Raw genomic sequence first — 225,307 nt, 5'->3', positions numbered from 1 at the left:
AAACTCAGTCTTTCGTCACCACAGCTACCACCCTGGTCTAAGCCACTGCCCTGTCTCATCTCAGCAGTTATCCCTTCCAGTCAGCCCTCCAAATACTAGCCTGAGGGTCCCATCCCACACTCCCCTGTTAGAGGCAGTGGGGGTGGTAGTGGCTGTGGTCATGGTCCAGGTATGAAAGGAAGGTGGTCAAACCAAGATGGGAACAGTGGATGGTCAGGTAGAGATGCTTTAGAGGGTTGAGTTTAGAGATGTGGAGATTGGAAGTGGGGGAAGGAGGTTCTGTGAGGGCACCTAGGCTTGCCGGGGAGACTTGGTTTTGGGCTGCCTGATTTTTGATGCCAAATAGGTAGCTGGATATTTAGGTCACAGACCTGAGAATGATGTGCGTGTAGGTGGGTAAAATGTAGGTGGGAATTTAGTGAATCCCAAGGTAGAGTGAGAGTAACAAGAGATGTGCAGAGAAGGAAGAGGCTGCAAAGAACACTGAAGAGTGGTCAGAGGGGACTAGCGCAGGGGACCTGTTGCTCAGGAGACTTGAGGGGAGAGGAGCTCTCCAGGCACCTGCATTAAGAGGAGGTTTCAGAGGTGGCACAGATTTGGTTGCAGGGCCATGGATGGCCTTGAGGGGGAGCAGTTTCCCTGAAGCTATGGGGCCAAAGCTGAGCTGCAGAGTGCTAGTGAGGGTTGGTGAGTAGAAACAGTAGCTGCCACAGGATGGCTTTGGACCAGGAGATGTTTTTTTCTTCTCCCAACAGAATAGTTGGTATTTCCAGACCTGGGATATAGCTAGAGGGGTGAGGTGTGGGCCAGTTCCACCACTGCAACCCTTCTGAGCACTGGTGTCCACATTTGGGAGACTGCTTGACTGTGTCCAGCCACACCTGTGGTGCTGAGGCCAGGGTGGCAGGGGGGCCCTGGCCTCTCTGCCTTCTCCTTTGCTGTGGCCTGGTGCGCCACTCATCACCCCTGACTAGCACCCCACACCATGGGAAGAGATAAGCCAGGCTCCTCTGTCACAATCACCTGTTGCTGTTGACCAATTCTGTTTGTTCAGAACCACCCTTCAGCTCTTGGTACATGGGCTTAAGTGGGATGTGGGTGACCAAGGGTGCGTACATGCTCAGCACAAAGTATTTTTAAAATCTTCTTTTTATTTACATTTAAGTCAATTACATGCATGTCTTATTTTTTAAACAAGAGTATTAGCAAAATGCATTAAAATTTTAAAATAGCAATTAAATATACAAAAATATATAGCTTACAAAAAACTGCGAATGTTTAAAAATATTCTGCTGCATAATTCTTAGTGTACAAACATGTCTATGAAACCTGAGGTTCAGCATTTCATAAACCTTTTTTTGAGGGAGTTATACGATATCTAGTGAATAAACCCCAATGGGCTTAAAACTATAGGACTAATATCCACTCCTCCTGGCAAAGATCTGTCAAGAGACCCAGAGATGACAGTTCAGGAACACTCTCTTGGAAGACTGAGCTGTCACCAGGAAGGACTTCCTAACACTAGCCCCATCTGCCTCTCCTGCTCTAGCGGGGGGGCCTGGGAGGGAAGGGGTGGATGGAGGGATGGTGTGCACCTGGCCCGAGACACAGGTCCGCCAGCCTTGTACTGGCCCAGGGAGCTGAGAGGGGCTTCATGGAAGAATAGACAAGTCCCTTGACACTGGTGGGGCCCACAGTGTGGTTACATGTCCCTGGAGCAGGGAGGCCCTGACACTATAGCCACAGAAGTGAGCACTGGGTCGGTAAGCCAAGTGTGCTGATGCTTGGTCTAAAAGTGGAATAAAACTCTGCATCTTGCAACAACAATTTAGGCTCTGAAGCTGAACTGGAATAATAACATTTACTGAACAAGCCCCTCTGTTTTCCTCATGTTCCCAATCAAATGGAAGCACATTCCATGGCACGTGGAAGCCTTCGTTAATCTACTAAAGGAACATGACCCAGCATTCTCCAGTTATCAACTGCAAATTTCACCAGAATTTAGACACTTTCATCTCCTTTACTCAAATTCCTAAATGCTAATGGTGAAAGACAAGAGGTTCATCAAATGACAGAAGAGTGGAATTTCACATACAGTTCCTTTGCAAGTTTCAGGTCAGGGGCCCAAGTTGCACTTTTAATCTAGGGAATCCCTGGGCTGCTGTTCCGTGTGGCAGGATACCAGGGAGGTGGGTGAGGAATGAGAGGCACAAGTCCATGCCCCTCCCCGCAAGGCTGCCTGGAGGAAGCAGCTTTAACCTGGATCTCCTGCAGGGGCAAGAATGAACTTAATTTTTTTTGTTTTTTAAAGAAAATGTTGGTGGGATAATTTCTGTTGAAAAAATGGGCGAGGAGAAACTCTGTGGGAACATTTTCTTTTTAGTGTGTTCACGAAGTGTGGGAAGGGGGGCTTCCCTGGTGGCACAGTGGTTGAGGGTCCGCCTGCCGATGCAGAGGACACGGGTTCGTGCCCCGGTCCGGGAAGATCCCACATGCCGCGGAGCGGCTGGGCCCGTGAGCCATGGCCGCTGAGCCTGCGCGTCCGGAGCCTGTGCTCCGCAACGGGAGAGGCCACAGCAGTGAGAGGCCCGCGTACCACAAAAAAAAAAAGGGAAGGGAAAGGGAGTAGGTTCATGAACTTGAACGTTCGGCCATATCTGCTGTTAATACTGAGGCAGCTGACCACCTATTTGCTTAGCAACATCTGAGACATCTGCCCCACAAAACAAGGATGCCTCAGCCTTCAGTTACTGCTGCTTCTCAAACTCCTGCCTCAAAAACATGGGCTTGCCTAAGAAACCATGACAGTTGTAACCAGACGTCACTGCTGGGCTCTTGGTCCTCACTTGAAACTGGATTGGGAGGCTGAGGTGCAGCTGCAGCCTGTCCAGGCTCCTGCAGAAGCTGCTGCACTGTGCTGTTGCTTTTGGCTGTGGAGCCTGCTCTTGAGTGTCCTGCAACAGACTCAGAAAGATAGGCTGGAAACTGGTTGTGCTGTCTTGTTATTTGGGCATCAGTGGTTAGGGTCAGGGAGGGATTGTAGTTTGATTGGGATAGCAAACTAGAATTTCATCATGCTGCAATCAGTGGAAAATATGCCTTATTCAAAAGGAATGTGATTATAGAAATATCCCCCAATTCTGGGCTCACCTTTACAGATATTCTGACTTCTGGGATGGTTCTTCCCACATGACTAGGAATGTTCCTTGAATATACTTGTCTGGTATTACACAAGTAAAAAAGAAAAAAAATTACACACATACACACAGTTGATTCTTGAACAATATAGGTTTGAACTGAGCAGGTCTACTTACACGTGGATTTTTTTCAGTGAATACATTCTACACGATCCAAAGTTGGATGAATCCTTGGATGCCGAACCACGGATATGGAGGGCTGACTGTAAAGTTATGCGCAGGCTGTACAGGGGGTCAGCGCCCCTGACCTGTGTTGTTCAAGGGACAACTGTGTGTGTGTGTCTGTGTGTATATATATATATACACACACATACCCACACCCCATGAACATGTACATACATGTGTGCATACTTGTACATGCATAAATAATCTCTGGAAAAATCCACAAGGAACTAATAGTGGGTGCTCAAGGGGTGAGGAACTTGGCTTGCTTGGAGGTCAGGGATGCAAGGAAGACTTAACTGTTTATGATTTGTGAACCACTTGAAGGGATTACCTATTCAAAAAATTAAGGAATATTCAGCACTGAGCAACCATGTTGGGGAGCACCATGGGCAAAGGTAAATGGAAGTGACTAAGGAAGATAAAGAGGGGAAAGGGAAGGGAGCCAGGTGAACTGGGACCCAGGGGAGAGCCCCTACATCTCAGGAGGCTCTCTGCTGAGGTTGTTTCTTCAGGGACAACAGAGGAGCCCCATGTGGCCAGTTGACTAGTGTCAACTAGTAGCACCAGCCCCCATGACTCTAGGCCTGCCTGCTGGGCTCCAGACATGGTGGCCAATTCCCCACAAAAGCTGGTGGGGACACCCTTCCTACAATCCCTGGGTGGGCGGATAAGGAAACAGGCTTTGGGAGGCTAACTTGCAGGAAGGCACGTGGCTAGTGAGTGGCAAGGGGGTGATTCAAATCAAGCTGAGCACCTTTTCTCTACAGAGCTCTGGGGATGCCTCCCTGTGTGCATTTCATAATTCCCAGAAAACCTCTCAGAAAAAGTTACTACAGTCATTCAGGGCAGCTTAGCAGAATGGGACCAGGCCATGAAGATGATAGGCTTTGGAGTGGGTAATGTGGAAAGGAACAGGGCGTGAGGTCATTCGTTTGATGGATTTGAGGGGCTAGGCACTGGGAAAGGATCTTTGTCAAGACTTGTCAAGAACAGTGTGTTTGGCAATGGTGTGAGGTCCCCTGTATCCCTCAGCCCAGACTTCCCCATGGGCCACCTGCTCCCATCTGGCCATTACTGTCTTGTCCTGTTCCTTGGCTAGGGCCTTAACTACTAGGGATAGGCCTAACCAAATCACTGTGGCAAAGAAAAGCAGCAGATGACAACTAGCATGTTAGGCCTACTCAACCAGGAATCAAGTCAGGCTGGTTTTGTTCCCTGTTCCTAAAGCCAGCTGAATTCAGCTGTACCCCTAGTAACAACTAGATAATGATTCACCCACCCATGGAGTCCAGTTGAGTCTGAGTTTTGCTCCACTAACCCACAGCACGCAACACCCAATCTCTGAGTCGCTTAAGACACATTAAGATGAAGTTAAAAAATCACATTACCTGCCAGTGGCCCAAAAGCAGACCAGAGTCCTCACATGTCTACAGATTAACAAAAGGTCAACAACTCATGGAGATAGATTTGGACAGGGCAGCCTCACTGGTCTCACTGTGAGGTGTGAGCTTGATCAAAGAGTATTAAGGGATCCTTGTTCTTTAAAAATGATTGTTTTTGAATGGAGATTTGACCTTGTCCTTCACATAAAACTGTGATTTTAATCAGAATTAAAGGAAGACGTAAATTAAACCCTGGCCGTTCTCAGTTACAGCAGTGCAGCACAGGGACATTCTGGAGGAGGACCCAGATGTGGGGAGCAAACACATTCACGTTGTGTTGCTAAGAAGAATAACTACTGCAGGTGACACTGGCCATGCTGCAATAGAAGGACACCAAGCCAAGAAAGGGAAGATGACTACAAGCAGAGCAAACACTCTTAACCCCTCCAGTGTCAAGCCCCACCTTCGAAGAGCTGGGTTTGTAAAAGCCCTGCACATTCACAAGTGTTGAGGTCATGGTGTAAAGCAGACCCATGATGGTGCCTAGGGAGCACACAGCACTCTCAAGCTTTCCTCTAATGGATGGGCTTTGAATGTCTGGTCCAACTGGCCTTTAGCTGTGACACTGAGATGAATTAATTTGCCTCCTTACAAGTAGAGGGACTTCGTGAGGCTGTCTCCTTGGTACTGATGCACTGAAAGGCTATAATCCTACAAAAGCTGTGAGATGAAATAATTTGCAGTATAGAACACAAGAATTCCTCCTTTGAAGGGAAAAGTTCTATTTCCTATTGGAACCCCATAACTAAGAGGTGACATTTGTCCCAAAGCCATTATGTGAAAATGGTGTTGGCTATGAATGAGGCTAGTCCAAAGTAAGCCTACTTGTGACATTGGTCACTGAAAACATTTCACTATCAACTGGGTGCTCTGCAGCATTCAACTCTGTTGTGCTACAAAATAGAGAATGCAGAAACGGAGGGTGAAAGTAGGTGTACAAATAGTTCTTTTCATGGGTGCCAGACAGACTAAGGCTTTCATATAAAAATATTCCACACTTCCCTTGCCCTGTTTAAAGAAGCAGTCCAGTTAGCATACCATGAATAGGTCACACATAGGGTACAGCCAACTCCGACCAACTGGATTTGTAATTTCCCAAACTGGATTCTGCCCAGAACTTTTCTAGGCTAATGGGAATTTTCCTCCTCATCTGATCCCAGCCACCTGAGCCAAGGACAGGTTCCCTCGCCCATTCTAAGATGGTAGAGGCTGGATTCCAAGAAAATTCCTGGAGATATGCCATGAACAGAGTAGCAAAGTTTCCTCCACTCTCTCCGTATCATGCAGGCTGTATTTCCAATGAGAAACTGCCCCCACTCATACTTGCGGGATGGAGCAGAGAGGCAAAGCTGTTGATGAGGAGTCCCACCCCTGTGATGGAGGGAGGTGGAGAGCAGGGCTGTGGAAGAGCACTTTCTCTGTGACCCAATGCTGTTTCACATAGCTAACTTATAAAATAGTCATGAATCCTGCTGTACTCTGAGTCATTTCTAGAAAAGTTGGACAGAAAGAGCCAAAAAGCAGCATGCATTTCTCCCCTATAAAGACACTTTGAATTAGTTATCCAAGTCCAAATACTGAAGCACACACCAATGGTGAATAGCCTTGCAGGAGCTTCCTGAAACTAGTCACAATTTCTAGCATTTCCCTGGCTTCAGAATTACATAGGGATCTTATTTGGGATACTTTAAGTTGTTAAGTCAACGATGGGCATTTTCTTTTGAGTAGAAAGAGAGGGCAAGAGAGGGAAGAGAACAGAGAAGGATGGGGAGAAGCAAGGGGGTTAGCATCCTCCTCTCAGCAGGGCCAAGGGGACTGGCCGTTATCAGTAAGATGCTCCTCTTTGGAGCCATATGAGGGGCTTACAGCAGCTTCCTACTGAGGCAGTGGGCCAAGACCAGCAGGTATGCTGGAACCACACTGCATATGTGGGAATGTGGGCAGCACCCTGAGGCCCCCAGGTCATACAGGGACAGCATGGGCTCAGAGGCCCACCCCCTGCTGGGGCTCCTGATGGCAGCTTGGCTGTGCCTCACTGGTGAGTAGGAGGGGAAATAAGAGGAAATGGCTTTTGACCAGACCTTTCCAAGCACATCTAATGTTTTTAGCTTAGATGATTTGATAAGCAGGTGTTGTGAACTTGAGGCAGGACCAGTGGTGACAGGTACTGCTGCTTTTTTGTAACCAAAGCCCTTGGGTTCCAAGATGGCCTTATCAAAGGGACATAACGTGAAAAGCCTTGTTGGCACTGCCTCCGGCACTGCAGCCGGTTGTGCTTGGGCTGAGGTAACCACTGTTTTTACTTGGCTGGGGCTGCTAGGAGGGTTTGCTGCTGCAAAGGCATGCGCTGTCTGCATAGAAGCTCATGTGTCCACAGGGTCAGGGTGGGGGTGGCTTTAAAGACCTGCACTCAGTTCCCTTCTCTAACACTTGTGTTTCTCGTCCTTTCTGCTTGATAAAGATTCACCTTGACATGGAGATAAGTGTCTGGGAGACAGTGCAATGGAGTTAGCCAGAGACCCTCGTGAGGTTTCTTGAACCAAACCCGCAGGCTCATCTACTCCTCTCCTCTCGGCATGGGGTGGTGTCAGAGTACTTTGGTTGTCACAAGACCCAGAAGTCTCGGTTCCCAGCCTAGTTGGCCCAAGAGTTCATTAGACAAAGGAAGCGGCAGCTGGTGCCCCAGGTAGTGCAGCCAACACAGAGACTGCTTGTGTTCCTCCTGGCTCCATGCAGACATTGGCTCCTGCAACAGTTTGATCCTTGTGATGAGCTATACAATGTTCTCTGCCCCGGGGAGGGGCCCCTGTGGGGGTCCACGGTCCTGCTTACTATGCAACTGGGCCAGCTGCAGAACCGGCATGTTGCACAGTGGACATACTTTGCGAACCTCCAGCCACTTAATAAGGCACCTGCAGAACGAGACACCACAAGAAGGAAGATGTCAGTCCCATGCTCGTGGCACCCCCTGCCCACATGCCTCACATGTAGAACATGTCTGTTGCTCAGAGGTGGGGACTGGAGTGAACAGCCAGGTCCCAAAGAGTTCTACCACTGGGTGGAGAATGAATTTCACCCTCTGGAGGAACCAGAGACTCCAGTTTTCCAAGAAGCTACAGTCAGTATGCTATACCCTCAGTCATCCATGACTTCTTAAAGAATGAAGTACATTGAGGAGGGTGGTGGGAAGGAGGAGAAATGAAGTTTTCTAATAGAAATACAAAACACATAAAATTACTAGAGGGGGAATATTAAATATGTCTGTAGGAAGGGGGAGGAGATGGTCCCACACTACTATTTACATTCAGACTATTTATTTTGATTTAAAATAACTATGGTTTTGATTAAAATGTTTTTAGGAAAGGAAACTCTCATTGGAAAGTTCCAGTAAAACAGCTCTTTATAGCCTGGGCTCCAAGGAGGTGTGGGCCTGTCTGGGCTCTGCCTGAAGTCCGGCCTTGGTATTCACATTCCACCACCACTCTGATCCCTCCTAATGTCACACACACAAAACAGCCTGTAGGGTGCTCAGCTTTCTGCATTATAAACCAATCATGAAGCCATCAAGCTTGTCTGGCACTGCCCCAAGCCTACAAGTGAGTTGGTCAATGTGCCTCAAACTCAGGTCCTCTTAAATAATTCCACACCAATACTTACTTTCTGTGGAAGGCATGCTTACATGGACAAATCCCCAACTCATCTCGAGGCTTGAAGTCTTCTAGGCACACTGCACAGAGCTGAAAGACAGATTCACAGATGAGGCAAAGTATCTGCTAAGGACTCTCCCAGGCCAATGTAAAGTGCAGGCACCCGAGGCCCAGCCATTTGAAGGGACTTCCAATGTCCCACAACTCTTTAAGTGAAAGAAACAGGCTCGAATCGGCAAGGTCTTCTGAAGAAGAATCTCCTGCTCTTCCTGTCATGTGTCTTCAAGGTGGAGGGCAGATGGGAGAAGACAGAAAGCAAGAGGCAGGTTCCTTTACTTCAGTCCATCAGCAGAGTCTGACTTAGGTTTATTCTCACCAGATAGACTGAGCATAATGTAATTTTCTGTGCTGTGCCAAGGGGCTGACTTTCTGCAGGGAATGCTCTGCCTGCTCAGCAGCAGGGCCCCTGAAGGGACTACTCACACCCTGGGGCAGGCCCTGGGGCTCTCCTTTCTCCAGTTTTCATAACGTGGAAACTATAATCCATGGCACAGCCTGCAGTAGTATGCTTCTTGTAGTTCCTGGGGCCCCTTATTTTGGCACTGTCCTTCTGTCAGTGTCTGTCTTTGTCTTATAAAAAGTTATTCAAGAGTCACTGAATTTAACCTTATGAAAATATGCAGATGGGGCAGGATTGTTCTGACAGGTGGCTAGCCTCCACTGCTTGGAAAGAAGCGTTCTTCAAAGCCAGATGCTGCGTTCCAACCACTACTTGGGCACTTACCAGTGCCCAGGGACACCAAGTATCATCCCATTTACTCACTTTACAAATGGGGAAACAGAAACTCAGAGCAGTAACCATGTTGCCTGAGGTGAGTGGCTAGGTCTGGCTGGGGACCAAGGTCTGTTACACTTTCATCTGCCCAAAGCTTGAACTCCTCCCTGCTTGCTTTTCTGTCCATCTCCAGGGATCCTGGTTCAACCATCACCATTTCTTGTCCAGACTGCTGACCTGCCTCCCTGTCACCTGTTTCTTAACCTATAACAAGTAACCCAGTATTCTTAAGTTATGTGACAGGACACATGGCTTTTGGTGTCCCGTGGCCAGTGCTGTGGCTGTTGGTCTTCCAAACCCTTCTCCAGGGAGCTCTCAGGGCCTTGTGTATATAGCAGACAAGATCTTCACAGGAGGAGGAGCATGGATACCTGTCTTATCAGATTTGGCATTACTGCTGAGACAGCAGGAGAGCAGGGAGGAAGGCAGGACAGATGGCTGGCCTTGGCTCGGACACCCAAGCTGTGTGACTTCTGCCATCATGATGCCTCTCAAGCTCTGTTGCTTCATCTGTAGAGTGAGGATCCTACATACCCCCAACCCCCTGCCTGGGACTGTCATCAGCTCAGGTTGGGGGCAGGCCTGAGGAGGCAGTAAGGCAGTCTACCAATACCAGTTGTTTTTATTCATGTTTAAATTTAGTGATGGGTGTACTATTTTCAAGCCCATTTTTGTTTTCTGGAGGAAGGTTAAGAACAAGCTGTGGGTAAAGATGAGAAACTAGCGGTTCCAGCCTTGGGATGATCTTTTTTCGGCTTCTGCTTCCCATCTGTAAAGGGAGAATGATGTTCCCACCTCCTACACTGTGTGAAAAGGTCCTCTGGCCTTAACCCAGCTTCCCTCCCAGCATAGCCTTCTGAAACAGGGTGAGGACTGCTGGCTCTGCCCTGTAGAGATTCAGTGCTGATCCTACCAAAGGGCAAGACGTTGCTTTGGTTATTTTTCCAGAATCCAAAATTAGATTTATAGCCTTTTCAAATGGAGTTACTATTAATGGCTATTACGTTCTTCTTAAAAAATTCTAAAACCATAGTCACCTGAAAAAAAAAAACAAGATAAATTCTGACGTGTTAAGCACTAAAGTTGACCAAAAGCCAAGGTCAGTCATGAAGAGAAAAGCCTTAGATCTGACTTCTTAGAAGTTCCCTCAAGGGTCAAACTAGTTTTACAAATTTACAGATCATATTTTGCAAATGAGCTTTACTTTCCAGTATTTCAACAAGATTGTTTCTCTCATTCCTTTTTAAAAATGGAGATATATAATTCACACATCATAATATTCACCCCTGTAAAGTGTACAATTCAGCAGTTTTTCATATATTCATAGAGTTGTGCAACCATCATACTAATTCCAGAACATTTTTATCATCTGCCTCCAAAACCCCATGTCCATAAGCAGTCACCCCCCATTCCACCTTCTCCCCTGGCAACCACTAATCAACTTCCTGTCTTGATGGATTTGTTTATTCTGGTCATTTCAAAGTGGAATGGAATCATGTAATGGTATCATACAACATGTGGTCTTTTGTGCCTGTCTCCTTTCACTTAGAAAGATACCTTCAAAGTTCACTCATGCTGTAGCATGAATCAATACTTCATTCTTTTTGTGGCAAAATAGTATTCCGTTATATGAATATACCACATTTATCCATTCATCTGTTGATGGCCACTTGGGTTGTTTATACCTTTTGGCTATTGTGAATAATCTTGCTCTAAACATTGGTGCACAAGTATCTGTTAAGAGTTTTCATTTCTCTTGGGTATATATCTAGGAGTAGAATTGCTGGGTCATATGGTAGCTCTATGTTTACCTTTTTGAGGAACTACTAAACTGTTTTCCAAAGTGGCCAAACCATTTCACATTCTCACCAGCAGTGTATGAGGGCTCCAATTTCTCCATATCTTCGGGTTATTATTATTGTCTCTTTGATTATATCCATCCTAGATGGTATGAAGTGACATCTCATTGGGGGTTTGACTTGCATTTCCTGAATGACTAACAATGTGCTTACTGGCCATTTGTATACCTTCTTTGGAGAAACGTCTTTTCAAATTCTTTGCCCGTTTTTTAGTTGGGTAATTTTTCTTTCTATTATTGAGTTGTGAGACTTCTTTATATATACTAGACACAAATCCCTTATCAGATAGCCAACTGATTTTGACAAAGGTGCAAAAGCATTCCAATGGCAGAAGGACAGCCTTTCCAACAAATGGTGTTGGAGCAATGGGACATCCATAGGCACCAAGAAACCAAAAAAGATTGATAAACTGGATTTCATCAAATTTAAAAACTTTTGCTCTGCAAAAGATCCTGTTAGGATAAAAAGACTGGGACAAAGTATTTGCAGATCTTTTTATTTTGTAGGCTTTTTATTATTGAGTTGTAAGCGTTCTTTATGTATTCTGGATACCAAACTCTTATCAGATATAAGATTTGCAAATATTTTCTCCCTGTGGTTTGTCTCTTTACTTTCTTCTTTTTTTTCAATGTCTTTAAAAAAATATTTTATTTATTTGGCTGCATCGGGTCTTAGTTGTGGCACGCAGGATCTTTCGTTGTGGTGAGTGGGCTTCTCTCTCTAGTTGCGGCGTGCGGGCTCCAGAGTGCACAGGCTCAGTAGTTGCAGTGTGTAGGCTCTCTAGTTGTGGCGTGTGGGCTTAGTTGCCCCGTGACATGTGGGATCTTAGTTCCCCCATCAGGGACTGAACCCGTGTCCCCTGCATTGGAAGGCAGATTCTTAACCACTGGACCACCAGGGAAGTCCCTGTCTCTTTACATTTTTTTTTTTTTTTTTTTTTTTTGCGGTACACGGGCCTCTTACTGTTGTGGCCTCGCCCGTTGCAGAGCACAGGCTCTGGGACGTGCAGGCTCAGTGGCCACGGCTCACGGGCCCAGCCGCTCCGCGGCATGTGGGATCTTCCCGGACTGAGGCACGAACTCTCAACCACTGCGCCACCAGGGAAGCCCCTCTTTACTTTCTTGATAATGTCCTTTGAAGCACAAAAGTTTTAAGTTCTGATGAAGTTCGATTTATCTAGTTTTTTCTTTGGCTGGTTGTGCTTTTAGGTGTTGTATATAGGAAATCATTGTCTAATCCAAAGCCACGAAGATATATATTTATGTTTACTTCTAAGAGTTTTGTTATTTTAGTTGTTACATTTAGGTCTTTGATTCATTTTTGAGTTCCTTTGTGTATGGTGTGAAGCAGGGCTCCAATTTCATTCTTTTTTGTGTGGTTATCTAGTTATCCCAGAACCATTTGTTGAATTGACTACTCTTTTCCTATTGGATGTCTTGGCACCCTTGTTGAAAATCAGTTGACCATAAATGTATGGGTTTATTTCTGAACTCTCATTTCTATTCCATTGATCTGTATGTCTGTCTATCTGCCAGTATCACACTGTCTTAAATACTGTAGCTTTGCAGTAAGTTCTGATATTGGGAGGTGTGAATCCTCCAATCCTCTCCTTTTTTAAGACTGTGTTTGGCCATTCAGGGTCTTCTGCATTTCCATGTGAATTTTAAATTCTGCTTGTTAATTTCTACAAAAAAAAGAAAGGGCAGCTGTGATTTTGACAGGAGTTGTGTTGATTTTGTAAATATTTGGGGGGAATACTGCTATATTAACAATAGTAAGTCTTCCAAACCATGAACAAAGGATGTCTTTCCATTCATTTAGGTCTTCTATAATATCTTTCAATGATGTTTTATAATTTTTCAGTGTACAAGTCTGAGCTTCTTTTGTTAAATTTATGCCTAGGAATCTTGTTCTTTTTGATGCTATTGTAATTGGAATTGCTTTCTTAATTTCATTTTCAGATTGTTCATTGCCACTGGATAGAAATACAGCTGATTTTATTTATTTATTTAATTTACTTTATTTATTTTATTTTTGGCTGCATCGGGTCTCAGTTGCGGCACACGGGATCTTCATTGAGGTATGTGGGATCTTTCGTTGCAGCACGTGGGCTTCTCTCTAGCTGTGGCCTGTGGGTTTTCTCTTCTCTAGTTGTGGCACGCAGGCTCCAGGGCACGTGGGCTCTGTAGTTTGCCGCGTGCAGGCTCTCTAGTTGAGGCGTGTGAGCTCAGTAGTTGTGGCGTGTGGGCTTAGTTACCCCACAGCATGTGGGATCTTAGTTCCCTGACCAGGGGTTGAACCCACGTCCCCTGCATTGGAAGGCAGATTGTTTACCACTGGACCACCAGGGAAGTCCCTACAGCTGATTTTTGTATATTGATCTTTATCCTGGAAATTTATTGAACTCATTTATCTTGTGATTTTTGGTGGATTCTTTAGGGGTTTCTGTGTTTACAAAATCATATCTGCAAATATAGCTTTACTTCTTTCTTTCCAATCTGGATGCCTTTGATTACTTTTTCTTGCCTAACTGCTCTGCCTAGACCCCTCCAGTACAATGTTGAATAAAAGTGATAAGATGTCTTGTCTTGTTTCCCCTTAAGAGGAAAAGCTTTCAGTCTTTCATTAAGTATGATGTTAGTTGTGGGTTTTTTAAAAAATTTTTATTTATCTTTTTATTTATTGGCTGCTTTGGGTCTTCGTTGCTGCACGTGGGCTTTCTCTAGTTGCGGTGAGCGGGGGCTACTCTTCATTGCGGTGCGTGGGCTTCTTACTGTGGTGGCTTCTCTTGTTGCGGAGCACAGGCTCTAGGCACGCAGGCTTCAGTAGTTGTGGCATGTGGGCTCAGTAGTTGTGGCTTGGGGGCTCTAGAGTGCAGGCTCAGTAGTTGTGGCGCACGGGCTTAGTTGCTCCGCGGCATGTGGGATCTTCCCAGACCAGGGCTTGAACCCGTGTCCCCTGCATTGGCAGGCGGATTCTTAACCACTACACCACCAGGGAAGCCCAGTTGTGGGTTTTTCATAGAAATCTTTATCAAGTTGCAGAAGTTCCCTTCTGCTTCTAGTTTATTGAGTATTATCATAAAAGAATGTTGAATTTTGTCAAATGCTTTTTCTGCATCTATTAAGGTAGTCATGTGTTCTCCCTACCCCTTTATTCTGTCAATAGAGGGTATTACATTGACTCATTTTCCTTTGTTGAACCAACCTTGTATTCCTGGGATAAATTCCATTTAGTTATGATATATAATCCTTTTTATATGCTGCTGAATTTGGTTTGCTAGTATTTTGTTGAGGATTTTTACAACTATATTCATAAGGAATATTGGTTTGGAGTTTTCTTTTTTTATGATGTCATTGACTGGTCTTGATATTAGGGCAATACTGGCCTCACAGAATGAGGATAGGAAACATTCCCATCACTCTTCATTTTTTGAAGTCAAAGAATAGATCCTTTGCAGCCAGTTAAGCCAACTGTGCTCTTTTCCACATGGGGGCCCAGTGCGCAATGGCTGCAAACAGCAGCCTCCTCGGTAGTGTATGCAGCCTGTTGCCTGTATGGGTTGCCCTAAGGGACCTTGGAGACAGCCCTTTCCAATGGACATTAATGATTGGCATGCTGTCCCCAATCTAGGCTCCAGACGGGTATGTGTGGTGCCTTTGGAAAGCCCCAGGGTACAGTGGCCAGGGTCCACATTGGCCAGGTCATAATGTCCATCCGCACCAAGCTGCAGAACAAGGAGCATGTGGCTGAGGCCCTCCGCAGGGCCAAGTTCAAGTTCCCTGGCCGCCAGAAGATCCACATCTCCAAGAAGTGGGGATTTACTAAGTTTAATGTAGATGAATTTGAAAACATGGTGGCAGAAAGGTGGCTCATCCCAGATGGCTGTGGGGTCAAGTACATCCCTAATCGTGGCCCCCTGGACAAATGGTGGGCCCTGCACTTGTGAGAGCCTTGGCGCTGCCCCCTCCTCACCCATGCCCACCAATAAACACTACTTTCTTGTCAAAAAAAAAAAAAAGAATAGATCCTATCAGCCCTGTCAGAAACAGGGCTAGGACATCCATTTACTGATTGGTCAGTCTATAGATACTTGAGTTTATTTGTTTTACATGTTATTGATGGCATCTGCAGAGAACAAAAGGAAGCCAGGTCACGGCATTTCAAAGTAATTTTTTACAGCTTGAGGAACAGCAGAAACTTCAAGTTTGTGGGTGCAGTAGGGGCATCATAATGTGAAGGCTCCAGACTCAGAAAGATAGGGTCACCTTCTTTCTCCACACTCAGAAGCTAGAGAACATGCCCATTTTCCTCAACTTCCTTAAACCTCAATTTTTACAAAAGCAAAATAAGGAATAATACTTACCTCACCTAAATTTTTTAAAGTGTCAGTTCCCTTGCTCCTAAGATAAATTATATGAAGAAACAGACATCTTGGTAATTTTGCCACCTTGTATACATGATTCCATTTTCTTTACACTGAGATTATACCCATAAATGAAACAAATTTCAAGGGAAAAATGGCTTTTAGTGACCATAGCATATATACTGGAAAGAAGCCTAATTTTCTAGTATTCACAGAGTGCATGATCCCTAAAATGACCAAGAAGGAAGGATTTGACAATTTTCAAGGGTTTGACACAGTCTATAAATTTACCTCAAAATGCAAGCTAGGGAGTGGAGAGTCATGTGGGGAAGACAACGTCACACAATGAAAATGACCCACAGCTCAGGGAATTTAGCCAAAATGATTTTCTTTTAAATATACAATCATTCTTTGATGGTGGTAGTGAACACTAATATACCTTTCCTTGAATGGTTACGAGGATAATCATATCTTTTGCAAAGGCAGCATTCCCAGTTCAGACGTGTCATTTAAGGTTGGAATCTTTAAAAGCTATGAAAGCACTCTAAACATGGCTGTGCTGCTCAGGAAAGATCTGACTTTCCTGTTCCAAACTGAAGTGCAGTCCGTTCCATGGCCCTCATGTGTTCGTGTGCTCAGCCCTTTACTGTCCTTGACTCACTGGCTTATGACTTTCTTTCCTGTGGGACCAGTGCTCCTTGAGGGCAGGGAGGGACTATACTTTGCCCACTCAATCTCTAGGGTCCTCTATACTGTCAGCTCCCTATACATGCTTTGGGTTTTTTTTTAAAACTGTTTTTGTAAAACAATTTTTACAATTTAAACTGAGGGACGAAACTCAGTTGGGCTCTAAGTATTCATATTATAATTTTAAAATTAATTTGAGTAATGTGATTTATAAGAAGATTGATCAGTAATCCTAGAAAGACTGAGAGGGTTTACATCTCATATAAACCCTACATAAGAAAGGGATGTGGCAAAACTTGTACCACCAGACCCCCTCCTCACTGGACCAAAGGGAAGGGAATGAGCTTGTGGGGAGGTGAGGAGAAGGAAAAGATGTTCCTAACTTCATTTTACACAGGGGGGCAACTCCAATGGGGTTACCTTCCTACAGTCTCTTCTTGTGGAAAGTAGGGTAGAGCAGGGCCATAGCATGTCTGCCACATGACTCCTCACCCACTCTCTGCCTGATCCAGGAAAACTGACCTAAAGATGACTTTTCCTGGTCCTTGTGCAGCTAGGATCCCACCTGCTGCTGAGATGCAGGAGGGAGCAGGTTCTCCTTTCCTTTCTGTATGTATAGGCAATATCACCCTGCCAGAAGAGGGGATGGACCCAAACATGTTCAAATTTAGAAGCTATATGGATGGCTGTATCACTGTACTGTTGCAGCTGTGGGCTCAGGGTTCTGATTGGCCCACATGGCCACAGCAGGTGGATGAGGCCTTCTCTGGGAGAGTGGAAGGATAGAAAGAATATAGTACAGAAAAAATATTTGAAGAAATAATGTTTGAAAACTTCCCAAGCTTGGCGAAAGACAAACCTACATATTTATGAAGCTGAGTAAACCCCAAACAGGAAAAATCCAAAGAAATCCATGCTGAGACGTATCATAATCAAATTGCTGAAAACTAAAGACATAGAAAAAAATCTTGAAAGCAGCCAGAGAAAAATGACACATTATGGATAGGAGATAGATGATTCAAATGACTATGAATTTCTCATCAGAAACCATGGAGGTCAGAAGGAAGTGGCACAACATTTTAAAAGTGCTGAAGGAAAAGAAATAATCCAGGAATAAAGGTGAAATAAAGACATTCTCAGATGAAGGCAAACTAATACAATTCATAGCCAGCAGATCTGCTCTAAAAGAATTGCTAAAGGAGGTTCATCACATAGAAGGAAAATGACATAAGAAGGAAACTTGGAACATTGGGAATTAAAAGCAACAGAAATGGTAAATATCTGGATAAATATAACAAACTATTCGTCCCCTCCTGAATTCTTTAAAATATATCTGATGGTTAAAAGTAAAAAATGTAACACTGTCTGATGCCATTTTCAATGTGTATAGGTGTAATATGACACTTACTATATAAAGGGGTAAAAGTAAAGGGATCTATATGGTGATAAGGTTTCTACATTACAAATGAAGTGCTAAAAAATTGATTCTAGGTATTTATTTTGTAATCCCTAAGTAACCACTAGAAAATTATACAAAAAGATAAAATCACAATAGATAAAATACTAAAAATGTTCAAATAACCCAAAAGAAGGTAGGAGGAAACAAAGGAATAAGAAAGGGGGGCAAAAGCGGAAGATAAATAGTAAAAGAGTAGACCTAATTTCAAACACATCAATAATTGCATTGAACATAAATGGTCTAAACACATCAATTAAAAGACAGGTTGGCAGGGTGGATTAAAAAATATGACCTAACGGGGCTTCCCTGGTGGTGCAGTGGTTGAGAGTCTGCCTGCCAATGCAGGGGACACGGGTTCGTGCCCCGGTCCGGGAAGATCCCACATGCCGCGGAGCAGCTGGGCCCGTGAGCCATGGCCTCTGAGCCTGCGCGTCTGGAGCCTGTGCTCCGCAACGGGAGAGGCCACAGCAGTGAGAAGCCCGCGTACGGCAAAAAAAAAAAAAAAAAATAAAATATGACCTAACTATATTCTGTCTATAAAAACACTCACTTTAAATATAAAGACATAATGTGTTTTTACATATTAGAAAACTCAACATGGTAAAGATACCAAATTTCCCCCTGATTTATATATTTAATGCAATACTAATCAAGATCCCAGTAGGATTTTTGTTGTTGTTTGTGTGTGTACAGATAGACAAGCTGCTGTTACAATTTACATGGAAGAGCAAAGGAACCAGACTAGCTAAAACAGTTTTGGAAAAGAAGAATAAAGTTGGAGGAATCATATTACCTGATTTTAAGACTTGCTATAAAAATACAGTAATCAAAACTGTGGTATTGGTGAAGGGACACAGGCACAGAAATCAATGGAACAGAATAGAGAATCCAGAAATAGACTCACCAAAATATGGCCATTTGATTTTTGATAAAGGTGCAAAAGAAATTAAGTGGAGAAAGCAACCATTCACCATAACCAGAGCTGGGGACACTGTGGTGAACAAATCAAAGACTAAATGCAAATGACAAGCAGATCACAGACTAATGTCAAGGCTCTCAGGCTTCTCTTAAAAAACCCCCAGATCTGGCAATAGTTGGCAATAGCCTATATTCCCCTATGGTAACAATTAGCTAGAGGTGAGTGCTGACAAATTCTTTAACACAGGACCTTGCATGCCCCAGTGTGTCACAGCTTCCATGGCACCTTTCTGTTTCTCTTGATACCAAGACTCCATTAGATGCAATTTATTTATCTATCTATCTATCTATTTCTTTATCTATCTATCTATTTATTTATATATATATATATATATATATATATAACTTTTGGCCACACCGCACGGCATGTGGGATCATCCACAGATTCAAACAACCACAGACCGTGTAATACTGTAGTATTCACTATTGAAAAAAATCTGCGTATAAGTGGACCCGTGCATTTCAAACCCATGTCGTTCAAGGGTCAACTGTACTTTTTTTTTTGCTGTATGCGGGCCTCTCACTGTTGTGGTCTCTCCTGTTGCGGAGCACAGGCTCCAGACGCGCAGGCTCAGTGGCCATGGCTCACGGGCCTAGCCGCTCCGCGGCATGTGGGATCTTCCCAGACCGGGGCACGAACCGTGTCCCCTGCATCGGCAGGCAGACTCTCAACCACTGCGCCACCAGGGAAGCCCTCAACTGTACTTTTTAGATTTTTTTTGCCACGTGGCTTGTGGGATCTTAGTTCCCTGATCAGGGATTGAACCCGGGCCCTTGGCAGTGACAGCACGGAGTCCTAACCACTGGACCTCCAGGGAATTCCTCAACTGTATTTTTAAAATAATATATTAACTTACTTTCCTTCTTTAAAATTAAGAACATTATATATAAAATTAACATCCCTTTTTGACCAACTTCCCCTAATCTTTTCCCTCTTCTCTCCTCCTCTGTGTGATCATTATGCATCCTTTTCAAACACTATGCAGTATGCATATAAATCCATGAAAAATGTGTTTATCTTAGTTTACATACATGATATAAACATTTATATCATTTTGCAACTTGCTTTTTCAAGATCCCGTTAGAGATCTATCTAGGTTGACGTGTTTATAGATGGAGCTTGTTCCTTAATTTTGCCTGCCGTGTAGTACCTCACTGTATGAATCACTGTACCACGTTTCCTTCTTTTCCTCCCTCCCTCCCTCTCTTGATGGATAATCTTCCAGTGTATCATGTTTTATTTATTTGTTACACTACTGATGGACATTTAGCTTGTCTCTGATTTTCCACTATTATAATTATTCACTAATAACATTATTCATATTGAAATTCCATGTGCTTACACAGGAACAAGCTATGTATCATTGTATAATTAGGCTACAGGAATGCACACACACAAAGAAGTTTGACAAAATAGTTTCAACACAAAGAAGTGCATCCAAAAAGGACCAAACTGCGAAAAGTACATGACTGGCCTCTGGAAACAAGTTGTAGAGCAAGGTTAGGTTTTCTTAGGCACAGTGAAACTGGAATTAGTGGGTGCGGTTGGGATACTAACTCTGATACGTAATGATGCAACACAATTCACTTATTCAGGATAAAGATTCTAAACTAATGGGTCAAACCAATAAGGAAGACTTCTATTCCTGACAAACATGGTTATTCAGTATTGTTAACGTATGTCAGAATTTGATCTTTTCATTTATGGTCATCAAAAAGACTCCAAACAGAAGAGGATCACTTTCTGTTACTGTTTTGGGAAAAATTTTTAAATCAAACAGTATTTGATGCTTGAGTTTAATCCAAGGTTAGTTCTGAAATGCTGTACCATATCAACTCTTTGATAAAAAATATGCAGAAAGAGCAAAGGAGGGACTTCCCTTGTGGCACAGTGGTTAAGACTCTGAGCTCCCAATGCAGGGGGCCTGGGTTTGATCCCTGGTCAGGAAACTAGATCTCACATGCATGCCGCAACTAAGGAGCCCGCCTGCCGCAACTAAGACCCAGTGCAACCAAATAAATAAGTAAATATTTTTAAAAAAGAGTAAAGGAGCAGTAGATGATTTCAAAGTGTTCAACAATAATATAAACCATTATTTTTAAATTATTATTCAAATAATTTCACAAATTAACTCTCTTTGAAGAGACTGGTAATGTAGCTTCACCACAGTTACGCTATATAAAACATAGATACTACAATGTGTAGCTTTTCAAGTCCTTGCTTTAAACACCAATTAAAAAACTCAGAAAGGGTAGAAGAGAAAGGGCCCTAAAATTAAAAATAAAAACTCTGAGCATTTGAAATCAGTGGCAAGACAAGGAATAAAATAAACAAGAATTACTATAGACTACGTGTCTTAAGGTGCATAGCAGGATACACACACACATCTGTATATAGCTTAGAAAGCATAACAATATAGCGAACACCCCAATCACGCAACCTCATTACTAGACAAGTCCAAGAGTTCATGTCTCTCCCTATATGTTCTTCCCTATTCCATCCCTCTGTCTCACCTCCCCAAACCCCCACCTTCATGAAGTAATCACTGCCTTGTTTGTGCCATTGGTAAGAAAGGACTTCTGGGAACATTTTCAAGAGTGAAATTAGTGCAAATTCATCTTGAATAGAAAAACTTGTTTATATCTATCTCCTACTCGTATAGCATGGACAGCAAGCAGCATCCCTGCTGCTATGAAATCTTACACTGGCACCATCCCTATTAAAAATGAGTTATTTTACACTCTTATAAGTCTTCACAAAATTGATTTTTATGTGACCTCACCCTCAAATATTCTATTAAGCTGATCAAAATAAGCCCAATTTTTTTCAGCGTCTGAAAATACAGATGTTTAAGCATACCACAGCATACCACTTCTGTTAGAATATACTCAAGAACAGATTAAAATACTTATAGGCAACTTACCTCATGTAAATTCAGTTCTTTTACTTTTTCTTTTAATATAACCTGTAAGACAAAAAAAGTATGCTTTTATGCCCATTTAAATCTGTAATTTAAAAGGTTTCTCATTATTCTTACAAATATTTTTCTTTTCTGTATATAGCTCATTTCACCTCATGTTCAGTATTAGAGAGAATCTCTTACAGTTTGAGATAGAATATTTTAGCAACATTCTTTTAACTTGAGCAATGGTGCAGTATTCTCCTGAAAAGCAATTTTAAAATCTCTTTGAGAATAGATTAAATTTTGGGAGAAGAAATTAACACATGCCTGTCTGGAGTTATGTGCTAATATGGGGGGAAAGTAAATGAGATTGCTTGCCTCATGATTTGGTAAAACACAGTATTGACTCATGGGACAGACTGGTAATTTATAAAAGACTGAAAAGTAAGGTCAGTCTTAATTTTGGAAGCTTTGCTTATTATTATACATCACTATCCTCAGAAAACTGTAGCTCTATCCAGAATTATGTAAGTGGGTTTAAAACTCATCCAGGTGCTGTCCCTAACCTGACTTTGTGGTGACTGGATATCAGTTAAAAAGAATGCAAAATGACAAGAGGGCAGATGACTATTTAAAAAGAACATCTCTAAACAAATAGGACCTAATCAAGCTTAAAAGCTTCTGCACAGCAAAGGAAACCATAAACAAAACGAAAAGACAATTTAAGGACTGGGAGAAAATATTTGCAAATGATGCCACTGACAAGGGCTTAATTTCCAAAATATACAAGCAGCTCATACAACTCAATAACAAAAAACAAACAGCCCAATTGAAAAATGGGCAGCAGACCTAAATAGACAGTTCTCCAAAGAAGACATACAGATGGACAACAGGCACATGAAAAGATGCTCAACATCACTAATTATCAGAGAAATGAAAATCAAAACTACAATGGGGTATCACCTCCCACCAGTCAGAATGGTCATCATTAAAAAGTCTACAGATAACGAATGCTGGCGAGGGTGTGGAGAAAAGGGAACCCTCCTACGCTGTTGGTGGGAATGTAAGTTGGTGCAGCCACTATGGAAAACAGTGTGGAGGTTCCTCAAAAAACAATTTGAGACAAAAATTGAGACAGAAAGATTCATTCCTTTAGAAAACTAAGACATTCATCTCTGTATATGAATCCCACACGAGACCCATGTATGGTTACCTGTGGACATCAGTGTGGACATCTAAGGAACTCACCAATGAGCTCAGATTTCAAAGAGACATGGACAAAAAGATATGTAATCCTAAAATGACGACATGGTGTGTAACATCAGTGTCAGCAAGATTAAAGACCCAAATAAACTGAAGCTTGGCCCCCCCCATCTCTCCCCCCCTCCCAAATTGCTATGGACGACAAAAATAATTTCATGATCAGGGTCAAAAGAAAATTAAGGAACACCTAGGCCCACTGTTTGGTATCAGTGGTAAAATATTAATGGATGACATATGGAAGAAAAAACAAATTTTACTGGCCTTCAAGAAAAGCTAAATTTATTACCTTAAAGAACATATCAGCAAAGGGATAGTACAAAGGGCTAGGAGTTAATAGCAATGACTGAAGTATCTGGACTTCCAGTGGTGTGACGTGAACTAACATTTAAAGTACAAAGGGGAGGAGATGAGATGAGTATAATACAGCTGGTTACCTCTGAAGAACTAGTATGTCTTCTAATGAAGAAGGTAAAAATTTCATTTAATGGAATCTCTGAACTCCATTAGGATAATACTAAGTTTAAGGATTTTAAGCTACAGCATTTTCCTTTACCAAAATATTGGCCAAAGTTCCCTGTGAAGTTATATTATTTTATCATTTGAACTTTCTATAACTTCAAGTAATACTTAAGAGAAGTCACCGCAATACGCCCAGGCACTGCAACGAAGAGTAGCCCCCACTCGCCGCAACTAGAGAAAGCCCGTGTACAGCAACGAAGACCCAACACAGCCAAAAAAGCAAAAAAAAAAGGAACACTTGAACTATTTTGTATGGCAAATTGGCAAGCAAAATGCTAAAATGAACACAAGTAAATCTAGTCCCAGTTTAAAATATGATTGGAAACCTGATGTCTCATTTTTTTGGTGAAGAACATGATCAAAGCCAATCTTAAGTAAATCTCTCTCACCTGTTTGTAGGCATAAAATTCTTTGTGTGCTTGATGTCTTAGCCTAAAAGACAGAAATGAGAAATGCAATACTGAGATTTCCGTATAAGAATTTGACAAAAATTTTAAAACTGCTTATTTTTGGTATTAATTTATATCATTTATGGTTTAAATCCAGAATCTTTATTCTAGAATATACTCAAATGACATATCTGTTACCATGTTATGAGAAAGTGACCAGTGAACCATAGAATATTATCCAGATATATAAGTTCAAGTGAAATCTCATTAAAACAAAATCTCAAATATTTTAATGAAGAAGGCTCAATTTTTTATATTGACAATAGTCCACTTATTTCAATAATATTTAATATATCACACTTTTCTTAATTAAAAAATTGAAGTATCAATATAATATACATCTAATAATGTGTAAAAGCCTCAAGAATACAGATAAGTATTAAAAAAAATTATACACACCACTGTAACTATCACCCAGATCAATACATAGAACATTTCCAGCATCCCTGAAATGACTCTTCCCAATCAATATTCACCCCTAAAACTATCCTAATTTTTATCATTGTAGATTAACTATGCTTGTTTTTGAACTTCACATAAATGGATCATTTGGTATATACTCTCCTGTGCTGGCTTCTTTCAGTCGACAGTTACTTGTGAAATTCATCCATGTTGTTGCAGTAATTATATTTTTGACTGACACATAGTGTTCCATTTTACGAATGAATATAAAACTATCCATTCCACTGTTGACAAATATATAGGTTACTTCCAATTTGGGGCAATTATGAATCAAGCTGCTACACAAATTCTTCTACATGTCTTTTAGTGGACATATAGACTCATTTCTGTTGAGTGTGTATCTAGGAGTAGAATTGCTGGTCCAAAGTGCTTGTACCAATTTTACTCCTATGGGTAGTGCATGAAAGTTCTAGTTGTTCCACATCTTTGCCACAGTTTGGTAGGGTCAGTCTAAAAATTTTTAGCCAGTCTGGTGGGTGTTCAGTGGTATCTCATTTTGGTTTTAATTTTGCATTTCCCAAATGATGTTTAGGACCCTTTCATATGCTTATTGCCCATTTGGATATTTTCTTTTACGAAATGCCTGTTCAAGTCTTTTGTCCATTTAAGAAAATGAGTTGACTATATTTTTCTTATTGATTTGTAGGAGCTCTTTAAATATTTTAGATGCAAGTCCTCTGTTGGGTACTGCAATACTCTATGGCTTGCCTTTTCATTCTCTTAATGTTATCTTTTGATGAACAAAAGCTTTTAAAGCTTTTTAATTTAATTTAATTTGTGTCCAGTTAAAGCAATCTTTGCCAACCCCCAGATAATGAAGATAATCTCTTGTGTGTATCGTGAAAATAATTTGTTATTTTACCTATCACATTGAGGTCTATGATCCATCTGAAATTAGTCTTTATGTATGATGTGAGGTAGAAGTCAAAGTTCTCTTTATCCACATGCAGATTTTCATTTGACTCCTTTATTGAAGAGACACTTCTTTCCCCACTGTGTTGCAATGGCACATCTGCTGTAAGTGAGACCAGTATGTGGTTCTGTTTCTAGAGTTTCTGTTTTATCCCACTGGTTTATCTGCCCATCCTTGTGTACTGGGTTGAATCATGTCCCCTCAAAATTAATGTCAAACTGCTACCTCAGAATGTAACCTTGTTTGGAAATAGCATCTTTGCAGACTATTTATTAGTTAAAATGAGGTCACATTAGGATTAGGGTCGACCATAAATCCAATATGACTGTTGTCCTTAGAAGAAGAGGAGAGGATATACAGAGACACAGGGAAGAAGGCCAGGTGAAGACAGAGGCAGAGACTGAAGTGATGCAGCTACAAGCCAAAAAATATCAAGGATTGCTGACAACCACCAGGAACTAAGAAGAGGCAAGGAAGGATCCTCCCCTAGATAGCCTTCAGAGGCAGCATGGCCCTGCCAACACCTTAATTTTGAACTTCTAGCTTCCAGAACTGTGAGAGATTGATAAATTTCTGTTGTTTTAAGCCATCCAGCTTGTACTTTGTTACAGCAACCCTGGGAAACCAATGCGTCTTGTGTCAATACCATGCCAGTTTTAAAAAAAAACAAAAAAACTTTTATTTTGAAATAATCTTATAGGAAAGTTGCAAAAAATATCAGAGTTCATATATACTTCTCTCCCCAGTTTTCCAACATTCACATCTTACATAACCATAGAACAATGATCAAAAGCAGGAAATTAATACTAATGTTTTGATATTAATACTCATATAGTATTCACCAAACAGACTTTATTTGAATTTCACCAGTTTTTTCACTAATGTTCTTTTCCTATCTTGTGATCCAATCCAGGACCCCAGCTTGCATCTAGTTGTGTCTCCTTAGTTTCTTCAAATCTGTGACAGTTCCTTAGTTTTTCCTTGTTTTTCAGGATTTTGACATATCAACCATGATCACTTGGTTATGGCAATGTCTACTGGGTCTCTCCACTGTAAAGTTACTATTTTCCCCTTTGCAACTGATCAATATCTTGGGGGAGACACATTGAAACTATGAAAATATCCTATTTTTTTCTCAAGCTTTTGCCCACTGATTTTAGCATCCATCTTGCTTGCAACATTTCTGCAGTGTTTGCCTGGTGGTGGTTTTGTAGTTCCCTAATTCCTTGTACATTAACTGGGATTCTTCTATAAGGAAGAGATGCCCCTTCTCCTTCATTTATTTATATCAGCATGGACTCATTTATGTTAGTCTATGGGTTATAATTTAATATGATCATTATTTATTTTGTTGCTCAAATTGATTTAGGCTTTTAGGCCCTCTTTCAGGTTGATTCTTATGTCCTTTCAACATGCCCTCATCCTTTCCCATGCATTTCCTAGCTCCCTGGCACCAAAAGATGTTACAAGTTCATCTTGTATTTTCCATGCTCCAGTTGTGGAATTAACCACTTCTTTCAAAGAGCCTTGGTTCCTTTTATTGGAGAATAATATTTAGAAACCAAGATCTGGGTGCTAGGTGAATAGCACTCTGTTTTTAAGTACTGGGGTTTTGTAAAAAGTCTTGGGTCCTCAAACTTTGTTCTTAACTACTTTGGCTACTTGTGGTCCTTTGCATTTCCGTATAGATTTCATGAGCTTATCAATTTCCACAAAAAAATCTGTTGGGATTTTGACTGAGACTGTGTTTAATTTATAGATCAATTGGGGGAAGAACTGACATCTTTGCAAGATTGAGTTTCCAACCTATGAATATAGCATATTCTATTTATTAGATCTTCTTTCTCTGTATGCATTTCTACATAGAACACATGTATCCTTCATTAAATTTATTCCTAGGTATTTGGTAATTTTTGATCTACTATAAATGGTATTTAAAATTTTTTTATGTTCTAATTCTTTGTTGCTACTACATAGAAAAAAATTCAATTTTTGAATATTGATCCTGTATCTAGTGACTTGCTAAGTTCACTTATTAATTCTAAACATCTTATCTGCAGAATCTTTTGGATTTTTAAAATACACAATTATTTTGTCTGCAAATAGTAACAGTTTAAACTCTGCCTATTTAATCTTCACATATTTCACTCTTTATTCTTTATTTCACTTCTTTTTTTTTCCTGCACTGACTAGGACCTCCAGTACCACTATTAAATGAAAGTGATGGCAGTGAATGTCCTTATTAATATGTTACTACTAAATATGATGTTTTCTCTAGATTTTTTGTATATAACCCTTGATTCAAATAAAGTTCCCTTGTATCCTAGTTTTAGACTTAAAAAAATCATGAATAGGTATTAACTTTTGTCAAGTGCTTTTTTTCCCATCACATTTTTTCCTCTTTACTGTTAATGTGGTATACTGTATTGATTGATTTTCAAATGTTAAAACAATCTTCATTTCTGGAACAAAACTCTACTTGGTTGTGGTGTACCACCTTTTTGTACATCCTTGAATTTTATTTACTAATATTTTGTTCATGAGAAAGATTAGTCTATAATTTCCATTCTTGTAATGCCCTTGTCAGGCTTTGGAATCAAAATTATCTGGCCTCATCGAAGTATCTCTTCTATTCTCTGGAAAAGTCATATAAGAGTGGTATTTCTTCCTTAAATGTTTGGAGAAATTCACTGGTGAAGTTACCTGACTTGCAGTTTCTTTGTGGAAATGCTTTTTATTGTTACATATATAATTATTAATATTTTCTATTTCTTCTTGACTCAGTTAAAAATGTTATTATTCTTTTACTTGTATTCACATAACATACAATTTACCATCTTAAAGTGTGTAATTCAGTGGTACTTAGTGCAGTCACAATGTTTTGCAACCACTAGTTCACTCTAGTTTCAAAACTTTTTCATCAAAAAGAATCTGGTACTCATTAAGTAGTTGGTCCCCATTCCCCCGTTCCCTGGTAATCTCTAACCTGCTTTCTGTCTCTATGGATTTGCCTATTATGGATACATTACATAAAATAAATCATACAATATGTGACCCTTTTGTGTCTGGCTTTTCATTTAGTGGAATGTTTTCGAGGCTCTGCCTATTTGTAGCATGTATCAGTACTTCACTCCTTTTTATGGCTGAATAATATTTCACTATATGTATATGCCACAATTTGATTATCCATTTGTCTATTAATGAGCATTTGGGTTGTTTATACCTTCTGGCTATTATGAATAATGATATAAACATTCTGTACAAATTTCCTTGTGGACATATCTCTTCATTTGTCTTGGGTATACACCTAGGAGTGAAATTTCTCGGTCATATGGTAATTCTATGTTTAACTTTCAAGGAACTGATGAACTCTTTTCCACAGTTCCTGCACCATTTTACATTCCCACCAGCAATGTATGAAGGTTTCTATTTCTCCACATCCTTGTCAACACATAATTTTCCATATTTTTGACTACAGCATCCTACTAGTTGTGACATTTATTTTATTTATTTATTTATTTTTTGCCGTACGCGGGCCTCTCACTGTTGTGGCCTTTCCCGTTGCAGAGCACAGGCTCCGGACGCACAGGCTCAGCGGCCATGGCTCATGGACCCAGCCGCTCTGCGGCATGTGGGATCTTCCCAGACTGGGGCACGAACCTGTGTCCCCTGCATCGGCAGGCAGACTCTCAACCACTGCGCCACCAGGGAAGCCCTATTGTGGTTTTAATGTGCATTTCCTTAATGACCAATGCTGTTGAACATCTTTTCATGTGCTTGTTGGCCGTCTGTATATCTTCCTTGGAGAAATGGCTACTTAAGCCCTTTACCTATTTTTAAATTCAGTTGTCTTTTCTTTTGTTTTAATATTTATTTATTTATTTAATTATTTATGGCTGCATTGGGTCTTCGTTGCTGTGCGTGGGCTTTCTCTAGTTGCAGCGAGTCGGGGCTACTCTTCATTGTGGTGCACGGGCTTTTCATTGTGGTGGCTTCTCTTGTTGCAGAGCATAGGCTCTAGGCATGCGGGCTTCAGTAGTTGTGGCATGAGGGCTCAGTAGTTGTGACTCGTGGGCTGTACAGTGCAGGCTCAGTAGTTGTGGTGCACAGGCTTAGTTGCTCTGTGGCATGTGGGATCTTCCTGGACCAGGGCTCAAACCCGTGTCCCCTGCATCGGCAGGCAGATTCTTAACTACTACACCACCAGGGAAGTCCCAATATTTATTTATTTATTTTATTTTTGGCTGCGTTGGGTCTTAGTTACAGCATGCAGGATCCTCTGCTGTGGCATGCAGGCTTCTCTCTAGTTGTGGTGCGTGGGCTCAGTTGTTGTGGAGCTTGGTTTCCAGAGTGTGTGGGCTCTGTAGTTGTGGTGTGCGGGGTCCAGAGCATGTGGGCTCTGTAGTTGTGGCATGTGAGCTCTCTAGTTGTAGCCCACATGCTCAGTAGTAGCAGTGCATGGGCTTAGTTGCCCTATGGCATGTGGGGTCTTAGTTCCCTGACCAGGGATTGAACCCACATCCCCTGCATTGGAAGGTGGAATCTTAACCACTGGACCACTAGGGAAGTCCCAAATTCAGTTGTCTTTTTGCTGTTGAGTTGTAAGAGTTTTTAAAAATATATATCCTGGATATTAAACCCTTATCAGATATATGATTTGTAAATATTTCTCTCCCATTCTGTAGGCTGTTTTTTCACTTTCTTGATAATGCTCTTTGATGCACAAATATTATTAATTTTTATAAGTCCAATTTATCTATTTTTTTTGTTGTTTGTGCTTTTGGTGTCAAATCTAAGACTCCATTGTCAATCTGAGGTCATGAAGATTTACCTGTTTTCTCCCAAGAGTTTTATAGTTTTAGCTCATGTTTAGGTCGCTGATCTATTTTTAAAAAATTTTTTAAAAAAATTTATTTTTGGCTGCGTTGGGTCTTCATTGCTGCGTGTGGGCTTTTTTCTAGTTGTGGCGAGCGGGGGCTACTCTTCATTGTAGTGCATGGGTTTCTCATTGTGGTGGCTTCTCTTGTTGTGGGGCACAGACTCTAGGCACGTGGGCTTCAGTAGCTGTGGCACCCAGGCTCAGTAATTGTGGCGCATGGACTCTAGAGTGCAGGGTCAGTAGTTGTGGCACGTGGACTTAGTTGCTCTGCGGCATGTGGGGTCTTCCTGGACCAGGGCTCAAACCCGTGTCCCCTGCATTGGCAGGTGGATTCTTAACCACTGTGCCACCAGAGAAGTCCTGCTGATCTATTTTTTGAGTTAATTTTTATATGGGAAATGAGGCAGGGGTTCAATTTTATTCTTTTGCGTGTATTATTCAGTTGGTCCACCATTTGTCCACCATTTATTCTTTTGCCACTGAATGGGCCTGGCACCCTTGTGAAAAACAACTGGCCATACCATACTACCCAAAGTAATCTACAGATTTAATGTGATCCCTATCAAATTACCCATGACATTTTTTTTACAGAAATAGAACAGATAATCCTAAAATTTATAGGGAACCATAAAAGAGCCAGAATTGCAAAACAATCCTGAGTAAAAAGAATAAAACTGGAGGCATAAGCCTCCCAGACTTCAGGTAATACTACAAAGCTACAGTAATCAAAACAGCGTGGTACTCTCATGCCAACAGACATACAAATCAATGGAACAGAATAGAAAGCCCAGAAATAAACCCATACACCTATGGACAATTAATGTTCCTCAAAGGAGGCAAGACTATACAATGGGGAAAAGACAGTATCTTCAGCAAGTGGTGTTGGGAAAGTTGGACAGCCGCATGTAAATCAATGAGGTTTAGAACACACCCTCACACCATACTCAAAAATAAACTCAAAATGGCTTAAAGACTAAATATAAGACAAGATACCATAAAACTCCTAGAAGAGGACATAGGCAAAACATTCTCTGACATAAATCATATCAATGTTTTCTTAGGTGAGTCTCTCAAGGCAATAGAAATAAAAGCAAAAATAAACAAATGGGACCTAATCAAGCTTATAAGCTTTTGCACAGCAAAGGAAACCATGAACAAAATGAAAAGACAACCTACGGACTGGGAGAAAATATTTGCAAATGATGCGACCGAAAAGGGCTTAATTTCCAAAATTTACAAACAGCTCATATAACAAAAAACCAAACAACCCAACTGAAAAATGGGCAGAAGACCTAAACAGACATTTCTCCAAAGAAGACATACAGATGGCCAATAGGCACATGAAAAGATGCTCATCATCGCTAATTATTAGAGAAATGCAAATCAAAACTATGATGAGGTACCACCTTACACTGGTCAGAATGGCCATCTTCATAAAGTCTGCAAACAATAAATGGTGGAGAGGGTGTGGAGAAAAGGGAACCCTCCTACACTGTTGGTGGCAATGTAAATTGGTGCAGCCACTACGGAGAACAGTATGGAGATTCCTCAAAAAACTAAAATTAGAGCTACCATATGATCCAGCAATCCCACTTCTGGGCATACACCCAAACTAAACGATAATTCGAAAAGATACATGCATCCCTATGTTCATAGCAGAACTATTTACAATAGCCAAGACGTGGAAACAAGCTCAATGTCCATCGACAGGTGAACGGATAAAGATGTGGTACATATATACAATGGAATATTACTCAGCTATAAAAAAGAATGAAATAATGCCATTTGCAGCAACATGGATGGACCGAGAGATTATCATACTAAGTGAAGTAAGTCAGAAAGAGAAAGACAAATACCATATATCACTTACATGTGTAATCCAAAATACAACACAAATGAACTTATCTACAAAACAGAGAAAGACTCATAGAGAGAAGAGATGTTGCCAAGGGGGTGGGGTGGGGGAGGGAAGTATTGGGAGTTTGGGATTAGCAGATGCCAACTATTATATACAGTATGGATAAACAACAAGGTCCTACTGTATAGCACAGGGAACTATATTCAATATCCTGTGATAAACCATAATGGAAAAGAATATATACATGTATAATTGAGTCACTTTGCTGTACAGCAGAAATTAACACAACACTGTAAATCAACTATACTTCAATAAAATTAAAAAAAAACCTATATGGAGAGCCACAAAAGCCAAAAAAAATCAATTCACCATAGATGTTTGGGTTTATTTCTGGACTCTCAATTCTATTTTATTGATTTATATGTCCATTCTTATGCCAGTACCACATATTTTGATTACTGTAGCTTAAAGGAAGTTCTGAAATTGGGAAGTGCAAGTCTTCCTGCCTTTTTTTCTTTTTCAGTGTTGTTTTGGCTATTTGGGGCTCCCTGCAGTTCTAAATGAATTGAGGATCAGTTTTTCCATTTCTGTATCAAAGGTTATTAGAATTTTGATAGGCTTTGCATTGAATCTGTAGATTGCTTTGAGGAGTACTGCCATCTTAACATATCAATGTTCCAATCAATGAAATCTTTCCATTTATTTAGGTCTTCTTTAATTTATTTCATCAATATTTTGTAGTTTTCAGTGTACAAGTCTTTCACCTCCTTGGTTAAATTTACTCCTAGGAATTTCATTCTTTTGGATGCTATTGTAAATGTTTCATTTATTTCCTTTTCAGATTGTTCCTTGTTGGTGTACAGAAATACAACTGGTTTTTTTGTGCTGCTTCTGTATTCTCAAAGTTTGCTTAACTTGTTTAGTAGTTCTAGATTTGTGTGTGTGTGTGTGTGTGTGTGTGTGTATTCTATGGGATTGTCTATATATAGAATCATGTCGTCTTCAAAAAGAGATAGTTTTACTTTCTTTCCAATTGGATGCCCTCTATTTCTTTTTCTTGTGTAAATGCTCTGGCTAAAACTTCTAGTACAATGTTGCATGGTAATGGTGAAAGTGGGCATCTTTTTAAAACCAATATCAATTCTTTTATTTTTTTCACTGTTTCTTTTGAGAAATCAGTTTTTCTTTTCTTTTTTTTTTAGTATACAATGACGTGTATCCACCATTATAGTAACATACAGAATAGTTTCATCGCCCTACACATTCTTTGTGTTCTACCTGTTCATCCCTCCCTCTCCCGTAGATCCTGGCAACCGCTGACCTTTTAACTTTCTCCATAGTTTTGCCTTTTCCAGAATGTCATATAGTGAGAGTCACATAGCATGTAGCCTTTTCAAATTGTCTTCTTTCACTTAGAAATATGAATTTAAGATTCCTCCATGTCCTTTCATGGCTTGATAGCGCATTTACTTTCAGTGCTGAATAATATTCTGTTATCTGGATGGACTACAATTCATTTATTCATTTACTCACTGAAGGATATCTCGGTTGATACCAAGTTTTGGCATTTATGAGTAAAGCTTCTTTCTAAAACATCTGTGTGTTGGTTTTTGTGTAGACATAAGTTTTCAAATATTTTAGATATTTAAAGAAATTCACTTCTGTGTGTGTGTGTGTGTGTGTAACATTTTATCTTAGTCATGGGTTGTCAGCCATTTTACAAAAAACAACCCCCCCCACAAACCAACCCCATTTTTTGTGGTTTGCTGTACTTCTTGAACCCTTAACTTGTGAGGGAAATTTTCATCTACTGCTTCTTCCATATTCTCTCTCAACATTTCTTTTTTGGACTCAATTTAAATGTGGTTTAGGCCTTTTTACTATGTCCCAAATGTCTGTTACATTTTCTACCCCTTCGTCTTTCCAACCATTATCCTGCTTATTTTCTACTGACTATTTGCCACATTACTAACATTTTCTTTGTTATTAAAGAGTATTGAGCAGAGTTCTCTGTGCTATACAGTAGGTCCTTGTTGGCTATCTATTTTAAACATACCAGTGTGTACGTGTCAATCCCATACTCCCATTCTATCCCTCCCCGCCATCCTTCCTCCCTGCTAACCGTAAATTTGTTCTCTAAGTCAGGAGTCCCCAACCCTCAGCCTGTTAGGAACCGGGCCGCACAGCAGGTGAGCGGCAGGCGAGAGAGTAAAGCTTCATCTGCCACTCCCCATTGCTCGCATTACCGCCTGAACCATCCCCCACCCCTGCTCCCTCCACCTTCCGGGGAAAAATTGTCTTCCTCAAAACTGGTCCCTGGTGCCAAAACGATTGGGGACTGCTGCTCTAAGTCTGTGAATATGTTTCTCTTTTGTTCATTTGCATCTTTTTATTAGATTCTTCATACAAGTGATATCATATGATATTTGTCTTTCTCTGTCTGACTTACTTCACTTAGTATGATAATCTCCAGGTTCATCTATGTTGCTGCAAATGGCATTATTTTATTCTTTTTAATGGCTGAGTAATATTCCATTATATATATGTACCACATCTTATTCATTCATCTCTTGATGGACATTTAGGTTGCTTCCATGTCTTGACTATTGTAAACAGTGCTGCGATGAACATTGGGGTGCATGTATCCTTTTAAACCATGTTTTTCTTTGGATATATGCCCAGGAGTGGGATTGCTGGATCTTACGGCGGCTCTATTTTTAGTTTCTTAAGGAACCTCCATACTATTCTCCACAATGGCCGTACGAATTTACATTCCCACCAACAGTATAGGAGGGTTGCCTTTTCTCCACACCCTCTCCAGCATTTATTGTTTATAGACTTTTTGATGATGGCCATTCTGACTGGTGTGAGGTGATATCTCATTGTGGCTTTGATTTGCATTTCTCTAATAATTAGTGATGTTGAGCATCTTTTCATGTGCCTCTTGGCCGTCTGTATGTTTTCTTTGAAGAAATGTCTATTTAGGTCTTCTGCCCAGAAAATGGGCATCTTTGTCTTGTTCCTGATCTTAGGGGGAAAGCTTTCAGTTTTTCACCATTGAGTATGATGTTAGTTGTGGGTTATTCATAAATGCTATTTCTCATGTCAGTTTTTTTTAAATTTTATTATTTTATTTATTTATATTTTGGCTGCATTGGGTCTTCATTGCTGTGCACGGGCTTTCTCTAGTTGCTGTGAGCAGGGGCTACTCTTCTTTGTGGTGCGTGGGCTTCTCATTGTGGTGGCTTCTCTTGTTGTGGAGCATGGGCTCTAGGTGTGCAGGCTTCAGTAGTTGTGGCACGCAGGCTCAGTAGTTGGGGCTCACAGGCTCTACAGTGCAGGCTCAGTAGTTGTGGCGCACGGGCTTAGTTGCTCCATGGCATGTGGGATCTTCCCGGACCAGGGCTCGAACCCGTGTCTCCTGCACTGGCAGGCGGATTCTTAACTACTGCGCCACCAGGGAAGTCCCCTTATGTCAGTTTTAGTGCACTCTATTTTTTCTAGGAAAGTGTCTAATTCAACTAAAATTTCAAATTTACTGGCATAAAGTTGCTTATAATATCCTTTGCTATCTTTTTAATGCTTGTAGGATTTGTATTAATGTCCCCTTTTTAATTCCTGATATTAGTAAATTTATGTTTTCTCTTCTCTTCTTCTGGATCTCTTTCTAGAGAGTCATCAATTTTGTTAGTCTTTTTAAAGAATCAGCTTTTTTGATTTCAATAATTTTATTATACATTTGTTTTCTAGTTCATTGATTTCTGTGCTTAGTTTTTTTAGGAAGATTTTCTTCTACCTTCTTTTCGTTTTTTTTTTTTGCTCCATGAAAGGAAAATTTGTATCACTGGTTTTCAGTCTTTCTTGTCTAATATATGATTTTTTTTTTTTTTTTTTTTTTTGCGGTACATGGGCCTCTCACTGCTGTGGCCTCTCCGGTTGCAGAGCACAGGCTCCAGACGCGCAGGCTCAGCAGGCATGGCTCATGGGCCCAGCCGCTCTGCGGCATGTGGGATCCTCCTGGACCGGGGCACGAACCCATGTCCCCTGCATCGGCAGGCGGACTCTCAACCACTGCGCCACCAGGGAAGCCCTATATGATTTTTAAAACTATAAATTTCTCTTAATTAGGTCAAATTTATTAATCATGTAATTCAAATCATCCTTACTGTTTTTTATTTTTCATTTTTTGGTCTTCCTGTTTTGCTGAGAGAAGTGTACACTACATTTTCATGTAAAGGAATAAAATTAACTCCATTACAGTTCATTAAAATGAGGCTGGATTTGTAAATTTACTTTGCTTATTTGACTTTTACTTGGATCTGCATATTTTCCCAAAGCATCATTACTTCCAGCCACAGCAGGGGTCAATTTGTGTTTACCTTTTTTTCAATCCATGGCTCAAAAACTCATCCCTTCTAGAAAGTCCTACTTAAATTAATTTCATCCCTCTGATTACTCCGTCACTCTAAGTTCAACTAATTACCTAATATTTTAGATTGCACTATTTTATTTTGCATTTGCCATGCATTTAAGAGAAATATCTTTTTGCTATTCCTTCCAGGAAACATACTAGTAATATAGATTGTGACTTATTTGATGAAAGGAGGTAAGAATGGGGAATATTTCCTTTTTCTTAAGTAGCTTGTTATCCATTATTAAAAGAAAAGTAAAGTAGGTACTGTCTTTGTTTAAAAATTTAAGGCTCAAAAAAAGTTTTAATATTGTAAATCAACTATACTTCAACAGAAAAGTTTTAGAATGTCCTCAGTATGCAAATCTGTCCTTTGAGTGTGATTATGAAATTCTGAAATGGTTATTTTAAAATGAAGCCTGATAAATATAATTTATTATTATTTTTTAAGTGGTTAAGAGCAAGTGCTTGGGTCAGACACAACTAGGTTTGAGTCTCAGCTCTAACCAACTTTTATCTGTGTGACTACAGGAAAATTATTTAACTTCTGTAAAATAAAGATAATAAAGTTACCTGGTTTAACTGCAGTACACAGCACAGGGTCTGACACATAGTAAGTACTTAATAACATGCTCAGTTAGACCTCCCATATTGCTCTTTTTTTTTTTTTTTTTGCGGTATGCGGGCCTCTCACTGTTGTGGCCTCTCCTGTTACGGAGCACAGGCTCCGGACGCGCAGGCTTAGCAGCCATGGCTCACGGGCCCAGCCGCTCCGCGGCACGTGGGATCTTCCCAGACCGGGGCACAAACCCGTATCCCCTGCATCGGTAGGCGGACTCTCAACCACTGCGCCACCAGGGAAGCCCCTGCTCTTTGATTCTACTTATTCATGCTGAGTATCCTAAGCTTCCATGCAGTAGTCATTTCAAACCCTTGCCACCCTCTTCAAGCTTTATCCTTCCATCTCCTTCCCCATCCTTTTCAACTACTTTTCAGAGAAAGAGGTTTTCAGATATGCAGCTCTCTTGCTCCCAGCCCCACATACCTACATATATACTGTTCTTCCCAGTTACCTTCATCTCTGTCTTAGGAAGATATTCTCCTGTTTAAAACCAATATTGCTGTAACTTTTAGGTATGTCTCTCCTCACTTCCACGATTCATTCTTTCTCACAAATCCTCTACAACTAGCTCATTCTCCTTACTATTATATTTATAAATATCCCTAAATCTCTATTTTAAAAAACCCCCAAACAACAAAATACTTCCTTAGGGATTTCCTGGGTGGTGCAGTGGTTAAGAATCCGCCTGCCAAGGCAGGGGGACACGGGTCGATCCCTGGTCTGTGAAGATCCCACATCCCATGGAGCAACTGAGCCCGTGTGCCACAACTGCTGAGCCTGTGCTCTAGAGCCCATGTGCCGCAACTACTGAGCCCATGTGCCACAACTACTGAAGCCCGCGTGCACTAGGGCCTGCATGCCACAACTACTGAGCCCGTGTGCTGTAACTACTGAAGCCCATGTGCCTAGAGGCCACGCTGTGCAACAAGAAAAGCCACTGCAATGAGCAGCCCGCACACCACAATGAAGAGTAGACCCCACTTGCTGCAACTAGAGAAAGTCCGCGTGCAGCAATGAAGACCCAGTGCAGCCAAAGCCAAAACAAAAGAAAACTTCTTTAATTTACAGGAAACTGCACTCCCCACCCCTAATCTTTTCTTAGCCAATATTCTTCAAAGAGGAGGTTATATTCCTTGTATCCATTTTCACCTGCTCCTCAGGCTTTGTCCCATTATAACCCACCTTTCATCACCTGTGCACCTATTCTACTGAACCTTTTCTAAGATTATGAATGCAAAGCTAATTGTCAAGTGTAATGGAAACTCTTCAGTTCTTCTTACTGGACCTCCCTGAGAATGGCTGACACAACTGACTCAATCCATTGAAGCCCTACTTGTGGGGCACCTCTCTCATGATTTTCCTCCTGTCTCCTGCTATCCCTTTCTAATCTCTCTTATGGGTTCCTCTTAAATGTCAATGTTTATCTAGGATTCTGTCCTGGACCCATTTTATTTCACTATATACATTATCTTTATGGGACACTCCTGGCTTCAGCTTCCACCTATTATTATATCATCTCCTGTTTCCAGACCAGACTTCTCATAAGCTTTAGACCTATATATCAAATTGTGTACTAAACAGCTTGACTGTTACACAGGGAACTCAGTCCTCCCATGTCTGAAACAGAATCTATCATCTTTCCACCCCAAACTTGCCCATCCATTTTCTTTCTCTGTTAAGGGATTGCTATCCACCCAGCTGCCTAAATCAGAAGTCCAGGAAAGATTCTAAGCTCATCCTTTCCTTGTCTTTTATGTCCAGTCACCAAATTCTATTCATTTTCACCTCTCAAGTATTTCTCACAACCATCCATAGCGTACTCTCTGTCTTTTCTGTCATTATCTTGACCTTATAATTTCTAGTACGTAACTCAAAAATTTCCCTCTATTTTTAATTTTTAATTACATATGTTTCAAAGTTATATATAGTTTTACAGGTTAGTAACAACAACAACAATAAAAATCAGCAATCCTGCTCTCTTCCCCAGAGATAACCATTTTTTTCCCTTTAGCTCACTATTTTGATATTTACTTCCAAGTTTCTCAATATGTTTCTTGTGTTGCTACTTCTTGATTTTTCAGTTTTATGCATATCTATTAACTTCCTATTAGGGGCACCATTCTTTCATTTACCTAACCACATTTATTGAGTGCCAATATTGTGCCAGGCACTGTTTGGGTGTTTGGGATACAGCAAACAGAACAGACAAATATCTATCTGGGGACAGAGATGAATAACAAACATAAATTAGAATATTATATGGTTCATTATAAAATAGCAAAGACATCCTTCTTTTGTGCTCCAGTAGTGATCTATCCATAGCCCTATCACAGGCAGAAAATTCTATACTACAATGTTGTGTAAGATTGTGGTTGGTGCTGGGTGTCTCATTTAGACTTAAGTTGTGTTCCTCCTATGGTTCTGATGAGTTTGGTTGTGACTGGAGGGATCTTTCTACTTGAGAACATAATAGCTCCCTGGGAAGGTGTTGGAGAACTTAAGTTATATCTAAAAATGGGCTTGGGTAATATTAGAGGAGTTGAATCCATGAATCTCCAGAGTAACTGTAAATGACTTGTGAAATCCAAACTTAACATCTGAAGGGTTAAAAGCAACAAACTGAGATCATCAGAAAGGGAAAACGTCTTACATTGTGATTAAAATTTCAAAATGGTACCAATTTACTTGTAAATGAAATTTAGAAATGTTTGAATGTGACTCGTTTCTCTGATTAAGCAAGGTAATTTTATTTTAGTGTAGAAGATTCCCACTTATTTGCTTTGTTAGCTTAATAATAAAAAACATACAAAAATGATAAAATGTACTACAATGATAATGTATGAAAACAACTGCTATAGTTTTTTTCTTTATTTCTTTACTTATTTGCTTGATTATTAAAAGAAAAACAATGAGATAAAATGGTGTTTCACAACTTACTTCTCAAAAAATTTACCCAGAGTCACAATTGGTATACTAGTGTTTTTCTTAAAACAAAGTTAAAGGCTTAATTAATTCTTTGACAAAGTAATAAAAAATATACTATAAGCTACACATTTTAGATTATTTTATATGCTAACCCTTCCTTTTTTAAAATATTTTTAAAAATATTTTTGTCTTCTTTTTAAAAATAATTTGGTTTCAGATATTAAATTCACAAATTTCTGAGTTAAACCACTATTTGGAGAGGAATTACCAAAAAATTTAGTAGGTCTGAAAAAAAGAAACAGATTTTAATGCTCTGAGGTCCTGTTTGTGCCATGGCAATTCCCTAATTTAAAAAAATGCTGAATATTTACATAACATTTATCAAACTATTATTATTTTTCAAAATCAAACTATTATTAAAAAATGTTAGAAGAAGGAATTTCTGGAAATAAACAGATTTTTAAAAAGTTTTTCCTGAATGCTATAATTATATTAGCTAAGTATTTAATTTATCTCTCTGAACAAGACCTAAAAATCATAAGCAGACAGCATATAAGGGGCAATTACAGTTTTAAGAACTTCAGAAAAGATTCATCTATAAAAAAAAAAAAGATTCACTTTCTATGAAGAATGTAAATTCACTTGTCAGAAAATCAGAAACTACACACTAAATTCATTTGAATTTGACCATCAGTGAGTGCCCCCAAAACACTACTGCTGAAAGATATTTGATGATGGTATTTATCTTAATATAATCATATACTGTGCAAACACTAAAAACTGTTAGATGTATAGCTGTTTAATAAAATTCAATTCTCTTCTCTTTTATTCCATAAAGCTCTTTGAATACGGTGTAAAAATTTTTACAGTCTCAGCTTTGGCTTTGAAAATTAGGCCCTATTTGGAAATAAAAACAAAAAAACCCAAATGGGACCTAATCAAACTCAAAAGCTTTTGCACGGCAAAGGAAGCCATAAACAAAATGAAAAGACAACCCATAGAATGGGAGAAAATATTTGCAAATGATGCAACTGACAAAGGATTAATCTCCAAAATTTACAAACAGCTTATGCAGCTCAATATCAAAAAAATAAACAACCCAATCAAAAAATGGGCAGAAGACCTAAACAGATGTTTCTCCAAAGTAGACATACAGGTGGCCAAGAGGCATATGAAAAAATGCTCAACATCGCAAATTATTAGAGAAATTCAAATCAAAACTACAATGAGATATCACCTCACACCAGTCAGAATGGCCATCATCAAAAAGGTTACAAACAATTAATGCTGGAGAGGGTGTAGAGAAAATGCAACCCTCCTACACTGTTGGTGGGAATGTAAATTGATGCAGCCATTATGGAGAACAGTATGGAGGTTCCTTAAGAAACTAAAAATAGGGCTACCATATGATCCAGCAATCCCACTCCTGGGCATATATCCAGAGAAAAATATGGTTTGAGAGGATGCATGCACCCCAATGTTCATTGCAGCACTGTTTACAATAGTCAAGACATGGAAGCAACCTAAATGTCCATCAACATATGAATGAGTAAATAAGATGTGGTATGTATATACAATGGAATATTACTCAGCCATTAAAAAGAATAAAATAATGTCATTTGCAGCAACATGGATGGACCCAGAGATTATCATCTAAATAAGTCAGACAGAGAAAGACAAATATCATATGATATCGCTTATATGCAGAATCTAAAAAAAAAATGATACAAACTTATTTACAAAACAGAAACAGACTCACAGACTTAGAGAACAAACTTATGGTTACTGGGGGGAAGGATGGGGGAGAGGGACAGACTGGGAGTTTGGGATTGACATGTACACACTGCTATATTTAAAACAGATAACCAAGAAGGACCTACTGTATAGCAGCAGTCCCCAACCTATTTGGCAACAGGGACTGGTTTTGTGGAAGATGGTTTTTTCATGGACTGGGGTGGGGAGGGGGATGGTTTTGGGATGATTCAAGTGCATTGATTTGTTATGGTTTCTGTGCAGTCAAACCTCTCTGCTAATGATAATCTGTATTTGCAGCCTCTCCCCAGCACTCGCATCACCGCCTCGCTCCACCTCAGATCATCAGGCATTAGATTCTCATAAGGAGCACGCAACCTAGATCCCTCGCATGCGCAGTTCACAGTAGGGCTTGCGCTCCTATGAGAAACCGCTCATCTGACAGGAGGTGGAGCTCAGGCGGTAATGGGAGTGATGGAGAGTGGCTGTAAATACAGATGAAGCTTCACTGGCTCACCCGCTCCTCACCTCTTGAGGTGCGGCCCAGTTCCTAACAGGCCACGGACCAGTACTGGGGGTTGGGGACCTCTGCTGTATAGCACAGGGAACTCTGCTCAATAAACCTAAATGGGAAAAGAATTTGAAAAAGGATACATGTATATGTATAATTGAATCACTTTGCTGTACACCTGAAACTAACATAACATTGTTAATCAACTCTACTCCAATATAAAATAAAAAAATTTGGGCTTCCCTGGTGGCGCAGTGGTTGAGAGTCCGCCTGCCGATGCAGGGGACACGGGTTCGTGCCCCGGTCTGGGAAGATCCCACATGCTGCAGAGCGGCTGGGCCCGTGAGCCATGGCTGCTGAGCCTGCGCGTCCGGAGCCTGTGCTTCGCAACGGGAGAGGCCACAACAATAAGAGGCCCACATACCGCAAAAAAAAAAAAAAATTTTTAAAAAGTATTGAAATGAAAAAAAAAGAAAAAATGACGAAAATCAGGCCCTATTTAAAAACTGAGAAAGAGAAAAAATGCTTGCTTAAACAATTATGAGTCAGTCAACCATGAAAGTTTACTGGCCAAATCCATTAATCCTTCTAGTGGGTATTTTATCCTTTATCACTTGTCTGTACATGTGCTACAGAGCTTGTCGAATAGTGTTTTATGCGGATAATCACCTGTACACCTGACCAATTCACCAAAAAATGTAAGATTCAGATATTCTTGAGAAACCACAAAAATCTGTTTAAAGCCTTGTATCTTGTTTGGACACTGTTTTCTGATCCCTAATGACTTTAGCTAACACCCTCCTGAAAAGCAATCTTGAAATTTCTGTGAAAGTAGATTAAATATTGGGGACAATAACATAAGTGTCTCTGGGTTAGGTGCTAATACGTTAGAAAAACAAATGTGGACAATTTTCTCCTCTAGTGTAAAATACCTCCTCAGCAGATAAAATTGAAGACTGAATAAAGGTGTTTTACTGATTAGTAACTCACAGAAGGTTAAAATGTTAAGCCACCTTAATTTTAGAAAATTTGCTAATTATCATACGTATAAAACATTTTAACCTAAGGGCAGAAAGTTGATTTATTATTGATTGCTTAACATATATTGAAGCAACACAGAATGAAAATTGATTACCTAATCAAGTAGCAACAGAAGAGTAAACTAAGGATGAAGACAAATATAGCAGTGCCAAAAACCACAATATATATGTTGAGTGGCAGATTCTGGAATCCAATATTAGGCATCCTGAAGTTGTAATGTGGGAAATCCGAGCTCATGGATGAACTGTGGGGAAAGAAAAGAATGGGAAAAAATTAGGTTATAAAGACTAAAAACCAAGATAGCATTATCTTTGTACATGTACAGAGGCAAATTTTTCCTTAAGGCTTGAAACAAATATGATATACAGGGTTAATATCCTTGCCATTAATTCATTAATCATGCCACAAATATTTATTGAGTACTTATTATGTACCTGGCACTAGTCCAGAAGCTTGAGGTCCTACCTAAAAAGTTTTACAAAAAGGTATTCACAGAGAGGTACTGGCATTATTTCACTGAAATAATGCCAATAATCAATAAACATCAATATATGAAAATGTTCAACGTCAAAGAAGTAAAAAGTTAAGATTTTAAAAACTCTTTAACCTTTAAAGTAATAATATTTATAATGGTAAAATATTGGCAACAACTTAGATGTCTCAGAAGGAGATAATGATTAAATAATTATATAGAGTCATACGTTACAATATTATTTGGTCATGGAAACCTGTTTTCAATAAATTTTAAATTTTAATAAAGATATATGGGAAAATTAAGCAGGATATAAATTGTATATAAAATATGATCCCGATTTTGTAAAGGGTTGAATAAAAAGGTGGATTATATATGGAAATATATGTGTACATATAGGGGTGTGTGTGTATGTGTGTGTGTAGCAGAAAAAAGCCTGAAAGCCAACATATCAAAATGTTAATAATGACTTGTGGTTTACTAGCCATTTTGATTTTCTTCTTCTTCTTTTTTTTTTTTAAAAAACACTTTATTAAATCAGACTCGGGTGAATTCCCTGGCTGTCCAGTGGTTAAGACTCTGTGCTTCCATTGCCGGGGGCAGGGGTTCAATACCTAGTCAGGGAACTGAGATCTTGCAAAAAAAAAAAAAAAGTAAAAGTTATTTAGTAATTGTTCTTTGTGGGAATGAAGAGAAGAAATAGAACATACAGTGCACTGTTGGATCTTACTTGGCATTTCTGACTTCATTCACATGAAAATCATTTTCCCCTTTATGTAATTTCATGTTCCTGAAATCGCTAATTTCAGCCTAAATTTCAAACTAATCAGTTTATTTATTATTATTTTTTTTGCGGTACGTGGGCCTCTCACTGTTGTGGCCTCTCCCGTTGCGGAGCACAGGCTCCAGACGCGCAGTCTCAGCGGCCATGGCTCACGGGCCTAGCTGCTCCGCGGCATGTGGGATCTTCCTGGACCGGGGCACGAACCCGTGTCCCCTGCATCGGCAGGCAGACTCTCAACCACTGTGCCACCAGGGAAGCCCCCAATCAGTTTATTTTTTAAAGAAAAAGAAAGAAAAAGACAAATATCTGAGTTTTTTTTTTTTTTTTTTTTTTTTAGCAATGGGATTTTTCACCAAGATACAAAAGGGATAGAGATTTGGCCCTACAGAGGACTAGAGCTTCATACAGTACACCACAGTTAGATGGGCTGCAGCAGTGTTTCTTTTTTTTTCAATAAATTTATTTATTTTAATTTTTTTGTTTATTTTTTTGGCTGCATTGGGCCTTTGTTGCTGCGTGCGGGCTTTCTCTAGTTCCGGCGAGCAAGGGCTACTCTTTGTTGTGGTGTGCGGGCTCCTCCTTGCAGTGGCTTCTCTTGTTGCAGAGCAAAGGCTTTAGGCACGTGGGCTTCAGTAGTTGTGGCACGCAGGCTCAGTAGTTGTGGCTCGCGGGCTCTAGAATGCAGGCTCAGTAGTTGTGGCACACAGGCTTAGTTGCTCTGCGGCATGTGGGATCTTCCCGGACCAGGGATCAAACCTGTGTCCCCTGCACTGGCAGGCGGATCCTTAACCATGCAGCAGTGTTTCTTGAAGTGTGTTTGGTGGCCTCATTCTTCTTAGACCAGTTCCTGCTCCCTGGACAATACATCAGCATCTTCCCAGTAGTTAGTATTCTACTTTTGCTTCAAAAATGCTCAGAAAAAGAGACACCAGTAATTAGACTGCTGTGTTTTATAATTTGTGGTTCACAAACCATTAATAACCATATATTTCTTATTAATAAAAGACATCCAAGAAAAATTTGCTAAGAAAAAATTATCTTAGACTTTGTTAATGTTTAAAAAAAAACTGAGACATAAATTTACATTAAAAATGCACCCATGTGTATAGGTCAAAGAGTTTGGACAAATGAATATACCCTTGTTACCACCATCCTAATCAAGATACAGACCATTTCTCTATCCCCAGAGAATTCCCTCTACCCCTTTGCAGTTAATCACCACTCCTAACCACTGATCTGATTTCCATCATTACAGATTAATCTTCCTTATTCTAGAATTTCATATTCAAATGGAATCACACAGTATGTACTCTTCTGTGTTTAGCTTTTAGTCTCTCAGTAGGTGAGAGACTCTTAACAAACAGCTATATAAATTCACGTTATATTCCTAGCTTGTCCTAGTTATTCTATTATCTACAGCTGGTGTCTCCTAAAGATCATTAACTTCATCTTTGAATATATCAATTTTATGGTTAATTTTTGGATACTTCTTTCTACACAAAATTCCTGGTTATCCTATTCAGGTGTTGTTATTGTTTTCATGAAAGAACATTTCACCCTGTCCTGGGTGTTCCTTTCCATTTTTAAGTCTTTCTTCAGTGGAACACTTTCTACCTATTATTTTTTTAAAGCCTTCAGCAGAGGAAACGTGTAGCTTGATTCACTCACCATATTTTGCCCCAGTCAAAATCTAAGGGAAAGCAGGAACTCCAAGGTGCTCAAGAATGGAGTGGTGGGACTTCCCTGGTGGCTCAGTGGTTAAGAATCTGCCTGCCAATGCAGGGGACACAGGTTCGAGCCCTGGTCTGGGAAGATCCTACATGCCGCAGACCAACTAAGCCCATGCTCCACAACTACTGAGCCTGTGCTCTAGAGCCTGCGAGCCACAACTACTGAGCCCATGCGCCACAACTACTGAAGCCTGCACTCCTAGAGCCCATGCTCTGCCACAAGAGAAGCCACCACAATGAGAAGCCTGTGCACCGCAACGAAGAGCAGCCCCCGCTTGCCGCAAAACTAGAGAAAGCCTGCGCGCAGCAACGAAGACTCAACACAGCCAAAAATAAATAAACAAATTTATATATATATAAAACAAACACTGGAGTGGTGAAGCCCCTTTTATGGTGAGACATCTGCTGATATGTGCCAGTCTTCTTCGGCCAAGGAAACACAAGTCCAAGCTCGCAGCCTAGCCCAGGTGGGTTCCTACATTAAGCCAGGAGGGAAGATAAAGCAAGTGGATACACACAGCCTCTTTCATTCACACCGTTGTTCTTTTTTTATTTTCACCTTTTACTTTCATATAATCATGGAAAAACCCTCTGTGTCTATTGTCCTATACATCTGTTCATAGGAAACATGTGTAACTAACATACACATAACATGATCAATACCTGGAACCTGTTTAAACATTCTCATTCATTTATCTGGCTTCTTTTATTTCATTCCCTATTAAAATTTTTTTCTTCTCTTCAAGTATGTTCTGTGAATTCTCAACTTATCCTCCATTTTTGTATCTTTAGCATTATTTCCCTCTTTCTTAGAGCTTTATGCTTTATTTTGTTACTTCATCCAACTTCTCTGGAATACTTTTCAGATCTCTTAAAACATGACTTCAGCTCTTATATTATCTATGTGATGCTGTCTGCAAATGCTCACAGCATGTATATTACTGTCTCTTTTTTCATCTGCAGTCTTCTATGTTCCTCTTTTAAGTTGATGTATTTACTCTAGGAGGGAGGCAGTCCATACAGAACACACTAAGAAGAGGCCTGACAGGGCAAATTCATCTCCCTTCCTGGTTAGCATTATCTACTGGAAGAGGTTGTTGGCCACATTACATCAAGCACACCACTGTGCACTTCAGTCTAATTCAACAAGGCACTGGGTGCCAGGTCTGTAGTAAAGAAAGAAACAAGAAAAATGTGTTCAGAGAAGGGGAGAAGTCTCACATGACATGCTCACTTCAGAATTCTGTCTAGGTTTGGAATTTTCCCAGAAGAAAGGAGAAAATTCTTTTTTTTCCTTTTCCACTTCTATCTTCTGTATGAGTATATATATATATATATATATATATATATATATATATATATATAAAAATGTATATATATATATATATATAAATGTATATATATATATATACTTTTTCATATTCTTCTCTATTATGGTTTATTATAGGATATTAAATACAGTTCCCTGTGTTATAGTGTAGTTTATCTATTTTATATATAGTTGTTTATCTATTTTATATATAGTAGTTTTTATCTGCTAGTTCCAAACTCCTAATTTATCCCTCCCTCACCCCCTTTATCCTTGGGTAACCATAAGTTTGTTTTCTATGTCTGTGAGTCTGTTGTTTTGTAAATAAATTCATTTGTATCATATTTTAGATTCCACATATAAGTAACATCATATGGTATTTGTCTTTCTCTTTCTGGCTTACTTCACTTAGTATGATAATCTCTAGGTCCGTGCACATTGCTGAAAATGGCATTATTTCACTCCTTTTTTATGGCTGAGTAGTATTCCACTGTATATATATATACCACATCTTCTTTATCCATTCCTCTGTTGATGGACATTTAGGTTGGTTCCATGTCTTGGCTATTGTAAATAGTGCTGCAATGAACATTGGGGTGCAGGTATCTTTTTGAATTAGAGTTTTCTCCAGATATATGCTCAGGAGTGGGATTGCTGGGTCATACAGTAGTCCTATTTTTAGTTTTTTGAGGACCGTCTCATAGTTCCTGCACCAATTTACATTCTGGCCAACAGTGTAGGAGGGTTCTCTTTTCTCCACAACCTCTCCAGTGTTTGTTATTTGTAGACTTTTTATTTTTTAAAAAATATTTATTTATTTATTTTTGGCTGCATCGGGTCTTAGTTGCAGCACATGGGCTCTTTTGTTGTGGCACGTGGGCTCTTCACTGCAGCGCATGAGCTTCTCTCTAGTTGGGCCACGCGGGCTCTAGAGCGCGTGGGCTCTGTAGTTGTGGCATGTGTGCTTATTAGTTGCCCCGTGGCATGTGGGATCTTATCTCCCCAATCAGGGATCAAACCCACGTCCCTTGCATTGGAAGGTGGATTCTTAACCACTGGACCACCAGGGAAGTCCCTGTAGACTTTTTAATGATGTCTATTCTGATTGCTGAGAGGAGATACCTCACTGTACTTTTGATTTGTATTTCTCTAATAATTAGTGATGCTGAACATCTTTTCATGTGCCTGTGGGCCATCCGTATGTCTTCTTTGGAGAAATGTCTGTTTAGGTCTTCTGCCCGTTTTTTGATTGGGTTGTTTGTGTTTCTGATATTGAGTTGCATGAACTGTGTATATTTTGGAACTTAAGCCCTTGTCGGTTGCATAGTTTGTAAGTATTTTCTCCCATTCCGTTAGGTTGTCTTTTCATTTTGTTTATGGTTTCCTTTGCTGTGCAAAAGCTTATAAGTTTGATTAGGTCCCATTTGTTTATTTTTGCTTTTGTTTCTATTGCCTTGGGAGTCTGACCTAAGAAAACATGCAAGGCCTTTCTTCAAGGTTCACCTATAATAAAAATAGGCTGCTGTGGCCTGCCCTATGTTAGATCCAGGAACTTAACAACCGTTTCAAAATTAGGTGTATATAGAGGGATGCACTCTGGGTTTCTAAAAGCAAACTTGGGAAACATACAGTTAGAACTGGGCACATTAATGGGAATTCCCTGGTGGTTTAGTGGTTAGGACTCAGCTCTTTCACTGCCGTGGGCCCAGGTTCAATCCCTGGTTGGGGAACTAAGATCCCACAAGACACACAGTGAGGCCAAAAAAAAAAAAAAAGAACTGGGCACATTAACAAATTTGGGAACTTTCTAATGTTCAACTTATTTTAAGAAGTTTTACCCTTGGTTCTATTAAAAAAGAAAAAAAGATTTATCAAATCAAAACCTCTCCTTACGAGAGACCTTCAAGATGGCGGAGGAGTAAGACGTGGAGATCACCTTCCTTTCCACAAATACATCAGAAATACATCTACATGTGGAACAACTCCTACAGAACACCTACTGAATGCTGGCAGAAGACCTGACTTCCCAAAAGGCAAGAAACTCCCCACATACCTGGGTAGGGCAAAGGAAAAAAGAAAAAACAGAGACAAAAGAATAGGGACAGGACCTGCACCTCTGGGAGGGAGCTGTGAAGGAGGAAAAGTTTCCACACACTAGGAAGCTCCTTCACTGGTGGAGACAGGGGATGGCGGGGGAAGGCTTCGGGGCCACGGAGGAGAGCACAGCAATAGCGGTGCAGAGGGCAAAGCGGAGAGATTTCTGCACAGAGGATTGGTGCTGACCAGCACTCACCAGCCTGAGAGGCTTGTCTGCTCCCCTGCCGGGATGGGTGGGGGCTGGGAGCTGAGGCTTGGGCTTCAGAGGTCGGATCCCAGGGAGAAGACTGGAGTTGGCTGCGTGAACACAGCCTGAAGGGGGCTAATGCGCCACAGCTAGCCAGGAGGGAGTCCAGGAAAAAGTCTGGAACTGCCTAAGAGGCAAGAGACCATTCTTTCGGGGTGCACGAGGAGAGGGGATTCAGAGCACCGCCTAAACGAGCTCCAGAGATGGGTGCAAGCTGTGGCTATCAGAGTGGACACCAGAGACGGGCATGAAATGCTAAGGCTGCTGCTGTAGCCACCAAGAAGCCTGTGTGCAAGCACAGGTCACTATCCACACCTCCCATCCCAGGAGCCTGTGCAGCCCGCCACTGCCAGGGTTCCGTGATCCAGGGACAACTTCCCCAGGAGAACACACAGCACGGCTCAGGCTGTTGCAACATCATGCCAGCCTCTGCCACTGCAGGCTCACCCCGCATTCCATACCCCTCCCACCCCCTGGCCTGAGTGAGCCAGAGCCCCCTAATCAGCTGCTACTTTAACCCCATCCTGTAGGCGACCTACACGCAGAGGCAGGGCCAAATCCAAAGCTGAACCCCAGGAGCTGTGTGAACAAAGAAGAGAAAGGGAAATCTCTTTGAGCAGCCTCAGGAGCAGCGGATTAAATCTCCACAATCAACTTGATGTACCCTGCATCTCTGGAATACTTGAATAGACAACGAATCATCCCAAAATTGAGGCAGTGGATTTTGGGAGCAACTGTAGACTTGGGGTTTGCTTTCTGCATCTAATCTGTTTCTGGATTTATGTTTATCTTAGTTTTTAGTATTTAGACTTTATTATCACTGGTAGATTTGTTTATTGATTTGGTTGCTCTCTTCTTTTTATATATACAGATATATATACATATATTTTTTTGTTTTCCTTTTTCTCTTTTTGTGAGTGTGTATGTGTATGCTTCTTTGTGTGATTTTGTCTGTATAGCTTTGCTTTTACCATTTGTCCTAGGGTTCTGTCTGTTTTTTTTTTTTGTAGTGTTTTTAGCGCTTGTTATCATTGGTAGATTTGTTTTTCGGTTTGGTTGCTCTCTTCTTTCTTTTTTTTTCTTTTTATTACTTTTTAATTTTTTTAAATTATTTTTTAATTTTTAATTTTAATGTTATTTTATTATTACCTTTCTTTCTTTCCCTCCCTCCCTCCCTCTCTCTCTCTCTCTCCCTCTTTCTTTTTCTCCATTATTTCTGAGCTGTGTGGCTGACAGGGTCTTGGTGCTCCAGCCAGGTGTCATGCTTGTGCCTCTGAGTTGGGAGAACCAAGTTCAGGACATTGGTCCAACAGAGACCTCCCGGCTCCATGTAATATCAAATGGCAAAAGATCCCCCAGAGATCTCCATCTCAACGCTAAGACCCAGCTCCACTCAACGACCAGCAAGCTACAATGCTGGACACCCTATGCCAAACAACTAGCAAGACAGGAACACAACCCCACCCATTAGCACAGAGGCTGCCTAAAATCATAATAAGGTCACAGACACCCCAAAACACACCACCAGACGCGGTCCTGCCCACCAGAAAGACAAGATCCAGCCTCGTCCACCAGAACACAGGCACCAGTCTCCTCCACCAGAAAGCCTACACAACCCACTGAAACAACCTTAGCCACTGGGGACAGACACCAAAAACAACGGGAACTAAGAATATGCATGCTGAGAAAGGAGACCCCAAACACAGTAAGGTAAGCAAAATGAGAAGACAGAGAAACACACAGCAGTGGAAGGAGCAAGGTAAAAACCCACCAGACCAAACAACTGAAAAGGAAGTAGGCAGTCAACCTGCAAAAGTATTCAGAGTAATGATAGTAAAGATATCCAAAATCTTGGAAATAGAATGGAGAAAATACAAGAAATGATTGACAAGGACCTAGAGGAACTAAAGAGCAAACAAACAATGATGAACAACACAATAAATGAAATTAAAAATTTTGTAGAAGGAACCAATAACAGAATACCTGAGGCAGAAGAACGGATAAGTGACCTGGAAGATAAAATAGTGGAAATAACTACTGCAGAGCAGAATAAAGAAAAAAGAATGAAAAGAATTGAGGACAGTCTCAGAGACCTCTGGGACAACATTAAACACACCAACATTCGTATTTTAGGGGTCCCAGAAGAAGAAGAGAAAAAGAAAGGGACTGAGAAAATATTTGAAGAGATAATAGTTGAAAACTTCCATAATATGGGAAAGGAAATAGTCATTCAAGTCCAGGAAGTGCAGAGAGTCCCATACAGGATAAATCCAAGGAGAAACACGCCAAGACACATATTAATCGAACTATCAAAAATTAAATACAAAGAAAAAATATTAAAAGCAACAACAGAAAAGCAACAAATAACGTACAAGAGGGCTTCCCTGGTGGCGCAGTGGTTGAGAGTCCGCCTGCCGATGTGGGGGACATGGTTTCGTGCCCTGGTCTGGGAGGATCCCAGATGCCGCGGAGCGGCTGGGCCCGTGAGCCATGCCCGCTGAGCCTGCATGTCCGGAGCCTGTGCTCTGCAACGGGAGAGGCCACAACAGTGAGAGGCCCGCGTACCGCAAAACAAACAAACAAACAAAAACATACAAGGGAATCCCCAAAAGGTTAACAGCTGATCTTGCAGCACAAACTCTGCAAGCCAGAAGGGAGTGGCAGGACATATTTAAAGTGATGAAAGGGAAAAACCTACAACCAAGATTACTCTACCCAGCAAGGATCTCATTCAGATTCGACAGAGAAATTAAAACCTTTATAGACAAGCAAAAGCTAAGAGAATTCAGCACCACCAAGCCAGCTTTAAAACAAATGCTAAAGGAACTTCTTTAGGCAGGAAACTCAAGAGAAGGAAAAGACCTACAATAACAAACCCAAAACAATTAAAATGGTAATAGGAACATACATATCGATAACTACCTTAAATATAAATGGACTAAATGCTCCAACCAAAAGACATAGACTGGCTGAATGGATACAAAAACAAGACCCGTATATATGCTGTCTACAAGAGACCCACTTCAGACCTAGGGCCACATACACACTGAAAGTGAGGGGATGGAAAAAGATATTCCATGCAAGTGGAAATCAAAAGAAAGCTGGAGTAGCAATTCTCATATCAGACAAAACAGACTTTAAAATAAAGACTATTACAAGAGACAAAGAAGGACACTACATAATCATCAAGGGATCAATCCAAGAAGAAGATATAACAATTTTAAATATTTATGCACCCAACATAGGAACACCTCAATACATAAGGCAAATGCTAACAGCCATAAAAGGGGAAATCGACAGTAACAGAATCATAGTAGGGGAATTTAACACCCCACTTTCACCAATGGACAGATCATCCAAAATGAAAATAAATAAGGAAACACAAGCTTTAAATGATACATTAAACAAGATGGACTTAATTGATATTTACAGGACATTCCATGCATAAACAACAGAATACACTTCACAAGTGCTCATGGAACATTCTCCAGGATAGATCATATCTTGGGTCACAAATCAAGCCTTGGTAAATTTAAGAAAATTGAAATCGTATCAAGTATCTTTTCTGACCACAATGCTATGAGACTAGGTATCAATTACAGGAAAAAATCTGTAAAAAATACAAACACATGGAGGCTAAACAACACTACTAAATAACCAAGAGCTCACTGAAGAAATCAAAGAGGAAATAAAAAAAATACCTAGAAACAAATGACAATGAAAACACGACAACTCAAAACCTATGGGATGCAGCAAAAGCAGTTTTAAGAGCGAAGTTTATAGCAATACAATCCTACCTCAAGAAACAAGAAACGTCTCAAATAAACAACCTAATCTTATACCTAAAGCAATTAGGGAACGACGAACAAAAAACCCCCAAAGTTAGCAGAAGGAAAGAAATCATAAAAATCAGCTCAAAAATAAATAAAAAAGAAATGAAGGAAACAACAGCAAAGATCAATAAAACTAAAAGCTGATTCTTTGAGAAGATAAACAGAATTGGTAAACCATTAGCCAGACTCATCAAGAAAAAAAGGGAGAAGACTCAAACTAATAGAATTAGAAATGAAAAAGGAGAAGTAACAACTGACACTGCAGAAATACAAAGGATAAGGAGAGATTACTGCAAGCAAGTATATGCCAATAAAATGGACAACCTGGAAGAAATGGACAAATTCTTAGAAAAGCACAACCTTCCGAGACTGAACCAGGAAGAAATAGAAAATATAAACAGACCAATCACAAGCACTGAAATTGAGACTGTGATTGAATATCTTCCAACAAACATAAGCCCAGGACCAGATGGCTTCACAGATGAATTCTAACAAACAGTTAGAAAAGAGCTAACACCTATCCTTCTCAAACTTCCAAAATATAGCAGAGGGAGGAACACTCCCAAACTCATTCTACAAGGCCACCATCACCCTGATACCAAAACTAGACAAAGATGTTACACAGAAAGAAAACTACAGGCCAATATCACTGATGAACATAGATACAAAAATCCTCAACAAAATACTAGCAAACAGAATCCAACAGCACATTAAAAGGATCATACACCATGATCAAGTGGGATTTATCCCAGGAATGAAAGGATTCTTTAATATATGCAAATCAATGTGATAAACCATATTAACAAATTGAATAAAAACCATATGATAATCTCAATAGATGCAGAAAAAGCTTTTGACAAAATTCAACACCGATTTATGATAAAAACCCTCCAGAAAGTAGGCATAGAGGGAACTTTCCTCAACATAATAAAGGCCATATATGACAAACCCACAGCCAACATCGTTCTCAATGGTGAAAATCTGAAACCATTTCCTCTAAGACCAGGAACAAGACAAGGTTGTCCACTCTCACCACTATTATTCAACATAGTTTTCGAAGTTTTAGCCATGGCAATCAGAGAAGAAAAAGAAATAAAAGGAATCCAAATAGGAAAAGAAGTAAAGCTGTCACTGTTTGCAGATGACATCATAGTAGACATAGAGAATCCTAAAGATGCTACCAGAAAACTACAAGAGCTAATCAATGAATATGGTAAAGTAGCAGGATACAAAATTAATGCACAGAAATCTCTTGCATTCCTCTACACTAATGATGAAAAATCTGAAAGAGAAATTAAGGAAACACTCCCATTTACCACTGCAACAAAAAGAATAAAATACCTAGGAATAAACCTACCTAAGGAGACAAAAGACCTGTATGCAGAAAACTATAAGACACTGATGAAAGAAATTAAAGATGATACAGATTGAGGGATATACCATGTTCTTGGACTGGAAGAATAAACATTGTGAAAATGACTATACCACCCAAAGCAATCTACAGATTCAAGGCAATCCCTATCCAACTAGCCACCAATGGCATTTTTCACAGAACTAGAACAAAAAATTTCAATTTGTATGAAAACACAAAAGACCCTGAATAGCCAAAGCAATCTTGAGAAAGAAAAATGGAGCTGGAGGAATCAGGCTCCTAGACTTCAGACTATACTACAAAGCTACAGTAATCAAGACAGTATGGTACTGGCACAAAAACAGAAATATAGATCAATGGAACAGGATAGAAAGCTCAGAGATAAACCCATGCACATATGGTCACCTTATTTTTTATAAAGGAGGCAAGAATATACAATGGAGAAAAGACAGCTTCTTCAATAAGTGGTGCTGTGAAAATTGGACAGCTATATGTAAAAGAATGAAATTAGAACACTCCCTAACACCATACACAAAAAGAAACTCAGAATGGATTAAAGACCTAAATGTAAGGCCAGACACTATCAAACTCTTCAAGGAGAACACAGGCAGAACACTCTATGACATAAATCACAGCAAGATCCTTTCTGACCCACCTCCTACAGAAATGGAAATAAAAACAAAAATAAACAAATGGGACCTAATGAAACTTAAAAGCTTTTGCACAGCAAAGGAAAACCTAAACAAGACCAAAAGACAACCCTCAGAATGGGAGAAAATATTTGCAAATGAAGCTACCGGCAAAGGATTAACCTCCAGAATTTCCAAGCAGCTCATGTAGCTCAATATCAAAAAAAAACCCACAACCCAATCCAAAAATGGGCAGAAGATCTACACAGACCTTTATCCAAAGAAGATATACAGATTGCCAACAAATACATGAAAGGATGCTCAGCATCACTAACCATTAGAAAAATGCAAATCAAAACTACAATGAGATATCATCTCACACCGGTCAGAATGGCCATCATCAAAAAATCTACAAACAATAAATGCTGGAGAGGGTGTGGAGGAAAGGGAACCCTCTTGCACTGTTGATGGGAATGTAAATTGATACAGCCACTATGGAGAACAGCATGGAGGTTCCTTAGAAAACTAAAAATAGAACTACCATACGACCCAGCAATCCCACTACTGGCATATACCCTGAAAACCATAATTGAAAAGGAGTCAGGTACCACAATGTTCATTGCAACTCTATTTACAATAGCCAGGACATGGAAGCAACCTAAGTGCCCATTGAAAGATGAATGGATAAAGAAAATGGATAAAGAAAATATGCTAACACATATATATGCAATCTAAAAAAAAAAAAAAGGTTCTGAAGAACCTAGGGGCAGGACAGGAATAAAGACGCAGACATAGAGAATGGACCTGAGGACACGGGGAGGGGGATGGGTAAGCTAGGGGAAGTGAGAGAGTGGCATGGACATATATACACTACCAAATGTAAAACAGATAGGTAGTGGGAAGCAACTGCATAGCACAGGGAGATCAACTCGGTGTTTGTGACCACCTAGAGGGGTGGGATAGGGAGGGTGGGAGGGAGATGCAAGAAGGAGGAGATATGGGCATGTATGTATATGTATAGCTGATTCACTTTGTTATAAAGCAGAAACTAACACAGCATTGTGAAGCTATTATACTCCAACAAAGATAAAAAACCACCAGTAAAAAAAAAAAACAACAGAGTCCGTCAGCGTCGCGCGGAGAGAAAGTCTCCACTGCCGCCACCGCCACCGCCAGACCCCAGGCCCCCGCGACCCCGCCCGCCGTGTCGCCATGGCCTGCCGGCCGCGAAGTCCCCCGGGTGCGGGACTCGCCGCGACGGCCACGACAGCCAGCCGCCCGCTGCGAGATGGAGCCTGGGACACAAGAGCACGGCCAAGGGGAGGCGCTGGAAGTCCGAGGACGCCGAGGGCCCCACGAGGACGCCGGGCGACCGCAGACCCGATAGCTTTACCACTCCCAAAGGCCCTAAGCCCCATTCTAGATGTTCAGACTGGGCAAGTGCAGTTGAAGAAGATGAAATGAGGACTAGAGTTAACAACGAAATTGCAAGATATAAAAGGAAACTCCTCATAAATGACTTTGGAAGGGAGAGAAAATCATAATCAGGAAATTCGGATTCAAAGGAGTCTATGTCAGCATTGCCAGCTGACTTGGAGACCGATGAAAGTGTCCTGATGAGGAGACAGAAGCAGATCGACTATGGGAAGAACACCATCGCCTACGATTGCTATATTAACGAAGTCCCAAGGCACCTTCGACAGCCTGGCATTCATCCCAAAACCCCCAACAAATTCAAGAAGTATAGTCCACAATCATGGGATCAGCAGATCAAACTCTGGAAGGTGGCTCTGCATTTTTGGAATCCTCCAGCGGAAGAAGGATGTGATTTGCAAGAAATACGTCCTGTTGACCTCGGGGAGATTGAGATGGAATCCGCGGAGAGCAGCTCTGAGTCCCAGACGAGCTCTCAGGATAACTTCGATATGTACTGTGGCACACCCACGAAAGTTAGAAACGTGGACTGCCCGGCAGAGGATGAGTTTGACTTGAAAGCCTGTTTAACTGAACCCTTGAAAGACTTCTCAGCCATGAGCTAAATGGCGCCACCTGGAGGCCACTGGGAGCAGCGCTGCCTCCCCAGGTGGGAGTTGGCCGCCAAGCATGCATCCTGCGTTTGTAACTGGAGGTTTCTGTTAATAGTGTACAGTCTCATGGTGAATTGTTGTTCTTGCCTTATTTTCTTAAGAAACGTTAATTTTATGTATAGGGAGTGTATTCTGCATGTTTTAAACTGTAAATGGAACTAAATCCGAGGAAAATTGAACTTGAAGCAATCTTGCAACAATCTTAATTGCTTAATCTCCCGCATCCTTGAAGTCAACCTGACAAGTGTACCGTAACTGGATTTCCACAGTATTTTAGACATTAAATTGCTACTTGTCAGATGGCTGGTTTGGGTTTAAGCGTATGTTCACTGTGATTTCTTTACTGGTATCTGAGTGAGTGTTCTCATAATCAGATACCTTTAATATCTTTATGGAAAGGGTTAGGGTTTGGGCTGTTTGTCAATATGTCAAGATTGTTTTTTTTTCATCATACAGAGAACTGAATAGTGAGATATTAAATTGAGCTGGTAAATTAATGGGGTTTATGTAAGTTATACAGTCTTAATTTGGTATTTGTAAATAGCACTAAGTAGGCCTTCTACCTATACTGTTTCCAAGAGTTTAGAAAGCAGAAGCATTTAGAAAGAACATTTTTTTTTACAATCAGTTAATTTACCATGTAAAATTGTTGTGAATGATAATGTGTACGGATTTTCTGTTCAAATATTCAATTGTAAACTTCTTGTTAAGACTGTTGTGTTTCTATTGCTTTTGTATGGAATGACATTGCAAAAATAAAAAGGACCTTCTTTAACTATGTTGCCAAAAAAAAAATAGAAAAACCCTTTAATGCAGGTTAGCCAATCCAAAAAAAAACCCCTCATTATCAAAGGTTGTAATTAAAAATTTAATTACGATTTTATTGTTTTTCATCTCAACTATATAACAGAAACTCCGAGATGACAGAATCTGTGATGTTTTGATCATTGTGGCATTCCCAGCAACTAGGATGTGCTGAGAATACATTTATTTTTTATTTTTATTTTATTTTATTTTTTTTGTGGTACGTGGGCCTCTCACTGTTGTGGCCTCTCCCATTGCGGAGCACAGGCTCCAGACACGCAGGCTCAGTGGCCATGGCTCACGGGCCCAGCCGCTCCGCGGCATGTGGGATCCTCCCGGACCGGGGCACGAACCCATGTCCCCTGCATCGGCAGGTGGACTCTCAACCACTGCGCCACCAGGGAAGCCCGAGAATACATTTATTAAATGAAAGATTAAGTAACAATATAAACTTACCAAGTAAATACACGATCAAATGAAAACTTCTCTCAAAAAACACATTTCAAACAAATATCATATATTAATGCACATATGTGGAATCTAGAAAAATGGTATGGATGAACCGGTTTGCAGGGCAGAAATAGAGACACAGATGTAGAGAAGAAACATATGGACACCAAGGGGGGAAAGCGGGGGTGGTGGTGGTGGTGGGATGAATTGGGAGATTGGGATTGACATATATACACTAATATGTATAAAATAGATAACTAATAAGAACCTGCTGTATAAAAAATAAATAAAATTCAAAAAAAACCACCCCAAAACCACATTTCAGTGCCTTATGATATTGTCCCAAAGGCCATGTTCTTGAGGCTCTGCAGAAGCCTTCTTGCAATAATCTAGAAGTTTCAGTTTCCGGTATCTTCCCATCCCCTTTTTTGTTCCTATTAGCTTTTTTGAGATATAATTTATGTACCTAAAATTCATTTTCAGTGTACCTTATTTTAAGTGTAATTCAATGATTTTTGGTAAATTTTGAGTTGTGCAATCATCACCATAATCCACTTTCAGATCATTTTTATCATCCCCAAAAGGAAACTGTACTCATTAGCTGTCATTCCCTATTCCAACCCCCAGCCCGAGGTAACTACTAATCCACTTCGTCTCTAAAGATTTGCCTTTTCTGGACATTTTATGTAAGTGGAATCACAATATATGGTATTTTGTGTCTGGTTTCTTTCATTTAGCATAATGTCTTCAGTGTTCATCCACATTATAGCCTATATTAGTACTTTGTTTCCTTTTATTGACAAATAGTATTCCATTTTATGGATAAACTGTATGTCTTTATTCACTTACCAGTTGACTAGACACTTGGATTGTTTCCATTTTTTGGCTATTATAAATAATAAAGTTATAATAATGCTCAGCTGCTATGAACATTCATGTGAAACTTTTTGTGTGGACATATTTTTTCACTTCTCTTGGGTATATAACTAGGAGTGAAGTTGCTGGGTCATATGGTAACTTAATGTTTAACCTTTTGAGGAACAGCTAGACTGTTTTCTAAAGTGGCTGCACAATTTTACAATCTCAGAGGCAGTGTATGAGGGTTTGAATTTCTCCACATCCTCTCCAAACTTGTTACCTTTTTGATTTCAGCCATCCTAGTGAATGTGAAGTGGTACCTCACTGTGGTTTTTAATTTGCATTTCATTAATGATTAGTGATACTGAGCATCTTTTCATGTGCATACTGGCCATTTGCATACTATCTTTGTTGAAATATTCAAATCCTTTGCCCAATTTTATTTCATTTTAAAAAATATTTAATTTATTTATTTAGTCATTTTTGGCTGCGTTGGGTCTTAGTTGTGGCATGTAGGATCTTTTATTGCGGCATGCGGGCTCTTCGTTGTGGTGCACGGGCTCAAGAGCGCGTGGGCTCTGTAGTTTGCAGCACCACAGGCTTTCTAGTTGAGGTGCGCAGGCTTAGTTGCCCCGTGGCATGTGGGATCTTAGTTCCCCGACCAGGGAATCGAACCCATCTCCCCTGCACTGGAAGGTGGATTCTTTACCACTGGACCACCAGGGAATTCCCTGCCCAATTTAATTTTTTTTGAATTTTTAAATTTTATTTATATTTTTATACAGCAGGTTCTTATTACTTATCTATTTTATACATATTAGTGTATATATGTCAATCCCAATCTCCCAATTCATACCACCACCACCATCCCCCCCAGCCACTTTCCCCCCTTGGCGTCCCTACGTTTGTTCTCTACATCTGTGTCTCTATCTCTGCCCTGCAAACCAGTTCATCTGCACCATTCTTCTAGGTTCCACATATACATGTTAATATATGATATTTGTTTTTCTCTTTCTGACTTACTTCACTCTGTATGACAGTCTTTAGATCCATCCACGTCTCTACAAATGAACCAATTTCGTTCCTTTTTATGGCTGAGTAATATTCCATTGTATATATGTACCACATCTTTTTTATCCATTTGTCTGTCAATGGGCATTTAGGTTGTTTCCATGACCTGGCTACTGTAAATAGTGCTGCAATAAACATTGGGTGCGTGTGTCTATTTGAATTATGGTTTTCTCCAGGTATATGCCCAGTAGTGGGATTGCTGGGTCATATGGTAATTCTAGTTTTAGTTCTTTAAGGAACCTCCATACTGTTCTCCACAGTAGCTGTATCAATTTACATTCCCACCAACAGTGCAAGAGGGTTCCCTTTCATCCACACCCTCTTCAGCATTTGTTGTTTGTAGATTTTCATGATGCCCATTCTAACTGGTGTGAGGTGATACCTCATTGTAGTTTTGATTTGCATTTCTCTAATAATTAGTGATGGTGAGCAGCTTTTCATGTGCTTCTTGGCCATCTGTATGTCTTCTTTGGAGAAATGTCTATTTAGGTCTTCTGTCCATTTTTGGATTGGGTTGTTTGCTTTTTTAATATTGAGCTGCATGAGCTGTTCATATATTTTGGAGATTAATCCTTTGTCCGTTGATTTTCTCCCATTCTGAGGGTTTTCTTTTTGTCTTGTTTGTAGTTTCCTTTGCTTGGCAAAGTTTAAGTTTCATTAGGTCCCACTTGTTTTTTGTTTTTATTTCCATTACTCTAGGAGGTGGATGAAAAAAGATCTTGCTGTGATTTATGTCAAAGAGTGTTCTGCCTATGTTTTCCTCTAAGAGTTTTATAGTGTCTGGCCTTACATTTAGCTCTCTAAATGCAAAAAATAAACTCCATTTTGAGTTTATTTTTGTGTATGGTGTTAGGGAGTGTTCTAATTTCATTCTTTTACATGTAGCTGTCCACTTTTCCCAGCACCACTTATTGAAGAGACTGCTTTTTCTCCATTTTATGGCCTTGCCTCCTTTGTCATAGATTAGTTGACCATAGGTGCTTTCTATTCTGTTCCATTGATCTATATTTCTGTTTCTGTGCCAGTACCATATTGTCTTGATTACTGTAGCTTTGTAGTATAGTCTGAAGTCAGGGAGTCTGATTCCTCCAGCTCCGTTTTTTTTCCCTCAAGACTGTGTTGCCTATTTGGGGTCTTTTGTGCCTCCATACAAATTTTAAGATTTTTTTGTTCTAGTTCTGTAATAAATGCCACTGGTAATTTGATAGGGATTGCATTGATCTGTAGATTGCTTTGGGTAGTACAGTCATTTTCACAATATTGATTCTTCCAATCCAAGAACATGGTATATCTCTCAATCTGTTTGGTTCATCTTTGATCTCTTTCATCAGTGTCTTACAGTTTTATGAGTACAGGTCTTTTACCTCCTAGGTATTCTATTCTTTTTTGGTGCAATGGTGAATGGGATTGTTTCCTTAATTTCTCTTTCTGATCTTTCGTTGTTAGTGTATAGGAATGCAAGAGATTTCTGTCCATTAATTCTGTATCCTGCAACTTTAGCAATTTCATTGATTAGCTCTAGTAGTTTTCTGGTGGCATCTTTAGGATTCTCTATGTATAGTATTATGTCATCTGCAAACAGTGACAGTTTTACTTCTTCTTTTCCAGTTTGGATTGCTTTTCTTTCTTTTTCTTCTCTGATTGCTGTGGCTAGGACTTCCAAAACTATGCCAAATAATAGTGGCGAGAGTGGACATCCTTGTCTTGTTCCTGATCTTAGAGGAAATGCTTTCAGTTTTTCACCATTGAGAATGATGTTTGCTGTGGGTTTGTCATATATGGTCTTTGTTATGTTGTGGTAGGTTCCCTCTATGCCCACTTTCTGGAGAGTTTTTATCATAAATGGGTGTTGAATTTTGTCAAAACCTTTTTCTGCATCTATTGAGATGATCACATGGTTTTTATTCTTCAATTTGTTAATATGGTTTATCACATCGATTGATTTGCATATATTGAAGAATCCTTGCATTCCTGGGATAAATCCCACTTGATCATGGTGTATGATCCTTTTACTGTGTTGTTGGATTCTGTTTGCTAGTATTTTGTTGAGGATTTTTGCATCTATATTCATCAGTGATACTGGTCTGTAATTTTCTTTTTTTGGAGCATCTTTGTCTGGTTTTGGCATCAGGGTGATGGTGGCCTCATAGAATGAGTTTGGGAGTGTCCCTTCCCCTGCAATTTTTTGGAAGAGTTTGAGAAGAATGGTGTTAGCGCTTCTCTAAATGTTTGATAGAATTCACCTGTGAAGCCATCTGGTCCTGGACTTTTGTTCACTGGAAAAGTTTAATCACAGTTTCAATTTCATTACTTGTGATTGGTCTGTTCATATTTTCTATTTCTTCCTGGTTTAGTCTTGGAAGCTTATACCTTTCTAAGAATTTGTCCATTTCTTCCAGGTTGTCCATTTTATTGGCATAGAGTTGCTTGTAGTAGTCTCTTAGGATGCTTTGTATTTCTGTGGTGTCCATTGTAACTTCTCCTTTTTCATATCTAATTTTATTGATATGAGTTCTCTCTTTTTCTTGATGAGTCTGGCTAAAGGTTTATCAATTTTGTTTATCTTCTCAAAGAACCAGCTTTTAATTTTATTGATCTTTGCTATTGTTTTCTTTGTTTCTATTTCATTTATTTCTGCTCTGATCTTTATGATTTCTTTCCTTCTACTAACTTTGGATTTTGTTTGTTCTTCTTTTTCTAGTTCCTTTGGGTGTAAAGTTATATTGTTTATTTGAGATTTTTCTTGTTTCTTGAGGTAGGATTGTATTGCTGTAAACTTCCCTCTTAGAACTGCTTTTGCTGCATCCTATAGGTTTTGGATCGTCGTGTTTTTGTTGTCATTTGTCTCTAGGTATTTTTTGATTTCCTGTTTGATTTCTTCAGTGATCTTTTGGTTATTTAGTAAAGTACTGTCTAGCCTCCATGTGTTTGTGTTTTTTATGTTTTTTTCCCTGTTGCTTTCTAATCTCATAGCGTTGTGGTTGGAAAAGATGCTTGATATGATTTCAATTTTCTTAAAATTTACCGAGGCTTGATTTGTGACCCAAAATGTGATCAATCCTGGAGAATGTTCCATGTGCACCTGAGAAGAAAGTGTAATCTGTTGTTTTTGGATGGAATGTCCTATAAATGTCAATTAAATGTATCTGGTGTATTGTGTCATTTAAAGCTTGTGTTTCCTTATTAATTTTCTGTCTGGATGATCTGTCCATTGGTGTAAGTGGGGTGTTAAAGTCCCCCACTATTATTGTGTTACTGTCAATTCCCTCTTTTATAGCTGTTAGCATTTGCCTTATGTATTGAGGTGTTCCTATCTTGGGTGCATAAATATTTACAATTGTTATATCTTCTTGGATTGATCCCTTGATGATTATGTAGTGTCCTTCTTTGTCTCTTGTAATAGTCTTTATTTTAAAGTCTATTGTGTCTGATATGAGAATTGCTACTCCAGCTTTCTTTCTTTCCTTTTTTTTTTTGCGGTACGCGGGCCTCTCTGTTGTGGCCTCTCCCATTGTGGAGCACAGGCTCTGGACGCGCAGGTTCAGTGGCCATGGCTCACGGGGCTAGACGCTCCGTGGCATGTGGGATTTCCCCGCACCGGGGCACGAACCCGTGTCCCCTGCATCAGTAGGCGGACTCTCAACCACTACGCCACCAGGGAAGCCCAGCTATAAGTTTTTATACAGTAGTTTCATGTAGAAGATTCTTCTATTCTTAGTTTGTTGAGAGTTTTTAATCATAAATGTGAGTCTATTATGTTAATTGGTTTTCTGATGTTAAACTAACCTTGTATAGGTATAAACCTCACTTGGTTAGAATCATTTTTATATGTTCCTAGGATCAGTTTATTAATATTTTGTAGATGATTTAAAAAAATTTATTTATTTATTTATTTATTTATGGCTGCATTGCATCTTCATTGCGGTGCATGGGCTTCTCATTGTCGTGGCTTCTCTGATTGCAGAGCACGGGCTCTAGGCACACACTCTTCAGTAGTTGTGCTCAGTAGTTGTGGCTTGCGGGCTCTAGAGCACAGGCTCAGTAGTTGTGGTACACAGGCTTAATTGCCCATGGCATGTAGGATCTTCCTGGAATAGGGCTCAAACCTGTGTCCCCTGCACTGACAGGTGGACTCTTAACCACTGCACTACCAGCATAGTCCCTGTAGATGATTTTTGAAGCTATAGTCATAAGGGATATTGATCTGTTGGCATGAAGTTGTTCATAGCTCAGGGGTTAGTAAAGTATGACCCATAGCCTATTTTCACATGGCCCCCAAACTAGGAATGGTTTTTAATTTTAAAAGGTGTGTTAAAAAGCAAACAAACAAGACTATATGACAGAAACTATATGTGGCCCTCAAAGCCTAAAATATTTACTATCTGGCCCTTTATAGAGAAAAAAAATTGCTCACTCCTGGTCTAGCTAAAGGCTTCTCAATTTTCTTGTTCTTTTCAAAGAACCACCTTTTGTTTTCATTTGATTGTCTTTCCTCTATGGTTTTTTTGTTTTGTATTTCACTGATTTCTACTCTAATTTTTATTATACTCAGCCTCTACTTGCTTTGGGTTTAGTTTGCTCTTCTTTTTCTAGTTTCTTACAGTGGAAGCTTAGGTTACTGATTTGAATTATTTACTTTTGCCTAATACAGGTATTTACAGCTATAAATGTCTCTCTAGTTTCTGCTTTAACTATGTTCCATTAATTTTTTATAATCATCAATGATCTAATTTTTTGAGCAATGATTTAATGAAAGTAATTTATTAAAGAACAAATTTATAAAAAGTCTAGTAGCAAATGATTATTACAAAAGTGATACCTTTGATTATAAATTTCAAAATTTTGGTTTACCACAACTTCTCAAGAGCATATACCCTACATATGCTTAAAAATTTTGAGGTGAAATTTACGTAACATAAAATTAACCATTTTAAAGTGAGCAAATTCAGTGACATTTACTGCCTTCACAATGCTGTGCAACCACCAACTTTACCTAAGTCCAAAACATTTCATTACTCTAAGTTCAATAAAATCCTGTACCCATGAAGCAGTTACTCCCTAAATCTTCCCTCTCCACAGCCCTGGTAACTGCCAAACTACCTTCTATTACTATGGATTTATCTATTCTGTATATCTCATATACATGGAATCACACAATATAGGACACTTTGTATCTGGCTTTTTTCACTTAGCATATGTTTTTGAGGATCACATCCATGTTGTAGCGCATATCAGTACTTTTTTATGGCTGAGTATATTCCATTATCTGTATATATCACAATTTAAAAAATTAATTTTAATTACTATTTTATATCGGAATATAGTTGATTTACAATGTTGTGTTATTTGCAGGTGTACAGCAAAGTGATTCAGTTATATATATACACACATCTATTTTTTCAGATTCTTTTCCCATATAGGTTATTACAGAATACTGAGTAGCGTTCCCTGTGCTATACAGTAGATCCTGTTGATTATCTTTTTTTTTTTCTTTGTGGTACGCGGGCCTCTCACTGTTGTGGCCTCTCCCATTGTGGAGCACAGGCTCCGGACGCGCAGGCTCAGTGGCCATGGCTCACGGGCCCAGCTGCTCCACGGCATGTGGGATCTTCCTGGACCGGGGCACGAACCCACGTCCCCTGCATCGGCAGGCGGACTCTCAACCACTGCGCCACCAGGGAAGCCCTGATTATCTATTTTATATAGAGTAGTGTGTATATGTTAATCCCAAACTCCTAATTTATCCCTCCCCCTCATTTTTCCCCTTTGCTAGCCATAAGTTTGTTTTTGAAATCTGTGAATCTGTTCTGTTTTGTAAATGAGTTCATTTGTATCATTTTTTTTAGATTCCACATACGAGTGATATCATAGGATATTTGTCTGCCTCTCTCTGATTTACTTCCCTTAGTATGATAATCTCTAAATCCACCCATGTTGCTGCAAACGGTATTTTTCATTTTTACAGCTGAGTAATATTCCACTGTATATATGTACCACATCTTCTTTATCCATCCCTCTGTTGATGGACATGTAGGTTGCTTCCATGTCTTGGTTATTGTAAAAGGTGCTGCAATGAACATTGGGGTGCATGTATCTATTTGAATTATGTTTTTCTCCAGGTATATGCCCAGGAGTGGGATTGCTGGATGATATGTCAGCTCTAGTTTTAGTTTTTTAAGGAACCTCCATACTGTTCTCCATAGTGGTTGTACCAATTTACATTGCCACCAACAGTGTAGGAGGGTTCTCTTTTCTCCACACCCTCTCCAGCATTTATTGTTTGTAGATTTTTTGATGATGGCCATTCTGACTGGTGTGAGGTGATACCTCACTGTAGTTTCGATTTGCATTTCTCTAATAATTAGTGATGTTGAGCATTTTTTCATGTGCTTTTTGGCCACTTGTATGTCTTCTTTGGAGAAACGTCTATTTAGATCTGTCCATTTTTTGATTGGGTTTTTTTTTTTGATATTGAGCTGCATGAGTTGTTTGTATATTTTGGAGATTAATCCCTTGTTGGTCACTTTGCAAATATTTTCTCCCATTCTGTAGGTTGTCTTTTTGTTTTGTTTATGGTTTCCTTTGCTGTGCAAAAGCTTTTAAGTTTCATTAGGTCCCACTTGTTTATTTTTGTTTTTATTTTCATTACTCTAGGCGGTGGATCCAAAAATATATTGCTGCTATTTATGTCAAAGAGTGTTCTGCCTATGTTTTCCTCTAAGAGTTTTATAGTGTCTGGCCTTACATTTAGGTCTTTAATCCAGTTTGAGTTTACTTTTGTGCATGGTATTAGGGAGAGTTCTAATTTCACTATTTTACATACAGCTGTCCAGTTTTCCCAGCACCACTTATTGAAGAGACTGTCTTTTCTCCATTGTATGTTCTTGCCTTCTTTGTTGTAGATTAATTGACCATAGATGCATGGGTTTATTTCTGGACTTTTATCCTGTTCCATTGATCTATATTTCTGAATTTTGTGCTAGTATCACACTGTTTTGATGACTGTAGCTTTGTAGTATAGCCTGAGGTCAGGGAGCCTGATTACTCCAGCTCCGTTTTTCTTTCTCATGATTGCTTTAGCTATTCAGGGTCTTTTGTGTTTATGTATAAATTAAAAAAATTTTTGTTCTAATTCTGTGAAAAATGCTATTGGTAAAGAAAATATTTTTAAGAGGCCATAAAGATATTCAATAAGGAACAAATAAGTGACTTACTTCTTTGTTTTTTAATTTTATTTTTGGCTGAAGTGGGTCTTCATTGCTGTGTGTGGGCTTTCTCTAGGTGTGGCAAGCAGGGGCTGCTCTTCGTTGCAGTGCGCAGGCTTCTCATTGCAGTGGCTTCTCTTGTGGCAGAGCATGGGCTCTAGGTACGTTGGCTTCAGTAGTTGTGGCACACAGGCTTAGTAGTTGTGGCTTCCGGGCTCTAGAGTGCAGGCTCAGTAGTTGTGGTGCATGGGCTTAGGTGTTCCGTGGCATGTGGGATCCTCCCGGACCAGGGATCAAACCCATGTCCCCTGCAATGGCAGGTGGATTCTTAACCACTGTGCCACCAGGGAAGTCCCTAAGTAACTTACTTCTAATTTGCCAAAAACTTTTTTTTTTTTTTTTTTTTTTTTTTTTTTGCGGTGCGCAGGCCTCTCACTGTTGTGGCCTCTCCCGCTGTGGAGCACAGGCTCCGGACGTGCAGGCTCAGCGGCCATGGCCCACAGGCCCAGCTGCTCCGCGGCATGTGGGATCCTCCTGGACCGGGGCACGAACCCTTGTCCCCTGCATCGGCAGGCAGACTCTCAACCACTGCGCCACCAGGGAAGCCCAAACTTTCTGTTTTTAATGAACAAGTTAGAGAAAAAAAAGTATAAGCAACATAATTAAGCTGTGAGGAGCTGCTTGGACCTTAAGACTTTTAGTTCTGACTTGTATGACACTGGAAGACTTGCTGGAACAGAGCTTTTGGTGTAAAGAAAAGTGAGGTGATCAAGAAAAGTGAGCTATCATACCATAGTCAACATCCCCTGTTGTTGTTCCTTTTAATTATTTCAAAAAGTAGAAGACAACTGCATAAAACAAGAATTATTAAAACGTATCACTGTGCTTGTAGCATATAATGATGTAATCTAAATGACAAAAAAATAAGGGGAGAGAATGGAGCTATATCAGATCAAGGAAATAATACCAGATGGTAACTTGAATCCACGGGGAGAATAGAGTACTGGTAACAATAAATACGTGGGTGAATATAAAAGATTCTATAAATATATTTTCTCCTTTCTTAATTATCTTTTAAAGATATAAAATTGTATAAAGTAATAATTGTGATGCTGTATCATTGGGCTTATAAGATATATAACACATAATATATATGAAAATAATATCACAGAAGAGTGGGGAGGGAATGGAACTATGTTGGAGCAAAACTCTTTCTGTATTTTACTGGAGTTAAATTAATATTACTCTGAAGTATATTGTGATAAGACACATATTGTAATCCCTAGAATAATCACTAAGAAAAAAAAATAAAATATATGTAGTTTAAAAATCAACAAAACTCTTCTGGGCATTTATCCCAGAGGGACAAAAACTTAACATTCACACAAAAACCTGTACCCGAATGTGCATAGTAGCTTTTTTGGTAACAGCCCAGAACTGGAAACAACCCAGATGTACTTCAGCAGATGAACAGATAAATAAGCTGGTACACACATAACCTTGGAATACTACTCAGCAATAAAAAGGAACAAGCTATTGATATATGCAGCATCCTGGATGAATCTCCAGAGAATTATGCTGAGTAAAAAAAGCTAACTCCAAAAAGTTATATACTTCATTATTCCATTTATATATCATTTTTGAAATGACAACAGTTTAGACATGGAGGACAGACTGGTCATCACCAGAGGTTAGGTAATGTGCAGCTATAAGAGGGTAACACTAGGGGTCCTCGTGGTGTTGGAACTGTTCAGTATCTTGTCTGCAGTGGTAGATAAACACACATGCACACATACACAAATGAGTGAAACTGGGGAAATCTGAGGAAGATTGATCATATCAACATCCATCCCTTGTCCGTGATATGTTATAGTAACATAAATATAGCTAACATATAGTTTTGATTTTATATGGTAAAATGTTAGTTACTATCGTGGAAAAGTTGGCAAAGTATACAAGTGATTTCTGTATTATTTCTTACAAATGCCTATGAATCTACAATTATCTCAATAAAATATCAGTTAAGAAAAAATGTTTCAAAATTCAAAGAAGGAATTAAAATGGAAAATATCCATTTAATACAAAAAAGTCAGAAAAAGGACATGAAACACACAGGAAACAAATGGCAAATAGCACATAAATCAAGCATAGTAATAATAACATTGAATGTGAACAGATTGCTCCAATTAAAGGCAGACATTGGGTGAATGGATTAAAAAAACCCAAAAAACAAAAAACAAGCTTTGTGGGTTTTTTCTGTAATCAAGAAACACACTATATTCAAAGATATAGGATGATGTGAAGATACATCTTGCAAGGAATATGCATAAGAGACCTACAGTGGGACTTCCCTGGTGGCACAGTGGCTATGAATCCGCCTGCCAATGCAGGGGACATGGGTTTGGGTCCTGGTCTGGGAAGATCACACATGCCGTGGAGCAACTAAGCCCATGTGCCACAACTACTGAGCCTGCGCTCTAGAGCCCACGAGCCACAACTACTGAGGCCACGTGCCACAACTACTGAAGCCTGCGTGCCTAGAGCCTGTGCTCTGCAACAAGAGAAGCCACCGCAGTGAGAAGTCTGCACACCCCAACGAAGAGTAGCCCCTGCTCGCTGCAACTAGAGAAAGCCCATGCTCAGCAACAAAGACCTAACACAGCCAAAAATAAATAAATAAATAAATAAATTTATATTTTAAAAAAAGAGCTAGAGTGGCTATGCCAGTATCAGACAAAATATACTTTAAGCCAAAAAAATTTTTACTAGAGACAAGGTAAGATGTTTTACAATAAAACTGTCAATTCATCAGGAAGATATGTCAACCTAACAGCTGACCGAAAATACATAAGGCAAAACTGACAAAATTAAAGGGGAAAATAGATAATTCAACAATAATAGTTGAAAACTTCAATATCTCACTCATAATAATGCGTAGAACAATTACACCAAAAATCACCAAAGATAACATAAGAGTTAAATAACACGAACAAACGTGACCTGACACTTAAAGAACATTCTACCTAATGAGCAGAATACACATTCTTCTTAAGCACAATTGGAACAGTCATAGACCTTATGGTAGGCCAGAGGTTGGTAAAAAAGTTTCTTAAAGGACCACATAGTAAATATTTTAGGCTTGTTGCCTATACAGTCTGTCACAGCTTCTCAACTCTGCTATTTTAACTCAAAAGCAGCCACAGACAACACTTTAATGAATGGGTATGACTGTGTCCCACTAAACTCTATTTACAAAACAAGCAGGCCACGCATAGTTTGCCAACCCCTGTGCTAGGTCATAAAACAAGTTTCAATAAATTTAAAAGGATTGAAACTCAACAAAGTATGTCCTCTGACCATGATGGAATTAAATTAGAAGTCATCAAAAGGAGGAAATTTGGGATACCCACAAATATTTGGAAAGTAAACATTACATTTGTAAGCAGCCTATATGTTGAAGGAGAAAACAAAAGGAAAATTAGAAAACATTTTGAGCTGGATGAAAATAAAAATACAACAAACCAAAATAATGGGATGACTGACTGCCCAAAGCAATCTGCAGGTTCAGCGTAATCATTATCAAAATTCCAAGCATAATTTTGCAGAAATGGAAAAGCAGTCCTCAGATTCTTAGGGAATTGCAAGTGGCCCTGAATAGCCAAAACAATTTTGAAAAAGTAGAACAGAGTTGGAAGACTTACACTCTTCCCAATTTCAAAACTTACCACAAAGCTACAGTACTTAAAACTGTGGTATTCGCATAAAGACAGACATATAGACCAATGGAATAGACTTGAGAATCCAGAAATAAACCCCAAACATCTAGGACCAGTTGATTTTTGACAAGAACATGAACACCATTCAATGGGGAAAAAATAGTCTAACAAATGGTACTGGAACAACTGGATATTCACATACAAACGAATAAAGTTGGACCCCCTTCCTCATATCCTGTACAAAAGTTAACTCAAAATCAACTAATGACCTAAACAGAAAAGCTAAAACTAGAAAACTCTTAAAAGAAAACTTAGAGGTAAATATCCATGACCTTGGATTTGGCAATGGATTCTTAGATTTGACATCAAAAGCATGAGCCACAAAAGAAAAAAAGCAAAAAAAGATAAATTAGACTTCATCAGAATTTAACATTTTTGTGCACGAAAGGACATTAACAAGAAAGTGAAAATACAAACTACAAAATGGGAGAAAATGTTTGTAAATCATATATCTCATAAGCGTTTAGTATCCAGTTTACATAAATAACTTTTGCAACTTAACAACAAGAAGACAGCCCAGTTTAAAAATGGGCAAAGGTCTTAAATAGCTGTTTCTCCAAACAAGATATACAAATGAAATAAGCACGTAAAAGGATGCTCCACATCGTTAGTCATTAGAGAAGTGCAAACCAAAACCATAATGAAATACCACTTCACACCCACAAGGATGGGTATTTTGAAAACAGCACAGAAAATAACAAGCATTAGTGAAGATATGAAGAAATTTGAACCCTCGTGCATTGCTGGTAGGAATGTAAAATGGTATAGCCGCTGTAGAAAACATTTTGGTGGTTCCTCAAGAAGTTAAACATAGAATTATCATATGGCCCAGCAGTTTCACTCCTAGGAATATACCCAAAAGAACTCTAAACAGGTACTCAAGCAAATCTTTGTACATGAATGTTCTTTTTAAAAAAAATTTTAAATTTATTTTTGGCTGCGTTGGGTCTTTGTTGCTGTGCCTGGGCTTTCCCTAGTTGCGGAGAGCGGGGGCTACTCTTGTTGCAGAGCACAGGCCCTAGGTGCACAGGCCTCAGTAGTTGTGTCACGGGGGCTTCGGTAGTTGTGGCTTGCGGGCTCTAGAGCGCAGGCTCAGTAGTTGTGGCACACGGGCTTAGTTGCTCTGTGGCATGTGGGATCTTCCTGGACCAGGGCTCGAACCCGCGTCCCCTGCACTGGCAGGCAGCTTCTCAACCACTGTGCCTCCAGGGAAGTCCCCATGAATGTTCTTAACGGCACTATTCACAATAACCAAAATATGGAAAGAACCCAAGTGTCCATCAATGGATGAATGGATAAAGAAATTGTGGTACACACCATGACAGTTTTCACAGAATTAGAACAAATAATCCAAAAATTTATATGAAACCATAAAAGACCCAGAGTTGCCTGAGAAAAAAGAATAAACCAGGAAGCATAACCCTCCCAGACTTCAAACAACAGTACAAAGCTACAGTAATCAAAACAGCATGGTATTGGCACAAAAATAGACATATGGACCAAAGGAACAGAATAGAGAGCCCAGAAATAAACCCACACACCTATGGTCAATTAATCTTTGACAAAGGAGACAAGAATATACAATGGGAAAAAGATAATCTCTTTAGCAAGTGGTGTTGGGAAAGTTGGACAGCTGTATGTAAATCAATGAAGTTAGAACACACCCTCATGCCATACACAAAAGTAAACTCAAAATGGCCTAAAGACTTAAATATAAGACGTGACACCATAAAACTCCTAGAAGAGAACATAGGCAAAACAGTCTCTGACATAAACTGTATCAATGTTTTCTTAGGTCAGTCTCCCGAGGCAATAGAAATAAAAGCAAAAATAAACAAATGGGGGGACTTCCCTGGTGGTGCAGTGGTTAAGACTCCATGCTCCCAATGCAGGCGGCCTGGGTTTGATCCCTAGTCAGGGAGCTAGATCCCACATGCATCCTTCAACTAAGAGTTTGCGTGCCACAACTAAGGAGACTGCATGCCGTAACTAAGGAGCCCACCTGCCACAACTAAGACCTGGCACAAGCAAATAAATAAATAAATATTAGGGGCTTCCCTGGTGGTGCAGTGGTTGAGAGTCCACCTGCCGATGCAGGAGACACGGGTTCATGCCCCGGTCCGGGAAAATCCCACATGCCACAGAGCAGATAGGCCCGTGAGCCACGGCCGCTAGGCCTGTGCGTCCGGAGCCTGTGCTCCACAATGGGAGAGGCCACAACAGTGAGAGGCCCGCATACCACACACACACACACACACACACACACACACACACACAAATATATATATATTAAACAAACAAAAACAAATGGGACCTAATCAAACTTACAAGCTTTTGCACAGCAAAGGAAACCATGAACAAGATGTAAAGACAACCTATGGACTAGGAGAAAATATTTGCAAATAATGAGACTGACAAGGGCTTAATTTCCAAAATATACAAAGAGCTCATGCAACTCAACAACAACAAAAAACCAAACAACCCAATTGAAAAATGGGCAGAAGGCCTAAACAGACATTTCTCCAAAGAAGACACACAGATGGCCAACAGGCACATGAAAAGATGCTCATCACTGCTAATTATTAGAGAAACGAAAATCAAAACTACAATGAGATACCACCTCACACCAGTCAGAATGGCCATCATTAAAAAGGCTACAAATAACAAATACTAGAGGGGATGTGGAGAAATGGAAACCCTCCTACACTGTTGGTGGGAATGTAAGTTGGTGCAGCCACTATGGAAAACAGTACAGAGATTCCTCAAAAAACTAAAAATAGAGTTGCCATATGATCCAGCAATCTCACTCCTGGGTATATATCCTGAAAAAACTCTAATTTGAAAACATACATGCACCTCTATGTTTACAGCAGTACTATTTACAGTAACCAGGACATGGAAACAACCTGAATGTCCATCGACAGATGAATGGATAAAGAAGATGTGGTATATGTATATGTGTATATATATACACACACACACATATATATATGTATATACACACACACACACATATATATATACAATAGAATACTACTCAGCTGTAAAAAAGAATGAAATAATGCCATTTGCAGCAACATGGATGGACCTAGAGACTACCATACTAAGTGAAGTAAGTCAGAAAAAGACAAATGCCATATGATATGACTTATATGTGGAATCTAAAATATGGCACAAATGATCTTATCTACGAAACAGAAACAGACTCATAGACATAGAGAACAGACTTGTGGTTGCCAAGGGGGATGGGGGTTGGGGGAGGGATGGAGCGAGAGTTTGGGGTTAGCAGATGCAAACTAGTATATATAGAATGGATAAACAACAAGGTCCTACTGTATAGCACAGGGAACTATATTCAATATCCTGTGATAAACCATAATGGAAAAGACAATGAAAAAGAATATATATATGTATAACTGAATCACTTTACTGTACAGCAGAAATGAACACATCATTGTAAATCAACTATACTTCAATTTTAAAAAATTGTGGTACATCAAGGAAAATAAAGAGAGATCACAGCAAAGGAAACCATCAACAAAACAAAAAGACAACCTACTGAATGGGAAAAATATTTGCAAATGATATGACCAATAAAAATTAATATCCAAAATATATAAACAGCTCATACAACTCAACATCAAAAAAACAAACAATCCAATTAAAAAATAAGCAGAAGATCTGAATAGACATTTTTTCAAAGAAGACATATAGGTGACCAACAGGCACATGAAAAGATGCTCAACACTGTTAATCATCAGAAAAATGCAAATTAAAACCACAGTGAGGTATCACCACACACCTGTCAGAATGGCTACCATCAAAAAGAACACAAATAACAAATGTTGGCGAGGATGTGGAAAAAAGGGAACCCTTGTACACTGTTGGTGGGAATGCAAACTGGTGCAGCCACTATGGAAACCAGTATGGAGGTGTCTCCAAAAGCTAAAAATAGAACTACCATGTGACCCAGAAATTTCACTCCTGGGACTTTATCAACAAAAACACGAATTTGGAAAGATCCATCCACCCCAGTGTTCATATCAGCATTATATACAATTGCCAAGATATGGAAGTAACCTAAGTGGCCATCAACAGATGAATGGCTAAAGACGTGTTTCTATCAACAGATGAATAGATAAAGATGTGGGGTATGTGTGTGTGTGTATACACACACACATACGTACAATGGAATAATACTCAGCCATAAAAAAGAAGGAAATTTTGCCATTTGCAGTAACACGGATGGACTTGGTGGCTATTATGCCGAGTGAAATAAGTCAGACAGAAAGACGAATACTGTATGATACCACTTATATGTGGAATCTAAAAAATAAAATTAGTGAATACAACAAAACAGAAACAGACTTGAGATGTAGAGAACAAATGAGAGGTTACCAGTGGGGAGAGGGAAGGAGGGAGGGGTAAGATAGCAGTAGGGGATTAAGAGGTACAAACTACTGTGTATAAGATAAATAAGCTAAAAGGATATATAGTTAATAACTGTAAATGGAATATAACGTTTAAAATTTGTGAATCATTATGTTGTACACCTGAAATGTATACATTTTACATCAACTATACCTAAATAAAAAAATTGTGGTATATACACGCCTCTGAGGCTGGCGATCTGTGAAGCTCCCACCTTCCCTTAGAGTTCTCTGCAGCTGCCCTGCCCTGCGCCCTCCAGAGACTGGGATGGGACCATGATGTGGACACACTGGCTCACACTCATGCTGGTGGCAGTCACCTGGATCCACACTGAGTTGAGGACTGAGGACAAGATGGTGGAGTTAAAGGACTTGAGCTCACCTCCTCTCACAAAAACACCAAAATCACAACCAACTATTGTACAGCCATCCACAAAAAACACTGGAACCTACCGAAAAAGATATTTTGCACCCAAAGACAAAGAAGAAGCCACAATAAGATGGTAGGAGGGGCGCTTTCATGATATAATCAAATCTCATACCCGCCATGTGGGTGACCCACAAACTGGAAAATAATTATATCATAGAGGTCCTCCCACAAGAATGAGAGTTCAGAGCCCCATGTCAGGCTCCCCAGCCTGGGGGTCTATCATTAGGAGGAGGAACCCTTAGAGCATTTGGCTTTGAAGGCCAGTGAGGCTTTAGTGGAGGAGCTCTACAGGACTGGGGGAAACAGAGACTACACTCTTGGAGGGCACACACAAGGTTTCATGTGCACTGGGACACAGGGCAAAGCAGTGACTCCATAGGAGTCTCGGCCTGACCTACCTGAAGGTCTTGGAGGGTCTCCTGGGGATGCAGGCATTGGCTGTGGCTCACTGTGGGACAAGGACACTTGTGGTGGAGGCCCCAGGGAATATTCATCTGTGTGAGCTCTCCTGGAGGTCAACATTTTGGCACTGAGACCTGGCCCCACCCAACAGCCTGAAGGCTCCAGTGCTGGGACGCCTCAGGCCAAACAACCAACAGAGTGGGAACACAGCTCCACCCAGCAACAAACAGGCTGCCTAACATCATCTTGAGCCCATGGCTGCCTCTAAACGCACCCCTTGCCACGGCCCTGCCCACCAGAGGGACAAGACCCAGCTTCACCCACCAGTGGGCAGGCATCAGTTCCATCCACCAGGAAGCCTACACAAGGCCCTGGGCAAACCTCACCCACCAGGGGGCAGACACCAGAAGCAAGAAGAACTACAAACCTGCAGCCTGAGAAACGGAGGGCACAAACACAGAAAGTTAGACAAAATGAGATGGCAGAGAAATACGTTCCAGATGAAAGAACAAGCTAAAACCCCAGAATAACGACTAAGTGAAGTGGAGATAGGCAATCTACCTGAAAAAGAATTCAGAGTAATGATAGTAAAGATGATCCCAAATCTCAGAAATTGAATGGAGGCATGGATGGAGAAAAAACAAGAAATGTTAACAAGAACCTATAAGAACTAAAGAACAAACAAACAGTGAGGAACAACACAATAGCTGAAATGAAAAATACACTAGAAGGAATCAATAGCAGAATAAATGAGGCAGAAAAACAAATAAGTGAGCTGTAAGACAGACTGGTGGAAATCACTGCCACAGAACAGTAAAATGAAAAAAGAATGAAAAGAAATGAGGACAGTCTAAGGGACCTCTGGGACAACATTAAACACACCAACATTCGCATTATAGGGGTCCCAGGAAGAAAAGAGAGAGCGAAAGGGCCTGAGAAAATATTTGAAGAGATAATGGCCGAAAACTTCCCTAACATGGGAAAGGAGACACTCGCTCAAGTCCAGGAAGCACAGAGTCCCATACAGGATAAACCCAAAGAGGAGCACGCCAAGACACATATTAATCAAGTTGACAAAAATAAAAGACAAAGTGAAAATATTAAAAACAAGGAAAAAGCAACAAATAACATACAAAGAATCCCCATAAGGTTATCAGCTGATTTTCCAGCAGAAACTCTTGCAGGCCAGAAGGCAATGGCACCATATATTTAAAGTGATGAAAGGGGAAAACTTACAACCAAGAATACTCTACCCAGCAAGGCTCTCATTCAGATTTGACAGAGAAATTAAAAGCTTTACAGACAAGCAAAAGCTCACCACCAAACCAGCTTTACAACAAATGCTAAAGGAACTTCTCTAGGTGGAAAAGAAAAGGCCACAACTAGAAGTAAGAAAACTATGAATGGGAAAGCTCATTGGTAAAGGCAAACATACAGTAGAGGTAGGAAATCATCCACACACAAGTATAATATCAAAACCAGCAACTGTGGGAAGAGGAGAGTACAAATGCATGATACTGGAAATGCATTTTAGATTAACAGACCAGCTACTTAAAACAATCTTGTGTATATCCAGACTGCTATATCAAAACCTCATGGTAACTGCAAACCAAAAGTCTTCAATAGATACACACACAAAAAAGAAAAAGCAATCCAAACACAACACTAAAGCTATTCATCAAATCACAAGGGAAGAGAACAAAAGAGGAAGGGAAGAAAAAGACCTACAAAAACAAATCCAAAACAATCAACAAAATGGCAATAAGAACACAAGTATTGATAATTACCTTAAAGGTAAACGGCTTAAATGCTCCAACCAGAAGACACAGACTGGCTGAATGGATACAAAAACAAGACCCATAAATATGCTGTCCACAAGAGTCCCACTTCAGATCTAGGGACACATACAGACTGAAAGTGAGGGAATGGAAAAATGTATTCCCTGCAAATGGAGATTAAAAGAAAGTGCAAGTAACAACACTCATCAGACAAAATAGACTTTTAAATAAGGACTGTTAAAAGAGACAAAGAAGGACGCTACATAATGATCAAGGGATCAATCCAAGAAGAAGATATAACAATTGTAAATATATATGCACCCAGCATAGAAGCACCTCAATATATAAGGCAAATGCTAACAGCCATGAAAGGAGAAATCAACAGTAACACAATAGTAGTGGAGGACTTTAACACCCCACTTACATCAATGGACAGATCATCCAGACAGAAAAGCAATATGGAAACACAGCCCTTAAATTATACATTATAGCAGATGAACCTAATTGACATTTATAGAACATTCTGTCTGAAAGCAGCAGAATACACATTCCTCTCAAGTGCACATGGAACATTCTCCAGGATTGGTCACATGCTGAGCCACAAAGCAAGCCCCAGTAAATTTAAGAAAATTGAAATAATATCAAGCATCTTTTCCGACTACAACACTATGAGATTAGAAATCAACTACAAGAAAAAACCTGTAAAAGACACAAACACGTGGAGGCTAAACAATATGTTACGAAACAGCCAATGGATCACTGAAGAAATCAAAGAGTAAATAAAAACACACCTAGAGACAAATGAAAATAAAAACATGATGATCCAAAACCTATGGGACACAGCAAAAGCAGTTCTAAGAGGGAAGTTTATAGCAATACAGTCTTACCTCAGGAAACAAGAAAATCTCAAATAAACACCTTAACTTTACACCTAAAGCAACTAGAGAAAGAAGAACAAACAAAACTCAAAGTTAGTAGGAGGGAAGAAATCATAAAGATCAGAGCAGAAATAAATGAAAGAGAGGCAAAGAAAACAGTAGCAAAGATCAATGAAACTCAAAGCTGGTTCTTTGAAAAGAGACACAAAATTGATAAACCAGACTCCCCAAGAAAAAAAGGGACAGGGCTCAAATCAATAAAATTAGAAATGAAAAAGGAGAATTTACAACTGACATCACAGAAATACAAAAGATCTAAAGAGACTACTACAAACAACTGTATGCCAATAAAATGGAAAACCTAGAAGAAATGGACAAATTCTTAGAAAGGCCTAATCTTCCAAGGCTGAAGTTGGAAGAAACAGAAAATACGAATAGACCAGTCACAAGTACTGAAATTGAAACTGTGATTTAAAAAGTTCCAACAAACAAAAGTCCAGGACTAGATGGCTTCACACGTGAATTCTATAAAAAATTTTAGAGAAAAGTTAACACCTATTCTTCTGAAACTACTCCAAAAAATTGCAGTGGAAGGAACACTCCCAAACTCATTCTTTGAGGTCACCATCACCCTGATATCAAAACCAAAGATACCACAAAAAATTACAGGCCAATATCACTGATGAACATAGATGCAAAAATCCTCAACAAAATACTAGCAAACCAAATCCAACAACACATTGAAAGGATAATACATTATGATCAAGTGGGATTTAACCCAGGGATGCAAGGATTTTTCAATATCTGCAAATCAATCAGTGTGATACACCGCATTAAATTGCAGAATAAAAACCATATCATCATCTCAATAGATGTAGAAAAAGCTTTTGACAAAATTCAACACTGATTTATGATAAAACCTCTCCAGAAAGTGGGCATAGAGGGAACCTATCTCAACATAATAAAGGCCATATATGACAAACCCACAACTAACATCATACTCAATGGTGAAAAGCTGAAAGCATTTCCTCTATGCTCAGGAAAAGACAAGGGTGTCCACTCTCACCACTTTTGTTCAACATTGTTTTAGAAGTCCTAGCCACAACCTTCACAGAAGAAAAAGATATAAAAGGAATCAAAATTGGAAAGGAAGAAGTAAACTGTCACTATTTGTAGATGACATGATTCAATACATAGAAAATCCTAAAGATGCTGCCAAAAAACTACTAAAGCTCATCAATGCATTCGGTAAAGTTGCAGGATACAAAATTAATACACAGAAATCTCTCGCGTTTCTATACACTAACAATGAAAGATCAGAAATAGAATTTAAGGAAACAATCCCATTTACCATTGCATCAAAAAGAATAAAATATTTAGGAATAAACCTATCTAAGGAGGCAGAAGAACGGTACTCCAAAAACTGTAAGATGCTGATGAAAGAAATTGAAGATGACACAAACAGATGGAAAGATATACCATGTTCTTGGATGGGAAGAATCAATATTGTCAAAATGACTATACTACCCAAGGCAATCTACAGATCCAATGCATTCCCTATCAAATTACCAATGGCATTTTTTTGAGATCTAGAATGAAAAATCTTAAAAATCTTCTAACTGTAGGTAGGATTTAAATTTGAAGAAATCCATTTGGAAGACTATTTGGATTGCAATCAAAATGCTAAATGGGTATGCCCATTTAGAATTTAGTTGAGTTGGCAACTTAATTTATGACTGTATATTAAAGAAATGTGGACAAAGATGTATAGATATAGATATTTATTTGCAACACAATGAAATTAAGAATGAACCAATGTTCAATATGCAAGAGGTTAAATTATGGTACATCCTAACTGTGAAATGCATCTGTTAAAAAGAGGTGGGTCTATATATTCTGAAATAGAAGCGGGTCTATATATTCTGATACAGACAGAGCTCCAACAGCTATTAAGTGAAAAAAAAGAAAAGAAAGCTGAGGAACAATAGATAAGACATAACTCCAGATATGTTATATATTAAAAATGTTATACACTTAATGTATGTTTGCACTTGCATATATGTAATAATAGCTATCATTGAGTTGCACTGTTCTAAACATGCTAATAAAGTACCTCAGTTAATTCTAATAAAAAAAAATAGAAGACATCAGAGGTCACTGCCTATACCTCCATCAAAAGACAAGCTGGTTGCAGAAAGATAGAGTAGACATACATTTCCTATTTCTCCATCTAAATACAACTAAAAACTTTGGACATTATATATAAAACAATGAGAAGTTGATGAGAATATTCTGAAAGATGTTGAGAAAAAGGCACAGTAGCTCAGAACCTCAAAACCTAAGGAACATGGTAGTGGGTTCTGAGATTTCTTTTTGTCTCATATATCCCAGACTTGGAGCTTTAGAAGTTGGCAAACCAGAAATGAGAACAGGTGAAGACAAAAATAGCCCCAATAAACCTGTTCTATCTGGGCACTGGACCACAAAAAGGGTATCCTAGGAAGGCAGAAAGCTTTCAGATAGTAACTGCTCTACTCCAAACATCCCAGAACTATGGCCCATCCCTACACATGCCAGCAAAGGCTAAATGGACAGCCTAGATCTCTACCCTTGCCCTAAGCCTGGGGTAGTGTCAGAAAAGGCCAAGTAGGAAATGGAAATTCTATCCTGCCAGGTGGTAATGAAGACCCACCTCTGAAATATCAGTGGAGACCACATGTGGAAGTTGCCTGGACTTCCATCTCTATCCAGCAGTAAAAAGGTGACTGAACCCTTCCCCTCTGAAGTTGTGACAGAGGAGGTATAGTGTAGAATCGGGAGTTTACCACTACCCTGCAGCAATAAGTATTCCTACCCCTCCCAGTCAAGGAGGTATCAGTGAAAGCCCAGTGGAGAGCTGGAACTCCCAACCCTGCCCACCAATAACAAGGAGCTCCCCCACTCCCCTGTGTCAACAAAGGCTGAAGGGAGAACCTGGACCTCTAGCCTCGCCTGGCAGTAATGAAGTGGTGCTCTATCTTTTTCACTGCCAGAGCAGTGTCAGAGGAAGCCAGGTAACACAGAAAGTTTAAGTAAAATCCAGAAACTTATACATAATATACAAAATGTCCAGGTTTCAACTGAAAATCACTCATCATACCAAGAACTAAAAAGATCACGGAGAGAATGAAAAAAAAATCAACAACTGCCATAACTGAGATGACAGAAATGTTAGAATTTCTAACAAAGATTTTAAGGCAGCTATCATAAAGATATTTCAACAAGCAATTATGAACATGTTTGAAACAAATGAAAACATGGAAAAATCTCAGCAAAGAAAATGAAAGCACTAATTTGAAAAGATATATGCACCCCAATGTTCACAGCATTATTTACAGTAGCCAAGATATGAATGCAACCTAAGTGTCCATCAACACACGAATGGATAAAGAAAATGTGGCATACAAACACACACACACACACACACAAAATGGAATATTTCTCAGCCGTTCAAAAAGTATCCATCCATGCAGTATCATGGATGGACCTAGAGGGAATTATGCTTAGTGAAATAAGTCAGAAAAAGACAAATACTGTATGTTATCACTTATATGTGGAATCTAAAAAATAAAACAAATGAATGTATAGAACAAAACAGAAACAGGCTCACAGATATAGAGAACAAACTAGTGGTTACCAGTGGGGAGGGGAAAGGAGGGAGGAGCAAGATAGGGGTATGGAATTAAGAGACACAAACTACTATGTATAAAATAAATAAGCAACATACAGCACTGGGAAATATAGTCAGTATTTTGTAATACCTTTAAATGGAGTATAATCTATAAAGATATTGAATCACTATGTTGTACACCTGAAACTAATATTGTAAATCAACTACACTTCAATGACAAGAAAACCCTGAAAAAAAAAAGTCTCAGCAAAGAAGACCAGAGAAGAACAAAACAAAAATTTTAGAACTGAAAAGTACCATAACTGAAATAGAAAACTCAGTGGATGGGCTCAGCAAGAGAATGAAAGGGAAAGAGGGAAGTGTCAGTGACCTAAAAGAATAATAGAAACTACTCAATCTGAACAACAGAGAGAAAATAGATTGAAGGAAAAATGAACAGAACCTCAGGGACATGTGGGACTATAATACAAATTTAACATTCATGTCACTGAATTCCCAGGAGAGGACAAAGAGGGCAGGGCTGAAAAAGTACTCAAAGAAATGGCTAAAAACTTCCAGAATTTTGCAAAAGACAGAAATGTATAAATTCAAGAAGATGAGCAAACAGAATAACCCCCCCGCCAAATCTACACCAAGACACATCCAGTCAAACTTATTAAAACTAAAGGAAAAAAAAGAAACACCTTGAAAGCAACCAGAGACAAATATGTATTATCTTTAGTGGAAAAACAGTTTGAAAGAGAGTAGATTTCTCATCAGAAATGATAGAGGCCAGAAGGAAGTGACACAACATTTTTCAAGTGCTGATAGAAAAGAAATGTCAACCTAGAATCCTATATCTGACGAAAATATCCTTCAGGAATAAAATAGGAAATCAAGACATGCTTACATGAAGGAAAACAAAGAGAATATGTTGCCAGCAGACCTACTCTGAAAGAATGACTATGGGCAATCACTATGTGTTCTACAACAATTAAATAAATTTAATTTGGCATTAAAAAATTCACAAAAAAGAAAGCTCCAGGCCCAGATAATTTTACCAGAGAATTCTACCAAATGTTTAAAGAAGAATAAACACCAATTCTTGACAATCGCTTCCTGAAAATAGAATGGAACATTTCTCAACTCATTAAAAAAAAAACAAATTTATTTATTTATTTTTGGCTGTGTTGGGTCTTTGTTGCTGCACATGAGCTTTCTCTAGTTGCAGCAAGTGGGGCTACTCTTCGTTGTGGTGCGTGTGCTTCTCATCGCGTTGGCTTCTCTTGTTGCAGAGCACAGGCTCTAGGCATGTGGGCTGCAGCAGTTGTAGCACAAGGGCTCAGTAGTTGTGGAGCACAGGCTTAGTTGCTCCGCAGCATGTGGGATCTTCCCAGACTAGGGCTCAAACCCGTGTCCCATGCATTGGCAGGTGGATTCTTAACCACTGTGTCACCAGGGAAGCCCTCAACTCGTTTTTTGAAGCTAGTGTTAACCCTGATAGCCAAACTAGATAAGGTCAGTGTCTCATGAATACAGACACAAAAATTCTTAACAAAATATTAACTAGTAGAATTCAGCAATATGTAAGAAGTTTTACACTATGACCAAGTAGGGTTTATTCTAGGGATGCAAAGCTAGTTTAGTGTTAAAATATATATATATAATCCACCATATTAAATGGCTAAAGGAAAAAAAATCACACGATCATATCAACTGATGAAAAAAACAAGCGTTTGACAAGATTCAATACTCATTCATTATAAGAACTCCCAGAAATATAGGAATAGAAGGGAACTTCCCCACTTTATAAAAAGCATCTACAAATAAACAAAAAAATCAAACAACAACAACAAATACGTGTGCTAAAATGCAGCAAGCCACACGGACTTCCCTGGTAGTGCAGTGGTTAAGCATCCGCCTGCTAATGCAGGGGATATAGGTTCAATCCCTGGTCTGGGAAGATCCCACATGCTGCGGAGCAACTAAGCCTGTGCACCACAACTACTGAGCCTGCACTCTAGAGCCCGTGAGCCACAACTATTGAGCCCGTGTGCCACAACTACTGAAGCCTGCACACCTAGAGCCTGTGCTCTGCAACAAGAGAAGCCACTGCAATGAGAAGTCCACGCATCGCAACGAAGAACAGCCCCCGCTTGCCATAACTAGAGAAAGCCCACGCGCAGCAACGAAGACCCAATGCAGCCAAAAATAAATAAAATTAAAAAAAATGTAGTGAGCCACAAATGGGATGAAGGAGAAAAATGAAGCAAAGAAAAACTCGATCATTTCAACAAAATCTAGAAAGGAAATAAAAAGGGGGAGTAGTCATAAGAGAGCAAATGAAAGAAATATAAAATAAAATGTCAGTAACAAGATCTAAAGTTAATTATCAGAAAAAATGTCTCCCTATTAAAAGAGACTCTAAGACTACATAAATACAACTATCAGCTATAAGCTGTTTATAAGAAAACATGCAAAATGATTCTAAGAAATTTTTAAATGAAGGTGGTAACACAAAAATGAAGAAAAATATAGCTGGCAGATATTATCAGAAAAAGTAGGAATGCCAATTTAAAAAAAAGTAGAAATGAAGGCAAAAAAAGTTAGATGGGACAATGATTTTTTTTTTATGTTATCTATTTATTTATTTATTTTTGGTTGTGTTGGATCTTCATTGCTGTGCGCGGGCTTTCTCTAGTTGCGGCGAGTGGGGGCTACTCTTCGTTGAGGTGCGTGGGCTTCTCATTGTGGTGGCTTCTCTTGTTGTGGAGCACGGGCTCTAGGCACATGGGCTTCAGTAGTTGTGGCATGTGGCTCAGTAGTCGTGGCTTGCAGGCTCTAGAGCACAGGCTCAGTAGTTGTGGTGCACGGGCTTAGTTGCTCCACAGCATGTGGGCTCTTCCTGGGCCAGGGCTCGAACCCATGTCCCCTGCATTGGCAGGTGGATTCTTAACCACTGCACCACCAGGGAAGTCCCGACAATGATGTTTTATAGATATTAAAAAATTATATACATATATAAAACTAAATAAAGTGTAACAGACACAAAACTTAATATAGCATCAAAATACAGAAACAAAGGGTATTAGAAACACAGAATTTGGTAAAAACATAATCATTGTGGGAGGCTAATATACCTCTCTTAGACTTTAATGGGTCACAAAAAGAAAAAATAAAAAAAAGAGAGCGACAGACAGGATACAAACAATACCATTACCAGATAATAAGCTTATATTTAGGACTTTGTATCTTTTAAAGTGAATCTGGAACATCTACATTTAGATAAACTGATTTTTTTATAATGTCATAAGGAACATTCAGAAGAGTAGAAATAGCCACATTCTGTGACTACGATGCAATAAAATTAACTCAACAGGAAGAAAGATAAAGAAAACTAACTACTAGGAAATTCAAAAGATAATCTGAAATGACTTCAGCCCAAGAGGCAGGGAAAACAAATTACAGACTATTTAGAAATTGATCACGTTGGGGGAAAAATTCTTGTGCTGAGAAAAAAAATACATAATCTTCAATACATGTATTATCTATCTAAAATGGATTACGAAAATAAATGAACCAAAGAATTCACTGTAGAAGCCAGAAAAAGGACAAATCAAACAAAATAGACCAGAAGAAGGGATTAATAAAGGTCAAACAAAAATATATGAATGAAAACAAACCAAAAAACCCAGAGGGGAATTGAAATCAACCAACACACCAACAAAATATTAAGAATGAGGGGCTTCCCTGGTGGTGTAGTGGTTGAGAGTCCACCTGCCAATGCAGGGGACGTGGGTTTGAGCCCTGGTCCAGGAAGATCTCACATGCCGTGGAGCAGCTGGGCCCGTGTACCACAGCTGCTGAGCCTGTGCTCTGGAGCCTGCGAGCCACAACTACTGAGCCCACATGCTACAACTACTGAAGGTTGCGTGCCTAGAGCCCATGCTCCACCACCGCAATGAGAAGCCCGCACACCGCAATGAAGAGTAGCTCTCACTCGCCGCAACTAGAGAAAGCCTGTGCACAGCAACGAAGACCCAGTGCAGCCAAAAATACATAAATAAATAAATTTATAAAAAAACACTAAGAACGAGAAAGAGCTAAAAACTATTGATATGCTTAGATTAAAAAAATCTATAAGAGAATTCACTTAAATCTAGATTAAATGTACGACTTTATAGGAATATAAATAACCAAAACGGGCTCAAGAAGAAATTCGGAAAATATAGAACACTATCTTCACAAAAAGGCCACAGATCCTGATGGCAATCGAAGTGGAACTCCATCTAAATTTGTACAGATTAATTCCTCTGCTATATAAATTTATGCAGAGTATAGAAAAGAACAGAAAGATGCAAAGCATTCCAACCCATTTAAAGATGTAAGCATAATCTTGAAACCAAAACCAAGACTACACAGTGGAATTCAAAAACTTGAGGCCTATGGGCTGAATCTGTGTGAACATGTTTTGTTTGGCCTATACAAAGTTCTAAATGTTGAGATAGTTTAAACTGTGGAGATTTAGCATAAAATTTGCAATTTTCCAGCTTTACATGGAAAAAGATCAGAAGATCTGATAACTCTGGGCTTTATTCTTGCATGGCAACGATTGCTTAGTGCTGAGTGGCCTTGGGGGCCTCCAAGCTGCCATGTTGTTGCACAATTGGGAGGAGATCTTACAGACTAGTGTTGAGTGCAACCCTGGGCCTAGGTCAGCATGCTTTCATTTGTCACTATGTTCATCATTGCTTATCACTTCCTAAGTCTGAACCAAATGTTGGTGGTCACTTATTGTGCTTACGCTGTTATTTTTCTCAATGAATATAAATATTTCTACCTCTATCAAAAAACCAGAATGAAAGAAATCGAGGACTGCACAATTTTGTTTTCTACCCAGTGTACTCAAATGATTCAATTTCCTGCCTGGTGCTGTTGCCTTGTCGGCACTGAGTTTGTGCCCCTGCTTTATGGTTTCTAATCTTTGATTTCCCTGCATCAGATTGCAGAAATACTCATATTCCTTTTTAATATGTAGATGGTTTTTCATCTCAAATTTAAATGTTTAAGCCATCTTGAATCTATGGCATGGAAAAAAGATCTAAAACTGTTTTTCCAAATGGTTAGCCATTTGTTCCAATAGCATTTATAAAATTATTTCTCCACTGTTTTAAAATTATACTTTTTTCACAGTCACTTTTTATACACGCCTGGGTCTGTTTCTGGATTTTGTAGTCTGTTCTTTTTCTTCTATCCATGATGTCCTGAATCAGTACTCAGTGTTTTGTTTTAATATAACTTTAGCATACCAAAAATTCATACACGATAGCAAAATTTACTTCCATCATTACTCTTTCTTTTTAATATTTACACGCCTATTCTTACACAATCTTTTTCAGATAAACAATTTTTAAAATATCCTGTTAGGAAGTTGATTTAAAGTATATTAAATTTATAGCTTACTTGGGCTTCCCTGGTGGCGCAGTGGTTGAGAGTCCGCCTGCCGATGCAGAGGACACGGGTTCGTGCCCCGGTCTGGGAGGATCCCACATGCCGCGGAGCGGCTGGGCCCGTGAGCCATGGCCGCTGAGCCTATGCGTCCGGAGCCTGTGCTCCGCAACGGGAGAGGCCACAACAGTGAGAGGCCCACGTACCACAAAAAAAAAAAAAAAAAAAAAAAAAAAAATTTATAGCTTACTTTAGGGAGAATGGGTCTTTTTATACAGGCACACGATATGTTTTTCATTTATTCTAGTCTTACCTTATGGCTCTCAGTAGATTCACACAGCTTTAGTCATAAAGGTTTTATACTTTTCCTTAGTTTATTCCCAGTTTTATTGTATATATTTTTGTTATTGTTATGATCGGGATTTTTTTCCATTATATTTTCTGAGCTGGTTATTCCTGGCATGGAGAAAAGCTACTGCTTTTTGTATATTTATTTTGGAGCCTAACCTGGAAAAATTTTTAGGGCAGGTGCAACTAACTGCCTGCATAAAAATAAATCTTAATAAAGCGCCCACAGAATACCCAGCTCTGAGCAGTGAGTACTCCATGAAAAGCTAGCTGCAAAAAATACACCAAGTCAACTGAACACAGTGACTTTCTGTAGTGACTTTTTACTTATATATCACCTAAAATAATTATAAAAGATACATATCACCAAATATAACTTTTATGTTGAACTAGCTGGTCTAGAGATCATCTTTCCGGCAACAAAATAGCAAACTGGCAATTTGTCTCTCAAGACCCTGCTCAAACAGGACAGTGCCAAAACACTGTACTTTAGAAGATGTAATCGTTTTATTTTCTAATATAACCAAAGGTGGTCTTGTGAACAAACTGTAAGTTTGAGAAAACCAGGACACGTCCCTGTTTTATTCAGTTAGAGTATAGAAACTAACTGCAGAAGAGACCTTTCTCTCAGACCTATGACTGAGTTTCAGTTAATGAGTTACAGTGTGGCCTCACTGGACTGGCCAGTACCTGGCCCTACTGCAATAACCTGAGCCTGAGAGAATTAGATGGCAGGTTCTATGTCTGTATTAACAGTCAGGGGTTGATATGGAGCATCTGCAGCTCAGCCTATAGCTGACTGGTCTGCACCGTATCAGTGGCCACTAAAACTGTAAACACATCTATTATTAGTTGGATTTGGTATATTTCACTACTAAAGAATATAAGCATTTGCTTGAATATGCATAAATTTTCCCTGGAAGGATATTGAAATTGATAACATGAGCTGTTTTTGGTGAAGGGACAAGGAACCTAGAGAGGACAGAGTCTTTTGATATACATACATATATATATATATATATACACATATATATACATATACATATATATATGTATATATATATACACACACATACACACACACATGTATGTGTATGTATATCCTTTTATATCTTTTAAATTTAAAGTAAAAATAAAATCTGTGATATATTTGACCAATATTTATCTACAGCTGCATATGAAAGCTAACAGAGACAATGGTAGTAAAGGATTTAAGAGAGAAAGTGTTAGTACAAGTCCATCTATATAGAAGCATAGATTATATATGTATAGAATTAAGCATACATTTCCTGCCGTTTCCAGTGTGTGCCAGTTAATGTCAAACACTTAGGTCCCCCGGAAAGCACCCCTACACTAGGAAGAATACTTCAAGTGTAGCAGAGAAACACTTTTAAAAACCACTTATGTTTATTCTAACTCTAAATTCACCAAAGTTATACACTTTTAAATTCTATTTTCCTCCCATGACTCCCCTGGTCAACATTCAAGTTTATCTGAAAACTCTATTTCTCATGGCAAATCTATAAATTGGCAGTCTTGTGAGCTTTTGTTAGCAAGATTTTCCTAGGCCTCGGTTATCCCTGAGTAAAGGTAAGGTTGCATTTCTGTATATGTGGAGGCCCAGATCCTGGAATGTGCCAACTCAGGTGGAGTTTCTGTACTGAGATGTTTTGTTCCTGAATACCTAAGCTACCAGTCCTGCATCACTACCTCACTTCCTTCAAAGTGCTCCAGTCTCTACCACTTACATTTCAGAAGTTTCCTCTGCATTCCCAGTCTTTTATAACTTTCTCTGGTACTTGTCTGTTGAAAATTCTTCTCAGGTATCAGGGTTCAAAAATGCTTCATCTTCAAAAGGCAGAGAGCTAGGCAAGATAATTGCCTGGTGTTTTGTAAATATTTCTCTAATATATCTTCTACTATTTGAGTTGCAAAGTCTGAGGTCATTCTTATCTTTTATTCTCCAGAGAATAGTTCTTCCTTTCCAGTTTCAAGGGAGGAGATATGGGGATATATGTATATGTATAGCTGATTCACTTTGTTATAAAGCAGAAACTAATACACCATTGTAAAGCAATTATACTCCAATAAAGATGTTAATAAATAAATAAATAAATAAATAAATAAACTGGTAGGTAGGTATATGGGTATACTGTCTTTAAGTGCCAAATCTGGAAAATAAGTACGCCATAAAATCTCAATCTGTAGGCAAAGGTCTATTTTTCTCTTCAATAACTTCTTCAGTTATTCTTTTACTGAGGCTTCCTCCTATTTGCAATCCACCCCCATCCTCCCAATTATTCAGAGGAGATTTGCAGGAGAAAAAACTAAGTTTACAGGATTTGTTATAACCTATTTGTCTATTCCATTTGTATTTTAATCTGGATCTTTCCATCTCAGTTAGCTTCAATTTTACTGACTGCTCTATTATTTTGATGCCATTTTTTTTCCTTAAGGGATGTTGTAAATTTCTTTATACTTTTTATCACAGTGCTTTAGGTTTTTGTTTTGTTTTTAAATTCTAACCAATTCCTTTTAATAGTCTTTGTGTCTTTTATTCTTTTCAGCCTTATTACTGACAATTCCATTCCTTTGGCAATTTTTTTTTCTTCTGTTTCTCCTATTACCATTGTTTTCTCTGGGTCTGTACACAGCTTTTCTCTTTTTTTGGTATTGCCAAAGTTCTAAAATCAAGCCTGAGGTGCTATCTTTGTTTATCATAACTGAAGTTTGCCTTCTTAAACATTTTTAATTTCGATGTCTGTTATTTTGGTGGGTCTATTTTTACTCTGCCATAGTCAGCTCCATAAAGACTTTCCCTCCATTTCTGTGTAATTATAAAGTCTCTATTTTCAATTTGAATTATTCCATAAGATCTTTATGAGACTTCACTTTGATGATGGGTAAAGGGTTCAGATTTGATGTCTTGTATTCCCTGTGGACTTCTATCCCAGGCACAACTATACATGCACTGTAATCTCACAAATAATCTGCTTATTAGCCTTTAACTATTGACTTCTATTTAATTCACAGTCTTGTGATTAAGATTTTTTTTTTAATTTATTTTTGGCTGTGTTGGGTCTTCGTTGCTGCGCACAGGCTTTCTCTAAGTTGTGGCGAATGGGGGCTACTATTCATTGCAGTGCGAGGGCTTCTCATTGTGGTGGCTTCTCTTCTCGCGGCGCACAGGCTCTTAGGTGTGTGGGCTTCAGAAGTTGTGGCTCGTGGGCTTTGGAGTGCAGGCTCAGTAGTTGTGGCGCATGGGCTTAGTTGCTCTGCGGCATGTGGGATCTTCCTGGACCAGGGATCGAACTGTGTTCCCTGAATTGGCAGGCGGATTCTTAACCCCTGTGCCACCAGGGAGGTCCCTAAGAATTGAACTGTTAAAAGTATGGGTTGTAGGAAAAAGAGCACAGGGTAATGCTGAGATAGGTGGAGGATGAAATGAAAGACAAGTTGTAAGGGAGAAAAATACTCTTAGGTTGAACTTCACATCATAATTACACGAAGGTAGTGAAAAGAAATAAGAAGCAATGAGCAGTTCTCATCCTCAATATGAAATAAACCCTAGGTGTAATACCTGCTTAACTTTAGTAAAAAGCTGATTCTTCCCCCCAACAAAACAACAAATCAAAATGCAATAGGAGGGAATTCCCTGGCGGTCCAGTGGTTAGGACTCTGTACTTCCACTGCAGGGGGCATGGATTTGATCCCTGGTTGGGGAACCAAGATGCCTACATTTCTCAAACCATACTCTAATTACGTGTGAATGTTTAATTTTCAACATCTCTCAAGTTTGATGAATGGGCCAGTGAGTAGAATCGGATCTTATTCTCCATTAATGGCTTATCATCTCCTGGTTCTTGTACAGGTGGGCATAATAGACACTTGCAGAGCATAAAACAAATATAATTTTTAAAAATTTGATTAAGTGCTTCTAGGTGCTGGAGTAAACAGTATTTACTGTTGATGTAATGTTAATCTATTTATTTATTTGGATTAATATAAAGATGGATCATGAAAAGAAAAATCCTCAATATGAAATATTTTGAAAAATTTTTGATTGGGTGATATGTTATTTGAGAAATGTTTATATCCTTTCTGTTCCTTCAAGAAAACCAACCTGATTGTAAAGAAGGAATTAAAATTATGATTTATAGATGATAGTAAAATAAAGACCATTAAAAGAACAAAAAAAGAATACTAATAAATATATACAATGTATATTAAGAATATATGAAAGATACAAAAGAAGATGTGAATAACTGAAAAGATATATCTGCTTCTTGGTTGTGGAAATGCAATGTTACAAAGATGTCATTTTTCCTTAAATCTATAAATTTAATGCAGACACAGTTAAAAAATACTGACAATTTGGCTCTTTCTAGAGAGAGGAGGGTGGTTAGAGAAGCTAATTCTAGTTCAATAGGAAAAATGAAAATGAGAGACTAGCCAGAAATATTCCAAAAAAGAAAAACCTGTGTTATTACCACATGAATTGACAGGTTAACAGGACAGAATACAGATACAGTCGTTAGTCATAGCTGCTGTTTGCCAATAGCTTCAGCTTTCCATCTAGGCACATGTATGACTACACTTCCTGGCCCTCTTATAGTGGGTGAGGCCATGTAATGAATACTCGTCAATGAGTTGTAAAGGGAATCAATATTTGTTACTTTCAGGCTAAACAATATTTATTGATGGTGTGTGACTCTCCAGAGCCCTCTTTTCCTTAGCCATGACAACTGGCAATGTTCAAGATGGTGGCAGCTTAATGTTAGCCTAAGTTTTTGAGTAAGGAGATGTGGCGTACAGCCCCTAGCTGACCAAAAGGAAAGACATTTCTTGTTACAAGCCACTAAGATTATGAGATTGTTTGTGACTAAGGCATAACTTAGCCTATCCTGGCGGATACAAGAAAGTTGAAGAGCAGCCCACATTCAAGCAGAAATCTAATATGTCATAAAGTTGATATTACCCATTAGTGAGAGTAAGCACTCTCACATTATCAGTGAAACTGTCAGTCAGTAAAATTGTCAGCCTCCATGAGAACAACTTAGCAAAATTATACAGGGATTTACCCACTGACCCAGCAATTCCACATTTAGGAATTTATCTTTCAAATGTGCTTACATGTGTACTCAAAGTGTTCTTGGAGAAACAGCAGTGAACAGTCTTGAGGCAGGATCTTAGCACCCTGCCCAGAAATTGAACCTGAGTAGCCTGGATGAAAAACCAGAAGTTCTAGCCACTAGTCCACCAGGTGCTAGAGGTTAGAAGCAAAGTTGCCCTGGCTCTTGCCTTGTTTGAAAGCAAGAATGTTTCAAGGAGGCAAAAACTGTAAAAACAGGTACAAAGTTTATTATTAGAAGCACAGCACAACATGTGGGAGAGCACACAGAGAAGCAGTTCACTTATCTAAGGCAGGAGCAAAACAGGAATACACACCCAGAGAGAAAGGGTTTGGGCATCCTTCCTAATGAGGAGGAATGCAGCAAAGAGGTGGTTAAATCGTTTATATAGGGGCAGTTCTTCTGGATCTTAGTTTTCCTTGGCCAATTATCTCACTTCTTTTCCACATCTGAACTGCCCTAGGACCCTTCCCTATATGCATGCGCATCTTTTTGTCAAGATGAATTCCAGCACAAAGGCTAAATGGAGTATGGCCACACATATTAGGGGATGATGCCCCCTCCCTTTTTGACCCCTGAGGAGCCTTCTTGTGCGTGTGTAGTCCGGGACGTTTCCTTGACCTCAGGAGTGATAGATGTGGTCCTCTTATCTCTTTATTCCAGCAGACCTCAGCTCCTGCCATTAATTTTGTCCTTGGAGTGTCTAAGGAAAAGAAAGTTCCAATTTACTCTGCTTGACAAATTCTAGCTGCTCAGCCCAGGGGCCCATCTACTGCCTACCTTAAATGACACACATGTACCAAGGTCTTCTTTCCAGCCTTGCTTGTAAATAGCAACAGGTTGAAAGCAATCTAAATATGCAACTGGTTAAGTTATAGTATATAACCATAATCTAATTTTTCAATTGTTAAAAAAAATGCTCTGGATCTATGGATGTGCTGATTTGGCACAGTTTCCATTATAATATTGCTAAGTAAATAAAACAAAAACAAGGTACAGAACAGTATATGTGGCATATTACTATTAATGTAAAAAGAATGAAGAGAGAAGCTAGTTTTGTATATGCCTAAGAAGTCTCTGGAAGGGAACATAAAAAACTGGTACCAGTGATTGTCTCTGACAGGGCTGGGAGCAGACTGACTTTTCACTGAATATTTGTTTAGATACCTTTTGTATTTTATAGCACATACACATATTACATATTACTTATTAAGGAGAATAAAATAAAAATCTAACTGTAAATGGGAATAGAAAAAAGGTTCCCTGTGTTGTTTGTGAAGATTTGTAAGGCTTTTTCAAACTTCATTCTTATTCAAAAGACTTGGTTGAAAACCCTGGCCTTTTCTGGATAGATTTGGTGAGGAAAATTTTCCACAAAGATTATTAGATATTTCATAAATATCCTGTAGCTATCTGTCTTAAATCAACATTTGCTTAGACAAGGTAATTATTGAATAATTTAAATTCCTCCTTTACAATTATGTATATATAAATTGTTTCTTCTCTGAGTTGTCTAATGTCTCTAGAACAATGTTAAAAATAACATTAAGAATGGACATTCCTGTCTTATTCATAATCTAATGAGACTGCTGTTTTATCAGTAAATAGGATGTGTATAGCTTGAGACACACATACATATACACAAACATACTTACCATGTTAAGAAGTTTCCATCTATTTCTAATAAACTACTTTTTACTGAATTGGAAAATGCATTCTTTGAGGATAACAGAGATTTCACTCATTCATTTTATCAACTCAGTAACAATTAGTCTTCTTAATATTTCTCTCTACTCAAAAAAGTACTTGAGGAGACATCCCTGGTGGCACAGTGGATAAGACTCTGCACTCCCAATGCAAGGGGCAAGGGTTCAATTCCTGGCTGGGGAACTAGATCCCACATGCATGCTGCAAGTAAGAGTTCGCATGCCACAACTAAGGAGCCCACATGCTGCAACTAAGGAGATGGTGAGCCACAACTAAGGAGCCCACGAGACACAATTAAGGAGCCCGCCTGCCACAACTAAGACCCAGCGCAACCAAATTAAAAAAAAAAAAAAAAAAAAGCACTTGAGGACTACTGGTGAGCATCTCTGACTTCACTAGAAGATCTTCTAGGGACTTCCCTGCTGGCGCAGTGGTTAAGGATCCGCCTGCCAGTGCAGGGGACACAGGTTCGATCCCTGGTCTGGGAAGGTCCCACATGCCGCGGAGCAACTAAGCCCATGCACCACAACTACTGAGCCTGTGCTCTAGAGCCCGCGCACCACAACTACTGAGCCCGTGTACCACAACTACTGAAGCCCGCGTGCCTAGAGCCCATGCTCCGCAACAAGACAAGCCACTGCAATGAGAAGCCTGTGCACCACATCGAAGAGTAGCCCCCACTCGCCGCAACTAGAGAAAACCCGTGCACAGCAACAAAGACGCAATGCAGACAAAAATAAATAAATTAATTTAAAAAAAAAGGATCTTCTATTTCTTTGACTTCTTTTGGTCTTGGCTTTAGATTGGGATTTGTGAAAAAGAACTTCATTGATCTCTGTGAGGCTGCTTTATTGAAGCGAGTAAATCAACAGACAGTAGACACAGCAGGGAGAATACTTAGGATCTGGTTGAAGCCACACAGCAGCTCTTCAGCAAACACTGAATCAGAGCATTTAACCATCTGAAATATGGACTTAGAATCAACTTTACATCTCTCAGGTGTAAAATAAAAAAACAAAATTTCATCACAGACAGTTGGCAGCACTACTTAAATATTTTCACTGAGCTCCTTGTTTTCAATTCATTATAGAATAGTTTACTTTTGGAAACAAACTACAAGGTTAGAGGTCTCATATAGTTGATAGATTGGAGATTGTATCTTTCTAGGGTCTCTCTTGAAGATAACTCCATAGATTCCATTGATGGTTTTCTCTTTAAACTTCAGGAAACTAACAACCTGGGGGCTTTCATATTTGAAATGCTCTTCCTAGGATCATGACTTCCAAAGCAAAAGGGTTAGACACTGGCTTAAATAAATAAAAAAAAATGTGCATGTAAAATCTCTATATTAAATAGACTATAATGTTCAGCTTACAACTTTGTGTTTCTTAGTCATATTGATTCAAGTTCAAACTTATTATTAATAATCAAATATTCAAAATAGCATAAGCACAATTATAAATATATCACCTATGGATTTTGATTGGACTTAGTGCAGCAGTACAATTAATCTAGGAAAAATTACCTCAGGAGACCCAGCTGAACATATAATCCCCCAAACTGGGGAATCTTTTTTTCTTCAAACAATTCTTTAAAGGGACTTCCCCAGTGGTCCAGTGGTTAAGACACCACCTTCCAATGAGGGGGGCGCGGGTTTGACCCCTGGTCGGGGAACTAAGATCCTTCATGCTGCATGGTATGGCCAAAAATTTAAAAAAATTAAAAAACCAATTTTTTTAGGATATTAATCAAAATAAACATTTTGCATAATGTTTTAGAGAGTCTATGACTAGCATTCACATACATAAATATCATTTAATCCTTATAATCACTGTGGGGTAGGTATTATACTCCTCAGAAGAAACTGAGATACAGAAAGGTCAAGTTGGTTGCCCAAACTGAAACTACTAGTGAGTGGTAGAAGAGGGACTGAAACCCATGTCTGAATCCAAATCCTTTACTCTTCCCATGAGAGCCTGCTGCTGCCTTCCATGGACCATACTAAATTTGCACTGGACAGTGTTTGAATGAACGCACAAGTGAAACAATTTCTGTGACTGCTTCCTATGGGCAATGAGTATGCTGATACATCCAGCGTTATCTTCACTGCTTTAGAGAGAGAGGCCCAATAAAGGCCAATACTGTACTATAATTCCCAAAGAATTTTGAACAGTGAAAAAAATATACGTATATATGTTTTAAAAAACTTTTAATTTTGAAATAATTTTAGATTTACAGAAAAGTTCAGAAGTTCCCACATACACTTCGCCTAACTTCCCCTAATGTTAAAATCCTTTTTTTAAAAAAAATTTATTTTGGCTGCGCCGGGTCTTAGCTGCTGCATGCGGACTCCTTAGTTGCGGCATGCATGCCGGATCTTCTAGTTCCCCGATCAGGGATTGAACCCCGGGCCCCCTGCTGGGAGCGCAGAGCCTTACCCACTGGACCATCAGGGAAGCCCCCCCCCACCCTCCTTTTCTTGACCCTAGGAAGAGAATTTCAAATATGAAAGCCCCAAGGTTGTTGCGGCATGCAGGATCTTAGTTCCCCAACCAGGGACAGAACCTGCGCCCCCTGCAGTGGAAGCGGGGAGTCTTAACCACTGGACTGCCAGGTTAGTGCCCCCAGTGTTAAAATCTTACACAACCATAGTACAATAACGGGAAATCAACACTGGTGCAATACTATTAACTAAACTTCACACTTTCTTTTCTAGGATCCAATCCAAGATCCCACATCACATTTAGTTATGTCTCTTTAGTCTTCTCCAATATGTGACAAAAAAACATGACTTTTAAGTTAAAATTAATCAAAGTTTATTTGTTTCTGAAAATGTCATTGCATTTCTGGAAACAGTACTGAATATTGAAAACCTGCCTTGGGAACTGCTGGGTCTATGTGAAAACCAAGAAAACATCCTGAAATAAAGAGCTACAGTGGCCCTACAGACGGAGAAAAGAGTCACTCTTTAAATAAAAGGAAGAGTTGGCTGTAATAGTCTGACTAGGTCAGTTATATTTAACATACCTGTCCACAGAAAAGAAGTCAACAATCAGTTATAACTATCTGGAGAAGCACAGGCTACCAGATAGAAATCAATACAACTCTGTTTAATGGAGCAGTCATGAAAGATTAATTTGTTTTTAAATTAAAGGACATGAATTTTTTCCATCTATAGATAAGGTAACTTAATAACTAAATTCAAGTATACTAAGGTTATTAGAAGGCACTAAATTTCCCCTACATATGGACCCCTTTTTCTAAACTGTAGCATAAAAGTTGCTGAGTTGTGGGTGACCCTAATTCAAACCCTTAACCCTTTGGAAGACGCACAGTCTCTATATGCTATTAAAGTTACTCTGGGAGAAGTGGCAACAAGGTCCTCTATAAACGTGGATAGGTTACCTCCTATTCTTGAGGGTTCTGGGTTGAGCACATTAATTCCAAGACTTTACTGGTGAATTCTCAATTACCAGAAAAGGTAATAGTTTTTAGGAATTCCTACAGGAGCTCAGAATCCCTGAAGAGGAAAGATTAGAAGATATAAACTGTATGTACTAAAACTGAAACAAGGAAGTTTAGTAAATCACAAGCACTTCTAGAGTGGTAAAACAAGAACAAGCTAACAAATAAAAAATTGAAGATTCTGTTAGTGTTCAGCCTTAAAAACAAGAGAATATAATGTCTTTGTGCTTTAAAAATTCATCAGCCAGGAAATAAGGGTAATTCAGGGGGTTCCACAGCAGTAAGTGGGCTCCACTGAAGATGCCATAGCAGAGGCATTAACTGCAGACTTGAGCTTAGCCACACCCACCACTAAGACTGTAGGCAAGTTTAAATTTCCTCATGTGTAAAATGAGGATAGTTAAAACAACTGTCTCTGGGGGATGTGCATAGCATATAGTGAGTGCTCATCATCACTAAGGTCTCTTGGTTCTTTGGTGCAAGGTTAGCATTGGGGTTAGTGTCTAAATTTTCCTGAGTCAGGGAAAATTTGGGCCTGGGACACATTTCCCTGGGCCACTCTGGTTCAGATCCAAATCTTTGAGACTTGGTCACAAGTGTATATTGATTGATTGATTGATTGGCTGTTTTGGGTTCTTTGTTGCAGCGCGTGGGCTTCTCCCTAGTTGTGGTGCACGGGCTTAGTTGTCCTGCGGCATGTGGGATCTTAGTTCCCCGACTAGGGATCAAAGCAAGTGGACTCCTTTTTTTTTTTTTTAGTAGCTCTTTATTTGAGTATAACTGCTTCACAATACTGTGTTAGTTTCTGCTGTACAACAAAGTGAATCAGCCATATGCATACATATATCCCCACATACCCTCCCTCTTGAGTCTCCCTCCCTATCCCACCCTTCTAGGTCATCACAAGCATAGAGTTGATCTCCCTGTGCTATGCTGCTGCTTCCCACTAGCTAACTATTTTACATTCGGTAGTATATATATATGTCCATGCCACTCTCACTTCGCCCCAACTTGCGTCTCCCCTCCCATCTCATCAAGTCCATTCTCTATGTCTACGTCTTTATTCCTGCCCTGCCACATGGTTCATCAGTACCATATTTTTATTTTTTTTTAGATTCCATATATATGTGTTAGCATATGGTATTTGTTTTTCTCTTTCTGACTTACTCCATTCTGTATGACAGACTCTAGGTCCATCCACCTCACTACAAATAACTCAGTTTTTTTTTCTTCTTTTCTTTTCTTTTTTTAAATAGATATTTATTGAAGTATAATTGCTTCACAATACTATGTTAGCTTCTGTTGCACAGCAAAGAGAATCAGCCATATGCATGCACATGTCCCCATATCCCCTCTCTCTTGAGCTTCCCTCCCATCCTCCCTATCTCACCCCTCTAGGTCATTGCAAAGCACTGAGCCGATCTCCCTGTGCTATGCTGCTGCTTCCCACCAGCCAACAATTTTACATTCAGTAGTGTATATATATCGATGCTACTCTCACTTTGCCCCAGCTTCCCCCTCCCACCCCATGTCCTCAAGTCCAATTTCTATGTCTACCTCTTTATTCCTGCCCTGCAACTAGGTTCATCGGTACCATTTTTTGTTTTTTTTAGGTTCCATATATATGTGTTAGCATACAGTATTTGTTTTTCTCTTTCTGACTTATTTCACTCTGTATGACAGACTCTAGGTCCATCCACCTCACTACAAATAACTCAATTTCATTTCTTTTCATGGCTGAGTAATATTCTATTGTATATATGTGCCATATCTTCTCTATCCATTCATCTATCGATGGACATTTAGGTTGGTTCCATGTCCTGTCTATTGTAAATAGTGCTGCAATGAACACTGTGGTACATGTCTCTTTCTGAATTACAGTTTCCTCAGGGTATATGCCCAGTAGTGGGATTGCTGGGTCATATGGTAGTTCTATTTTTAGTTTTCTAAGGAACCTCCATACTGCTCTCCACAGTGGTTGTATCAATTTACATTACCACAAAGAGTGCAGGAGGGTTCCCTTTTCAACACACCTTTTCCAGCATTTATTGTTTCTAGATTTTTTGATAATGGCCATTCTGACCGGTGTGAGGTGATACCTCATTGTAGTTTTGATTTGCATTTCTCTAATAATTAGTGATTTGAGCATCTTTTCGTGTGCCTCTTGGCCATCTGTATGTCTTCTTTGGTGAAATGTCTGTTTAAGTCTTCCACCCATTTCTTAATTAAATTGTTTGTTTTTTTGATATTGAGCTCCATGAGCTGTTTGTATATTTTGGAGATTAATTCTTTGTCTGTTGTTTCATTTCAAATATTTTCTCCCATTCTGAGGGTTATCTTTTTGTCTTGTTTATGGTTTCCTTTGCTGTGAAAAAGCTTTTAAGTTTCATTAGGTCCCATTTGTTTATTTTTGTTTTTATTTACATTACTCTAGGAGGTGGGTCAAAAAAGATCTTGCTGTGATTTATGTCAGAGAGTGTTCTGCCTATGTTTTCCTCTAAGAGTTTTATAGTGTTTGGTCTTATATAAAGGTCTTTAATCCATTTGGAGTTTTTGTGTATGGTGTTAGGTAGTGTTCTAATTTTATTCTTTTACATGTAGCTGTCCAGTTTTCCCAGCACCACTTATCGACGAAGCTGTCTTTTCTCCATTGTATGTTCTTGCCTCCTTTGTCATAAATTAAGTGGCCATATGTGCATGGGTTTCTCTTTCTATCCTGTACCATTGATCTATATTTCTGTTTTTGTGCCAGTACCATACTGTCTTGATTACTGTAGCTTTGTAGTATAGTTTGAAGTCGGGAGCCTGATTCCTCCAACTCCGTTTTTCTTTCTCAAGATTGCTTTGGCTCTTCAGGGTCTTTTGTGTTTCCATACAAATTGTAAAATTTTTTGTTCTAATTCTGTGAAGAATGTGATTGGTAGTTTGATAGGGATTGCATTGAATCTGTAGATTGCTTTGGGAAGTACAGTCGTTTTCACAATATTGATTCTTGCAATCCAAGAACATGGTATATTTCTCCATCAATCTTTCATTTCTTTCATCAGTGTTTGTTGTTTGTTTTTTAAAATTTATTTATTTTATTTTTGGCTGCAATGGGTCTTCGTTGCTTCACGCGGGCTTTTGTCTGATTGTGGCGAGCGGGGGCTACTCTTCATTGTGGTGCACAGGCTTCTCATTGTGGTGGCTTCTCCTGTTGGGAGCACAGGCTCTAGACACGCAGGCTTCAGTAGTTGTGGCACACAGGCTCTAGAGCACAGGCTCAGTAGTTGTGGTGCACGGGCTTAGCTGCTCCGCAGCATGTGGGATCTTCCTGGACCAGGGCTTGAACCCGTCTCCTTCATTGGCAGGCGGATTCTTAACCACTGAGCCACCAGGGAAGCCCTTATCAGTGTTTTATAGTTTTCTGAGTACAAGTCTTTCGCCTCCTTAGGCAGGGTTATTCCTAGGTATTTTATTCTTTTTGTTGTGATGGTAAATGGGATTGTTTCCTTAATTTCTCTTTCAGATTTTTCATTGTTAGTGTATAGAAATGCCAGAGATTTCTGTGCATTAATTTTGTATCCTGCAACCTTACCAAATTCATTGATTAGTTCTAGTAGTGTTCTGGTGGCATCTTTAGGATTCTCTAAGTATAGTATCATGTCATCTGCAAACAGTGACAGTTTTACTTCTTCTTTTCCAATTTGTATTACTTTTATTTCTTTTTCTTCTCTAATTGCCATGGCTAGGAATTCCAAAACTATGTTGAATAAGAGTGGTGAGAGTGGACATCCTTGTCTTGTTCCTGATCTTAGTGGAAATGCCTTCAGTTTTTCACCATTGAGTATGATGCTTGCTGTGGGTTTGTCATATATGGCCTTTATTATTTTGAGGTAGGTTCCCTCTATGCCCATTTCCTGGAGAGTTTTTATCATAAATGGGTGTTGAATTTTGTCAAAAGCTTTTTCTGCATCTATTGAGATGATCCTATGGTTCTTATTCCTAAATTTGTTAATATGGTATATCACATTGATTGATTTGGTTTACTGAAGAATCCTTGCATCCCTGGGATAAATCCCACTTGATCATGGTGTATGATCCTTTTAATATGTTGTTGGATTCTATTTGCAAGTATTTTGTCAGGATTTTTGCATCTATGCTCATCAGTGTTATTGGTCTATACTTTTCTTTTTTTGTGATATCCTTTTCTTGTTTTGGTATCAGGGTGGCTTCGTAGAATGAATTTGGGAGTGTTCCTCCCTCTGCAAGTTTTTGCAAGTTTGAGAAGGATTGGTGTGAGGCCATCTGGTCCTGTTTTTTTGTTTGTTGGAAGATTTTAAATTAAAGTTTCAATTTTATTACTTGTGATAGGTCTGTTTATATTTTCTAATTCTTCCTGGTTCAGTCTTGGAAAACTGTACCTTTCCAAGAATTTGTCCATTTCTTCACGGTTGTCCATTTTATTGGCATATAGTTGTTTGTGGCAGTCTCTTATAATCCTTTGTATTTCTGTGGTGTCAGTTGTGATTTCTCCTTTTTCATTTCTAATTTTATTGATTTGCATCCTCTCCCTTTTTTTCTTGATAAGTCTGGCTAAGGGTTTATCAATTTTGTTTATCTTCTCAAAGAACCAGCTTTTAGTTTCATTGATCTTTGCTATTGTTTTCTTTGTTTCTGTTTCATTTATCTCTGCTCTGACCTTTATGATTTCTTTCCTTCTACTGACTTTGGGTTTTCTTTGTTCTTCTTTCTTTAGTTGCTTTTGGTGTAGGGTTAGATTGTTTATTTGAGATCTTTCTTGTTTCTTGAGAGACTGAATTGCTATAAACTTCCAGCCAAGAACTGCTCTTGCTGTGTCCCATAGGTTTTGGGTCATTGTATTTTCATTGTCATTTCTTTCTATGTATTTTTTAGTTTCTTCTTTGATTTCTTCATTGATCTCTTGGTTATTTAGTAGTGCACTGTTTAGGCTCCATGTATTTGTGGTTTTTACAGTTTTTTCCCTGTAATTGATTTCCAATCTCATAGCGCTGTGGTCAGAAAAGATGTTTGATACGATTTCAATATTCTTAAATTTTCCGAGGCTTGATTTGTGACCCAAAATGTGACTTATCCTGGAGATGTTCCATGTGCCCTTGAGAAGACAGTGTATTCTGCCACTTTCAGGTGGAATGTTCTATAAATATCAATTAAATCTATCTGGTCTATTGTGTCATTTAAAGCTTGTGTTTCCTTATTTATTTTCTGTGTGGATGATCTGTCCATTGGTGTAAGTGGGGTGTTAAGTCCCCTACTATTATTGTGTTACTGTCAATTTCTCCTTTCATGGTTGTTAGCATTTGCCTTATGTATTGAGGTGCTCCTATGTTGGGTGCATAAATATTTACAATAGTTATATCTTCTTCTTGGATTGATCCCTTGATCATTATGTAGTGTCCTTCCTTATCTCTTGTAAGAGTCTTTATTTTAAAGTCTATTTTACCTGATTGAGTATTGCTATTCCAGCTTTCTTTTGATTTCCATTTGTATGGAATATCTTTTTCATCCATTCACTTTCAGTCTGTACATGTCCCTAGGTCTGAAGTGGGTCTGTTTTAGACAGCATATATATGGGTCTTGTTTTTGTATCCATTCAGCCAGTCTGTGTCTTTTGGTTGGGGCATTTAATCCATTTACATTCAAGGTTATTATCTATATGTATGTTCCTCTTACCATTTTTTAAATTGTTTTGGGTTTGTTTTTGTAGGTCTTTTTCTTCTCTTGTGTTTCCCACTTAGAGAAGTTTCTTTAGCATTTGTTGTAAAGCTGGTTTGGTGGTGCTGAATTCTCTTAGCTTTTGCTTTTGCTTGTCTGCAAGTGGACTCCTTTCTGAAGCGACCCAGACAGAGAATTTGGGGAAACAAGAGTTAGTTTAAGTACATTTCTTCAATAACAATTTCCAGATTGCTAATCTGTATAATTCAAAAGCTTATCCATTTTTGGATCTTAATTTTGTAGGAGGAAAATTCTATAGCCTTAAAACAGCATCTAAGATGCTTATGACTAACTCAGCAAACCCCAAATAGTTATGAATACAGCAAAGTGTGCAGGCTGCCAGGTAGTTTGACACTTGTGATAATTACTTTAAGTTTCTAAATATTATAGTCCTAAGCACGGCCTCAAAGTCTCTCCCCTTTGCCTACTGGGATCATTTTTTTCTTTTTTTTCTTTTCTTTTCTTTTTTGGTACGTGGGCCTCTCACTGCTGTGGCGTCTCCCGTTGTGGAGCACAGGCTCCGGATGCACAGGCTCAGCGGCCATGGCTCACAGGCCCAGCCACTCTGCGGCATGTGGGATCTTCCCAAACTGGGGCATGAACCCGTGTCCCCCGCATCGGCAGGCGGACTCTCAACCACTGTGCCACCAGGGAAGCCCCATTTTGTTCTTTTAAGAAAGATATAGGAAGATGTCATCCTTAAGATTATTTCAGGCAGACAATGGAACAGATGAGACAATGGCACAGGCAAAATATGTTATTTTAATATTCTAGGAGATGAGTCTGGTTCTCCTGATTTTGTATTTTCCAAAATTCTAAAAAAATCTAAATCATTCCAGAACAGTGAATAATTCTGCTCTAAATAGGTTTTTAAACGTCAGGACTTGCTATACCATTAGCCCTGAAAGCTCCTATATAAAAACATTTTACAAGACCACTACTAATCTTCATCATGCAAAGCACTATTATCTTAATTTTATAGATGGATATATTAAAGACAGTACAAGTTTGTGATTTTTTTTCCCCCACTTCAAGATCAGGAATGAGATGGGTGGCTCAGGTCAGATGAAGCCTTACAAGGTTTATGTTCCCAGTAAGGTCAGTGTACATCTAGGGTGGCATCTATTCTCTGGTTGATCAATTTCCCCAGGGGTTACTGGGCTCAGTGGGAAAAATTTACACTAACTAAACCTAGAAGAGACCAGCTCATAAGTCATAACATCAACTGATGAATTCAAACCAGGAAATATGTCTAGCAGTTCTCTCTTGGAAGATCTTATGCATTAAACCAATTACAGAAAAGTGAATGACATGTTCTTTTTAAATTTTTTAAAATTTATTTTTACTTAATTAAGTAATTAGTTTTTGGCTGTGCTGGGTCTTCATTTGCTGCACGTGGGGGGTACTCTTCGTTGCTGTGTGCGGGCTTCTCATTACGGTGGCTTCTCTTCTTGTGGAGCAGGGGCTCTCGGTGCATGGGCTTCAGTAGTTGTGGCACATGGGCTCAGTAGTTGTGGCTTGCGGGCTCTAGAGCGCAGGCTCAGTAGTTGTGGCACACAGTCTTAGTTGCTCTGTGGCATGTGGGATCTTCCAGGATCAGGGATTGAACCCGTATCCCCTGCATTGGAAGGCAGATTCTTAACCACTGAGCCACCAGGGAAGTCCTGAGAATGACATATTCTTGAGATGTTTCTATGACACTGTCAGCTCTTCTCTTCTAAAAGGACAGTTCCATTTGGAGAACCAGTATTGGCAACTAAAAACACAGAAGCTTCCTTCTTTAGTGGAAGAGATATAATGGCAAACAAACACTCCTTGGTTTTCCTTTTTGTTTAGCCAGATAGCAGAGACACCCTCCCCCCAATATCTCTTTTCCCTGTCTTCCACTCTAATCAGAAGTTTTAGCTGGGCACATGGCCCCACTTTCCAGCTTTCCTTGCAGCTGTGCATGGCCACATGTTTCATGGATTCACACATGATGATTCACAAAGAAGTGTCTGGGAATCATGATTAATAGAGCACTGAAGGTGCCTTCCACCTTCTGCTTCATCCCTTTCTCCACCCTGTAATGTGGATGCCATGATCTTGCTCGATAAGAATATGGTTTACACTCAAGAGGAGAATAGAGTACTAAGAAGGAAAGGGGATAATTGGTAAAATTTCATGAAGTTCCCTTCATGATGCCAAGAAGTTTCCTATCAGATCAGTGCCAACTCTTACATGAGTGAGAAATAAATTTTAATCTTGTTTTAAACCAGTTGTTGTTTTGTGTTTTTTGTTACTCACAGTTGAACCCATCTATCTAATATAGAAATGTTCTGGATGAGTACTATTTTAAATTATTTTGTATTAATAGACATTTGCAATATCAGATCATGGATCTTAATTCCAGTTCAGAAAAATATGATTTTTGTTAAGACATGTCATTAGCCTTCTGTCATGGCACCACATTAGATAACCAAGTAGAACACAGGAAATTCCACCGAACAATGCAATCTTCTTGATAGGAAGTAGTCTGGAACCATCAATAATACATTCACATATACATCTTCACAGAACCATAGAGTTAAAGACCATTGTCCCTAATTAAGTGTTGTAGTCCAAATGACTCACTTTGCAGAGGAAGAACCTGAGGCACAAAGAGGATGGATTTTCAAAGTCAAAAGCCTGTTTTTTTCTTTTTTAACTGCAGCCACAAACTTGGGGGGAATATGCTCTGTGGATTGTACTTCTATGTATCTTGTTTCTAACAACTTACTTATACTAACATATAATCACTGGTTATCCCCAAATAAAACATCTAGCACTTAGCTCATCAAGCTCACATAAAAATTAAAAATGTAGCATGTAACAACAGACAATTGCATGTAACATGTAGCATGTAACCATAGGCATTACAGAATAATAACTGAGTTATGCAGAACTCTCAGCAGAAAACTTAGTTACAAGAGGAAAACAGCAATTAAAAATAACAGTGGTGCAATGGTTTTAGTTACAATAGTCCCATTGTAATGTGTAACTCTAGTTCCCCAGAGTTACACATTATTATTATTTGTACTGAGGGATGTACCAATAATCATGACATTATTAATGTACATAAATGCAGCAAAAAAAGAATGCTGGCACATGAATCTTTTCCACATTTTATATTGAAACACCATTCTTTGGTTTGCAGCCACAGTAACTGTTTACAGGGCTTTTCTAATCATTTGCAACTGACAACCAGTCATGGGACACCAATCAACTTTATTTTTAAAAAGTCACTTTATCTCTTCTTCCTACAGGATAAGTTGGTGTGCTTCTAAGAATCTTAATGTAACCAAAAGGGAACGTGGATAGATCTTGAAAAGACCATGCTAGGTAAAAGAAGCCAGTCAAAAAGGACCACATATTGTATGATTCCATTTATATGAAAGCCCAGAATAGGCAAATCTATAGAAACAGAAAGAGTATGTTAGTGATTTCTTAAGGGCGGGAATGGTGTATGTGGGGGGATGGTGGCAGCATCAGGGAATGATGGTTATGGGACCAGGGTTTCTTTTTGGGGTAATGATAATGAAAATGGTCTAAAATTGATTATGATAATGGATGCACAACTTTGTGAATACGCCAAAAGCCACTGCATTGTAAAATTTAAATGAGTGAACTATATGGGATATAAATTATGTCTCAATAAAGCTGTTTAAAAAGGGGGGTGGGCAGTCCTAACCACAGCAATCAGAGAAGAAAAAGCAAAAGAATCCAAATTGGAAAGGAAGAAGTAAAACTGTCACTGTTGCATGATACTATTCATAGAAAACCCTAAAGACACCACCAGAAGACTACTAGAGCTCATCAACGAATTTGGTAAAGTTGCAGGACACAAAATTAGTACACAGAAATCTATTACATTTCTATACACTAACAAAGAACTATCAGAAAGAGATATTAAGAAAACGATACCATATACTATTGCATTGAAAAGAATAAAGTACCTAGGAATAAATGTAACTAAGGAGGTAAAAGACCTGTAGTTAAAAAACTGTAAGACACTGATGAAAGAAATTGAAGATGACACAAACAAATGGAATGATATACTATGTTCATGGATTGAAAGAATTAATATGGTTAAAATGACCATACTGTCAAAGGCAATCTACAGATTCAATGCAATTCCTATGAAAATATCAATGGTATTTTTCACAGAATTAGAACAAATAATTATAAAATTTGTGTGGAAACACGAAAAACCCTGAATAGCCAAAGCAATCTTGAGAAAGAAGAGCAGAGCTGGAGGTATTATACTCCCTGACTTCAGACTACAGCACAAAGCTACAGTAATCAAAACAGTACAGTACCAGCACAAAAACAGACACAGTGATCAATGGAACAGAATAGAGAGCCCAAAAATAAACCCATGCACTTACAGTCAATTAATCTATGACAAAGAAGGCAAGAACATATAACAGAGAAAATACAGTCTATTCAAAAAGTGGTGCTGGAAAAACTGAACAGCTACATGTAAAAGAATGAAATGTGAACATTTTCTCACACCATATACAAAAATAAAATCAAAACTGATTAAAGACCTAAATATAACACTGGAAACCATAAAAATCCTAGAAGAAAACATAGGTAGAACACTCTTTGACATAAATTGTACCAATATTTTTTTTGGATCTGTCTCCTAAGGCAAAGGAAACAAAAGCAAAAATAAACAAGTGGGACCTAATTAAACTTAAAAACTTTGCACAGCAAAGAAAACCAATGACAAAACAAAAAAACAACTTACTGAATGGAAGAAAATATTTGCAAATGATATGACCAATAAGGGGTTAATATCCAAAATATAAAAATAGCTCGTGCAGGGCTTCCCTGGTGGCGCAGTGGTTGAGAGTCCGCCTGCCGATGCAGGGGACGCGGGTTCGTGCCCCGGTCTGGGAGGATCCCACATGCCGCGGAGCGGCTGGGCCCGTGAGCCATGGCCGTTGAGCCTGCGCGTCCGGAGCCTGTGCTCCGCAACGGGAGAGGCCACAACAGTGAGAGGCCCACATACCGCAAAAAAAAAAAAAAAAAAAAAAATAGCTCGTGCAACTCAACATCAAAAAAAATCTGATTAAAAAATGGGCAGAAGAAAAGTGAACCCTCTTGCACTGTTGGTAGGAATGTAAATTGATACAGCAACTATGGAGAACAGTATGGAGGTTCTTTAAAAAACTAAAAAATAGAATTACCATATGACCCAGCAATCCCACTACTGGGCATATACCCAGAGAAAACCATAATTCAAAAAGACACATGCATCCCAATGTTCATTGCAGCACTATTTACCATAGCCAGGTCATGGAAACAACCTAAATGCCCACCAACAGATGAATGGATAAAGAAGATGTGGTACATGTATACAATGGAATATTACTCAGCCATAAAAAGGAATGAAATTGGGTCATTTTGTAGAGACGTGGATGGACCTAGAGACTGTCATACAGAGTGAAATAAGTCAAAAAGAGAAAAACAAATATCGTATATTAACGTATATATGTGGAATCTAGAAAAATGGTACAGATGAACTGGTTTGCAAGGCAGAAATAGAGACACAGATGTAGAGAACAAATGTATGGATACCAAGGGGGGAAAGGGGTGGTGGTGGTCGTGGTGGTATGAATTGGGAGATTGGGATTGACATATATACACTAATATGTATAAAATAGATAACTAGTAAGAACCTGCTGTATAAAAAAATAAATTCAAATAAAAAAATTAAAAGTGGGCAAAAGACCTGAGTAGACATTTTTCCAAAGAAGACACACAGATGGCCAATGGGCACATGAAGAGATGCTCAACACTGCTAATCATCAGAGAAATGTAAATCAAAACCACAATGAGATATCACCTCACACCTGTCAGAATGGCTATCATCGAAAAGATTGCGAATAACAATGTTGGCGAGGATGTGGAGAAAAGGGAACCTTTGTACACTCATGGTGGGAATGCAAATTGGTGCAGCCACTATGGAAAACAGTATGGAGGTTTCTCCAGAAGCTAAAAATAGAACTACCATAGGATCCAGCGATTCCACTCCTGGGTATTTATCAAAAAAAAAAACCCCAAACACTAATTCGAAAAGATACATGCACTCCAACATTCACAGCAGCATTATTTACAATAGCTAATATATGGAAGCAACCTAAAGTGCCCATCAACAGATGAATGGATAAAGAAGATGTGGTATATATATGCAATGGAATATTACTCAGCCGTAAAAAAGAATAAAATCTTGCTATTTCCAACAACAGGGATGGACTTTGAGGGCACTATGCTAAGTGAAATAAATCAGACAAAGACAAATACTGTATGTTATCAGTTATATGTGGAATCTAAAAAAATACAACAAACTAGTGAAGATAACAAAACAGAAACAGACGCACAGATACAGAGAACTAGTGGTTATCAGTTGGGAGAGGGAAGCAGGGAGGAGCAAGATAGAGGCAGGGGATTAAGAAGTACAAACTACTATGTATAAAATAAATAAGGTACAAGGGTATAATGTACAGCACAGGGAGTATAGCCAATATTTTATAATAACTTTATAATTTTTTAAAATTTATTTATTTAATTATTTATGGCTGCATTGGGTCTTCAGTGCTGTGTGCGGGCTTTCTCTAGTTGCGGTGAGTGGGGGCTACTCTTCATTGCGGTGCGTGGGCTTCTCATTGCGGTGGCTATCTTGTTGCAGAGCACGGGCTCTAGGCATGCAGGCTTCAGTAGTTGTGGCTCGTGGGCTCTAGAGCACAGGCTCAGTAGTTGTGGCGCACGGGCTTAGTTGCTCCGTGGCATGTGGGATCTTCCTGGTCCAGGGATCGAACCCATTTCCCCTGCATTGGCAGGTGGATTCTTAACCACTGTGCCACCAAGGAAGTCCTTATAATAACTTTAAATGGTATATAATCTATAAAATTTTTGAATCTCTATATTGTACATCTGAAAGTAATATAATACTGTAAATCAACTATACCTCAATTTTTAAAAAAAAGTTACTTCCTGAAAAAAAAAGGGGGGGGGAGAAAATTGACTTAAGGTAACCATCAGAAACGACATATCCAGAATCTCCTAAAAATTTAAGAAAGTATGTAGTACAGTTCAGTAGTAACAATTTTTTATATCATCTGACCACTACCAGAATGGAACCTCTAACCAGCCACAGCTCGGCAGCCAGGCTAAAATGGCGGCATAACTGGTCTCATATTTATAAAAAGGAGAGAACTGAGATGTAGCAAAGATTGTTCTTGTGTTCACTCTTTCCATTGCCCACCCCTTGCCTAACAACAACAATCATTAGGAGAGCACTTTATTAAAGGAGATAAACTACACTCACAATAACTCTGAAGCATTCCATTATAATTACCCCTTTTCAGGCTAAGAGAGGTAGTGGTTCACCAAAGCCACACAGTTAACAAACAGTAGGGCCAGAACTTACTCAAATCCCACATGCTTTCCACTATATCACCTTACTTCTTGTTGGCTTGTATGAAAATAAACTTGTAACTTACTGTGCAAAAACATATGCTTAGGTTTTCAAGAGTTAGAAGTTAGTCTGAATAAAATCTAAATGCAGCCTCTGCTCCAATGATTTCATTGCATTTGTGGTTAGTTATCTTAGCCTGAAGAAAGTCCTGAAGTTCTTCATGACGAGCCAATTTTCTTCAGCTTTACAGAAACTTTTAAGTCAGATAATACATAAAATGTCAGAAAAAGAATATTAAAATTACAACCTCAGATCTAATAAATCCAGATGTGAAGTACCCCTTAATTTCATTAAATGTAGTGGAGTTATTCAACAAGAGTGTCTTCCCACCAGATGTGTGATTTCTATAAATTCAGATTAATCAATACCTGGCACTTAAAAGATACTCAGTAAATATTTATTGACATGAATAAAAGTAAGATGGTAAATCCAAGCAGCATACTGGATGAAATAACTGCAATATTCCTAAATAGACAAAAACCACCCTTGTTTCTGGCATAAGATAAGAAAGGAGAATATACAAGCTTTGTGGCCTCTGAACAGCAGAGCTTCTAATCAACAAGGACCTATTGTGTAGCACAGGGAACTGTACTCAACATTCTGTAATAATCTATATAGGAAAAGAATCTGAAAAAGAATGGATATATGTATATATATAACTGAATCACTTTCTGTATACCTGAAACTAACACAACATTGTAAATCAACTATACTCCAATATAAAATAAAAATTAAATAAAAAAAATAAAGAGCAGAGCTTCAACCCCACTAATCCTTGGGCTCTTTCTAGCCCATACAACACTTAAAAACAGGGGAACCGGACAAAGGCTTCATGGTACAGTACAAGCCCAGGGGCTTCTGGCTACATTAAATGAGGGCAAGAAGTCAACACAGTTGAAACACATACTCCCAGAGGGTTCTTTGAAAAAAAGATGTACTTTTTTTTTTTGTAGTTAAAAAAAAATTTATTGGAGTGTAGTTGATTTACAATGTTGTGTTAGTTTCAGGTGTACAGCAAAGTGATTCAGTTATACATATATTCATTCTTTTTTAGATTTTTTTTCTCATAAAGGTTATCACAGAATATTGAGTAGAGTTCCCTGTGCTATACAGTAGGTCCTTGTTAGTTATCTATCATATATAGTAGTGCATGTATATTAATCCCAAACTCCTGATTTATCCCTCCTCTCCCCAACCCACCTTTTTCCCTTTGCTAACCATAAATTTGTTTTTGATATCAGTAAGTCTGTTCCTGTTTTGTAAATAAGTTCATTTGTGTCATTTAAAAAAATTAGATTCCACATATAAGTGATATCATATATTTGTCTTTCTATGTCTGACTTACTTCACTTAGTATGATAATCTCTAGGTCCATCCATGTTGCTGCAAATGGCATTATTTCATTCTTTTTTTAATGGTTGAGTAATATTCCACTGTATATATGTACTACATCTTCTTTATCCATTCCTCTGTAGATGGACATTTAGGTTGCTTCCATGTCTTGGCTATTGTATTTAGTGCTGCAATGAATACTGGGGTGCATGTATCTTTTCAAATTATGGTTTTCTCCAGATACATGCCCAGGAATGGGATTGCTGGATCATACCGTAGTTCTGTCTTTAGCTTTTTAAGGAACCTCCATACTGTTACCCATAGTGGTTGTACCAATTTATATCGCTACCAACAGTGGAGGAGGGTTGTCTTTTTGCCACACCCTCTCCAGCATTTGTTTGTAGACTTTTTGATGATGGCCATTCTGACTGGTGTGAGGTGATACCTCATTGTAGTTTTGATTTGCATTTCTCTGATAATTAATGGTGTTGAGCATCTTTTCATGTGCTTTTTGGCTTTTGTATGTCTTCTTTGGAGAAATGTCTGTTGAGATCTTCTGCCCATTTTTTGACTGGGTTGTTTGTTTATTTGATATAGAGCTGCATGAGCTGTTTGTATATTCTGGAGATTAATCCCTTGTTGATCACTTTACAAATATTTTCTCCCATTCTGTGAACTGTCTTTTCATTTTGTTTATGGTTTCCTTTGCTGTGCAAAAGCTTTTAAGTTTAACTGGTCCCATTTGTTTATTTTTGTTTTTACTTTCATTACTCTAGGAGGTGGGTGAAAGAAGACGTTGCTGCCATTTATGTCAAAGAGTATTCTGCCTATGTTTTCCTCTAAGAGTTTTATAGTGTCCAGCCTTACACATAGGTCTTTAATCCATTTTGAGTTTATTTTTGTGTATGGTGTTAGGGAATGTTCTAATTTCATTCTTTTACATGTAGCTGTACAGTTTTCCCAGCATCACTTATTGAAGAGACTGTCTTTTCTCCATTGTATATTCTTGCCTTCTTTGTTGTAGATTAAGTGACCATAGGCACATGGGTTTATTTCTGGGCTCTCTATCCTGTTCCATTGATCTGTATTTCTGTCCTTGCATCAGTACCATAGTGTTTTGATGACTGTAGCTTTGTAGTATAGTCTAAAGTCAGGGAGTGTGATTCCTCCAGCTACACTGTTCTTTCTCAGGATTGCTTTGGCTGTTCGAGGTCTTTTGTGCTTCCATACAAATTAAACGATTTTTTGTTCTAGTTCTGTAAAAAATGCCATTGGTAATTTGACAGGTATTGCAGTGAATCTGTAGATTGCTTTGGGTAGTACAGTCATTTTGACAATATTGATTCTTCCAATCAAAGAACATGGTATATCTTTCCATCTGTTTGTGTCATCTTCAGCTTCTTTCATCATCGTCTTATAGTTTTCAGAGTACAGGTCTTTTGTCTCCTTAGGTAGGTTTATTCCTAGGTGTTTTATCCTTTTTGATATGATGGGAAGTGGGATTGTTTCCTTAATTTCTCTTTCTGATCTTTTGTTGTTAGTGTATAGGAATACAAGAGATTTCTGTGTATTAATTTTGTATCCTGCAGCTTCACCAAATTCATTGATGAGCTCTAGTAGTTTTCTGGTAGCATCTTATAGGATTTTCTATGTATAGTATCATGCCATCTGCAAACAGTGGCAGTTTTACTCCTTCCTTTCTAATGTGGATTCTTTTTATTTCTTTTTATTCTCTGATGACTGTGGCTAGGACTTCCAAAACTATGTTGAATAAAAGTGGCGACAGTGGGGACTTCCCTGGTGGTCCAGTGGTTAATAATCTGCCTTCCAATGCAGGGGACACGGGTTTGATCCCTGGCCAGGGAACTACTACTCCCTGCCCACATGCCACGGGGCAACTAAGTCCACGTGCTGTAACTGAGCCCCTGTGCCACAACTAGAGAGCCTGAGTGCCACAATTACAGAGCCCATGCACCACAACTAGAGAAGCCCACATGCCACAACTACTGAGCTGGTGCACTCTGGAGTCCGTACATCACAACTAGAGAAAAGCCCACGTGCCGCAATGAAAGATCCCATGTGCAGCAACTAAGACCCGACACAGCCATAAATAAATAAATAAATAAATAAATAAATAAATAAATAAATAAAGTGGTGACAGTGAGTGTCCTTGTCTTGTTCCCTATCCTAGAGGGAATGCCTTCAGCTTTTCACTGTTGAGAATGATGTTAGCCGTGGGTTTGTTATATGTGGCCTTTATTATGCTGAGGTAGGTTCCCTCTACGCCCACTTTCTGGAGAGTTTTTATCATAAATGGGTGTGGAAGAAGTAGGTACTTCCTATCTTCTTTATCTGAGTAGTGAAATGAACCCTACTACTCAGCACCTAGCATAATGACTTGCATAGAGTAGGTGTTCCACAAGCATCTGTTTTAATCCAATAGGTAGGAAAACATAGTTTTCAGCACTAAAACCATTTTAGAGTCCTGATAAGGAATAATCAGCTTAACTGACTAAAAATAAGTATATTGATCTTATCTATGGTCTTTTGAGGCATTCCTTTATAAAGGCATTCTTTATCTTTCAGAAAAGACCCACAGTATTATTATTTTAAAATTAACAGCATAATCAGAGCAAGATTTTGCCTATGGAGAAACCATAATAGCACATATGTTTAATGGTTTTCTCAAATACAATTAGAGGCTCTCTAGAGATGGTCACTAAGCTAAGAACACTGACCTGTTTAACTTTCATTTGATATCAAGGTTACTTTCCCCAGAATACACAGATTCAGGAGATGAATAAAAACAACAGGCTTAAGATAAAATGGAGCAGGAAAAATAAGTAGGGCTTTATATTCACATTACTTTATTCAGTAATTTTACTGAATAAGAATGTGAAGACATGAGGTTAAACAAGAGGTATTATGAGAAATGGTGATCAAAGGATTTTTTTCCCATAAAGTACAATTTAAAGTAAAAGAATGATATTCAGTGAAGAATTCTCCCTGCCTTTTAAAATATTTAATAATTAATTCTATAATACATAACCTTGATTTCTTTAGTCTACACACAATTTCACAAAAATACTGACAATATGTTAGGGATATACATATGTGAAAAGCCCACTCTAAGAAGAGTGAATGGATTAGACATTCAGGGGCTGGGTCATACTGACTCTGGAAATCTCCCAATTTTTAAAAATTAATTAATTAATTAAAAAATTGAAGTATAGTTGGTGTACAATATTGTATGTTACAGGTATACAATATAGTGATTCATAATTTTTATTTTTTTAATTTTTAAAAATGTTTATTTATTTATTTGGCTGCATTGAGTCTTAGTTGCAGCATGCGAGAACTTCGTTGCAGCATGCAGGATCTTTCATTGTGGTGCGTGGGCTTCTCTCTAGTTATGGCACATTGGCTCCAGAGCACGTGGGCTCAGTAACTGTGGTGTACAGCCTCTCTAGTTTTGGCTCATAGGCTCCAGAGCACGTGGGCTCAGTAACTGTGGCATGTGGGCTCTCTAGTTGTGGCGTATGGGCTCCAGAGTGTGCACGCTCAGTAGCTACAGCATACAGGCTCTCTAGCTGTGGCACGTGGGCTCCAGGGCGCGTGGGCTTAGTTGCCCTGTGGCATGCGGGATCTTAGTTCCCTGACCAGGGATCGAACTCACATCCCCTGAATTGGAAGGTGGATTCTTAATCACTGGACCAACAGGGAAGTCCCGATTCATAATTTTTAAAGGTTACATTCCATTTATAGTTATTACAAAAAATTGGCTATATTCCCTTCCAATTTTTAAATTCTAATCTAGTTAGTACTCTTTCCTCTCCAATGCTTGATTCTAATTTATAAAAGACTTTCATTTACCTCTACCTTTAACTTTCAGAGCAATTAGAGTGTACATTCTCAATTGTAAAAGGAAAACAATCATTCACATTTTACTACAGTACTCAATTTCTTGTAACACTCATTAAAACAAAAGATTAACACAATTCCTTTTATTCTGATTCAAACTCATTATCTTTTATCAAGAGCATAACAGTGTAAGATTACTTGGCAGTCTCTCATACAAAATGTATTTCAGAGTAACCCCAAACAGTCTTAGTTGATGAGATAAAGGTCTTCTTTACAGAACTCCTGCTAATAAATGTGGAAGACAGGACAGGATTAGAAAATCACCATTTTGCCAGAAAGAACTCTGACATGATCATCAATGGGGTCTTTTAACATCACTAGAAGTAGGGTAGCCAGACACAGCAGGCCTCTGGATGTGATGCAATATTAAGCATCTCCTAAGCATTTCTTGCCAAAAAACTTCAATCTGTTTTAATCAAGCCTCTAGAGCTAACTTCCATTTGTAGGAAATACAGGGAACAGAGCAACAAACTGACACTGCGATTTAAGTGAACAAATCCCAAATGCGAGAAGTTCCACAGGACAACTGACCTGGTTCCTGTAACTAGTCCACGACACACAAAAAAAAGTGGAGAGAGAGGGAGGGAGGAGGAACTACCCTAGATCAAAATAGGCATGAGAGACAAAATGACCAAATGTGATCTGTGGACTTTGAATCCTGGTGTGAACAAGCCATCTCTGAAAAAGATATCCTTGAGACAACTGGGCAAACGTGAATAGGGTCTAGTTATTAGATGATACCAAGGAGTAAGTGTTAATTTTATTAGGTATGAGAATAGCATTTTGGTTCTGTAAGACAACATCCTTATTTTTAAAAGATGCATATAGAAGTATGTCAGGAAACATGTACAAAAATGTCTCGGATTTGCTTTAAAGTACCTCAGCAAAGAAGGTAAAAGAAAAAAGGATAAATGAAACAAATGTGGCAAAATCTTGATAACAGTAGAATCTGAGTGATGGGCATGTGGGTGTATGTTGTACTATTTCTCTACTTTTGAGTGTATTTACAATTTCCTATAATAAAAAAAATTAAAAAGAAGAATCTCACTAGCAGAGAACCCTGAAAAACCGTACAGGTAAATCTATTAAGTAATATTAATCTTGGGTAGAAAATAAATGGATCAATGAAAAAAATTTACGTGGTAGTTGCTTATTTAGAAATCGAATGAGTTATATGGAAAACATAAATTTTCCCTTTTCATATGGTTAGTGCTATCGACTATGCTATATGACACGTCCTCCCCAAATTCACATACTGAAACCAAATCCCCAATGTGATGGTATCTAGAAGTGATTAAGTGATGAGGGTGTCACCCTCATGAATGGGATTAGTACCCTTATACAAGGGGCCCCAATAAAAAGGACCCCAGGGCTTCCCTGGTGGCGCAGTGGTTGAGAGTCCGCCTGCTGATGCAGGGGACACGGGTTCGTGCCCCGGTCCGGGAGGATCCCACGTGCCACGGAGCAGCTGGGCCCGTGGGCCATGGCCGCTGAGCCTGCGCGTCCAGAGCCTGTGCTCCACAACGGGAGAGGCCACAGCAGTGAGACGCCCACGTACTGCAAAAAAAAAAAAAAAAAGGGACCCCAGATAGCTTCCTCACCCCTTCCACCATGGCAGGACATAGAAAAAGACAGTGAGAAGTACCGGCTATGCACCAGCAAGTCGGCCCTCCCCAGACACTGAACCTGCTGCCACCCTGATTTTGGATTTCCCAGCCTCCAGAACTATGAGAAATTTCTGTTTGTAAGATACCCAGGCTATGGTATTTTGTTATAGTAGCCAGAACAGATTAAGACAGTCAGACAGCTATGAAATATAAAGTTTTATTCCTGAGGTAGCTTATACTACTGAAAACCCATGGCAAAGAACAAGCAGTTTTACAGGATACATTAAAAAAAACTTTTAGGAATGCAACTGTGTGTTTCCTCTCCTCAGAACTGTGTCATGCTTTTATATAATTCTGGAGTTCTAAATAGATGGTGGTAGTGAACTGAAACAGAGAAAACTAAAACACAGAAAACAGAATTCACAGCTGCATTTTGAACTGAGTGCTGTGAGCTTTGGATTATCCAGGTGGACCCTAAACCCAATGACAGTGTCTTTATAAGAGCGGGAAAGAAGAGAAGACCATGTGAACATGGAACCAGAGACTGGAGTTATACAGCCAAAAGCCAAGGAATGTGTGGAGCCACCAAAAGCTGGAGGGAGCAAGGAAGGATTGTCTCCTAGTTTTTGGAGGGAGTGCAGCAGCTCTGCTGACACTCTGATTTCAGACTTCTGGCCTCCAGAACTGTGAGAGAATAAATTTCTACTTCAGGCCATCAATTATGTGGTAATTTGTTACAGCAAAGCTAGAAAACTACACAGCCCCTTTGCCCCATTCTAACAAGTCATTTTTATTTATCTCACTTTTATTTACTGCAGTGGTTCAGCAATGGTTAATTACTTCAAGAATATCAGAAGAAATAAAAAATATATATGCTCCCCAAATCTCTCCTTATTCTCTACCCATTTTCTGCAAAGGTCTCAATTTCCTTTATCAATAGTGTTCCAGGAAACTCCCTGGCAGTCCAGTGGACTCGGCGCTTTCACTGCCGTGGCCCAGGTTCAATCCTGGTCGGGGAACTAAGATCCCATAAGCTGCTTGGTGCAGCCTAAAAAAAAAAGTCTTCCAAAAGTGCCATTGCAGGATAGCATCTGAATAGTAAAGAGCTTGTGAAAGTTGACAATATCAACTGAGACACTTGGTGGGTTGGAGAATGAGGGCCTGGGTTCTAAACCTGGCTCCTGACCTTGTGAACCTGAACAAGTTACTTCTTTGACCATTTGTTTTATCATCCATAAATAACCCTTTGAGGGTTGCTGTAAGGAGTAAATAAGCAGTGCATTTAAAGATACTGACATAAAAGGTTTTTACTATAGGTTAGCTAATGTGAAAGATGATTTTCAGGGTACAATATTTTCCCTGGCTATTGATACACTGTTCTATGATACAAAAAAAAATCTTTCTCACTACCACAAAATTTCCCCTGGACTGTTTACAGGGACAATGAATAAGTTTAAGTAAAAATTTTTATTTAATTATAGCAAGGCATGAGATTTCCAACATATCTCTGAAGAAGTTTTGCAATTTCTTTTGCACTAAAGGAAAAGAATGAAAGCCAACACCTTTGATTTACCTTCCCACCAATTTTCCATAAACTATATTAGCTCATACTTCAGTGTTTCATTATTTGCCCAACTCTTTCTTTTAGTCCAAAATGAAGAGCCTATTTGGATATTTCAAGTTTATACCACTGAGCAAAGTTTTTCATGCTCAGAATTGGGAGAGAACAATAAAGAGACACAGGTAATTTATAATTTTTTGGTTTGCCTAGATGAAGTTAACAGACAGGTATTGCAGCACCATTCAATCTCCAAATAAAAAAATATTTTAAGATAACATAAAGCATACTGATAGACTATTGGTGAAGTTATTAACACTGTCATCAAATGAACTGAATGCTCATTATACTTGCAGTGCCATATTTGTACTTCTTTTGTTCTCAGTTAAACATTATGACATTAAGTTTGCTAAAGAAGAACTGTATCTGATACAAACACCCGTCTAGTTAGGAAAACATAAATAACAGACAAAATGAGACACAGATTTTAAGACAACACACATAATTAATGTTCTACAGAGGCCTATGGTTTATAGGACCAAGCTTTATGACAAGATGAAAATTTGTACTAATCCAAATGACTAAAACTTTAGAAGAAGAAGAAAATGAAAAGAAGAGGGAAACCTCACTTCAAGAAACATCAATAAATGAAAACAAGAACAACTGAAAGCAGGTAAACTGGAAGTTATTTATAATATAAAAACATTCACTATAGTTACTATAGTAGTAAGCAACACTAATACACCTAACAGCATTGAATCCATAAAAATTCAAGTTGCATTACACTTTTTCAGAGCAAACTCACAACTTAACATGAGGTTCACTTGTAATGCTATCTAAAAAGTAGCTTCCTTTCCTTGCCATTCAGGCTTGTTCCAACTCAAGCACCATGGAGGTGCAGAGCAATTGTCTGGTGTCATACTGTCCTTACGTCGGGTGCAGGGCCCAGGCTGGCTTTCCCAGGCATGGCCAACCAAAAGTAAGGCCACTGGTCAGTTGTTCCTAGGCCAGCTGGCGTGGAAGAAAGTGTCTGATTCCCACCTCCGCAGCAGACAAGGCTCAGCCAGCTGGCTTTCAACGGACTGCACTAGTTGGAGTGCTCACAATTCTTTTCAAACCATCTGGCATTCTTTTTGAATCCTAAATTTACCCAACACTACACTCTGATGTCTGAAATGCTCAGATAATTGGAGGAGTCTCCACTGCCTACCCAGATAAGAAAAGAAAGGGGCAGAGTAACTGCTAAGTCAATTACTTTAAGAAACAATTTCTAAAATTAAAAATCAAGACAGATAATAAGGGGTATAGATAATTTAACACGCAGAAAACTTTTAAGAATCCCTTAAGGCTGGCTGGACACAACTCTCCCTACTTTGAACTTCTACAGAGCCTGTCTTTATTCCTCAATGTGGCCCTTAGAATGGATTTTGTATTGCTACATATATTTATCTTCCCAGCTAGCTAGTAAGTGAAAAGAACAGTATCTTATGGCTACTTTAAAAAAATGTTGATGATATACTGGGTGTTTTAAAAGTTCCATTTCCAGAAATAAGAAAACTTAATGAGGAATAACATGAATTAACATGCGGAAGGAGCCTTACCTCTGGGCAGGCCAAATAAACAAAGAACAGAACTTGGCTTGAAATAAAAATATTTTAACAAGTGACCAAAACGATTTTTCAAATGACCAAACTGCTGGGAAGTGCTATAGGGTGCTCATCTGTCAACTGCAGATCATCTATCATGTGGGGTAATATGGGGAATAGAGAGGCAAGGAATCAGAAAAAGCCCACAAAACTAAAAACAGGAGAGTCACATTCATAGCCAATATACTCTAGGAGATATAAGTACTTCAAACAAAAATATTACAGTGACCAAGTCAGATCAAATATTAGAAACCAGAGAAGGGTATACAAACAATACCTATAATTATTTTTCATTGCGTTAAGTGCCATGCCAAGTACTGAGTTTAGCATTTTACGTGTTATCTAATTTGACACACACAACCAACATATGAGGTGGGTGCTATTCTTATTTCCACCTTGCAGATGAGGAAACAGAGAGGTTAGGAAACATGCCCAAGGTCACATGGCAAAAAGTGAAAGAGCTAGAATTCAACTCCAATCAGTCTGACTGCAGAATCCAGGTGCAAGACTGCCAATGTTAAATTATACTTGTGAAAGAATGAAATGTAATGTAACATAGGTAAAATTCAATCATTAATACAGTCTTTATAATTTTTCAGTTTTCAAGTGTAGCTAAAAGTAGAGAATAATTTAAAAAATAAATGAAAATTGATTTGCTTGTTAGAAATTTTTAAAAAGAGCTATTCTACCAGGTTAAAAATGTCAGTTATGCCTTTTTTGCCCATATATTGAGGTACTTGTGTCAATTGCTGTCCTAGGAACATAGTGGTAAACAGGATAGATCAGTTCCCTGCTTTCCTGGAGCCGACTTTCCAGTGCGGGGCGCAGGCAAGAGACAAAAATATTCAGTCAACAACAGAATTTCAGACAGTGATACATTGTACAGAAGAGATAGGGAGGAAATGTAGACTACTCTTTTGAAACATTTAACCATGAAGGTAAACAGAAGGGGATGGATATAAGGTTAGGGGAAAGTTGTTTTGTTATAATTTTTTGTTCTGTTTTTAAAGATGGGCAATATCAGAGCATGTATGTATGCTGACATGGGTGGTGCCCTAGAAAGTTGTTGAGGATGTGATAGAGGGCACAAATGCAGAAGTCAAGTTCTTGACTAGCTATGAGGCGGAATATGGTGGGGAGGCAAGTTGGCCTCTGACAGCAAGAAAACAGGGATCCTAAGGAAGGTGGATTTATAGATTTGGTGAAGGGAGGATGAGGGGTATCTGTCTGATAACTTCTAAACCCTCAGTGAAGTATGCGGCCTGCTTACCGGGATGGGGAGGGGTCGGCTGCTCATGAGTTTAAAGACTGGGGAGACATTAAATAATTATAGGCAAAAAGATCTTATTAAGAATCTGGTAGTTTTTTGGGGCAGTGATGAGAGTCTACTACAGATTTTTGGTCATGAATCTGAAGTTCTCTAGAAATATTCAACCACTTACATGTACCTATGCGGAAGCTAGATGAGGAATAAAGCAGCTGTAAATAGAAAAAAATTCATGGGTAAAAAAATATTTAAAAATGTGTTTCCATGAGATAAACACTAAGTCACTGACAATGTCCAAACAAGCCATGGTCTATGTAACTCCATTTGCCTCCATCTTCTTATCACAGAAATTCTTGCCAATAATGTATTTGTCTTTAGTCATGACATATTTAACCATGAAGCTTACAGATTGTTTCTTTTTGGTCATAAATGGTTCTGTCACTTCCTAAAGTAGATTTTTAAAAAATGTAACTGATGGTTGTGTAGATTCCAGAGGTGATTACATTTCAATGCTGGAAGAAACTTTCTCTGGTGTTAACTGATACTTCCAGTTAAAAGTAAACTGATGATTCCATTTAAAAGTAAAAAACAAAAATTAAAACACCCCCTCAAGGTGGTAGCTTTTGATCATCCAGCTGTACTCCTAAACCATGATGTTGGCTCAAGACCCAAAACATCCTGGGAAGCATTTATGCCTGCACAGGTTCAAGGAGAGGAAACAAAGACCACATCTCTTGATGGAGGCATGTCAACACCATAAAGAATAGCATATTGGGTGAGATGGTGTGTACGTCTGTGTGTACATATATATAGGTATTTGGAGAAAATATTATCTGCCCTTACGAGCAAAAGGAAAGAAAAAGATGTTTCGAGGAACACCATGAAATGTCAGAACACCAGGGATAAACAGAAGATCCTAAAGTCTCCCAGAGTGGGAGGAAAAAGGGAAATGGGGATTAGAATGGCATTGCACTTCTCAATAGTAACACTAGAAGACTTCAAAAGAGGGACAATAATTTTTGATCTAGAATTCAATATCCAGTGAAACCACCATTCAAGTGTGACGGTAAAATGAGGACATTTTCACATATGCAACTTCTGAATTCAGGAATGAATTTCGGAGTTTGTAGATGCCCTTTCTCAGGAAGCTACTAAAGAATAAGGAAGACACAGGATCCAGGAAATCAAGGATCCAACATAGGAGGAAAGCAAAGAGAATTCACAAGATGATAAAAAGGGAAGTCCTATATAACAGCTAGGAAAAAGAAATGAAACAGATTACCTGAAAATACTGAAAGATGATAGGTTCTGTCATAGAATTTGAGGATAACTTTGTGACTGGTAAAAAGAAAACTAGGCAAATGAAAAACAAACAAACAAAAGTGGCAGTTGTTTAACTCAGTAGAAACAAAAGTTGTACAAGAAAGAAAACGTAATACGTATCCTACATGGCTCACCTACATGGCTCATCTGTGAATTATAGGTACATTGTCACAGTCATATAAATACTGAATACTGACTTGACTGGAAACTGTAAAGTATAGGTATGAGTAGGGGATGGAAGGATGGTTGTGTGGGACAACTAAGTCCTCAACTTCCAAAATAAAACTCCATAGATAATATCCAAAGGTGGAAAATCAAGGAATAGCAGTTTAAACATTAAAAATGAAATAAATATAAAGGTAAATACCAGAAAGAACTGCTAAGAGTTCAAAGTGATTGAACCATATGAAACCACTGATTTTTGACTACTCCCCAATCTAAAAATGGCAATTTCATATAGTTTAAACTGCTAATACATTATAATGACATTACTTTATTACTGATTTTAGAATAAACTGCCATTTGAAACAGGAAACATTATTATTATTATTTTTTGGCCGCGCTGCATGCAGAATCTTAGTTCTCCAACCAGGGATCGAAACTGTGCCCCCTGCAGTGCAAGTGCGGAGTCCTAACCATTGGACCATCAAGGGAATTCCCGGAAAACAATTACTGATAGAAAATGCTGGGAGGATAATGTATCCCAGTTTAGGTAACAAAGTGTCATCATATATACTATTACCATCACTAACATAACAAAATTAATATTTCTAATGAATATAAAGATTATATCTATTACTAAAACAGCATTTAAAATAATGTAACCTATTTTGACAATATAGATATTACTTTGGAATTTTTCTTCAGTCATCATACTACAAAAATGCTAAACTGTGGGTTGGTAAAGATTTTGATTAACAGAATGCTGAATAACAAGGCCAGGATGTTTTTAGTTTCCTTTGTTGATACAAACAATAGCTAAGTCGCTCTTGAAAAATTAAAGTTCCACAATACTGTGGCACTATGCAAGCCTATTTCAGTGATAATTCCGGTTACACTACTCTGTTTATCTACGACTTCCCCTTATGATTTGTTTTAAGGGGATTTCTAAAAAAAAGAAAACCAAAAATTTATGCAGGCAGTTCATAAGTTATTGGGGTTGCTTCAATATTAGTGACACTACTTAATGTAGTTAATGAAGCCCTCATTTTTAAGTTAGCTTATTTTGAGTTAAATTCATTTACATTAAAATTTTACTTAAATCTTACATCATAAAACCAAAACTTCTCCAAATTGAAAAATCAACTTTTATTAATTTTTACTTTTACAAAAAAAGAATTTGATCATGTTAACATAAGGTAAGATTTTTACCAAGAATAATGGATCCCGTTCCAACCAAATGGAAAATTTCCCCTTCAAATTAAAAGCAAATGTTTTTAACAGATGGAATATACATAAACAGATGCTATGGAAGACTGCTTAGTTTAGCTTTCATTTTGCACTGAAAACTACCAGGAATTAAAATATATGTGATTAAAAAATAATCTTAAAGAGAATCTTAAAACTGAATCAATTCAACTATTCATATCCTCTAATAAGCTCCCCTTAATTTTTTTTACTGTTGCTATTTTGAATCAAAAGATCATAAGAAAAAAATATTTTGGAAGTATGTTTCTTACAGTAACAGAGTTTAGCTAATTTCCTGTCACTCTGCAAAATTATAAGTGTAAAAAAGAAACTGAAAATGCAACTGTCTTCTAAAACTTATAAAATCTGGTTTAAAAGAGAAAAAGGTCCAAGAGAAACAGCAAGGAATAGCTGGTGCTATTACAGTTGCTTCTTTTTAATTGGTCCACATCAACTGTGACTCCTCACAACTTCACCAAGACAACAAAGTCAGGCAGTCAGTCCCACAGAGCCAAAGTCTGTGGGAACCTGCAGAGCTTCCTCCTCTCTCTGGGGATGACGACGATAAAAGGTGATCTGTTTTCCAGCAGTCCTGTAAGAGGAGCCATTGAGCTGGGCTGCACAACCAGACAACAGAACACAGGGAAAATTCAGATCAAAGCAAGGGCGCATGCCAGGGTAATATGCTATAAAGCCCTTTGCCAAAGCATTAAGGGGAAAAAAAGCAAGGAGGTGGAGAGAACCTGCTGGACCACCTTCTTATTACACAGGGAGGCAGGAGGAAACAAAATCTGCCTGTACTGAGGAGCTGAGAAAACAGTGTCCTAGAGATACCAGAGTATTTCTGTTTATGTGCATATCAATATACAGACATATTACCAATTAACTAAAAAGCAGTGTTCTATATGTACTAGAGTATTCTCATGTACATACATAAGAGTATATGACCATTAACTAAACCCCCAAAACCAAGTGTTCTGGATATACAGATGTATTGAGGATATAGACATATATCTTCAATTAACAAAACCCACTGGTTTTACAGAACGAAACAAAGAAATGCTGTTTGAAAGAATGTCAGAGGCAGAACTGGGTGAAGATCCAATGAAGTAATATGTCTCTTTTCCTCATACCCCTTTAAATGACCTCCGATTCTCTCATTTTGGAGGGGACACACACACCATTAGGTCTCCGGAAACAAAAGAGTCTCCTTAATTCTCCGGCCTGTGGAAGCACACACGCCCCCCACTCACAGATGTGAGATGAGGCCAGCTCCTGACTTTCATTAACGAGTAAGCAGAGGCGATAGGTCTCACCCCCGACCATAGCTTACACACAGTGACAAACGGGCACAGGACAGACGCCACAAAGAAAGGGGAGGAGCAGACGGGGACCAGGAAAACACTGCCACGCCGCGCCCCCCAAGGCGCATTCCCATCGCCAACAGAGAGGCAGACGTCCTCGCCATCCTCGTCCTTGCCTCCCTGCTCATCCCAGCCGCCTCCCACGCCCGGGGACCCGACGCCCGGCACGGGGTAGCGGAGCGCTCTGGGCTCCGCGAACATTCCCTCTGTGACCTCCCAGTGACAGCCCCGCGCCTCCCTTTGTGCGGGACTCACCCTCCGGCTCAGGGTGGACCCTCCTGCGCACCCCTCCCGGCCTGGGGCCGCTGTCCCATCCCTCCCAGCTCCCGGCCGAGGCGCCGGGAGTGTAAGTGGGGGAGGCTGGCGCGGGCCCCACGGTGTCCTCAGCACCCCGAACCCGGACCTGCCCCGTCCGTTAAGCCCCAAACACGGGGCGACGGCCGTCGCTTGCTCACTTACTCTGTCGTGCCGGCAGCGGCGGCGGCGAGCGTGGTGGGACCGTCAGCTCCGGGCGGTGAGCGGCGGGCGTCAGTCGGCACCGAGCGCGGCTGAGGTGGCAGCGGCAGACTGCCCGCGGCGCCCCGGCGAGGGGCGGGCCCGGAGGGGGAGGGGCGGGCGCCAGGCCTCTCATTCATGCAGCGGGGGCGGGGTGAGGGACCCGGATGCCCGGGCAGCCCCGCCCACCTCCCTGAGGTCGCCCTGGCTTCGGAGTCTGTAGTGCGCAGGCGCGGCTCTCCGTGGTCCGACACTGCCTCACCAGTTGGGGATGTCCCAGGCCAGAGCGGGGGGCCTTCTCCCTCTAGTGTTTAGTATTTTTGCATGTCCTATAAACATTTTTTAAAAATATGTATTTATTTATTTATTTGGCTGCACCGGGTCTTAGTTGCGGCATGCGGGATCTTTCCGTTGCGGCATGTGGGGGTCTTTAGCTGGGGCATGCGAACTCTTAGTCATGGCATGTGGGATCTAGTTCCCTGACCAGGGATCGAAACCAGGCTTCCCTGCCCCGCATTGGGAACTCGGGAGTCTTCGCCACTGGGCCACCAGGGAAATCCCTATAAGCAATTTTTTAAGTGAAAGCTTGGAAAGCCACCTCCTTCCTAGCATCCAGCCCGCCAGCATCCTGGGGACAGAGGAGTGGCCATTAGTCTGGTGGGTAAGATACACACCGCCCCCTTCCTCCATCTGCGTCATGTGCAGCAGGTCCTCTCAGACCTCTGAGACCCAGAATCTGCCCAGATAGTGGAGAGGAGTGTGTGCAAGAAAGAGTGCATTACTTTGTTTATTTGCGTTGACCTAGTCTCTTCAGTCCCCAGCTCCCATTCCACAGGCAGGCAAGAAATTGACCTTTGTTTTGGGGGGCTTAGCCCTTCCTGTAATACCAAGGCCTAGGGTCTAGCTAATGCAGCTCCAAGATCAGGGGAGACCCCTTGTCTTTGGCAGGCTGTGTATTTTGCAGAGATTCTCCTGCTTCCAAACCCTTGGCCCTGCCACTCCTGGGCCATAGAAATCTTTGGTGCTACTGGGAGTCTGCAACAGACCTCACAGTCATCTCCTCTGAGGCTCCTCAGCTGAGTGTGTGGGCACTGCAGCTCAGGGAACTTACAAAAACGATTGCCCACTTTCCCTCAGTCCTATGTCCCCCTTTGGGGTTCTCCTTCCTTCTCCTATCCCCCAGCCCCCCTCAACATAAACCATAAACAGCTCAGGTACTTAACTTTGGGAAGCAAAGGTCATTGTGGAAAGTGCCTGCAGGCAAGTTCCTTCTGCTTTGGCAAACCATAAATGTCCAAGGTAAGGGGGGAGGTAAAGACAAACATCCGAGAACATATCGAGAAGTAACCCAATGGTCACTGTCCCCCAAGGTAAGAGATGGGTGGAGGCATGTGCTGGGTAGAGTGTGGCAAAAGAAAGAGTGCCTGTCAACATCTATCCCCCCACCTCTGCCTCCAAGAACTTTGGGTTTCTTTTCCCTTCTCTCCCTTCCTTCCTAGCTCAGTTGGAGCAGGTACCAGGAGGGCCTTCTGAACTCGTTTGCTGATACCTCTCGCTCTGTCTAAATCAGGCCTCCTCATCTCTCTCCAGGTCTACTGCTGAAGTCTCAATCCATTCTCATGAAAGTCAATTCTCATGATATGCAGATCTGCCCATGTTACTGTCTTTTTCTCTTTCCCTGCCCTAGTGGCTCTTCAGCCTTTATTTTCCAGCCATTTCCAGAGCAGCACCAGGGTGTTTCACCTTCAGTGCCTATGTTCCTGCTGTTGCCTTGATTAGGGAAGCAACATTTATCTAGCAACACTCAAAAGTCACTTTTTAATGAAGTCTTCCTTCCTGCCCCCACCTTGTTGACAGACTTTCTTTTGGAATCCCCACCTGTGCCCTGCACCTATTTCTCTCTCAGCACCAGCCACACTTAGGGTTCCTACTCATTTGCATATTTTCTTCCCCAACCAGAATGTGAGCCCTTCCACAACAGGAACAGTGTCTTCTGGAGACCTAGCAGGTGACTGGCACACAGTGGGTATGCAATGGTTGTTGGAGGCGGTGATGTTCCCTGGTGGATCAGGGAGGCTCCACATGGGACAAAAAAGCTGAACTCCCTTTTATTTCTCCTGACTTCCCTCCTTCCTTCCCCTACCCATGTTAGCTAGGAATTTGCTAGTCCAAACAGGCTGTAGAGTAAAGGGTGGAGTGGCTCCAGCTTCTTGTCCTTTGTCCTTATGAAAATTAGGAGGGAGAGATACAGAAAGAGAAAGTTTAAGGATGTAAAGAGTAGGGGCCATGTTCAGTTGCTATTTTCAGGGAGACCCATCATATTAAAATTCTGTTGAGGCATCAGCTAGCCTAACTGCCGTTTGGGGTCAGGGAGAAAGTCTCCCCTTGGGACTGGACACGTGGAACCTGGACTCACAGTTTCCACAATTCATAAGGCAGGATCCTGCCCTTCTGTCTCTAGCAGTGAATTGTTCCTTGTTCCCTTTGGGGAAGAAGTCAGAGTTTTTGGTCTCCTGGTGTCTTCAGCTGGAGATTCACTGACTGATATGCGATCTTATCTGCCTAGTGGTGCAGAAGTTTCTATTGATGTTTCCCCCTCACACCTCCCAACCACCCCCCTACTTCTCTAGACAAAATGCATATGGTGGGGTATGGGTGCACTAATGGGGGGTTTGGGCAGTTTAGGTGGGTACCCCCAAACAGCAGGCATCCAGAAGTTGAAGTAGTGGCTTTCTCAGCTAACATGTTCCCTTGTTCCACGTGAGAGGGCAGTGGACGCAGGGGTGGAGCTTCAGAGGATATCCCTCTTTCTATCTCTCCTCTCCCTAGTCCTCTCACATCTTCTTCCTACATTATATTTCCTTTAAAACATTTTCCTTGTCCCCAGTCCATTTCTCAGAAAACTCTGCCCCTACCCACGTGGTCAGAAGTCCTTCAAGACTCCTCTACTTTCTGGAAAAGAAGTGACATCTAATTTTAAATTAAATGTTTGTGCCTAATTTTGGAATAACAGCTTTATGGATGGTAGCTATAGTGGGATCAGGGGCTGATTTTAGTCATCTTGGATCTGGTGTTAAATACAAGTTTGTTGAATGACTGCCTGACTGATAAAGGCAAAAATCAGTCTTTCACATAGAAGCTAGAAATCCAAGGTTGCCCACATCCTGACCCCTCTGCCTGTCCTTCCCACCTGGTGGGGCCTATCCATCTGTTGATGTGGGCAACATCCGTCATATTGACAAATTACTTGGCTGCTTAATTATCTAGAGCTCTGAATGGGAGTCCCACCATTTCTGTGAGAGCCTGAGGTGTGCTCTTGTGTTCCTTCAACCCCTCTGTCTAAGAATTTCAAAGAGTCTCCTGCTGGGACTCCTCCTGCTAGGTCCCTCCCAATGATCCTCATCTCCTCACAGACCATGTGAACCTCCAGGTGGGGTGTGATCCTGCCCATAGAGGGATGGAATTGCTTGTCAGTGCAGGATATGTGTGCATGATTGTGACACAGTGTGAATAGGGGAGGAAGTGTAGGTTCCTATGTGCATGGTAGTTTGGGTCAGGCTGTGTGTCCACTCTTGGAGGTGGGAGCCAGGGATTATTTCCTCAGCCACCAACAATCTGTGTTACCTTTCTGGCACATGCAGGCCCAAATACCCAAACAGAACTCAGAGCTTCTAAAAATATAAATGTGCAAAAATTGGGAGTGACCAAGGTGGCACAGTAAGAAGACCCTGAGCTTACCTCCTTCTACAGGTGCACCAAAATTACAACTATTTACAGAGCAACCACTGATGAGAAAAACTGGAAGGCTAGGGAAAAGATCTTCTACAACTAAAGTCATGAAGAAGAAACCACAACAAGACAGGTAGGGGGGATGGAGATGTGGCATAGTCAAGACCCATACCCCTGGGTGGGTGACCCACAAATGGGAGAATAATTATGATTGCAGAGGTTCTCCCCAAGGAGCAAGGGGTCTGAGCCCCACATCAGGAGTCCCAGCCCAGGGGTCCTGCACCATGAAGACTAGGCCCCAGAATGTTTGGCTTGGAAGGCCAGAGGGCTTTGGGAAACAGATTATCTACTCTTAAAGAGCACATACAAAATCTCACATGGTCAGGGACCCAGGGCAGGGGCAGTAATTTGAAAGGATACTAGGTCAACCCACCTGCTGATCTTGGAGAGCCTCCTGGAGAGGCAGGAGACAACTGGAACTCACCCTGGGGACACAGACTCTAGAGGCAGCCATTTTGGGGAGCTTGTTCTACCATGAGGATGCTGGTGCTGGCAAGTGCCATTTTGGAGTTCTCTGTCTAGCTTATTAGCACATGGACCCAGCCTTACCCACCAGCCTGTTTGCACAAGTACTGGGAAACCTCAGGCTGAGCAGCTAGTCAGGCAGGGTCACAGCCCCACCCACCAGCAGGCCTGCTGCCTTAAGACTGTCTGAGCCCACAGCTGCCCCAGAGGGCCCAGGATCTGGCCCTGCCCACCAGTTCACCAGCACTAGCCACAGACTTCTGCGGCTCCACTGCTCACCATTGGAACCCAGCCCTGCCCACCAGTAGGTCAACTCTAGGACACCCACAGCCCTGTAGCCAGAGACCTGGGCACTTGACTCTGCCCATCTGCAGGCTGACATCATCACCAGGACCCCCCAGGGCCCCAGGCACACCAACGAACAGGCTGACACCAGCTCCAAGACACCTTGGAACCCTCAGCCACACTGACCAGTGGGTCAACACCAACTGTGGGACACCCCAGACCCCACAACCAGCTGTGTCAGGATTGGGCACTGCTGACCAGCAGGCCAACATTAGATCCAGGGCCCTCAGGCCCATAGCTGCCCTCCCTGGGACCCAGTTTCACTCACTGGTGGATCAGCACTAACCCTGGGAACTCTTGGGGCTGCATAGACAGTCTCCTTGGGACCCAGCCCCACCCACCAGCAGGCAGCAGCCTCTGCACAAAGTAGGGCCTGGCAACCAACCAGACCATGCACCAGCGACACCTACCAGACTACCCATAGTAGTTACCCTACCACAACAGAAGGGCCCCCACACAGCCCACAAAGAGGCACCACTAGAGCATATATCTCTGCCGACTAGAGGAGTGTGCTGCTGGGATGCATAGGATGTCTCCTGCAAAAGGCCACTTCTCTAAGGTTGGGAATTGTTTCCAAACACATGGAGACAAGAATAGCAAATTACGCAAAATTATGAGACAGAAATAAATTCCAAATGAAGGAACAAGATAAAACCCCAGAAGAAGAACTAAGTGATGTGGAGATAAGCAATCTACTGGATAAAGAGCTCAAGGTAATGATTGTAAAGATGTTCAAAGAACTCGGGAGAAGAGTGGATGAACAGAATGAGAGAATTTTTTTAAATTTATTTTTTATTGAAGTATATTTGAATTACAGTGTTGTGTTAATTACTGCTGTACAGCAAAGAGACTCAGTTTTATATATATATATATATATATATATATATACTTTTTCATACTCTTTTCCATTATGGTTTATCACAGGATATAGAATATAGTTCCCTGTGCTACACAGTAGGACCTTGTTGTTTATCCATTCTATATATACCAGTTTGCATCTGCTAATCCCAAACTTCCACTAAAACTCTCTCCAAACTCCCTCCTCCTTGGCAACCACCAGTCTATTCTCTATTTCCCTGATTTTTTTTTTTTTTTTTTTTTTTTTTTTTTTTTTTTTTTTGCGTTATGTGGGCCTCTCACTGTTGTGGCCTCTCCCGTTGCGGAGCACAGGCTCCGGACGCACAGGCCCAGCGGCCATGGCTCACGGGCCCAGCCGCTCCGCGGCATGTGGGATCCTCCCAGACCGGGGCACGAACCCGCGTCCCCTGCATCGGCAGGCGGACTCTCAACCACTGCGCCACCAGGGAAGCCCCTATTTCCCTGATTTTGTTTCTGTTTCATAGATAGGTACATTTGTGTCATATTTTATTTTATTATTATTTTAAAAATAAATGTATTTATTTATTTATTTTTGGCTGCGTTGGGTCGTTGTTGTTGCGTGTGGGCTTTCTCCAGTTGCAGTGAGTGAGGGCTACTCTTTGTTGCAGTGCACAGGCTTCTCATTGCAGTGGCTTCTCTTGTTGCAGAGCATGGGCTCTAGGCATGCGAGCTTCAGTAGTTGTGGCTTGCAGGCTCTAGAGTGCAGGCTCAGTAGTTGTGGCCCATGGGCTTAGTTGCTCCACTGCATGTGGGATCTTTCTGGACAAGGGCTCAAACCCATGTTCCCTGCATTGGCAGGTGGTTTCTTAACCACTGCGCCACCAGGGAAGTCCCTGTGTCATATTTCAGATTCCACATATAAGTGATATCATATGGTATTTGTCTTTGTCTTTCTGACTTCCTTCACTTTGTATGATACTATCTTGTTGCATCCATGTTGCTGCAAATGGCATTATTTCATTCTTTTTTTATGGCTGAGTAGTTTTCAATTGTATATATGTACCACATTTTTTAAACATCTTTATTGGAGTATAATTGCTTTAAAATGGTGTGTTAGTTTCTGCTTTATAACAAAGTGAATCACTTATACATATACATATGTTCCCATATCTCTTCCCTCTTGCGTCTCCCTCCCTCCCACCCTCCCTATCCCACGCCTCTAGGTGGTCACAAACCACCGAGCTGATCTCCCTATGCTATGCGGCTGCTTCCCACTAGCTATCTATTTTACGTTTGGTAGTGTATATATGTCCATGCCACTCTCTCACTTTGTCACAGCTTACCCTTCCCCCTCCCCATATCCTCAAGTCCATTCTCTAGTAGGTCTGTGTCTTTATTTCCGTCTACCCCAGGTTCTTCATGACCTTCTTTTTTTTTTTTTTTTTTTTTTTTTTTGCGGTACGCAGGCCTCTCACGTTGCAGAGCACAGGCTCTGGACGCTCAAGCTCCACACACGGGCCCGGCCGCTCCGTGGCGGCATATGGGATCCTCCCGGACCGGGGGCACGAACCCATGTCCCCTGCATCGGCAGGCGGACTCCCAAACACTGCGCCATCAGGGAAGCCCTTCATGACCTTTTTTTTCCCCCTTAGATTCCATATATATGTATTAGCATACGGTATTTATTTTTCTCTTTCTGACTTACGTCACTCTGTATGACAGACTCTAGGTCCATCCACCTCACTACAAATAACTCAATTTTGTTTCTTTTTATGGCTGAGTAATATTCCATTGTATATATGTGCCACATCTTCTTTATCCATTCATCTGTTGATGGACACTTAGGTTGCTTCCATATCCTGGCTATTGTAAATAGAGCTACAGTGAACATTTTGGTACATGACTCTTTTTTTTTTTTTTTTTTTTTTTTTTTTTGCACTACGTGGGCCTCTCACTGTTGTGGCCTCTCCCGTTGCGGAGCACAGGCTCCGGACGTGCAGGCTCAATGGCCATTGCTCACGGGCCCAGCTGCTCCGCGGCATGTGGGATCATCCCAGACCAGGGCACGAACCCGTGTACCCTGCATCGGCAGACGGACTCTCAACCACTGTGCCACCAGGGAAGCCCTGTTGGAAGATTTTAAATCAAAGTTTCAATTTCAGTGCTTGTGATTGGTCTGTTCATATTTTCTATTTCTTCCTGGTTCAGTCTTGGCAGGTTGTGCATTTCTAAGAATTTGTCCATTTCTTCCAGGTTGTCCATTTTATTGGCATAGAGTTGCTTGTTGTAATCTCTCATGATCCTTTGTATTTCTGCAGTGTCAGTTGTTACTTCTCCTTTTTCATTTCTAATTCTATTGATTTGAGTCTTCTCCCTTTTTTTCTTGATGAGTCTGGCTAATGGTTTATCAATTTTTCTTATCTTCTCAAAGAACCAGCTTTTCATTTTATTGATTTTTCCTATCATTTCCTTCATTTCTTTTTAATTAATTTCTGATCTGATCTTTATGATTTCTTTCCTTCTGCTAACTTTGGGGTCTTTTTGTTCTTCTTTCTCTAATTGCTTTAGGTGCGAGGTTAGTTTGTTTATTTGAGATGTTTCCTGTTTCTTCAGGTAGGATTGTATTGTTATAAACTTCCCTCTTAGAACTGCTTTTGCTGCATCCCATAGGTTTTGGGTCGTCATGTCTCCATTGTCATTTGTTTCTAGGTATTTTTTGATTTCCTCTTTGATTTCTTCAGTGATCACTTGGTTATTAAGTAGTGTATTGTTTAGCCTCCATGTGTTTGTATTTTTTTACAGATCTTTTCCTGTAATTGATATCTAGTCTCATAGCATTGTGGTCGGAAAAGATACTTGATACGATTTCAATTTTCTTAAATTGATTTGTGACCCAAGATATGATCTGTCCTGGAGAATGTTCCAGGAGTACTTGAGAAGAATGTGTATTCTGTTGTTTTTGGATGGAATGCCCTATAAATATCAATTAACTCCATCTTGTTTAATGTTTCATTTAAAGCTTGTGTTTCCTTATTTATTTTCATTTTGGATGATCTGTCCATTGGTGAAAGTGGGGTGTTAAATTCCCCTACTATGATCGTGTTACTGTCGATTTCCCCTTTTATGGCTGTTAGTATTTGCCTTATGCATTGAGGTGCTCCTATGTTAGGTGCATAAATATTTAAAATTGTTATATCTTCTTCTTGGATTGATCCCTTGATGATTATGTAGTGTCCTTCTTTGTCTCTTGTAATAGTCTTTATTTTAAAGTCTGTTTTGTCTGATATGAGAATTGCTACTCCAGCTTTCTTTTGATTTCCATTTGCATGGAATATCTTTTTCCATCCCCTCACTTTCAGTGTGTATGTGTCCCTAGATCTGAAGTGGGTCTCTTGTAGACAGCATATATACGTGTCTTGTTTCTGTATCCATTCAGCCAGTCTGTGTCTTCTGGTGGGAGCATTTAATCCATTTACATTTAAGGTAATTATTGATATGTATGTTCCTATTCCCATTTTCTTAATTGTTTTGGGTTCGTTATTGTAGGTCCTTTCCTTCTGTTGTGTTTCTTGCCTAGAGAAGTTCCTTTAGCATTTGTTGTAAAGCTGGTTTGGTGGTGCTGAACTCTCTCAGCTTTTGCTTGTCTGTAAAGGTTTTAATTTCTCCGTCAAATCTGAATGAGATCCTTGCTGGGTAGAGTAATCTTGGTTGTAGGTTTTTTTCCTTCATCACTTTAAATATGTCCTGTCACTCCCTTCTGGCTTGCAGAATTTCTGCTGAAAGATCAGCTGTTTACCTTATGGGGATTCCCTTGTGTGTTATTTGTTGTTTTTCCCTTGCTGCTTTTAATATGTTTTCTTTGTATTTAATTTTTGATAGTTTGATTAATATGTGTCTTGGCATGTTTCTCCTTGGATTTACCCTGTATGGGACTCTCTGTGCTTCCTTGACTTGATTAACTATTTCCTTTCTCATATTAGGGAAGTTTTCAACTATAATCTCTTCAAATATTTCCTCAGTCCCTTTCTTTTTCTCTTCTTTTTTCTGGGATCCGTATAATTTGAATGTTAGTGTGTTTAATGTTGTCCCAGAGGCCTCTGAGACTGTCCTCAGTTCTTTTCATTCTTTTTCCTTTATTCTGCTCTGCAGTAGTTATTTCCACTATTTTATCTTCCAGGTCACTTATCCGTTCTTCTGCCTCAGTTATTTTGCTATTGATCCCTTCTAGAGAATTTTTAATTTCATTTATTGTGTTGTTCATCATTGTTTGTTTGCTCTGTAGTTCTTTTAGGTCCTTGTTAAACATTTCTTGTATTTTCTTTATTCTATTTCCAAGATTTTGGATCATCTTTACTATCATTATTCTGAATTCTTTTTCAGGTAGACTGCCTATTTCCTCTTCATTTATTAGGTCTGTTAGGTTTTTACCTTGCTCCTTCATCTGCTGTATGTTTTTCTTTCTTCTCATTTTGCTTATCTTACTGTGTTTGGGGTCTCCTTTTATCAGGCTGCAGGTTTGTAGTTCCTATTGTTTTTAGTGTCTGTCCCCAGTGGCTAAGGTTGTTTCAGTGGGTTGTGTAGGCTTCCTGGTGGAAGGGACTAGTGCCTGTGTTCTGGTGGATGAGGCTGGATCTCGTCTTTCTGATGAGCAGGTCCACATCTGGTGGTGTGTTTTGGGGTGTCTGTAGCCTTATTATGATTTTAGGCACCCTCTCTGCTAATGGATGGGGCTGTGTTCTTGTCTTGCTAGTTGTTTGGCATAGGGTGTCCAGCATTGTATCTTGCTGGTCGTTGAGTGAAGCTGGGTCTTGGTGTTGAGATGGAGATATCTGGGAGATTTTTGCCATTGTTTGATATTACGTGGGGCTGGGATGTCTCTTGTGGACCAGTGTCCTGAAGTTGGCTTTCCCACCTCAGAGGCACAGCACTGACCCCTGGCTGGAGCACCAAGAGCCTTTCATCCACACAGCTCAGAATAAAAGAGAGAAAAGAAAGAAAGAAAGAAAGAAGATAAAATAAAATAAAATAAAATGGAATAAAGTTATTAAAATAAATAATAATTAAGAAAAAAATTTAAAAAGTAAACAAAAAAGAGAAAAAAGAATAAAAAATGGACGGACAGAACCCTAGGACAAATGGTGAAAGCAAAGCTATACAGACAATATCTCACACAGAAGCATACACATACACACTCACTAAAAGAGAAAAAATAATATATCTTTGCTCCCAAAGTCCACTTCCTTAATTTGGGATGATTCGTTGTCTATTCATGTATTCCACAGATGCAGGGTACATCAAGTTGTTTGTGGAGCTTTAATCTGCTGCTTCTGAGGCTGCTGGGAGAAATTTCCCTTTCTCTTCTTTGTTCGCACAGCTCCCGGGGTTCATCTTTATATTTGGACCCGCCTCTGCGTGTAGGTCACCTGATAGCGTCTGTTCTTCGCTCAGACAGGACGGGGTTAAAGAAGCAGCTGATTCAGGGTCTCTGGCTCACTCAGGCTGGGAGGAGGGAGGGGTATGAATGTGGGGCGAGCCTGCAGCAGCAGAGGCCAGTGTGACACTGCAGTAGCCTGAGGTGCACTGTGCGTTCTCCCGGGGAAGTTGTCCCTGGATCACGGGACCCTGGCAGTGGCGGCTGCACAGGCTCCCGGGAGGGGCGGTGTGGATAGTGACCTGTGCTTGCTCACAGGCTTCTTGGTGGCTGCAGCAGCAGCCTTAGCGTCTCATGCCCGTCTCTGAGGTCCGCGCTGTTAGCCACGGCTCGCGCCCATCTCTGGAGCTCCTTTAAGCAGCGCTCTTAATCCCCTCTCCTTGCGCACCAGGAAACAAAGAGGGAAGAAAAAGTCTCTCGCCTCTTCGGCAGGTCCAGACTTTTCCCTGGACTCCCTCCCGGCTAGCCGTGGCGCACTAGACCCCTTCAGGCTGTGTTCATTCCGCCTTTCCTCTCCCTGCGATCCGACCGAAGCCTGAGCCTCAAATCCTAGCCCCCGCCCACACTGGTGGGTGAGCAGACAAGCCTTTTGGGCTGGTGACTGCTGGTCGGCACCGTTCCTCTGTGCGGGAATCTCTCCGCTTTGCCCTCTGCTCCCCTATGGCTGCGCTCTCCTCTGTGGCTGTGAAGCTTCCCCCCTCCGCCACCCACAGTCTCCACCAGCGAAGTGGCTTCCTAGTGTGTGGAAACGTTTCCTCCTTCACAGCTCCCTCCCACTGGTGCAGGTCCCGTCCCTATTGTTTTGTCTGTGTTTTTTCTTTTTTCTTTTGCCCTACCTAGGTACGTGGGGTGTTTCTTGCCTTTTGGGAGGTCTGAGGTCTTCTGCCAGCATTCAGTAGATGTTCTATAGGAGCAGTTCCACATGTAGATGTATTTCTGATGTATCTGTGGGGAGGAAGGTGAGCTCCGCTTCTTACTCTTCTGCCATCTTGAAGCTCCTCCCACATCTTCTTTATCTATTCATCTGTTGATGGACATTTAGGTTGTTTCCATGCCTTGGCTATTCTGTATAGTGCTGTAGTGAACATAGGGGTTCATGTATCTTCTTGAGTTATAGTTTTTTCTGGATATATGCCCAGGAGTGGGATTGCTGGATCATATGGTAATTCTATTTTTAGTTTTCTAAGGAACCTCCATACTGTTTTCAACAGTGGCTGCACCAACTTACATTCCCACCAACAGTGTAGGAGGGTTCCCTTTGAGAGACAGAATTTTTAAACAAATAGTTTGAAAGTATAAAGAAGAACCAAATAGAGCTAAAGAATACAATAACTGAAATTAAAAAATTCTCTAGAAGGAAGCAACAGTAAATTAGATGATACAGAGGAATGGATCAGTGAACTGAAAGACACAGTAGTGGAAATCACTCAAACTGAACAGAAAAAAGAAAAAACAATAAGAAATGAGGACAGTTTGAGAAACCTCTGGGACAACATTAAACATACTAATATTCACATTATAGGGGTCTCAGAAGGAGAAGAGACATAAAAAGGGGCAGAGAACATATTTGAAGACAGAATAGTTGTAAACTTCCCTAATCCTGTAAAGAAAATAAACATCCAGGACCAGGAAGTACAGAGACTCCCAAACAGGATCAACCCAAAGAGGACCATACTAAGACATATTTTAATTAAAATGGAAAAAATTAAAGATGAAGAAAATATTAAAAGCAGCAAAGGAAAAACAACTAGTTACATATAAGGGAACCCCCATAAGCCTATCAGCTGACTTTTCAGCAGAAACTCTGCAGGCCAGAAGGGAGTGGCACTATATATTTAAAGTAATGAAAGGAAAAAAACCTACAACCAAGAATACTCTACCAGGCAAGGCTTTCATTCAGATTTTATGGAGAGATCAAAATTTTTACAGGCAAGAAAAATCTAAAAGAGTTCAGCATCATTAAACTGGCTTTACAAGAAATGTTAAAGGGACTTCTCTAAGTGAACAAGAAAAGGCTACAACTAGAAATATAAAAATTATGAGGGAAAAATTGGCAAAAATTTGGTAAAGGGAAATATTTGGTAAAGGGATATATACAGTAAAGGTGGTAGACTAACCATTTATAAAGCTAGTAGAAAAGTTAAAACACAAAAGGAGTAAAACCATCTATAGCTACAATAAGTAGTTAAAGGACACAGAACAAAAAGATGTAAAATATGATGCCAAAACCAGTAAATGGAGGGGGGGAGCATAAAAATACAAGGTTGTTAAAGTGCATTTGACTTAAGAGATCAGCAACTTAAAATAATCATGTATATGTATAGATTTCTATATATAAATCTCATGGTAACCACAAACCAAAAATCTATAATAGATACACACACATAAAAGAGAAAGGAATTCAAACATAATACTAAAAATAGTCATCAAATCACAAGGGAAGAGAGCAAGAAAAGAAGAAAGGAACAAAAAAAGAACTACAAGAACAACCTGAAAATAATTAACAAAATGGCAGTAAGTATATACCAAATATAATTAATTTAAATGTAAATGGTCTAAATGTCCAATCAAAAGACATAGAGTGGCTGAATGGATACAAAAACAAGACCCATATACATGCTGCCTACAAGAGACTCACTTCAGCTCTAAAGACAGAGATTGAAAGTCAGGGGATGAAAAAAGGTGTTCCATGCAAACAGAAACAAAAAGAAAGTTAGGGTAGCAATACTTATATCAGACAAAATAGGCTTTCAAACAAAGACTGTAAAAAGAGACAAAGAAGGGCATTACATAATGATAAAGGGATCAATCCCAGGAGAAGATATAACAACTGTAAATATATTGACATATGCACCCACCATGTGACCATTTAAATATGTAAAGCAAATATTAATAGACATAAAGGGAGCAACTGTCAGTAAGAATAATAGTAGGGAACGTATACACCCTTAGTTAAAAGACAGATCATTGAGACAGAAAATCAGTGAGGTAACACTGGCCTTAAATGACACATGAGAGCTGATCAACTTAATAGATGTTATAGAATATTCCATCAAAAATCAGCAGAATACACATTCTTTTCAAGTACACAAGGAACATTCTATAGGGTAGATCACATGCTAGGCCACAAAACAAGTCATTAAATTTAAGAACATTGAAATCATATCAAACATCATTTCTGACCACAGTACTATGAGACTAGGAATCAACTACTAGGAAAAAACTGAAAAATCCACAAACACTTGGAGGCTAAACAGTATGCTACTAAACAACAAATGGGTCACTAAGGAAATCAAAGAAGAAACAAAAAAATACCTGGAGACAAATGAAAAATGAACACACAATGATCCATAACCTGTGGATGCAGCAAAAGGAGTTCTAAGAGGGATATTTACAGCAATACAACCTCCACCTTAGGAAACAAGAAAAATCTCAAATAAACAACCCAACCATACATCTAAAGGAACTAGAAAAAGAAAAACAAATGTAACCCAAAGTTAGTAAAAGGAAAGAAATCATAAAGATCAGAGCAGAAATAAGTGAAATAGAAACTAAAAAGCAATAGAGAAGATCAATGAAAATAGGAGCTGGTTCTTTCAAAAGATAAAATTGATAAGCCTTTAGCCAGACTCATTAAGAAAAAAAAGAGAGAGAGCCCAAATCAATAAAATCAGAAATAAAAAAGAAGAAGTCACAACCAACACCACAGAATTATGAAGGATCATAAGAGATTACATGAACAACTATACCACAATAAAAGGGACAATCTAGAAGAAATGGACACATTTCCAGACATGTACAGTCTGCAAAGACTGAACCAGGAAGAAATAGAAAATATGAACAGACCAATTACTAGTACTGAAATTGAATCAGAAAAAAAAAAACCTCCCAGAAAACAATAGTTCAGGACTCGATGGCTTCATAGGTGAATTCTATCAATTTAGAGAAGAGTCAACAACTATCTTACTCAAACTATTCCAAAAAATTGCAAAAGGAATGCTTTTGAACTCATTCTATGAAGCCAGCATCACCCTGATACCAAAACCAGGCAAAGATACCACACAAACAAAAAGAAAATTACAGACCAACATCACTGATGTACATAGATGCCAAAATCTTCAACAAAATATTAGCAAACCAAACCGAACAATACATGAAAAAGATCATACACCATGAACAAGTGGTATTTATCCCAGGGATGCAAGGATGGTTCAATATCTGCAAATCAATCAATGTAATACAACACATTAAAAAAATGAAGAATAAAAATCATATGATCATCTCAGACACAAAGATGCACAAAAAGCTTTTGACAAAATTCAACATGCATTTATGATAAAAATTTTCAACAAATTGGGTATAGAGGGAACATACCTTAATATAATAAAAGCTGTATATGACAAGCCCACAGCTAAGATCATACTCAATGGTAAAAAGCTGAAAGCATTTCCTCTAAGATCAGAAGCAAGACATGGATGCCCACTCTCACCATTTTGTTCAACATAGTATTGGAAGCCGTGGTCACAGCAATCAGAAAGAAAAAGAAATAAAGTAATTCAAATTGGAAAGGAAGAAGCTAAACTGTCACTGTTGACAGATGACATGATAGTATACATAGAAAATCCTAAAGACACCACCAAAAAGACTATTTGAAGTCATCAGTGTATTTGGCAAAGTTGCAGGATACAAAATTAATACATAGAAATCTGTTGCATTTCTATACAGTCACAACAAACTCGCAGAAAGAGAAATTAAGAAAACAATCCCATTTGCAATTGCATTGACGAGAATAAAATACTTAGGGATAACTCCAACTAAGGAGGTAAATTCCTGTACTTGGTAAACTATAAGACACTGATAACAGAAATTGAAGACAGCACAAACAAATGGAAAGATACACCATGCTCATGGATTGGAAGAATTAATATTGTCAAAATGATGATAGTACCCAAGGCAATGTACACATTCAATACAATCCCAATCAAAATACCAATGATATTTTTCACAGAATTAGAACAAATAATTCTAAAATTTGTATGGAAACCCAAAAGATTCCCCAAATAGTAAAACAATCTGGAGAAAGAGCAAAGCTGAAGGTATCACACTCATGATTTCAAACTATACAAAAAAGCTACAGTAATCAAAACAGTATGGTACTTACCACAGAAATACAAAGGATCATAAGAGATTACTATGAGCCAATAAAATGGACATCCTAAGAAATGGACAAATTCTCAGACAGGTACAATCTCTCAAGACTGAACCAGGAAGAAATAGAAAATATGAACAGACCAATTGCAAGTACTGAAATTGAATCAGTAATTTAAAAACTCACAACAAGCAATAGTCCAGGACCAGATGACTTCACAGGTGAATTCTACCAACCATTTAGAGTTAACACGTATCCTTCTGAAACCTATTCCAAAAAACTGCAGAGGAAGGAACACTTCCAAATTCATTCTATGAGGCCAGCATCACCCTCATAACAAAATCAGACAAAGATATCACACAAAAAAGAAAATTACGGGCCAATATCACTGCTTTACATAGATGCAAAAATCCTCACCAAAGTACTAGTATACCGAATCCAACAATGTATCAAAAGGATCACACACCATAATCAAGTGGGATTTATCCCAGTGTTGCCAGAATTTTTCAATATCCACAAATCAGTGTGATAAACCACATTAAAAATTGAAGAAAAATATCATATCTCAGTAGATGCAGAAAAACTTTTGATAAAATTCAACATCCACTTATGATAAAAACTCTCAACAAAGTGGGTATAGAGGGAATGTACCTCAACATAATAAAGGCCATATATGACAATCTCACAGTTAACATTATACTCAATAGTGAAAAGCTGAAAGCATTTCCTCTAAGATCAGGAACAAGACAAGGATGCTCACTGTGGCAACTTTTATTCTGCATAGCTTTGGAAGTCCTAGTGACAGCAATCAGAGAAAAAGAAATAAAAGGAATCCAAATTGGAAAAGAAAAAGTAAAACTGTCACTATTTGCAGATGACATGATACTATACATAGAAAATACTAAGGACACCACCAGAAAACTACTAGAGCTCATCAATGAATTTGGTAAATTTTCAGGAAAAAAATTAATATAAAGAAATCTGTTGCATTTCTATACACAACAATGAAATATCAGGAAGAGCAATTAAGGAAACAATCCCATTTACCACTGCATAAAAAAGAATAAAATATCGAGGAATAAACCTACCTAAGGAGGCAAAAGACTTGTACTCAGAAAACTATAAGACACTGATTAAAGAAATTGAAGATGACACAAACAGATGGAAATATAGAATGTTTTCTTGGATTGGAAGGATCAATATTGTTAAAATGACCATACTACCCAAAGCAATCTACAGATTCAATGCAATCCCTATCAAATTACCAGTGGCATTTTTTTACAGACCTGGAACAAAAAATTTTTAAATTTGTTGGGAAACACATAAGACCCCAAATAGCCAAAGCAATCTTGAGAAAGAGGAACACAGCTTGAGGAATCAGGCTCCCTGACTTCAGACTGTAGTATAAAGCTACAGTAATCAAAACAGTATGGTACAGGCACAAAAACAGACACACATATCAATGGAACAGGATAGAAAGGCCACAAATAACCCCACACCCTTATGGTCAATTAAGCTATGACAAAGAAGGCAAGAATATACAGTGGGGAAAAGACAGTCTCTTCAATAAGTGGTGCTGGGAAAACTGGACAGCTATATGTAAAAGAATGAAATTTAGAAGATTCTCTAACATCATATACAAAAATAAATTCAAAGTGGATTAAAGACCTAAATATAAGACCAGATACTCTAAAACTCCTAGAGAAAAACATAGGCAGAACACTCTTTGACATAAATCACAGCAATATTTTTTTAGATCTGTCCCAGAGTAATGGAAACAAAAATAAAAATAAACAAATGGGACCTAATTAAACTTAAAGAGTTTTTCAAGGCAAAGGAGACCATAAACAAAATGAAAAGACAACCTACTGAACGGGAGAAAATACTTGCAAATAATGTGACTGACAAGGGATTAGTTTCCAAAATATACAAACAGCTCATACAGCTCAATATAAAACAACAACAACAACAACAACAACCACAACAACAACAACAACCCAATCAAAAAATGGGCAGCAAACCCAATAGACATTTCTCCAAAGAAGCCATACAGATGGTCAAGAGGCACATGAAAAGATGCTCAACATCGCTAATTGTTAGAGAAATGCAAATCAAAACTACAATGAGGTATTACCTCACACCAGTCAGAATGGCCATCATTAAAAGTGACAAATAATAAATGATGGAAAGAGTGTGGAGAAAAGGGAACTCTCCTACACTGCTGGTGGGAATGTACATTGGTGCAGCCACTAGGGAGAACAGTATGGAAGTTTCTTAAAAAACTAAAAATAGAGTAGTTCCCATATGATCCATCAATCCCATTCCTGGGCATATATCCAGAAAAGATGAAAACCTAATTCAAAAAGATACATGCAGAGAGTCCGCCTGCCGATGCAGGGGACACGGGTTCGTGCCCTGGTCTGGGAAGATCCAGCATGCTGCGGAGTGGCTGGGCCCGTGAGCCATGGCTGCTGAGCCTGCACGTCCGGAGCCTGTGCTCCACAACGGGAGAGGCCACAACAGTGAGAGGCCCACATACCGCAAAAAAAAAAAAAAAAAAAAAGATACATGCACCCCAACGTTCCTAGCAGCACTATTTACAATCTCTAAGACATGGAAGCAACCTAAAAGTCCATTGACAAATGAATAGATAAAGAAGATGTGGTATGTATGTATATATATATATATATATATATATATATAATGGAATATTACCATAAAAAGAATGAAATAATGTCATTTGAAGCAACATCAATGGAGCTAGAGATTATCATATTAAGTGAAATGGAATCTAAAAAATGACACAAATGAACTTTTTTACAAACAGAAATAGACTCACAGACATAGAAAACAAACTTATGGTTACCAAAGCGGAAAGGCTGGGGAGGGATAAATTTGGAATTTGGAATCAACAGGTACAGACTACTATATATAAAATAAACAACAAAGACCTACTATATAGCACAGATAGCTATATTCAGTATCTTGTAATAACCTGTTATGGAAAAGAATCTGAAAATAATATAACTGAATCATTTTGCTGTACACCTGAAACATTGTAAATCAACTATACTTCAACAAAGTAGCAGTATGGTTACTGTGGCACAAGAAACAGACATGCAGGTCAGTGGAACAGAATAGAGAGCCCAGAAGTGAACCCACAGTTATATGGGCGATTAGTCTACAACAAAGGAGGCAAGAATACACAGTGGGGAAAAGAAAGCCTCTTAAATCAATGGTGTAAAAATTGTGAAAATCGGACAGCTACGTGCAAATCAAACTGGAATACTCTATCACACAATGCATAAAAATAAATTCAAAATTGATTAAAGAGTTAAATGACAGACCTGAAACCATAAAACTTCTAGATGAAAACATAGGCAGTAAGCTGTTCGACATTGGTTTAGTAATATTTTTTAGGATATGTCTCCTCAAGCAAGAGAAACAAAAGCAAAAATCAGCAAATGAGAGTACATCAAACTAAAAAGCTACTGCACAGCAAAGGAAACTATCAACAAAATGAAAAGGCTGCCTACTGAATTGGAGTAGATATTTGCAAATCATATATCTGATAAGGGGTTAATGTCCAAAATATGCGAAGAACTCATACAACTCAACATCAAAAAAATGAACAACCAGTTAAAAAATAGGGAGAAGACCTGAAATATTTTCCCAAAGAATACATACAAATAACCAACAAGCACATGAAAAGATGATCAACATCAGTAACCACCGGGTAAATGCAAATCAAAACCACAATGAGATATCACCTCATACCTGTCAGAATGGCTATTACCAAAAAGACAACAAATAACAAGTGTTGGCAAGGATGTGGAGAAAAGGGAACACTTGTACACTGTTGGTGGGAATGTAAATTGGTGTAGCCGCTATGGAAAACAGTACGGACTTTCCTCAAAATATTAAAAATAGATCTGCCATATGATCTAGCAATTTCACTCCTGGGAATTTATCTGAAGAAAATAAAAACACTAATTAGAAAAAATATATGCACCCCTATGATCATTGCAGCATTATTTACAATAGTCAAGATATGGAAGCAACCTAAGTGTCCATAGATAGATGAATGTATAAAAAGATGTGGTCGTATATGTAATATGAATATTACTCAGCCATAAAAAAGAATGAAATTTAGCCATTGTGACAATGTGGTTGGACCTAGAGAGTATTATGCTACGTGAAATAAGTTAGACAGAGAAAGGATTACTGTATCATTTGTTAAAAAACAAAACAAAGGAACAAACATAAAACAACAGAAACAGAGTTATAGATACAGAGAACAAGCAGCTGTTTTCCAGAGGGGAGGTGGGTGAGGGAAGGAAAGAAGGTGAGGGAGATTAAGAGGTACAAACTTCCAGTTGTAAAATAAATGAGTCACAGTATGAAATGTACAGCGTGGGGAATATAGTCAATAACTAAGTAATATTTTTGTATAGTGACTTATCGTGACTAGACTTATTGTGGTGATCATTTTGAAATGTATACAAATATCGAATGACTATTTTCTGTAATAGGAACTAACATTAGAGGTCAATTTTACTTCAAAAACAAGCAAGCAAACAAACAAACTTATAGAAAAAGAGATCAGATTTGTGGTTACTAGAGGTGGGGTTGGAGGGAGGGTGAATTGGATGAAGGGAGCCAAAAAGCACAAACTTCCAGTTATAAGATAGAGAAGTACTAAGAATATAATGTACAACATGATAAATATAATTAACTCTGTTTTGTGTTATTAGCGAAAGTTTTTAAGTACATCCTAAGAGTTACATCACAATGAAGAAAAATTTTAAATTTCTTTAATTTTGTATCTGTATTAGATGGATGCTCACTAAACTTACTGTGGTAATCATTTCATGATGTATATAAGTCAATCATGGTGTACACCTTAAACCTATATAGTGTGGTATGTCCATTATATCTCGATGAAACAAAATAAAAATATAAATGTGCTCAGGAGCTTCCTAGCTGAGGTCAGCCACAGACAGAGAAAATGGAGGCACTATTTCCCAGGGGTGATGTGGCCTGCTCAGACTTGCTGTTGTGCTGAAGGATGCCTGTCAGTATGGATTCTCCCAAGAGCAGACCTTGCGATAGGACTGGGATGCAGGTAATTGACTTGGGAGGTGATCCCAGGAAATAGAAGTGAAGAAATGGGGAAAGCAAGCTATGGAAGGGGGAGAATTCAATAACAATTACTGCCATTAACAACTGGGGCTCCATCCTGCTGGGAACCCATTGAGAAACTTTGTGGAACAGCCTCAATACTGTCCTCCTAAATGATGAGGAAGCTGGAGTAAATTACCCACTGACTTCCATCCCCCGCTCTGCTTATAGATCATCATAAGGAAATCAAGTTATGTCTGCACAGCAAGGTGAGCTGCTTAGCTCATCTCCTGCCTCTATCATGACCACCACCATTAGAACAGCACCATCACCACAATTTCTGCCTCTCCTGAGTTATCCCACTCTACTGTGTCACTACCTTTTCTCTTTGCTGTGTTCTTAGGTCTGAGCTTGAAAGAGGAAGTGAAGTGGGAAGATACCTGCCTACAACCCATTCTAGGAAAAAGGAACAATAGTGGTGTGCTTCCTCCATTTTCAACGTATCCAGTCCACCCAAATAACTCTCAACCACCCTCACCTCATCCCAAAGCAAGGGACTGGAAAGAGGGAGAAGGCAAAAAAGCAGGCAGGCTTTCTGGAATGACTACTGTCATCACAGAGTCATAGAAGCAGAGCTAGAAGGGATGAGCTCTGGCGTTAGAAAGATGACAGTATATTTTGCTTCTCCCACTACTGCAACACCTCCTCTAGGCAAGCTTCCCTGGTTTATCTTGACTTTCTTCCCTTCCAACCTACATGATCATAATTGGGGCTCGGCCCTTCATGCCCTCAGAAGCAGACTAAGGCTATGACTGGGAGAAGAAGCTTGAACTCTGTAGAGGGGATTATCCTCCATGCAGAGATACAGCTACTTTTGCAGGCCCCTGGCTCCCTTACCTGGAGCTCTCACTCACTTGTCTGTCACCCACAGGAGCTCACAAGGAGAGGAATGTTAGGAGGTAATAACTTCCTAATGTCACCAGGGTTGTTTTTTCTTTTTTCCAGGTTAAGATGCTGAATTGAACCCACACATCTAATTTTGCTCCCTCCTGAAACCCACTACAACTTATGTAAAAGGATTGTTTTTTAAGAAGATAGAAACTCACGAGGACAGAGAGAACAGAAGATCCAGGAGCATAAAAGAATTTTGGAAGATGGACAACAGATGAATGAGTGCTAATTGACTTAGCAGTCCCAAGAAAACTGACACCCAGCGAAAGCTAAGAACAGGCCTGCTTTCATGGCAAAATCCTTAAAAAAAAAAAAAAAAAAAACGGAATTAGCAGTTTTAGATACCTCTGGAACTGCATAAGCCAAAAATCAGGAGAACTAGGTGAAAGGTGACTAAGAAGCAGTTAAAGTCCTGGTTCTTCTCTCCCTCCATGCTCAGGGCTCCTCTCCCACCAGGCGGAGGGCTGGAGATTTAGTCTCTGGAGAGGGTAAAACAGAGGGTCTCTGGACTGGAGGCACCAAGCACAGCTGAGGACAAAGGTTTCATGTGTAGAACAGTGGCGTAAAGTGAACATTTACTCACTGCAGGCTGAGATCGTCAGCTTTCTTTTCTATTTACTTCCAAATCACTAGCAGCTATTCTCTACCCCTCTTCTTTGGAACTCTGACTAGTCAAAAAAGAAAGAACTAAGGATACTGGCTTTTGTGTTTCCAATAAATGACCATCTATGTCTCCCAGCAGTAAATTCTGAGTTGACAAGCCTGACTTCTGCACTGAGGGCTCCCAATAAGCTTTTCAGGCCTTTACTCTTAAGAGCAGATGACCAAATTTCGTATCTTAGGTTTCTTAGAAACAGAGGCTGAGATGAGGATTCAGGTGCACATGATTTATTGAGGGTGGGATCTCTGGAGAAGCCTCCTCCTCCTCTCATTTCCCAGCTCTTCTCCCTCAGAAGCAGCAGGGGAAGGAGCTGAGCAAGGATGTGGTCTCAGCTGGAGTCTAGCCTCAGTCAGATCCCACAGAGAGCCCTGAAATGTGAATTGCACCACAGAGTTGATCTCACCTTGAAGCAAGAGGGCTGTTTCGTACCCACATATGAATCGGTCACTGGCTGCAGGCTGCCAGAAAAGAGACCATAACCTCCCAGGAAAGGCAGCTTCTGGCTGAGGACAATTCTCTAGAGAAGGGGACTGCTCTGATCCATTAACAACCAACATTTACAGCCGCCGGAGGTATGGGCAGGACACTAATAACATCCACTGCAGAATACCATATATCTGAGGAAATAGCTAACATGGAAAATAGGGAACAAATAATAAAACAAATCAAAACTAACAAACTAACAATCAAAATAAACAGAAAAAAGCAACTTGGAAGAAACCAAGACTTACTTTCAAGAATAACAGAGGATATTACAGCCATGAAACAAGAATAAGGTGATATTTTAAAAGACAGGAAACAAAAATACGCTTTTAAAACAAACAGAAAAATGATAGCAGAAATGAAAAACTCAATAGATTGTTTGGGAAGTAAAGTCTGGGTTGTCTCCCAGAAAAATAAAACCAAAATGCAAAACAATGAAAAATAGGAAAGAAAAGAGGAATGTAGGAGGAAGCGTCTAGAAGGTTTAACATCTGAATAACAGGCATTCCAGAAGGAGAGGGGAGGAAATTATTAATGAAATAATTCAAGAAAAATTTCTCAAACTGAAAAGAACACAAATTTCCAGTTTGAAAGGGCCTACCATATACCTAGTTCAGTAGGAAAAAGTAGTCCTACCAAGGCAGGTACTTGTGAAATTTCAGAACCCTGGGGACAAAGAGCAGATTCCACAATCTTGAATAGAGAAAAAAAGAGTCATATACGAAGTCTCAAGAATAGAATGGCTTCAGACCACTCTTCACTGGAACTGTTCCAACACCACTGGAAGGTAGAATACTAGAGTAATAGCTTCAAGATTCTAAAAGAAAATGGTTTCCAATGTAGAATTTTATACCCAGGCAAACTATATCAATCAAGAAGCAAGTAGAATACCACAATTTCAGATATGCACAATCTCATGCTTCCTTTTCTAGTAAATAACTGAAGGATGTGTTCTAGCAAACCAAGGTAGTAAACCAAAGAGGATACAGGAAGCAAGGGATCCAACACAGTAGGGAGATTTGGGAATCCCCATGAGGTTGATATTGGGTGAACCAAGAGGACTGGAGGAGAGACACTCAAGACACAGATATGTTAAGGACTGTCATCACCAAGATGACACTGCCCTTGTGCAATCTTTATAATGAGTTTTCCTTAGAGGCACAGACTTTTGAGGTAAATTGGCTAAATGACAGAGACCCCACTTATTGTTGGAAAGAAAACTATACTAATACTGTTGAGGCTTGGCATTCAGTCCTGGCTTTGTCTTGAAGTTGCTGTGGGAGGGTCTCTTTCCCTCCCTGGACCTCAGGATCCTCCTCTGTAAGTGTCAAGGATAGACTATGTGAATTCCATGTGTCTTTAAGGCTATCTGTGCCTCTGTGAAATTTATTCTTCATAGTATACAATTCTATGGGTTTTGAAAAATGCATAGTCATGTAACCACCTCCACAATTATGCTGCAGAATAGTTCCATACACTAAAAAATGTTCTTATGCTACCCTTCTGTAGTCAACCCCCTCCTTTTAATGCCTTGAAACCACTGATCTATTCTCTATCCTTACAGTTCTACCTTTTCTAGAATGTCATATAAATGGAATCATACAGTATGAAGCCTTTTGAGTCTGGCTTCCTTTATTTAACACAACGCATTTGGTTTGACATACTGACCAGCACTTACCACTGATTTTGTTTTTAGTTCTTCCCCAAAGCAGACTCTGAGATAAGAATTCAAATGCAAGAAGTGTGGGAAGTGATCCCAGAAAGTACCAGTTAGGTGAATGAAGAAGTGATATAGGGAAGGGGAGGAAGCCAACACAGGGTGTGTTTTTTCAAGTGAGATATCACTGTGGACAACAAATTCTAACCTCTTGGGACTTTGGAATCCAGTACAGAACACACACCGCAGAGATGTCTGGCCCAAGGGGTGAAGAAGCTGGGATATTTATCCAACTCCCTGTTCATCATTGATTGAGGGTTGCTAGAAGCCTTAATTCTCCAGCACTTCTGGCTTGCCTGGTACATGGACCAAACATGTTCCTGTGGAGAGAAAAAAAAAAAAAAAGCCCTAAGGCAGAATATAGGCAGTTACAGGTGCTCATAGTAAGCAGCATTTGGTGTGTAGAGGTGAGTGCCAAGGGGATGTGTGGGGTGCCGACAGCATCAACTACACCCTGCCACCTCCAATGAAAGAGCGAAAATCTCATATACCACAAAACAACTTCAGAGAAGGAGCCTTGGGGGATTCTGAAGTGGGAACCTGAGAAGACAGTCAGGACAATGAACCTAGGGTCCCACTGGAAGAATTCTAAGGATGGGAACCTTTTGCCTTGAGAGTAGAAGAGGGCCTCTGAGAGGTAAGACTATACTGATGGACACCGCCACAAAATAGGGCTATGTTCCCACTGCTAAATCTCACCCAGGCCACCTACCCTCTCCTCCATTAGAGTCAACTCCCTGATGTGAACATTAGGGACTTTTCTCTAGACAGTTGGTAAAACTGGCTTTTATTATTTACTTAGAACCCTTAGCTGTTTTCTTCTAGCAAATTATTGGTGTAATGGATGTGCATCTCGGCAGAAAAATGCAGATGTGCAAGAATATCTTTCAATTTCCACAACCTAAATCGAACTCAATTTCTACTGCAATCTTCATTTTGTGTTGGTGTCACCTTAATCTCAGTCAGTTGTTGCCCAAGTTTCCAGGATGCTTTCAGAAATCCAAAGTGTTGGCAGGTGGCTTCTTGTCTGTATCATCACTGTCCACGTCAGCGTCATACAAGATATGCTCTTTCAACCTTGTCTTTGCTGGTCAGTTCGCACGAGCCCTTGCTGGCCTAACCCTCATCACTGACTGAATGATTCCCTGGGGCCTAGGTGTCTCTCAGCCAACTCCTGTGCCCCTATTGATTCACAGGATATTCTAATATTCTGTGATGTGCCAAGGGGACTTGGTGGATTCTCCAGACTTTCTGGGCTATTAAAAAATGTACACAAATCATTTGATTACTTCCATACTTTGCTGGCTCTTGGGAACCCTCACAGGGCTGACTCAACCTGCCATGTGCACACAGCCAACTCTTTTAGGAGGTCTTACTGCCGCCCTGAGCTCTACCCAGGGTTCTCTCTGCACTTGGATTTCCCACACTGATCTGGGTTTCACTGAGGAAAGAAAACAAGATATAGAGTCCCTTTTTTCAGGCACTCACCATCATGTAATTCTCCTCACTACCAGTTTGGGAATTTATTCTGGTGTAAGTATGTATGAGTGAATGCTTGCTGTCAAGTCAAATGCATTCTCTCTAACATGTTATATTGTCTACACATGTATTCCTCTAGGTTTCTTTCTAGTGGACTTTTAATTTTGAGATAATTGTAGGTTCACATGAATCTGTAAGTAATAATACAGAAAAATTCTTGTATCCTTCACCCGTTTTCTCCCAATGGTTACATTTTGCATAACTATTGACATTAATATGATATACCAATATTACTCAGTTTTCTGTTTATAAGCATTTGTGTGTGTATGTATTTAGTTTTATGCAATTTATCACAGATGTAGATTCTTACAATCACTGCCATACTTGAGATTACAAAACTATGTGATCACAAAGCTCCCTTATGCTGTCCTTTCATAGCCACACCTACAATCCTTCCACCTCACTCCCCCCAAGCTCTCCCTAACTCTCAGCAACTACTAACAGATTCTCCATGTGTACTTTTGCAATTTCAAGTATGTTATGTAATGAAATCATACAATATGTAACCTTTGAGGTTTATTTACACAGCATATTCCCTGGAGATTCATCCAAGTTGTGTGTATCAATAGTTTGTTCCCTTTTATTACTGAGTACTATTCCATGGCATGGATGTTCCACAGTTTATTTAACCATTTGTGCATTGAAGGACATTCAAATTGTTTCCAGTTTTGACTATTATGAGTAGTCAAAACAATACAATAGTGATGAATATTTGTTTACAGGTTTTTTTTGTGTGAATATAATTTCTCTGGGATAAATACCTAGGCGTGCAATTGCTGAGTCATATGGAAGTTGCCAACTTGTTTTCCAGAGTAGCTGTACCATTTTACATTGCCACCAGTAATATATGAGTGATTCAGATTCTCTGTATTCTTGTCAGCCTTTGGTGTTGTCACAACTTTTAATTTTAGCCATTCTGGTAGGTGTGTAGTGATATCTCATTGTAGTTTTACTTTGCATTTTCCTAATGGCTAATGATAATGAATATTTTTTTTCATTTACTTATTTGCCATCTGTATATATTCTTTGGTGAAGTGTTTGGTCAGATATTTTGTTCATTTTCTAATTGGATTTTGTGGGGTTTTCTTTGTTTTTGTTTTGTTTTTACTGTTGAGTTTTGAGAGTTCTTTATATATTCTAGATAGTAGTCTTTTGCTGTATATGTGATTTGAAAGTATTTTCTCCCAGTCTGTGGCTTTTCTTTTCATCCTCTTAAAGTGTCTTTCAAAAAGTTTTAAATTTTGATGAAGTCCAATTTATCGAAAATTTTCTTTTATGGATTGTGCTTTTGATGTCAAATTTAAGAACTCTTTATCTAGCCTTAGATCCTGAGATTTTCTCCTAAGTTTTTTCCTAAAAATTTTATTTTACATTTAAGTCCATGACTCATGACTCATTTTGAGTTAATTTTTGTATAAGATGTGATATTTAGATTGAAGGCTTTGTTTTCTTTTGTTTTTTGCCTTTGGATGTCCAATTGTTCCAGCACCATTTGTAGAGAAGGCTATCCTCCTTCTGTTGAATTGCTTTTGCACCTTTGTAAGAAATCAGTTGGGCATATTTGTGTGTGATGTATTTCTGGGTTTTCTATTCTGTTCCATTGATCTATGTGTCTATCCTTTTGTCATATTTTGTATGTATGATTTCAATCATTTTAAATTAGTTTAGGTTTGTTTTATGGCCCAGGATATGGTTTATCTTGGTGAATATTCTATGAATTCTTGAAAAGAATGTATGTGCTGCTATTACTGGTTGCAGTATTTTTTATATGCCAAGTATATCCTTTTGGTTGATGGTGTTGTTGAGTTTTTCTACATCCTTATTCATTCTCTAATGATTTAATCATCTGCTGAGAATGGGGTTGAAGTCTCCACTTATAATTGTGGGTTTGCCTTTTTCTCCTTTCAACTCTATCAGCTTTTTTTTTTTTTTTTCGGTACGCGGGCCTCTCACTGTTGTGGCCTCTCCCATTGAGGAGCACAGGCTCTGGATGCGCAGGCTCAGCAGCCATGGCTCACGGGCCCAGCCACTCCGCGGCATGTGGGATCTTCCCGGACTGGGGCACGAACCCGTGTCCCCTGCATCGGCAGGTGGACTCTCAACCACTGTGCCACCAGGGAAGCCCAACTCTATCAGCTTTTGCCTCATATATTTTGAGACTTTTTTTTGCATGTACACATTTAGGGTCCTTGTGCTTTTCTGGTGGATGGGTCTTTTTTTCTTCTCTTTTCTTTTTCTTTTTTTTTTTTTTTGATCCTTTTATTCTTATGTAATGTTTCTCTTTGTCTCTAGCAGGAAAATTATTATCCCCATTTACAGATGAGGAAACTGAACTGTGAAAGAATTTAAAACTAGGTCTAAAAATGAAGGAAATAGAAAATCACCACTAGGCCAACCCTACAGTAATAACAGTTGCGGCAAGATCCATTGGTGGTTGCTAAAATTAGTGGAAGAAAATTTGATGAGAAACAAAATCTGAAAGTATCTTCTCAGTATATTTATTAATTATAAAGGAAAAATATATAAGTGGAGAATTCTGGCTGACACCACTTTAACCAAGGTATCAAGGTTATTAAGATCACTAGTAATAACAATATTGACATTACATACCCCCTGACGTGAAGGGTACACTATTGCTTCTCACCTCAATCTAATCATGATAAAACACCAGGTAAACCCAAATTGAGAGACAGTATACAGAGTCCCACAGAGATGCCTGGATTAGAACCTAGAGCCCATACTCTTTACACTCTAATCAGGAGAGGTATGGAAGCCAAGGATATGAGGGTGTCTCCTTTCTGAGTGGTATGTACTCACTTCACTGCTGACTGGACATACCTCACTGCTCGGGACTCACTACTTCAGTGTGCTCTGTGGCTAGAATCCACATCTCTTTGCCTGAGGGCTTTCTCCAAAGCATGAAGGTAGTTCTGTTTGTGCTGGCCAGAGACCAGAACACCCTCCCACCATTCCTACGTGGCCCTCAATCAATGACTGAGAGGAGTAGGTGCATAAACATCCCAGTTCCCTTTCCCATCTGGCAGGGGTTGGGGGGGGAGGGGTAACACTGCGGCATGTTCTACATTGGCTCCCAGAGTTCCTCTGTGGGATTGAGCCCTAATTGACCACTGGTAGCTTATTGATAATGCACCTTTATTGGCTGCCTTCCCTACCCTATCTCATTTCCCCACTCCCCTGTTAATGTTTCCTGGCATCACCTCTCAATTAAACTACTTGAACCTAATTTCTTGTTTGAAAGTCTGCTTCTGGAAGAATCTCATCTAAGGCAATGGCTGAAGGGCACCAATATCCTTCAGTCACAGAGAGATTGCAACTAGCAAAGACATTATGCATGGGCAGTACCAAATAAGGCTGCCAGGAACAGCTATTCAGGTGGTGTACTATACAATTACTGGAGTTGTACAAATTGATGCTTATATTAGTTTCACATTGCTGCTGTAACGAAGTAGCTTAAAACAACACAAATTTGTTATCTTGCAGTTCTGGAGGTCAGAAGTTCAAAATGTGTTTCACTGCACTAAAATCAAGGTATTGGCAGCTCTGTGATCATTTCAGAGCCACTGTCTAGGAGAGGATCTATTTCCTTGCCTTTTTCAACCTCTTGAGCCTTCCTGTATTCCTTGATTTGTGGCCCCTTTCTCCATCTTCAAACTCAGCAGTGTAATACCTTAATATTTCTTTCTCTTTCTCTCCTCTGTTTCCACCATTACATCTCCTTCTCTGACTCTCCTGCCTCCCTCCTTCCTTTGTAAGGACCCTTGTGATTACATTGGACTCACCTGGATAATCCAGAATAATCTCCTTATCTCAAGTTCCTTAATTTAATTACATCACAAAGACCTTTATGCCATATAAGGTAACATATTCCCAGGTTCAGATTAGGACGTAGATTTCTTGGGGGAACATTATTCTGCCTATCACAGCATATATGGTTAAGGGTCCAGAATAAAGAGTGTGTGAGAGAGTGCACAGTGCAGAGAAAGCACAGCGCAGAGAAAACACTGTGAGGGAGGGGAAGTTGGCAAAAAGGGTTATGGTATAAAATGGAGAAATACATAGAGGAGGACATATTTCTGTTGTTTTATATGTATATACATATAATATATATTTATACAATTTATATGTAATGTATATTATCACCAAATTATCAATATATAAATAAATAAATAATATGTATATATATTATATATACACAGAGAGAGAGAGGAGAGAGAGAGAGAGAGAGAGAGAGAGTGTGTGTGTGTGTGTGTGCGCGCACCTTAGGGGAGTGAGGTGGAAGAAGTGAGCTGAGTGAGATAGTGATAGGGTCTGGAAGAAACAAAAGGAACTGTAAGAAGGAAATAGGTAGGGTGGGTCTACTTCTGAGGAACTGGCCCTGTCTGAGGTAAGGCTGCAGAGAGGTGAAATCAGTGGATTTTACAGAGAGAAGTTGTTTTGTGTTTTTTTTTTAAATTCGGGTATAGTTGCCTTATGATGTTGTGTTATTTTTTGCTGTACAGTGAAGTGAATCAGCTATATGTATACATATATCCCTTCTTTTTCGGATTTCCTTCCCATTTAGTTCACCAAAGAGCACTGAAGAGTTCCCTGTGCTATACAGTCTATTCTCATTTGCTATCTGATTTATACATAGTAGTGTATATATGTCAATCCCAATCTCTCAATTCATCCCACCCCACCTTTCCTGCCTTGGTCTCCATACGTTTGTTCTCTACATACATCTGTGTCTCTATTTCTGTTTTGCATATAGGTTCATCTGTACCATTTTTCTGGATTCCACATCTAAGCGTTAATGTATGATATTTGTTTTTCTCTTTCTGACTTACTTCACTCTGTAAGATAGTTTCTAGGTCCATCCACGTCTCTGCAAATGGCACAATTTATTTCCTTTTATGGCCGAGTAATATTCCATTGTATATATGTACCACATCTTCTTTATCCATTCCTCTGTTGATGGACATTTAAGTTGCTTCCATGTCCTGGCTATTGTAAATAGTGCTGCAGTGAACAATGGGGTGCATGTATCTTATGGAATTATGATGTTCTCCAGATATATGCCCAGGAATGGGATTGCTGGGTCATATGGTAGTTCTATTTTTAGTTTTTAAAGGAACCTCCATACTGTTCTCCATAGTGGCTATATCAATTTAAATTCCCACCAACATTGTAAGAGGGTTCCCTTTTCTCTACACCCTCTCTAGCATTTATTGTTTGTAGATTTTTGATGATGGCCATTCTGACCCGTGTGAGGTAATACCTCATTGTAGTTTTGATTTGCATTTCTCTAATAATTAATGATGTTGAGCATCTTTTCATGTGCTTTTTGGCCATCTGTATGTCTTCTTTGGAGAAATGTCTATTTAGGTCTTCAGCTCATTTTAAATTGGGTTGTTTGCTTTTTTTCATATTGAGCTGCATGAGCTGTTTGTATATTTTGGAGATTAATCCCTTGTCAGTTGCTTGTTTGCCAATATTTTCTCCCATTCTGAGGTTTGTCTTTTCATCTTGTTATGGTTTCCTTTGCTGTGTAAAAGCTTTTAAGTTTAATTAGGTCCCATTTGTTTATTTTTGTTTTTATTTTAATTACTCTAGGAGGTGGATCAAAAAAGATCTTAAAAAAAAAAAAAGATCTTGATGGGCTTCCCTGGTGGTGCAGTTGTTAAGAATCCGCCTGCCATTGCAGGGGATACGGGTTCAAGCCCTGGTCCAGAAAGATTCCACATGCTGTGGAGCAGCTAAGCCCATGAACCACTACTACTGAGCCTGTGTGCCACAACTACTGAAGCCCACATGCCTAGAGCCTGTGCTCCGCAACAAGAGAAGCCACCACAGTGAGAAGAAGCCTGTGCACCACAATGAAGAGTAGCCCCTGCTCGCCTCAACTTGAGAAAACCCGCACGCAGCAACGAAGACCCAACACAGCCAAAAAAAAAAAAAAAGATTTGCTGTGATTTATGTCAAAGAGTGTTCAGGCTATATTTTGCTCTAAGAGTTTTATAGTGTTCGTCTTACATTTAGGTCTTTAATCCATTTTGAGTTTATTTTTGTGTATGGTGTTAGGGATTGTTCTATTTTCATTCTTTCACATGTAGCTGTCCAGTTTTCCCAGCACCACTTATTGAAGAGACTGTCTCTTCTTCATTGTATATTCTTGCCTCCTTTGTCGTAGATTAGGTGACCATAGGTGCATGAATTTTCTATCTCTGGGCTTTCTATCCTGTTCCATTGATCTATATTTCTGTTTTTGTGCCAGTACCATACTGTCTTGATTACTGAAGCTCTGTACTATAGTCTGAAGTCAGGGAGCCTGATTCCTCAAGCTCCGTTTTTCTTCTTCAGGATTGCTTTGGCTATTCGAGGTCTTTTGTGTTTCCAAACAAACTTTTTGTTCCAGTTCTGTAAAAAATGCCACTGGTAATTTGATAGGGATTGCATTGTGTCTGTAGATTGCTTTGGGTAGTATGGTCATTTTAACAATACTGATTCTTCCAATCCAAGAAGACATTATATATTTCTATCTGTTTGTGTCATCTTCAATTTCTTTCATCAGTTTATTATAGTTTTCTGAGTACAAGTCTTTTGCCTCCTTTGGTAAGTTTATTCCTAGATATTTTATTCTTTTTGTTGCAGTGGTAAATGGGATTGTTTCCTTAATTTCTCTTTCTGATCTTTCATTGTTTCTTTGCATTAATTTTGTTTGCTGCAAATTTACCAAATTCATTGATTAATACGAGTAGTTTTCTGATGGCATCTTTAGGATTTTCTATGTATAGTATCATCTGCAAACAGTGACAGTTTTACTTCTTCTTTTCCAATTTGGATTCCCTTTTATTTATTTTTCTTCTCTTATTGCTGTGGCTAGAACATCCAAAACTATTTTGAATAATAGTGGCGAAAATGGACATCCTTGTCTTGTTCCTGATCTTAGAGAAGATGCTTTCAGTTTTTCACCATTGAGAATGATGTTTGCTGTAGGTTTGTCATATATAGCCTTTATTATGTTGAGGTAGGTTCCCTCTATGCCCACTTTCTGGAGATTTTTTATTATAAATGGGTGCTGAATTTTTTTAAAAGCTTTTTCTGCATCTATTGAGATGACTATATAGTTTTTATTCTTCAATTTGTTAATACGGTTGATCACATTGATTCATTTGCATATATTGAAGAATCCTTGCGTCCCTGGGATAAATCCCACTTGATCATGGTGTATGATCCTTTTAATGTGTTGTTGGAGTCTGTTTGCTAGTATTTTGTTGAGAATTTTTGCATCTATTTTCATCAGTGATATTGGTCTGTAATTTTCTTTTTTGTGTGATATCTTTGTCTGGTTTTGGTATCAGGGTGATGGTGGCCTCATAGAATGAGATTGGGAGTGTTCCTTCCTCTGTAATTATTTGGAAGAGTTTGAGAAAGATGAGTGCTAGCTCTTCTCTACCTGTTTGATAGAATTCTCCTGTGAAGCCATCTGGTCCTGGACTTTTGTTTGTTGGAAGATTTTTAATCCCAGTTTCTATTTCATTACTTGTGATTGGTATGTTTATATTTTCTATTTCTTCCTGGTTCAGTCTTGGAAGGTTGTACTTTTCTAAGAATTTGTCCATTTCATTGGCATATAGTTGCTTGCAGTAGTCTCTTATGATCTTTTGTATTTCTGTGGTGTCAGTTATTTCTCCTTTTTCATTTCTAATTTTATTGATTCGAGTCCTCTCCCTTTTTTTCTTGATGAGTCTGGCTAAAGGTTTATCAATTTTGTTTATCTTCCCAAAGAACCAGCTTTTAGTTTCATTGATCTTTGCTATTGTTTTCTTCATCTCTATTTCATTTATTTCTGCTCTGATTTTTATAATTTCTTTTCTTCTACTAACTTTGGGTTTGTTTGTTTTTCTTTCTCTAGTTGCTTTAGGTGTAAAGTTAGGTTGTTTATTTGTGATTTTGTTGTTTCTTGAGGTAGGATTATATTGCTGTAAACTTCCCTCTCAGAACTGCTTTTGCTGCATCCCATAGGTTTTGGGTTGTTGTGTTTTTGTTGTCATTTGTTTCTACGTATTTTTTGATTTCCTCAGTGATCTCTTCATTTATTTAGTAGCATATTGTTTAGACTCCATGTGTTTGTGTGATTTTTTTTTTTTTGGTTACAGTTTTTTTTCCTGTAATTGATTTCTAATATAATAACATTGTGTTTGGAAAAGATGCTTGATACGATTTCAGTTTTGTGAAATTTACCAAGGATTTATTTGTGACCCACGATTTGATCTATGCTAGAGAATGTTCCATGTGCACTTGAGAAGAAAGTGTATTCTGCTGCTTTCAGATGGAATGTCTTATAAATATCTACTAAGATTATCTGGTCTATTTTGTCATTTAAAGCTTGTGTTTCCTTATTAATTTTCTGTGTGGATGATCTGTCCATTGGTGTAAGTGGAGTGTTAAAGGCCCCCACTATTATTGTGTTACTGTCGATTTCCCCTTTTATGGCTGTTAGCATTTGCCTTATGTATTGAGGTGCTCCTATGTTGGGTGTATAAATATTTATTATTGTTATATCTTCTTCTTGGATTGATCCCTTGATCATTATGCAGTGTCCTTCCTTGTCTCTTGTAACAGTCTTTATTTTAAAGTCTATTTTATCTGATACGAGTATTGCTACTCCAGCTTTCTTTTGATTTCCATTTGTATAGAATATCTTTTTTCATCCCCTCACTTTCAGACTCTATGTGTCCCTAGGTCTGAAGTGGGTCTCTTGTAGACAGCATGTATATGGGTCTTGCTTTTGTATCCATTGAGCCGGTCGGTGTCTCTTGGTTGGAGCATCCAGTCCATCAACATTTAAGGTAATTATCGATATGTATGTTCCTATTACCATTTTCTTAATTGTTTTGGGTTTGCTTTTGTCTGTCTTTTGCTTCTCCTGTGTTTTCCACCTAGAGAAGTTCCTTTAGCATTTGTTGTAAAGCTGGAATGGTGATGCTGAATTCTCTTAGCTTTTGCTTGTCTGTAAAGCTTTTGATTTCCTTGTTGAATCTGAATGAGATCCTTGCTGGGTAGAGTAATCTTGGTTGTAGGTTTTCCCCTTTCATCACTTTAAATATATCCTGCCACTCCCTTCTGGCCTGCAGAGTTTCTGCTGAAAAATCAGCTGATAACCTTATGGGGATTCCCTTGTATGTTATTTGTTGCTTTTCCCTTGTTGCTTTTAATATTTTTTCTTTGAATTTAATTTTTGTTAGTTTGATTAATATGTGTCTTGTCATGTTTCTCCTTGGGTTTATCCTGTTTGGCACTCTCTGTTCTTCCTGGACTTGGGTGGCTATTTCCTTTTCCATGTTAGGGAAGCTTTTGACTATAATCTCTTCAAATACTTTCTCAGACCCTTTCTCTTTCTCTTCTTCTTCTGGGACCCCTATAATTCAAATGTTGGTGTATTTAATGTTGTCCCAGATGTCTCTGAGACTGTCCTCATTTCTTTTCATGCTTTTTTCTTTATTCTGCTCCTTGGCAGTTATTTCCACCATTTTGTCTTCCAGCTCACTTATTCGTTCTTCTGCCTCAGTTATTCTACTATTGATTCCTTCTAGTGTATTTTTCATTTCAGTTACTGTGTTGTTCATCACTGTTTGTTTGTTCTTTAGTTCTTCTAGAGTCCTTTTTAAACATTTCTTGTATTTTCTCCATCCATGCCTCCATTCTACTTCCGAGATTTTGGATCATCTTTACTATAATTATTCTGAATTCTTTTTCAGATAGATTGCCTATTTCCTCTTCATTTATTTGATCTGGTAGGTTTTTACCTTGCTCCTTTTTCTGTAACATATTTTTTTGTCTTCCCATTTTTTGTTGATGTGTGGGGCTTTGGTCCTGTCTTGCTGGTTGTTTGGTATGAGGCATCCAGCACTGGAGTTTGCAGGCAGTTGTGTGGAGCCAGGTCTTTGTGTCTAGATGAGGACCTCTAGGAGAGTTCACACTGATTAATATTCCCTGGGGCCTGATGTTCTCTGTTAGTCCAGAAGCTTGGACTCAGCTCTCTCACCACAGGGGCTCAGGCCTGACCCCTGGCCTGGAAATCAAGGCCCCACAAGCTGTGCAGCATGGCAAAAACAAAAGAATAAAAGACAAAGCCCAAGACAAATAATAAAAACAAATCCAGGCAAACAAAAAACAAACCAACAAGCAAACGACAACAATAAAAACCACAAGGAAAGCAAAAAAACCAGGAGACACCCAAACAAACAAGACAGCCCAGAAACCAAAACCAAAAATAAAAACAAAACTAACCTAAACAGAAAACAAAAATAAAACAAAATCAAAAAACAAAGTAAAAGAAAAGCTAAGAGAACAAAAGGCAAGCACACAAAAATGACAAAAACAAAAACAAAAGAAATAAAAAAGAAGATAAGAACAAAATAAAAACACAAGAAAACAAAACAACATGAAAATAGCAAAAGAACAAACCAACAGAAAACAAAACAAGAACAAAACCAAAAAACAGACAACAAACAAAAAAGAGCAGATAATAACAAAGAATAAAAAATAAAATAAAATTAGAAAAATAAAAAGTATATTAGAAAAAATAAAAATGAAACAATAAAACAAAACACAACAGTACAAAAAATTTTTAAAAATAAAAATTAAATATTAAAAAAAAGATTCCGTGGTGCCTCTGCTATCTGTGTCCTTGCCCCCACAGTGAGCTACATGCATCCCCTGCCTCCCCAGGAGCCCCTCTAAGATCACTAGGTAGGTCTCTGGACCTGCTGCACCAACCCCCATTCTGTGTGTGTTCCTTTCACCAGTGTCTGCTCCTGAAGCTGGCCCAGAGTATAGGCCTCCATGGGTATGCCCTGCAGGGGCCAGTGCAGCTGGAGGAGGTATGGGAGGGGGGGTGGTTCCCCGCCCACCTGGACCCACGTGGTCAGAGGAGGCCCTGTCAGGGGCGGCCTGTGTAGGCTTTGGGGGGGTGGCATGCTCAGGTCCACCAGGACCTGCATAGCCAGAGGAGGCTTTGGCAGAGGCGGGGCTCAGGCCTGGGACCCTCACAACCCTTGTACAGACAGAAGTTTTAAAGGCCACCAAGAAGGTGCACAGAGGTAAAAATAGAGGAAGGGCATGTGGTCTGTGGCTCCAGGCAGACCAGATGGTGGGTGGAGCCTTCCCCATGTGTCCATAGTTGCAGAGAGAGGAAGAGGCAGGGCTCTGAGACCAGGGAGGGGAAAAAGAAAGAGAAACCAAGTTAGCTATGGGAAATAGGGCTGCGGTTTCATATTTGGAAGTGTCTGTGTGTGATGAGTAAGTGTAGGGTTTAGTAACAGGTTGAGGAAGAATTATACATTTGCAACTGCTATAAAACATTTGTTCCCTATTAAAAATCTTCTGTGCATATCACATGAGATTCATTCATGAATTCATGTAACAAGTATTGAGCTGCTGCTAGTCACTAAGCAATGTTCTCTGCACTGGAGACAGAAACTGTGAGCAAATGGACTGTGAGTGAAACTGTGAGTGAATGGACTCAGGGAATTAGCTACAAAAGAAAGAGAAAGACAAGTGTATGTATGAGGGAGTGGAGGAGTGGATGACAGAGGCAGAAAAGGCTTTTCTTGGAAGGAGATGATATGGAGTTTTCAGTATCCTTGGCACCTGCAAGTGGAGCATTGCCCAGTTTCCACCCTCCAGCCCATCTGGCCTGGGGAGCAACTTTAAGCAGACGTTCCTCACTCTCCTCCCCCTTGGAGTCCTTTCCTCTTTTCTTCCTCCTTTTCCTCTTCCCATGTCTTCTTTACCCTGGAGTTTGAGAGGACCAAGTCTGGAGGAGACAGTGACAGTGACTTCCTTCTCTTGCTTCCATCTTTTCTTTCTATCTTTGACCCAATTCAAAAAACAAAGATGAATAGAGGCCCACTGGGCCTGGAATCATGCAGGGCTTACAAGATGTGAGACTCCCATTGCCAAGGGCAATTCTCCAGCAAACGGACATCTGGGAGCCATTAGCAGCCAACACACACAGGAGCTGGGCCAGGGTGTACCCATCAGTAAAGGGGATCTGTGTGAGGCACCAACAGCATCCACAAAAAAAAGGATGTGAAGTAGCAGATAATCTCACACTCGGCTCGAGGGAATGCACATTGGTATAAGACTTTGGAGAGCAATTTGATAATATCTTACAGAGTGGAAGACACATGTGCCCTATGACCCAGTACTCCCACATCCAGTCATATACCCTAGAGAAACGTTTGCATGTGGGAGAGTCTTGCAGAGAGAGGGAAAGTAGAATGCTGCAGACTGGGCCTCAAGGAGCACCAGCATTTAGGCAATAGGAAGAAGATGGAACACTCAATTATAGACTGGAGGAGGCAGGGACTATGTGGTCTTGCTCATTGCAATGTCCCTAGCAACATGCCTGGAACATGAGGAACACTCCTGGGATGCACAGGAAGGGAAGGAAGAAGAGGTGAAGGAGACAGAGGTCAGAGAGAATAAAAATAATGAAGAGCCATCACCCTGAAAGCCAGAGGAAGAGATTGTTAAAGGAGGGTGGACAGTGAGAAATAAAATATTGCCACCGTATCAGAAAGCAAAGAATGTCGCAGTCATCAGTGATTGCAGCCACCCTCAACGGTGAGCCCTGAGGGAGTTCAGGATGGAAACAAGGAATGCCAACCATCTAGCAGCCATCAGACTGTAGCCACCACCGAAGGTGCAGCCTGAAGAAACTCAGGATGAGAAAACACAGGATACTGGCCCCAGATAGCTGAAGTCATATCAAAGGAATGATTTCAGTGAGCCCAGACTCTTGCATCTTCCCATACATAGAAAAGTGCTAAATTCCTTAACTTGAGATATCTAGTTTTCTTTTATTAACAGTAGCCAGAGCTGTGTCATTAACCATCCTTTGGGCCCTCTGATGGAAAAGTAGAATCAAGTCTCATATAATGCCTTTTAAATTATATCCTCTAGTATTATAGATGGAAAACAGTACTGTATCATACCTCTGTGAATGTATTAATAAAATATCTTATACCTGCTTTATGATACATAGTATTGACTGTGATTTACCACAGCTGTTTTTAATGACATTATTTTAGAATGTTTTCTTTCCAGATGATGATTAAGAAGCTAATAAAAAAATGGTGCCAGGTACCATAACAGTAACAGAACTTTGCTGTTTTCTGGAGTTCTGTTTTTTTTTTTTTTTTAATGGAGTGTGCTGGATGTCTCTATAATTTTGTTTAGACGACTGCAGAACCTGGAAAGGCTGTTGCTGCTACTGCTGCATAACATACTGTTATTGGTCTTTTTATGTGAATAAATAAATCTATATATCTATATATAATTTGAATTTTTGGAAACTCTAGCTGTGCTGTCAACTTTGGAAAAATATCCCAGTTGTACCATGTTGGGTTGGCATTGTACAGAAATTAACAACCATATTGGTCTAGAAATGTTAAACATAATTTTTTCCTTTCGTACAAGGGTAACATACAATATTAAGTATGTAAGGTCTTATCCACATGGGTTTGATTACAGAAAGTAAATTATTCTCAAAAAACAAACAAACCAAAAATGAAACAGTAACCTTTTGTTCTGACTACATGGTGTTGTTGCAAAAACTCCTATATACTTTGGTTTCCCGCCCCCCGCCCCCCAACCAGCCCAGCCCTTCCTCTTTGGAACAGTTTTCTCAGAATTTATCTGAGAGGCTGCCTCCCAGCCTTGAAGTCCTAAGAATGTCCCCTGAATAAAACATAACTCTCAATTTTTATGCTGTGCATTTTTTTTTAGTCGATAGTTATGGAGACCACGAAGGGCTGAGATCAGACTTCTCTCCTTTACCTGAACTCAACGAGGATCCAGAGCCTTGGTACCAGCAGAGGTCTCTTATGCCCACCTGCCTCCTCAGAGAGTCCAGACTAATTGGTGAGTCTCTCCTGGTTCTCGGATCTCCCAAGCTTTGGTTGATGATCCTGAGTTTTATATGGCAGTGTCTAACAGGTACCTGGCTCCCCAGTTGAAAGATATTGGGGAGTGATCCCCCCAATTGAAAGATATTTGGGGAGCCTGGTTGAAAAACACCGGGAGAAAATGCCCCCTAATTGAAAGATATTAGGGGAGCCCTGTTGAAACACACTGGGGCTCAGTTTAGACACTGAGTTGTTTATCTTCAGCTGAAGGACTGGGAAGACTTTGCTCACTTAAAAGACTGAGTAGTGTTGGACTAAGTAATTAAGGGGAAGACTGGCCTGTCGTTTTTCCTTGAATTTTCTACACTAGCGATATTATTTTGACAAACTGACCTTTGAATGGGGGAATAAAAACTTTCAAAACAGAAGAAAAAGGAATAACATATTGCCAGCCCCCAACTAATACCCCAGCCAGGTTTATGTACGTAAAAAATTTACAAGTACTTAATTTGGAATTAGAGGAAATCTCGTCCTAAAAATGAGGGGGCTCTTTTACTGTATACACAGTTAAGTTTAAAAAGCCAGCTTGATAAGAATATCTTTTCAGAATTCTGACTTTAAACAAAGGCCTTCTAGGGAGAACTTGCATTTCTCTTCCTGTGTCTTTGAGAAGTAAATGTTCTACCTGATCTTCTTAGGGCGTTGTGTGTGTGTGTGTGTGTGCGTGTGTGTGTGTGTGTGTATGTGTTTTGAAAACTTGATCTCTGCCGTACTATTTTTGGGAGTAAACCTTCTGGATCTTTTATTTAGGTGACATCCTCCCCTATTCTCTTATGGGAAATCTGCTTGTGTCTTAATGGTTTAATATATATCTCATTAAAAGCCAAATAATGGATCCTTTAAATTGGAGAACTTTTAAGTAGTAAATTTTTAGAGAGCTCTCATTATAAACAGCTGTTTTATTGGTACCTATATTAAAAAATCAAAGGCAGAAAAAAGAAATATATATAATGGTTAACCTAAGAACTTCTTTACTTTAAAACAAGTAAGAAAAACTGGTTTGGGAAGATTTATTTGTGGTCTTTGCTTCCCCTCAATGGGTTTTACAGATGCTAATAAAAACATTAGAATAATGTTAACAGGAAAAAAATCCTGTAAGGAATGTCTAGATACTTGTTGGAACAAGGTAGAAATTTTAAAAAGGAGTTATCTCAAATGAATAAAGAAATCTTCAGATGGATATTTAAAATGGGATAAATAAAATGGACATGTATGTGATTAAAACACAAGGTTTTGATATTACACTACCTAAGATTAAATGGGCCAAAAAGCACCCCCTACTAGTCTCCAACATTAAAGTCAAACAAGTCCGCTGTTTACCCCAGTTTTAAAAAGATATATTTAAGGGGCTGGAAAAAATTTTTTTACACTGAGATAGCTGACAAGCAATTACTTGGGGTAACAGGCCAAGGGTCTGAGTTCCTTGGCTCAAGCCCCCTCTGGGGCTCCCAGAGCATTTTATAGAAAAATAGATAAAATGGACAGGGAATAAAAGAAAGAAAAACTTCTAGAGCTCCTCCTGTAAGATCAGAACTTGTTGATTGGATCCTAATGAAAGCTAAAGGTATAAAAGTTGATAGGATTGGGATAAAGTATATATATATATATATATATAGGCTTTATATAAGATGGCTATCTCTCTTTTGTTTAACTATGTTGTGGGATAGACACATTTCACTGCGGAATGCTTCCCCTGCATGGTATTATGACAAGGCACATAGATCTGCCCCTCAGGAAGTATTAACTAAACATACTAAAGGAAACCAGTAGGGTTACCTGAGCCATACAAATAAGTAAAAACTGGGAACTAACATTCAGGGGTTAATAAAAATAAAATTAGTGATTTTGCTCTGGGTTTAACTTGTAAACTCAGAAAGAAGTTCTTTGCTGAATGTCCTATACAAGATTTTGAAGGCATGATAAATTAAACTCTAAAGTTCTAGAACTTGTAAATTTCAGTTTAGTTAGAAATCTTCTCACTGATATATAGTTGGGCAAATCAATCTTTTAACATCATCTAGGTGACAGACCTTTGGGGAACTTAAAGCATCTATCTTTCTCTTGCAAATCTCTACAAACCAGAAATGTAAATACAGGTCACAGGGACCTGAGGCTGAACCTAATTAGCAGGAAGAACCTGAAACCAAGGGAAAAAAAAAAATGACAAAGTGGCAGTTTTAAAATTCAAACTGCTGGGAATGCTCCCTCAGCCAAGCTTTACAAATAGTAAACCCTTAGTCTTCAAAGCAAACAACTTTAATGTATTCCACCTGTTTTTTGTAAAATAGTAAGTTTATATTGTAATACCTGATTCATAACTAAGTTTTTTTTCTAAAGGGAAACCATGAGATCTCTAGTTTTGCCTGTTTATATGTCTGTGTACACATTATACATATGAAATATACCTACCTTTGGAAAGTATTACCAAAATTGAATTTATAAAGAGCTCATTTTAATTTGAAAGTAAGTGGTTACAAATTAAATATAAAAGAAACCAGCCAAAATGACTTTCAGGTTCATGTGAATTAGGAAATATTCAATATTATGTTGATACCTGGTATTAAAGTTTTGTTGATCTAATTAATATATACATGTCTTTAGAGTCATCAAGATTAAGTATAATACTTTATTGTACCTAGGTTTAATAGAAGTCAAATAAGACCTTATTATATCTGTTGCAAAGAAAATAACTTGATATGTTGAAACTTTAAGGTAAATGTAAATGAGATAAGAGCTTTTGGGTAAACTCTTTAAGAATAATTATATTTTAGAAGTGTTTACTTAAAATGATCTCTCCAGATATTTGGTAACAAAGTTCTAGAGTTGTGCTAATTTAAGTGATGGAAGTTTATTGAATATCTCGGTCACTCCCAAATAAAATAAGATACTGAGACAGCAATTACTGAACAGAGAAACTAAAGTATTTAGAACTATTAATAAATATGTTTGGTGTCACCCTGAGATGTTTTTAGAAATTGTCACTGGTAATTTATGTTCACTAATCTTCAGAATGCTAATGTAAAAGACAGTTCATAATTGCTTATTTCTTAGTTTTCACTAGAAATTAAGGTTTTTAAGAGTTGAGGATTCTAATTTAAACATGCAATTAAAGCTAATAGAAATAATAATGAAGCATTTCAGTATACAGTAGGAAATTAGAATGTGTGTTTTCAGTAAAGAAGGTATAGGGAATGAAATTAAACTTTATTGAGGGAAAAGGAAGAATGTCTTAGAGCTGGTTGTTTCCAATGGAAAAATAAGGGACAAACTGATACGGATATAGAAAGTGATGAAAATTGTGGAAAGGAACTCTGGGGAAAAAAAGTTTCATGCATGGTCAGGATTAACTAAATTTAGATTGAAGTTAACTAAGCGAATGGATTTTGTTGTTAAGTAATCTAGTACAAGACTGGAATTTGATTTCTCTCTCTGTTAGGAGAGTGAGGTTTCTTAGAGTGCTCCTTTTTGATAACAGATTGTGTGAGTTTCTTTGCCCTTAAGTGATCTGTATTTGTTTTTTTGAAATCTTTTCATGACTTTGGTTAAATGAATAAGTATTCTTTCACATTGACCTATAATCCTGTTGTGCTTTAGAACTTTTTTGATAGTTTTGAGCCCTCATGAAGGGCTGGCAGGCAAAGGCCACAGGAAAAGGTAGACTCATTTCCTTATAAATCATGTGGTTATGAGGGTGGGCGTTTCACATGTGGCTTTTTTGCAAAATCAGTTTAGCAGTTAGTTAGTACATTAGAGGGCTCATAAACTCTCCAGCTGCACTGACTCACAGCATGAGACATCTGTGAGGTGAGCTAGAAGGGTGGAGCTCTGAGGAGGAACCTGCCTGGTGGCCTGCCTATGTGGCATCAGGTGGGAATGCACTTTGGGGCCTAATTGTCACAAAAACCCAGACTTTAGAATCAGTCTGAGTTGAAATCTTGGTCCCAATGCTTGCCAGCTGTGTAACCTTAGACAAGTAAATAATCCTCCCTGAGCCTTTGTTTCCAGGTGAGGGCAACGGTGGTGGTTTCAAGGTGAAGGATTGGCCTGGAGAAATGCAGCTCGTTGCTCTGACAGATCCTTGAGGAGGGAAGTACCTGGGTGTGGCCACCAGTTTCTGGACTCTAATCTTCAAATTTTCTCAGAAATTTAGAGATTGGTATTTTGGCAAACTGTTGGGCAGTATCTACTAAATTCACTGTATTAGTTTCCTAGGACTGCCATAACAAAGTACCACAAATTAGGGGACTTAAAGTAACAGAAATTTATTCTCTCATAGTTCTGGAAGCTACAAGTCCGAAATCAAGGTGCCAACAGGGCCACACTCTCTCCAAGGCTCTAGGGTGAGTCCTCCTGTGGGGGTCACCATTGCCCCCTTACCTAAGGTGTGAACTTTTCTGTGGAGGCCAGGGGCAGGGCACAATAATTCATTTGTCAGTCCTGATAACATACAGAAGGGTTGGGAGCCCTTGTTGCAGGAAGAAAGGAGGGAGCATTATGGAGCCTAAGCTAACTGGGGAGGATATTTGGGGATCCTCTCATCTCCTCTTGTCCCCTTGAGATGGCCCTGGGGCCTCAGCATCCTGGTGAGATCACCAGGTATGGGTGGAAGCAGTGAACTCTGGCAAGTGCCGCCTCTTCTTGATCTGCCTCTCTCTGTTCCAGGGACTCACCCCTCCACCCATGTCCCTCTCTCATTAGGCTAGAGGTATGGGGTATGGAGAAGCTGGAGGCAGGACTGGTGGGGACTGGTAGGAAAGACCTGAGGAGCAAGGTATCTGCCTGAAGGGGCTGCTTGGGGAGCTGACTCAGTGGATGCCAGTGCAGGGTTCTGTCTTGACTCCAAAAAATTCAGCCTCAGAATATGTGGGAATTCGGAGTGTCTGAACTTCTTACAAGCGTGGTGCATAGGGCCATGCCCTTGGAACAATGTCATTGAGCCCTGGGCTGCCCATCTCCTGCTCTCCTTTCTATCTGCATTTGTCCGGTTTCTAGACATAGAGACGATAGGATCTATATCTATATCCATATCCATGTAGGTATTTATATATCTATAGCTATATCTAGTTAGCCCTCCATATCCACAGGTTTTGCATCCAAGGATTCAACCAATTGATCCTGGGTTGGTTGAATCTGCAGATGTGAAACCTACAGATATGGAGGGCTGACTGTATTCATTGTATTATACAATTTTATATAAGGGACTTAAGCATCCATGGGTTTTTGTATTCACAGGGGATCCTGGAACCAATCCCTTGTGGATACCGAGGGACGACTCACTCTCTCTCTCGTGTGTGTATGTGTGTGTGTGTGTATATCTTATAATATAAAATACAAATATAAATATATATGTATATTATATATATTGGCTCCCATGGTTATGGAGGCTGGTAAGTCCAAAATCTGCAGAATGGGCCACCAGGCTGGAGACCCAAAGAAGAGATGATGTTGCAGTTCAGGTCCAAAGGCCATGTGCTGGCATAATTTCCTCTTGTTCAGGGAAGGTAAGGTTTCTTCTCTATTCAACTAATTGAATGAGGCCCATTCACATTATGGAAGGCAATCCACTTTACTCAAACCCACTGCTTTACTTAAAGCCCACTGATTTGAATGTTAATCTCATCCAAAAGTACCCTCACAAAAATGTTCAGAATAATGCTTGTCCAAATATCTGGGCACCCCACAAGCCAGCCAAACTGACACATAAAATTAACCTCCTTACTAAAATGACTTCACCAAGCAATAGGAATTGTAGCTCCCAGCCACTGAGGACTTACCTTGTGTTGGCAACCTTGTGCTTACTTCCTTACTCACCCATGTGATAAGTGTTATGCTTGTTTCACAGAGGAGTCAACTGAATCTTACTCAGTGTGATAGCCAATGTTGGAACCCCAGTTGGATCTCTTTTCCCATCCAGTGATCCCTCCCCCACCTGTTGCCAGTACAGTGACTAAAAGCTTGCATCTGAGACCTTCTCTGGGTGATTGCCTGTGGCTGATGTCCTTGTCCAGAACCTCCTGAGAACTTTTGTCACCCACTATCCTCCAGGGGTGGACAATGACTGATTGAGTATAAGAGACTGTCCTGCTTACCTCAAGGGGGGAATAGCTCTGGCCCATTCATCATGCCCCCCAGAGCTCCACATGGGATCAGGCTGAGGTTAGACTCCAGCTGAGACCCCATCCTTTGCTGAGCCTTTTCCCTTGTCCTGTCCTACTTCCCTTCCTCCCTTTCTCTTGAGATCATTTCCTCAGTAAATCATGTGCTCAGGAATCTCTATCTCAGCCTCTTATTGTAGGGAATGGGGTTTAAATTCCTGTTAGTGAGGAATTCAATGTCAAGTCTAGCTAGCTTCAGCTTTGGCCCACTGAACCCCTGCATTGTCCATAGCTGGGGATGGTAAGCTGGCAGTCATGTATGCATCTTTGGGGGGCCGGGGTATTAGCTGAGGAGAAGAGAAGAGTCCTAGCTTTCAGGAAGGTCTTGGTGGCTTTGTCACTCCCTCCCTTGCTTGCTCACCCCTAGCTGGTGTCTCATTTCCATAAGACACAGCACCAGCAACAAGTTGCCCAGTTATGTACCTTCACAGGGGCAAGTTGAAGGTTACACTTGACAGAGACTGTGGGTCTGGAGTCCCATCCTCAAGTCTTCTAAGAGCTGAGTCTCAGCTTTCAGGCAGCAAGAGCAATGGACTCAAAATCCTGAGCTGCTCCTTGGGAGAGAGTATGAGCCAACCCAGGCAGGCAAGCCTCCTGGTCAGCAGGCTCCAGGCCTAGGCTGTGTTCTTAGGCCTCCATTTATAGCCCCCCTGCCTGTGGGAATGCTGAGTCACCACCCTGGGAAGGCCTCTGTCATCAGTTTTTCCATAACTTGGAGGTTTGGAACTGTTCCAGTCACCACTGCTCCAGTTAGAATTTTGCTTCTGGCTTTACCAGATGGCCTTCAGCCTCTCCAAGAGACAGCTGCTTAAGGATAACAAATAGGTGAGATGAGAGAGTCTGGACCTGAGAGGGTGGAGCCAAAGCCTGGCAGAGGAATTGCTGGGGATGGCTGTGGCGTGGAGGATGGGCTCCTTGCTGGCCCCCAAAGAGCCTTCTACTCCATCTGGCTGGAGAAGACAAGAAAGGATGGGGCACCTGTTGGCAGAAGACTTCTCCTAACAAAAAGAGTGTTAGGCTGTTCTCTTTGGTTAAAGACCTTTACTACTGCCTTCTATGTGAAAGGATATAGTGTGGAAACTATGGTGTTGGGTAGACCTGATTAAAAACCTCTGTTCTATCATTATAGATTTTGTGATGCTGGGAAATTCACTCAATATTTCAGAGCCTCAGTTTTCTCATCCAGAAAATGGGTGGCCATGCTTAGTGCACAGGGTTATTGTCTGGCATGGGGCAAGTCAGATGAAGGAAATAGCTCAGTAAGAGACAGAGATAGACTTGGTGGACTAGGAATGTTAAAGAAAAATTCAGCCAGCTTCACCAATTTGCCTCTAGAGCCAGGGCAGTGGGCATAAGGCCACTGCTTACCCATTCAAATGCTCAAGGCAGACATCATTAATTATAGCTGCACACCTTAATCCTGTATAGAGCCTCCAGATAGCTTCTGTTAATTGATTGGAGGTGGCACTTGAGATGGAACCTATGTGTCATCCCTGGTCTCAGGACAAGATGGCCTTGACAGCCATCGTGGAGGAGTCCTTGAATATATGAAGAGGAATTTAAAGGAAAGAAAAATTGCCTTCTTCTAACTTGAATGCCTGGGGGTGGAGATAGTTTGTAATTGAGCAGCTTACAGGTTCTACCATTTTCAAGCAGCTTGAGCTACTGAGCAGAGGTCAGGCTTGGTGTAGACCTTCCAGATAACAATTAGCTTGGCAAGGCTGGCCTCACCAAAGATGTACTCTTATACTGCCTCCCCACAGGAGCAGACCCTGAAACAAGGATTCAAGTTCAAGTAGCTTAACTGAGAAGTGATTTCAAGGCCTCTGGTAGGAGATTCAGGAAATGAGACAGGGGAGAGAAGGAAACCAATGCAAGGTGCATTTTAAAGTAGGTTATTACTGTGGGTGACTGGAGCTTAATCCTACTGAGGAAGCCTGGGAGATAGTGCAGAGCATGAATCTGAGTTATGGCATCTGAGGAGCGAGGGAGCAGGGGTATTTATACACCAACTGCCATCAGTCATTAGTTGAGGGCTACTGGGGTAGGATGTTAACTCCCTGGTTACAGATGGACAAGATGGCATCAAGTGGCCAGAGAAAACCCTCAGGCAAAAAAATTACAGGTACTGGCAGCTGGAAGTGGTAAATGTCAAAAGCAGCATCTACTATTCATGTGGACTGAAAATCCCAAGGAGCTCAATGAGCTCAATGAGTTTATTCATTGAAAATCAGGGCTGCCTAATCTTTCCTAGTATGGTGTTCTCTTTAAAATTCCAGCTGCCTCACCCTGCCCCAACCTGCCCCACCCCTAGGGGCATAGGATACGTAGTCCCTGTTCTGGACTGAATGACCAGAACCCTGATGATTAAAATAGTAAACATTTATTTCATACTTACTATAGACTAGGTGCTCTGGTAAATGCTTTATAATCATGATCTAATTTAATTGTCATAATAACCCTGTGAAACAAGTACTATTATTATCTCTGAAGTTCAGAGAGGTTGAGTAGCTTGCCCAAATTCACACATACAGTGTTATGGACTGAATATTTCTGTCCCTCCAAAATTTATACTTTGAAATCCTAATCCCCTGTGCAAAGGTGTTAGAAGGTAGGGTCTTTGGAAGGTAATTAGGTCATGATGGTGAAGCCCTCATGAATGGGATTTGTTCCCTTATAAGAAGAGACACAAGAGAAATTTCTTCTTCTGTCTGTTCTCCATTATGTGATAATACCAAAAGAAGATGGCCTTCTGCATACCAGCAAGTGGGCCCTTACAAGATCCCAAATCTGCCAGCATCTTGATCTTGGACTTCCCAGCCTCCAGAACTGTGAGAAATAAATAATTGTTGTTTAAGCTATTCTGTCTATGGAGGGTTGGTGGGAGCTTGGTGCTCAGGAGAATCTGGCAAGGGAGGAAAGGAGGTAAGAGGTGCTAAAATTGTCCCCTGTTCCTCATCCTCTGCTGGTGGGTCCCTGTCACCAGAAAGGGCATGTGTAGCCTTGCACTCTTTTCCCCCATTTGGCCTTCCTGCTCCACCTTCCCTTCTGGTCCCCACTCAGAATCAGAGGTGAGGACTGACCTCCAGGGCTCCCAGCAAATTGTCTTCATGTTTCTTTCTGGTCTAGATAAAGTGAGGGAGGAGCTTTTATGGAGAAAAGGGCTAGAGGCTAAGGAGTCAGTGAATGCTTGAGGGATTTGCTTGAAGACCTGGGGTTTAGCAGATTCTGTGCTAGGATCACCATTGCCCTATGTAGCAGTGTGATTGCAAAAATGGCCTCAATTCTCCACCCCTCCCTAAATCTACACGCTTTATGATATGATCTCATAGCCTCCTCCTACTGAGAGGTGGAGTCTGTTCACAACCCCTTGATTCTGGTCTGGACTTGTGACTTGCTCTGGCCAGAAGAAGGTGGTGGAAGTCATGTTGAGCCCTTTCTGAGCCTAGGCCTCAAAGGGCATTGTCTGCTTTTGTTTGCTGTCTTGAATACACCATGACCATGATGACCATGTGAACAAGCTCAGACTAGTCTACTGGAGGACAAGAGACCACATGGAGCAGAGACAAGCTTCCTAGCTGAGGCCATCTTACACTAGCCACTAGCTTCACCCAAACATGTCTCAGAGTCCAACCAAGATCAGCAAAGGCACCTATTCAACCCATAGCTGACTGTAGACCCAAGAGTGATCCCAGACAATGCAAGAGCTGCCCAGCTGACCCAGGACTCATGAACAATAATAAATACTTATTATTGTAAACCACTGAGTTTTGGAGGGATTTGTCACACTGCAGTAGCTAACCGATACACCCAAATCTCAGGAGTCAATCCTCCTTCCTTTCCCCAGATTAACACTCAGTCTGACCTAACACACAATAGCAGCCTCTAGCCTGACCAAGGCTTCCACAGAGGTTCCCTTATGTCCAGCTCTTGATTTAGCTTCATCCATATCAATGGGACTGCCTTGGCACTCTCCCATCTTTTTACTATATTCTTCTTTGATGCTAATCTGTGTGTGTGCACTTGCACACGTGTGTGGTGTGTGTGTGTGTATCTGTGAGCTCTAAGGTACATTTCACATCTTGGGTTCAGTCTCCTCCTCCTTTTGCTGAGGACTCCCTGAGGCCCAGGCTGTGCTTTGTCCCCAAGAGACTTTCCTTAGACAGGGACCTGGCCCCTCATTCCTGGAAAGTTGCTCCTGCCTAATGCTCAGCCTAGGTTGTGAGGATGCAGCTCTGTGGGTTCAGGTCAACCTCATAAACTTCTCTGCCCTACCCCCCAGGGCAGCAAGTCCACTAGGCTGGTGCACTGCAGCCCCCCACCTACAGAGCTAAAACTAGAATTCCTGGCTGGGCTGGCTTGCTTGGCAGCTGCCCTCAGTAGTTTTCTCTGCCCTTCCAGGGGCTTTCTCTGCCCTACAGCTTTCCCTTGTGAACTGGGCTGGTCCTGGGACAAGCTCCCTCTGGCTAGCTGATCACCCCCTGGTGGGACTTGATGAACCAGCGTGACTTAGGACACCACCAGATCTAACACTCAGTCCTGGGCTCTTTCCACACAGCATTTACCTGTCAGGGGGCTTCTGGTCTCAAACCACAGATACAGCTTTTAATGGCCTAAGCAGAAGAGGAATTTATTAGAAGATTACAGGTAACTTATGGGATGGATCAGAAGGACTGACCATGGGAGGAATGTGGCTGGGCTTTGCTGCTGCTGGTACCACTGTCTCTGACTATGGCTGTGTTCTCAACTGTCTCAGCTTTCTGTGGCCTTATCCCAGACTCAGAGCTCTGGGAAATATTACTGAGAGACTGGGATTGGATCTGGGCTGCACCCTTGTCACTGGAAAAGGCAAGTCCACAATATTGAGTTTCTCCAAATGTAAGGAGGGAGGTTCAGATGTTGGGCAGCCAAAAGAAGGGTGATAAGCACCCATACCATTCCATCCTCTTAGGGTCTGTTATAAGGAACTTGGTGCTCCAAATAGAGCCCAACTCCAACACTTTCTTTTCATTGTGCCATTAAAAAAATTGAAGTTTAATTTATACATAGGAAAATGCATACATCTTAAGGATTCAGCTCAATGAATTTAAAAATCCTGTTTATATACTTGTGTAACCACCACTCAGATCAAAACAGAGAACATTTCCATCACTCCAGAAGGGTCTTTTGTGCCTCCCTGGTCCATCTTATCCTCCTCTCCAGAGGAAATAGCCATTCTGATTTTAGTTTATTTTGCCTATTCTTGAACTTCATATAAAAAGAACCGTACAGTTTGTACTCTTTGTTTTGTTTTTGGCCTTGCCCTGCTGCACATCGGGTCTTAGTTCCCCTACCAGGGATCAAACCCGCGCCCCCTGCATTCGGAGCGTGGAGTCTTAACCACTGGACCGCCAGGGAAGTCCAAGTTTGTACTCTTTTGTGTAAGGTTTCTTTTGCTCATCATAATACACTATAGATTTATCCAGGTTGCTGCATGTATTAGTAGTTGGTTCCTTTTTCTTGCTGAATAGTATTCCATTGTATGAGTGGGCCATAATTTGCTTATCCATTCTGTTGTTGATAGACATTTGGATTGTCTCTAGTTTTTGGTTCTTATGAATTAAACTGTGCACATTCATGTACAAGTCTTTCTGTGGTCAAACATTATTTCCCCCCAGAGTTTTGATTTGCTGTCCTGCTTCACTAAGAAACTTCCCCACCAAATTAGTGGGGAAATTTCCCTCAGCTAGAAAGACAGATGAGTTTTTTCTCCCATGCAGTCACTATTCATACCCAAGATGGAACTTTTCATCTATGCCCCTAAATCTACTCCTCCTGGAGTCTTCGCCATCTCATTGTGTTGCTCCAGCCAGAAACCTGACGGCTCTCTTTGCTCACAACTTTCAACCCCGCCATCAGCAACCCCATCATGTGTGCCATCAAAACACCTGACCACTTATTTCCTCAATGGCTACCAGCTGTTCTGGACCACCATCACCTGTTACCTGGAACACTGCAGTATCCTCTCCTCTACCTTCACTCTCGTTTCTCTCTCCCACTCTCACCTCCCACCCCTGGTTGATTCTTACCACAGAAGCCAGAGCAATCCTTCAGAGGCTAAGTGAGAACATGTTCTGCCTTCACCTGAAACCCTCCCATGGCTCCCACCCCACTCTAAGCAAAAGCCACAGTTATTACAATGTAGACATTGCAATAACAAAGCCCTCATGATCTCCCCATGCTACTTCTCTCCCATCATCCCCTTCCTTTTCTCCTTTACAGTCACACTGTGCTTATTCCTTTAATATGTCAAGGATGTTCCTGCCTGTGGACTTTTCATTGACTGTTCTCCCTGAATAGAGAGCTCTTCCCCTAGATTTCCACATGGTTCCCTCCTTTACTTTCCTTCAGACCTATTAACTTTACCAGTTCTATTTTTCTCTACAGCTCTTACCACATCTATTACAGTCTATTTACTGGTTTACGTGTTTGTTGTCTGTCTTCCCCATCAGCATGTCAGTTCCATAAGGGCAGGGACTTTGTCAGTTTGTACTTGTGTCCCTGGTGCATGAGCATCATCAGCCATGTCCTAGGCACCAATTAAGAGACACAGAGTGGCCTAGAGCACACATGAAAAGGGAGAATCAAGTTAGGTGTCTTCCACCTTGAGCTCACTATTTGGGTGTTGGATACTTTAAGAAAGTGCTAAGAACATCCTTTGGGCTTTCTCTGCCCCCTCAGAGATTTAACTCACTTTGGTCCAAGCCCCCGCAGTCTCACAGCCTATGTGATGAGTCCAGTGCAGGCTCAGAGATTGGAAGAGGCTTTTGGAAATGGTGAGATGGAACCAGGCCTATGAGTGTAGGTGGAGCTGGGTAGGCAAAGGACAGCAAGACATCATGGGCTGGTGTGGGGTAGTGCTGCTTAGGTGAGATATGAGGGGTTAGCACCTTGGACAGAGTCTCTGAAAGTCTGCTCCCAGGAAGGCCATCGTCATCACCACTCCTTGTGCTGACCCAGCAGGGTTTGGGGGGAGAGGTCTGAACACTTTCTACCCATGGTAGTTATACCAATATCCATCATCAATCCCAGACTAGACTTTGGTTATTTTTAGGTTGTTTTTTCTTTAACGCTGAAGTATATCCGTGGAAGGGAACTTATTCTTCAATAAAGCAAACCTACAATATCTCTGGACAGACAAGAATGAAGCAGCCCTACCTAAGCCAATCTCTGGTGAGACAAGAGTGAAGCTGACTTGCCTAAGCAAAGCAAGGTCTGACCTCTGCCAGGATGTTCCAGGAGTCAACGGAACCCCTGCATTGGAAGCGCAGAGTCAACCACTGGACTGCTAGGGAAGTCCCCACCTCCAAAATCAGACGTTTAAAGGCTTTTACATACAGGACATATGGAAACAGTTTTGTGTGTTGTCCTTTATTAAATGCAAGTAGGGTCATGCTGTACACACTCTGTTGAAACTTGATTTTTTCTCCTTAATGATGTGTTTTGGACGTTCTTCCATGTCATCCCTTTTGCTCTTGTCTTCTTTTCTCCACCTTATTCTTTTCACTGATGCTTAGTATTTAATACTACACATATTCGTGTTTTGGTTTATTTAGTCATTGTCCTCTCAATGGGATTTCAGGTTTTTTTTTTTTTTTCAATTTTCAGTGTTTTAGCCAATCTTGCTGTGAATACCCTTTTTTATGATTCCTGGGTACATAGCTAGATGCATAAGTGCTGGGTCAGAGGGGATGCACATTTTGAATTTTAATAGATGTAATTTAGTCCCCTAACCCCTCATGTCTGGGGTATGGGTGGGGCACGCAGGCCAGAATTTAGGCTTTGACTTCCCTCTCCCTCACTTCAGTGACCCAATCCATCATCAAGCCATGTTAATTTTACCTCCTGAGTATTGCTAGCATTGTCTCTTTTCCTCCAACCTTGTTGCCACTGCCTTTGTTCCAATATTCATCATCTCTTGCTCTTGCCTGAGTTAATGCAATAGCTTCCCACTCCCACTCCCCATCCCTAATCTTGGTCATTTATCTCCAACATAACCCACGTTATTCTGTAGTCAGAACTATCTTTCTTGATCCCCAATCCAATCATGCCCTCCTCTGACCTAACTCTTCGATGGCTTCCCATTACCCTTAGGATAATCTCTAAGCCCTGTGTTTTGGTCTACTTTCATCATGCCAGCTATGCCAACCTCTCCAGCATCGTTGAAACCACACTCCTTCTCAGATGGGACTCAAACACAGCCAAAACTCAGATTGGGACTTGAACCCACAGGCTGGGACTTGAACCCAGCCAGAATTCAGATTAGGACTTGAACCCATGATCCCTGATTTAGGAGAGGACTTAAACCCATTATCTTTTAATTGAAACCACTCACCTGGTGTCAGGACTTACTGAAGCTCATGTTCTTTTGTCTCATTGCAGAAAGAATTCAGCCTGAGGCAAAGTGACATGCAAAGAGTGAATTTATTAGCTTAGGATGCTAGTGAGAGATACAAGTGGACTAGCAGGGGAGTGCAGCCCTGAGAACAAAGAGGGTTACATTTTTGTAATCAAAGAAAAAGTGGGGAGAGGAGGAGACCACATTCTTCCTCATTCTTGGGTGGACATCAAAGCTTACATCGTTAGTTCCTCCTTTGACCCTATATGGTCTAACCAGGACTATCATGGCACTATTTAAATCATATGTATATTAGCAGAAGTGTGGTGACATAGACTAAAATATGGTAATTCATTTCAAGTTTCCATATAATGTCCCCTTTCACCTAGTTTCTTTCCTCTTTTTCCTATGTTTCTGTCTTGGCTACATGCAGAAATGCTACTCTTCAGGACTATTAACTCCCTGACTTCATGCAACAAGAGTCAGACCCCATATTTATTGTCTTGTGTTTTAACTATCAAAACTTGTGGCTTGAGTGTGCCTGGTGCTTGAATGCACCTGGTCTTCCTTCAAGATACTGTAGGTTGTTGCTAGGTTACTGGATTCTTTTCTTGAGTGGTCATTAGGTTACAACAGTCTTCCAAACTCCCTTAAAATTCCCTTTCTGTCTTTATTCCCCTAGTTGGATTCCTCAACTAACTATTTAAGTATCTTATTCTATCCCTACCATCATTCCTCCCTGGCATCTCACCTCACACCCAGGATTCCAGTGATGTTGATAGTTAAGACCCCTAATATGTCAGACTGTTTTACACCCCATGCCTTACTCAGTTTTCTCTGACTGCACTGCCTGTTCCACTTCCCTGTTCTCTTTTCTCCTCCTGTTCACCCGGTGAACACCCAGCTATCTTTTGGGGTTCATCTACCAGTCACCCATTCTGGGAAGCCTTTTCTTTCCCCTAAAGGAGGACAGACCACTTTCCTTTTAGCTCCCACTGATGTTGTTCAGGCTTTTGGTTTAGTCTTGTCACCATTTAGTATCCAGTTTATTTACCTCCCCATCTCCCCTCTAGACTCAGAGCTTCTTGAGGAGACTGAATAAACAATGATGACAGGCTGTCTACCTAGGGTAACATACATGCAAAAAGTGCACATATCATAAGTGTGCAGCTTCCTGAAATTCTACAAATGGAAACCACTCATGTTACTAGCAGCCAGTACTGGAATTAGGAGTGGGAGACAGCCAAAGGGACTTATCTGTAATGTTTTCAATTCTTCACATGGAGAATGTGTTCTAGTATAACCTGGATAATTAAAAATTAAATACAATTTTTTTACACATCCTCACACCCTTCCTGTTGGGATCTTCAGAGCTGTGTTAAGAGAGACATCAATCAATCAGCCAAGCCACATCGAATGTGTATTTACTACTTCATCAGACAGATCAGGTTTGGCCACTTATAAGCTGTGTGATCTTGAACAAGTGACAACTTCTCTGACCCTTTGTTCTCTGTTGTCTTAACCTGGGTCTCCCTAAGTAGAACCTGAGACAAAGGCTTGGGAGCAGATAGTTTCCTTGGGGATGTGATCCTAGGTAGCAGGAAGGAGAGAGAGGAGGAGTGCAACAGGGAAAGTAGAAGAGCCAATACAAGATGTGTCACCAGGTTGGTCAATGCTATGAGTGTCTTGATGCCACCATGACATTTCGGGGAGCCTTCTGAAATGTGTCTCAGAACTCTCTGCTGAGGAGCAAAAGGGAGAGGCATTCATCCATTGGCTCTTACCTCCCATTGGTCACGGGAAACCCCACTGACTCATACTTCCCCATATTTCTGTACTGATCATGCATGAGAGCCAGGCAGGCTCCCTTGAGGTCTCATTCTGCTGTACTGGAGAATGCTCAGGTTAGGTTGAAGGCTTCCTGAAACAGGTCAGCTCAGCACTGACTGGAGGAAGAGGTTTGGCCAAAAGGTTTTTGAGGTGGTACACAAAGAGTGTTCGACACACTCATTTTTACAATGATAAGGGAATGCTGCAAGGTTTGGGTTGAATTCCACACCTAGATAATAAAGGACCTGGGTTGGGGACCTGAGAAGTGCAAGGGCTATGGCAGACCTGCCCCTCTTACTCCAGAGTGTGGGGCTAAGGGAGGGCCAAGGCCCAGGGCAAGCCTGAAAGTTTGCTGAGCAAAGAGGGGCTCTGCCATGTTGGTTCATTGGGGCTAGGCAGAGAGGCCCAAACAAGACAGTGGGGAAGGCAGTGGGTTCTAGGAGACAAAGAGGAATCCCCTGGTGGGATCCCCTGGGCCAGGAGTGAAGGGAAGTGTGTCCTAATAGGTGCCTGAGGCCTTGCTCCTATGAGGGGAAGGAAACTGATGAAGCCACAATATGGAGCAGAAAAGGTACACTGGAAATACAGACCGCAGTCCTTAGCCTGGTGTCAGGCCCCTATAGGTCCTACATGATAACAGTGGGTTGTCTTCTTTTACAACATTATACATGGTGATAATCCACTATATATCTAGCTTTGATCCCTCTCAGGGATGTAAGTCAATTTGAAAGCAACCCCTGTCTTTTATGTGTATTACAGGCTAGACCAGGGATTCTTAATTTAGGGTTCTTGGATAAAATTTAGGGGATCCATGAAACATAGCTAGAAAAAAAATACATCTATATTTTGCTCTAAATTAAATCAAAAGTTTCCTTTATTTATGGGTGTAGGCAACAAATTACACAGTTGAGTCTTTGTTCCCAAGAGAAGCCACAAATATTTTCACGTCACAGTACAGTTATAAATATTTTGAAAGATCATTTATACTTCAAAATCACAGTAGTTACTAGACACTGTACCCCCCCCACTAGATCTTGTTGTATAGTATATCAAAGATGAAGCACGTATTATATATTTTAAAATATTTTGATAAAAGCATTTCAATATAATTGGCTTCCTTTGTAATCGGATGTATTTTATTTTATACATTTCATCAGACAAAAAGTTCAAGAGTCCCTGTACTAGACCATGAAAGGCCAATATTCACCTGTATGCTGGGAGCCCTCTTGGCTGCACCAATGGCAGATGTAACTAATCAATCACAGCAATCATTCTGGCAGATGTCTCTGCAGTCATCTTCTACTGACTGATCCGTGCAGACATATGAGGCCAAGTTTATCTGTTCTTCCTGGTCTGTAATGAACTATATGAGCCAATGAGGAATAAAGCAAGGCAAGATAAGGATATGATTAAGTGCTTCTTTGGCAAGCACAGCAAATTAGAGCAAAGTTTGAGACTAAAAGTACAAAAGGCATTAGAACAACAAGAAACACTAACATGGAAGACTCCATAGTGAGGTATTGAAGGAAGGACATAATTTTGAGAGATGGAGAAAGGAGGATGAAATGGTATTCAGGGTGTATGTGGAGGAGTAAGGGTGAGAGGTTCAAGGACGGGAAGAGCAAGAAATAACAGGGGACGCTGTGGAGACCAGGCTTTGGAGAATTTGTGGTAAATGAAACTGAGGTATCAACTTCATTAGGAAGGCTTTGAATACATGGATGAGGAGTTTGGTCTGGGAAGTTCCTGAGAGTCAGTGAGCAGGTGACAAATGGTATATCAGTTTGCTTTTGCTGTGTAAGCCAGAATTTAGTGGTTTAATACCACAATGATTATTTCTCATTAATCTATCCATCGGCTAGGTGATTCTTCTGGTCTGGGCTGGCTTAGCTGATTATGGTGGTTCCCTCATGCATATTAGGTCAGCTAATGAGTTGGCTAGGGACTGCTTGATTCAGGACGGCCTCATCATATGGTTGGCATTTGGCTAGCTATTGGCTGGGCCAGTGGGGGTCCTGGGCCACTTGGTTTCTCATCCATCAGAAGGCCAGCCTGGGTTTGTTCACGTGGTGGCTGGACAGATTTCCAGAAGTGGAAATGCACATGGCCTCTTGAAGCCTACTCAGAATTGGCACTTTGTCACTTCTACCATATTCTATTGACCAAAGCAATTCACAAGGCCAACCTCGATTCAAGGAGTGGGGAAATAGATTCTGCCTCTTGATGGGAGGAGGTACAAAGTCACATTGCAAAGGGTGTGGATACAGGAAGACAATAATTGTGGCCATGTTTGCAATTAATTTATCACAGAGGGTTTGAGGGTGGTTGGTAGAACATGAAACAGTAAGAGAAGAACCACAAGGGCAGGGAGGCTGGCTGGAAAGCAAGCACAGTAGTGACTGGGAAGAGAAGGATAGGATGTTTGCCCAGACTCTAAGATGGGGTAGACCTGGATGGGGGACAATAGAGGAAATGGGGAGGAAAGAAATCTCTGAATTTGGGGCCTGACTGGGCCAGGCAAGGGAGAAAACCATTCACAGAGCTAGGATGTCAGCAGGTGGCTGCTGGTGAAAGACCTGTCTGATTTGGAGCCCTACTCTGGAAGGGCCTTGGAGGTTTTGGGAGATGCCAGCTTAGGTGTGCATTGGGTCCTGCTATCTATAGGCTGGGAGATCTTGTTAAGTCCTTTAACATTTCCTGGCCTTGGTGTTCCCCTCTATAGTAGAGGAATTCTAACCTTGTAGGGCTGTTAGATGATAAATTGAGAGGCATAGTATGTGGAAGCATTTTGTAAACTCTTTTGGATGAACACTTATTAGTGGTTTTACAGCTTGGTTTTATTTTTAATTTAAGAGATGTTAGCCACCTAGGGATGGTGGCTAGGAGGGACCTAGTGGAAACGCACCTCAGAGATGGGACTCACTCAAACCCAGTCACACCTCAAATGGGACTCGAACCCTCAATCTTCCAACTGAAACTGCACAACTTGTCTCAGGGCTTAATGAAGCTCAGGTTCTTTATGTCTCGGCAAAGAAGGAATTCAGCGAGAGGCAAAGGTAAGAAGTAGATAGATTTATTAATACCCTTTGTAAAGAGGTTGCAGGAAAATGGGGAGTGAGAGGATGGTCATATCCCAGATCTCGAGCAAGTTCCTGGGATGGGCTGCCAAGTGAGTGTCCTTGGCTTCTCACAGGAAAGAATTCAAGAGTGAGCCATAGTAAAGTGAAAGCAAAGAAACACGTTCCATAGGTAGAGCATGGTCTGTCTCAAAAGGTGAGAGCGGCCCTGGGAGATACACACTCCACAGAGTATGAGCCCTCTCAGAAGGTGAGAGTGGCCTGGAAATATGGGTGGATAGTTTTTATGGGCTGGGTAATATCATAGGCAAAGAGTGGGAGGATTATTCCAACTATTTTGGGGAAGGGACAGGAATTTCCAGGAACTGGGCCACTGCACACTTTTTACACTTTTATGGCCTTGGAACTGTCATGGTGCTGTGTCATTTAGCATGATAATATATTACAATGAGCACATAATGAGCCTCAAGGTCTCCTGGAAGTGGAATCTTCCACCATTTTGGACCTACTTGGTTCTAACCAGTTTTTATCATATTCTCAATGGCTCTGTCATTCCTTTAAAGGTTGTTCCCTGCCCCCTTCCCTCCTGTCTCACTAGGAGGGAGCATGAAGTGGGAAGAGGAAGATTCAGGGTTTGAGGGAAAGAGCTGCTATTAGGGGGTGGGAGAAAAAGAAGGACCCAGAGGGAGAGAGCATGGCCTGTCCAGAGTCCCTACAACTTGGGGTTGGGGAAGCCTCAGGAGAGCCACATTGTGGGGCATTCACTCATGGCTGTTCTGTGCTTGCTCAGATGTTGGGCTCAGAGAGTTGGGAGTCAGAGTGGGGGCAGTGTGGTGGGAGAAGTTAGTCTCCATGCTTAATCTTCCAAAGGAAAACTCCTGGGTGGTCTGGACCGAGGTCAGTACGGCTCCCCACTCCTCTCTCCCTCCTTATGCCTGCTGCTCTGAAAAGTCCAGTGGCATCACTGCTTCTAGATGTGACCTCCAGATGTGGCCTGGAGCAGCTCCAGGCAGATTAAGGATGCAGAGGCAGTAGCCAACCTCCTAGCTTTTCTTCCTCCCTCCTTCTCTAATGGAGCCTACCCAATGCTCTCCATCCCCTGCCTTCCTTCCACCTGGTCAGTGTACCAGGTACCTAGAGGCACCAGTGGATGGATAAATAAATACCAGTTATGAATAAACCTGAGCCAGACAGATGCATCTTTATTCGTGTTGGAAAGAGCTTATAACTGGGGGAGTGGAAAACTCTCAAATGTTTCCCTTCTGAGCACGTCCTGTGGTTCTTGGAGGAGGAAGTGAGTTGTTTCCTTGGCTGGGGAGCCGCCAGGGCACTGGGCTCAGGGCCAGCCAGGGCCTGGAAGGAGCTGCTGAAATCTTCCCTCTTAATGGGGACAGCCTGGGCCCTGCTGTCTCACCAGGATGGAGCCCCAGTTAGGGGGAAAATGCAGCTCTTTCATTAGTAGCAGACCATGCTACCAACCCAGGTGGTGCTGCTAGAAGTGAGTTCTCTGGTTGCCTGGACAAGTGGGTATCAGAGTGTACCATGTGCTTGCATTCCCTAAAGCTCTTATTCAAATGCAGATTCTGATTCAGTCCATGTGGGGTGAGACCTGGGATTCTGCATTTCTGACTAGCTCTCAGGTGATTCTGAAGCTGCTGGCGTGTAGACCATATTTTGAGTAGCAAGTGTCTAGACTGGACATCTAAAACATGTCTAAAATTTTTGACACTTCTTTTTTTCTGTAGGCTTTCCTGATTTTTCTTTTTTTTTCTCCTACTTTTTCTCCTACTCTTTTTTTTTCTCCTACTTCTGTCCCCAGCAACCAGGTTTATTCATAGCTGGTATTTATTTATCCATCCACTGGTGCCTCTAGGTACCTGGTACCCTGACCAGGTGGAAGGAAGGCAGGGGATGGAGAGCATTGGGTATGCTCCATTAGAGAAGGAGGGAGGAAGAAAAGCCAGGAGGTTGGCTACTGCCTCTGCATCCTTGATCTGCCTGGAACTGCTCCAGGCCACACTTGGAGGTCACATCTCGATCCCTTCCCATGGCCAACCAGTGTTGTTGGTTTTTGCGTATGTCCTTCCAGAGATATTTTATGAATATTCAAGCAAGTATATATATTTTCTTCTCTCTACTTGCCCTGTTTTGGATATTACCTGATATATACTGTTTTGGTCTATGGCCATAGCACCCTGAACATGCCTGATCTTGTCTGATATATACTGTTTTGCATTTTGCTTTTTTTACTTAACAACATACCTTGGACATCACTCTAGTTTCTCCTTTCTTTTATTAAAGTCGCACAATTTCATTATATACCGTAGCTGACTGGGCAAATCCCTTTTGACCGACACTTAATTATGTCCAATCTTTTGCTCTTGCTGCTAGTGGTGCAGTGAATACCTTAGTATCCTATTACTTCTCCCAGGTGTGAGTCTATCTGGAAGATAAAGGTCTGCAAGTGGAAATGTAGGGTCAAAGGATACATGCATTTGTAATTTTGATGAACATTGTCAAACTGACCTCCCCAGAGGAGCTGTGCTAACAGTGTGAGAGAGGGCCTATTTCTCTTATTCTCTCAAGGCCACATGTTAACAAACTTTCTGATATTTGCCAATTTGGTGTATAAAAAATAACCGCTCTTTTTGTTTGTTTGTTTGTTTGTTTGTTTTTGGCAGCTCCACGAGGCTTGCAGGAACTAACAGCAGTGAAAGTGCTGAGTTATAACCACTGGACCACAAGGGAAGTCCCGATAACTGCTCTTTTTGAAGCTCTCTCCTCCTTTAGTTTTCATGGTTCTCTTCAACTATATTTGTCATAGAATCATTGCATTCATCTTCTATGGGCCAGGTACCTTATCAGGTGCTGGGAATCCAAAGGAAAACAATACATGAATAATCCCTATGCTTTCCTCTAGTAGGAAAGACAATTAATTAGTCAATAATTCCTGATAAGCATGAGGAGTGCTATGATAGGGGGGTGACTTCTTAAGACAGTGCTACTCAAACTTTAATGTGCTCATGCATCAACCCGAGGATCTTGTTGATATACAGATTCTGACTCAGCAGGTCTGGGGCAGGGTCTGAGATGGTGCAGTTCTAACAAGCTCCCAGGTGAAGCTGAGACTGCTGGTCCCAGGACCATATTTTGAGTAGCAAGGGCCTACAAAGCATTTTCTGTAAAACAACCAGACAGTAAATATTTTCCACTTTGTGGGACACATGGTCTGTCTTGCAGCTATTCATCTCTGCCTTTGAAAGCAGCCATAGACAATGTGTAAATGAATGGACATGGCTGTGTTCCGATAAAAATTTATTTCCAAAATAGGCAGTGGGCTGGATTTGGCCAGCAGGCTGTGGTTTGCTGACCCCCATTCTAGAACACTGCAGGCATCCAATAGTTGCTTGTTGAAGCAATGAGTGAAGGGTGTTATTTGAGTAGTATCAGGCGCCTGAGGCCCTGGGATCAGTGGTGCCTGGAGGAATGGTGTATTGGTTAGAGTCCTACCAGGAAAATTAATACCAGGCTTTAAACCGAGGTAATTAAATGCAAGGAATTGGCTACACAGTTAATGGAAGAGCTGAGAAGTCTACCAGGGGCAACTCAGAGATTAGCAACAACAGGAATCTGTTACCACCTTGGAGAAGAGGAGAAAGGGGGAGATGGTATTATTGAGGTTCAGGTCAGCCAGTGGGAGCTGGAGCTGTGGAGAAGACCCAGGCATGGTTGGAGACCCTGGGAAGAAATACCATTGGAATCTTCCTTCTTCTTGCCTTCCTATCTTCTCTCCATTGGCCAAACCCAGCTGTGATCCAATCTGTACAGGAGGCTGTAGGGGCCAACCCCTATCATACGGAATAGAGCAGGAGAAGTCAAGCGTGGTCCGAGGCCAATAGGTCAAGGTCCAGTGAAAGGGACACTTAGAATGAGACTTGAACTGCAGGTAGTTGACCAGACAAACAGGAGAGGAGAGTGTGGATGTTTCAGGCACAGAAAGCAGGCATAGGGCGTGTAGGGGTGAGTGTGTGGAATGAGACCACTCCTTTAAGTGGGATGAGATTTATGCTTTAGAACAGAGGTTGGAAATATCTTTGTCACATAGTTTTTTTCTTTTTGTTTAAAAAACATGTAAAAATGTAGAAACCATCTTTAGCTCACAGGCTGTGCAAAAACAGGCCACAGGCAGCCTTTGGCCCATTGTAGTTTGATGGCCTGTTCCAGAAAGATCCACTTTAGAAGGATGGATTGGGGTGGGCATGAAGCTGAGAGAGGAGATAGAGAGGCCAGAAAGGAGGCTGCTGAAGATGCTGGGCAGGAGATGGCGGGAGCCCAAATGGGGATCATGGTGGTGGAGAGAAGGGATGAGTTAGAGATGTAAAATGGACAGAATGTAGAGTAGCTGGTCTGAGCAGAGGGGCAGGGCCGGGTCTGGAGAAATTTTCAAACTGACACAATGAATATTCTCCTGATTGTCTTGGAGCCCCTCCCTCTCTTGCTTTAGGGAGTGAGAAGAAATCCTTTCACGCTGGCAGTGTACTTCCCTGTGTACACCCCACCCCACCCCACCCCACCCACTGTCTTTAGGTAAAACAGTGGAAGAGCAGGTTGTGCTGCCTCTTAGTAAGCCAGGAGTTGCCTGCCCAGCTGTTGGTGACTCACTGGTGGCTCATTTCAGAATATGGGTACTAAGCATCTCCTGTTTTCAGTTTCAGGCCTCGGCTGTCATTCCTGAATGACAGGGGACATCCCACTAACATTCTGTGACACCTCCCTGTGGCATTTGGGTCCAGAGTAGAGATGAGAGCTGGGAAGTCCCTTACCCAGTCCTAGGTCAGACACCTGCTGGTAGCCTCTGCCATCATCTTGATCACAGGCTGACTGTAGCACAGACAGGGCTGGGATGTTGTCTTAGTTAGGGCTCCCCCAACATAAGAGATAAGAATTTGAGTGCAAACAGTTCATTGCACTGGGAGGGAGTAGGGAAGTGAGACAGGGAAGGAAAGCAGTCCATACAGAATGTGTTATGGAGCCAGTTACAGCTGTGGGCAACTGGAACTTAAACCTGCTGGGGAGCTCTGGCTTTCAGGGTGGAACACATTCCACAGATTATCCTGTCTGAAGGGCGAGGGAGCTAGGGTATTTACCCACCAACTCCTGCGAGTCACAGATGGAGGGCTTCTCCAAGGGATGTTAATTCCCTGGCACTTGCAGCCTGCTACCTGGCTTTCTGCAGCTCTGGAATGAAATCTCTCCAGTGCAGACTTGCAGTTGGGAGGCATCTGGAGCTTCTTGAAGTGGTAAGATCCCAAAGAAGTGAGCAGGGTACCTATAGAACCTGCTATAGATGGCTATCCTCTCCACTCAACACATGGGGAAACTCAGAAGCAAAGTGATACCCCCAGATCATACAACAGGTTTGTGACAAATGGGAGCCTGAAACTCAGAGCTTGTGGGTCCAGTGTCTTCCACTAGTTTTTAGCCAGTCCCTGTTGTCATGGGACTTCTGGGCAGGTGAGGCCCTGCCTCGGTGTCTCATAGGTTGACTTGTTCCACCTGCCCACCTGCTGCATTCACTCCTCTGAATACTTCCCACTTCCCAAGTCTACCCAGAGCCCAGAGCCATGTCTGGAGGAAGGGGGAGCCTGCAGGACATGCACATACAGCAATACTTGGCTTCCTTACCAAAGGCCTATATGTGGCTTGCAGAGCCTGGAAAGGGGTAAGCAGGAGACAGACTGGGGTCAGGAGTTGGGAGGTAGTCCACTGGTCAAGCTGTGGGAGCAGGGTGTGCTGAGGAGAGGCAGACAGGACAGAGTCAGTGTGGAGAGCACTCAAGGGGACTGCAAAGTGGGCTGGGCAGGTTTGAGCCCCGTGTTCCTTGTCCTGGTCACTTGGGACCTGGGACACTTTGCATAACTGGGAGCAGATGTCTCAGGCTTCAGCACTGAAGGCTGCATGGTTCAGAATAGAGCATAATCCAGTCATTCAGTTGTTCATTCCCTTGAGGATCACTTACAGGGCCCTGTATATCCTAGCTATGGTGCCAACCACCTTGGGGGACTTTTGAAGGAATCAGACTATTGGCTGCTTTCAGAACCTGTTGCATCCTGCAGGGGGAGTAGGACAGTTTTCTTCCACCTGAACTCTCCATTCTACCTTGAGTCCTGAGTTAGATAGTAAAATACAGCACAGCCCTCAGGGAGCCCCTAGTCTGAGCAGGGGGACATACTCCAAAATCCATGTGTGGAGTCGCTCCCTGCTCAGGGAGGCTTAGAAAATAGTTTTGTTCCTGAAGTCTTTGATACCCAGTTAGGGGTGGGGGGTGACTGGAAGCTCCACCTGACTGGCCCAGCAGAACCCCCATGAAATCTATCCCATTCCTAAACCCAGACTGTGATAGATAATCAGCACAGATGGCTGTAACATTTCCCTCCCTTTGCAATGTGGCTTTGCAGCTTCTATAAGGAATTTATTTCTCATTCCTTGAATCTGGGCTGGTGCATTAGTCAGAGTTCTCTAGAGAAAAAGAACCAACAGGAGGTTGATCTCTCTCTCTTTCTCTCTCTCTTTCTCTCTCTCTCCATATCTATCTATCTATTTATCTATCATCTATCTATCTATCATCTATCTATCCATCTATAGAGAGAGATTGAGGAGAGATTTTAAGTAATTGGCTCACACTCTTGTGGAGACTTGGTGAGTCCAAAAAGCTGCCAGGTAGGCTGCAAGCTGGAAACTCAGGGAAGAGTTGCATTTGAGGCCCAAAGCAGTCTGCTGGCAGAATTCCTTCTTGCTTGTGGGGTAGGGCGTGGGGGAGAAGTAAGGGAGAGTAGGGGGGTAGGGCAGGGGGTTAGCTTTCAGCTGATTAGATAAGGCCCACCCTCACTGTAGAGAGCAATCTGCTTCACTCAAGGCCCACCGACTTAAATGTTAATCTCATCCAAAAAAATACCTTCACAGAAACATCCAGAATAATGTTTGACCAACTACCTGGGCACAGTGACCCAGCCAATTTGACACAAAAATTAACCATCATAGCTGGTCTTTCACTTGCTTTGGGCCATAGAATGTGGTAAAAGTGATGGTGTGTTAAGTCCTGAGCCTAGGCCTCAAGAGGTTTTGATCAATTCCACTCACTGTCTTGGAATTCTGCCCAGCTGCCAGGGAACAATCTCAGGCTGGCCGCTGGAGGATAAGAGAGACCAAGTAGAAGAGAGATGATTCATGCCAGCTGATGCCAGGTCCCACCCAACCTAGCAGCTGACTGCATATGTACGTGGGAGCTGAGCCAAGAGCAAATTGCCCAGCAAAGCCCAAAGTGCTGACCCACAGAACTGTGAGCTAAATAGTTATGTTTTAGGCCACGAAGTTTTGAAGTGGTTTGCTACACAGGAAAATCTAACTGATACACAGTCCAACTTCTGCAGTGCCCCCGTACCCCTCCATCCCAGGTATTCTATCAGCCTGTCACCTGGGTTGATGGAGAAGACACAGGCAGACAGAGGGCTTATTTCAGGCTTTGTAAGGCCCTGTGGGTATCTGTATCACTGAAGGCAAGTGTGTAGATACTCTTCCACCCTGATATTTAAACGTATCTCTGCCCAAGCACATTCTAGCCTGTCAGGCTCCCACAATAATGTGTCAGAGAAGAAGGGGATGATGAGGGTTGAGGGATGAGGCCAAGGGTTGGGTCCTGGAGACCACCTCTGTGGACCTGGGGGAGCTTCAGGGATTCATTGTAAGATGGAGCACAGGAAAAGAACTTGGGAAGCAGCAAACTTTGGTTAAGTTCTGCTTCAGTTGTTCATCAAGTCTGTGTCCTGGGGCAAGTGCCTTACCATTCAGAGCCTCAGTTTCTCCAAGAGCAGAGTTAGGTTTCGTGGAGCCTGGAGCAGTTACAAGTAGGGAACCCTCTGTAAGCAGAAGAATATAAAACTATGATTACAAAATTGCAGGACTTTGGAAGGGGCTCAGGCAAGTGAGCTTAAGCTTCATTAGCTTTGCGGTGAATTGTTTCTGGCTTCCTCACTGGTGGAATAGGAAAGTTAATAATAGCGATTGAAAAGGATTGTTTTGAAAGTCAAATGAGTACACCATACACAGTGGGCATCCTAGTGGGTGGAATCTAGCAGGAAGCCAGTGTTGCAAGAAATGGCTCAAAGGCGGAAAAGGTTCATGTAGTGGCTGGTTGGTGGGCTTCTGGGGGAGAGGTGGAGCAGCATGAGGAAGAGTAGAGGGAGAAGGATGGTGTGGTATCTATACTCTTGCCAGGCCCATGGGCTGCCCCTCAGGTGCACAGAGAGGCAGATGCAGGAGCTGATTTCATGAGGGTCTTTGTGAGGTTCTGGGGCCTAAGTACGGTTGGGACAGGGTTCTGAACCCAAAGTTGGGAGAAGCATGTGTTTTTTCCTAGAGTAAGAGGCTGATTTACTGAGGGCATGCTCTCAGAGAAGAATAAAAGGAAGAGAGGGAAGCAGGACAGGGCAGGAGAAGATGCTCAACAAGGAGAGAATCTTAGCTGGAGTCTAGCCTCACTCTGATCCCACAGGAAACTCTGGGGGCGTGAATGGACAGAGTTGTCCCACTCTGAGGGAAGCAGGGCAGGCTTTTACCCCCTGTGCCAATCAGTTGTTGGGAGGAGGGTAGGGAGTATATAACCCCCCAGGGTCACACATCAGTCAAGGGCAATTCTCAGGAGAAGGGAACGGCCTTTGTAGCAGTTGCTGGACACTTACACTGGCCTGAGAAAGGGGATCTGGGAAGGGCACCAATAGAATCTATCTCAAGGGTCCTCTCCAAAATTCTGCAGGATACTCAGACCTACCATGGTATGGGGTTGGCAACCTGGGGAGTGAAGGGGATGAAGAGATGGAACTTAGGAGAAACCAATGTTATGATCTTTAGGGCATTATGACAGGGGCAGTGGACAGGTGCTGCCCCCATGTGACTTCTAAGGACTTGGCTTTTCAGTGCTAGGCTCATGTGGGATAGTCTGCAGAATTTCATAAGTAACTGGGGCAAGTTAAGGGGCCCTGGAGAACCCATGGTCTGCAGGTGAGGGTACAAGTCCATGAAATGTGTGTTTTTCCTATTAATGCAGTCTCATTTGTGTGCCTGGGCTGGTGAGGCCTGGAGGAACTCTGGTCACATATGGAAAAGAGCTTTGTCAACTCTAAAGTACTGGATGATTCCCATGGCCATGAACATGATCAGTTGGGAGGTAGTTCCCTGTCCTGTGGAAAGACCAGAGATTCACCCCAACCCTGGCAATGGCCCACTGGTTGGTTCATAAAGAAGGGGAGATATGCAGGAAGGTATAACAGCTTGGTGCAACTGGGGTCATACACCGTCCTGTGTCCTATAATCAAAGGCAAGGTTATTTATCTTTGGTGAGGTGGGTCTTAGGAAAAAGGAACTAGAACTGGCATATGGTGTAGGTAGGAGGTAAAATGGGACAACCACTTCGGAAAACAGTTTGGTAGCTTCTTATGAAGTTAACATACACTTTTCATATGACCTAGCAATTCTACTGCTAGGTATTTATCAAAGAGAAGTGAAAACATACTGCATTAATTATCTACTCCTGTGTACTAAATTATGCCAAAACTTAGCAGCTTAAAAGAACAATTTATCATCTTCACAGTTTCTGTGGATCAGAAATCCAGGAACAGCTTTGTTGTCTGGCTCTGGATGGAGGTCTTTCATTAAGTTGCAGAAAATATTGTGGCTGGCCAATAGGAAGGTTTGATGGAACTGGAAGATTTGTTCCCAAGATGGCTCACTCACACACTTGGCAAGTTAGTGCTGAATGTCAGTGAGAGGCTTCAGTTCTTTTCCACATGGACCTCCTGTAGGGCTGCTTGAGTGTTCTTATCACATGGCAGCTAGCTTTCCTGAGAACAAGTGATCCAAAAGAGCAAGGCAGAAGCTGCAATGTCTTTTATGACCTACCCTTGGAAGACACACTGACACTTCTGTAATAGCCTACTGACTACTTGGCCAGCTCTATCCAATGTTGGAGAGATGACACAAGGTCTTGAATACCAGGAGGGGATCATCACTGGGGGCCATCTTGGAGGCTGGTGACCACAGGTATCAACGCAGTCATGCCTCCTCTGTTCCGTACAGAGCAACCCATACACCTTTGTCACCCTGAGATTCTAGTATGAGTCTTGAGTATCCCTGGGGTGGGTATGTATGGGAGCTTCGGTTCCAGTGGAGCCATATCAGCAACAAGAGCAGCAGCAGCAGAAGAAAAAGACAACAGTGCTCAGCAAGAGGCTGTGCAGAGGAGCTGGAGTGGAATGTATGAGTCCCTGAGTGAACAGGACCTTGTCTCAGGAGGCAGCCCCAGTGTGCAGTGTGGTTTGGTGCAGGTTGATTAGACCTAATGGGAGGGAACAGAGGGATCACCTGATCTCTATTTTTTAATATTCATTGAAATAAGGGTTCAGGACTCTCAAGGTAGCCTCTCAGCTGGTGTGTCAGGTTTAAGCAAAAAGTGGATATAGAAGCACTTTGATGAAGAGGCATCTCCAAACCTGAGGGCTTGTCTTTTCCTTATCCTGGAGTCTCCCCAGCAGGGCAGATGTATGAAGCGTTTCTCATCTGTGCCACAAAGCCAGTGTGGTGTAAGTCCCCAAACCGTTGTTCCATGAGGCCTCTCCTGACTTCCAGGTTAGGGAGAAGGACTCATCCTCTACCAGTTAAGGATCTCTATTATCCAGCCATGTGCTCTAATAAACAGGTAACTCCAACAGAGTTGCGGAGAGTTCTGATTGCTGGGCTTCTCCCTAGGAAGCTGGGTCCTAGGCTGGATATATAAGTTTTTGGACCCCAATCTTTCTCCCCCTACCCCACCAGCTCAGCTTCTAGCCTGGAAGCCTTGTGAAGGTGGCTTGTGCCCCCCTCCCCATATTTATGGGCTGTGTAAGGGGATGGAGGCAGGAAAATAAGATATAACCTCCAGTCCTTAAGGGCAGCCTGTGCTTCCGTAATGAATTTCAGGCCTCAACAAATAAATTTTGAATAAATACAGGAGCTTAGGGACCCCAAAGACAAGAGGATCCCTTTTTTCATCATTAGAGCCTACATTGCTTAAGGGTATGAGTGAAGAGAAGAGAATGGTAGAGAAAAAGAGGCACTAGCCTTTTAAAGGAGAAGCCAGGGTTTGCAGAGCAATGTAAATTAACATGCAAATGGATCTATAAAAGCAGACTTGGGACCTGGGACAGTGGACTTGGATGAACCAAAGGGTTTCTGTGCCAGTTTGCCCAGCCCTGAATCTTGGTTCCCCGCTGGATGTGAGAAGAGGTGGTACAGCTCCAGAATTTCTATAAAGGAGACACTGGGGTCAGGGCGCAATCTGGCTGGGAAAATGAGAGACTGTAGAGAGTCACTGAACTGACCCGAGAACTACACACTTTTTATTGATTGTATGTTTACTAGAGGGTGACTTTGACTCTCAGTTTTCTACCTCTATTCTATTAACGTGACAGCAGGAATCAATGTTACTTTAATAACTCCCCTACCCAATTCTTTGGCTACCTTTCTAACCTGATCATCTATTTTGGAATTTTGTAAACAGTTCCTCCTTTTGTGATTTTTTACCAACTAGGTTTAGCTGTTCTCATTATGCATTACGGAATTTGACATCTTTTCATGTATTTGCCTCCTTCTAAGGTTATTCCAGTGACCAATGCAAACCTCTTCTTGGAGCTCAAGAGTCAAGTAGGCCAGCGTGTCCTAGACAACCCCTGAATGTCTCCCAGGGACCTCAGACTGAGCATATCTGAGATGAAATCCATAGTTCTCCAAAATTCAGTTATTTTGAGTAGTCCCTGTCCCCACCCCATGTCACAGTAAAATGGTGGCCCCATCCAACTAGTGCATAAGCCAGAAAGCTGAGATCAGTCTGGACACCTCCCTTACTCTCATGCCCCCTGAAGCAATCTATCTCTCAATCCTGAGTCCTCTTGTTCGACACCTTGACTATTTCCATAGCCCTTAACTGGTCTCCCTGCACCCTGTCTTACTATCCTCTCACCATTCCCTTGTCAATACCAATCTGCACACAGATGTCAGGGTTATTTGCATCCCCCACCCTGAGGCACTAGTTTACCTGTGTAACACTGGGAAAGTTGCTGCCCCTCTCTGAGCCTCAGCTCCCCATTTGTCAAAGGAGAAGTTGGTCTAGAGACTTGCCAAGGACCAGCACAGATTAATTTCTAGGGTATCACAGCACTGAGGGGCTGGCTGCATCCTGGTTAGAGAGTAACCCCATGGTGGGGTGGGGGACAACCTAGGGTCCAGGAACTACAGTGTAAGCAATACTTGGAGCCTAAGGCTTTCCAGGACTTTGCAGCCTCCCAGCCACTTCCTGCCACCAAGAGGGAAGAAATATTGTAAGCCACTTCTTCTGAAATTCAAATGTCTGTTCCAATTGCTCTCCCCCTCTCCTCACACACCAAAAATATGTGCTTGCTCCTTTCCCATTCCAGAAATTCAAACCCAACCCAGTCTAACCCAGGTTCTCACCACTGTGAACTTTCATATATTAATTAAAAAAAACTTTTAATTTTGAAATTATTATAGATTCACAGAGAGTTGCAAATATAGTATCCCTTATCCAATTTCCCCCAATGGTTACATCTTACCTAACTATAGTGCAGTATCAAAACTGGGAAATTGACATTGATACACTGTGTGTACAGTTCTGTGTTATCTTATCACTTGTGTAGATTTGTGTAATCACCACCACTGTCAAGATACAGAACTATTCCATCACTGCAAATATCCCCCGTCTGCTACTCCTTTATAGTCACACTCATTCCTCTCCCCACCATCCTTAACCCTTTGCAACCACTAATGTGTGCTTCACCTCCATATTTTTGTCATTTTGAGAATGTTATATAAATGGAAGCTTATGATATGTCACCCTTCGCATTTTTTCTTCCCACACAGAATCATGCCCTTGAGATCCATCCAGGTTGTTGTATGTATCAATAGTTTCATTTTTTGAGTAGTAATCCATGTTTGGATTACCACAGTCTGTTCAACCATTCACTTGCTTTAGGACATTTTGATTGTTTCCAGTTTTTGCTATTATAAATAAAGCTGCAATGAATGATTGCTGACAGAGTTTTGGGTGGACATAACTATTTCTCTGGGATAAATGCCCAGGAATGCAATTGCTTGGTTGTATGCTAAGTGTATATTTCATTTTTTATGAAACTGCCAAACTGCTTTTTAGAGTGGATCTACCACTTTATATTCCCCCTAGCAATGTACAAGAGATCCAGATTCTCTGCATCCTCCCAAGTATTTGGTGTTGTCACTATTTTTTATTTTAGCTGTTCTGATAGGTGTGTAATGATATCCATCATGGTCTTAATTTGCAGTTCTCTAAAGGCTAATGATGTTGAGCATCTTTACATGTGCTTATTTGCTGTAATGTATATCCTCTTTGGTGAAATGTCTTTCATGTCTTTTGCTATTTTCTTTTTTTTAAAAAATAGATCTTTATTGAAGTATAATTGCTTCACAATACTGTGTTAGTTTCTGTTGCACAGCAAAGCGAATCAGCCACACGCATACATATGTCCCCATATCCTCTCCCTCTTGAGCCTCCCTCTCATCCTCCCTATCCCACCCCTCTAGGTCATTGCAAAGCACTGGGCTGATCTCCCTGTGCCATGCTGCTGCTTCCCACCAGCTATCTATTTTACATTTGGTAGTGTATATATGTAAATGCCACTCTCTCACTTCATCCCAGCTTACCCTTACCCCTCCCCTTGTCCTCAAGTCCATTCTCTACAACTGCATATTTATTCCTGTCCTGCCCCTAGGTTCTTCAGAACCTTTTTTTTTTCTTTTTAGATTCCATATATATGAGTTAGCATACTGTATTTGTTTTTCTCTTTCTGACTTACTTCACTCTGTATGACAGTCTCTAGGTCCATCCACCTCACTGCAAATAACTCAATTTCATTTCTTTTTATGGTTGAGTAATTTTCCATTGTATATATGTGCCACATCTTCTTTATCCATTCATCTGTCAATGGACACTTAGGTTGCTTCCATGTCCTGGCTATTGTAAATAGTACTGCAATGAACATTATGGTACATGACTGTTTTAGAATTTTGGTTTTTTCAGGGTATATGCCCAGTACTGGGATTGCTGGGTCATATGGTAGTTCTATTTTCAGTTTTTTAAGGAACCACCATACTGTTTTCCATAGTGGTTGTATCAATTTACATTCCCACCAACAGTGCAGGAGGGTTCCCTTTTCACCACACCCTTCCAGCATTTATTGTTTGTAGATTTTTTGATGATGGCTATTCTGACCAGTGTGAGGTGATACCTCATTGTAATTTTGATTTGCATTTCTCTAATAATTACTGATGTTGAGCATCTTTTCATATGCCTCTTGGCCATCTGTATGTCTTCCTTGGTGAAATGTTTAGGTCTTCTGCCCATTTTTTAACTGGATTGTTTGTTTTCTTGATATTGAGCTGCATGAGCTGCTAGTATATTTTGGAGATTAATTCTGTATTTTTCATTTCAGTTATTGTATTGTGCATCTCTGTTTGTTCTTTAATTCTTCTATGTCTTTGTTAAACATTTCTTGCATCTTCTCAATCTTTGCCTCCATTCTTTTTCCGAGGTCCTGGATCATCTTCACTATCATTATTCTGAATTCTTTTTCTGGAAGGTTGCCTATCTCCACTTCATTTAGTTGTTTTGCTGGGGTTTTATCTTGTTCCTTCATCTGGTGCATAGCCCTCTGCCTTTTCATCTTCTCTATCTTTCTGTGCATGTAGTTTTTGTTCCACAGGCTGCAGGGCTGTAGTTCTTCTTGCTTCTGCTGTCTGCCCTCTGATGGATGAGGCCCACTATGAGGCTTGTGCAAGTTTCCTGATGGGAGGGAATGGCTGTGGGTCACCAAACCAGCTGTACAACAAATGGTAAAGAAACTTCTCTAAGCGGGAAACACAAAAGAAGAAAAAGACCCACGAACATAAAACCAAAACAATTGAGAAAATGGTAAGAGGAACATACATATCGATAATTACCTTAAACATGAATGGATTAAATGCTCCGACCAAAAGACACAGGCTTGCTGAATGGATACAAAAACAAGACCCATATATATGCTGTCTATAAGAGACCCACTTCAGACCTAGGGACACATACAGACTGAAAGTGAGGGGATGGAAAAAGATATTCGATGCAAAAGGAAATCAAAAGAAAACTGGAATAGCAATGCTCATATCAGATAAAATAGACTTTAAAATAAAGAATGTTACAAGAGAGAAAGAAGGACAGTACATAATGATGAAGGGATCAATCCAAGAAGAAGATATAACAATTATAAATATATATGCACCCAACATAGGAGCACCACAATACATAAGGCAAATGCTAACAGCTATAAAAGAGGAAATCAACAGTAACACAATAACGGTGGGGGACTTTTACACCTCACCTACACCAATGGACAGATCATCCAGACAGAAAGTTAACAAGGAAACACAAGCTTTAAATGACACAATAGAGCAGATAGATTTAATTGACATTTATAGCATATTCCATCCAAAAAAAAACCAGATTACACTTTCTTCTCAAGTGCCCATGTAGCATTTTACAGGATTGATCACATTTTGGGTCACAAATCAAGCCGTGGTAAATTTTAAGAAAATTGAAATCATATCAAGCATCTTCTCGACCACAACACTATGAGATTAGAAATCAACAGGGAAAAAAAGTAAAAAACACAAACACATGGAGGCTAAAAAGTACGTTACTAAATAACCAAGAGATCACTGAAGAAATCAAAGAGGAAATCAATAAATACCTAGAGACAAGTGACAATGAAAATACGATGATCCAAAACCTATGGGGTGCAGCAAAAACAGTTCTAGAGGGATGTTTATAGCTATTCAAGTCTACCTCAAGAAACAAGAAAAATCTCAAATAGACAATCTAACCTTACACCTAAAGGAACTAGAGAAAGAATAACAAACAAAACCCAAAGTTCGCAAAAGGAAAGAAATCATAAAGATCAGAGCAGAAATAAATGAAATAGAAGCAAAGAAAACAATAGCAAGGATCAATAAAACTAAAAGCTGGATCTTTGAGAAGATAAACAAAATTGATAAACCATTAGCCAGACTCATGAAGAAAAGGAGGGAGAGGACTCAAATCAATAAAATTAGAAATGAAAAAGGAGAAGTTACAACAGACACTGCAGAAATACAAAGCATGCTAAGAGACTACTACAAGCAACCCTATGCCAATAAAATGGACAACCTGGAAGAAACAGACAAATTCTTAGAAAGTTACAACCTTCCAAGACTGAAGCAGGAAGAAATAGAAAATATGAACAGACCAATCACAAATAATGAGATTGAACTGTGATTAACAATCTTCCAACAAACAAAAGTCCAGGACCAGATGGCTTCACAGGTGAATTCTATCAGACATTTAGAGAAGAGCTAACACCCATCCTTCTCAAACTTTTCCAAAAATTTGCAGAGGAAGGAACACTCCGAAACTCATTCTATGAGGCCATCATCACCCTGATACGAAAACCAGAACAAGATACTACAAAGAAAGAAAATTACAGACCAATATCACTCATGAATATAGATGCAAAAATCCTCAACAAAATACTAGCAAACAGAATCCAACAACGTATTACAAGGATCATACAACATGATCAAGTGGGATTTATCCCAGGAATGCAAGGATTCTTCCATATATGCAAATCAATCAATGTGATACACCATATTAACAAATTGAAGAATAAAAACCACATTATCATCTCAATAGACTCAGAAAAAGCTTTTGACAAAATTCAACACCCATTTATGATAAAAACTCTCCAGAAAGTTGGCATAGAGGGAACCTACCTCAACATAATAAAGGCCATATATGACAAACTGAAAGCAAACATCATTCTCAATGGTGAAAAACTGAAAGCATTTCCTCTAAGATCAGGAACAAGACAAGGATGTCCACTTTCACCACTATTATTCAACATAGTTTTGGAAGTCCTAGCCACGTGAATCAGAGAAGAAAAAATAAGAGAAGGAATACAAACTGGAAAAGAAGATGTAAAACTGTCACTGTTTGCAGCTGACATGATGCTATACATAGAATATCCTAAAGATGCCACCAGAAAACTACTAGAGCTAATCAATGAATTTGGTAATGTTGCAGGATATAAAATTAATTCACAGAAGTATGTTGCATTCCTATATACTAATGATGAAAATTCTGAAAGAGAAATTAAGGAAACACTCCCATTTACCAGTGCAACAAAACAAATAAAATACCTAGGAATAAACCTACCTAGGGAGACGAAAGACCTCTATGCAGAAAACTATAAGACACTGGTGAAAGAAATTAAAGATGATACCAACAGATGGAGAGATATACCATGTTCTTGGATTGGAAGAATCAACATTGTGAAAATGACTATACTACCCAAAGCAATCTACAGATTCAATGCAATCCCTATCAAATTACCAATGGCATTTTTTATAGAACTAGAACAAAAAATCTTAAAATTTGTATGGAGACAGAAAAGACTCCAAATAGCCAAAGCAGTCTTGAGGGAAAAAAAAACGGAGCTGGAGGAATCAGACTCCCTGACTTCAGATTATACCACAAAACTACAGTCATCAAGACAATATGGTACTGGCACAAAAACAGAAATATAGATCAATGGAACAAGATAGAACGCCCAGAAATAAACCCACGCACCTGTGGTCAACTAGTCTGTGACAAAGGAGGCAAGGATATACAAGGGAGAAAAGACAGTCTCTTCAATAAGTGGTGTTGGGAAAACTGGACAGCTACATATAAAAGAATGAAATTAGAACACTCCCTAACACCATACACAAAAATTATCTCAAAATGGATTAGTGACCTAAATTTAAGACCAGACACTATAAAACTCTTAGAGGAAAACATAGGAAGAACACTCTATGACATAAATCACAGCAAGATCTTTTTTGATCCACCTCCTAGAGTAATGGAAATAAAAACAAAAATAAATAAATGAGACCTAATGAAACTTAAAATCTTTTGCACAGCAAAGGAAACCATAAATAAAAGGAAAAGACAACCCTCAGAATGGGAGAAAATGTTTGCAAAAGAAGCGACTGACGAAGGATTAATCTCCAAAGTTTTGAAGCAGCTCATGCAGCTTAATATCAGGAAAACAAATAACCCAATCCAATAATGGGCAGAAGACCTAAATAGACATTTCTACAAAGAAGATATACAGATTGCCACCAAACACATGAAAGGATGGTCAACATCACTAATTATTAGAGAAATGCAAATCAAAACCACAATGAGGTATCACCTCACACTGGTCAGAATGACCATCATCAAAAAATCTACAAATAATAAATGCTGGAGAGCGTGTGGAGAAAAGGGAGCCCTCTTGCACTGTTGGTGGGAATGTAAATTGACACAGCCACTATGGAGAACAGTATGGAGGTTCCTTAAAGATCTAAAAATAGAACTACCATATGACTCAGCAATCCCACTACTGGGCATATACCCAGAGAAAACCACAATTCCAAAAGACACATGCACCTCAATGTTCATTACAGCAATATTTACAGTAGCCAGGTCATGGAAGCAACCTAAATGCCTATTGACAGACGAATGGATAAAGATGTGGTACGTATATACAATGGAATATTACTCAGCCATAAAAAGGAACAAAGTTGGGTCATCTGTAGAGATGTGGATGGATCTAGAGACTGTCATACAGAGTGAAGTAAGTCAGAAAGAGAAAAACAAATATCGTATATTAATGCATATATGTGGAACCTAGCAGAATGGTACAGATGAACTGTTTTGCAGGGCCGAAATTGAGACACAGATGTAGAGGACAAACGTATGGACACCAAGGGGAGAAAGCAGCGGGAGGCGGGGGTAGTGGTGTGATGAATTGGGAGATTGAGATTGACATGTATACACTAATGCATATAAAATGGATGACTAATAAGAACCTGCTGTATAAAAAAATAAAATTCAAAAGAAAAAAAAGCTGGTTTAGTGGTGCTGAATTTTCTTAGCTTTTGCTTGTCTGAAAAGCTTTTGACTTCTCTATTGAATCTGAATGAGATCCTTGCTGGGTAGAGTAATCTTGGTTGTAGGTTTTCCCCTTTCATCACTTTAAGTTTACCCTGCCAGTCCTTTCTGGCCTGAAGAGTTACCGCTGAAAAATCAGCTGATAACCGTATGGGGATTCCTTTGTCTGTTATTTCTTGTTTTTCCCTTGCTGCTTTTAATATTTTTTCTTTGAATTTAAGTTTTGTTAGTTTGATTAATATGTGTCTTGGTGTGTTTTTCCTAGGGCTTATCCTGTATGGAGCTCTCTGTGCTTCCTGGACTTGGGTGACTATTTCCTTTCCCATGTGAGGGAAGTTTTCAAGTATAATCTCTTCACATATTTTCTCAGACCCTTCCTTTTTCTCTTCTTCTTCTGGGACCCCTATAATTTGAATGTTGGTGCGTTTAGTATTGTCCCAGATGTCTCTGAGATTGTCTTCAATTCTTTTCATTCTTTTTTCTTTGTTCTGCTCCTTGGCAGTTATTTCCATCACTATGTCTTCCAGCTCACTTGTTCTTTCTTCTACCTCAGTTATTGTTACTGATTCCTTCTAGTGTATTTTTCATTTCAGTTATTATGTTGTTCATCTCTGTTTTTTGTTTTTTATTCTTTAGTTCTAGATCTTTGTTAAACATTTCTTTTATTTTCTTCATCTGTGCCTCCATTCTATTTCTGAGATTCTGGATCATCTTTGCTATTATTACTCTGAATTCTTTTCCAGGTAGATTGCCTATTTCCTCTTGATTTATTTGGTCTTATAGGTTTTTACCTTGATCCCTCATCTGTGACATATTTTTTACCATCTCATTTTTTTTTTTTTAATGTGTGGGATTGTGTTCTTGTCTTACTGGTTGGTTGACCTGAGGCTTCCAACACTGGAGTTTGTAGGCTGTTGGGTAGAGCTGGGTCTTGGTGCTGAGGTGAGGAACTCCATGAGACCTCACTCTGATGAATATTCCTTGGGGTCTGAGGTTCTCTGTTAGTCCAGTGGTTCAGACTCAGAGCTCCCACCGCAGGACCACTGCCCCGACCCCAGGCCCATGAATCAAGATCCCACAAGCTGCCTGGGGTGGCAAAAAAAAAAAAAAAAAAAAAAAAAGAAAAATAACAAAGTAAAAAATAAAATTAGACTAGGAAACTAACAGATATGTTAGGAAGAATATAAAAATAAAAATATGGATGAATCAATAACCAGAAGGTACATCAGTACCACAATAGTAAAAAAGAGGAGGAGGGAAAAGAGAAAAAAAGGCGTGTGTGGGGGGAAAGGCCTTGGCTGTGGAGGATGGGACCTAAGCAAGGGCGAGGTTTGGGCTGTGGGCAGGACCAATTCTCAGGACCCACAAGGCTGGAAAAGGTCATGGGGACTGTGGGGGGTAGGGCTTAGGCTCAAGGAACAGAAGGGGCCCAGACATGCCTCACACCCCTGGTCTTAGAGGGCAGGGGACCTCACTTGGGAGCCCAGCAGGCTTCCTGGGCTCGAGTGGGCAGGGCAAGTGACCTCCTGTCGTCTCCTGCTCCTCCAGTCTGGGAGGGCCCCTCCTGCCTGACTCTCCTGATCTCCCCTCAGCCTCCCTCCAATGCCCCCAAGGACACATGTGGCCTGGAGGGGGTTTGGAGGGCAGGGGACTGGCCTGGGAGCTCAGCAGTCTCCCTGGGCTGAGTGGGCTGGACAATAACCCTCTGCTCCTCTCCTGCTCCTCCTGGATGGCTCCTCCAGCCTGTCTCTCCTGATCTCCCCAGCCTCCTTCTTATGTCCCCAGACCCACACAGCATGAATGGGGCTTTGGAAGGGTGGGGTACCAGCTTGGGAACTCAGCAGGCTCCCTGGCCAGCGTGGGCCAGACGATTGTCCTCCACTCCTCTCCAGCTCTTCCTGGAGATTCCCTCTCACCTGCCTCTCCTGATCTCCCCAGCCTCAGGGGCCCCAATCCTGTCTGGCCTCCACTTCTCCTCCCCCTCAGTCCCCCTACATCCTACCCATTCACTTTGGGGTTTCTCCCATCTCCTTGGGCGTCAGAGTCCTTCACCAGTGGCTGGCATGCGCCCTAGTTGTGGGGAGACACTAACTCCACATCTTCCCACACCACCATCTTGACTCCACCTCTCTTTTGCTATTTTCTAATTCGATTGTTTGTTTTTTCAACTGTTGAGGTTTTAAAAAATATTTATTTATTTTTATTTACTTGGCTGCACCGGGTCTTAGTTGTTGCAAATGAGATCTTCGTTGTCATGTGTGGGATCTTTGTTGTGGCATGTGGGATTTTTTTTTTTTTTAGTTGCAGCATGCACATGGAATCTAGTTCCCTGACCAGGGATCAAACCTGGGCCCCCTGCATTGGGAGCATGGAGTCTTAACCACTGGACCACCAGGGAAGTCCCTTAACTGTTGAGTTTTGAGCAATTTTTAGATTCTGGTGTGTATCCTTTGTTACATCCTTTGCAGAGAAAAAATCTTGATGAAGTCCAGTTTATTGATTTTACGGATTATGATTTTAGTGACGTATCTAAGAACTCTTTGGTCATCTGCCCTAGGTCCTGATGATTTTCTCCTCTAAAAGTTTTATAGTTCTACATTTAAATCTGTGATCCATTTTGAGGTACTCTTTCATATTAAGTGTGAGGTTCAGGTCTAGGTTCATACTTTTGCCCATGAATATCCAATTGTTCTAGCACCTTGTGTTGACAATACTCCACTGAATACCTCAGATCACTTGGCAGTGCTTATGTGGGGCTATTTCTGGCTTCTCTATTCTGTTCCATTGATCTATGTGTCTATCTCTCCACTAATAACAGACTCTCTTGATTACTGTAGCTATACAGCAGGCCTTAATATTGGGTAGAATTGATTCTTCTCACTTTATTATTGTTTTTCAAAATTGTTATTTCCTTTCCACATAAATTTGAGGATAATCTTGTCTACATAAAAAACATCTTGCTAGGATTTTGATAGGAATTGTATTAAACTCATATATCAATCTGGGGACAATTGACTTCTTTACTATAGTGAATTTTCCAGTCCATGAACACATTATCTCTCTCCATTTATTTAGTTTTTCTTGATTTCCTCTTCAGTCAATGTTTTGTAGTTTTTAAAATTCAAGCCCTGTACATGTTTTTTAAAAAAAATTTATATGTAAAAATCTCATTTTTTTCCAACAGTTGTAAATGGTATTGTATTTTTTCAGCTTTATTGAGGTATGGTTGACAAATAAAAATGGTATGTATTTAGGTTGTACAACATTTGTTAAAGGTGTACAACATGATGTTTTAATAATACATATAAATTGTGACATAATTACACAATCAAGTTAATTAACACATCCAGCACCTCATGTAGTTACTGTTTTTTTGTGTGTGGTGGGAACATTTAGAATATACTCTCAACAAATTTCAAGTATACGACACAGTATTACTACCTATAATCACCATGCTGTAAATTAGATCCCCAGAACTTATTAAACTTATTACTGAAAGTTTGTATCCTTTGACCAACATCTTCCCAAATCGCCTATCCCTACCCACTGTAGCCCCTGACAAACACCTTTCTACTCTCTGGTTCTATGAGTTTGACTTTTTAAATTTATTTATTTATTTATTTATTTATGGCTGTGTTGGGTCTTCATTTCTGTGCGTGGGCTTTCTCCAGTTGCGGCAAGCAGGGGTCACTCTTCATCGCGGTGCGCGGGCCTCTCACTATCGCGGCCTCTGTTGTTACAGAGCACAGGCTCCAGACGCGCAGGCTCAGTAATTGTGGCTCAGGGGCCCAGTTGCTCCACGGCATGTGGGATCTTCCCAGACCAGGGCTCGAACCCGTGTCCTCTGCATTGGCAGGCAATTCTCAACCACTGCGCCACCAGCGAAGCCTGAGTTTGACTTTTTAAAACTCTATGTGTTAAGTTAGATAGTACAGTGTTGGTCTTTCTCTGTCTGGCTTATTTCACTTAGCATAAAGTCTTCTAGTTTCATTCATGTTGCAAATGGTAGGATTTCTTTCATTTTTATGGCAGACTAATATCCCATTGTTTATAAATACCACATTTTCTTTATCCATTCATTTGTCAATGGACAGGTTATTTCTGTATCTTGACTATGTAGATAGTGCTGCAATGAACATGGGAGTGCAGTTATCTCTTCGAGATACAGATTTCACATCCTTTGAATATATACTCAGAAATGAGATTGCTGGATCATATGGTAGTTCAATTTTTAACTTTTTGAGGAAACTCCACACTGTTTTCCATAGTGGCTATAACAATTTTCATTCTTATCAACAGTGCACAAAATTTCCATTTCCCCCACACCCTTGCCAATACTTGTTATTGCCTGTCCTTATTATTTTTTTAATAATAGCCATCTTAAGAGGTGTGAGATGATAGCTCATTGTGATTTTGATTTGCATTTTCCTGATGATTAGTGATGAGTACATTTTCATATACCTGTTGGCCATTTGTATAACTTTTTTGGGAAAATGTCTCTTCACGCTCTTTTGCCCTTTTTAAAAAATTGGGTTGTTTTTGTTTTGATATTGCATTGTATGAATTCCTTATGTATTTTGGATATTAACCTCTTATCAGATATATGGTTTGCAAATATTTTCTCCCATTCTGTATGCTGCCTTTCGTTTTGCTGATTGTTTCCTTTGCTGTGCAGAAGCTTTTTAGTCTGATGTAGTCCCACTTGTTTATTTTTGCTTTTGTTGCCATATCCAGAAAATCATTGCCAAGACCAATGTCAAGGAGATTTCTTCCGTATTTTTTCTTCTAGGAGTTTTATGGTTACAGGCCTTACATTTAAGTCTTTAATCTATTTTGAGTTAATTTTTATGTATGGCATAAGATAAGGGTCCAATTTTATTCTTATGCATGTGGATATCCAGTTTTTCCAACACTATTTATTGAAGAAACTATCATTTCCCCATTGTGTATTCCTGGCATCCTTATCAAAGATTAGTTGACTGCATATGAGTGGGTTTATTTCTGGGCTCTTTATTCTGTTCCATTGGTCTATGTATCTGTTTTTATGCCAGTACTATACTGTTTTGATTACTACAGCTCTGTTTGAAATCAGAGAGTGTGATGCCTCCAGCTTTGTTCTTCTTTCTCAAGATTGCTTTGCTATTTGGGGTCTTTCATGGTTCGAAACAAATTTTAGGATTGTTTTTCTATTTCTGTGAAAAATGTCATTGGAATTATGATAGAGATTGCTTCAAATCTGTAGACTGTTTTGGGTAGAATGGTAGTTTTAACAATGAACATAGGATGTATTTCCATTTACTTGTGTCTTCTTCAGTTTCTTTCATTGATGTCATAGTTTTCAGTGTACAGATCTTCCACTTCCTTGGTTAAACTTATTCCTAAGTATTTTATTCTTTTTGATGCTATTGTTAATGAGATTGTTTTCTTAATTGTGTTTTTGAATAGTTCATTGATAGGTATAGAAATACAACTAATTTTTATATATTGCTTTTGTATCATGGAACTTAACTGAATTCATTAAATGGTATTGCATTTAAATTTTGTTTTCCATATGTCCATTGCTAATATATAGAAATATGATTGACAGCCACACACAGAAGAGTGAAACTGTACCACTCTTGTACACCATACACAAAAATTAACTCAAAATGGATTAAAGACTTGAATGTAAGACCTGAAGCCATAAAACTTCTAGAAGAAAACATAGGAAGTAAGCTCCTTGACATAGGTCTTGGTGATGTTTTCTGAATCTGACACCAAAAGTAGATGCAACAAAAGCAAGAACAAACAAGTGGGACTACATCAAACTAAAAAGCTTCTGCACAGCATAGGAAACTATCAACAAAATAAAAAGGCAACTTACTGAATGAGAGAAAATATTTGTAATATCTGATAAGGGGTTAATATCCAAAATATATAAAGAATTTATATAGCCTAAAAGCAAAAAAGCCCAAACAATCTTGTTGAAAAATGGGCAGAGGACCTGAATAGACATTTTTCCAGAGAAGACATACAGATGGCCAACAAGCACATGAAAAGATGCTCAACATCATTAATCACTAGGAAAATGCAAATCAAAACCACAATGAGATATCACCTCACACCTGTTACTTTGGTTATTATCAAAAAGACAAGAAATAACAAGTGTTGGCAAGGATACAGAAAAAAGGAAACCATTGTGCACTGTTGGTGGGAATGTAAATTGGTATAGCCATTATGGAAAATACTAGGGAGGCTGCTCAAAAAATTAAAAATAGAACTATCATAGGACCCATCAATTCCAAGTTCATTTTCTTTGAATAAATCCAATTTATGTATTCAAAGAAAATGAAAACACTAACTTTAAAAGATATATGTACCTCCATGTTTGTTGCAGCACTATTTACAATAACCAAGATATGGAAACAACCTAAGTGCCCATCTATAAATGAATGGATAAGGCAATTGTGGTATTTATAGACAATGGAATATTATTCAGGCATAAAACAGAATGATGCAAATCAAAACTACAGTGAGGCATTACTGGTCAGAATGATCATCATCAAAAAATCTACAAACAATGAATGCTGGAGAGGGTATGGAGAAAAGAGAACCCTCTTGCACTGTTGGTGGGAATGTAAATTGATACAGCCACTGTGGAGAACAGTATGGAGGTTCCTTAAAAAACTAAAATTAGAACTACCATATGATGCAGCAATCCCACTACTGGGCATTTACCCTGAGGAAACCATAATTCAAAACGAGACATGTACCACAATGTTCGTTGCAGAACTATTTACAATGCCAGGGCATGGAAGCAATCTAAGTGTCCATCGACAGATGAATGGGTAAAGAATATGTGGCACATATACATAATGGAATATTACTTAACCATGAAAAGAAACGAAATTGAACTATTTGTAGTGAGATGCATGGACCTAGAGTCTGTCATCTGTCATACAGAGTGAAGTAAGTCAGAAAGAGAAAAACACACATATATATACATATGGAATCTAAAAAAAAAAAAAGGTTCTGAAGAACCTAGGGGCAGGACAGGAATAAAGACGCAGATGTAGAGAATGGGCTTCAGGACACGGGGAGGGGGAAGGATAAGCTAGGACGAAGTGAGAGAGTGGCATTGACATATATACACTACCAAATGTAAAATAGATAGCTAGTGGGAAGCAGCTGCATAACACAGGGAGATCAGCTCAGTGCTTTGTGACCACCTAGAGGGGTGGGATGGGGAGGGTGGGAGGAAGACACAAGAGGGAGGGGATATGGGGATATATGTATACATGTGGCTGATTCAGTTTGTTGTGCAGCGGAGACTGGCACAGCATTGTGGGGCAATTATACTCCAGTAAAGATGTTAAAAAAAAAAACACCAAACAATGAATTCCTGCCATTTGCAACAACATGGATGGACCCCAAGGGCATTATCCTAGGTGAAATAAGTCAGATAGAGAAAGACAAATACTGTATTATTTCTCTTATATGTGGAATGTAAAAAAAAAAAAAAAAAAAAAAAGCAAAACAAAACCGAAACGAAAAACCAAACTGAAAGATATGGAGAATAGATTGGTAATGTCTAGAGGTGGGCAGTAGGTGATAGGAGAAGTGGGTGAAGGGGGTCAAAAGGTAAAAAAGAAAGACATGGTTTCCACCCTGGGTTTCCTTCCAAGGGACATTGGGAATGGTGGGGATGTTGGGCAGATGGGGCTCTGGATTCTCCACATCTGTTCCAACCAGAGCAGTTCTACTTGTATCTTTTTTATATATTGAAAATAAGCTTTTGTTTCAAGAAAGGATTCTGAATTACAAATAGAAATAGAAAGCCATTGGGGAAAACTTGTTATTCTGGCACTCAGGGACCCCCACAATCTGGTCTTAATTTTTTCTAGTATTTCCTCACTACTCTTTTTCACAAAGTTTTGCTTAGGTCTGAGTAACTTAATCATTATTTTTTGGCAATCCTTCTTATATCTCATCTCTATCCATTTAGTTAAGCAATTCTACTAATGAATACTGATTCTGTATCAGCCAGTATACTATACACTTTATCACATTATAAAACATTATCTCATGTATTATTAATGACAACTTTATGATGTAGGTGCTAACAATTATTACCATTTTACAGATAAGGGTTAAAGAAATTAAGAAACTTGGTTAGAGCCACACAGCTAATAAGTGGCAGAGCTCAAGGAAAAGGACTTGAGCCCAGGCTTATCTGACTTCAAAGTCCCATGATTATATGTGTTGCCTGACAGCTTTCTCTTCTCCTATACAATACTGCTTTTTTTTTGGTCTACGTCTTCCAAGAAACCTTCTCTGACTTCTATATCCCATAATATCTTCCCTTCCATAAACTTCTCAAGAATCACTACCTATTCCATTCATTTGATAACTACCACATACACATATACTGTCTGCTATATTTTTAGGGGCAAATGTTTTGTTTTTCCAATACATTCTCTTAGGGCATGGAGATTAAAAAGAAAGAAATATGATTGATTTTTGTGTGTTGAACTTGTATCCTCTGACTTTGCTGAACTCACTTGTTAGTTCCAGAAATTGTTTTATTTTTGTTTTGTTTTTTGTAGATCTCTTGGGATTTTCTACATAGGTAATCATGTAATCTGCAAATAGAGGACAGTTTTATTTCTTTCTTTCCAATCTGTATGCATTTTATTTCCTTTCCTTGCCTTTTTGTGCTGGTTAGATCTTCCAGTACTATGTTCAACAGCACTGGTGAGAGCAGACATCCTTGCCTTCTTCCTCATCTTAGTGGAAAAGCTTTATTTTTCACCATTAAACATGATATTTACATTTATATTCATGAAGGATATTGATCCATAGTGTTCTTTTTTGTACTTTATCTTCTTTTAGTATTAGGGTAATACTAGCTCCATAAAATGAATTGGGAAATGTTCCTTCCTCTTCTATTTTCTCGAAGAGATTGTCTAAAATTGATGTTAATTCTTCTTTAAGCATTGGCTAGAACTCTACAGTGAAAATCCTCTGGGTCTGGAGATTTCTGGGAGTTTTAAAATTATGAATTCAATTGCCTTAACAGTTAAAGGGCTACTCAAATTATCCATTTCATATTGAGTGAATTGTGGTAGTTTGTGATTTTCAAGGAATTTGCAGATTTCATCGAAGTTGTCAAATTTATGTGAAGATTTCATGGTAATTTTTTTTAAGATTTCATATAAATGTATTAGTATACGGTATTTGTTTTTCTCTTTCTGACTTACTTCACTCAGTATGACAGACTCTGGGTCAATCCACATAACTACAAATAACTCAGTTTCGTTTCTTTTTATGGCTGAGTAATAATCCATTGTATATATATGCCACATCTTCTTCTTTTTTTTTTTTTTTTGGTGGTACACGGGCCTCTCACTGTGGAGCACAGGCTCCGGACGCGCAGGCTCAGCGGCCATGGCTCACGGGCCTAGCCGCTCCACGGCATGTGGGATCTTCCCGGACCGGGGCACGAACCCACCTCCCCTGCATCGGCAGGCGGACTCTCAACCACTGCGCCACCAGGGAAGCCCAATGCCACATCTTCTTTATCCATTCATCTGTTGATGGAAACTTAGGTTGCTTCCCTGTCCTGGCTATTGTAAATAGAGCTGAAATGAACATTGTGGTACATGACTGTTTTTGAATTATGGTTTTCTCAGGGTATATGCCCAGTAGTGGGATTGCTGGGTCATATGGTAGTTCTATTTTTAGTTTTTAAATGAACCTCTATGCTGTTCTCCATAGTGGTTGTATAAATTTACATTCCCACCAACAGTGCAATAGGGTTCCCTTTTCTCCACACCTTCTCCAGCATTCATTGTTTGTAGTTTGTTTGTTTGTTTGTTTGTTTTTACGGTACGCCGGCCAATCATTGTTGTGGCCTCTCCCGTTGCAGAGCAAGGCTCCGGATGTGCAGGCTCAGTGGCCATGGCTCACGGGCCCAGCCGCTCCACGGCATGTGGGATCTTCCCAGACCGGGGCACGAACCCATGTCCCCTGCATCGGCAGGCGGACTCTCAACCACTGCACCACCAGGGAAGTGCTGTTTGTAGATTTTTTGATGATGGTGATTCTGACTGGTGTGAGATGATATTTCACGGTAGTTTTGATTTGCATTTCTCTAATGATTACTGATGTTGAGCATTCTTTCATGTGTTTGTTGGTAATCTGTATATCTTATTTGGAGAAATGTCTATTTAGGTCTTCTGCCCATTTTTGGATTGGGTTGTTTGATTTTTTGATATTGAGCTGCATGTGCTGCTTGTAATTTTGGAGGTTAATCCTTTGTCAGTTGCTTCATTTGCAAATATTTTCTCCCATTCTAAGGGTTCTCTTTTCGTCTGTTTATGGTTTCCTTTGCTGTGCAAAAGCTTTTACATTTCATTAGGTCCCATTTGTTCATTTTTGTTTTTATTTCCATTTCTCTAGGAGGTGGGTCAAAAAGGATCTTGCTGTGATTTATGTCATAGTGTGTTCTGCCTATGTTTTCCTCTATGAGTTCGATAGTTTCTGGCCTTACATTTAGGTCTTTAATCCATTTTGAGTTTATTTTTGTGTATGGTGTTAGGGAGTATTCCAATTTCATTCTTTTACATGTAGCTGTCCAGTTTCCCAGCACCACTTATTGAAGAGGCTGTCTCTTCTCCACTGTATATTCTTGCCTCCTTTATCAAAGATAAGGTGACCATATGTGTGCGGGTTTATCTCTGGGCTTTCTATCCTGTTGCACTGATCTATATTTCTGTTTTTGTGCCAGTACCATACTGTCTTGATTACTGTAGCTTTGTAGTATAGTCTGAAGTCAGGGAGCGTGATACCTCCAGCTCTGCTTTTCTTTCTTAAGATTGCATTGGCTATTCGGGGTCTTTTTTGTTTCCATACAAATTGTGAAATTTTTTGTTCTAGTTCTGTGAAAAATGCCAGTGGTAGTTTCATAGGGATTGCATTGAATCTGTAGATTGCTTTGGGTAGTAGAGTCATTTTCACAATGTTGATTCTTCCAATCCAAGAACATGGTATATCTTTCCATCTATTTGTATCATCTTTAATTTGTCCCATCAGGGTCTTATAATTTTCTGCATTCAGGTCTTTTGTCTCCTTAGGTAGGTTTATTCCTAGACACTTTATTCTTTTTGCTGCAATGGTAAATGGGAGTGTTTTCTTAATTTCACTTTCACATTTTTCATCCTTACTGTTTAGGAATGCAAGAGATTTCTGTGCATTAATTTTGTATCCTGCTACTTTACCAAATTCATTGATTAGCTCTTGTAGTTTTCTGGTAGCATCTTTAGGATTCTCTATGTATAGTATCATGTCATCTGCAAACAGTGACAGCTTTACTTCTTCTTTTCTGATTTGAATTCCTTCTATTTCTTTTTCTTCTCTGATTGCTGTGGCTAAAACTTCCAAAACTATGTTGAATAATAGTGGTGAGAGTGGGCAACCTTGTCTTGTTCCTGATCTTAGTGGAAATGGTTTCAGTTCTTCACCATTGAGGACGATGTTGGCTGTGGGTTTGTCATATATGGCCTTTATTATGTTGAGGAAAGTTCCCTCTATGCCTACTTCCTGCAGGGTTTTTATCATAAATGGGTGTTGAATTTTGTCAAAAGGTTTCTCTGCATCTATTGAGATGATCATATGGTTTTTCTCCTTTAGTTTGTTAATATGGTGTATCACGTTGATTGATTTGCATATATTGAAGAATCCTTGCATTCCTGGAATAAACCCCACTTGATCATGGTGTATGATCCTTTTAATGTGCTGTTGGATTCTGTTTGCTAGTATTTTGTTGAGGATTTTTGCATCTATGTTCATCAGTGTTATAGGCCTGTAGTTTTCTTTCTTTGTGACATCTTTGTCTGTTTTTGTTATCAGGGTGATGGTGGCCTTGTAGAATGAGTTTGGGAGTGTTCCTCTCTCTGCTATATTTTGGAGGAGTTTGAGAAGGATAGGTGTTAGCTCTTCTCTAAATGTTTGATAGAATTCATCTGTGAAGCCATCTGGTCTGGGCTTTTGTTTGTTGGAAGATTTTTAATCACAGTTCCAATTTCAATACTTGTGATAGGTCTGTTCATATTTTCTATTTTTTCCTGGTTCAGTCTCGGAAGATTGTGCATTTCTAAGAATTTGTCCATTTTTTCCAGGTTTTCCATTTTATTGGCATATACTTGCTTGTAGTAATCTCTCCTTATCCTTTGTATTTCTGCAGTGTCAGTTGTTACTTCTCTTTTTTCATTTCTAATTCTATTGATTTGAGTCTTCTCCCTGTTTTTCTTGCTGAGTCTGGCTAGTTGTTTATCAATTCTGTTTATCTTCTCAAAGAACCTGCTTTTAGTTTTATTGACGTTTGCTATCATTTCCTTCATTTCTACTCATTTATTTCTGATCTGACCTTTATGATTTCTTTCCTTCTGCTAACTTTGTGGTTTTCTTGTTCTTCTTTTTCTAATTGCTTTAAGTGTAAGGTTAGGTTGTTTATTTGAGATGTTTCTTGTTTTTAAGGTAGGATTGTATTGCTATACAATAGCAATACAGTAGGATAGTAGGATTGTAGGATTGCTATAAAATTCCCTCTTAGAACTGCTTTTGCTGCAGCCCATAGGTTTTTGGTTGTCGTGTTTTCTTTGCTATTTGTTTCTAGGTATTTTTTGGTTTCCTCTTTGATTTCTTCAGTGATCTCTTGGTTATTAAGCAGTGTATTGTTTAGCCTCCATGTGTTTGTATATTTTAAAGATTTTTTTCGTGTAACTGATATTTAGTCTCATAGCATTGTGGTTGGAAAAGATACTTGATAACGATTTCAATTTTCTTAAATTTATCAAGGCTTGATTTGTGACTCAAGATATGACCTTTTCTGGAGAACGTTCCATGAGCACTTGAGAAGAATGTGTATTCTGTTGTTTTTGGATGGAATGTCCTATAAATATCAATTAAGTCCATCTTGTTTAATGTATCATTTAAAGCTTTTGTTTCTTTATTTATTTTCATTTTGGATGATCTGGTCATTGGTGAAAGTGGGGTGTTAAAGTCCCCTACTATGATTGTGTTACTGTCAATTCCCCCCCCCCTTTTTTTTGCGATATGCGGGCCTCCCACTGTTGCAGCCTCTCCTGCCACAGAGCACAGGCTTTGGACGCACAGGCCCAGTGGCCATGGTCCACGGGACCAGCCACTCCATGGCATGAGGGATCCTCCCTGACCGGGGCATGAACCCACGTCCCCTGCATCAGCAGGCGGACCCCCAACCACTGCGCCACCAGGGAAGCCCTCGATTTCCCTTTTATGGCTGTTAGTATTTGCCTTATGTATTGAGGTGCTCCTATGCTGGGTGCATAAATATTTACAATTGTTATATCCTCTTCTTGGATTGATCCCTTGATCATTATGTAGTGTCCTTCTTTGTCTCTTGTAATAGTCTTTGTTTTAAAGTCTATTTTGTCTCATATGAGAATTGTTATTCCAGTTTTCGATTTCCATTTTCATCGAATATCTTTTTCCATCCCCTCACTTTCATTCTATATGTATCCCTAGGTCTGAGGTGGGTCTCTTGTAGACAGCATATATTCTGGTCTTGTTTTTGTATCCATTCAGCCAGGCTATCTCTTTTGGTTGGCGCATTTAATCCATTTACATTTAAGGTAGTTATCAATATATATGTTCCTATTCCCATTTTCCTAATTGTTTTGGGTTCATTATTGTAGGTCTTTTCCTTCTCTTGTGTTTCCTGCCTAGAGAATTTCCTTTAGCATTTGTTGTAAAGCTGGTTTGGTGGTGCTGAATTCTCTTAGCTTTTGCTTGTTTGTAAAGGTTTTAATTTCTCCGTCAAATCTGAATGAGATCCTTGCTGGGTAGAGTAATCTTGGTTGTAGGTTTTTCTCCTTCATCACTTTAAATATGTCCTGCCACTCCTTCTGGCTTGAAGAGTTTTGGCTGAAAGATCAGCTGTTAACCTTATGGAGATTCCCTTGTGTGTTTTTTGTTGTTTTTCCCTTCCTGCTTTTAATATTTTTTCCTTGTATTTAATTTTTGATAGTTTGATTAATATGTGTCTTGGAATGTTTCTCCTTGGATTTATCCTGTATGGGACTCTCTGTGCTTCCTGGACTTGATTAATTATTTCCTTTCCCATTTTAAGGAAGTTTTCAACTTTAATTTCTTCAAATATTTTCTCAGTCCCTTTCTTTTTCTCTTCTTCTTCTGGGACCCATATAATTCAGATGTTGGTGTGTTTAATGTTGTCCCAGAGGTCTCTGAGACTGTCCTTAATTCTTTTCATTATTTTTTCTTTATTCTGCTCTGCAGTAGTTATTTCCATTATTTTATTTTCCAGGTCACTTATTGGTTCTTCTGCCTCAGTTATTCTGCTACTGATCCCTCCTAGAGAATTTTAAATTTCATTTATTATGTTGTTCATCACTGGTTCATCATTGCTCTTTAGTTCTTTTAGGTCCTTGTTAAAAGTTTCTTGTATTTTCTCCATTCTATTTCCGAGATTTTGGATCATTTTTACTATCATTATTCTGAATTCTTTTTCAGGTAGACTGCCTATTTCCTCTTCATTTGTTAGATCTGGTGGGTTTTTGCCTTGCTCCTTCACCTGCTGTATGTTTTTCTGTCTTCTCATTTTGCCTAACTTACTGTGTTTGGGGTCTCTTTTTCGCAGGCTGCAGGTTCATAGTTCCCATTGTTTTTGGTATCTGTCCCCAGTAGCTAAGGTTGGTTCAGTGGGTTGTGTAGGCTTCCTCATGGAGGGGACTAGTGCCTGTGTTCTGGTGGATCTTGTCTTTCTGGTGGGAAGGTCCACATCCGGTGCTGTGTTTTGGAGTGTCTGTGGCCTTATTATGATTTTAGGCACCCTCTCTACTAATGGATGGGGTTGTGTTCCTGTCTTGCTAGCTGTTTGGCATAGGGTGTCCATCACTGTAGCTTGCTGGTCATTGAGTGGAGCTGGGTCTTGGCGTTGAGATGGAGATCTCTGGGAGATTTTTGCCGATGTTTGATAGTACGTGGAGCTGGGAGGTTTCTTGTGGACCAGTGTCCTGAACTTGGCTCTCCCACCTCAGAGGCATTTGTTGGAGCACCTGACACCTGGCTGGGGCACCAAGAGGCTCTCATCTACATGGCTCAGAATAAAAGTGAGATAAACAAGAAAGAAAGAAAAAATAAGATAAAATAAAATAAAAGTAAAATAAAGTTATTAAAATAAAAATAAAAACATAATTATTAAAAATTTTTTTAAGTAATAGAAAAAGAAAAAGAAAGAAAGAAAGAAGAGAGCAACCAAACCAAAAAACAAACCCACCAATGATAACAAGTGCTACAAACTATACTAAAAACAAAAAACAAACAAAAAATGATGGACAGACAGAACCCTAGGACAAATGGTAAAAGCAAAGCTATACAGACAAAATCTCACACAGAAGCATACACATACACACTCACAAAAAGAGAAAAATGGGGAAAAAAAAATATCATTGCTCCCAAAGTCCACCTCCTCAATTTGGGATGATTCATTGTCTATTCAAGTATTCCACAGATGCAGGGTACATCAAGTTGATTGTGGGGATTTAATCTGCTGCTCCTGAGGCTGCTGGGAGAAATTTCCCTTTCTGTTCTTTGTCTTCACAGCTCCTGGGGTTCAGCTTTGGATTTGGACCCACCTCTTGGTGTAGGTCGCCTGAGGCCATCTGTTCTTCACTCAGACAGGACGGGGTTAAAGGAGCAGCTGCTTTGTGTGCTCTGGCTCACTCAGCCGGGGGAGAGGGAAGGGTAAAGAGTTCAGGGCGAGCCTGCAGCGGCAGAGGCCAGCATGACATTGCACTAGCCTGAGTCACGCCGTGCATTCTCCCGGGGATGTTGTCCCTGGATCACAGGACCCTGGCAGTGGCGGGCTGCACAGATTCCTGGGAGGGGAGGTGTGGATAGTGACCTGTGCTTTCACACAGGCTTCTTGATGGCTGCAACAGAAGCCTTAGCATCTCATGCCCATCTCTGGGGTCAGCGCTGATTGCCACAGCTTGTGCCCGTCTCTGGAGCTCGTTTAGGTGGTGCTCTGAATCCCCTCTCCTTGCGCACCCTGAAAGAATTGTCTCCTGCCTCTTAGGCAGATCCAGACTTTTTCCTGGATTCCCTCCTGGCTAGCTGTGGTGCACTAGCCCGCTTCAGGCTGCTTCATGCAGCCAACCCCAGTTCTCTCCCTGGGATCAGACCTCCGAAGCCCGAGCCTCAGCCTCCAGCCCCCACCCATCCCGGCGGGTGAGCAGACAAGCCTCTCGGGCTGGTGAGTGCTGGGCGGCACTGATCCTCTGTGAGGGAATCTCTCTGCTTTGCCCTCCACACCCCTGTTGCTGTGTTCTCCTCCGTGGCTCTGAAGCTTCCCCCCTCGGCCACCCACAGTCTCTGCCCGCGAAGGGGCTTCCTAGTGTGTGGAAACTTTTCCTCCTTCACAGCTCCCTCCCACTGGTGCAGGTCCCGTCCTTATTCTTTTGCCTCTGTTTTTTCTTTTTTCTTTTGCTCTACCCAGGTACGTGAGGAGTTTCTTGCCTTTTGGGAAGTCTGAGTTCTTCTGCCAGCGTTCAGTAGGTGTTCTGTAGGAGTTGTTCCACATGTAGATGTATTTCTGATGTATTTGTGGGGAGGAAGGTGATCTCCACGTCTTACTCTTCCACCATCTTGAAGCTCCTCCCCATGGTGTTCTTATTATCCTTTTAATGTCTGCATAGTCTGTAGTGATATCACCTATTTCTTTCCTGATATTAGTAATTTCTGTTTCTCCATCTTATCAAGGAACCAACCTTTTGTTTTATTGCTTTTATGTTTTGTTTTATTGTTTTCCTGTTTTCAATTTCATTGATATCTGCTCTTACCTTTATTATTTCCTGCTTTCTGCTGGATTTGGGTTTATTTTGCAATTTTTCTAATGTCTCTTTTCTAAATAACCATTTAGTTCTACAAATTCCCTCACAACATTGTTTTAGGTGTGTCCCACAAATTTTGCTGTTATATCCTCATTTTTGTTTTAGTTCATTCTATTTTTAAAATTTCCTTGAGAGTCCTCTTTGATCCATGGATTAGTTTGAAGTTTTTTGTTTAATTTCCAAGTGTTGGAGATTTTCCAGTTACCTTTTTGTTATTGATTCCATTGTGATCGGAGAATACAGTATGATTCAATTCATTTAAATTTGTTGAGGTTTATTTTATGGTCCAGGATATGGTCTATCTAGGTATATGTTCTCTGGGTGCTTGAAAAGAATGTGTATTTTGCTATTGTTGAGTGAAGTGTTCTAAAAGTGTCAGTTAGATCCTGTTGCTGGATGGTATGGTTGAGCTCTTCTATATCCTTGCTGATTTTCTGTCTAATTCTATCAATTATTGAAAGAGGGATATTGAAGACTCCAACTATGATAGTGGATTTGCCTATTTCTTCTTTCAATTCTATCAATTTTTGCTTCACATATTTTGCAGGTCTGTCATTTGTGCACACACATTAGGACTGTTATATCTTCTTGGAGATTGGCCATTTTATCATTAGATAATGTCCTTGGTCATTTTCTTTACTCTGAAGTCTATTTCCCTGATATATATTAACCAAAAG

The 225,307-nt window shown here is 40.1% G+C and overlaps 1 protein-coding gene, 1 long non-coding RNA gene and 1 pseudogene across 3 annotated transcripts; 1 reads left to right on the top strand and 2 right to left on the bottom strand.

Moving 5' to 3' along the window:
• Nucleotides 1-7,577: 7,577 nt before the first annotated feature.
• RNF24 (ring finger protein 24) lies at nt 7,578-88,565 on the bottom strand (the record flags this gene model as incomplete). The annotated part of the gene is given in 8 exon segments (XM_079719642.1): nt 7,578-7,716; nt 8,462-8,541; nt 21,560-21,601; nt 23,710-23,752; nt 43,238-43,387; nt 88,450-88,483; nt 88,486-88,549; nt 88,551-88,565. Coding segments are annotated over 8 exon segments (567 nt in total).
• LOC307063211 (histone RNA hairpin-binding protein-like) lies at nt 56,704-57,655 on the top strand (annotated as a pseudogene). Its single transcript has one exon. The product of its transcript is annotated as a histone RNA hairpin-binding protein-like (transcript).
• Nucleotides 88,566-94,569: 6,004 nt separating the features above from the next.
• On the bottom strand, nt 94,570-128,725 carry LOC307062757. Its single transcript, XR_013811222.1, has 2 exons — nt 128,659-128,725; nt 94,570-95,065 (listed from the first exon to the last, which is right to left on the bottom strand). It is a non-coding gene; the product is annotated as an uncharacterized lncRNA (long non-coding RNA).
• Nucleotides 128,726-225,307: the final 96,582 nt, after the last annotated feature.

This window comes from Hyperoodon ampullatus (genome assembly GCF_949752795.1).
Source record: "Hyperoodon ampullatus genome assembly, chromosome: 14".
NCBI lineage: Eukaryota > Metazoa > Chordata > Mammalia > Artiodactyla > Ziphiidae > Hyperoodon > Hyperoodon ampullatus.
Note: the sequence above shows the minus strand (reverse complement) of the source record. Positions and strands in the feature narration are given on the sequence as shown.